Below are 286902 nucleotides of genomic sequence, written 5' to 3' on the forward strand. Positions count from 1 at the left end.
AATAATTTTAATCCCTCATTCTATTATGGTCAGTAGTTTGAGAACCATCTGTAGCTCAGTAAAGCCAAGGAAAGCATGTTCAGGAGTTAGCCCTACCCATACATGTACCAGAAATATGAATACATTTTTGCTCAGGAAAAAGTGACCTGGAAAACAGAGGGTACACACTTTTTTCATAATACAACCCTATTGTGCCTGTTTTGATTAGTTTGCTTTTAAAGCTGGGATTTCCAGCTGTAAATCTCAGAGATGAGAGTTTAAAAGGGAACATTATGATCATCTAGTCTGACCACCTGCTTTAACACAGCCCATAGAATTTCACCCAGCAATTCCCCCCCAAGCGCACAGTGTCTGGTTGAGCAGGTGTAAAATCTTTTGTGTTATTTTCAACAACGTCTCTTGATACTTTTGGGCGGGGGGAAGGGGGTTGTTTTGCCTTAGAAGGAAGTTATTTTGCACTTGCCAAGGGGTAATGGAATATTTAAATAAAAGTAGAGAATCTGCAGCTGCTGCACTGTATTCCCAAGAGCTCTGCGTTGCAAATACTTTATCATGTTTGGTTTTGGGGTCAGTTTATGCAGACAAGTGATTTTTGTATAGCAGGTGAATAATGTTAAGTGTATGCGTTCCATCATTCCGCATGCAGTGTTTCTTATTCAAAGAAGATCCAACCTAATCAACAATATGATGTGCACATGCACTTATAGCAGAGATGGGACAAGTGTATGGTAGCCCTAATTTACAAGTTCATAGGTCTAGAATTCCAAGCTCTGTCTAAGAAGTTTTTTTGCTATTTAGATTTGAGGAAGAGGGTTATGATGGTGTTCTGGCCAACAATTTTTTAAAAAAATTTTATAAAAAAGTTAGAGGCCCCATCTATTGAAATCAATGGAACTACACTTATTAATACCAGCTCTAGATCTGGCCCAACATGTTGAAAAATTCTAGAATGGTTTTAAATGTTTTAACGGTTTCATAAAATCCAGACCCCTTGGATTCTCCGATGCCTAGTTCTTAAAACACTGGTAAGATGGTACCATTCAGCTAAGGCTTTTTGGCTAATTGCTGGAGGTTTGTGTTTAACAACTGGAATTTCCCAACCTCACTCTTGACTAGGGTGTAAACAATACAATGCAAAGGGCAGCTCTTGAAAAGTGGTCAAGTTTTAAAACATTGAAAATCAGATCATCATAAAGGTACAGTCCATTTCACTGACCAAAATCCAGCCTGCATTCTTGGTGTCCAGACTACATGTGTACAGCAGCTGGATTAGGTATGGACTAGCTGGCTCTCATAGCTTATCCACAAATGAACAGACTATCTTGGGTGGAACTGCTTCACGTTTTAGTAGTTCCTACACGTGTTTATAATGCTAACAACCAGAATACACCAAAGGGCACAGTCTGGATCTGTTGGTCAGCTAGTGACCTTAACAAAATTCTCTAGGTGTTTGACAAAAGGACAGAGACAGGGCTCCTGCATTCTATTCCCAGCTCTGCAATTGACTCCTTATGTAGCCCTAGACCTGGCTACATTATAAAAACCGCTCCTGGCGTGTAGATGAAAACCTTATTTGAGTCACTTGCCCCTCTGTACCTCAGTTTCCCTGTCTGTAAATTAGATACAAGACTAAATTCTGTAAAGTGCTTTGCAGGCCTCTGATGAAAGGTGCTATGCAACTGCAAAGCATTACATTAAAAGGCCTGAATAGGTAGGTAGTGAATAATACACCTCTTATAAAAATCAGCTTTTTAAAAAAGTGGAGATTGGTGTAGTTAAATGTGTGGCACCTAAAAGACAGGTGATTCACTCGCCAGATGGGCTGGCTGGGTAAGGATGTTTTTTGTTTATCCACAATATCTGTATTCTGGAAAAATGACTAAACATTTTTCAACCTGGCTGAAAGGTTAAATCCTTGTTTCACATATAATGGCAGGATCCCAGTTTAAAGTTATGTCTTGTAACCTGTTTTTATTTTAAAAAATCCAAAGTTTAAGGCAAGGGCAATGTTTTCCTATGTGTTTTGTACAGGACCTAATGCAGTGGGACTTGATCTTGTTTGAGGTCTGAGTGCTACCATAATTATATTGAGAAACTTCAAAAGTTGTGGCACGCACCAGCAAAACTTGAGGGGAAAAAAATCACTTTGTTTCCCCCTATTCTTCTATAACTACGTACAGCTAAGCCCAAGTCCTAGTTTCATTTTCCATTACCCTGCTTTACAAAAGATTTTTCATATATATCCTCTTATAACGATTTTTAACTTCTGTCCCTGAAGGCTTTGGGGACCTTTACACTACTTATGTGGACAGATTTACAAAAGAACAAGGCCACCTGCCATTGTAATAAGCCATCAATCACTTTGCTTGATGGTAACTGTAAAAATAAAGTTGCTGATGAGCACAATTGGCATTACTGGTCTGCTGCTATGAATGACGTAATAATCCTTAACGGCCAGCTAGATTCCTTGGTACAGGGCAACTGAATTTAGCTGTTGCCCCTGAAAATCCACAGTTACAGTGTATCTTATCAGCTTGATAACATAGCTGTAATGAAGTTGGGGATGGACGACGGGATGGATCACTTGATAATTGCCTGCTCTGTTCATTCCTTCTGGGGCACCTGGCATTGGCCACTGTCGGAAGACAGGATACTGGGCTGCATGGACCTTTGGTCTGATCCAATCTGGCTGTTCTTACATTCTGATGTTAACATCACTTTAGCTGGAAAAAAAAATCAATCCAAAATGTGGTTTCTGCCCTCTAATGTGTGCAGTGAAATTCTCCTGTTTTTCTAATTAGATTCCAATTTCTCCTTTGTATTTGGATACATTGGGGGTAGGAGGTGAGTGGGAGTGTTTTTAAGGCCCTGATTCTGCAAAAACTTGCATGTACTAAACCTGAAACACATGAATAGTCCCACTGACTTCAGTGGGTGCACCCACACGAGTACGCGTAAGCATGTGTATAAGTGGTTGCAGGACTGGGACCTACATGGTATATTTGCAGCCTACTAGCAACCCTTCCTGGTTCACAGAAGGCATCTTAAAGTCGAATGACTGTTCAATTTAAACTTGCTGAACATGACTAAGTGCCGCAATAGGTACGAGAAATGATCCACCACTGGTCACATTTCTGTTTAGATCAAGATAAATTTATAACAGTGCAGTTAACATTTGCCACACCAAATAACTGTCCTGCTAAAGTATGTGTAGTATTTATATACACGCATCCTTTTTTTAAGCACTAAATATTGCACTAATACTGTTTAGTGGCAAACTACTGAACCACAGGATTTTCCTCTAGGTAGACCAAAGAAAGAGTGACCAGATATTTTAGACCCGCTTCCAAAGCTGTAACCTGGGGTTCTCATGAAGCCAAATCTATCAAGACAAGTTATAGAAGCTCTGCATGATTTTTTTGGTATCTTTGTAGTGTCATTTTAAGGGAGTCAAACATGAGCATTAACAGCTGGTGTTCACCTAAGGAGACAGAAAAAGTTAAACCAAGACTTTTGTTAAAAATAATGGCAGGTGGTTTGAAAAGGTAGTAGTGAAACTATGGGAATGGCAGCTCGATGACCAATACTGTTGCTTAAGGCATTTATTCTGGGTAGTTTATTGTAGACGATCTAGTAACTGGAATACAAACGTTCACAATATAAAGCCTTGTACGCTAATGTATTAAGTACATAACACTGGATAAGGGCCCCTTTTTATACATGCTTCAAAATACAAAAAATTGGAGGGTTTAAAAAAAAAAATCTGGTGCTTGCTACACCTAGACATTAGGGAGGGCATCAGTCTTGGTGTGAAGGCCCAGAAACACATTCCTGACCTCAGAGGCAGAACTACTCAACTCTATTTCAAAGGGAACACAAGTGACGTTTTTCTGCCCCAGGGAAAAGTCTCACATTAATATAAAAATAATTTAAGATCCTTTAGCAAATCCATTCTATGTAGTACATTTTTATCATTGCTCTTGCAATGATATTTTTCTTTTCCTCGGGATTTTGGCTCAAATCCCAGAGATACTCACGGACTTCACTTTAAACTTGAATAATCCCATTCATGTCTAGGGTTTTATTCACATGTGCTTAAAGTTGAGCATGTGCATAAGTGTTTACAGGATCAGGGCCTTAAGTATACACAAATATGATTTAGGCGTTAGTCTACTTTCTTTATAACAATGTGTTTAGGCAATTAACAAATGATAAATCCATACAAGTTCTTGGGCTGGTCCATATTATTGCAGTGATTTTTTTTTTTCTTCTAAATAACCAACAGTTGTATGTCTGGTCTTTGCTCTCCGTGTGTGTAGTGGCTGTTTTGAGGAATTGCAGTGGGGTGGGGAGGTTATGGGGAAAGTAGCAGCTTTAAGTGTGTGTGTGTGTGTATATATTAAGCACCTACTGCGTTTGTATTTTTTTTTTTATATTGTTCCGATAAAAAGTTCTCATTTCACATATCAATCCAGTCGGTCATCTGTCACCATGTACAATTTGAATTAAACACTTTATAATAAAACTTCCTACATCTTTGTGAGTGTCTCATCTGTGTGTGTAAAAGGTTTTAAAAGGAAACAAGGGCTGGTCAGATTCTGCTCTTACACCAGTATGAATCCTGAGGAATTCAGGATTTACACTGATGTAACTAAGTGCAGAACCTGGCCCCAAGTATTCTTCCCCATTTACCCTGCTTGTTTAACATGTGTCCAGCCAACCATCTCTCCCCACCCATTCCACCCCCAAAGCTGTGTCTGATGGAATCATGCAGACCAACCCTGAATGAACGTCTTGAGGTTGCATAGAGAGTGCTCTGTACAAGTTAACATTCATTTGTACGTCAGCCCTATGTTGACTTAGTCTGGGTAGGAAAAGGGGAAAGAGCCTTTTCTTAAGCTCACCTGAAAGGAATTTGTTTCTACATGGTGCTTAGGTAGCCTTTACTTCTCCCCCAGGTGCCTTATGTTAGCGGGTGAGCTTTGGAGGTGCACAGAGAAGGTTTCAGCGGGAGGTCGCCATTTTTAGGAATAGTAACAAAGGGAGAACTTTATAGTCTGCAGCCTGTAAAGCTTTGCTGCTTGGTAAAGGTCAAGCCGGTGGACACACTGGAGAGACCCTACTGCTAGCGTGACCTGCTGGACCTGCCGCTTGCACAGCCCAGGGAAGCTGCCTGAGCTAGTGTGAATGTGGTGAGGTAAGATGGTCCTGCTTCAAGATTCTTTACATCCTGTCTCATGTGAATATGCTTAACTGTGCAACAAGGCTCAGACGGAGACCCAAGTGCTCTCTACTGTTGGGGTGAAAACCACGTGGGTAATAAAGATGAGGAGTATCCCACACACAGGCAGGGGGTTGCAGCCTGGGGTCACTGGAGAGGAACCTGGGGTCCTTTCAGCCCCCCGGAGCTGTGGAGCCTGGAAGTAAACTTGTTTTTTCCTCTGCATCAGAGTATCGTGCTACCATTGACCAGCACATTGACCAATGGGACATTATCTTTGACAGGCTTCCCCTAGAAGCTTAGCATTGAAATCTGGTCCCATCCCAGTTTGCTGCTGTAACAGAGCTGGTCTGCAAGGGCTGGGAGGTTGTGCTTTGATTTTGGAGGGTCGCTTGAGAGCTGAGTGTGCCAATACTGCTTTGTTAACATCATAAGGCTGATTGACAGGCTGTCTTTTTAAGCATTAAAAAACAGGGTTGGGGGGAGGATTTGGTAGGGGGACTGATGAGTGGGTGAGCAAAGTACCTTCTGATGAAAATGTGGGAAGGTTCCTTTTTATATATATTTTTACACACACCCACCACTTGTTTGCAGAACAAAACCACTGCCCCTTCGTTCCTTTCCATCTCAGCCCTGTCTCCATGGCAGGGAGTCCAACAATAAGGGGTTGGGGTGAGAAGGGAACAAGCTGATGTGCAGGCTTGTTTGTAGGGCATGAAAGGCGGCAACAGACCTGGCACTGACCTACAGGCTTTCCCAGCACTGCTGCAGGAGCGGGCTAAACTCAGCTGCCCTCTTGAACGCAGTATAGGGTGTGCCCATGGGCCAGTTTACCATGAGTGTCTGGGAGGGCGCCCAAACAGGTCCCCCATATCCTGCATGAAATTAAAGTTAAGCTTTAAATCAGCAGCCACCCTAATCCAAGCACATGGTAAAGTGACAGTCTCCCTGCTCTGTCCTGACCCTCTGGGGTCCTAGAGACTAACTCTTGTGGACATTTGTGCATCAGCAACTGGCCTGATCTCCTTAACTCACTGCTCAGAGACTGCTGAGAAAGACTTCTGGTCACTGCTGACCCAGGCTGGATTCTAAATCAACTGTTTGGGCCAGGACCTGCCTTTTCATTATGTCCGTACAGGGCCAAGCACAATGGGACCCTGATCTCTGTTTGGAATCCTCTACATGCTGCCCTAATGCAAATGACCTGGGATAACTTCAGTGCCAAATGCCCTGTGCCATCCATCTGGCCCCTGGCTCTCTACACACCCAACGATACAATAGGCTGCATTCAGTCAACCTGTAACTTGTGTAGTGAGGTGAGCAGTGAGACCTGGGGAGCTGCTGTGGTTTCTCCAGGGTACTGGCTGCCAATTAAATACTATCCTCCTACTATTCTGAATAAGTGATGGTAAGGAACAGATGTTCCATTTTCACACAATCATGCAAAACTGTTTTTTTAACTGAATATACAACACACACACACCCCACAATTTGCCTTGTTTTTAAATAGCTCCAGTTACTTAGAGGTGAAGAGCTTTGTGACGCTATGAAAGCCGGCATCAAACTTTTTAAAAATGAATTGGTCACACACAATGAAGTAAGGGATGAATAGCAGGTTGGGGAGGTGTTGTGCTGCTGGTCCTCTTGGCTGGGTAACTCGCTTGTTTGTAAGCAAACGTGGGACACTGAATGACAGACCTGAAAATGTATTCATGCAGGAACCTCAAAGTGCTGCAGGGACGCCTTCTCTTACAGAAAGGGCTATTGCCACCACCAGCAGCCTCATGATTCTACGGGGCAGACGCAAATAACTTCCAGTGCTAAGAGTGAGAAAACACCAAATCTGCATGGAGCAATTTGAGACCAAACACAAGCGACATCCCATAAAATGAGGGTAAGTCGAGCAGTGTCTCTGAGCAACCCTTCTTAGTCTTAAAGCCTGACCAGGTGCTGGGGTCTCTGCTCTCGCCACCCCCTCTAGTCACCCAGAGGGAAGCGCTGCCAGCGGAAGGAAACCCCGGCTCTCTTTAGAGAGTGTCGGCATGACCTCGTTGGACTCCCCCGGGGTTCGTCAGGGGCGTCGTTTGAGTCAGCAGCTTTCCACACTTGGGGCACCGAATGCAACTGAGACTTATGCAAATATTAGAACGTGCGTGTGGGAGAAAATCTCTCCCTGGCAACAAACAAACCAGCCTCCTGCGCGTGCTCCACGCTGGAATGCTTCGCCCTCCGCTCGGCTGCGTGCAGGGCAGGGTTCCCCCATCATTGCAACGCTCTGCCAGTCAGTAGCAGCGATTAGCATATACGCATTTTAAAACAACCTTTTCTCCAACTCCCCTTCCCCCCCAAGCGACTTGTCTTTACTTTCAAAGCCCTTGACAGCCCCCCCCCCCCCCAGCCCACCCATCATCAGTCATTTACTGCTGGGAGATCAGCTCTGCCTCCATCGTCCACTGGTTACATTTCCAAACAAGCCGCTTTGTGCTCCCCCTAAATATGGACCGTGGAACCTCACTGCCCCCCTTGAGTTCCTCCCTTAAAACTCTCCTTTTCTGTGATGCCTATGGAAAAAAACCCTTCAATTCGACCTCTGGTGGGCCGAGACCACCGCTTATCATGCAGCCCAATATTATCTCCTCGTGTCTGTCTGTATCCAGGTGTGGTCTCTTGTGGCTCTTGGGGGCAGGGACCCTCTCTGTGTTGTATTTGTACAGTGCCTAGCGCAGAGGGCTCCGGTATGCAGTGATGCAAGTAACAAGGTTTTGCACCAAAACACTAGTTCCTGCTTTGCTAAACACAGGCTATCACCAGGCGCCATTGTCGATAAAAGGCCAAAGAGATGAAATGGCATGGGCCAGCTCCTCAGCTGGTGTAGATCAGAGTGCTGTCATTCACTTCTAGTTACACCCGCCGAGGATCTGGTTCTGGCCCCAGGCTGGTAGCTTGCTGCATGCATTGGAGAACTAGGCTCTGATACATTTACAAGTAGACTGGTGACAGGTGACTGATCTGTTTCCTGATGCTGCAGAACACCGATCAGTTTCCTTGGGAAGGGCAGCTGACTGCTCAGATCTTGGGAGGGTGTTTACCAGAGACCCTCTCTAAAGAGGAGTCTGCCTGAAGGAAAGCCCAAATATCCAGGGTGCTGTGGAGGCAGCATGTTCTCTCTCTAAGCAAGAGCTAGAGGGTGGGAGGCCAGGGGCTAACATGGAGTGGACTCCCAGCAGAGCTCCTGGCTTGCTGTTTGAAATGCATCTTTCATTAAAGTCACTGCATGGAATACTAGTTACAGAACAGGCAGTGGCCAAGCAGTTAGCAGCAGGAGCCACTGACCCACAGAACCACCACAGGCAACAGGGAAAAGTGCTCTTCTTTTATACATGGAAAAAGGGGATTTCAAGTGGGGTGTTACTCTGCAAAACTGGCCTTTTGGGGTCCGAGATAGTTAATCTACCAGACTCCAAGACTAAATGTGGTCAGGCTGCAAGTTAAAGAGATGCCTTTATCCAACTTCCAGCCCTGCAACAACCCCCACCCCCCCAGATCAGAGAGTGGAGCTGGTGGCTTTCCTCATGTGCAGTCACCTGCAAGAGGTTTTACAGGTCAAATTCAACTCACAGTGACTCTGGTGTAGTCACACGCAGGCTTGGAGCCTGGTATGCAGTTCTACTGAGGACACATCAGGAGGAGCTGAATCCTGCTCATGCATCTGCAGTGTGGCTGGGGATGCAGAGCTCAGAGTAAAAGCCATATAACGGTACATGGCCACCACAGCAAGTGCACGCGACTCTGACCTCGCCCAGGGAGCTAACGTGGGGAAGGGAGCCACGTTTGTATAAAACAGCAGATACAAGTGAGACTCACCGGCCAGCCCATCCCCTGGGAGCTGCTCCTGGGACAGCAGGCTCTCCTTCGGCACCCCTTGCTGGCAGCCACGGGGGCCCTGCTCCGCTCCTGCTTGTGGCTCGACCTCTGGCTGGGTCACACATAGTCCCACTCCTTCCACGGTAAGCCCAGGGTCCGACAAGCGGGCCAAGGCTCTGACTCCAGTCCCACGAGTCCTTACACACGGCATCAGGGGACTTCATCACTTCTCACCCCTTGGAGGGGAGGGGGTTCTGCTCCGCCTTCCTCGGTGGGCAGATAGGGGAACCCAGGCCCTGCCTCTCCACTGGGCTCTGGTCCAGGGAGCCTTGAATCAGCAGTCAAGGCCTGACGACGCAGCCCCCTTGCTGTCCCTGTGGAATGTCTTCCTACGTTGCTGTGTCTTGGGCCTCTCTCCAAGCCTCTTCCCCAGACTCCCTGCAGAGCTGCCAGCCAGCTGACTCTGCAGGAGGGGAGTTCTCTCCCCCTGGAAGGGAACTCTCTGACCCAGCAAGCAGCCCTGGGCAGACTCACTCCCTGCCACTGTCCTTCCCAACTGCCTTGGGCTCCCTGTTGCAGGCCTAGCTACCTTCAGGGAGACTGGCTCCAGCCAAGCTTCCCTCCTTGAGTGAGAGCCAAGCACCTGCTCTCCCTCATAACCAGCCACACCTGCCCCAGGTTCAGCCCTTTAATGGCTCCCTCTTGGCTTGGCACACACGCCAGGTGTAGCAGGGCCTCCTCCAGGCTCTCATTAACCCCTTCTGGCCCAGGGTGGGGTTGGTTCATCCCATCACTCTCTCCATTGAACTGGCCTCTTGAAGAAAAACTGCAGCGACCGTTCGTTTTTCTGGGCACACTAGGGCCAGCTGCATGAGCTGAGCAAACTCAGCTTCTCTGTTGGAGGCTAATGGTCACCGTGGTAGCGTAGATTAATCTCTCTCTGAGACAGCTGGTGGAGAATATTTTTATATGACAATAGAACTAGTTTTTACCTTTGAATCAGATCTCCGGTTCCCCAGAGGGGCTCCTTAGCGTCATCACTGGCTTGAATCCATGTAACAGATCCTGGGAGCTGTTTTACACGAGCATTAAGCTCTCAGACTGTTTGATCTTCTCCAGCTACACACAAAGAGTGGGAGTATCAGCATTTCAGCAAGGGGCGGGGGAGGGGTTCTAAGTCAGGGCGCCAGTGAAAGCACAAGATGCAGATGACCAGAACTGATGATCAGATTAAGCTTTGTTCCCGCTGGGCGGCAGGTGAATAGCGCGCAGCACAGGTGCTGGAACTAGGGGTGCTGGAGGAGCTGCTGCACCCCCCGGCTTGAAGTGGTTTCCATGATATCCAGGGTTTACAGTTTGGTTCAATGGCTCTCAGCACCCCCACGATACACATTGTTCCAGCGCCCCTCGCAATCAGGATGCGAAATGGGTTTTGTGCCATTGGGCTAGCTGGAGACACCAGCACACTGGCCTGGACGCAGGGGACCATTTGTGATCTCCACTCCACAGGGGCCTTATTGGCAGACGCTAGTTCTGGTGGGAGCTTTCCCCTTCTGGGGCTTTGCACATAGGTGGACTGTGCTGAACAAAAGAAAAGACGCCCACGAGACTGGAAAGAGAAGTAGCGTCGTGCCCTCCGGCCCCCTGCCCCTGAGTCAGGAATGGACACGAGCGGGAACCCCAAATGCCCTGCAGCGCCCTCTTCTGGGAAGGTGAAATGAGCGGGGCTGGGGTCACACTTTGACAATACTCAGCGTGTGTGTGTGTGTGTGTGTGTGTGTGTGTGTGTGTGTGTGTGTGTGAGAGAGAGAGAGAGAGAGAGAGAGAGAGAGAGACAGCTGCGCTATGTAATGACCACATGCATTTAAATCAGCAAAAAGCTTTTATTGTTTTCTCACATTTCAGCCACCAGCCAAAGGGATTGTAAGGGCTGTTTGTTGAGATGGCAGAACAAGCAAAAGGCAGGTTGCAGCGGCTGTTTCTGCAGGAGGAAGAGGGAAGAGCAGTAGTAGCTTTCACTTTGGAAAGAAGAATGCAAGTGCCCCCCCAACAGCTGTCACTGCACCTTTTGTAGCAAGAGAAAGTCCTGCAGCACCTGAGAGGAAACAGAGGACATTTTACCCCAGGTCATTAGCTCTCTTGGCAGGCCAGTTAACCCCTGCCATTGGTGCGTCAATTTCCAGCAAAGCTCCTGCCCGCACAATCTGACTGGGGGCACAACAAAACAAATAACCCTCCTTAGTTTTTGGCGTGGATGTAATGGATTATGCTCTTAAATCGGCCTGCCGTCACCCAGCACGGGTACGACACACAAAGGCTGCGTGCTTTGTTCACCTGTCTTCACAGAACACATTGGAATCCGCGTTCCTCTAGCTTGGGTCATTTATGTCTAATGCAGAATAGTGAGTGAGTCCAGTGCAAAGCTAGCGTGGAGTTAATCAGGTCTGGCTTCCTTTTGCCATAACCTTTAAGGGCCTTCTGTGGATTTACGTGAGTAACAGCAGCTCCTGTCTAATCTCTTCCCCTTCCCCTCATTCCCTTCTCCTGGACACTGAGAAAACCAAAACACTTTCAAGCATCTGCTTGTCTGTGTTCCTCTGCGCTGTCGTGGCAGCCGAGTGGAATTGCACGTGCACCCGGTTCGGTGTTGGGATGTGGCTAGCGTCCCTGGCCTGGCTTAATTTCTCATGGCTGGCTAGAGTTGTGAGCTCGGGGAAGCATTCCCCCCGGCAATGTGGAATTCCTCCTCTTGCCTGACAGCATTTGCAGCTAGAGGTCCTACATCGGAGGGTTTACACTTTGTAAGAAGATCGTGAACAGGATCCTAGGTGAGTGCAGGATAAGGCCAGCGCTAGTTAGGCAGTGAGCCCAGGTCCCCACTAGTGAGACCACTGATAACAGTATAATTTGGAGGACCATATGCGCCGGGAGGAGCAGAGCTCATTTGCCAAGACAGGAGGGCCAGTTCTTCTTTACGTGCAAGAGAAGTGAGAGCAAATGTGGAAATACTAAGATCATCTTTCACTGCAGAATTGTTTGCCAGTCATAAGATCAGAGACTGATGTGTACGAATGAAGCTCAGCTCCTAATGCCTGCAAGACTTACCCACAGATTGCAGCACTGCCACAGTACTTCCAGCGGCTACCCCTCCTCCATTGGCTACGGCCGCTGCTGACATCATCTTGGCAGCAAGTGTCCCAGCTGCAATGCCGGCTCCAGTAAAGCCGACTGCCCCGAGGGCTGCTGGGACAGCAACGGTGGCAACGCCTGCATGACAAAAAGTGCTGTGATGTTAATCACAAAATGGGATCCCAGAGCCCCGCATCTCTAGCTTCGGTCCCCAGAGCCACCCCCAGACCGACTCCCTCGCTGCTTCAATTGCTCATGCTCTGAACCACCACCCAGGGCTCCATTTTTGCAGTGGCAAAATTCAGTACAGGACTTGTACATTTTCAAGCAAACTTGCTGCAAGCAGAAGTCCAAAGGACTTGTCTCCAGCCACTCCCCCTGCTCTCCTGTGAGCGCCTGCAGCTTTGCGTGAGTAACAGGCAGCAGCCAGCATTCTGCTCCGCACAGGTCATAAGGGCCAACATAGCCTCAGCAGGCGAGACCCCTGTGCTTCGGGAGAGCCGATGAGCCAAGTAAACCCGAAGCAAAAGAAATCTCAGTTACAATCTCAAGTGTTTTGCAATATTGACCCACTCTCCTGATCTTGCAATTTACCTAATCCGACAGTTGCTCCAACAGCAATGGGGATAAATCCTAGGAAAAGAAATGTTTATAGTAGTGAGCTATCAAAGACTTTAGCAGACGATCAGCAGGTAAGAATAGAAAGGGGGAGAGGCCTGTGCCGCTGCTTAGCATGAGTGACCTGGATTTTGTTTGAAAGTTCTCTGCCTCTAAACATGCTGGATTCCACTTTGCCATCGTCTTTGAGCCTTTCTACTTGATAATGAGCCATGTACTCAGTGGTCCTCTCTCTGAAAGGCTCTTCCATTCTCTTGATTTAAGAGCACTGACCAGCCCCAGGGCTCCTGGTAGGGTGACCAGACAGCAAGTATGAAAAATCGGGATGGGGGTGCGGGGTAATAGGTACCTATGTAAGACAAAGGCCCCAAAATCTGGACTGTCCCTATAAAATCGGGACATCTGGTCAGCCTAGCTCCCGGTGGGGCCGGCAAAGCTGGGAAGGTGGCTTCTGGGATCCTCAGTGCCGTGTAGGCGCAGCAGTGAAAAGGGCAATAAAGTTTCAGATGCTCCAAAAGGGATATTTAAAAGGAGAACCAAGGGAGCAGTGAGATCAGTGGAAGGACTCCTGATTTACACTGCTGTACCTCGCCAGAATCTGGCCCCCTCCCGGTCTTCCCAAGCTAATGCTTGTCACAGGAAGCCTTTCTCTGCCTAAGTTCAATGGCAAATAGATCCTCACGCAAGCCGCGCTGTATGAACAGACCACTGGGCTGCATTAGAAGAGCAGGTTTCCTGGGCCTGCCCATGTACATAGGAATTGACAAACTGGATCAGACCCGAGGTCCATCTCCATCCAGAATCGTGTCTCTTACAGGGGCGGGAGCCAGATGCGTGAGAGGACAGTGCAAGAACCCTTGTTCTGGGCTTGCGGGGTTAGTGGCTGCCTGCTCAATACATGGATACAAAACCAAGGAGTCCGGTGGCACCTTAAAGACTAACGGATTTATTTGGGAAGACGTGAGGTTAGTCTTTAAGGTGCCACCAGCCTCCTTGATGTTTTTGTGGCTACAGACTAACACGGCTGCCCCCGATACAATACACGGACACATTAGTGGTGCCTGTGACGGAGGCCGTTCCTGGTCAAAGCTCAGTTAGTGCAAGAGAAGGACCTTACCAACCATGACTGAGACTCTGACCCACACGCCCTGATCACTGGGATAGCAGCTCCGCTTCGTCAGCACTGAGCAAAAAGCCAGAAATACACTTAGATCAGTTCTGAAACTCCACCCACTCCCTGTGCCTTGGGGCCGGTGCCAGAGGCCTGGGGTTATGTCTGCATCAGCACAGGGCCGCTCCCTGCTAGCAAACGCCCAGTACGGCTCTGGGGAGGTGTCCCAAAGCCACTAACACAAGAGAGCATCAGCACAGGCCCCTTCCTTTGCGGAGCCTAAGCTAATAGCTGGAGTAACCCACCTGCACCCCATCTTCCTCCTGCATAGCTGGTCCCCACATGGAGTGTGTGGGACCTTCTCACGGACAACTGAACGCCCAGCTGCAAGGAGTCATGCCCAGTGCATGTGTGGGGAGCACAGATCTGTTGGGGAGCAGCACACACATCAAAAAATTCTGGGGTAACAACCACGTCCCAGCCCCTCTGTCTGCTCTTCCCTTCCCCTGCCTGGACTGTCACCACCTCAGCAAAGAGTCATCTTTGCCCGCCTCCCTCCGTCCCCCCCTTGGCATGTGTGAATTCCTCCCCTTCTATAGCAGCTGCCGTGTAAACTGGGATGAGGCTTCTAAAAACCATATAATGAGCCAGCTGGGGGTAAAAGCCCTGCCGGTCCCTATGTGGGTGAAGCCAGACAATCGCTGCGCTCTCAGCTGGACTCACGCATGAAAATGATAAAAGACAAAACACGCTGTCACCCAGGGGGCGAACGCTTCTGACTAGAGGCTCACTCTGTTGTGATCTCTCAGGCCTTGTCCTCAAAGGAAACCAGCACCCTCAAAAGACAAGCCTGGAAGCTTAAATTTTGTTAGACGCTAAAAAATCCTGGGCTTAATAAGGACACTGGATTTCTGGCTTATGACAACAATCTGTAACCCACCCACCCCTTTGTCCCACGACTGCAGGGGTGTTAAACGGCCACGTCACCGGGACTGGTCCCTTCGACTAGGTGTCAACTCCGTATTCTAAACAATCTGTGCCACCTTGCCGGTAGCTGTGACACTCGGCGTCCCGGTCCCAGACCTGACGAAGAGCCTGGGGAGCTTGAAAGCTCAGCTCTCACACCAACAGTTGGTGCAGTAAAAGCTATTACCTCGCCCGCCTCGTCTCCCCTAAGAGCTGGTAGAAGACAGAGATGCAGAAGCTTTGAAGAAGGATGTGCCCTGCTCTCGGCTGTAGCTACGCAAGCACTAACAGGACCGTGTTCCCGACACTGATTGGCCCAAACAGCAGGCCCACTTACAGCTGTGTGCCAAACAACATCGGAAACGAAACTGATTTCTTAGGTTTCTATTTTCCAGCCCAAGTTGGACTTTCTTCACCCTGAAAGAATCTTTCTCCCAAAGCCTGATTAGTAACATGAATCAGGAACGCTGGCTGGGCCTTTAAAGTAGGATTTCATTTAAAGGCATCAGTCACTTCCCCGGCAATTTGTCTTTCAGGGACTGTGTATAAATGACATAACATAGTTTGGTGATTTTTGCCAAGACCCACTGACCCATCCACCCCTTGTAACACTGAAACAGACAAGCAAAATTAAGCCCCCCCCCTCACAACCCCGCAATGCTTTATGTAATTTATAGACAGCCCCTCACTTCTCCTTGACTCATCACCCACTGCATGCAAATTCCCTAGCCGTGGGCAGTGCCGTTACAATGAAGGGTCTCTTGCCCTCAGAGCAGCAGCAACTTACCTCCAGCGTCTGGTGAGCAGAATGAATTGATTGCTGTGCAATGCAGCTAGATCAGGAGCCCAGTTTCCAGGCGTCTGCTACTACATGGGTGTGTGTGCAGAGAGGACGAAGCATCCCCCACCAATAGCAGGGATGGCAAGAGCCCACGCCCTGCTCCCCTTTAGCCTCCCTGCCGCTGGACACACAGACTCTGGAGCATCTGCATGTTAACATGCTTAGGGCACAAACAGAGAAAACCCCTTGGAGTGCCTCCCCTTGTGATCCAGACCCAGATGGTACAGTCCTTCTATGCCAAGGCAGTAAACCCCATCCTTGCCACATCCTAGCTGGGCAGAGTCCCACCCACCCACCTCCTTGCCCAAGAAACAGTCTGTCGATATAACAACTGACCCCCTGGGGTTCCACCCTCTTCTGTGCTGCTGTAGAGAGGATAGAGGGCACCTCTGTGGGTTAAAATTCTGCTTGGTTGGGGTTTTTTTTTGCTGGTTACATTAGCCTAGACGATTCCGTGGTCAAGGTGAACTAGTGAAATGGCGACATCCCAAGAGGCTGAAAGGGGGGAGGGCTTTTTAGTGACAAGGCCCAAACCTCTGTTTGATTCGAATAGCCACGTAAGTCTAATGCCTGGGCTAGACAGAGAACAGTTTCATCCTCGTTTGAGACTGTCACAGTAACGGGGAGCCTGGAGGCGCGGCTGCAGCAATCCACACCACGAGGGCCCTAGTAGCAGGGGTTGCTTTTGTTAGAGCTTTATTGCGTGTCTTGGAGCTGAGTCATCAAGAAACAGTAAGGACAGTCAGCAGAGGTGGCAGCAGGCTACCGAGTAACCCGCCACTGAGCGAGGAATGGCTAGCCGGAGCCACGTTGCGTGGCCACAAGATTAAACCCCAGGCTTATTGCAAAGCTGGCTCGGAGGAGGATACTGGATGGATCTACCTCTGGCAGGGGCCGAGAGATTCTAGCTCTTTTTTCACTTTGACAACACTTTACTTTGGTTCTGGCAATACACTGGCGTGAAGGTGTGTGTGCACATTCGGTGAGCTATTTTTCATTGACACACAATCAACCATTTTCAACCATAACAACTCGGGGCATTTAAATTTGCAAAAGTTTATTGATTTGTCACATTTCAGCCAACAGCAATAATTCAGCCAGAATCCCAACAGAACTCGAAGTCTGTTGTTGAGAAGGTAGAATAAGCAGCAGATGTGTGGGAACTGTTTCTACAGGCCACTTGCTTTTGCATTCAACTACAAAGCCATTTCTCTAACTTGCTATTTGTTGCATTAGCCTGATTCCAATTGAGAAACTGCAGCAGACGAATCAGTGTATCTTCCAGAGCGTAAAAGAGCAGCTGTAGCTTTCAGAGTAAGGCACCGACTGCCGCCCCAGCACCTACTATCGCAGCGTTGGCAGCTGCAGGGAGGCCTGCGGCACCTGAGAGGAAACAGAGAATCAGCTAGTCAGTATCACGACGTTATACTAGCAGGCCAGGTATCCCCTTCCCATGGCCTGGCACTACAGAAGTCGAGACTCTTTGTGCTTTCTGTATGGATGCAATAGGTTACACTGTTGCTTGGTAGAGTCCCTTTTACCAGGAGCCAAGAGGCCAGTGCTGTACTTTGCTGACCTGCCTTGATGGTGCAACCTTGAACAGGAGTGGGATTTTCAAACAGGGCACTAACTCTATTCCCCTTAAAGTCAATGGGCACATCCCCAGTGAGAACAGAGTGAGGTGGGTGAACCCTGAGTGCTTCTGAAGATCCCATCTATTCCTCTACAACAATGGAAGCGAGCCACGGTACGGACCGAGCACCTAGCCAGAGGGATAGTGAACAGAGAAGCTAGATCAGGGGTCGGCAACCTTGCAGAAGTGCTGTGCCAAGTCTTCACTTATTCACTCTCATTTAAGGTTCCGCGTGCCAGTAATAATTGTAACGTTTTTAGAAGGTCTCCTTCTATAAGTCTATAATATATAACTAAACTGTTGTTGTATGTAAAGTAAATAAGGTTTTTAAAATGTTAAAAAAGCTTCATTTAAAATTAAATTAAAATGCAGAGCCCCCCAGACCGGTGGCCAGGACCCGGGCAGTGTGAGTGCCACTGAAAATCAGCTCGCGTGCCGCCTTCGGCACCCGTGCCATAGGTTGCCTACCCCTGAGCTAGAGCACGTTGCATCTAAGTGCTTAGCAGTTTATTAGCAGGATCTGTGAGGAGCAGGTTTGGCCAGTCAGGGCTTATTCCTCATTACATGCAAGAGAAATCAGAAGCACCACAGAAATGACGGACTCTCTCCATGCAGGGTTGTTCATAAGGCAGGAGAGCACTACCAGAGACACATGCATTTCAGTGAAAGGGGAGCTCCCCGTTACTTACCAATGGACTGCAGCACTGCCACAACACTGCCAGCGGCTACCCCTCCTCCGTTGGCTACGGCCGCTGCTGACATCATCTTGGCAGCAAGTGTCCCAGCTGCAATGCCTGCTCCAGTAAAGCCGACTGCCCCGACTACTACTGGGATCCCAACGAATGCCACCCCTGCATTCATGACACAGCGAGGTTAAGCACAGTCCAGGCTCCTACAGCAATTGCTTCAGCAGCAGAGCCATGGACCTGCATCCGTCCACCCGCCCAGCTCCTCTCTTGGGTGGTCTAATGGATCGCGTGGTTAGCAACCAGGAAGGGCGACAGGGTCAGAGCCGTCTGAGAACCACTCCCGGAACGGAACGTTTCGCTAACCTGCAAAGCATGCCCGAGCAGGGTGCACAAGTGGAGCTCAGAAGCAGCATCTTGCCTTCCTAGCTCTGCTCAGCGGAGTGCATTGATGCTACAGGACCGGGCCGCATTCCTCTGGGGCCGGTCGCCCCGTGGAAGGACAGCGCCAGGGCAATGGCTGGGGATGGAGCTCTCACCGAGGCCACATACAGTCCAAGGAAGGCCTAGGCCCAGTATAGCCCAGTGGGTACAGGCTCCCCGTTTTCACACCAGCAAAGTGAGCTGTGGGCTTGCAGGGTTTCAAAGGGCTTCTCTCCAGCCCCTTTCCCTGCCCCACGGCGACCCTGCAGCCTCATGTGGGCTGGGGAAGAAGTCAAGCGGACAGGGGCAGAGGTCTGGCTCCCCACAGGATGCCTGGCTCTCCTGAGGTTCATTCGCACTAGGAGGGACCCCTGCACTGCAGGGGCAGCTGGTGAGCCAGGAGAGTCCCTGGCCGAATAGAATCAGAGAATCTCAGGGTTGGAAGGGACCTCAGGAGGTACCTAGTCCAGCCCCCTTCAATAAGTCTTTGATAAGTACAGATGTCAAGTGTCAACTAATCGGTGCCATGGGTTAGCCCCTTACCTGCTGCAACGCCTGCTCCAGCCAGCGTAACAAGACTGTCTGGGGAATGAGAATCTGACGTTAGTGACCCCGCAATAACCACGGAACCATGCAAAGCTGGGGAGGTCGTGCCCTTAGTGAGCCCCAGGATTTATTTTTTTCGAGCCTCTGCATCTAAAGCAGCTGCGGTGCCTGTTTCCAATGTGATGTGTTTGCTAAGGAGAGTGACGCTCACTCAGCCTGGAGAATTACCTGGTGGGTTCCCTGTCTCTGTAAAGCAGCATCTCACTGGCCAGGAGGCTGCAGCCAAGGCCAGGGACGCCATGAAGAGCCTCAGCGAGGGTCAGAATAGCAGAGCAAGAGGGAAGGGATTTGGGGATGCTCCAGTCTGTTGCAAAAGGAACATTTAAAAAAGAAAAACCGAAGTAGCTCTGAAGTCTCCACCCCTTCCTGGCCCCACCCAGGAGGCTGTTTGCTCTATGGCGGTGATGAGTCCAAAGCAGATTCGCCTCAGTACTGCCAGCGCCAGGTAGAAGGAACCCAGCCAGAGAGGCTAGTTCTGAATTGTTCTCTTCACGGCCACAGGCAGACCCTTCCTCCCGCACGCCCCGCTGCAGGAAGGCAGTGCTGGGGCTGCACAGGAAGTGTCCAGGGCCTCCCCCTGTTCTGGGTTTCGAGGGGTGGCTGGCTGCCAGCACGGCATGGTGACTTTGTCGGGGGGCAATTCTTGTTCAAGGCGCAGGTAAATAAAAGGCTCTTACCAAGCATGTTTGCTGCGTGTGGCTCTGAGTCTGTCACCTGGGTATCGTTAGCCTTGGACAGAAAGTGGGAAATGCAGTTAGTCCAGATCCGAGCATCCTCCCAAATACAGCCTCTGGGGGCCGGTGCCACGGGTGTGGGGCTACACCACTGGCTGCACAAGCAGCACACGTGTAATTACTGGTGTTTGTACATGCCCCTTCCAGAATATTTTTTAAACCAGTGTTGTTCACTGACCCCACCCAGTCCCAGCAGATTGTCTGAGACCAACTCAAATGTGTCCACTAAGAATTTCCAAGCTCTCTGCACAGAAGTTAGACTTGGGAGGCTCTTCAAGGGGGACTCACGTGAAATGTGGCTCAAAATCAAAGACAACCCTTCCCTTCCACCCCCACCCCCGCAAAAAAAAACCCAAACCAAACCTCACAATCCAAGCGCATTAGAGAAGTTTGCATAATCACTGATGACAGGCAGGTGAAAGAGGATCTCTAGGTTTCAATTTCCCAGCCCAAGCTGGGAGAAACGAAAGTAAAAGCAAACTTGGATTTAAAAAATACAGTAGAACCTCAGAGTTCCGAACCCCCTGGGAATGGGGGTCGTGTGTAACGCGGAAATGTTCCTAGCTCTAAACAAAATGTTATGCTTGGTCTTTCCAAAGTTTACAACTGAACATTGACTTAATTCAGCTTTGAAACTTCACTACGCAGAAGAAAATTGCTGCTTTTAACCATCTTAATTTAAATGAAACAAGCACAGAAACAGCTTCCTTATCTTGTCAAATTTTTTTTGTTTTAAACGTTCCCTTTTTGTTAGTAGTTTACATGTAACAGCACTGCACTGTACTGGCGTTTGTTTGTCTCTGCTGCTGCCCGAATGCCTACTCTGGTTCCGAACGAAGCGTGCGGTTGACTAGTCAGCTCGTAACTCTGAGGTTCTACTGTACGAGGTTCCTTAATTAGACGTGCGGCTAAGCACGGGAAGGAAATCAGATTGAAAAGGATCTTACTAACGGGGAAGTTACTTTGTTGGAAGCCTTCTTTCCACATCTGTTGTGAATATTGTCTGCTCCAGGGAAAGCCTCCCAGAGATAAGGTTGGCAGAATTAATGTTTTTAAAATAAATTAACAGATAATAGTGGGTTTTTAAAAATGTATCTATTTAAATCGTCACAGTTGTGCAAAATTGTGGGTTTTAAGCATTTTTATAGATTTAAATTTTTACCATCGCAGGAAATTATTGGGGATGGGCAGACAACTGGGGTAGGGCTGTGTGTGTGTGGTGGGGGGTGTGTGTGAATAATTATTTAATGGCAGAAGCCTTCTAACCACTACGATGAATTGTCAGCATCACATATCAAAATATCCAAAGTCAATAAATATACTTCATTCAAACTCTAAGTTCTCCAGCAGCATTTGTCTTACTTTGCCTATCCCTAAACTTCAGTTATTGGAAATATTTTTTGTGGGGGTGCGTATGAGGCAATCCACATTTATCAATACAAATCTAACCCTTCCAATCCTAATTAGAAGGTACCTGAAGCCCAGGCAAAGTTAAAAATGTTACTTATGTTATGGGGGAAAAGTACAATTGCTGGAGCTGCCTGTTCAATGTGTTTGTTTTTAGCAAATGCTGCTTCCCACCATTGCAGGGTAAAATTCTCTTATCAATAGAGTAGCAACTTACCGTCAGCCTTGGGGCAGAAGCTTGGTGCCCCCTCCGAGGGAATGTCGCTATATATAGGGAGCGCTGGACCCAGCTATCTACAGTGAACCAGCTTTTGGGTGGGTGTCTAGAGTGCAGGACAAGCAGCCCGCCCCAAAGGCAGGGAAAATGCCAGGGTCCCCTCGCTCCCCGTTAAACACAGGATTAGGGAGGATTCACTTGTGAGCAGTCAAAGTGTGCTCAACTCCCCCCACCCCGTCCCCCCTCCAAATCTTAGCCCCTGCGATTCGGAGCCAGATGGTACAGTCCGTGTGCAAAATGAAAACCATTTTGTTGAAAAGTTTCCAGTCCTGCTCCTGGGTCTGCCTGCCTGACAAAGGTTATCCAGAGGAGGCGCAGAGCAAACATGCCACTCGGGTTCTGCCTCTATTTATTTTTGCTGCTTCCTGGTGGATGACCAAGGGCCCAAAACACTTTTTAAAAGATTATTCTGTGGGCTGTTGGCGTGACTCCTCCCGGCCTCGTGGTGATCCTCAAGAGAAACGGAGCAGAATTAAAACAGAAACTTTCCTGAGTCTCCCTGAACAGTCGCCCGCCCCAGCCCCTTTTCTCTTCCCCTGACAGGAGAAGGGGCCTTTTGTAAAAAGGCAGGTTAGTGGCTTGGCAGCCCTGGCTTGGAAGCTGTCCTCACATAGCAGACCCTCTGCCAACATGCCTGGGCTGGAGGGAGAGGGAAGCGCAGTCCGAGGTCTGTTCAGTCCTTTGTTTCTCTGCTGCAGCTACCCCCAAAGGGTAGGGATAGGAGCCAGTTAAATGAGGTTGCAGGATGCAGGGAACTGTCCATTGGGATCTGAACTGAAGCTAAACCTCACTGGATAATGGGCAGTAAAGCCAACCGAAGGCCTGGCACTAGCATCGAGAGGCTGAGCCTGGCACTTTTTCCACACCCACCAGCGTAACAGCACCAGCCCTGGAGCAATTGCACCTCACTTGCTTCGGCTGGGATTCCTTCTGCATCCTCACCAGCAACTGCTGCCACAGGTGGCGGGCTGCCCCCAGGGACACCTATGCAGCCCATCCATCTTCAACGGGTTTCCTAGAGGCAACTGGTTGGACCGCAGTAAGCAAGTCTGTGGACGATGCACAAGGTGGAGATGGAATCTAGCTCCTTCTCCCATTGCGGCGTGGGGCTGTCGGACTAGTGGGAATAAAGCGAAAATGAAGCAAGCTGCAGTGGCTGAATATTCACACTAGGTCCCCGTGTGCAAGGAGCCACTTCCACATAGTTCAGTCTGCAGCCACAACTAACTGCAACTATAACGTTGCTATTGCCACGTTGGACAGCTGCATGAGCTAGGCAACAGTTTGTGCTTCAGAGGAAGGTTTCTCACATCAGCCACGATGAACACATCTGACAAAGGCGGTTTACATCACAGAACTAACTTCTACCTGCGAATCAGGGCTAGTGCTTCTCTTCTCTCATGCCAATGCTCAGCCAGTCTAACGGGCTGGGAGCAGTTTTCAGGCACTCAGACTGATTTGATCTTGGCAGGCTACTGACAAGAACAGAGTTATCAGCATTTCAGAAGGAGGGTTAAATCGCTGGCTCAGTTGCAGCAAGAGAGTAAAATTGATAGAAACCCAGGAGGGCGACTGAAGGCCTGGCTGAGAGCGAGGTGTAGGGCTAGCTAGAGGGTGTGTTGTCACTTAGCCTGGGCGGATGGGATTGGCAACATCCACACTCGGGAGCAGACAGTGCATCTGAGGTGAGATTTCTCTATTCAGCATATTGTGTCTCAAAAACCCCACAGGGGACAGGCATGTGTGTGCTTAGGGTGACCAGATGTTCTGATTTTATAGGGACAGTCCCAATATTTGGGGCTTTTTCTTACATAGGCTCCTATTACCCCCTCACTCCTGTCCCGATTTTTCACACTTGCTGTCTGGTCACCCTACCTGTGCTTGAGGGAAAAGCTACAGGGAGGATCAGCTGATACAACAACCCGCTACCCAGGTAGGATTGGACACAGAATTCACTCCAAAGCCACTCCAAGGGAGATGCTTATAAGAACCTCTGACGCTCCCTAGGGCTTTGACTCTCCCCACATCAATTTCAAACTAACAAGTTTGTCCATTTAAAACCAGGTTTATTGTTTTCACACACACCCCACCACCATAATCAGAGCAGCTCAACACCTGTTAAAGAGAAGGCAGAACAAGCGACACGTTTGCAGTAGCTTTTTCCAGGCAACAAGGAAGTAATTGCCACACCATATCACATAGCTTGATGCTTTGGTCCTGCTTTGCAGCTTAAGGGTTTTCAGGACTGGTCAGTGTTTACTTCTGATGCCGGCAGGGCTTGCATAGCTTTCAGTTATCCTTAGAGAACCAGGAACCAACAGCTGCACCTACAGATCCCAGTGCAGTGCTCAGCCCAACTTTAGCACCTAGCGAGAGTCCTACAGCACCTGCAAAGAATCAGAGGAACGGCTAGTCAGTATCACTACATTGCACTAGTCCCTTGACTCTCCTAGAGGAGGGAAATCTGCTCTTAGTAGTGTAAATCCAGAGATCAGCAGAGTCCCTCTGGATTTGCACCAGCATGACTGAGAATAGAATTTAGCCCAGAGCCACCAACTAACCCCTGCCACTGGCCTCTGCTGATGAGGGATAGCCTGCCAGTGAAATCTGAGAATTAACCCTTAATGCTTTCGGCAGACATAATGGACTCTGCTATTTTAAGGCCGCTGGGTGCAGTCTTCTTTCTCACCAAGAGCTGCAAGACACTTATGGGTTGATCACCTGTTGATCTGTGCACCTTGGCCTTGGTTCACTTGCATCATCCATTATTGGATGAGTCCCTGATCGGAGGTACAGTGAACCCAGTACTGTATTTATTACGAACCTGCCAGGGTTTTAGGTCTGAAGTTGTACCAGCTCTCACCTCTCCCCCTCATGACTCCTTCCTAGAGGAAATAAATCCTTTGAGCATCTAAACCCAAACATGTGGGTTAGTTCCTGTTCCTGCAACCCCAGTGCAAGTGGGATATGAACAGCATCCTCACCTTAATTTCTGATGGCTTGAGCTGTGGATTCAAGAAAGCCCCTCCCTCCCATCCCACCCCCATGGTAATCAGGACTTTCACCTTTAGATGCAAATGCTGGAAGGCATGGAGCACCGGGGCCTGGGCTGAGCGTTTAGCAGAAGTTATAAAGCTTTATTTGGTAAAATACTGAATACCCAATGTGATCAATGCTACTTATTTCGATGAGGTCAGGCCCAGGCTACCCAGACCATCACCATCAGCAGCATATTGTTGAGTACATGCAGCACTGCCCCTGCAGGTCACACGTTAGCAAGGTCGGTGAGCAACACATTTAGTCTAACAATATAGAGACTTTGCTCTTCCTGCTAAAGGAAAATCAGAGCTTGCGTGGAAGTGGCAGGAGAGCACCAGACCCGGGTCTGAATGAGGCTTCACCTCCCGATGCCCCGTAGGCTTACCCGCTGATTGCAGTGTTGCCACAAGACTCCCAGCGGCTACCCCTCCTCCATTGGCTATGGCAGCTGCTGACATCATCTTGGCAGCTATGGACCCAGCTGCAATGCCTGCTCCAGTAAAGCCTGCTGCCCAGATTGCTACTGGGGCTACAATGACTGCAGCTCCTGCATTAGAGACACTGCCGGGTTAAGCAAAGCATCGCGGTTAGGCCAGGTCTGCGCTACATCCTGACAATGGGTGTAACCACATCACCTGGGGTGTGAAAAATTCACACCCTGAGCAACATACTTCTACTGACCTAACCCCCCAGTGTAGACAGCCAGGGCTGCATTAGACTTGCCAGGGGCCCGGGCAGAAGCTAAGGAGCCGAAGCCCGAGTTCTGCCATGTGGGGCTGAAGCCAAAATCTGATCATGTCACTTAGCTTTGCTGGCCCCCCTGTGGTGTGGGGCCCCAGGCAACTGCCCTGCTTGCTACCCCCTAACGCCAGCTCTGTAGACAGCACTATGTCAAGAGGGGAGCTTCTCCTGCCCACACAGCTCCTGCCTCTCGTGGAGGTGGATGAGCTACAGCGATGGGAGACGCTCTCCTGTCGGTGTAGTAGCACCTTCACTAAAGCGCTACAGCAGCACCGGTGTACATGTAGCCAAGCTCTTAGACCGGCTCCAGCCAGAACGTCCATGAACCAGCTCCCACAGAGCTGCGTGTCCTGACCTAGGCTCCCAGGAAGGGCTACAGGGCGAGTCATCCCAGGCAAGGCAAATCACTGGAACAACCATGCCTGGGACACCCCATGCCTGGAGGGCCGTCCAGTTCTGCAGAATAGGCTCAGCCCCCATGGGCACACACACGAGTTCAAATGCAGATTTCTCCTCACCAGGCCAGTGACCCCACTCTTCCGCTGGAGCCGCTGCCGAGAGTCAAGCAGCCAATGAGGTGTCCCTGCTCCCAACAGGCCAGCATGTTCACTCATCTGGAGTCTCTTTGCCACCACTCAGCAGGGGAGAAGCTGTGCCACAAAACTCTGCATGAACTAAGTGCTTTGAATCAGCCCCTTACCTATTCCGACACCTGCTCCAATTGCTGCATTCATTGCTTTGCGGCTGGATTCTAGGGAAGGAGAAGATTTGCATCACTACAGTGAGATCAGCAAATTTTAAACACATACACAGGGAGGAGGAAGCCAGCTCCTGGTGCAGCCACCTCCACGGTCCAGGCTTGTTTCTAAATCGCTGTCTGAATTTGATGGATTTTGCTCCGCTACAACGATCAGCAAGTACTTCCACACAAAGCAGGCAATTGCCAACAGGACACGTTTACCCAGCAGATCCACTTCCTGAAGGGTTCCTTTGTCCTCTTTGTTTAGGAAGGTCTCCGACCAGCCCAGAGGAGGAGACTGGAGCAGCAGGAGTGGGAAGATTGTACTCTACTGGCATTCCAGAAACAGGGGTCCAGGTAAGAGCAGTAGAGGAAAGAGGCAGAGAGTTTCAGATGCTGCAGAAAATACATTACCAGTAGCACTGGATTCTAACCCCTACTGAGCACACTCTCCATAAACATCACTCGGAGCGGAGGCCTTCTGTCCTTACACACTTAAAGCAGATTTGCCTCAGTATTGTCTGCTCTGAGGGGTGAAGTAACCATCCACTTAGACCAGCTTAGAATGGTTTTTCTTCCAGCTGTCCCAACAAATTCACCCCACCACTGGTTTCTTCTGTGGAAGTGTATCTACGCTACAAAGCTGCCTTGATTGACCCTATCTCAGCGAACGTCTCCTGAGTCAGGCTAACATGCCACGGCGTGACCATGCCACAAGCCAACAAGTGTGTGCTGTGGCGGGCTGTGACTCCCTGTGTCCGCACTAGCACTGAATCCACTTGTGTTACGCTAAGGCTTCTGGGAGTGTGTCCCGGGGTTCACAGCATCACTACAAACTGCACCACTCTCCCTAGGCATTGTGGGAGAACTCTGCTCCCCGCCAGGTGGGGATCGGAGACTGCAAAGATCTAAAACCTGGAAACTCCCACAATCCACCTAGTTCCAGGAAGCCAGCAGGTGTGGTGGCATGGATCCTGCACAGAGCAATGACGCGCTGCTGCTAGTAGCAGTTTGTATAGAGCTACTGACGAGAGGCAAGAGAAGCAGGTACAGCAGAAAGCAGTAGCAGGTGTCCCAGCAGCAGTCTTGCTCACAGAATGGCAAGGTGTGATGTTGACAGGAGAATGTGTCCGCTACATGCAGAGCTTCAGGAGAGAACTAAGAAGATAAAGGGGAATGTTTTAGACTGAGTGGGTTCAAGAATCTGAATCTTTACAGGCTACTTTGTATTAGACCTCCAGAGCCTGGCAATGAGAGGTGACCTGTACTCTCACGTTTGCTTTGTATGACGGAGACAATAGCAATGTATAGATGCTGGAGCAAACGGCTCTGTTCTGTACATCTTGTCAACAAACCAGCATAAGAAAGCTCATTACTTGAATACAGGCAAAAGCCAATTTTTTTTTTCTAAAATGTGAGGTCTTCAAAGAGTGGGATGTTTCAAAACCCTTTCTAGTGAAGGATTAGCAGCCAGATTGTTATCGTCAGTATGCAACAGAACTTGAAAAGTGCCAGGCAGTTCAGTATGACCAGATGAAAGTGAAGGAACAGTTTAAATGTTAGTGGTGGTTACTCACTGGCAGCAGCAATGCGAATGCTCTTGCTGAATTCTGCAAGTCAAGCTCTAGACAGGTACTGGTGTGCTAAATGCAGCTGGCAGACCTTTCAGCCAAAGATTATTTATTTTACAAAAAAAAAAATTAAAAAGCAGCAGAATTGGCAATGCTAAAATGTGCAGATTTGTGTGGCTTTCACAGAATTGTGTGTGTCAAAATTTCAAGAGTCAAAGATGTTTTGACTTTTTAGTTCCACACAATTTTGTTTGTTTAAAAATATAAAGAAAACTCAATCAGAACAAATGTCTCATTCACCTTGAAAACAAAAATTTTGCAACTTTTAAATTCACTGATATTTTAAAACAAAAACAACCAAAAGAAAAACAAACCACACACCACCTGGATTTTGGCTCAAACCCTTCTCCCAAAGCAAAAAAAAAATGCTTTTGCTTTTGAATTGCCAGGATACTGAGAAACCCACACGGCTCTCAACACCAAGTGGCATGGAGCATGTGACAGAAAGTAGGTGTTTTAATCAGATAATACAGGTAGTGAAATTACACATCAGAATCAGTTCTCTTCTCCTCCCCGCACTGGGCTTGAATGCATGGGGTACCACTGCTGTGACATTAGCACATATGCCTTCCTCATAGCAGAGAGGGGATGTCATAGGAGCAGGAATAAGGTGGTGTGCACCAGGGAGGTGTTGCCTCATTCCTGACCTTTGGGCATGCTCCCTTCTGCCGTCTGCTTGGCTAACCTTGGACGCTTACGGTGACATGTGGATACATGATGGATGCCTGGTTTATGAGCTGAGATTAAATAACTAGCTGTGCACTGGTGAACATGCAAAAACCCTGCACTGCTTTGCTTAGTGTGCTATAAAGAGACAATCCAACTGTGTCCTGCTTTTGAGAGGGGCTCATTTCACAACAGGAGCTCGTTTGCCCTCTGCAGTCCGCTAATGGTTTTTCACCCCACCCCACCCCACTTCAAATCCATCTGGGGATGTGCGTGCTGGAGGGGGAGAGGGTGAAAGCTGGAAGTTACTGCCCACCAGGGAAGCTGTATCTGTCATTAGTCATTATTCCCACCTTTTGTTCATAATGTCGCCCCCCTAGCCCCATAACAAGTAATGCAGTGCACATCATCCATAGGCACGGTCAGCAAGGGCACTTACTGGGCTCTGGTTCTGATTCTGGTTCCTCCTCTATGTCCGTCTCAGCCTGTTCCTCTTGGTCCAGCACCTGCTCAGACAGGAACTCTGCCTCCTGGGAAGGCTCTCCAGCTGGAGGTGATCCCGTCTCATGCCAAGGCAGGGCCAAAGCAACAGGTGCCAGTTCCGCACATGGTGATTCACTCGCCTTGGCCTCCATCTCTGGATCAGAAACCAGAACTGGCAGCTGAGGATCGAGGACCTGCATGGCCAACATGACCTGGTTGAAAACTTCAAGGCAGTGTCACCGCTTGCAAATGGGAATCAGTGGAGGCCAGTGGGGAGATTCCAGCGGGATTGTAGGAAGGCATGGGAGGGCTGCTTTGCATCAATGCTTAAGTTGTGGTGATAACCTTTGGCAACACTGGTGCTCTGCTGGGACCACAGGCATCCTGGCTGCCTACAAACTACAGGAACTCCTCACTTAATGTTGTAGTTACATTCCTGAGAAATGCAACTTTAAGCGAAACAATGTTAAGTGAATCCAATTTCCCCATAAGAATTAATGTAAATGGGGGCTGGGGGGTTAGGTTCCAGGGAAATTTTTTTCACCAGAAAAAAAGACATGATATGTATATATATACTCTGTGTAAGTTTTAAACAAACAATTTAATACTGTACACAGCAATGCTGATTGTGAAGCTTGGTTGAGGTGGTGGAGTCAGACGATGGGAGAGGGAGGGATATTTCCTAGGAAATGCCTTGCTGCTAAAGGATGAACCAGCACTCAGCTGAGCCCTCAAGGGTTAACGCATTGTTATTAATGTGGCCTCACACTCTACAAGGCAGCACAAATGGAGGGAGGAGACACAATAGACGCATGGCAGTGGCTGCAAACATTCCCTGTGGAAACTGAACGTGATGATGAACCCAGGCTATCCCAGTGGCGCGCACCACTCCCTCCACTTTCCAAAGTGACGAGTGGTGCATGTGTGTGTGAGATAGAAACACACACACCGTCAGGGCCGCCCAGAGGATTCCGGGGGCCCGGGGTCTTCGGCGGTGGGGGGGCCCTTCCGTTCCGGGACCCGCCGCCAAAGTGCCCCAAAGACCCGCGGCGGGAGCCCCCCGCCGCCGAATTACCGCCGAAGCGCAGCCCGGTCTTCGGCGGTAATTCGGTGGCGGGGGGGGTCCCCGCCATGGGCCTTCGGGGCACTTCGGCGGCGGGTCCCGGAACAGAAGGGGCCCCCCGCCGCCGAAGACCGGGCTGCGCTGCTGCAGCGGCGGCGGCGGGTCCCGCTTCCCAGCCCCACCCCTCTTACCCGAGCGCGTCTCCGGCGGGGCCTGAGCTCCGTCCCGCTCAGAGCCGCGTGGTGAGGGGGCGGGGCTGTGAGCTCCACGCCGAGCAGAGGCAGCTGCCCCGCCCCCTCCCCACGCCGCTCTGAGCGGGGCGGGGCTCAGGCCCCGTTGGAGCTCCCAGCCCCGCCCCCTCACCACGCGGCTCGGATCGGGGCGGGGCTCAAGGGCTCGGCCGGAGACTCGGCGCTTGATGCGCTGAGGCTCCAGGAGAGGGGCGGAGGCGGGAGCCTCCGCTGTTCTCTTGGGGGCCCCTGCGGAGCCCGGGGCAAATTGCCCCCTTTGCCCCCCCCTCTGGGCGGCCCTGCACACCGTGTGTGTGTGTGTGTGAGAGAGAGATGTGCATTGCCTCTTTAAGTACACTGACCCCACTAAGCACACTGCCTTTTAAGTAGATCAGCAAGTTGAGACAGGAGCTGCTGCCACCAAGTTCCCTCCCTCCTGAGCCCTGTCGTGTGTCCCCCCCTGCTCTGTGGAGATGGGGGACAGGGGGGAGAGGGCACCCTGACATCAGCACCCCTCTTTCACCCCCACTCCCTGCACAGCAAGCAGGAGGCTCCCGGGAGCAGCTCCAAGGCAGAGGCCAGGAGCAGCACACAGAAATGGGGGCGGGACACCTAAACTGCTGGGCACTTGATGGCCTGCTGGGCGGCTTGCGCACAGGGAACTTAAGGGAACTGATGAGGGGGCTGCCGACCCACCCTGGTTCCAAGCCCCCACCAGCTAGCTGTAACGGGCTGCTCTTCCTGCAAGCAGTGGACAAAGCAGGCGGCTGCCCAACAACGTTATAAGGGGGCATTGCACAACTTTAAATGAGCATGTTCTCTAATAGATCAGCGAGGTAACAACATTAGCCGGGATGACGTTAAGTGAGGAGTTACTGTACAGACATTCTACCGCTTGCCTGTGAGGGTCACAATTCCTGGTGGATGTTCCCATGAGCAAAAGGGACGTGGCGATAGTTACGACTCATGGCTGAGAGGGGTCCTGGAGCCACAGCCAGGCACTTGGAACTCAGCGCCGGCTTTCTGAGCCCTGAGCAGGAAGACGGACACGCAGTGAGGCCAACTTCTGAGTCCCCCACTGTTACTTGGGGCCCGAGAGGCAGAGGCAGGGTATGGGAGAGACGAGGAAAGCCGAGGCTAAGGACTGGCACTCTCAGGATCCAGCTCCGTCAGTTCCCACTGAGCGAGCACATGCTTTCTGGGGCGCCCACGCACACAGGGCATTGACACGGCTCACCCGCCTACTCAGGCTGCAGGTTGCTAGGACAGCTCACCCGCACCCCACATCTCCACCTGCACAACTCCCTCCCCCAGCTCAGTGTTATCACAGCCCTGCCACTGAGCTGCTAATGCCCGGCACGGCTAGTAGAGTGAAGTGCCATCGGGTTGCAGGAACCACAGCTCAATGGGAGGGGGCTCTGATAACACCCCCAGACCCGCTCCTGTCTGCTCTTTTCTCTCCCTGCTAGACTTAGGGTACGTCTACACTGGGGGGGGGGGAGAATCGATGTAAGATACGCAACTTCAGCTATGTGAATAGCTTGGCTGAAGTCGAAGTATCTTCAGGGCCGACTCTGGCTTTTTTGCCGCCCCAAGCCAAAAAAAAAAGGGGGGGGGGGAGCCGGAGCGGCAAAGCAGGGGAAAAAACAAAAACAAAACCACAGCGGGGCCAGAGCGGCAAAGCAGGGTGGGGGGGACAAAAAACGGCGCGGCTGGAATGGCAAAGAGGGAGGAGGGGAAACTGCAGCACAGCTGGAGCGGCAAAGCAGGGGGAAAAAAACCAAACCAAAACAACAACATAAAACCACGGTGGGGCTGGAGCGGTAAAGGGGGGGCGGGAACAGGGCACTGGAGCGGCAAAGCAGGGAGAACGAAACAAAAAAACCCCCACAGGGCGGCCGGAGCCAGGGGACTCCCTGGGCTGCAGAGCGCGCGCCTGGTCCAATGGCGGGGAGAGGAGGGAGTGAGGGGGGCAGCCAGGGCTTCAGCGGGGCGCTCACCCCGCGGCCCCGACCTCCGCGCCGCTGCCGGGAGGGCTCCACGCTGCTCCAGTCGGCGGGGAGGGAAGGACACGGGCTGCCCTGCCGGGCTGGCTGCAGGGCGCTCCCCTCCTCGGCGGCCGGAGCAGCAAACAAACAAACAAACACGCGTCAGTGCCGCCCTAGGATTGGGCGGAAGCCGCCCCAAGCAGCAGCTTGCTCAGCTGGTGCCTGGAGCCCGCCCTGAGTATCTTAGATCGACTTACCTACCGTCCTCACGGCACGGGATCGACAACCGCGGCTCCCCCTGGCGACTCCGCTACCGCCCTTCGCGTTGGTGGAGTTCCGGAGTCGACAGGAGGGTGAGAAATCGATTGGTACCCGCCCATACGGCCGGTAGTGAAGACGTACCCTTAGGGCGGCATTCGCAAGCGGCTCGCCTCTGTAGTAGCATTGCTACATGCTCATGACATCCCAACTGCGCAACCAGGGCGGCACTTGGCCCCCTCCCGGCCCTGGGTACGTGACTCAGCTGTGCCTGGTCTCCCACACGCCCGCCCAGCGAGACTGGAACAAGGAGCTTTAAGGTGGCTGCAGAAGCTTTTGTTTGTTTGTTTGTTTGGATTGCATAGGTTTGACTTCTGCTGCCCCTGAGGCCAAGGGAGCTGTGGGGATCAGTCCCTTAGTGGAGTGACTCCAGGTAGACATCCCGAGTTTAAATGCTTTGGCTAGATGGCTAGGGAAGTGAAACCTGCTTCTGGCACTTTAAAGGGACAGCATGAAGCCATGCCCTTAAGATGAAATTTGCAAACTGCTTGCAATCCACATGGAGTAAAAATAACCCTCCACAACCCAGTTTCATCAGGGCAAGTGAAACACAGACAACCAGTCAACGCCAAAAGCCAGAGGTGAACGGGTGGGTGTAGGAGACAGACATGCTGTAACAGCACAAGGATCCTTCAGACGCGTCACAACTCAGGTTTGGCCTCAAGGGTGGACACCAGAGTCTGCTACAAAACCCAGGCCCATTGGAGAAGTTTGCACAGACCCTACAGCCTTGATAACAAGCCCGACTGCATTAGCTCCTGCTTCCCAGCCCATCTCAGGGGGGAACACACCTAGGAAATGGCACAGCCAACGCAAGGCAGAACTGGATTCGAAAAGCTGTTTCAGGCTTAACAATTAAAGGCAGCATTAGTAACTTGGGTTAAGGAAATCTGTCTGCTTAAAATAAGGCGTAAGAGGGTCCCTTTCACACAAGACAGTTAGTTCTCCTGCCATTTCTGTTTAAAATAGTCTCCCTTCCAAACAGCCTTGCTCAGAAGATGCCCCGGGCCCAGATGGAATTAGCAAGGCCACTTGAGCATTGCAAATTTCACTTACCCCTAGAGCAGCTGGTCACTAAAGAGAAAACACTCCAGCTATATACAGGAGCCCAGCACCCAGCTACAGGGAGTCGGCTTTTATGTGGGTGTTCATGGACAGAGGGATATGCAACCCATCCCAAAGGCCAAGTAAATCATTAGGGAACCCCTCCCCTTTAACCTCTCCCATGCCTTACACAGAATTAGCAGGACTTATTTATCATTACTGTCCTTAGCACACAAACCCTCCCGCCCCTCTCGAACCTCTCCCCCCGTGACCAGATGGTATAGTCCATATATGTTCTGATCAGGTGTTTAATTCCAAGGTTGGGCACTATAGCGTGATTAAGGCAATAGCTGTTGGCCCGATAAACATAGTGCAAAGGTGGCCTGCAAAGCGAAAAGGAACATGGTGCTTTGTTTTCGTTCTTTATGGTGGATAAAAAAAGCTGAGAGGGTTACAAATTCTGCATGAGGTTTTTTTTAACGTTAGAAATTAAGGTCTTGTTTAGCCTACGTGCAACTGGAAAATGAGTGAAATGGTGACAGTGCAAGAGGGCAACCATTTAGCAACCAGGAGAGGAAAAGATTTCGAGTCAGACTGTTTAAGACTTCGTTTGATGTTAATTCTCTATTTAACTCTATTGTCCAATAAGCACTTCGGAGAAAGGACATCTTTAAAGATTCAGCATCCCCCCCCTTCAGTTAAATGTAGGCTCCAACCCATGGTCCATCTCAACCAGTAGCCTGTCTCCAACAATAACGAGCCCCAGATTCCTCAGAGAAAGGGACAAGAAAGCCTGTAGCAGGCTGCTGTGGGATACGCTACCCCACAGGAAGTTCTCATCCTAACCTCTAATAGTTAGAGACTGGCTTGAGCCCTGAAGCAGGAGGTTTGCTTGTCAAAACTCTCTGTTTTAGCATAATCTATGTTAGCTCTGTAGATTTCTGTTTCAATCCTCCTTTGTGAGGGTCCTGGTCTCAACACCCTCCTGTGGCAGTGAGTTCCACAGTCCAATTAAGTGTTGAACGAAAGACGCGACGCAGTTCCCAGCATATATCCCTGAGAGCCCCAGGGAGTCCTCCAGTGATACCATCACAGCCAATCTTGACACGGCTGATTTTTCTAAGGTTCAAAATAAAAAGCGGGCAGACGGGGTAGGGGAGAACCTTTCAGGCCATCTCTATCCACCGTCAAGAACTGAAAAAGGAACATAAATCAAACTTCGAAACTCCCTTTGCAGGTCACAATTACATTCCTTTAGAGCTTTCCCTGTTTGAGATCCTGGGTAAACCAAGCTCCCAGGTCAAAAGCTGAAGCTCACTTCTAACCCTGATCCTGCACACGCCCCTCAACATAGGTTTAGCTTTTGTAAGGAGTCCCAGAGAAGGGGTCCCTTGGCAAAGGGAGAGATCTTACCCCAAACCACTGTCCTCCAGTGACTCTGGGAGCTCCTGTCTTCCTGCCCCAGGGGAAGGCGAACGAGCTGGATCCTATTAAAATACCCTGGTGCCTCCAAGCCGCCCCATTCTCCCATGTCTCATTCTTCCCAAGCATAGCAGGCACGTAAGACACATGTACATAGCATGCCGCACACGCGTGTTGTCTATCGCCTGGTGAGGATGGCGTATGCGCCACTGCAGCTGGTTGAAGGGGACCAAATCCAGTTCCAAGTTGATCTGGTTCCTTTTTACCAGCCCCAGGGACACACTCTCTCCAGGGCCCAGTCCCACGTCGGGGCTTCCGTCCCCACTAGACGAGTATGAGCCCATGGTCTTCCTCCAGTGGACGGGTGCAGACCCTGTCCTGAGCCAGTACCTGCAGGACGTGAGGACCCCAGCCCAAAGATACATACTTCTTAACATTCCATAACGCCGGCTGACTCCCTATGGGCATATGAAGAAGTATGTAGGGTTGGGAGGGAGGGGCTGCTTCTTCAGGCCATGCACCCGGCAGCCCCCGTTGGTGCTTGGTTTGCTGCTGTCATCCCCTAAGCTGGGTGAGTCGGGCCTCTGGTGTGTGAATGAAAATCATTTGCTGGCCCTTGCTGGGGTGCTGAGGCCTCGAGGGGCAAGGCCCCCGCGTGTACCGGCTCCCTGCAGCATGCACGGGGCTCGCCAGCCAGGATCAGCACCTACCACCATCTCAAGGCTGCTTCCAGTGATCCTCCTGGACTGGACGAGCCCCGGCTCCTGGAGACTCCGAGGCAGCTGCTCCCAGTTCCCCCCTGCTCCAGCTCCTGCCCTGGGAGGCCGGTTCCGGACCCTGAAAAGAGAATGTAACGAAACAGCAGCTTTAGAGACTGTGGGGAGGGGGAGCTCTGTCCCCTTGCCCTGTTTTGTGAGCACCCCGGGGGCAGGAGGGAGCCGGGAGCGCCTGATGGCAGGGCCACCCCCCCACCCTGAAATGGCGAGTGCCCTTGGGGAGTTCAGCTGTGGCTCATGCTGGGGGGGTTGGGGCTGCTTGATCTCCCTCTGGAGCACAAAGCTCTCAGCAAAGCCACATGGGAGACTGAGGGGCAAACCCAGGGCCTGTGCCCCTCACATCTGACTCTTGCGCATCTCTGGCTGCAGGCTGATCATGCTCCAGCCTGTGGTGCTGATTCACTCTGCCAGGCTGCCAGCCTCCAGCCTGCACTAGGGAGGATGGGGAGCTGCAGAGGGTCCAAGTCTATGAATCGGCCCTGGGGCCCCTGCGCCAAACTCCTCCCAAACTACTTGTGGTTAGGGAGCCTCGCGGCACCAATTTTGCCCATCCCTCGTTCCCATTCTCCTTTCTGTCTGCCCACCGGGACCAGCCCCGTCCCCTCTCTGTGCCTCAGTTTCTCTATCTGTAAAATGAGGATCACAGGTTTCTCGCTCTCCCAAGTGGCATTTTGTCAGGCTTCATTCAATGTTTGCAAAGCACTATGGGATCCTCTGCTGGTAGGTGCTGTACAAATGCAAAGTCGTTCTACCACCTAGCTGCTGCCGTGGGTGTGGGTGTGTCAGTATGTGCACACACGTGTGCATGTATGTGTATAAAATGTGCGCCACTGCCCTCCGTTGAATAGACTCAGACGGCTGCAATGTGTTTCATTGCCCCTATAGTGCTAACACAGACGTTTAGGCCTGCGCTTTCAGAGCAAGATTGAGTTCTATCCCCAACCCTGAGAGCGGCTGCAATGCACAGGACAGCGTCAAAGGTCCTGAACTGGTCAGAGATTCGTTGCAGCGTGTATTACCGGCTCCCCACCATCGCCATTAAAAGTAACTTCCCCAAAGTGATCCGGCTGCATTAAAACCCTTCTCCGAACCAGCCTCATTTTTCATGGGACGACGACACGTTTTTACCAACCACGCTAAAAGCTCCACGTCCCACCAGCGTCTCTCTGCTCAGGAACGTTATTCATTTGTCAGCTCTAAATGCTATTGATTCCTTCCCGGCGGTGGAGCGGGGAGAACAAGCGAGGTGGGCTGTAAAGGCAGAGAAAGAGGGAATGTCTCCTGCGTAACCTCTCCGGGCTGCCAGGGCACCGCTGGCCCGAGCGGCACTGACTGTAACTGGAGCTACATCGAGGCGATTACGTTGCCCTCCTGGGGACGAGGGGGGCAGGATGGGCCTGGCTGAAACAATGACGGTGAGACGTGCTTGGAGTCTGATGTTTGCCTGTGGGAGAGGCCGGGGGTGAAGGCTACAGAGACCCTCTCGGTCATGAGTTCAAATGCAGCAGTGGGCTGCAGCTTGGAACATTGTACCACTCCAGGGAGCATGAAAAACGAAGCGCTTAGTGGAGACAGGAGGGTCGTCCTAACTGGGCTCTGGGCAGGTGGCTTTGCTAGCGTTACAAGCGGGCTCCGTCTGCACAGCTGTAGATAGACACGGTGCCAGCAGATGGCGCTCTGGAACATGCAGTCTGGTGCCTGGGTTTTGGGGGCCAATCAGACTTGCCATTGGGCCCGTTAGGCACTGATATAATGAGCGGGGACTCCCAACAGACACCCAGTTACTTTCAGGGTGTTCTCGCGTGCCTGTTTCACTGTCCTTCATGCTAATTCTCTGCCTTTCATGGGAGCGGCTCGAAGCACTTTGCCTGTGTCATTAACTAACTAAGCTTTGCAGCACACCTGCCAGGAAGATGTAGGCCTCACCCAGCACTGCAGTGAGTGCGGCCACTTCTGGGGCAGAACACAGCAGCAGCTCGGCAATACAGGGCACCCCTACTCAGTGGTTTAGAACAGGGAGTAAAGAGATGGACTTTCTAGAAACTGCAGGGGAGCCAGGAGCCGTCTGGCTGACTGCAGTGGCTCTGTGAGATGAGCTGGAGGCGCTGGATGCAATTCCTAGTGGCCCAGCCCATCCGTTGGCTGCCACAGCAGAGAGGCTGTGAATTTACTGAGCCAGAGACTGGACTTCCCGCCTCCTGGCCCAGGGGCAAGTGGCCTGCACTGTCCCTGCCACGACTGCACCTGCAGAGCTGGGGTTGCAGGGCTGGCACTGCTCATCGGCATGAAAAACAAACCTCGTCCATTTCTATCCAGCCCCAGATTCCAGGGCCGGGGGCGGCCGAGGGGCCTTGGCTGCATTTGTCTCAAATGGCAGACGAACAGCTTGGGCAGCCAAAGAGACTCCTGGAGGCTCGACGGCTCAGGGTTGCCGTTGGGCTGGCTGAGGGTCCAAGCAAATTGTCTCTCCCCACAGCAGGAGAAGGAGCTGCTCCCGCAAGCCAGGGAGAGGACGGGGAGCCCTGCCGCTGCCGTTAGCTGGGCTCCCCCCATTCCAGGCCTCGCTCTCTCTTCGTGGCTCCTTACAGAACGCGGGCGCAGGCCAGGGTTAGGGGGCAGCAGATATAGTCAGGGGAGGACACACAGTGCGAGGAAGCTGCGCAGCCAGGGAGCCGGGGGCTAGAGCAGGGGCTAGTGTGACCCCCGGGAAAGCAAAGGGATGAATTCAGTTCTCCTGAAAGCAAGGGACAGAGCCAGCTACAGAGCAGGGGTGTGTGGCAAGCTCTGCCGATGCCCCTCAGTCCCAACCACTAGTCCAGCCCCCGGGCTCCCCTCACCCCCAGTTCTGCCAATGCCCCTCAGCCCTGAGCCACAGCCCCATGTGACCCCAGTCCTGTGCCCCCCCAGGCTCTGCTGATACCCCTCAGTCCTGAGCCTCAGTGCCCCTGCGACCCCAGTCCCGCCCCCCAGCTCTGCTGATACCCCTCAGCCCTGAGCCACAGCCCCCTGTGGCCCCAGTCCTGCCCCCCAGCTCTGCTGATACCCCTCAGCCCTGAGCCACAGCCCCCTGTGACCCCAGTCCTGGCCCCCCAGCTCTGCTGATACCCCTCAGCCCTGAGCCACAGCCCCCTGCGACCCCAGTCCTGCTCCCCCCCAGCTCTGCTGATACCCCTCAGCCCTGAGCCACAGCCCCCTGTGACCCCCGTCCTGCCCCCCCAGCTCTGCTGATACCACTCAGCCCTGAGCCACAGCCCCCTGTGACCCCAGTCCTGCCCCCCAGCTCTGCTGATACCCCTCAGCCCTGAGCCACAGCCTCCTGTGACCCCAGTCCTGCCCCCCCAGCTCTGCTGATACCCCTCAGTCCTGACCTACAGCCCCCTGCGACCCCAGTCCTGTGACCCCCCAGCTCTGCTGATACCCCTCAGTCCTGACCTACAGCCCCCTGCGACCCCAGTCCTGCCCCCCCAGCTCTGCTGATACCCCTTAGCCCTGAGCCACAGCCTCCTGCGACCCCAGTCCTGCCCCCCAGCTCTGCTGATACCCCTCAGTCCTGACCTACAGCCCCCTGCTATTCCAACCCGGAGCCTCTCAGGGCACCGCTTGAATCCTGCAGAACTGTGGAAGAAACCCACCACCAGCCCGGCAAACGCCCTCTGCTCTCATACACGGCTGCCGATAACCTCGCCCCCTGCATGGCCTAATCCCCACATGAGACCTCCTCTCCCTGAGGCAAAGGAGAGCAGGACGAAAACGTCGACTCCGCAGAACTGCTCCCTCGTTTCCCTAATGCACAGAGCAAGCGAAATCCGGCTGGGGAGGGTGAGCGAGGGAGCACGGAAAGGCCTCGCAAGTGCTAAACTTCACAGAAACAGGCTCTGTGTCAACCAGGAGCCGGAGGTGACTTGGGGGCTCCTGTCATGCAGCGGGGGTGGGGAGGGGTTTTCCCTGGTCCCAGTAATAAGCCAGTTTACACCTGTTTGACTGGACCCCAAATTGTCTCTGAGCCAGCTTGGAGCTGACAAGCTCCTCCAGGTTCCCCTTCTGGCTCAGGAATCTTTGTACCGTGTGTCATTTGCGTCCTGGGTTGGGAACCACTGGCCGAAGCAGGGCTGTAGCGAGATCCCCAGCCTGGTGGCAGGGCCACTGGGTTTCTCCTGGATGTTTTCACTCAGGATTCATCCAGTCTCACTGCTGCTTATTCATAAAGGGAAAGGCCAGTCCAGTGCTTAAAACACAGATCTGGGAGCTAGGACTCCTGGGTTCTTTTTTCTGGCTCAGGGAAGGAGGGAGGTTTAATAGCTGGAGCAGGGAACTGGGTTCTCCTGTGTGGAGCAGACAGAGTCCTTAGGATATTTAGCACCATAGAGGTACCTAGTTGTAACCCAGAGGCTGAGAGGACCATCGGACAATGTCACACAACAGCCCAGGGGAAAGGCCAGGTGAGCAAATCCCTCCCCTCCAGGATCCAACCGCAGTGTCACTATCTGCTCAGACATGACAACAATGAACCCTCCCGGCTGACTCTATAGGCGTTATAGACAGATTTACGGACTGGATCCTCAGCGGGAGTGAATCAGCCGAGTTCCATCGGAGCCGGTGGAGCTCCACTGAGTGTCTCTTCCTCTGGGCTGAGTTCTGATGCCCTCAGCAGCCAGACGCTCCTGTCGTGACACTTTGGGGCAGATTTTCACAAGAGCCCCATGCCCGGCATGCGCCCGACGTGCTGGACTCTTTGGGAATCTGGCCCACATGCTAACGCGCTAGGGTAGTGTTCCACTGAACAAAGACCTCAGATCTATCCACTGCTTGCAGTGCAGACGGAAGAAGGAAAACATGAGCATGCCTACACTTGGGTCATGGGGTGGGATGTACCGAGCCAGCTTTAATCCTATTAGCTCAGGGCCCGGAGCAGTGAAGCTGCAGCAGCAGGAGATTCAACCCACACGGAACCCTGGATAATAACTTGTGGGGCGGCCCGCGCAGCTGTGGCTTCACTGCTCCAGGACCTGAGCTCGCTAGATTAACGCTAGCGTGGGCCTGTCACCCTGCACTCCAGTCACACCCCGTGTCTGTAGTCTAGACCCAGCCAAAGATTTACTACATGGGCTATTAGTAGCGTCCTCCTGGCATGTTGCATACCGGAAGGCTTCTGTTAACTGAAATTTGCACCTCCTTATAAGGTTGTTTCAGATGCATGCATCATGCTGAAAAGCAACCCCGCCTCCCCCGCTTTCTGCTCTCAACACGGAACAGAAGACTGGTTTGCCAAACTGCACCAACAACCCAGGTTTATCTCTTGTTGGCCAGGCAGGATGGGCTAGTCATGAAAGCACCAGAGGGGCATTCAAGAAATGTGGCGCCAGTTCCTACCTCCGCCACAGACTCTTGAGTGTGACCTTGGGCAAGTCATTTCACCTCTCTGTGTCAGGGTTCCCTGTCTGTAATGTGGGGAGGATGCTGCTGGGAGAGTGAAAGCTGGGCATGATTGTGAGGTGTTCAGATACTACGGTGGTGAGGGTCAGATCCATTCTCTGGCCTGGGTTATGCAGGAGATCAGACAAGATCTAATGATCTCTGCTGGCCTTAAATCAGAGCCCAGCTAGATAGAAATCTACAGTCTGAGCCGTGCAAATCACCGAGACTCCTGAACCGCTAGAAACTCAAGACTCGTATGTTAAACCAGCTCTTCTTGCTTCCACAGTCTAGGAAGGTTTGAAATACTGTTTGAATTCTCTCTTTGACATCACACCCAGGCGGGGCACATGGGGTGGGGAGATTCATTTGCCTTCTTTCTTTCACTGCTTGCAAGGTTAAAAGTAAAAAAACAAGAACCCCCACTCCGGCTCTGTTTTATTCAGGATGTGGGTGCAGGAAATATTTCATCTTTCTTAAGGCTGCCTTAGTGAGGCGAAAGGCACACGTTTAACAGGGATGGGGACTTATTTCTAGCCTCCCCTAGCTGTGAGATTATACAAACCAGCCCCCCCAATAATTGTGTGTTTATTACCCCAACACAGACCTTGGCTCTGCCAGCCGGGGCGCTCAGGCCAGGAGAACAGAATTCGAAGCCCCAAAACATTTCCTCTTTCCACAATTAACTCCTAGCACAGGTCATTTTTTTCTGCCGCAGTTGGTAACTCTGTGAGCTCCTGCCTCAGTCTGGCCAAGTGCTGTCTGCTGGGAGCACAACAAACGTGCCTGTGAGTCACCTGGCTCCGACCTAGAACTGTGTGAGCTCAGAGACTGGGCTGGTGGTTAAGGCACTGCCTGGGGACTCAGGAGATCAGGGCTCAATTCCCAGCTCTGCCGCTGCCTCTCTCTGTCACACTGGGTCAGTCCCTTAGTCTCTCTGTGCCTCAGTTTCTCCCATCATTAAACAGGGATATTAGTTCTTCCTTTGTCTTGTAAGCACTTCAGGGCAGGGACTGTCTGTGTGTCTGTACAGCACCTAGCACAATGGGGCCCTGATCACAGCTGTAATATAAATAACAGCTGGAGGTGTTTGCAATCCCTGTGGCTTCCCCCTCCCTCCAAAGTCTATTGGCCTTTTCCCAAAAATCTGTGCTGAGCCTTGGCAACTAGGCATGAAATCCACAGCACCCTGTGACCCTCCAGACAGACAAATCGAGAGACTCTTTGTTCCAGAGAAAACCGGCTGCACCTTTTACCCCTAACTTTTGTGTAGCCAATAGACCTCCATGGTTTGTCATAGACTCAAACCCCGGACCTTGGTGTCATGCTGTCGCACCCACTCCTCATTTTAAAAATCGGTCAGTTTCACAACAGCCTTTCTAGATCCATCCCTTGCCTCCACTCGCCGTGTCACCCTGTGCCCCAACCACTGTCCCGTGCCTCAGTTTCCCCAGGGGTAAAATGGGTGGGGTGGTGGTGGAATGACTTACACACTTACCGCTCAGGGATGACTTGAGGCTTCGGTTCCAATGCACTGTGGGATCCTCTTACAGCTGGGGCGAGAGCACCATGGCCCCACTCACTCAGCCTCTCGAGGGTTCTCCCTGTCAAAGCAACATTTGGAGTTCAAGACTGAGGCTGGGAACGGCACCGGAGGCTCATGCTCCCCCCACATCCCGCTCTAGCCAAGGTCCCAATGTGGCGCCCATCACCGTAGTATCTGAGCACCTCCCAACCTTAGCCTCCCACCTCCCCTCCCCCCGTGAGGCTGGGAAGTGCTATTACCCCATAGTACAGGTCAGAGCAGGCCCCTGACTGCTCCTTTGCCACGTGCAGGCTAGAGTCTAACCACTGGGCCCTCCTGCCTCTGCAGACCCAGTGTGGCCTTTTGGGGTTCAGCCGCGAGGACAATCAGGCGCTGGAAGATCCCGGGGACTCACACGCCTCCTCCTCCCTAAGGGCCAGAACCTCAGTGGGTGTAAATCTGCTTTGCTCCACTGCAATCCACCGAGCCGCACTGATTTACACCAGCCAAGGATCAGGCCCAGGGGCCACTTGCTGGATTTGTTTGAGCACTGACGAGCTCATTAAACTCCTGGAGCGGGAGCTGCCACCCGGGGGGGTTTGGAGCCACAGAGCAGGGTCAAGGGGGTGGGGGCCTCATGCAACTTGCTGGAAATCACTGGGGGAGGGACCTGCTCCCTGGCTCCAATTCTGTTCCCACCCTGGTGTAAATCAGGAATAACGCTGCTGGAGCCAATGAGGTTGCACTGGTTGCAGGGGAGATTTGGGCCCATTGGGCTGGGAATGTTTGGACCTAGGGATGGACCCCCTACCCCAGCTCTCCCCCTTGCAAATAAATCCCTGGCTCCAAGGCACGATGGGTGACGTTAGCCCCCGCGCAGAGGCTGAGGAGCCACTTACATCACACAGCGCATTGCCCCGAGCCAGTCCCCCGAGGGCCCTGCCAGCGCTGAGCAAAGGGCACAGAGGACTTTGGAGCAAGGGAAAGTCAGAGCAGACTGCACTTGCCTCTGCAGAGCTCTGTGAGTGTGTGTGTGTGTATGTGTGTGTCTCTCTCTCTGTCTCTCTCTCTGGAAGGGGTTGCTGTAGCTGGGCCCACTGCCCCCCTCCTTTCCCCTTGGCACCCCATCCCACCTGTGCAAAGTGGATGCGGAGGGCTCCTGGCTCCGTGTTCCCTGCTCAGGGCAGCGTTTCGCCCTGCTTTCCTGGCTGGCACGAGGTGCAAAGCTGTGCAGAGTGGGCTCCCCCAAGCCTGGCCCGGAGCTGCCTGCGCTCCCCCTGCAAGAGCCCCCGCTCCCCAGCATGGGCAGGTCAGGCATGGGGGGAGGGGTTGCTGGGGCAGTCCTGCCCCTCTGTTATTCCCCCGGGCCAGGAGATACACGCGTCCCCACCCATTCCCTGCATCAGTGCAGGGGTGAATCTGGCCTGCTCATTGCCAGCCCCAGCAGCACCCTTAGCCCTGGTCTCAGGCACTCTGGGGTCAGGGATGCTGGATGGGCCACAGCTAGCGGAGAGGCTGCAGAGCCATTCTAGGTTGGAGGGGCGGCTCGCCACCCTCAGCGCGGGCCATGCTGCCCGAGGTCACTGAGCGAGAGCCGCCTGCCCCCGCAGCCCGGTTCCTGCTCTCAGCTGTGGTGCACATTAGCTGAGCAGAAGCTGGCTCTTCACAGAGGCTGGGCAGAGAGGAGCCTCTGGCAATACCAGCTGCTGGGCCAGGCCCCTCTTTGGCCATTGTATCTCTCAAGGACGGGAAATGACTCGCCCAAGGTCACATATCAAATTGGTGCTAGAGCTGGGAATAGAACCTAGTAGTCTCGACTCCCAGCCCCTGCTGCTCTAACCACTAGACCCCACTTCCTTCCAGAGCCAAGGATAGAACCCAGGTGTCCTGATTCCCAGCCCCCACCCTTGGAGCAGGAGGAGCTGGGCTCTCCGGCTGCAGCTGAGAGCCCCAGCTGTGGCGGTGGGTGCCTGGGGATTGCTGTCTGAGCCCCAGCCTGGAGGGGCCGAGCAGGGGGGGTTCGGGTCTGGGGAAGGCTGCAAAGCGGGGTCCAGAGTCAAGGCGGAATTGGGGGGAGGGGCGATTGAGTCAATGGCACCCAAACGGGGGAGCTTTCCCCCAAACACCCATTCTCCTGAGCTGCACTGAGCCAGAGCTGGAGAACGGACCCTTGGAGCGCTGGGTCCAACCCAAACACAGCCCCTCTCCTCCCCTGGCCAGGCCCGTGTCTGACGGGGCTGGTTTTCAGGCGAGCCATGGGGAGCAGCAGTGGCTCTGGCTGAGGAAGATGGGCAGAGCACAGCCCCCTGGGCCCAGAGCCAGGGCCGTAGCCCTCTGGGCTCCGGGGACGGGGCAGGCTGGGGCCAGTGGCCAGTTCCCCGGGGCAGGCGGTGTGGCCGCAGACGAGCGGTGACTCAGCACCGGGCAGACAGCGACCGCACGTGCTGCATCTCTCTGCAAGGAGCTGCCGGGTGCCAAATCTGCACTTACTGCGCGGCTGACCCGGCTTCCGGGAGCTTGGGAGAGCAGCAGCTTCTGGCAGACAAGACGCTGCTCGGCCTCCGGAGCCAGGGCCATCCCTACAGTGCACCCCACCCAAGCGGCTCCCTCTGGCTGCAGCCCAGCCTGGGTCCTCTGTGGTCCTTGGGCTGCTGGCTCCCAGGACTGAAATCTGGGCCTGGCCCAAGCCCCAGCAGCAGAGGGGTTGGGCAGCTCCCCCGGCACCAGGCAAGGGGCTGGTGTGCCCTGCACACTCCAGGATCCCCCTCTCCTGCCTACACAGGAGGGGACCGTATTTCCCAAAGGGAAAACAGGACACCGTGGTGGGGCTGGCCCGAGGCCCCCCCCCCACAGGGCTGGCCCGAGCCCCCCTTCTACACGGGACAGGCGTCACTGCTCGGCAAAGCTCTGCCTGCCCCCCGCCTGAGGCTGGGGCTGACATCGCGGCTTGCAGGAGCCCTACCTGCCCCACCCGCCGAGCCTTGCCTCCCCCCCGCACAGGGCTGGCATCACCGCTCCCCCCCGTTCCTCCGCACCCCACTGTTTTGATAAAAAAGGGGCATTTGTCCTGTTTGCTCTTGCCAGCTGATTGAGGGGACAAATGACCACTGTTGCCAGACGTCGGGGTGGCCGGGACAGGGATTAAAAAGGGACTGTCCTGGCCAAAACGGGGACTTTGGTCACCCTACCCCACAGGCAGAGCTCCACACTGTGACGGTGTGTCCCTTGGAGCGGCCCCTGGGCCTGCCTCTGCCCAGACAGCAGCAGCTTAACCCTTCCCGCTGGCCTGCCTCTGCAGTACCCCTCAGGCAGGAGAGCACCTCCTGCCCTGCATCGCCAGCACCCTGCGTGGGACACGGACACACACACACACACACACACACACACACACACACACACTGCAGCAAACCCAGTGCAACCCGTCCCACCCCCTCTCCTCCCTGTGCTGAGCTCTCTGCCACCTGCAGCCATCTCCTTGGAGTTTGGCACTGCTCTGGTGGCAGGCTCAGTGCCAGACCCTCCCCTCCACCCAAGGAGCCCCCTCCACCTCAGTGCAGCCATTGACACCCCGAGAGCAAGCCGGATCAGGCCCTCAGCTCACCCCAGGGATCATCACCCTTCTCCCAGGAGGAGAAGAGCTGCAAAGGCCGAGGAAGAGGAGGGTGTGATACCAGAATGCCTAGAACAGGGCACACGCAAGTGAGCAGCAGGTCTCCCCGGGTGCGAGTGCGAGGGGAACCAGCCCGGGGCGTTTGCGTGCACTAGTGGAATAGTGGACGCGGGTGGTCGTGCATTGTGAGTGGCCGCGTGCGTGCGAGTGACGCTGTGTGCGCAGTGCACGGCAGTGATCTCTGGACTGTGTCTGCTCACAACAGCACCCCCAGCAGGGACGCTCTGAAATGGACCAGCTGGCACAGGAAATGGCCCTGGCAGCCCGGAGCCTGGTCTGGGGAGCTCTGCTCTTCCTTTGCGTTTGTTCACCGCTCCGTCCCCCAGCTGATCACGGTTGTTTTGCTAAAGGGAGGGCTGCCCCCCCGAGGAATCTCTGCCATGCCCCTGCCCCGAGGGGGCTCTGGCTGGAGGGGCAGCAGGTGCCTAGGGGACTGTGACACCACAGTCAGGTGCCTGGGGGACTGTGACACCACAGTCAGGTGCCTGGCTCAAGGAGGAACAAGGGTTAGGGGCTGAGCTGGGAGCCCTGGATTCAAGTCCCAGTTCTGGCACAGGCGTCCCGCGGGCCTGGGGCCTTCGACCCAGCTCTGGAAGGGGCCCAGGAAAGCCACAGGGACGGAGGTGCCTGGGTGTCACTGACAGGCACTGGGGCTGAACCCTGTTCCCCACCTGATTTGTTATGTGGGGAGCAGCCAGAGCTGGGGGAGCCAGGCGCACTTTGGGCAGGGCCAGGCTGAGCTTCCTCCCCGCAGCTGTGGCAATGCCCCTGCCTCCTGCCCCACAGCCTCCCTCCCCACACAGTCTGCAGACAAGGCCTCCATATCCCCCAGCCCCCTCACTCCTGAGCCACAGCCGCATCCCCTCTCATTCCAGTCATGGGCTCCCCCCACAGCTCAGTGCATTTCAGTCCTGACCCGCCCCCCACAGCTCTGCCGGTGCCCCTCACTCCCGACCCACAGCCGCCTGCCGTCCCAGACCCCACACCCCAGCTTTGCTGCTATCCCTTGGAGCCCAGCACCGGCCATGCAGAGGAACCCTGCTCTGACCTTGGCTGTGGGTGCAGGGGTGAGCCCTGGTGACCTTGGAGGGGACAGGAGCCCGGCTCCCGGCAGCCTGAGCCGAGTGGCTTAGGAGAGCTGGGACGAGAAGCTGAGGAGCAGCCCGGGCTCGTCGCTTCCTTTCACGGACGTGGCGTCCTTTGCACGGGGCTGGCCCCAAGGCAGGTCTTGCCCAGACGTAAGCACAGAACTCACCCACCCTGCAAAGCCAGATGTTTGCGTCTGGCAGCCTTCAACTGCCCCAGCCCCAGCCCTCTCTGCAAACCTCCCTCTGGCCAGGGCTCCTTCCAGAGCCCCTCTGGGGTGGCATCGTTCCTCCCGGGCTGGAGCCGCCCTTGACGGGTGCAGACGAGTGTCTGAGCCAGCAGCTGCTCGGCTCTGCACCGCGCCAGGGGAAACTCGCGGGAGGCTGCAGCCCCATGGCCAGATTTCAACCCCCCTCTGATAAACCAGGGGCCTGGGCCCAGGTCCACTGCTCCCAAGTGCCTTTTATTTGACCCTCTAAACATATCTGGCCACTCACTAGAGGGGAAGCTGGCACGTCTGGGTGCCCAGCCTGTGATTCTGGGCCGGGGGAGCCATCGCTGAGTGACCCCAACCCCCATACGTGGGCCAGATCTTCAGCCCCTGTCGGCTGCTGCCCCTCCATGGAGCTCCCCCCACGTCCCCAGCTAGCAGCCGGTCCCTGGGGGTTCCTGCGGCTTCCATTGCACAGGCAGAGCAACAACAAGCCCGAGCAATGGAGGCCCGGGGAGGCTGCCAAGCGTGGCTTTGATGTGGGGATTCACACACACCCGGCAGGGCCAGCACAGCCCCAGCCGGCCTATAAAAGGAAGTGTCTTTTTTCTGTTCTCTCCCCAGCGCGGCCCGGCCGTGCTCGGCAGGCGCTCCTAACACAGCCGCTTCCAAGTTGTACCGGTCACGGCTCCGGCTTGGCCCCGCTCCCCGCCTCCCCCGGCCATTGATCCATTGCAAACCAACTGCATTAGCCACTTCATCAGAGCAAGCGGCTAAAGAGAGACACAACCAGGCAGAGAGCTGGGCGCAGGGGGAGAGGGCAGCTCCTTCCAGGACGCACTCCCCTCCCCCCATGCTCGCTTCAGGGCCCTCTGACCTCACCCCGAAGAAACCAGCTAGGCTAGGAAATGGTGACTGACGTGACCCCTGCTTCAAACCAAGGTGACAATGCGACGGAGGGGCCTGATTGACAGCTAGCCCGGAGGAGCCCCATCCTGCCGCGACGATCCTCCGTGGGCATGCGCAGAATATGGGGATCAGGAGCCCAGAAGTTAGAGCTGGGATCCCTTCGCCCCCCCCCTCACTAATGCAGGGGATGCTCCTCCTTGTCCTGGCCCCCAGAGGATTTGCCCAGCAGCGAGAGAGCCCTGCACCCCATTCTGGGGGGCCCTGCCGTGTTGCTGACTGCAGGCGGGTGAGTTACGGCTCAGGCTCTCTGCCCCACAGCGGGCGTAGGGTCTCTAAAGGGAGAGACCCTGCCAGGCTGCCGGCCCCACAGCAGCATTGCCCAGAGCACCGTTATCACCCGCTCCGTGCAGACACTGTGGGGGCGCCAGGGTGGTGCGGAGCCTGCTTCGTGCTGCCCTGCAGCCCCCCATCCCTGCGGAGACTTTGCCGATGACCCTGCTTCTCTGCTTTGGCCAGGGGTGCCGATCCCAGGGCACCTCCGCTGGGCCCAAGCGGATTGGGGGGGTGGGGTAGCAGGAGGACCGCAGCCACCCCTAACCCTGCAGGACATTTGCTGAGACTACAAGCCCCTTCTCCTCCCACGCACGGCTGACACACAGCCCCACCCGCACACACACTCTGCAAAGCTGCTGCAAGGAGCCAAAGCCCAAGTAAAATGCTGATTACGGTTCTGATTATCAGTGTCTAGCGCAGAGGCTGCAAATAACAAAAGGCTTCTCCGGCGTGGGAGCTGGGAGCCCAGGCACCAGCCTTGTACTAGTGAAGGTTAAACACTCAGCACAGGGAAACCCAGCTCCCCCCGCCCTGCAGTCCCCAGCATCCCGATTTCTGGCCCCCTCCCCAGTGCTGAGCCACTTACTGTCCTGAAGGTGATTCCACTTCTGTCTGGGGCTGGAGCGCCGGCACCCGGGAGCGGTGGTGTCGCCTGCCAGTTCCCGGCACTTGCCTGCTCATCTTGACTTTGCCACAGAACTCCTTCAGCTTGTCTGCATTCTGTTCCCGAGGAGCATGCAGCATCCTCGCAGTTCAGCTTGAGAAGTTCCTTGCGAGGGAGGGGAGGGAGAGAGGAGATGTAAGGGCAGACCCTGCCTGGCTTGCAGACACCTCCAGGTGCATGTAGAGAAAGATGCTCCCCTCTTCTTTATAAAGGAGCCTCGTTCCTTGCTGGGGCTTCCCCCTCCCCTGCCGCTGCAGGCAGAATTCACCTCCCCATCCCAAGACGAGTCCCACCCCTTCCACACACACACACACAACCATGCCCGGCTGCAAGGCAGACGGCGAGGGAGCTGCACAGATCTACGCTAATGAATCCTCCAGCCTCTTTATTTACCAGTAAATATTGTCGCGGGTGCACAAATTGCAAGAGGCCTCTGCCTCTCCCCTTTCGCCGGCTGAAGCAGGCCAGGGAGCAGCCCTAGGAGACTCTGGCCGCAAGCAGCCACAGGGGCCCAGAGACGCTGCCATCAAACCAACCCACGGCACGAAAGGCAAAAAGCAGCCAGGGCTTCAGGTCCAGGCTGTTTCCAGGGAACGGCAGAGGGGAGCCCAGGCGGTTGCTTGTCTTAGGACGTCCAAACCCTTTGGCTGATCAGCGCTGGGGAGACATGAGGGTTCGGTCGGTTTGGATGTGGGGACTTGTCCGGGTCCAGCGGTGTAGCCGGGCTCCCTGTCGGGGCGCGTGCTGGCAAGGCCCGGAAGGGAACCCGCCGTGCGCTGCCGCTTTCCTGACCCTGCTGCAAGGAGCATTCGCCTCTCGCCAGCGGCTCTGGACTTCAGTTTGGCTTTTCCAAGTTGGCGTGCGCGGCAACGTGTCGATGGGTTTGGGTCCCCCGCGGTCCCCTCTGCCTGCGCTCCTCGGGCACTGGGGCCGCCTGCTCGCCTGGGGCTGGGGTGACTTTCGGAGCCCCTGACACCCAGACTCTGGGAGATGTGGGGAGGCCAAATACCCCCCATTTGTGACATGCCAAAGCCCCAGTGATCAGGGCTCCGTCGGCGGAAAAGCAGTGGGGAGACAGGGGAATGGGGAGGGGCTGTGGAAAGGACTCAACCCCCCCATCTCAAAGCTGTCCCAGGCCATGCAGGTTGCTCTTAGTATATTGAACACCCCCCCACACACACACACACAATTCGCGAAAAGCCTCGCGCCTGCAAAGTGATTAGAGAGACTCCAAAGCCAAGCTCCTACCTCCCAGCTCTCCCTCCTCCGGGTCCCTTCGGCAGCAGCATCCTCTGGGCTCTGAGCCTGGCTCCTCCGAGCTGCAGAACGTCCCAGACGCAAGAGGAGGCTTTGCAGCCACCCGGAGGCGCGAGGTGGAGTATCGGGGAGGTCAGCGAGTGGGGGACACACGACACCTTGTTCTAGTGACCAGCTGGAAAAGGAGAAAAACAAGGAGCCCCCCCAGGCCTCCCCCCGGCAGAATGCACTTCCTTGGCAGGGCCCTTCACTCCCGTCCCTCAGCACTAATGCCCCGCTCCCCGGCCGGCCACGCAGTGTTTGCCTGCTATTTTTGGCAGCCTCCTCAGAACTCCTCGCAGGCTATTAATAATGAGAGTGAGAAATTCGTTTGGCCTCTGCTATATAAGGAAAGGTAGCAGGCTAGAGGCAGCTAAATATACTGGAGCGCGCGGAGCCGGGGAAAGCGGGAAAGCTTTGGCAGCGAGTGTGGAAAAGAGATTGTTTTGAACAATGGAAAGACGGACTCAGTGCTAGCTAGCGTGGGGCCTTGGCACATGGGAAGGTGACATTGCTCGGGGGCTGCGCAGGCCTGCGCAGGCCCCTGGGCTGCTCACCATGCTGCGGGCACGCCTGTGGCTTGCGAGGGCTTAATGGGAGATTATCCACCTCGCCTGGCTCCCCTTCAGGAACCCAAACAGGGGCTGGATTCCCCCAATAGGCTGCAGAATTGGGCCCCAGCTCTGGGCCCTGTTGGAGATTCTGGCCTTAACTCCTAGTCCCAGACCGTACCCGGTAATTAACACCCGTTTGGTTTCCATAGTGGAGGCTGCTAGCCCAGTAGCCAGGGCAGGCAGCAAAGGCCGATGTGCAGACCCCAGGCAGACCTCCCGGATGAGGGCATTCAAAGCAAACAGCAATGTTTATCCATGTCCTGCCTGCACCCGGATGTACAAGGATTCAGGCCGGTGCTCACGCGCACACACACTGGGTACTTGTGTACACATGCAGTAGGGGAAGCTGGGGCCCTGGGCTTGAAAACTAGGCCCTAAACCAGCTAGAGCTGTGGGGTGGAGGACTGTCTTGGAATTGCAAGCTCACTTTGAGACCTGGGTGTGATCCTGGTCCTGCTTGCAAAGTACAGGACTCTGTAAGGAAACTTGTGATCAGAGTAGCTGGGCTCTCTGCCTCGGGAGCAGCCTGCTTTGTCTCTCTCTGTTTTTGGGTTCCCGAGTATCATCATTCTGAATTCTAAGAAATCTAGTGGGGCGCTGCAGCCTTCCAGCCAGTGTGTGTAGGCTCTCTCTAATTTCTCTGTGTGGAGTTGTGAACATAACAAAAGTCACCTGAAATACCAGATTAAACTACAGCAAACATGCCAGGAAATTAAAAGGCTTTGAAACCTGCTATAGGGTTAATTCAAGGGTCCACGTTAGCCCAGGAGATGGGGAAGGTTTCACAGCCCTGGGTCACCAGCCCCCTTGTGCTATCTCATGGGTCGGCAGCCCCAGCTCAGGTCTTTAAGGAGCATGGGACTCACACAGAATAGGGGAGCCAGGGCTGTATTGATCACTAGCATTATCTGCACCTGCCCAGGCAGCCAGTGAAACGTCCCCAGCAGCAGGATGCCTCCACCCTGCCCCAATGCCCTGCCTGGCCTCCCCCTCTGCATGGCAAAGCATCTGCATGTGAGTCATGTCCCACACTCACAGCCAACCTCATGTCCCCTTAGGACGTGACCTGTACTGCACATCACGACCTCTCAGGACGTCACAGCAACAGAGAGAAGGGTGGAGAGACCTCAGTTCCTCCTGCCCCTAAAGCACAGGTCCCTGGGCTAAAGGAGATGCTGTTTGCAGTACGGGGCCTATGAGACACAGTGGCACAGTCCGATTCCCTCCAGTAGAAGGCCACGGTGCACAGGCACGTGAGCTCCCCTGAACTCCAGTTCATTACAGTCCAGACTCACTCAGAGGGGCCCCGTGGGACGTATCGGCTAGTGGAAAGCTGCCTCTGCAGCTGCTTGAGTCCAGTGTCTCCGCTATGAAGAGTGGGGACCTGGGGGTTCCCTCTGCCAAGGCTGGTGATGAGCTCCCTCTTCCTAAGCCCAGAGTTGCCCCTGGAGGGCAGCTAACGTGCCGTGGGTGGATGGTGGCAGCCAGAGGTGTGACACATCCAGCATGTCTGGGGCAGGGGACGCTGGCAGAGGAGTCCCAGCTTTGGAGCAGCCATGGGAAGGTTTTGGGAAGCACCAGGCAGAGGGGGGGTCAGAGCCACTGCAAGCCAGGGGGCAGCAGCAGGGGCAGGATGCTGCATTGGTTGCACCATAGGCACGCGCCTGGGAGCGGGGACCGAGCTGTGGGGGGTCTCAGCGCCTGTCAGGCTGAGCGGGGAGGGGAGCAGATAACAGACAACTAGGGCTGGAGCTCTAATGAATTATAGTTAAACACCAAGATGCACCTTCCCCACCCCAGCATTTCTCAGGGCCTCTCCCTTCCTGCTGCTCTGCTCAGCAGGAATTTAAGGGGAGCTTCTCCCAGTGCTGGAATCTGCACCCAGGGGAGCCTTGTGCATGTGAGTCCAGCCCCCCCTCAGTGCAAGGCTGGCTGGTGCAGCAGACAGGGCAGGTCATTGAGAGCCGTGCTGCCAGGAGGACATGCAGGGGAAAGCAGCAGAATCTCCCCAAGCGAGGGGTGAATCTGGCGGGTGCTGCTAGGGGCATCCTGGGGCAGCAAAGTCCAAATCTCTCCACTTCAGAGACTTGCTGCAAACGCAGGCTCCTCCCCAGGGTGGCCAGGAAGGGCCACGAGGGGTTGGAGGGAGGCGGGACCCGGCTGGGCCTGCATTCACGGCTGGTTGATGGTTTGGCATTGAAACTAGGAGGGACTCGTAATTCCAGCCCTGGGCTCCACGCTGAACCCGGGGCTGGAACGGAAGGGGAAGGACCAGCCCGCGAAAGCTGCGTCTCTCTGGGCCTCCCGTCCCGTCTATGCAGTGGAGATAACGGCACTTCCTGTCTCCCACCTTTGCGCCCTTCAGCTGTACGCTCTTTGGAGGATGAACTGCCTCTTACTAGGGGCCTCTCTGTGCAGGGGCCCACCTCTCGGTCCGGGCTCGTGCAGCGCCTGGCGCACTGGGGGCCCGTCTCCGCCGGGGACTCTCGTTGCTACCGTAATGCAAACAGCAGCAATCGGCCCGAGCTCTCCTGGAGAAACTGGGCAGGCTCTGCCCCTGAAAGACGGGTTCTCCTTAAATCAAGGCCCTGAGATTCGACAGCAAGCAGCATAAAGCCTGGCCTTTACCCACGCTGAGTGACCACCTGCCCAGTGCAAATGGGCTCAGGGCAGCCGGATCTGCCGAGCAGCTTCAACACCCCCCTACTCAGCACCTCAGCTGGCCTGGCCCCACCCTCGCAGGCTGCTCCCCCCATACCAGGCCAGCATCCCACTCTGCCCCAGCCTGCAGAGCCCTTCCTGAGCACGGCTGTGTCCCACACATCCTGTGGCCCCTGCAGAACAGACACGGCAGCAACAGGCCCCTGGATCTGACGAGCTCCAGAAGCAGCTGGCAGTGCAGGTGTTACCCTGCTTAATGTAACATGCAGGTGGGAGCCGGTGCAGTACAACCGGGCTGGTGTCATTCACAGGTGTTGGCTACAACAATTATTAGAATAATTTCCCCTTCAAAGCCATCTTCTCTTGTTAACGAGCAGGTCGTTAACCTTAATGGTGTCAGTGCGAATTCATTAGCAAGTGCAGCTAAATCACCACCTAGTGCCCAAGGGAATAGCAAGGCAATCCTGGACTGCGGAAACCAGGGTGAGTCTAAAATGCAGCTGGACACCCCCAAACTGGGCAGGGGGGGGTTGGTACATTGAACCTTGCTAACAAGGTGATCGCTGCAGCTCTTCTAGGTACAAAGATTTTTCAATTTTTGTCTAAACTTTCCCTCAGGGAAAGAAAAGTCTTTGGACCTGCTTCACTGCCAGGCCTTTGGCATTCTCCTGGCCTGGCCTCCCGGGAAAACTGGAAGGGGCTGGTGGCAGACCTTACCCTAAACGCCGGGCTCTCAGCACCATGCACGGCCCTAGAAGCAGAGCAAGGGAGCCCAGCAAACATGCTGCAGAGGAGGACACTGGACCGGCCCCCAAGGGACAGGCTCGGGGGTGGTTTTTGTTTTGGTGACAGAACCATGGTGCAACCCCCCAGGGATAGTGTCAGTTTGGGCCTTGTGTAGCTCCTCCCCTTGCCTGGTACATCAGGAGAGGCAGGCTTGGTGCTGCAGGACCATGGCAGGGTCTCTGGAGGACTTAGCTAACGGCAGCCCCTGCACCCCCACGTGAGCTGCAGCTGCCTCTCAAGAGAAGGGAGAGCAGATGCTGAGTTGAAGGTCCCGAGAGGAGCGGGGTTGGGGCCAGTGCAGACCCCTTGTGCAGCGCTGCTGCCTTGGGGCAAAATATAACCTGCAATTTGCAGCTTACCCCCGTACCGAGGGTTCGCACAGGGTGCAGCTCTATCAATGGGGCCACACTGGTGCAATGAACAGTCCAGCAGAGAAGGCGTCAGAGCCTCAGGGTTCATCATTCTTCCTTTGTGTTGAGGTTGCTCGTAGGGACCCCCGTCAGAGATCCATGCTCCGTTGCGCTAGGCCCTGTACAAACACAGAACAGAGTGTCAGTCCCTGCCCCAAAGCACACCACAGGCTAACGATACTCATACCTAGCTCTTTTCATCAGCAGGAGCCACCTGCTGCCTCACTGGACACTTAGTTTAGGGAGAGGCAGCGTGGCCTAATGCACAGAGGACAGGATTGGGATTCATCCAGCAGGCAACCACTGGACCCCACCTGTGATCTCACCGGGTGCAATGCTGATGAATCTCCACTAGGGGCAGTGCTGGCTACAAAGCTTTAGCCCCAGAGCTAAGGGGTGGCTTGTTCCCCACCTAAGGTAAAAAGCCAGGCCCCCAGGTGGGGGTTGCGTAAGAACATGAACTCATAGCCTTGGGGTCACGGCCGTCCGTACGTAGGTGGGGGATCCTGACTAGATGGGCAGGGAGGATCCTGGAGCAGAAAAAGTTGAGACGTGGCCATTTTAGGAAACTGTAACTTAAAAACGATTAAAAAGCAGTAGGGCCATTGGCACATTGTAACAATCTGGCTCTCAGGTGGCCAGATCCTGCCCAATAGCAGCAGGCACAAGGGGCTAAGAGATGGGGATAGCAAAGGGGGCCTGGGGCAGATGGTGCCATTTGGAGCCATTAGACAATCAGAGAAATTTAAGGTTTATTTTATTTTTTTCTGAGCCAACTGGAAATGGAGCGTAAGCCAGCAGAGGGAGGGAAGAGGCTGCCCCCAGCAGCAGGGGCTATGCCCAGGTAGCACAGTGCACGGCCGGGTCAGCTCCTGGAGTGACTGCCAGCAGCAGCAGGTGCCTATACGCCAGTGCACGGTTTATAAATTGTACAGTAACCGGGCTGGCGAGGGGGAAAGAGGTGAATTCCCTCCACTTGTTGAAACAAACCTGCCCCCTAATGTTACACAGGCTCCTTCTGGCAGCTGCAGTGCTAATGTGCAATCTCTATAGCAACTCCTTTAACTGACAGCAGGGCAGCCCCTGTTAATCTCTTTCAAGGACTGCACTAATTAATAAACGTTCCTCAGCTTCATTACGAGGTACAGACAGCCCATGCGCCGGGGCACTTTGCTGAAGCTCGATCCCTGAAGCTTCAGCAATTTTGCTTTCCAGTGAAATCAATAGTCCACATTTGCATCTCCTCCTGCTTCCTTAGAGCAGCCCTCAGCGGATGCACACGAAGCTCTCTCCCTCCACGCCCAGCCTCGGAAATCTTAGTTGTCAGGGCTTTTTTGCCAGGGACTGCGGCAGCCTTTGCACTTAGGGCTGGTTCTGCAGCTAAAGCACATGGCTGGATGTCAGAGATGGATGGGGGGTGTGTGTGTGTTGGGGGGGTGGTCCTGTGTGCCACCAGCATCAACTCCCACCGTATTGCTCACCAGCACAGAGGCTGCCTTTGAGGTAGCTCGGCAGTGTCCTCCAACAGACAAGGCACACAGCAGAGGGCTGAGCAATCATGGACTCAGACCCGTGGGGCTGGGAGGGACCTCGAGAAGTCAGCAAGTCCAGGCCCCTGCACAGGGGCAGCACCAAGTAAACCCAGACCGGCCCTGATACGTGTTTCTCCAACCTGTTCTTAGAACCCTCCAATGACGGGGATTCCACAACCCCCCTGGAAGCCTGTTCCAGAGCCAAACTACCCCTAGAGTTAGAAAGTTTGTCCTAACATCTAACCTAAACCTCCCTGGCTGCAGCTTAAGCCCAATACTTCTTGTCCTACCTCCCATGGACAGGGAGAACGATTAATCACTGTCCTCTTATAACAGCCTTTAAGATGGAGGGGTGACGTGTTTTCTCAAGACCAATCTTTTTCTAAACACTTTCCCCATAGGTCAGGTTTTATAAGCCTTTTATCATGGTCGTTGCTGTCCTCCGAACTCTTTCCAAAGTGTCCACATCCTTCCTAATGAGTGGCACTAGACTTGGACACGCTACTCCAGCTAGGGTCGCACCAGTGCCGAGTAGAGCAGGACCATTACCTCCTATGTCTTACACACAACACTCCCGTTAATACACCCCAGAATCATATTCACTTTTTTTTTTTTTTTGCAGCTGCATCACACTGACGCCTCATACTCGGTTTGTGATCCATTATAACCCACCAGCTCCCTGCCAGCAGTTCTACCACTTAGACGGTTATTCCCCATTTTGCAGTTGTGCATTTGATTTTTCCTTCCCAAGTGAAGCAGTAGCTTGCATTTGTCTTTATTGAATTTCCTCTTCGGTTCTAGCCTGAAAAGCAAGAAGTCGGGTCAAGAGCAGTTAGTGGGGTTGTCTCGCAAGGTAATCGCCATGAAATGGCTGGAAAGTTAGCACGAGGTGGGAGCTGAAGAGATCATTCTCAGCAGCTCTGTCAAGCTCATGAACAGACAATAGCTACTGGCACTAAAGCAGGGGCACCCACCCAAAGCATCTTTGGTGGGTCTCATAAAACCCATGAAGTTTTATATTGCAGACCCTGGGCCATCCCTGGCTAACAGAGAGAACCGTGTCTAGGCAAGATCGACAAGATCCAGCACAGGATGCTCCAGCCAGTCTCGAGCAGCCTCTGAGTTCTAGGTGAAGCATGTTTCAAGCGTCTACACATTTAGACTATTGCATCCAGCTCCTGACAAGTTGCAAATGCAACACTCAGCTGGGCAAGGCAATGGCAGCACCATTATTATTAGTCAATGGTTCCAAAGTGGTTTGCAGACACTGAGGATAGGGAAAAGGGAACAAAAGGATATTTGACGGACTGTAGGCAGCGTATTTTTCAAGTGGAAGAGCCCCACATTTGGGATGCCTGGTTTAGACACCCCATCAACGTATATCTAGAGAGAAACAGGAGCCAGAAGTAAGATAAGCAGCAGCAAAACAACTTCCCCTTTTATTTGCAAGAAATGTGGTTTTAAAAAAAATCATTTCCCAGTCTTGATCCAAGTAACACTGCAATCAAACAAACATGAAATTAAAGGTCAGACAGGTTGGGCCACCCCAGGGTACAGAACAAGGAAAAATTAACAAACTATTTAAAACTGGGTCTCAACATTGCAAGAGATTCTGGCCTCTGACTCAAACATCTTTACTAAACACAAGTGTGTGTCTGAAGTACATTTACACTGGAGTGAGGAAAACAAAATCAAATTCGGCTGATGGTTCATCTAACAGATGTCTCAGCTTTTAACTTCCACACATGGGTAACTTGTAGCCATAGAGTCTCTAACTGTGAACTCATAATGCATAGCCATGCAGAAAACTTCTTATTGCAAGGTCAAACCAGGATCAGGGTACTTAGGCAACAAATGAGCAATGATATTAATAATACCCTGGGGTAGGAGGAAAGGGAGTTACAGGATTTTAAACTAATGCTTTCGTTGTACACACTCCTACATCAGAGGAGGATCATCTCTAACATGGGCTGTTGTCTTTTTCCAAGCAGACAATCTGCCCACAACCTCTTCCACCCTAATGGAGATTTTCACACCAAGGCAGCTAATGCTTCCACCTTCTGCTTGTCAGGGTTTTTCACTGACCACTTGTCCCTTGATTGACATTCGAGTCTCCTAGATTCCAAATTCATTTATGAAAAGCTTCTCACATTTATCAGTGCGCAGTGAGGGCATGTGTATATACTGTACATACTTCTTCGTAACCTCTGTTCGGGCGAAACAATTTAGAGGCACAAAGGGTTAATATCTGAAGTGCAGAACAGGGGTTTTTTGGGGGCTGGCTGAGGGGGTGTTTCATGCAGAGGGGGAATGTTGCACAATAAAAGAATACTAATGGCAAGCAGGAAATTTAACTTTCGGGACTTGTGATCTGCAGTCATAAACCTGCATTTTGAGATGACAAATGACTAAGGACAGGAAGCTCTCCTACCAAAACTGGTTAGCAAGGAGTCTGTCGATGGCCTATCGCCTTCTGCAAAACGCAAGTCGTCTCCATGCCAGGCAGGAAACAACTATTCTATCGACAGCGGTGCAGTCAGCCGACGAAAGCACTTCAGTGTAAGTGGTCAGTTCCCACAGTGAAATGGGAGGAAGAAAAAAAACCAAAACCCTCAGCTAACAAAGGTGCTGTCGAGTAATAGCTGGACAGGTTTTAATGCTTTCCCCTTCCGTAACAGGAAGGCAGAGCGCCAGCGTAAAGGCACAGCATGCATCTCCTGGGAGAGGTCCTGATCTCTGCAGGAAAAGAATCCCTAAAAGCTTCAATGCTGCAAACAGGCTGAGAATTCCTTGCAGGGAGAACCTCCCCAGGACGCAAGGGGAGTGACAAGCTTAAAGTATGTGCCTAAGGGAGGAGAGGATTAAAGGGACACCTACCATCAGTTTAAAAGGGTTTCATGGATGACACCCTGCCCATAGGTTTCAGTGCTACTCACAACAGTAAATTTCAGACCGAAATGTGATTTTTCACTTGACTGTGTCCCTTCAAATGGAGAAGTCTGGTGTTACCTTCGCCCTGCGTGGTGGGGGAAAGGTAGGAGCGCATGTGGGGTTATGGCAACATGTTGGGGGTCCCATCACCTAGGGGGAGACCAGCCAGGCTGAGCCCACCACAGGAGTCTGGAGAGAGGAACAGACGCGCACACATGCTGTGTGCTAGAAGTGCAGCCTGCACTACAGTGCACTATCACGTGAGGTCAAGAACTACGGCTGGCCTAAGTCAATTCGGCAAAATCCTCATGTCTTATTAGCCAAGTAGAAATAAACACAGAATCCGACACTTGTGCCTAAGGAAGACATCTCATTGCACGGAAACATTAAATTAGCAGCAGCCATGACTACATTCAGTGGGGAACACTCCCTCAAATTAAATAGTGTCTTTAATCTTCATCTGGTTCAACACAAGTCAGTAGTGCAGCAATATAAATACAATTTAGGAGTTTAAAGCCTTTTGTCTTTCAGTATCCAAAAAAGGAAGCCAATGAAACAAGTTACCAGTTTAATTAAACACAAAGAAAGGCCATGAACTAAGTACTCACCCTAGAGGGGCAGAGGCATCTGACACCCCAATGAAAAAGATGGAGGTTTGGCTCAAGAAAGCAGCATGCTGAGACAGACATGGCAATGGGGAGGGAGCATCACACACAATCACTCGACTCCACGTTGTCATTGACTGAAAGGGGCATGCAGTTCAGAACCACGCTGCCCAGCGAGGACACACTCCATATGGGGACGTGCCTCTGGGAGCCACCTGCAGGTATTTGGGCAAAGAGGATCTGAATGGTCCCTGTTTCAGTCAGTTAATAAATTTGAAGTGGGCATGTCAGCCGTCAGTCAAAACAGTTCAATGCTAGGAGCACACACAGGGCTACTCAACGACAGCACAACAAAAGGCTACCGAGGTGCCAGCTGGAGGGGGACGTCCAGCTATCGGGGAGTGAAGGTATCCACCCATGTTTGTCTTTGACGTGTGTACGTGTTTGAAGAAAGGACAGTATGGAGGGCAGTACTGATATTCTACAGTGTTGCTGAGCACACATTGAAGGGTTTCAGAATCGACACAGTGTGCCGTGGAGCTGAACGAACTTCTCGGGGCTTTGGAATTAAGCTATTAGTCACAGATACCAGAAAGGCAGGCACTCTCCTTCCCATTAGCAAACGATCCCCTGGGTCTGGTACAAACCCGGAAGGGCTGGCTGCAGGGATGGGGCGCCCCGTTCAGCTGGCTAGCACAGACTCTGGAGCTGGGCTGTTCACTCCAGCTAAGTTTTCGGCATCTGATTAGGTGCCGTTTCATCTCCATTCCCAGTGATAAGACTAACAATTTAAAACAATTACAACCCCCTCATAGCTGTGAACTGATGCAGCCCATTCTGGGTGAGCGCAGTATTTTAATGTCCCCCACCCCACGCGGTTAGCTGGTGTGAAAGGACAAGGTTAATGTTTTAGAAAATGGTCCTTAATCAGTGGAGGGGGGTGGGGCAGAGAGGGGGGAAAGCTTTTTCTGCAGCTGAAGTAGCATGTGAGCTAGGTTTGTTTTTCTTTTTTAAAAAGTCAGTCAGTGTGTCAGTCAGTGTGTCAGCCAGCCAGCCATCACTGCTGGAGGCTGCCGTGGTCTGATGGGAGCCCGAAGCACGGCTCTCACAAGCCCGACCCTGACCCTCCTTCAGGGAGAAGAATCCTCCAGTGGGGAGTAGACTGAAGGTCCATGGGAATTTTGCCTCCATTGCAGTAGGAGGTGGGTGGGTCTGTGCTTTCACAGCTGTGGTAAGTGGTTCTGTCCTGTGGCATTCCAGATGCCAGGTAGTCTGTATTTCACAGGTCCTTTTCCTCCCTTTGATTTCCCTTGAAGTCAGGATTCAAGTACAACCAGTTCTAGTCGAACGAAAAGAAACCCACAAAAACAAAGGTAGTTTCCATGAAATAAGTTAGCAGCTTTGTCCTAACACGATCCAGCTGGTCTCCAAGGGCCCCCCCGGGACAGGGGAATGGAGTCGCCTCCCTTTTCACTCGGTCCCCTAGCTAAAGGCGACTTAGGGCTTGGCTATAAGATCTCTTCCCTTTGGTTCTTCGGTTTGGGCAGCACCTGTCCATTGCGCAGGGAGCCATTCTGACTCCGGAGGAGTCTCCCTTTCTCTCGGTCTGGCCATGTGAAGATGGCTTCGTCGCTGTCCAGTTCAGATTCGGAATGCATCAGGCTGGTGTTAAGGACCTGAGCTTTCTGTCTGCTGCCTTTGAAAGAAGCCAAAGAGAATCCCACATTAGAAACACTTTCAACGTTCTCAGTAACATACACTAGAGCGAACAGGAGAAGGAATCGCAGGCTCACTCGGTGCTGCTATTAGGCACATATCATCCGTCCAGAACTCAGCTGAGTCTCCGGGAGCTATCCCCCAACTCCCTCCAAGAGCCACCGAGCTTGCAGGACAACAAACCACCCCTGAATGTGTTTCAGGCAGCGTGACACAATCAGGGTCACACATTCATGTTGAGATGCTCCAGGACACAACATGCAGAGAAACTGGTGCGGTTGTCAGGTGTTTGGGGCTGTCACACCTTACTGCCTACATTTAGTTCTATTGGGGTTAGAGACTGTAGTAAAAAGTAGGCAGGGGTGTGACAGAATATCACTGCACACACTCACTATTCACCCTTCTCTAGCATCACTGCTTCTCCTCTGGCCTGCAAGGGAAGGAAGGTAAATTAACGGGTTGAATTAAGATTAAATTCACAAGGGCGGAGGAGAGACATGTTTACTGATACTGTCAACAGAGGAAGTAATTTAGATTTCAGCTTTTACTTTTTGGTGAAATGCAAATTTGCTCTGGAAGTGGGAACGTTCCCATGTGTAACTGGGCAAAGAGACACTCTGCTTAGCAGACACTATCTGAAGCATCAAGGAGGGAATTTAGTTACCAGTGAAAAGTGAGAGTTTGAGGTACATTTGCCACAGAGTGATGGTGGCACAAGCAGCCCTTTGTTTGGTGATCAGGCTCTTCGGTGCTAGTTGCCAGATGGTCAGACTTAACGGGGGGGTGGGGGGGGGGGGTGCGTGTTATGGGAGGGGGAAGCCCCCCCTTTCTTCAATGGCATTCAGACTTGGGCTTTCAGGATGCGTTGCTCCCAAAGGAATTATCTGATCAGCACAGGCATGGCAAAGCCCTCCACCGTGTCATTAGGTACGGTTCACTTTGCTGGAACATCGTTAAGTAGGATAATACTAGGATGAGCAATTATTTTCAGCTAGCACACAAAGATTAAGGACTATTTTCCATGCACCGTTAAAACAACCTCTCCCTTTCATACAAACAGTAGGTGAAGAGTCTCATTAGTAAGAATTATTTTAAGAGCTAAAATCTCTCTCACTCTTTGGAGTGTGTGTGTAAGTTCTACACATGCTTTGCAACCTCTTCCTCCTACCCTCAGTCATATTCTCCACCAGCAATGATTTGGTGCAGGTGTTCTACAGATACAAACACACCATTTCTAGATTACCTGCATCCTGCATAACAAATGCAGCCATCTCTGGGGTGGAGGGTGACAACCAGCAGGATGCACCAGGTGATGGGGGGGAGGGAAATACTGGCCCGGGACACAGGGACAAACCCTGTCCTGGTGGAAAAGCCAATGGATTCCGTGTTTACACAGAGCATGCACAACCTGGGTTTTTAAAAAGCTCTTGTTCCCATGGGGGATATCAGTCTTCCTAGCCGGCATGGCAGGCTTTCAAACCTGTGATCCCAAGGCACCTAGAGGTTTAAAAACACTTTGCTTAGGCCCCTTCCCACCCACCCATCCCAGTTCATACTCACACTACAGTTACGAGACCCTCTCTGCACACAGCCCATTGCCTAGCTGTCCTACGGCAGCGACAAGAGGGAACAATTAACTCTCACATAGACTCTTGGGATATTTTTAAATGGACATTTTAGGCTGGGGGGTGGGGGGAATCACAGAGCCTATCGTCAGAAGAACAGACCAGGCTGTGCAGGAGCACGGTGCCCAGTGCCTTTTGAGAAGTCAAACTACTTCCTGCTGTTCGTTGGCCAGTCCAGCCCAGTATGCTGCTCCATTTCTCAGCTGCAACGCATATACGTCAGGGTCTCAGCTCTGGGATCCAGCTGAGAGGTTTAATGAGGGCAATGGGCTTTTATCCTGCTAGAGATGAGTAAACATGTTCAACAAAGGCCCAAGAAATGAGCCCCAAACTCTTTACAGAAATAGCTTTTGGTTATGGTTTTGCCCATCTCTTCACTGCTTGGATCTGGCTGGGTTCAGAACTGGAAGTGCCGCAATACCAGGCGGTTCATGTGCTTTTTCTAATGTGACAGAAGCTGGAAATACCAGGACAGAGACTATTTCCAGCCTCTCTTCTAGACCAAAGAGGGTTCGATGCTTTAACTAAGTGACCAGTCTTCAGATCTGAAGCAAAAGCCCAGACCTTCTTAGCCTCGTCATCATCATTCAATACCATGCTAGATTCACACTGCAATTTTACAGCTGCAGGAGCGGGATTTCCTGGGTCAGAATTCTGCAAGCGTTAAGATCTTCTCTCGTGTTTTACCTGCTTTGAGGTTTGGTTTTAACTCCAGACTCTCCTGATCTGTGGCATCCAAAATCTTGTATTTGCTTTTCCTTTTGGGTTTTCCTTTTCGCCTGGAGGGGGACGGGGAGGAGGAAAAAAGTTAGGCTGAAATTCATATTTAGACAAACCCAGACAGGAAAAGATCTAAACGTAAGAGCTGTGTAACTTGTTTCCAGTTTTCTCCATAGGAGAGGACACTATAGTAAAAAAGTTACCTTGGGCGCACAATTTTATTGTAATCAAAATCTTGCATCCAAATTGAACCTAGAGTTCTAGGACCTTTATGTTTCACCTGTACCCCTCCGCCCTACTCTCCCCTCATTACACCATTGTTCACACTCCATTCTTTCTAAATTGGCAACAAATGACACACTTTTAGATAGGGGAATAACAGAGCCTATGTAAAGTGACCTGCCTAGACTATCCGTTTGCATGACCTCGGTTTCAGGAGGCAGCTACATGTATTAAAGTATTAGAGATGAGGGTTTAAGGTAGGGGTCTCAAACTCACGGCCCACTGGCCACCTGTGGCCAGCGAACCTCCCCAATGGCTCCAGCAGTTTTGGGGCCAGGTCTCTCCCTGGGCCCCACCTGCTGCCCCTGGGCGCTCCCCCGCAGGTGATTTAAAATGGCCTGGGGCCCCAGCAGCACAGCAGAGCTCCATGCGTCTGCGGGCCCCTCCCTGCGGCCCCGGGGTGGGGCGGGGCTGTGCCTCCGCGTGCTGCTCCCACCCCGAGCGCCCCTGCGGCCAATGGGAAGCTGTGGGGGCAGTAGCACGCAGAGGTCCCCCGTCCCGCCCCGCCTTGGAGCCCCAGGTAAGCGCCACACCTGACCCCCTCCCCCCTCGTTCCTCCCAGAGCCTGCAACCCCACCCCTTCTCCTACCCAAACTCCCTCCCAGAGCCCAACCTCTCACCCCTTCTGCACCCAAACTCCCTCCCAGAGCCTGCACCCCAATCCCCTACCCCAGACCTCCTCCCCCAGTCAAGCTCCCTCCCAGAGCCTTAGGCAGGTGGGGGGAGGGGCAGAGTGACATTATTGGCTGGCTGGGAGGATTTGAGGACTGGCACTGGCCCTAAGGTAAACTGAGTTTGAGACCCCTGGTTGAAGGGCTCAGGTTATTACCTCTTACAACAGCAGACCACAGTCCAGGATAAGATTCCAAAGGCAACCACAATGACAAAGGACGCAATGATCACATACAGCACACTCCATTCTGTGACCAAAAAAACCCAAGAGAGACACAACTTAGCATCTCACACAGTTCCTGGCTGGGACTTTCGGTGACCCTCCTGTAGCAGGTCAATCATAACAAAAAGGAGCCTCATCACTTAATAGCATTCAAGAGACCAGCGTCCTATTGCCAGCTCTAGTGCTCACTTCTCTAGGGAGCCTACGATTTCAGAGCTGATTTTCCAGCCCCTCTCTTTGCTCGTGTCTCTGTTGCCCATGCCACTTGCAAGACACTTCTCACACTATGTAAAAAGTTAGTCCTCCATGGCAGGGACGCATCAGTCTGGTTTAACACTGAATTCTGCTTCTGTAGCATAATCACACAAAAGGTTAGCATTAGACTTCCTTTAATGGAGGCAGAAGCATGGGCAGCGAGTCCACTTTGTTGTGTGAGCCAGGGAAAGGACCGGGGTGCTAGCCGTATGCTGAAAACTGACTCAACTCTTCTCATCAGAGTTTATCATCTGAGGGCTCTGGAGATCAGTTTCCCTACCAAATATTCACTGACCCGGAAAAGGACTCTGCTCCTGCTCCCCTTAAAATCAATGAGAGTTTTGCCGTTAACCACACTGGGCCCCAAATCCAGGTAACTGGATGTTAAGAAAAAAACAGCTGAATTAACGCTGGCAAACAACTGCTCTTCAGTACGGCCAAGGGCTTCATGCATCTGTTAACTAGGCAGCACTCCACTCCTTCCACACCGCCCTCTGCAAGAAAGGAGATCACCCCCCACCCCAGATTGCACATACCACAGTTACTCTCGCCCTCCCCCGTCTGCACTTTGATGAAGTTCTCCATCCAGAACGGGTCACAGATGCAGCGCTTGGTGAAGGAGTCGCAGCGCCCATGCTCGGAGCAATTCAGCTGGCATGCTGTGGACAGGAATCGCTGTGAGTGAGGTTAGACTGAGACTTAAGCAACAGACGGCACATGATTTACAACTGGAATAGCACAAAAGGGAAAAAAAATGGCGAATATAACGAAGTTCCTGAGCTGCCCAACCCCATGGGGATCAAACTTGAATCCACTCACCCGATAAGTATTTTTTCCTTTTCTCACCGGCCTGTGAAACCAACCTGATTTCTCATTTCTGGTTTTCATTTCTTAAGAGAACTGAGCTAAATTTCTCTCTAGATCAGACAGCTAGAGCTGCAACCAGATCAGCTGTGTCTGAGCTGCTCCAGACCCACTGAGAAAGTTAAGGATAATTAACCCTCTCCCTAGGTGGCTTTAGTGGAGATGGATGCCAAGCCTGTCTTCTTTTTCAAGCACGTTAAGCCGAGAGCAAAGCTGCCCTGTGGTGCTGCAGTGCTCTCCCATAAACAGGACAAAAGGGAAGTGGCAGGTTCCCAGCACAGCCTACCTGGAGTAGGAATGGGGATACATTTGTGATGATCACCCTCTTGGCCAACACTGGGGACTGAACCTGGCAGCTCCAGATCTAAGAGCACGAGTGTCTACAAACTTCAGCTGAAGAGCCAGGCTCTCAAGCTGAGAGCTGTAATAGACTTGGTGGAGCAGACACAGGGGTGTGTGGGGGCGGGACACAACCCTCGCTGCCCAGTGGGTTTGCACTTTGATTTACTATTGGCGCTAGGCCTAGAATATTTTCTTGGGGGAGAGGTGATAGAGGGGGTAACAACCCATGTCAGGCCCCCGGGTCCCGCAAGCATCTGCAGAGGGAGAGGAACAGATGTTAGCTCCTTCCACCATTTCTCCTACTTACTGACTGTATTAATTTCTAGTGCTCGGAAGATGAGGAAGTTTGACTGCTGTTTCCGGAGTTCACTTTTGAGCGTCCATGCTACATCGTGCCCTTTGAAGATCTGATGGGGTGGTTGGTTCTGCACAAAGAACACCATCTTTGTGCTGCAAATCAAACACGAGAAAACGTTACCAAGAGAATCTGGCCACAATTACATGTCAGCTGGTCATCACTCCTTTCCAGAAAGAGAGAGTAAACAGACATTTAAGCAGCATCTCAGCATGCCATCATTATCCATTCTGATTCCCACTGGAAAGTGAATGTTGCTTAAGTACCCCTCAGGCAGCCCCCTCCATCGCGCCTACCTCTGCTCTGTGTACGGCTGGATCTTTTGTACAGTAATGTCCGAGTCCAGGACGCCCAGCAGAACGCCTATCTGACGGATTAACATACCCTTCTGCCTTTCCGTCAGCTGGCTGACATTAACATCCAGTATCATCTCCACAAGATTGTTTTTCCTTGGATCTAGGAAGAACACAGAACAAGCGCATGCAGATCCTTACGGGCTTCCAAATGACAGCGTGGGTGAAAAATCTTAATTTTCAGGACCTCCCTAGAATGCTTATTTGGGACACAAAGTGCAGCGTCTAATAGTGAGAGGATCATAGAGATGACGTGATCTTTAGACACAATGGCAGGTAGTAAGGCTCTTTGCAGTGGGACTCTCCACATGGAGAATGGACCAACACCTTTAAAGACTATAGGAAAACATAACTGTTTGCCTCCCACAATTTATGACACTTGTACTTTCCCTAGCTGAGTCAAGAGCTCATGCACTAAAACATCAGGAAATTCAGAAGGATGAGCATAGAAGACCAGTGAATTTTCCATCAGATGTCCAGTACGTTACAGAAAGTAATTGAATACAATGCCTCAGCTCACCAATATATATAGGAAGCTGGCTATAGGAGTTTATTTTTAAAAAAGACAACCCATGTAATTCAAATGCGTATATGGCATCAGTACAGTTTGCATTGCTATATCACTTTTCATCTGAACGCCCCTCAAAGCAGTAGCACATTATCTACTCCCGAAAGTTACACTTATTTTATAGATCAACAGACTAGAGACCGAGTTGAAATAGCTTGTTGAGTCTACTGTTCATCAGGCATAATGTTCCACATCATTTAATCAGCTCCCTCTAACTTTATGTTAAGACTTTTCCTGCTCTTGATGGATTTCAGCGTATTCCAGATACAGACACACAACTTTCCTGCAGCCAATTCTGTCATTTCAGAGCATGCATCTAAGATCCTGCGTAGTGCAACCTGCTTTTGCCATTGCCAGGAAAGGAGCATTCATGGCAGGATACTCCAGTTTAGAAAGAATCTCCATGGTGCAAAGAGCAAGAGGACTCACCAGCTTTGACTTCCACAGTGGTCCTATCTGCATCACTCTCTCCTTTGGCATCTGTCACTTTCAGATGGAAAGTGTATGTTCCCTCCACCAGGTTGGAGAGGAAAAGCACAGGGTGGTGGTCTGAATTATTTAACACCTCCTGGGAATTTGAACAAAACTAATATTAAGAAACAAACAAGGCCGCTGCAGATTTGACTCCTATACAACATACTGCGCTGCATCACGCCACACAGCAATCAGTGTGCAGGAACCAATGTTATACTCTCCCAGGAGCTATTTGCCAAAGAGTCTAGCTAAACCTCACTACATCTTCCATACCTGTACAATGCTGCATATTCCCATTAGAGAGACAGCACTCACCCCAGCCGCAGGACTCCCCTCGTCCCGGGTCCACAGGTAGCTGACAATTCCCTTATCATCCCAGGATTTGGACCCATCCAAGGCTGCTGTGTTTGTAGGCAGGGTGACGACAACATTCCCAGCAATCTTTGCCACTGGTGGCTTGTTCATCTCTAAACAAATAGATGAAAATTGTTACAAGAATTTGTTAGAACTCAAGTATAGCACCAGGAGCTGTGCTGTAATCCAGGCATCCATTATCTTGCAGGGTCTGGCTGGACCCAGGCTTAAATGGGGGTCCACCCAGATACTACGGGAATCAGTGCAGTTTGTTCTTCCTTTAGTCACATTTGAATCTGTACCCCAGTATGGTGCTGGGAGGGGGCACTGTGCTGCTCACATGACACACAGGAGTTCCCAACTATGCTCATATTAATGATCCCATGGCAATTTTTGTAAGAATAAGTGTTAACCACAAGGTCCTGGCCAAATTCTGAACCAGATATTATGTCTTGCGGAAGTGAATTCTGTTAAGTAGTAGCAAGAGAAACTGATATTGATTTACAGGAACAGGAATTACCAGACTGGATCAGACCAATGGTTCATCTAGCACAGTATCCTGGTCTCAGACAGGTGCCAGCACCAGATGCTTACGAGGAAGGTGCTGGAAACCCCCCAGTAGGCAGATGACAATCTGCCCCACAAAGGTCTCATCCCAACCCTGAACAGGTAGAGACTGGCTTAAGACCAAGCATGAGATTTCATTACCCTTCCAAACCTCTCATTATAGCATTAACTATTTTAATGGGATATTCTTGTTATCTGTATACATCCTTCTTTGGCTCTTACTAAGTTTTTGGCCTCAATGACATCCCGTGCCAATGAATTCCAGTCTGATTATGCCTTGTGTGAAAACAACATTTTAACAGGCTTGAATTTGAGTCCTTTTCATTTCAGTTGAAGTCCCCTCATTCTTGTATTAGGAGACAGAGAGAACAAAAAGTTCCTGCTCTCCCTTTCTCTAGGCCATTCGTTATTTTATAGGCTTGTATCATGTCCCTTTACAGTTCTCTCTAAACTAAACACTCCCATGTTTTTCAATCTCTCTTCAAATGCGAGTTTTCCAAGCCCCCTAGTTTTTCTTCTTCTCACTATTTTTATTTATTTGTATTATCATAGTGCCAAATATGGACCAGGACTCCACTGTGCTAGGTGCTGTACAAACAGAACAAAAAAAGTTCTTGCCCTTCTCTGAATCCCCTCCAACTCCAATATCCTTTCTGACATGGGGTAACTAGTGCTGCCTACGGTATGCCAGGTGAGGGCAAACCACTGCTTTGTATAATGACATTAGAACACTTCCTGTATTATTCTCCATCCTATTCCTTAGGCACTTTCTTTGCCTTTTTTTTTTTTTTTTTTTAGCACAGCTGCACCCTGGGCAGTGGTCTGCACTGACTGCTCTCAGTGATTGCACAGGTCTTTCTTCTGGTTACCGTTCACTTTTGAGTACAACTGGACACACCTTCTTTGACAATGACATTAACTGAGCTCTGGCTTTGCAAGCTCCTTTCGTCTTTGACGGTCAGTGTGAATTCGTAGGTTCCATCCTGAAGCCCAGTTACAGTAGCAATGCTGCTGTTGGCATTCTCCAGTTTTACACCATCCGGGCCCCTAGCCGAAACAAAAGAGCATTAGTCTGTGCCCATGGACCTGGGATGGGGTCTCAGACCAACGAACAGGGGAGTTAAACTAATAACAGTAAGTGTCGTCAGCAGGTAATATCCCTGCTCCTCAGAAGGAGACAAGATACCCGAGCATATAAAGAAAATTTATTTCTTCCAAACTCAGGCAATAAGACACTAAAATGGGTAAATCCTACGTACAGTATATTCTGCACAGTCTCTGGGGGTCTAGTGCAAATTAAAAGTTGTGCCAAACACCCCCTAGGCCAAAAGTGCTGTATTAGTATTTACTGAATGCAGATGGACTGCTAGAAAAAACAGCTTCATGGTAACTGCACAATGAGCAAACAATGAAAATATTATAGCAATTACAGCTCTTTTTACAGTAGAAACTTAGCACACAGCCTGCATTGTTGGGCTAATGCAAAACCAAAAGTTACATTTAAAAGTTGTCCATAGGCTTTGCCCTAAATTGCAACGCCTCTTAGGGGAAGCCTGACACAATGATCAAAATTAAGAGGGCTGCAGGAGAAGAAGTGTTATCTCCGCTCACGCCTGTGTTGCAAGAGGACCCCATTTAAAATAAAAAGGAACTTCTGTTATGCCAGATTCTCATTTACACTGTCGGTGTAAAGGGGCTTTTTGAAGTGGGTGAGGTCCCTTTGCACTACCAGAACCGTAGTAGAAATGAGAATCAGTCTTAAAGAGTTGAATGCTAAGGCCAGGATATTTCCAACGCTTAAACAAAACTGAGCGCAGGCCTTGCTGGAGTCCTTTGGGTCGTATGTTACTTAGGTTTAGGGCTCCAGCAAGGCCTATATTGGGGCTCTCCTCCAATTAATAGCCAAATCCTGGTTCCATTGTAGTTACTGGCAAAACTCCCACTGAATTCAATGGGACCAAGATTTTGACCCCAGTATTTTTTTTTTAAACTAAAGTTTAAAGGCACAGATACTCCCAACAGAAGGATCTGGGATGTGATACCGACCGTGTTTTCTCCCACAGGAAGGAGACTATTTTCTGGTCGTCTGAGCTCTTGCTGCCATCTAGAGTGGTGCTGTCCACAGGGAGGGTGAGTTCTTTATCTGGGCCAGCATCTGCTTTGGGGGGCTTATTATTCTCTGGAAAAGGATTGTGAACAACAAAGAAGAGGAGATGGAATTAAACATGCTGCTTGTTCTGTGAGGCAAAGTATGGGGAAACAATCCTAAAAATAGGCAGTTGAATAGAAGCCTCAGACAAGATAGCCAGATAGATAGTATTATCCCCATCTTACACTGGGAGAAAGTGCAGCACAGTCAAATCAGAAGTATGTTGGTAGAGGTGAGAGTTAACAACAGCAATCTTGCCTGCCATGCCTCGCAACAGCACTGCTTAGTAATAAGGGGAACTTACCAGGCTGCACTATCACCGTGACCTCAGCGGTGGACTGCTGGCCTGCAGAATCAGTCACTGTTAGCTGATAGGTGTAATCACCTTCTTGCATTGCAGAAAGCTGTAATATCGGTGTCCTCACACCCTTTGAGAAAACAAGTTAATGCATTATGATGACTCCTTACACTGAAGGGATGAGCGATATGAAGGGCCAGAACCAGTACTAACTATCCTGGGTAGAAACTGGCTGCTTATTATCATTAATCACATATATGGGACCATAGGTATGCATGGCATCAAACAGAGATGTAGTGTCCAAGGATATATAGTGTCCAACTTGTAAGTGAACATAACCTCAACTCCTCGGAGCATGATGGGAGAGTAGTGGAGCGACATACCAAGAGGAAACGGGGAAGACTTGATTAAGGCTAAACTTGGCTGGTCGTTCAATCACCGAACCTGACGTGATCTTAAAATGTATTTAGGTTTAAACCTATATTAATATTTAATCAACACACAGACTTACACAGATTGAGAGACATTTCTGCACACAAACTAGACCTTTAAATGGCTATAGCAAACATCACAGCACAATGGATAAGCATCATGTAGGGTATTAGTGAGAAACCACCACTTACCTGCATCTCCATCACCTTTCCTTTGCTACTGGGGCTGAGTAACCATTCGTAGCTGACGATGCTATGATCATCGGTGCTCTGGTTCCCGTACAAGGTGATCGAGTTTTGGGGAAGCGTGATCACTTGGTTTGGGCCTGCATTTGCCACTGGAGGATAATCCACTTCTTTATTCACAGTCAAGATGGCAGTGGTAGAGTTGCTGGCACCATCTGAATCCACAACTGTTAGGCTACAGACCGAAAAGGAAAAACGGAAAGGTTAGGGCTATGAGCGAAGAGCTCAAATGCAAAGGGATGAAACAGTCTGGATTTAACTGAGGGGCTAGAAATCTAGAATTACCTTGGTATGGGATTGAAGTGTTTGCCCTGGGGGGGGAGGGGGAGGGGGAGTGGGAGTAAACACAGTTTAAGTCAACTGTGCACTTGCAAAATGTGCATCACAAAAACATGTGTAGTTATAAGGGCAGAGCAAGGCATTCCACAACCAAATCCACCCCCTTCCTAATATCTATCAGCTAGTTACAAATGCAAAGAAATCCCCATGAAACAAGATTTTTCCAACTCCCTGTTAAAGTCACACCCATTGTACTGAAAATCCAGAGCTCCTGACAGTTTTAAAAGTTCATTTCAGGTATCTGTCATCACACCCCATCATTAATCCTGCGGTGACAGCATTCCTTCTTAAGCAGAAAAAAGGCACAAAGTGGGACAGTCTTCTACTAAACCTTCAACCCCAGTTTGTACCAGTTAACACACATTACACCACTGTATGTAAAAGGTCTTGTTCTGTTCACGTGTGCGTGAGTTATAGCATATGTCATTTAATTAATCCGATCCATTGCTGTGTTTAGCACTGACACCACAGCAAATTCCAGACCGAAGGAAATAAATATACCCTCCTTTTTCCAAGCAGATGTCAAAATAAAAATCAAATGCTATGTAACTATCCAGAGATTTGTATAAATACTTAATTCTAAAAACAATTTCATTGGTGGTGAACACATTACATATAGAGAGTAGAATATTTAAACACTCAATTTCCTCCTGAATGTAGAATAATCTATTTTTGGTATTTTAAAAGACATTTTAGTAGCTCTGTTATACTAAATTATCCTTTTTCTGCCATTATCTTATATTGATTCTACAAAGTTTAAAAAAAAAAAAGTCAGCCAGTTATTTTTTAATCTTTACTCAAGTGAAACATAGAGGTTTATACTATTAGTAACCGACCAGAAAGTTCCTGGAGCAAGAGACCACAAAATAGGATTTGTTCTGCTATCTTTTGCAGCCCAGACTGATGTAATCAGGTATAAAGTAAAGAGATTCACATGGAACCTGGACTAATGAACTGCTATATGCAAAACTTACCTGAATGTGTAATTCCCTGGTACTAAGTTGGTCAGTTTCAATATGGCAGTGTCAGTCGATACCTTCTCCTCCCGGAGTGGCCCCTTCAATTCTTCCCAATGGAAACTGACAATTTTATAATCATCAGTGCTTTCTAATTCAATTTAAAAAATATGCGTTAGGAATCTGGTTTTATGAAGCCACATTTCAAATAAAGGGCTTTAATTTGTTCTTTACACATAAGTTTGGAGAGAGGAGCTTCTTATCCCAGTCCCTAGCTGCAGATCTCTCTCTATTACGCTGGTTTGGTCAAATTGTGTATGCAGTACACCAGGGGTGGGCAAACTACGGCCCGCAGGCCAGATCCGGCCCCTCAGGGCTTTGGATCCGGCCCGCGGGATTGCCCCCCGTGGCGCCACAGGCCCCAGGCCGCTCTCAGAAGTGGCTGGCACCATTTCCCTGTGGCTCCCGGGCGGTGTGGGGGGGGGACACAGAGGGCTCCGTGCCTTCCCCTTGCCTCCAGGCACCCCCCCTGCAGCTCCCATTGGCTGGGAACTGGGAACTGCGGCCAATGGGAGCTTCGGGGGAGGTACCTGGAGGCGCCCTCCCCCAGGGGCCGCAGCACTTCCTCGAGTAGCGCAGGGCCGGGGCCAGGCAGGCATGCAGGCAGCCTGCTCCGGTGTGCGCCACTGACACCCCAGAGCCGCTTTAGGTAAGCGGCGCCGGGCCAGTGCCCGAACCCCGCCTGCACCCCGCACCCCAACTCCCTGCCCTGAGTCCCCTTGTACACCCTGCACCCCTTCTGCACCCCAACCCCCTGCCCTGAGCTCCCTCCTGCAGTTCGCAACCCTCCTGAACCCCTGCCCTGAGCCCCTCCTGCACCTGCACCCCAACCCCCTTCCCTGAGTCCCCTCACACACCCCGCACCCCTCCTCTGCCCCGATCCCTTACCCTGAGCCCCTTCCTGCACACTGGACTCCCTCCCGCACCCCAACCCCCTGCCCTGGCCCTGCATACAATTTCCCCACCCAGATGTGGCCCTCAGCCCAAAAGTTTGCCCACCCCTGCCGTACACTGTTTTTGCAGACACACACATCCCACCTTTCCCAGGAAAAAGATACTGGTTTTGGGCAGACAATGAGACAAAACTGAACAAGTTTAAAAGGAAAGCTTGGCAGAGCTTCAACAACAACAACAAAAAAATCAATAGATCTTATGCTGGTTAATTGATATGCTTGCAGCTTAACACACAAGGCCACCAATTTTGAACAGACTCATTTGATTCTTTGTACTTTAGTCGAAACCAGCAAATCTAGTTGGGCTGTAACTCTTCTGGGTCTTCCTGTTTCAGGGGACTCATTGGAGCACTTGCCCCCAGGAGGGGGACCTTGTATTTAAGCTGGTGTGAGCAGAATGGAGAGAGAAATCGGCAATAAAGACCAGTAGCTGTGCTGTCCTTGCCACAAGCTAACAGGAATTATAGGGAAAGCCTAAAAAATAAATAGGATGAGTTATCCAAGTCCCCAGGTTATGAACTGGTCCTTTCCACAGAAATGTGGCACAAAGGGTCACATCTATTCCATCTTAATGTGACACAGAGTCTGATCATTGCCAGGGTGGACAGGCAGCCTCAGCTCCCTGGATTACATGTGATTAGGGTACTCACGGCTGCCGTCGATGACAGTAGAGGTGGTTGGCAGTGAAATCTCTTGGGATTGTGGTGACACAATAGCCACAGGAGGCTGATTCACACGAGGCTCTGCAACAACAACAGCGCTGTGACAATGTTTACAGGCAGATCAATGGTACATACATAAGACAAGGAACTCTGCAAAAGTGTTCAGATTGTCCACTAGGGGTAGCTAAAGTAATACATGCAGCACACTCCTTCCACTCTTTGCAACCCCATGACCAATCCACCCAGTTTGCGAATAGAATTGCCTCTACGGTCCAGCCTCAGAAAGACCAAGAGAAGAGAGGTCCAAAGTACAGTTGCGAGGAATGGTCACTCCCCTAGATTGCTGATAACAATCCTGCAATGATTACTGCTCCCAACTCTAATCTTCCTTGGGATTGGACACGGCACTATCCAATTAGTTACACATCAACCTGAGGTGTTGTGCTACAGGTGGAGGGTTTTAAAGTAAAGAAGGGAACAAGCAGACTATGACATCAAGCCAGTGCTCACATAGGGATGATGATACTGTCTTGTCACTGTCACCTCTAGAGCATCAGGCATTCAGACTGTGTTGTGTTTTCAATAGGTTTGCACTCAGTATAGCATAGCTAGGTACACAGAAGGTCATTTTTCATTTCAGAAAGTAATTTTTCACACACACACACACACACACACACACACACACACACACACACACACACACACACTTACTTCTTACTAAGCCAAACCAAGACCAGCAAACAAAATACCATAATACAGCTGCTGAATTAAATCTGTAGGGACACAATCCAGCCACTGAACTTACTTGGGTTAACTGTCACATTCACGTAACCTTCCCCATGTGCTTTTCCCCCATCAACTATCACTTTGAATTCATACAGACCAACGGTGAGCTGGAAAGGAAATGGAAGAAGTTACACAACTCCCAGAAGTCTGGAATTGCATGTGTGTGGGGAGAAGAGACGGCTGAATGCTGAGGCTATATGCTAGATGGCAACTGTGGGGCTGAGGGAGGGGGAGGGACCCTGCATACTGCTATGGCTAAAGCTCTGGTCTTTCTGAGTGCAGTGCTGGAGCAGAATTGATGCTTCGCACAGGAATCTCCCAGTAAAAGAAGTGATACATTTTCACGCACTGTTTAAACCAACCCTCTTGTTAAAAATCCCCCACATCTCTGTGGAAAAGAATGATCCTTTCAATCTGCTGTAAAACACCTTAAAAGCAAAGGCCAGGGAGCTAGTGTCATTAATAACTGTGCAGCACCCCAAATCCTGGCAAGATGGGGGAGTGTGTAAAAGGGAGCTTCAAAAATAATCTAACCACAGACCAGCTTCAGGGGAAAAGCAATCAAGGCGTTCTCTTGAATTTTATTGTTAGCTGCCATTTTAGGGTTTTACATGCTGCTCATAGACAGCACTGAGGCTCGTAAGTCTGTCCATTCTTTATCACAGGTTTTACTGCACTACATTCAGCTCTTATATATAAAACATTTATCTAGAAGTCTTTGGCTGAAACACCGGCAGCCTGCCTGTCGTGCAATTTCCTATTCATTCTGAAATAGCATGCGAGTCCTTGGTGGCAGACAAGATCTCTGCCTTCTCTGCTAGAGAGTCACCCTGCATGACACACAGCAGGATGCTAAGCAGTCAGAGCTTCACCTTAGATAACTTGAGGGTCTGGGAGTGTTTGCCTTCCATCTCTCCACTGTAGTCTTTTGGGTGAGTAATCAGCCCCCAGTCATAGGTGTAGCTGGTTCCTAAAAGAAAGGAGAATTTCAGAGGCCACACAATTAAAGGAGCATTTAAAAAAAAAAGAGACGAGCAGGTGCTCGGATTCCCATCAGCCCCTGCTGCTGCACTATGGGGAAGTGCTGGTCTGCACTTCACCACCACACTCATTCTGGGAGCTAGCGATACCTCACACCTCTAAGGGGTTAAGGAGGTTTAGAACAATCACAACTCCAGAGTACTAGGGAAGGAGAGAGAGGCACCTGTCTGAAAAGTTGACCCTTGGCATCAAACAAGAAACATTTTCCATTTCACATGTCAGACAAAGTCCCTCTCTATTTCCTCTTCCAGGTTCCCTGTTGTCATTGTGAGTAGGGCTAGACATGAGCATGTCACAAGCAAGCTCTGAAGAATTTGCATTTCTTAGGTCCAACACACAACTGAACAGACTCTCCAGCTTTTTGGTTTCTCAGTTTCCCCCTTCTCAGCGTAGCAATCCCTAAAAGCCAAAGCCTTGTCCAGCAAATCAGTAGTCAGTTGCTACAAGCTGGTACAATTCCTAACTGCATGTCATCAACTGGCATTGAAGACCCACTAACTCCTCATGGAAAACTTTGAAGTTACAATCGCTCCCAAACCTGATCTCTCTGGGGACTATACACTTGTGTCTGTATTTCTGCCCCTTGCTATTATAGGAGGCAGCAATGTCTAATGGTTAGGACAAGGGACTCACTGGGAGACCATGGTCAAATTGTATTTTTCTGTGCCTCAGCTAATTCCCCTACAAAATGGAGCTGAAACTTCATCACCTTTAGTTAGAACTTTCAGACTCTCGGCTGAAGCACAATATGTATGCACAAAGCATTATTATTATTAGGACAAAGGCTGTTTGTATTTCAGGTGGGGAAAATAAACAAGAACAGCTGAGTTCAAGGAGCAAGTCTCTTATCTGTTTGCAAACACTGTAATGCAATGTCACAGCAGAGTTCTGTAAAAGTTATGTCCTCAGACTTAGGAATTCAGTATAGTGGAGAACGAGTTCTGAAAAAGCAAGATTCCATTTCCGTGCAAACTTCCATCCCAGTGAACAGCAAAATACTCTCTGGATTAACGGTCTTCCAGAGTTTTCTGTAATATGTCAGCAGTCAGCTAGGGGAAGGCCTACAGTTTTGCAGCCCAGGACAACAAAAATTCAGCCCAGACAAATAAAATATCTTCACTGCCCACGGGGTAAACTGCTGACCTGTATTAAAAATTCCTGATCAGTACATCAGACCTTAAGCTGAAAATGAGACATGGCTTCTTGCCTTCTCTTTCTTTTAAATAACAAACCCCGTCACGTCACTGAATTACTCCTAAGGCTCAGCTCAGCTATTTGTTCCTTCTTGTGCCTAAGTCTGTATGGATACAAGAGAAAATTGTGACAGGCATATCTGTGTGTCAATCAGCAAAAGTTTACAACCATGTTGTCCTTCGAAGGGGAAAAATATTTATCTGAAACCTGGTTTTCCCAGCCTGCACAGCAGTTCTTTAAAACAATGGTCTTCTCTGAGAGGTTGTCACGCATTCATGAGAAAGAAGAATGTCCTCATTTTTGCTGAGAAAAAACAAGTCTCAGCAGAACATACTGTATTCAGCTCCTCATTTCTGACCCAGAGCATACTGCCATGTGAACTGGAGAGAAGGACTACATTTGGATGCGAGAGACTTTCAAGATTTTCCCTATATAACAAGGGACTTATCTCTTGTTTGGCACTTCATCATCCCGCACATTTAGAGCTCCCAATGAAGTCTTACCCGTTGGTGGTTCAGGAAGGACAAATGCATTTAACTGAACTTCATTTTTTGGCAGGGTCACTTGGACATTGTTTCCTGCAGAAACTACCAGCTCCTTCATAACTGTGAGGGAGGGAGAATTACAGCGTTAAAAGGAACAGCGAAAAAATTACATACATAAAAAGAACTTTGGCTTCTGAGCTTGTGGAATAAAAGCCAGCTACAAAATGGCTGTATTTTGCTAACGTCCCATCACTCAGTGCCGTTTTGGGTTTCTGTCTAGTACTGAATGCAAAAACACTAACGGGGCTTCACAATTGTGAAGGAAGCCTAGAATTATTCAGTTACCTCCCTCTCTTTGGGGAGGCTGTGTAACTTCTTCTGTGTTTCTGAAGAGCTGAAATGGAACCCTCTTGCCCTGTACAGAGGCCTCTATTCAACCCGGTCTGGCAGGGATGAGAAAGACTCAGCAGATAGGTTTTCAGGAAAGAATCCAGCTGCTCTTGTATGGAAGGGGGAAGACAAGGGCTGCTATTTACTAAACTGCAATTTCAGATCTTTACAAATATATGAAGAGTTCGACGTATTCTTAGCTGAAAAAATAAAAGCTTCTGGGAGGCTAACAGATTTTCTAAAACAAGCTGCACACCTTCCGCTTTCATGCTGTTCTAATCCTAAATAGAAGGGTGTTCCACTTACTTTGATTTTTCCTCTTATTCCTAATCAGGAAGAAAAGATCAGTAGCATTTCTTATCCATTTCTTTCCAATGCTGACTCATAAGAATGGCCTTACTGAATCAGACCAAAGGTCCATCTATCCCAGTATCCTGTCTTCCGACAGCAGCCAATGCCTGGTGCCCCAGAGGGAATGAACAGAACAGGTGATCATCAAGTGATTCATCCCCTGTCGCCCATTCTCAGCTTCTGGCAAACAGAGGCTAGGGACACCATTCCTGCCCAGCCTGGCTAATAGCCATTGATGGACATATCCTCCATGAACTTGTCTAGTTCTTTTTTGAACCCTGTTATAGCCTTGGTATTCACAACATCCTCTGGCAAGGAGTTCCACAGGTTGACTGTGCATTGTGTGAAAAAATACTTCCTTTTGTTTGTTTTAAACCTGCTGCCTATTAATTTCATGTGGTGATCCTGAGTGTTATGAGGAGTAAATAACACTTCCTTATTTACTTTCTCCACACCAGTATAGACCTCTATCATATCCCCTCTTAGTCATCTCTCTTCCAAGCTGAAAAGTCAGAGTCTTATTGATCACTCCCCATATGGCAGCCATTCCATACCCCTAATAATATTTGTTTCCCTTTTCTAAACCTTTTCCAATCCCAATATATCTTTTTTGAGATGGGGCGATTTATATAGAGGCAATATGATATTTTCTGTCTTTTTAAAAAAGGGATAGATAATGATTCCCAACATTCTGTTTGCGTTTTTGACTGCTGCTGCTGCACACTGAGTGGATGTTTTCAGAGAACTATCCACAATGACTCCAAGATCTCTTCCTTCAGTGGTAACATCTAATTTAGACCCCATCATTTTCTATGTATAGAGAGATGAAAAGAGATGACTAATTTTGTTCTTAAAGGTGACTTGATAAAGGTAGGGGAAAAAACGGGATTGGGGGCCTTTTCTGGTTCTTTACTACGTACAAAGACCTGAAAGGCAATTACCTTTCTCAGTGTATTTTTTGCTTTCCCCACTTTTTTTTTTAAAATCCGGAGGGGTGGGGTGGTGAGAAAAAACATTAAGAAAAAGAAGAAGTCTCTTCTTCCCCAAGATCTTCCTGAGATCTCAGAGAGGTACACTAGGAGCTATTTTAAAAAGTTAGGGAGGCTGAATATTTATTAGTTAAATAGTTAACCAAAGAAAACCAGATTAAAATGTCCTTCCCCTCTCAATTACTCAACCTCTTGCGATGTCATAATTCTACTAGTGCTCCAAGCACGCAGAGAGCGTCCCAAGGGAAAAGGAGATGTGGGTTTCTAACAGAAAAAAAAACAAGTAGATAAAACCTCCAATCCTTTTTTTAAAATAACTTTTCAGGTCTTTTTTATACTTCTAAAGGAGCAGTGAGACGCTAGCCAAATGTTTGCCTATGAAAGTCACTTTTAAGACATTTAATCATATATAAATTCCAACACTAGCAGGTGGAGGAATTTATTAAAAAAAGGCTAGCAAACGGGTTAGTTCAGATAGTCAATTGGCTTTCTGCCAAGTGTCGAAGTACATAGCATTTCCTTTCCACTGAGCCATCTGTTCCATTTTCAGGGGCAAAATATACCCTACATTTACAAGAATTCAGTTTGGGTCTTTCCAAGAACTGAATTTAGTGAATTTAGTTATACTGCAGCTAGTCATACCAGGTGAGCAACACACAGTGCCTTGTGTATATGCACAGATCCTCACAGAAGAAGCTAGTAAGTGAAGTTTGGTTTATCCTAGTGTTGTTTGTGGTTATTTTACACATTCTGTAATGATCACCTTTAGGAACACCTGTGTGAATAGAAACATGACACTCTGCTGCAGAGTGAGACATGGCTAACGGCCAAGTGTACTGCTTCTGCATGACTGAACTATACATTCACATTTGGGGGGGGGGGGGGGGAGAGTCGTACCCCATTATGGGCAGCCACCTTACAAAATAAAATGAGGGATTTTCACTCAGCTTGGTGGAGGACAGTGTACTGTAGATAGTTGCTGAAACAAGGTTTCATGCCACTACATCTTGTGCTAGATCTCTAATCCCATTAGAGTACCGGAGACATTATCACTCCTTTTGAGCTGCACTTGGAGAACAGATTCGCTAGACATATAGAGATTTGCAATTCCAAATACAGGATCCCATCCCACAGCCTCATGGTCTCTGCCAGGGACTGTCATGGGCCTACACCTGAAGCCCTCGGGATGGTTTATGGCAGAGACAGGCAGCCTGTGGCACGCAAGCTGATTTTCAGTGGCACTCACACTGTCCGGGTCCTGGCCACTGGTCCGGGGGGCTCTGAATTTTAATTTAATTTTAAATGACGCTTTTTAAACATTTTAAAAAACCTTATTTACTTTACATACAATAGTTTAGTTATATATTATACACTTATAGAAAGAGACCTTCTAAAAATGTTAAAACGTATGACTGGCACGCAAAACCTTAAAGTAGAGAATACATGAAGACTCGGCACACCACCTCTGAAAGGTTGCTGACCCCTAGTTTATGGTATGGGATCCATCCCAGACCCCATGCCAGGACCCCCAGGGTGGGCCAAAGGCCCCAACCGACATACATGTTGGAAGAGGCCCCCTCAATACGCTCTTAGAGAAACTGTATTTAGGTACTGTCCCACGGTGGTGGCTTTACTGTGCTTTAATGTCTCATCAGTCTCTCAGTGGGCTATTCTGGTTCCGGAAGGTGCTGCGGAGAACACACTCACCTGGCACTGGTGTAGGGGTGCTTGATGCCGTGGCAGGGATAGCCTGGACTGTGGTACCGCTGTCATTGGTGGGAACACCAGTGGGCATAGCGGTAACGGTCTGCATCTTCATCGTGTTTTTCCCCTGCAGAGCACTGATCGTAGGGAGAATCTCCTCTAAGGAAAGAGGCTGGACGGACGTGTTGTTTGACTGCTTGAGTTTCTCAGCTTTGCCAGTGGCAGTCAAACCCAGTGCTATGGGGCTGGCGAACGTAGCCAGCACTGGGAGTTCTGACGTGGATGTTCCTGCACGAGCCTGGAAAGAAGAGAACGTCTCAGTCTGAAACTGGATGCTGATTTACTTTTTAAATTCAAACTGACCCCAAATTCCCCTCAGTTCTGCACTGCATCAAATGTCTACAAGATATTCACACATTCCTCCTAAAATTAGGGAGGAACGAAGCCCCCTCATACCTATTCTCCTATTGATAGGAAGCTTTGCAGCTCCCTCTCCTTTCTTCCAACATGACTACTTTCTGTTTTTGCTTCCCCTGCACTTCCCCCCGCCCCGGCTCTTTCTCCAGAACAGCTAGGTTATTTCCAGCTCAGCTGCATACAGCTCAGTCCCCTTAGATCTAAATACATCAGCTATTGTGGCATATCCGGTGCTATGGCAGGCTCCATAGAAGATGCTTGGGAGCCTGCAACACTTAGATGAGCAGAGCGACAGTAGAGTACGCCAAAGACACTAAAGCAGGGAACCAGATTTCCCGCTGGTAATTTGTCAGTCACATATTCCTATTTCTGAAGCTGTGATGTGGGCAGGTATGAAGGAGGAGGATTCTACCGGCATCTTTTTGATTTAAGAATCCCTCACTGCAGCAGGGAGTTATTGATTTTAGATTGCCCCTAAAAGAGACAACCCGTGCCTTGAATGACCAGCACTCAAACAGCTCTATAAGTGTATGTAACAACACAAACTATTTGGGGAAGGGGATCAGAAAGCTTGTACACATCCCCCCTCTGCATACTATGCAGCATGAGTCAGTTTATTACAAATAATCAAAGCAGACAAAAACAATTTCCTTTCTTTCATCAGAAATTCCTTCTACAGCACCTAGCTCCACTCTGGTTAGTAGCCCGGACATTTCAACTTTAACTGGGTTTATCTGTAGAGTACATCTGCATTGCGTATTTTGTTGAGCAAATGCTGTTTCAATAATATCTGCTGAACACTTAAAATGCAGCACTTCTCCATCTTTGATTTGGAACCGGTTTTGTAACTGAATTACCCCATCACTGACTCTACTGGTACAGTTGGGTCAAAAGGTCAAACCAAAGAAAGGCACTCATGACTTTAATACCATGCTACCGGCATTCAGTCTGGGCAATGGAGGCTGCATTGCCACACGTCCTAGTAGCTAGATTAGACTATAGAGAACATTTTAACACCACTGGTAAAATCGAAGCCCTTGAACATACACACAGAAACAGCCAGCCACTGCTAATACCGGGGAGGAAGCTTGGCCTTGAGGTTCAGGCTTTTCTGCAAAACGCTCTCTCCTTGCAGTGTTGAGTAGGTCACTTGTACCTGCTCTGTCTCAGTGTCCTCTCCCTCAACGCAAGGGTGAAGAACTATATTTGTTCATGTGTTTAAAGTACTTTCAGCTCCACTGACAGGGTAAAGCACTATTATGCGCATAGGAGGATTCTCTCCACTTTTTTATCAGTTAATGGGCTCTCATGCTTTGGTAAAGCTATAGACTCTTTGCACTAAAGCAGCAGGCAAATCTTGGGACACGCTACTCTGTAGCAGTCCTCATTAACAGTCTGAACATCACCAGCACAAAGAGGCTTCCCTAACTGCGTGCGTGCGGTGTGACACATGGCACGCATATTCCAATTCTGGCACCAGACCACCTACTACATTAATCGGAAGGGGTATTTCTGATGGTTCTCCAGGCACTTGTGGATCACTGTGGGCATTTCACAGACATTAACGCAGGCTGGTCTGGAAAGGTGCATGACGCACACATCTTTCGGAACACTGGCCTGTTCAGGAAGCTGCAAGCAGGGACTTTCTTCCCGGACCATAGGGGAAGTCGAAATACCCATTGTGATCCTGGAAGACCCTGCCTACCCCTTAATGCTGTGGCTTATGAAGCCATACACGGAGAACCTTGACAGCAGCAAGGAGCGGTACAACAGGCTGAGCAAGTGCAGAATGATCACAGTGTGCTTTTGGCCGTTTAAAGGCCTGCTAGCGCTGCCTCTACGAGAGGCTGGACCTGGCCGATGACAATATACCTATGCATATGGCCACATGCTCCATAATATTTGTGGAGGGAAGGGTGAAAGCTTCACTCAGGGCTGGACCGCTGAGGCTCAGTGCCTGGAGGCTGAATTTGAACAGCCAGAGACCAGGGCTTTTAAAGGGGCGCAGTGTGGGGCCATAAGGATCAAGGATGCCTTGAGGCGGCAATTTGAAGCTGAAAGCCACTAATATTTTTTGCTATGCTTGGGAGTGCAGTGCTTGTAATGCTAGGAGGTGACTGTGATTGGTGCAAACAATGCACTGTGAAGGTTTAAAGAAAATTGCCTGTTGCTTTGCAGGGCTCTGTTTTCTTTCAATTAATGGCATAAAGATGCTTTCAAACCAAAACAATGATTTTATTCAAAAAACAACAACCGGAGGAGAGAGAGAAACAAAAGCACATCAGCACTGTGGGGGACAGGAGGAAGGGAGGGTCCCAGTAGGAGGTGGGGTCCCGGGAAGATTTGTGTATGTCCACGTATCATATGCAACCTTGTCCTTTGGAGTACAGTGCAGCGGGTGCTGTACTTCAGCAGGGCTAAACTGCAGAGGGTACTGGGAATCCCCAGGGCTGGACTGTGATGGGGCAGGAGTGGAACCAAGTGGGTACAGACTGGAGTCAGGAGGTTGGTAAGAGTGTGTTGGCGGTGTCTGGGGGGTGCATGGGAAAGAGTTTTGTGATAGTAGCTTTAGGGGAGGCTGGGCACAGAGCTGCCCGGTTTGCAGTGCTAGTGGCGCCTGGAATGTGTCCGCTTGGCGCTCCGTAATCTTTAAGAGCCGCTCCGGGGCTTCGTTCTGGCGCGCCACATTCTCCTTTGGGTCCCTCTTCTCGCTGTCCCACCACTCCTTCAATTCTTGTTTTTCATCCGCGGAGCGCATCATGACATCACGCAGAAAGTCTTCTTTAGTTCTTCATGGCCGCTTTCTAATTCTGTGCAGCTGTTCAGCTGGCGACAACAAAGAGGGAGGCTGGGCTCCCAAGGTCATATCTGTGAAGCCAAAATGCAACATTGTACAGCAGCGGTATTGTTTGCAACACACAGACCACTGATTCACTGGATTTAAAACACAGCCACTATTCACATACCTGTCACTAATCGGCTTACCCCAGGCATGCACACATGAGCCACAAGACCCCCAAAACGGTGAGTAACCACAGGGGCAGGGGAAATCAGTGTTCCAGGACTGTACTGTACACTGGGCACATGGCTCTTGCGGAGAGCCAGCACTGTAGGGGGGCCTTATAATCATTACTGTCCCCACATTTTCCACAGGCTGTGTTCATTATGGAAGAGAGCTCGCTGCTGAGAGTGAGCAAGGAATCAAGGGAGGCTCTTCTCCAAGACTGCGGCTTCCGCCCTGGCCCGTATGCGACTCGCCTGTGTGCAGCAATGGTCCCCCTCCCAGTGATGGCACAGTAGGGAGTGAAAGTTACCCTTAACGGGGCAAGAAACAAAGCAGCTCTGCCAGAGAGCCTGCGGCAGTGGATTGCCCAGTATCTCCACGAGAGTTTTGTGGAGATCTGAGGCAGATTCTCATGAAGTGAGGGAGTCAATCAACACCCCGTTCCACTGCTCAGACTAGGTATGTGGAGGTACGCGCATCATGCGGACACAAGCCTTTCTGCAACCCTCCTGCCCCCAACAACTCACTTCAGTGATTCCCAAAAATCAAAGCCACTTACCAGGGCCTCCTCTCCTGTTTGCACTTTGCCAAGCTCCGACACTGGCGAGCATCCTCCGGGGTACAGAAGAGCTCCTGGCTACATGCGTCTCTGATCTCCGAGTCATCCTCTGCCTCTGGGTTCCCCTCCTCTTCCTTGTCCAAGATTTCCTCTCCTGGCTCGGTCCACTCTCAACTGGCACGTGAGCCACCGAAGTATCCACAGTGGCCTTCGCAGTGTAGGTGGGGTTGCCACCAAGTATCACGTCCAGCTCTTTGTAGAACCGGCAGCTCATAGGCGTAGCACTGGAGCGGTGGTTTGCCTCCTGGGCCTTGTGGTAGACGTTCCACAGCTCCTTCACTTTGACCCGGCACCACAGTGTGTCCTGGTCATGGCCCCTTTCTGTCATGCATCATAACATCTGTCTGTAGGTATCATAATTCCTATGACTGGAGCGCAGCTGGGACTGGACAGCCTTGTCTCCGCAAATGCTGATGAGGTCCAGCAGCTCAGCATTGCTCCAAGCGGGAGGTCGCCTGGTGGGTGGACCAGGCATGGTCACCTGGAAAGATGGGCTGAGACCACTGTATGTGTCTCCGAGCAAACAGGAAGGGGACTTTCAAAATTCCCAAGGAATTTACAGCATGGGGCTCCTGGTTGGTCACCTGAGGGCAGGGCAGTAGAGTTCAAACCGATGACCAGGGAGGCGAGAACAGGCATTGTGGGACACCTGCCAGAGGCCAACTGCAGTGCTGTAATCGACAAGGGTGTCTACACTGGCACCACGGCACTGTAGCCCAGGCGCAGAAAGCTGTACGCCTCTCATAGGGGTGGTTTTTTACAGTGTTGCAACTGCACAGTTCCTGCGCACTAAGTGGCTTGGCAGTGCGTACAGAAACTTGCCAGTGTAGACAAGGCCTGAGAGAGGCAAGAAGAGTTTAAGGTCAGCTGTAGTGAAGTCTCCCCAGAAATCAGGTGCATATGGAATGTTAGAATGAGATCACTGTTTAAATCTCAATCTCTTATGAAATGCTAGATGAAGGAAAGGTTTCAGGCAGACCAGAATTACTGCAATATTGCAGGAGAGAGAGAAAACAGAGAAACTCATGAGTCACTCTTAAGTAGCATGAGGTTCTGGAAGATCAAACATTTGCACATGCAAAGTTAAACCACAATGTTGTTCCACACACACCTGGCTCTGGAATTCTCAGTGGTGTCCTTTGGCTCCACTCCACATCCTGCTCTGCAAGCTGGTGGCTGATATCAATCACAGCATTACCTAGCACCATAAAATTTGCATAGCTGGAGTGGAACAGATTCTCTTAATTTTCCAAAGCCAGAATGTTACTACAGGAGAAAGGAGCCCACTGCAATAATCCCACATCCTTGAAATATGACAGGAGATATTCAAGCAACGTAGCTTCCTAATGCATGATTCACTCTGCAACACCACTCCTATTAGGGACTCTTCAATGCCTATGATCAGACCCTTTGCACATATAACAAAGAACACCTAGTATTTCAAACACATCTATTTCTGTTTAGATCAGACATCTGGAAATACTGTACTGACTTCCTATTTTTTTTTGGAATAGAAGCCCAAATGATCGTCATTTATCCACTGCTAATGCAAACCCTTATGGACTTCAGAGTATGAAAGAATGAGTCTTAAAAATAAAAATTATGATTTCAGATCAGTTACAGAGCAAAGCTGATCCGAAGATACATGACAAAATAATATAGATCTATAGAGTAATATGCTGAATTCCTCCAGGATTCAACAATCTTCTTATAGAAAGCTACTTATTTTATTTTGTGGGTCAACCAGATATATTACGGGTAACTGACTCCAACACCCATGCACTCCCCTGCCTTTTGCTGGTTACTTCACACCCACCAGATATCTCTCCTTCTTACCTCTCACTTTTACGGTGCGTATTATATGGGACAGGAAGCAGTCTGCCTGTCATCTTTTTTCCAAGAGCCAAAGGGCTAATGAAATCAAATCAAATCCTACCCCAATTCAGAGTCAAACTACTGCCTCGTCTCCCTGCAAGGAGACTGAAAGCACATTTCTGAAGTGCCTTCTAAGTGTTCTTAATCTAAAGCCTGCATAATAAATGACAACCAGAAGGATGTTCAACTGATGAAAGTTAAGACTGATACTAGCAACAGACAGTCCATTCACGTCTCCATTTCGTTCCATACACTTACCCCTAGAGAGCCGCTACCAGCTGGATCACTCAGTCCACTCACGCTATGGCTCTCAGGAGAGGCAGGGCTTTTGTTTTTCTGTTCTCTTGAGTCCGTTCCATTCTGCAGTGAAGTCTTCTCCCGAGTTGCATGGTCACTGGGAACCTCCCTCAATGAAGGCCTAGGTTCCGGGTTATCCTTCAGACCAATATTACTCAAGCCGCTCTTAGATGCGCTGTCCAAGGTACTGGCTGGCAGATTTTCAGCATTCCCCCTGGTGGGGAGATCTGTTGTATCCCTTTTCAGCAAGCCCCTCTTGTCATTTGCCAAGTTCCGTTTTTGTGTCAACAGCTCCCGGAAGGACCTTCGCAGTCTCTTTTTGGCTTGGATTGGCGTGCACCAATCCAACAACTTGTGAAGCAGAGTCTCCACCTCGCCTTCACGTTGAGAGCTTAAGGAGTGCTCTGTAGTTTTCGATTTCTTTAGAAACACCAAAATGGAATCTGAGGAGTCAGTCCTGCTTGCCTGACACTGATGGGGAATCATGCAGTTCACCTGGATACACATCTTTTCCAACAGCCAAAAGGCATCACAGCTGGGGCTCTGGCAGCAAGCAGCCTGACATGACTGGGCAGAGTGAAATCCCTCCACAAGCTGTAGCTGGTGATCTCCCCATGATCTCAAATGGCCACCAAGCAGGATCTTCTCTGGCTGGCACACGGCTCGATTCCAGTTTGCATCTGGGAAGGAGGCAGAGTGGAAAAGAAAAGACAATTCAAAATGCTGTAAAGTGACTAACAGTTAATCCTTAGCACTGCCAAAGAATATTCAGAGTACAGGAGTGGGGTCAGAGCAAGGAATCAGAAGGCAGGACTCCTGGGTTCTAGAACTTGCTCTGACTGCCTGCATATGACCTTAGGCAAGTCACTTCATCTCTGTGCCTCAGTTTCCCTATCTAAATCAAAACAGCAACTTACCCAATTCATAGGGTTATCAGGGGGTTAAATTCCTTTGCTTGTAACTCTCTGGAAGATATCACAGAAGGGCAAAGTAATACTAGGCAGCACTCCTAGTTTCCGATAGGGGCTGGAGTTGCCTCAGTGCTCACTTTGGGCTGGTAAGTCCATCTCTCTCTACACCGAGGCCCCTTTTGGATCAAAAAACTCCCACAGCACATAGATACAAATGTTATTTGTCACCAAAGGCATCAGAATCAAGCTTTCCACCACCAGCTATGGGCTGCACCAACGTAACAGCAAAACCAGTAGACTGAGCAAATCTGAGTACATCACTTTTGACAGCTGAAGTAAAAAAGCAGCTTCTATTATTTTAAGGATCCCTGGGTTTTTAAACCCCCCCGTCCATTTGATTTTCTAAAAGACCATTTTACTTAAAGTTAGAACTCAGAAGGGGATTTTGTAAATCGTCATGTCAGGCAACATGGTGGCAAACAAAGCTGGGGGGATAACCTGGCCAAGCCACCGCTCCGTGGAGGATGCAGCCATGTTCCAGAGATTCTTGTCAGAATGAGGGAACTTCAACCACAGTAACTAGTGCTGAGTTCTGAGACTCCAGCATAGCATGGGGTAGAAAGAATTGAAATGACCTTTCATTCTCAACCCAGTTGACATCTGCTTTGAGTAAAAATGTGGACAGTTGAGTTATGAGAAGCAGTGTGGTCTAGTGGTTAGACCAAACCTAGGAATCTTGGGTTCCATTCCTGGATCTGCTGTTAACTTGCTGCATAACCTTGGATTCACTGCTCAGTCTTGGTCCCTCAATTTATGCTTCTGCAAAACAGCATTAGAGTTTACTGAGGTCACAGGTGCATTAAGGCTACAATAATGTTTGTAAAGCACCACACAGATGAATACTCTTTTCTGCATCTCGAAATGAAGACGTACACACTCATGTCCCTCACCTTCTGACGTGCGTGACCTGTTGCAAACAGATTCAGTTCTGGCAATAGCATTGTAAAAATTTTAAACACATGGGGGCTCTTCTGTATCCAGATCTGCCTGCATGCTTATCTATGGTAGCTCAGTGTACTAGGGCTCTGAAGCCCAAGTCAATGCAAAGTTGCTTTCCTGCTGCAGAAACTTTGCATAAAGAATGTTTAGGTTGGCTGACTGCAGCACAAGCCTTGGCTAATGAGACTAATAATAACCTTGTACTGAAGACTAAATATTTTAAGTTTAGGTTACCAGCTGTGCAATGCACCTTGGGCCACTGAGTCCCTTCCCTGTTGTCAGTCCCATTGAGTCCACTTGACAAGTACAACAGGTGCAAAATATTCAGTCCATCCACTATACCACTTCGCAGTGCGGTGACATCATCAACCATAAGTAACACAAGGAGACACTTGCTAAATTTTTCTAATCAAAATAAGCTTTACTATATCGCTTCTTTAAAAAAGAAAAGAAAAGAAATAAAAAAATTACAGCTAACATTGCGAGCACATTTATGTGAAATTTCAATTAAATAAAACCACAGGAATCCCAGCTACAAAGTCATGTGAAACAATCACTGCTCCTCATGAGCAAGCACAGGTTCCACTGTCTAAACAAAGTCGCTTGGTAATCCCAGAAGGATGTGGAATGGTTGTGTATCAATTGTTATCAAAGGACGGTCACATTTTCCTGTATGGGAGGGCGGTGACAACAGTTGAGTCAACAGCTTGAAGTCTGCATCTCTTCATGCAGAACAATGATTAAAACTGAAGATTAAAATATCATGGTAGGACTCAAATACAATATACTAGCCTGTCTAGAAGGCACTTTGTTAGACAACAGTCTATTAGATTTAAGCCAGCAGGCTTTGCACTCTACACATACGGAGAAATTTATACATGGACCGCCATATGCCAGCTATTCACTTCTGACTGAGGATCATGCACAGATCCCCATATACCAGCTATTCACTTATGATTGAGAATCATGCACAATTTGCTGCTATGGGGAAAGGACCAAATACTTTCAGAAAGCCACCAGCAGCTGAAAAGGTTTAGAGAGCACATTGTTTGCTGGTAATGTGTATGGATTTCCAGGCTTTGGGATCAGGGTAAAGATTGTCAGGCAACATTCTTTGCTGAACTAGATCTCCAGTGTAGGTTGGCATCATGTACAGAGGGCCAGAAACTTGCCACGGTCTTGGAACACCAACGTGCTTCCCTCACTGAAGAGGAAATAGCTTCCTCTAGTGTACCATTTACATCATATAACATTGATAAAAATGGTAAGGGGACCTAGCTTTTTACGAAAATGCATCTCAGGGACTCAATGTGCTTGTCAATTAGCAACAGCGTAGTTAAGGCACGCAAAGGAAGAGCCGACAGCCAGCTGAACATATCTGAAGAGAATGGAGAGGAATTATGTAGGGTGATTCGAAGGAGCATAACAAACAGTAATGGAATGAAATTGAGAAAGGGGAAAATCAAGTACAGCCAGAACAGTTCCACACAAGGGAAGGACCAGACCTCTTGTTGGGATAGCTCAGTGGTTTGGGCATTGGCCTGCTAAACCCAGAGTTGAAAGTTCAATCCTTGAAGGGGCCACTTAGGGATCTGGGGCAAAATCAGTACTTGATCCTGCTAGTGAAGGCAGGGGGCTGGACTCTATAACCTTTCAGGGTCCCTTCCAGCTCTATGAGATAGAAAATATACCTTTCTTAATACTAAAATGGAGAATCTACTAGAAAATATAGGGATAGGGAACAACCCTACACTGGTCCCTCTCAGGTGTTGTGGCAGAACTTAGAACTGAAGATAACTAAGATTCTGATTTGATACAAAGGAGCTGCAGCAGGTACAACAAAAATCCATTTATCCAAGTCCTCATAGACTTTCACTTGCCTTGAAACAAACATACTGAGCAAAGTTAAAATACAAGTTGCTGCAGACACACCAGTGTTTATCAATTCACATCTAAGCCATGTTGGAATATTTCCAACAGACTGCAGGTGGATACTTTTACTAAGACTTTTATAGGGAGAACAGAAGACTTGTAAGCAGAACTTCAATGTGAGAAACCTGCATTCAGAACATCTGATTTGGAAAAAATCCTAAGCAAAGACTCAGACCCCTCCTTGACGCAAAGTAATAAAATAAAGAACATGAGCAGAGTGAATCGATACTTGGAATTGCTCGGATATGGGTGGTTTGAGTCGGACTGAGTCATTTTTAGCAGTCACCCACCGTGCTTCCCTGAAAAAAAGAGACAAGAGAGCCTAATGGAAGTTGATTAAAACCACTTTGGCTTTAACTATTATAGCCTATAGGATTATTTTGCTAGCTATTATATCCTACTAATCCAGCCAGAAGTATCATGTAATACGTTTCTCTTTCTGAATTAATCCATTTCATACATGATTCTTGTATTTTATCTGTAGTAATTCCTATGAATTTAGGATGTGTTGAGGCATATGATGTGTTTCCTAATAATTATACACAGAATAAGTTTTGCTGAAATGCAAGAAGCCTACCAGCCTGTATCTGGTTAGAGCTGCTAAATAGCTAAAAGTTTAATCAGTTAAGAGTAAGTCAGCATAAAAGCTGGCAATCTTTGGCCCAGACAGAAATGGTCCCTGAACTTCGGGGAACCAAAGAGAGGAACTACACACAACACTGAACAGGTTTATCCTGTGTCTGCAACCAGTTGGTAACCGCAGGGTATACCACACACCTGGAAGTCGCCAGGAAAGCCTAGGTAGGCAGTTTTTAGAGTAAAATAATCCTTATTAATATGTAGAAAGAATGTGTCATAATCCACTAACCTATAGGATAAGTGCACCCATAAACTTCTTAGGGTACGGAAATAAGATTTGGGTACAGTAGGTTGGGCCTGAATTATATAGTGTCAGGATCCTATAAAATACCATGTAAGGATATCTTAGGGGGCTTTTTCTTCTTTGTTCTCCTATATTTTATAGGCTATATTTTTATCTACCTATCATTCTATCTTCTATCACGCTATCAGCTCAGCTTGTGCAGTATAGTAGAACTACTCAACATTCCTAACCATTGGGGAAGCCAGCACCATCATGTTATCAGGCATGCCACGAGTGAGGCTGGTCCTTCACCTCCTATTACTAGGTCCTCAAGTAAGGGTGAGAGTTTGTTAGGTTAAGGTACTTAGAATAGGAATGTTACCAAAGAGGAGTTTGGAATTCTTTTACTGCTTTGCAGTCATAAGTTTCATAGCACTATTCTTTTGTTAATCTCAATAAAGTTTTTATCAATTTGGTATTGTCCTCAGTGTGTTTTTGCCAAGCACCCTGAGAGTCCTCTCCCGATATAGAACTCTGAGTTCTTGGACCCTGTAGTCTGAATTGGACAAGAGCCTATAAATCTTCTGGTCGGATGTGATCAGTGGCGAGCCATAACAACTAACCCATCAAATTCAGGTCAACGCTAGGAAAACAAATGAGCAAAGTGGGGAAATGTCTGAGATCTGGAATTTTCACTTTTTTGGGAGACAAGGCCTCCCCAAACTGATTTCCACCTCTCTATGTCCTCCTGTTTGGACAACATACCATTTAGGCTGCAAGGGATCCGCTTTTAATGGGCTATACATTCCATCTTCCCCCTTCCTAACATACTGCTCCTTCCTGACCTGGAACAGCATCAGCACTGTTGTCCCACTCTGTATCAGGCTATTCATAACACCATGTCTATGCGGAGGACCCTTGGAGTCTGATTCTTCCCCCAATTGGACAGCATGCCTGTCACCACAGCAGCAACATGAAACACTCCTCTTCTCAGCTGGGACAAGGCACCGCCTTCTGCATACTCGCCACCTCTATGGGAAACAGAAGATTTAGACTCAAGCTTTGACCCCACGCCACCACTCAAATTAGCCTTAGGAACCAGTTCCCATTGTCTCTCTGTGACTGGTCCACTCACCACTTGGGGCAACATCCCTCTCCAGCAGTGTGCCCGGTTTGTGATCATAACTTGGCCGTAAAGCTTCCCTGCCACCAACAGGTCTCTGAGGCTGTCCCTCTCCCCCTTCACGCAATTTAAAAACAATAAATATTTATTTTGGTATGGTGAAAAAATTAATACAAAGAACGCATCTGCCTGAGACCTTGTTTTTCACATTTCAGTCTGAAGCATGTTTTTTTTTTTTTAAATGACTAACATAACTAGAGGTCTTTGAATGGAAATGACTTGTATCAGCTATGTTTTAAGAAAGCCGCCTCTTTAAACCTTGAGGACTCTACAATGTTTAAAGTAGCTTCAGAGGGCAATAATTAAAGCAGGTGGGATTTTCTCCTCCAAGTGGACTAGATTAATACCTTTTCTTGAGGCTATGCACCGAGGGGGACAGTCCATCATGCTTTTCATCTCTATTTCACATACAACTCCATTAGTTCATATTAGTTCAAGCCACACTCAAAACTAACATGAGGTTTGCTACTATCACATAGTTCACCCTGCTTGCGTGTTCTAGTCCTTCCCGCAACCCACGTCTGCCTTGTCTGATTAGACTGTAAGCTCCTCAGGGCAAGGACCGCTTAGGACTCTAATTTGTACGCCACTCAGCACTATGGGGCCCCTTTCTTGGTTGTCCCTTAGACACTGCTGTAATAAGCATGATTAAAAATAATTTATTCAAGTCTTTAAAATGGGGTTTGTTAAAGAATCTAAACCACAGAGATTTCAACACAAGATTTTGCCAAAAAACAAAAAAAACTGGATGAATTCTAAAATGAGAGGGTACTAGGTACTATGCAATATGATGGCTTCTAGTAAGAGCACTTTTTAAAAAATAACCTATATGAAGACAACTATGAGTATAAAAAGGACACAAATTTATAGCTAAAATTTAGATTTAAACAATACATTCTGCAAAACCTACTAGTAATATCTGCATTATATTTTTTAACTCAATGAATACAGCTTTCTTGGACATTAACCTCTCTCAAACAGCAACCAGAAACCTAACCACTGAAGCACTGCGAACAACAAAAAGAAAGACTAGAAACCAATTATGAACAAAAGTTTTTTCATTGACCTACTTGCAATGAAAACTGAATGGTGAAGACATGGCACTGGTAATGTGTCAAAAAAAATATCAACTTTCAAATTAAGAAAGTGTTGAATTGTTGTTTAAAAACAAACAAACCCTAAATCTTGCAGAGAAGGAAATACAAGGATGATTTAAGAAATCCTAATAAACTATCATCTGTCATCTCTGGCTTTTACTGGGAGTTACCCACTAGCCAAAACTGGTTGTTAGTCTCCCTTTTATAAAGGGCAGATAAAAGCCATAGGTGTACATTATAATTGCACATTACAACTAAAAAGTTTGAGAATGAATGACTGTAAGACTTCTTGTTTGAAAACTATTTATTTAATGGACCCATTTATAGGACTTTTGGATTAAATGAAGTGGCAGTAAATTGGAATCTACAGGAAATAACTCAGAGGGCAACATTAAGTGTGATTCCAGCAGCTAGAGTCACTATAGTAAAGGTTAAGTCAGCTTACCCATTATAAACCTCTCATTTCAGACTCTTCTGTGTCATAAAAATTTTTTGCCTTAGGCTGAGACCTGACTTGTGATGTTTAAACCACTGGAGCAAAATTTTATCATCAAATTTTGGAGGGGGGAAAAAGTCAGTTTGACCAATTTTTAGTCTGAGCAGAGAAAAAAGCCTCAGTTTTCTAGTTTCAGGGTTTATTTATTGTAGTTACGTGACTTTGATTGTACAGGTGATTATTCCACATTGTAAACTACTGGAGTTCTTTCAAGTTTTTTTTTAAAAGACAAGTTATTTCATACTTAGATCAGGTACACACAGCTCACACAACAAACTACTTTGCCTACGGAGTTTTTTAGCATGAAAAATTTAAGAGTGCATGCATAGATCAATGGATTAAAGGCTCTCTATACTCGGACCTCTGCAGATTCAGGACTCCCTAAAATAGACTAATGGCCTAAGGGATTGTTATAATGCCCCAGAGATAATGGGTCACTGGGAGATTACCTTACAAACCATTTCATTGTGCACAGACTGACACACCCTAAAAAGCAGGCTCCCTGCCTCTCTGGCAAGGTCCTCTTGACTGCTGGAAACTTTATAACTTGTTTCTTTTAATGGATGACAAATTCTGTGTTTTTCCCTAAAATATGAACACAAGAGTGTGAGTCACATATCAATAGTCTAATGATTCTGCATATTATGTGTAGCTACTACACTTTGCAAATGAGAAACGGTCGTACTGCGTTAGACTCAGTGATGCTTGTTATAGTTGCAACAAGCAGAAGGCTACTACTCCATCCTTAACATTGCTTTCAACTTCCCTTAAAGGGGAACGGTTAGAAAATTTTCTTCTTCTCCCCCATGTAAAACGTTCATTCCTCTTCCTTCTCCACTCCACAGAAAACAAGGATTCTACATTTGGCAAAGATTTTTCAGGTAGCATGTGTGTGTTTTGAGGCAAGGGAGAAGGAGAGTTCAAGCTTCAGTGCCTCTGTTTCCCTAGCTAGTAAATGAAAACGATTCTGATCTACCTTTGTAAAATGCTCTGTGATCCTTGCATGAGAGAGGCAAACAAACATGAAGTGTCATGTGTCTCTTTGTTCTAACTATAATTCCTTGACGCCTTCTGCTGACCAGGGTCCTGGTCAAAGCCACAAGTATAGGGATATACTGGACAGCCACCAAAGTTACTCAAGTGTGTGAGAAGGGGATTTTTTTTTTTTTGGGTGCTAAAATTTGCAATGTACCTCTGTCCTCAACTACAGTTTAACTGAGAGGGCTAGTAACCCAGCCTTGCAAAATCACCATGAAAATCTAGCAGCTAGGCACAGAGTCTCCTTGGCAAGCCTTATTCCAATGATAAAGGATATTATATTTTTCTCAACTGTCCCAGTGAATTGGGTGCATGCAATTTTGCGACGATGCAGCAACTCCGCAGTTATAATATCAATCATTAAAAGCATCTGGTCACAGTGACCTCCACACAATCTACACAGGGACTTATAGGCAAACCAAGTGAAGTTAAAATCTGCTCTAAAGATGTTAATGTTTTAGTCAAAGGATGTGTTACTCCAAACAAATAGTCCATTCCCACCAAATGGTAACTTTAATCTAAAAACAACCCAACTGAAAGGTGATTTTGTTCTCCAAAGGTAGGGAGGAACGAAGAGGCTGTTTTATTTCCAGCTTATTTTTAATGTCTACCCAGCAAATGCAAATTCAAAATAAATGGGCAGCACGGCTAGTGAAGGAAAACATCAGACAACAGAATTTGCTCTAAATCTGTTTTGGCAGCAACTCCGGGGTAACCCTCCATTTAGAAGATAGAAAAGGGGAGGTGAAGGTTTCTAACAAAGCAGAGTCCAATTGCTATTTTTAAATAAAACACTGAATAAATGCAACAGAAGGCTAAGTTGACAACAGTACCTTTTAAACCAGCATCATTGTTGTCACACTTTATCATCGTAAAGTCCCTTCTCAAAGAGCAAGCAGACCAGCCGCCTGCCTGGGGGAAACATATGACCTCATTACACTTTGAAGTGCTTGGATTGTGATCACACTGACAGGGCATCATGCGAGTCTAGCAGAGGAAATGACCCTGCTGTAACCTGAAGTGTTCGTCATGTTATAAGGGTGGGAGCACAAAAATAAATATTTTTTAAATGGGGGGGGGGAAGAGGGTGGTGATCAGATGCACATTAAAATCTGAAATTGACAATTCTCAGCTCTTGCAAGTTTATTGCGAGCGCAAAGCTTTCGGTCCTTTGATTTGTACTACAGAGATTAAAGACTAACACCATCATTGTGAATATCAAGAGGAATTTTGCCTGTCTTGAGGTTTTGTTTATTTGACTGTGCAAAATACACTTGCTGTTGGAAGCCAAGAACGCTCTCTAACTAAGCCAAAGAACTATTAAGTGAATTGAAAGCAGGGCAGCAATGGCTTTTTCCCTGCCTCTGGAAGACTATACCCCTCCACCACATCCCCTTTTTACATTACTCACCTGTCCCTATCCTGGGATGATCTTATCCCTAGCTCACTGTGACTTCTGCAGGGGAAAATTTGTGCTTAGGAATTTAAGGCTTTATCCAAAGCCCACTGAAAAAAATCCATGGGTATCTGTCCATAGTCTCCTGTATGTGCCTGATCCAAAGCTGAATGAACAGTAGGTGTTTAAAAAAAACAAACATCATAAAAACGGTTCCTGAGAAAACATCTCCCCTGGCAAATCACCGTAAAAATTTTTTTTTAAAATTACGTTCCTCTAAGAACTCATGTCTGAATCCTAATAAACGTCTCCTAGATACACCAGAGCAATCGCGTCAGCATGGATGACCCCAGAGCACTGCATACAGAACATTTCATTTCGCCTTTTAATTGGCTGGCACATGGAAGGTGCAGAAATACAAAGCAGAGATTAAAACTGCATTTGGTCGAGTTTTAATTTTCAGAGCTCTACTAATATTCACCTGCACCATATTTTACCTGACATCAGCATCAGGTTACCCAACCCCTCTTCCCAACTATTGCACATGGATAATTAAAAACCCAGTTTACTCAGCTCATGGAAAGAGCTTGCATTTATGAAGCAGGGCATTTACAGTACTCTACGCAGCGTAATGGGCATATAGAAATATACTGGGTTTTAACTATATATCTTTGATGGGACTCACAAAACCCACGCACACAGGCAACATGTCATGTTCTAAGATGGGGTTTATAGAATCAAAGAAGTGATCTATTAGATCCTGTCTAGTCCAGCTTTATGTGGCAAATGCAGGATTATGTCCTGCAGAATATTTTCTGGGTATCTCCCCCAAAAGGTCACCTGGTCCTTTAAAATATAAAACGCATTATCCAACAAAGTAAGTTGTACAATTAAAAGGCTCTCTCATTAACCCATTTTCTTTTTTGTGGGAGCTCCTGGAAAGAAACAGAGGTGCTGGTAATTTAAAGCAAGCTTTAAATGAAATTAGACTCATTACCCATAGCACAAAGTTGTCACGACATCTCTGTATGACACACAAATGTACCGGCATCTTTGAGCAAGCTCTGGTATTTCTACTGAAAATGGAATTTTAGTGTTTTTATGGTAACTACAATAAAGACTTAATAGCTGAAGCTTTTCCTGAAGTGCACTTAAAACAGACAACATAGGTCTTGAACGGAGAGGGCTGATGGCCAGCTTTTACGGTTCATTTCAAAAGATCTCAGTGATTTCTTCAGATAGAGTCTCTTGCACATATTATACCTACACAGCCAATTTAAATTGTGGCATAACAAGTTTTGGACCGTTACTGGAGTTTGATATTGACAGAGTTCTATGACCATTTTGTTGTGTAAATGAGTAAAGACTCATTATAGCATCACTCAGCAGGTGATAACATTATTGCCAAATTTGGGAAAGCGGAGGAAAGGATAGGAAATGTTTGCATTACCCAGCTGTTTTCAGGCAAAACTGTTCCTGGTAATGCTCTCCTGCATTTCCTTATGCTGATTGCCATGCAAGACTGGGCACCAGTAGAGGAATACTGGAACATAGGAAGTGCCAGACTGGATCAAACCGGGGGTGCATCTGCCCAGTATCTTATCTCTGACAGTGGCCAGCACTAGCTGCTTCAGAGAAAGAGGCCAGAAACCCTGCAGTTTTTCCTCCATTCCCCCACTAGTTGGAGGTTGATTTATAGCCTCAGCATAAGAAATTACATCCGTCATGGTTACAAGATGAACTGTACCTTAGATCACTTTTAGCCCCTCTCAAGTGTACCTCTTAGGGGTGACAGATTAGGGCTTCCTGCACCTCACTCTGGCAGACCCATGCAGTCCACCCACTCTGGGACTGGGTCTCTAGGCAACAGCCCCAGTTTCCTAACCGCGTTAATGTCACCTGCCCAGCTGCATTTGGTATCGGTCAGCCCTTTCACTCCAGGGACCTGTGACCAGGGAGTTGATTAAAATGATTCAAAAACAGGGCCTTCAAAACAAAGCATTGTACAAAGGTACAAAGCTTGTAGAGCAAAGGATAAAAATAAAAGGCCAATACACCAGGGTCTTCCTTACACCTTGATCTTTCCTCTTTTTAAATTCCCCTCAGCCCAGCGCATCCCATCTCTGGCTGGGAGAAAGACTGTCATGCTCGCAGCAGGGGCTCTCGCTGTCTCTGTGGGTGTGTCCTCATTGCAGTTAACTTAGGTGACTGGCACCCAGGTTACTCTAGCCCAGGTACAAGTGTTCCCCCAGCACAACCCTACACATCCTACTGTGTCCTCACTGTTTCTGCACTTGCTGTGGTGTCTGGAGGCATATCCCAGGGTCCTTGTGCTTAGACTTCCTAGGACTCTTTCCAAGTCAGTTGTGGGAGAATGTGTCTGGCCGTCAGGGGAATTGTGGAAGGGGCCCTGGAGGATACCAACACATGAGTGACTTGGCCTGTGCTCACTGCAAAATGGGCAGGTTCCAGCCTGAATTAAAGTGAAGCTCAGGCTCTAGCCCCCTCCTCCCCAGCTGGGAAGAGTGGAACGTACCTGCAAACCCAGTTTAGAGGTGTCTGTGTGGATGGTGGAGGGAGTCAGGCTCAACTGGGCTCTTACCTGGCTTTTAACTGTGAGTGAAAACATAACGTGTTCCCTGGCCTTGCCTGCCTCCTGCACAAGTAACTAATTTAGTTTTCATTTACAGGGTTTTGGGAGGCTGAAGTCTGAACAGGAAATAAGAACAAAAACCCTTTAACCACAGCTGGAAAGATATTAGAACAAACTATTAAACAATCAATTTGTAAACATCTAAAGGATAATTAGGGTTATAAGGAATAGCCAGCATGGTATTGTCAAGGACAAATACTGTCAAACCAATCTAATTTTCTTCTTTCACAGGGTTACTGGCCTAGCTGATAGGGGGTAAACTGTAGACGTGATGTATCTTGATTTCAGCAAGGCTTTTGACACAGTCCCACATGACATTCTCATAGGCAGAATAGTGAAATATGATCTAGATAAAATTACTATAAGATTGGTGCACAACAGATTGAAATACCATACTCAAAGGGTAGTTATCAATGGTTTACTATCAAACTGGGAGGGCGTATGTAATGGGGTCCCCCAAGGATCAGTCCTAGGTCAGGTACTGTTCAATATTTTTATGAATGACTTGGATAATGGGTGGAGAGTATGCCTATACAATTCACAGATGACACCAAGCTGGGAGTGGCTGCAAGTACTTTGGAGGACAGGCTTAGTATTCAGAATGACCTTGAAAAATTAGAAACTGGTCTGAAATCAACGAAATGAAATTCAATAAAGGTTAAGTGCAAAATACTTCACTTAGGAAGGAAAAAAAATCAAATGCACAATTACAAAACAGGTGGCAGAGCTGCAGAAAAGGTTCTGGAGGTTATAGTGGTTCACAAATTGAACATGAGCCAACAATGTGATGCAGGTGCAAAAAAAGCTAATATAATTCTGGGGTGTATTATCAGTAGCGTTAGATGTAGGACAAGGAAGGTAAATGTCCTGTTCTACTTGGCACGTGATGAGACCTCAGCTGGAGAACTGGGTCCAATATGGGTGCCACGCTTCAGGAAAGACATGGACAAACTGAAGAGAGTCCACAGGAGAGAAACAAAAATGATAAAAGGTTTAGAAAACCTGACCTCTGAGGAAAGGTTAAAGAAACTGGGCATGTTTACTCTAGAGAAAAGAAAACTGATGGGGGAGCTGATCACAGTCTTCAAATAAGTTAAGGGCTGTTATAAAGAGGAGAGCGATCTTGTTCTCCCTGTCCACTGAAGGTAGGACAAATAGCAACGGGCTTAATCTGCAGAAAGGGAGCCTTTGGTTAGATTATAGGGAAAACTTTCTAACTACAAGGATAGTTAAGTACTGGAATAGGCTTCCACAGAAGTTGTAGAACGCCCGCCACTGGAGGTTTTTAAGAATAGGCTGGACAAACAACTGTTAGAGATGATCTCGGTATCTTTGGTTCTGCCTTAATACAGGGGGTGGGACCTGATGCCCTCTGGAGGTCCCTTCCAAACTTACATTGCTTTACTTCTGTAAGTAAATTCAGGTCACTGAACTGATTTACTGTTGTTAGGGATTTTAAGGGGTCCCACTTGCCCCAGACTGTGTCCCGCTTGCCCCATGTTGAATTAGCTGAGCATAATTAACATTAGGCCATTATAGGTCAGCTTGATATTAAGACATAGGATAGCTGGTATGGCATAATCGAAAGGCCAACAGGAGAAAGGGGAACCAACGCCTACAGATAATTGTGAAACATCGCCTAGTATAACAGCATATTAGCAATGGAAAATTAATAAAGGGTCTTGTACAATGTAGCCGCACGTAGGTGGGCGCAGTTGGGAGGGGGCCCATGTAGTTGGGAGGGGGCTTGCTGTGCAACTCTATTGGAAGCAGTTGTATTGGGCAATTTGGTAAACAATAAGGCGTTATTAACAATTAAGATCCAGACCCCCACCCATAGGGTCAGAAGCAAACTGCATCCTAACCCCTGCCTTTCAGGCCCAGGTCTGTTAGCAAAACCCAATTGCTATATAGAACAAAGGTTAACTTCTGCAATTCTTGTCTGTCTATATCAGGGGCACGAGGGGGGGGTGATGAAGAAACCAGAGAAAGGGGAACTGAGGGAAGCTCAGCTAGAATGCTGAGCCTTATCCAATGCAACCGCAAAGGAGGGGTCTTACAGGCAGGCAGACTACCAACGAAAACTGCCCAGAAACAATAAAAGGAAACACCATGTATGAAAAAAAAAAACTGAAGTAGCTTGCAAATGTCACAACTGATACTCCCAAATAAGGGTATTTTAAGTAAATGCTAATTTGCGGTTTTAAACTTTATAAGCTTGGTAAAATTTGTAACAGGCAGAGGGAAGCTTAACCCTCTCCCTGCATGCATGCTTGTAATAATAAAGGTGCCTCAAGGCTGTGTCTGACCCAAAATCAAAGGCGTGGTCAATTTTTCCACAACACTGTCTTTGGATTACCTATGCCAAAAGGGAAAACCCTTCCAGTTGGTACAGATAGCGTCTACACTGAAGTGCTGCAGTGGATCAGCTGTGTTGCTGTAGCGTTTTAATTGCAGACAAGCCCTTAGAGTAGTAAAATAGTGCTGCAGAAAGGGTTAGTAAAATCACCATTTTACTATAAAATGTGTTAGTCAGCCTACCTTTCTAACAGCTTAGAGACATACTTTGCTAGGAAGACCCGTGGTTAACCCCCCTTCATCACAGGTACTTGCGTGGGGGCTGTTTTGCTGCTGTTGTTTTTTTGGCTATTTCACTAGCTAGGATGTCTGGCTGGTAATTAACAGATTTCACACACTCCACCCTTCAAACATTTAAAATTAATCAAGGGGCTAAATCTAGACTGAGGCACAGAAATAGCTCAGAGAGAGAACTGAATAGTCACCTGTAGATGAAGAGAGGGCACAGAGGCAGGCACACATGTAGAACAAGTGAAAACTTCCCAGGCAATGTCTTGATAAAATCCAGAAGCTAATGCTGAACTTGGCTTCCAACCTCTTCTCCATGGCCTTCGTGGGCAGAACCAGGGCTCTGTACACACACAAGAAAGAGAAATCATGCACCAACAATTTATAGGTGGTTCTTCATGAAGCTGACAACGTGAAGGACTAAAGAAGTTGGGGGGAAAAGGAGTGTTCAATCTTATCTATCATGACTCAGAACAACTGCAGAGAAGTAATTGCCAGTATTATGAGATCTGAAATGAAACCAACAGTAGCAGAAATGTTCTTCATTTCTTGTGTTTGTACTGCAGTAAGTCAGGAAATTTGGTTTCCTTCACAATCCCTTTAGACACCATCACTTACATCTTTGAAACATGAAAAGCAAAATCCCCAATAGCGTCACTATAATCCATTTGATTCTGTGCGCGCACTCTGGAAACTTCCCTTTCAAATCTGCAACATGCAGCTGACACCCAGCCAGAGCTGCTTGGATAAGACAAACACCAATAAGCCCAGCACATCTGCTAGGCAGGCAGCACAAAATGTCATCACTTGGCTGTTTGTGCTGGCTGGTACCAGCCAGAAACAGACAACAGTTCAGCAGCATTGATAAAACAGCCAATTAAAAGCTAATTTTGCTTCTAAGGACACAGATGGTGGCACTAATGGTCAAACTAGAAGTTTAATCTTTTTGAATTTCCAGGTCTCACCTGTGCCAAGAATGAGGGTGGCATCAAAACAAAAAACAAAGTTATAACTGGAGTCTGACCAGTTTTCCTTCTGATCCCTGACTAGTCTCATTCTCAGACTGAGAATAAGAGTCCAGATGTATCATTACCTAGCTCTGAAGAGATCTGTCGCTCAAGTCCTTTCATAACATCATATGTATCAAAGTCCAAATCCATGGAAGGAGCTATCAGACGTACTGCTCAGAAATGTGAATGACTTGAAAAGTTAATGATCTAATACCAAATATCTACCTTACAAGGCAGAATGTGGGCATTGTGACGCTCATGGAGTTTATGTCTGTAAGCCACCTCGAGTTCCTCAGATGAGATTCAGTAGTATTATCGTCATTAGAGAGTTGAGTATCAGTATATTCTTAAGGAAATGTCCATAGAATTAGGGAGAGAATTTTGGCCAATAGCAGCAGACAAGAATATGGACAGTAGATAATTCTTGTTGATGCCAACATAGTTCATGACGACAAAAAAATTTCACAAGGTAACTAATGGGAAAAGGGAGTTGGAGGGAGGGAATTTAACCATTAGGAAGCTAAGAAAGTTTGCAACACTTCTGTCCTGCGTGTTACAAGCACACCCAAAACCAAAAATTCCATTTCTGCTGCTGCAGCTTTCTGCATGGATCACGGGACAATGTTTACTTGAAACGTCTTTAGATCGATGAAGAAGTATCATAATCCGGTCTGCAAGCTACGTAGCAGTCTGTTCGTGTACACAGCGATAAGGTGTGTTTGATCAGCATCCGTAACAGCGGTGAAACGAGACAGTCTGAGTAATCAGGACTTTTTTTTTTAAGTTACAACTCAGACAACCTAGTAAACCTACTGAATAAGTGATACATTTTACTTGCATATGTATTTAAAATGTTATGTTTCAGGGGGAGTTTGTAACTGCAACTTATTCTTAACAGATGAAAGAGGAGCATAAAATAAAACAAACCCCTTTACAAAACATTGTAAGGTGAGCTTTGTCTGGACAGTCACACAGACCAGAGTTCAACAATGAAAATACCTACTGTGTCTACTTTCATCTGACAAGGTCTTTGTCCCATTATTATGTCTCTTGATTTCTTTTTTCCTTCCACTATGCAATCGTATAACATTTAGGAACAGTACATCCTAAAGTTGTTGTACAAAATACAGTAACACGCACACACACACACACTAAAATACAACACTTCTCCAAATAAGCCTGAACTTATCTCACTTGCAGTGCTTTCTCCCCCACCCCAAACTGAGAAGGGAAACGAAACAAAACAAACGTTTGCTCTTTCCCCCTCTCGCCTGCATGCAGCTCTAGACAGCACAGCTAACTCTTAGCAATGCGAAAGCCAGGTTGGATTTGTACAGGAGAAAGTCATTTCCTGGAAAAAATGGGGAATCAGATGAGAGTTCTGGGGAGCTGATCAGCTGACACTGACACTATTCGTTTGTGCTGGGAAGAGTTAATCTCAGGCACGGACTAAAAAAAATAAAAAAATTCAGCGTTCAGACTGGCAAGGACTCCCCGCGGCTCGCACCCAGGCGGCCCTGAACCGGCTCGGGCTCCGCTCGGATTACAACAAGCGCCCAAGCCGCTAACCCAGCCACGCAGCCTGTCTCCCACCGCCAAGTTCCAGCTGAAACGGCCCCCAGCCCAGCCCGGCCCGGCCCGGCCAGCCAGGGGGCGGGAGGGGGCGCAGCGGTGCCGGAGCGGAGCGAGCCCAGCAGCCGCTGCCTGCGGAACTCCCGGCCACTGGCTCTGCGCAGCGCCGAGCACGCGGACCGCGGCTCTCCTAACGAGCAGGTACCTACCACGGGCACATGACCGGGGAGCTCCAGGGGCGGCTCCCTCGCTGGGGCCCGGGCCCGGGGCTGCGCGCGGGACGCCGGGAGCCCCCTGCCCAGCGGGGCCAAGCGCCCCAGACGCGGCCCCCGCGACCTCACCCGCAGGGCAGGGGGGGCTCAGGCCTCCAGCGCCGCTCGCCGGGGGGCTGCGCAGCCTCCGCCCCCGCTTCCATGGGGGGCCTGGGCCGGGGCTGGCCCCGCAGTCAGGGGAGATCCCCGAGGAGCTGGGCGGGCGCGGAGGCTCCTTCTCTCGGCTTCACTCAGCAGCAGGCGGGGGGCGGGTACTTGTTCACCTCTGACCCGGAAAGGCAACCTCACCCCCCCCAGGTACCCGGAAGCGGAAGCAGGCGCGGCTACGCCGGAGAGCGGTGGTTTCTGTGTATCTCGCGTGGCCGGGCCGCCTCTGCCCCGTAGGAGCCGCCCGGGTAGGGAAGGGCCTCGCGGGATCATCTTGCCTGCGGAGAGCGGTGGGGGAGTCCTATTGCCGGACTTTGCCCATATTCGGCATGGCGGCGGCTGCTACACCCGCCGCCTAACAATCCAGCACGCGATTGGCTAGAGCGGGAGCGTGAGCTCACTGATTGGCTGGAGGGAGAGGCTGAAGGTGGCGAGGTGAGGGCCCTGATGCAGGCGGCTGATGTGAGGGCAGCATGTTCAGGCTCTCATAGCTGTGAATGAGGGGAACTTTGGGGGAGTGGAGGGAGCCTCTGAGTCAGCCCCCTCTGAGACCAGATCGCGGGGGGGGGGGCTGGCCAGGGTTCCTTGGGGGCGAGGGTTGGCCAGGGCCTGGGGCCTGTGGGGTGAATGGGGGGCATGGACCGGTATGTAAGCGAGTTGACAGGCACATCTGGATGGGGGGGGATGTGTTCGGCGGGGAGGACAGGCAGGATACCCCCAGGGAGGACAGGAGCCCATCTCACCAGGCAGTCAAGCTTAGTCACTGTTTCTACCCATCCCTAAAGTTTTTTGGGGGGTCGTGCCCCAGTCTTTTGACAGGGCGACTGACTCCCAGAAGCCCACTAATAGGGCCCTGGGAAATGCCGCCACATGGCGATGCATAAAGCCCTTGGTCGTGATGCCCAAACTTGCAGGGCGCAGGAGATCCAGAGGCTCCATGAGATCCAGGGGCTGCAGACGTGGTGTTGGTGTGTCATGGCACTGCCTTCCCCTCTGAATCGCTGCTGGATGGAGCAAGAGACTCAGTGCTGCTGGCAGTGCCACCGTTCTGGGAGGACACTAAGCGGAGGCCCTGGCTGCTTGTGCTTATTAAGATCCTTAGAGCTGGTCTAATTTCAACACAGGCAATTGTTTTATGGCTTCTCACAATGTCACCCCCTTGGTTTGGATTCTCCTACTACTATGACACCGTTCTATAGCATTGTTGTGCGCTGTGAAACGCTGGCTGCCTGCCATCCCAGAGGTGGCTGCATTTCTGTGGTGGATGAAGTGATCCTTGTCTATATAATAGTTTATAAAGTGATGCGCATTGTTCCAGAAGGAGAGGCGCTCTGGAAATGTAACTGCTAAAACTAGCACTCTCTCACCCATCCACACACTTTAATATAGTCGGGCTTCCAGTAATATGTAGTTTCAGGACTCCTTCATTTAGTCTAATAGGCAGATTTATGACTCAGGAGGCACATCTGTAATATGCAAATACACATTCATGTTAGTATGTGCTGTATTTACATATTGTGGCACCGTAATACCAAATGGCTATTTAAAAAGCTTTATGCAAAGTGACTAGGGTACAATTACAGATTTCATCCCCCAAATATTGTGGCTGTTTTGATGTGAAATGCCAAAAAGGATCCAATTCTGCAAAATAGCCTTGTGAAAAAACAAACTTGATTGTTGAGCAGTGGAAGCATGCATACAAAATGTCCACACTCTCTTGTTTTCTGTTTGTCTAGTGCTTCTGTAATTTTAAAATAGCCTCAACACTTTAAACCAAATTTGGTTTAAAAGCTTTTTTCATGTGTGGGTTTGAACGCACTGTACCATGTTTGAGCCTGGAACAAATGTTTATAGCTGAGTAATAAACTTCTCTGAAACTGTGGTTTGTAATGGAAATGCTGATGATGGATTCTTGAGCCCAGCCACACAATACGTACTAGCATTAAGGAAGCTTGCTGGTATGTAATTATCCAAACAAAAGAAAGCTGCCAGCAGCCTGCGTGGAATACGCATTTGAGAAAGGCACTACCCTACAATTTAAGCTAGAAATAAATTTGACTCGAAATGAGCAAAAGTTGGCATCCTTTACTTTGAAATGGTTTTTAATAATTTCGTCTCTATTTAAATAAGACTAGACCGTGTAGTCCAAATCAGTCCATTGATCTGGCAGTGATCAATATTTGATACTTCAGATAAATGCACAAAGCAACAACCATAACACTTGGCCAATTTTACCATGATGCAAATTCCTTCCTGATTCCTACATTCATCAGCTTATGTCCTGAAGCCTGATGTTTGATTACCCTTATGGTAGTTTACATGACTACAGATTTTATTATGGGCCATAAAATAACCCAGCTCCTTTTAAAATCCAGCCACTGTATTTGAGATGCTGACCATCTGCGGTGGGGAATTCTACAGGCTGAGCACGTGGGCAGGAACGTTTTCCTTTTCTTTTAGATCTTTTTGTGATTAATTTAATCCTTGTTCTCTGATTATGGGGCATGGTGATGACGGGGCTCTGATTAGTTCTCAGGGATCTTAAACATCTCTGTCACGTTCCCTTCTGACTCTCTTCTTACTTAGAGCGTCTCTCCATCATACCGGATTTCTCCATTGGGACTGGCAGCCCCATCCCATCCCAGTGCTTTCTGGTCTGGTAAACGCTGCCTTTCTGTGTTCATAGGTGGACTTGGCATCATGACTTCCCATTCAGGAGCTGCTCCCGAGGCCAGTGAAAGCACAAGGAATGCAACGCTGGAGCGGTGCCTGAGTGTGCTCAGAGATGCAAAACATGACAGTGAGCAGTTTGCAGCCCTGCTCTTGGTAAGAGTCCATTTCTGGCTGGCACAATAGAGTGCAACCACTTCCGAAATAAACGTAGGAACAGCCACCATCGGTTAGATGTCCCTGCAGGGAGAATTGTTAGTGCAGAGGACTGGGAGTTAGGATTCCTGGGTTCTATTTCCAGTTCTGCCACTGACATGCAATGAGACTTTTGGGCAAGTTCCTCTGAATCTCTATTCCTTGACCTTCCTGTTAGTAAAATGGGGGTAAAACACGTCCCCATGGGGTTGTTGTGAGAGCTAATTGGTGTTAGCAGAGCACTCTGAGATGCTCAGCTGCAAGATGCTGAGTGTTCACAGCTGTACCTTTGTCCAGGTGCCCAGGCTGCTGTGCAGATCTGGGGGCAGCTGGATGGTTGGGGGTCCACTTCACCGTATAAATGAATGGGTTCCTCGGGCCTCTTTTTAACTACTCCGCCCTGGAAAGAGCTCCTAGCAAGACCTCTGCCCCGGCGCTTGTGCTGCTCACAGATCCCTGGTTTGTCTGGCAGGTGACCAAAGCGGTCAGAGCGGGAGACATCGACTCCAGAACCCGTCGCCGGATCTTTGATGCAGTTGGATTCACGTTCCCAAACCGGCTTCTTGCTTCCAGGGAGTCCCCCGCTGGCTGTCCAGAGCACATGTTCCGAGGACTTGGCCTCACCCTGCTGGCATGTTTCTGCACTGATCCGGAGTTAGCCAGCCATTCCCAGATCCTTAACAAAATCCCGACCTTCAACAACATCCTGGCTTCCCCATCCGATCCGGACGCTATGTCCGCGAGCTCCACCATCGATGACGTTTACCAGTGTCTGGGCGCTGTCCTGGGCACTCCCAGCGGCCCCAAAGAGTTGGTGTCCCAGGGAACCGCGTCAGCTCTGTGCCAGGCCTACGTCAATCGCAGTTACGGCTGTGACCGCGCCCTTGAGCTGCTCCTGGGGCTTCTAGCCACAGCAGAGACTAAGTGCTGGCAGAGAGCCACCCCTGACCTCCTGGCTGTGCTGAGCAGGCTCAGTGAGCAGTTCCACCAGGCTGAAGACATGACCAAATTCCAGCTGTGTGATGTTCTGCCTCACTTTGTATCTCCAGCGCTGCTGCTCACCCGGGACCGACAGGGTTCCGAGTGCCTCTGCAACCTTTACAGAGGCCTGGTTAGCATCCTGAGCAGCAAACTGAGCCAGTCCCAGCGAGACCCTGCACTGAAGCTTGCTGCCTGCCTCACACAGGCCTGTGGCTCAGAATGGATCCCCACGGAGAGGGCCGGGAACAAGTTCCTGGCCCTGCTGGTGAACCTGGCTTGTGTGGAGGTCCGTCTGTCCCTGGAGGAGCTGGACCCGGCAGACGTGGATGGGAAGCAGGAGGTGGTAACAGGCTGCTACACCCTTATTGAGCTGGGGATCCTGGAGTGCATGAAAGAAGAGAAACCACGGCTGAGGGAGGCGCAGAAAATGCAGCTAGTGAGGATCATGGAGGAGGCGTTTGGGGCTGTAATACACTACCTGAGACAGGTAAAGCTATGAGTGGAAACAGCCCCCCTCCCTGGCATGATGCCTGCCTTGTGGGGTCAGTCACTGGGAGATCTCGCTGTTGCTGGGTTTGGGGAGATCCCAAATGCACACAGGCCCGTGCCTGTTTCCATGGAAGTCAGGGAGAGATTGCTTTGGCCTCTATGCGTTTCTGTCTTCTTCTGTGTAGTTTAACAGCTGTATCCCCAGACTGACACAGTCCCCTCCCCAGGTGCTCCTTTCTGCTCCCTGTTCCCATCACCCAGACGCTTGGAACAGTTCTCACTGATTCCAAAAACATCTGTACTGGTCTTCTCAAGGTGTTTTCAGATCTGACAGGTCACGAGGTATTCAGAATCATGAACACTGTGATTATCCTCATGTCGGTGACACTGTTTTCCCTGCAAAGGAAAAAGATATTTGTCAGCTGCTCTCTAGAGACCAGCCAGAATCAGAAATCAATGCTTTCTAGCATCAGAAATCCCAGGAGGTTGGAAACCTGTCCCTGGTCCATTGGTTGAGCAGTGCTGACTCAGCTCTGGTCCAGGACCTAGGACCTGTGTAATTTTCATTCCCTGTGTGGCTAAGGGGCAAGGTGGCCCAGTTCACTAGCGTTCGGGGGAGTGTCGAGACTTAACACTGAAAGGACGTACGTCCCACTGGAGTGCGTTTAGCAGTTTCCCTCACTGGAGTGAGCTGCAGAGCCCAGCGTTTCCTGCAGTGTTTTCCTGTCCTTTCCACTCGGCGCTGAGCAGTTAGTAAGGGCCATCCAGGGTTTCCTGCCTTTGGCCTCACTTCATAGGGGAGGCTGAAATGGGGAAAAGCCTCTGCTCCCAGAGCTCTCCTCTGCTGCATCTTCTCATGCCTGTTTTCTTCCCTGGGCAGGTGGGAGAGCAGAAGCTGAAGGATCCTTTCATATTTGCCTCTGTTCGAATCCTCGGCGCCTGGCTGGCTGAAGAGACCTCCTCCCTCAAGCAGGAAATCTGCGACCTCCTGCCTTTCCTCATTCATTACGCAGAGATGCTTTTCCAAGAGCGGGACAAGGCCAGGAGCCCATCCCAGCATGCGGCGGAGCTGGCTGGACTGGGCAGCCCTCAGGGCTCTGTGTGGCCCAGAGACGCTCTGAGGTGAGTATCTCAAGCACAGGATAGACACAGTTACGCTACTGCCTGAGTTACTCCTACATCTTGGCACAGAAACATAGATCACATCAGACTGTGGGGCCATCAAGTCTGTATCCTGCTTCCAGCAGCAGCCCACAGCTGATATCTCAGAGGAAGGAAAAACCCCATAATACATCTACGTACTTGTGCAACTCTGCATGAGGTGGCTAGAGAAATCCCTTCTTGAGCCCCATGGCAACAGCCAATGTCTTGGAGCATGAGAGCTGACACTTCTTGTCTTAGCAGAACTGCAGTAGATCATCATTCATATGTTCTTAGGAGTCCTGCCACAATATTTGATTTCATCCCCTCCTGCAACATAGTGTTCCCCGGGTTGACTGCATTCAGTGGGAACTAGCATTCCTTTTGTTCTAAACTTACCAGCCATTCATATGTGTCCCCTTGTTCACAGCATAGGGGGCTGATCAGATTTTGTATTTTTCACTCTTGTTAACCCCACTCTTTCAGTCATAGGGTTTGTACAGAACATGCCACTGTAGCCTCAAAGCACCTTTTCTTTCTGAACTGAATAATTCTGCCGGTGTGATCCTAGCACTTGGAGCTCAGCTCGCACATGGGGATGGAGACCTTCTGCTGTGTTCTGGCAGAATGCCGTAAACTCGACAGTACTTCCAGCCAGTCTGTGATTACTAGGGGCCAGGACAGGGAGTTGAACCTTGGTCTCCTGGACGGCAGCGCAGTGCACACACCAGGCTTCTAGCCTTGTGTTTCACAGCTTGACTGTAGTTCAGCGGTATACATGGATTCCTCGTTTGCTGTTCAAGAGGCAGTTGGAACTCCCTTTGTAAGATTCCAGGATGGATTGATTGATTATGCCGATAATGATACTAGCCAGAGTGGTAACGGTTAATGCAGCAAAGAGTTCTGGAAGGCTTACAGAACCTCCTGCACCAGAGCTTAGCTATTAGACGTTAGGGTAAGACCTTCCTAGGAGCAGATTTTCCTACATCTGCCTGCTGTGAGGTTTCTTGCATGTTACTCTGAAGCATCCTATTGGAGGCAGGACACTGGACTAGATAGCCTGTGGGTTGATCCAGTCTGATAATTCCTATGTTCCATTCTCCCATGCACTCGTTTTTACCAGATTGAATTGTCAGCCTGTAACCAGCTAACTACATCTCCTTTGCCGTATTTCCCGCCCCGTCCCCTCTCCAGATTTCTGCTACCTGGCTTGTGCCATTTGACGGCGGAGGACCGACCTCGGGAAATCCTTATCTCAGAGGGGGCTCCAGCATTGCTGTGTCAATATTTCCTGCACCAGTGGGAGTTGTTGGCCTCTGACCCCCAGACCTCTGCTCCTCCAGACAGCATAGAAATCAGTTTGCAAACCACCTGTGGAGTTTTCCTTAACTTTGTGGTGACCGCTCCAGACTTGGTCAGGTAACAAACCCGGCACTGCAGGAATCCGCTTGCTTTAAGATCTTTAGTAAGAAGAACGAAGGTGCCAGGAGAGAGGAGTTTGGTGGGTTTCAGGCTAGTTCCCAACATGTCACTAATTGGCTCCCCGCTGGCAGGCTCAGAAGAGAGGCCAGAACTGCATGTGCCATGGCACTGAATTGCCCTCTCAGGTCAGGCTGGAGGCATGGTGGTAGAGCTGGGATTTCCCTTACACTGCCCAGTGCTTTGAGCTGCATTAGAGAAAGCTGAATCCAGCCCTTCTGGGCAAGGAGTTGGGTCCTCAAAATGCAGATCTGGTCCAAAAGGGATTTTTTAGAAGGGTGCCTCATTACTCAGGTTTCTGCGTTCTGCATGTGTGAATCAGGTCAGCCACCAACAGGCGTGGGTTCGTGTTAGCTCTGCAGACCAGACCCAGCCACTGGGAGCAAGCCGGAGTCTGTTCTTCCTTACACATCCTTGACAAGGATCAGGGTGTTTCTGAGGTAGAAAGAGCTCTGTTGGCACTTCGGGTCCCAGGTGCAGGATGGAGAGAAATTGCCTTTTGACCTGTAACAGGAGTGTGATCATAGAATCATAGAATCTCAGGGTTGGAAGGGACCTCAGGAGGTCATCTAGTCCAACCCCCTGCTCAAAGCAGGACCAAACCCAACTAAATCAAATCGATCGTTCGGGACATCATTGAGAGAATGAATTAGAGTTGTCACCGCCATTCGGAGTCCTGATTACAGCCACTTTCTGACACCAGCTTTGCTGTAAAACATGCATCCAGTTTGCCCAGGACTCCAGGGTTTAGGATGGGGACTTTCCCACTGTGACAGGGTTGCTTCCCTGCCTCGGGGTTAAGCCTGGCACCTCTGGGTGCTTCCGGCCCCACTCAGCGCACGTCTCTCTGGGTTGGTTTTCTCTCTAGGCGAGACCGATGCTTTTCCTCCCTGATGGATGCGCTGCTGAAGTCTCTCCCTGCTCTGCTGCCCCAGAGAGATCACCTTGTTCTAGCAGCCAACGTTACCACGCTGGGCTTGATGATGGCCAGGATCCTTGACACTTCTCCAGGTAGGAAGTGATCCTGGTGACGAAGCTGAGCATTTTTGTTGTCAATGGGACGGGACTGGGCTTGGGGGAGATTGCACAGCAGGGGTGACCTGCCCAGTTTGGGGTCAGGAGCCCTGCTACTGGAAAGGTGTGTTGAGTGAACAAACCAAAACCTCGTAGAGCAAAGAACATGCGGTACGCTTGTGGGGTGCTGGAAAGACGTGGATTAAGGAACTCCCCTATCACCTATTCTGCACCTGCTGAAGAAAGCCCTGCAGCAAGCTGACTCCTGGGAGCGTGCCAAGGCCGGCTTGGTGAATTAATTCATTTCCCATTTTTTCAGGTCTCCAGGGGACGCCACCAGCCAAGAACTTCTTCGAAGCTGCTATCTGCTTCCTTTCTCAGGCCCACACTGCCCGGGCAGATCCCGCCAGCCAGTGCTTGGTCGTGGCTGTGTCACCAGCCTATGAGGCGGCCTGGGCGGACCTCAGTGAGCTGTGGTTCCTGGGGATGCAGGCCTTTGCCAGCTGCGTGCCGCTCTTTCCCTGGCTGCCCCAAACGGTCCTCCGGTCACGTTGGCTAGACGACCTCTTGCGGCTATTGAGCCAAGCTGCCCCGGTCTCGGTGGACTTTGAACTCCTTACGGCATTGCAGGGCGTGTTGCTGGAGCTGGCCAGAGCCAGCCAGCAATGCAGAGAGGTGATCGTCTTACAGCAGGGCAAGGAGCTGGCCAACCGTTATGGCATGGCAGCATTAGAACAGTGCCTTTGTGAGTGCTGAAGGGCCCCTCCTCCCACAGCCGCGGGGAATAAAGCCGGGTGTTTTCCTAGCTCCTCACACACCTTCCAACCGTTTACTGCCAAGACGTGGGCAAGAGGCGTTTAAGTAGCCAAACACCTCGTAAAGTTAGAGAGGTGCAGTCAGAGCTCAGCAGGGCCCGGAGGGGCAGGGTTTGCGCTGCCTGGCACCTGCTGTTCAGAATAATTGCTGCTTGGCTGCGTTTTGGCTCTCTGCATTCACAGATTCGGGCGGGGGGAGTTGGGTCCCAACAGGAGAGAGGGCCGGCGTGAGGGTGCCCCTTACAAATGCGTTCTGTTGAGGACTAATGAGGCTCTGGCGTTGCTGGGAAAGTGGCCCGCTGACCAACCCTCCCTGGATTCCCTGTTCTGGGGGCGGTTTCCAAGGAGGTTTGTGTATAAGGCTAATGAAAGCAGAGGCACTTGCTTCTCTCAGGCCTGAGCCAGGAACTGAGCAACTTGCTCTGCAGAGCTCTGCTAGCACATGTCAGTGCAGGCCTACAGCTTCCAGTCCTGGGCCATGGCTCGGCTTTACCTCTCCTGTGACCAGCAGCACCCCCTGCTGGTCAAATCTGGGCTCTCACACAGCTCTCTTAGCATACCTCCATCCTGAACTGCAGCCCTCCCCTGATCTGCCAGTCTGGGTGGGGCTCCCCTACCAATGCACCTCATCCCTCAAATGAAGCCCCCCACCAGCTTTATGAATGGATCTCAATCCTGATCTGCCGCCCCCCTCTGCTATTCTAGTCCCGAGGTCTCAGCTGAGAAACAAGGACAACCCTGTGTCAAATTGTCTGATGGTTCCGTGATGCAATGTGAGCAAAATTTCACTAGGGCCTAGATCCAAGACTGCCAAAAGTCAGTTCCCTTGTGACCTGAGCCTGCCTTGCACTGGGAGCTGGTGAGCTGGAGGTGAAGTGACTGCATGCTCTCAGATCAAGCAGCGTGATTGTACATAGTGCAGCTGAGCTTTTGTTTCAAAAGGGTCAAAGCTGCAGTTAATTTTGGTCTGTCATTGTTGGCAGGTCTCTTTCATTGTTATAGGAATGGAAGTTTATCTCCCCATTAAACCAAGCACTGCACTGGAGAGCACCCCCAGGCCATGTATTGATGGAATCCTGGGATTTAAACTTCCCAGGATGTTGATTTTATATTTTCTCATCTTGACCAAAGGATTTTTATTTGTCTCTCCCTGGGCTCTTGAATGCAGCCAATAAATCCTGTGTTCCCATGTGCGGGGTGGCTTTGCCGTTTCCAAAAGAACCAAGGAAAAGCTTGACCTTCTCTCGTTCTGTTGGCATTTCAAATGTTAAATAAAGTGTTTTAATAAAAGTCCACTTGCAATAGAAGAATTTGTTTGTTGCTTCAGTTTTCAAACCCCTTTGCTAATGAGATTTAATTCTATGAAAGTGTGTGAGCTTCTCTCATCCTTTCTCCTTTGTACTCACTTTGCTGGGTCTCCTAAAGTCACCACGCTTGTGAATACAGCAGCAGATCAGAAAGAGGACTGGAGAGCTCCAAAGATGAGTAAGGCTAGGGGGCCCCAAAGGTCACCTACCCTTAAGCCCCCCAAACATTTCCAAGGCTCTGATGACCTCACCAGGCCGCCTAACCAAGTATGGACCCAATCTTGCAAGGGCCATTATGCTGATGGACTCCTATGCCACACAGAGCTGCTTACCACATTGGGGCCTGTAAAAGGAGCCTATTTTTAACCCTGAGGGTAATTAGTCATTGGAACAACTTATCTAGGGCATATGGTGGATTCTCCATCGTGTGGCATCTTTAAATCCAGAGCTGGATGACTTTCTGAAAGACGCACTCTAGCTCTGTCATAAGTTGTGGGCTGGGTGCAGGAATCACTGGGTGAAATCCTCTGACCTGTTTTCTGTCGTCCGCATGAGATGATTGGAATGGTCCCTTCTGGCCTTAAGATCCTCTTATCCCCAGAAACCCTCGACACAATCTAGCTGTATATCCACAGCGGAGCAGAGCTGCTTCTCTGAACTAATAAATAATCTCTTTATTACTGCATGTTTCATGTTCTGTGGGGGGGTTCCCTGAACAGATAGTACTGTGCGTCTCCCTCAGTTTCACCTATTCTTCTGTCTTCATTGAAATAAGCAGCTGCTCTTTTTATCCAGTAGGGTGCAGAGCACAACTTCATAGCAGACAAGACTGCTAATAACCGCGTGAATAGCCCAGTGCACAGGTGGGGTTTTTACTAGCATGAAGCTCCCTGCGTATCTTTTCTTCGTTCTATTGGCCCCGAGTAGTGAAACGCCTGGTAGTAACTGAGTGATCCAACAATGCTGTTCAAGAGTGATCGAGGTGAAGAGTGGGAGTGGTGTGACTGTTAGTTCAAATGATTTGCTTCCTGGCTGTTTGATAAAATTAGATGATTAAATTTACTCAAGGCTGAATTCAGAGGTAGGTAGGTAGAGAGGTGTAGGGCTGTGTGTGTGTGTGTGTTTTATGTCACTGGCGTGATAATGGCATTTATGGGACAAATGCTTGTACGATATTTCTGCAGCCATGAGATAAGTTCTATTTGTTTTGCCGTCTCATCTGCCCTCTGCTCCATCTCTGCTAGTGCTGCTTCTGACATCCTATTTCAGATAGCTGCACTTCTGATACCACAGAAAAGTTCCCTTCCCCACCAAATATTGAAACTCTCCCCGCCCCCCCGCCCACAAGCACCCCCTGTTCCGTGCTGGACCAGTGACTTTTAAAGGCTGATATGATAGAACCCACCTGCTCTAGCCTTATGGAAAAAGGGGCTTCCTGGGGGGGGGGGGGTGTTATTTGTAACTAGCAAAGCTCAATAGCAGACCTCGCACTCAAAAACATTCAGCCCACCTAAAATAGCTTCCCACATTGAGACGTCTGTTTAAACGTGTCCTCGTGTTTCTGTAGCTCCAGGGCCTGTACACGTTACTGAGGTGATTTGACCTTACGGCAGAAGGAGATGAAAACTAGGAACGACAAAAGTTTTTTTAAAACTCAAAAATCCTCATAACTTTTCTCTCTAATGTGACACAACCCAAATCCCTGCTACTGTGAAGCAGGACAAAGGGTTTATAGACACCCTGTCAGGTGACTTGCATAATTCACAGCTTCATGGCTTGTGACTAACGTTGTCCCAAACTCCTGCCAATAAAACCTTTACTGCACCCTCTGCCACCATGTAGGCTCTCCCTATAAAACCCCAGTGCTACTCACAGGCAGGAGAGTGTGCTACTTGTTTGGCTCCATCTAAATATCTATGATAATGGGATCTTTTCTCTACATGCTAAGGGAGGGGCTTTTGGACCACCAGGTCCTTTATCCTTCTGTTGCTCCCCCAGATACAGATTTCAAAGAACTTTATAGATGTCAGTGAATTTAGCCTCAGGGCTTCCCTCTGAGGTGAGGAATGTATTGTACCCATTTTACAGAAGTGGAAACTAAGGCGCACAGAAACAAGGTAAGGCTATGGAAGAGCCAGGAGTACAGCACAGCTCTCCTGGTGCTCGGTTCTATGCTGTTACTGTTAGACTAGCCCACGCTTCTGCTTAACCTGATATAATCATATCAGTCCAGGGATAAAAGACCTATAGCCTAGATGGACCAGTTAAATCCAATTTTATCCAAAGAAAATTCACTAGCGAAGATGAGTTCTCTGTTCAGGAGCCAGCCAGCCAGCCAGCTACTCTGAGGCATGACCACCAGGGGTCATCCTAAGAGCTTTTAACAAAAAAAGTTCTTCAGCTAGCATTTGCCACTCTCAAAGAGGAGAGAACTGTTCAGGGTGGCTATGCCCTGAAAACCCCTGGTGAGGGGGCACTGTCAGATTCCTGGGACAGAGAGGACGAGGAGAGAGGAGCTTCCTTGGACGAAGGTCTCAGCTGGATTGTTTTTTTCCAAACTCCCAATCTCATGTAAGGCATTTGCTTTCATCATCAGAGCAATGGCGCCTGCTGCCTGGAGTCGCCTGCCGTTCAGAGGCGTATCGTTCTGATCTCCCTAGCTTGGAACCGAATGCAAGTCAAAACAAAGGCAAGCGGCACAAGCCAAGCAAGCGGATGACTCTGCCAGGGTTAAAGACGGTACATCACTGTGTTAGCGTGGGCCCGTCAGCTCCCTTTCTGCTGATTAGGTGGAGCTCCCCGTCCTGCCAAGAAAGCCTGGCCCTCGGCAAACAAGGGGACCAGCAAAAGGAATTGAAATATTTTAAAATGCATTTCAGATCATCAGAACCCGCCAAATGATTTAATAAAGGTGGCCCCTGCTCCAGACTCCACGTGCTATTCCACCTCTGGTCACTAGGCCTGGATCACCCATTAGCAGAGGAGATCATCATAGCCTGCACCCACAGCAGACAGGACCCCTCGGCTCAGCGCTAGAATTCTCCACCTCCCCGCTCCTGAGCAGTGCCAGCCTGATGACCCTAGAGACCGGAAACTTCCCATGCACAGGGCCTGGACAGAGCCCTAGCTGGGTGCTAGTGGGATTCCCTTCTAAGAGGGCGAGGGGAATCCAGCCCCTGTGACCCCTTTGTTCCTTGACCTTTCAGGCCAACCAGAGCAGTAGCTAGCGGCAACGGTGATGTCTGTGATATAGACACTTGTGTCATCTGGAAAAATACTAAGAGCCACAGTCTCCATTCAGATCAGCCCTTCAACTGCTCCATCCAAGGGCAATGACTTTGGGGAACTATCAGTCCCGTTAGATTAGAAGTAGCCCCCTAAACTCCATGTCTGAGTCCCGTAAACTCCTGATTCCTGTACTCCGCAGCTCAGGGAAGACACACTGTTGCTCTGGCAGGATGTAGGAATGAATGTCCATTGCTGGACAGAAGTGGGTGATAGCTCAAGCCATTGGCAGTCCCCCGTTTGCTTAAAAGATACATGTTTCTTCATGTATGCGTAAGAGTGAATATACCCCCCTGGCTTTCCATGAGCCGACAGGCAAAGAGAGCGATCCCCGGTAGCCATTTGGGGGTTAGAGGGAGATGGGGCTAAATACCTGACAGAGACTTATTTCACGGGGCAAACACATTGCATAAGCAACTGGGCTGCATGTGAAATGCCAGGATCTGGCTTTCTATAACACGGGTTTGGATGCAATATGCCTTTCACTCTTTTCCTCCCTGGCCCAGTGTGCTCTGAGGGTGCAAAGGGAGTGTTTTCTAGTGGTTACAGCACAGGGGGCGGAGTCAGGAATCTTTGTATGATAGGAGCACTCTAAAGGCCCCATCACACGGGGTAAGGTCTCAAGTGGGCTGCTGCATATTTTGTTTTGTTTTATGTTTATAGCTTAAGGTGCAGCGCCGGTTCTGCAGTAACATCCGTTAGCCGACAATGCTTACTCATATCAGATCATCTCACCCTAGAAGCACTGGTGATTAAACTAAATATTTCATAAGGTTGCTATTTGGCGGCTGCACTGCCTCAGAAATCATCCAGGGCATTTGTTCAAATGGCTTGCTGCAAAATGTGATGAAGTTGGTTAGTCTGGCTAGGCTCAGTGGTGCCAGGAGTTGCACCGATTCCAGCTCACCTCTAGGGGGAGCTCTCATGTTAAGCAAGTGCCTCTCGTCTGAACCCTTTTCAGTCCTCTCAAGCCCCATATGAACTTTGTCATTATTTAGCTTTGTTTGTTCTCTATATTTCTTTTAAATGGACACTGTGGGAACAGCCCATGACTCACCCAAGTGTTTGATGAGAGCTGGGACAGGATTCCTAATGGCAGAGAATCAATGTGGGGAAAAGCCAAGCGACCATATAGTCTTATTTATGTGCCCCTAACACCCAATTTCAGCCAGTTATTTTCACTGGTGATGACATGTCTAAACTCAGGCTGCAAACGCCCTACAGCAGAGACTGCATAAAGCACCACACACATGCATGGTGTTGTATAAATGGTGATACATGATCAAGGGGTAAACAGACCTGGCTGGGGATAAAGTTCTGTCACCTCCACTATGTGACCAGTTTTTCAGGGATTGCTAATTTGGATGTCAGTATTCACAAGTGAACAAGATTCCAGTTGACTTCAATGGGGCCAGGGTTTCACCCTTGGTAAATGGTGGGCTCAGCAGAGGATGACACATTTTCACTCATGTATCCATGAATCCATGTGTACAGTGAATTTGAAATTGGTAGGATCAAAGTCCCAGCTGGTTCAATGTATCACAAAATGCACATTGCAGTTTTGTTTATTAGTGAAACCTTTGCTTATAGGGAAATTTTCCAATGCAAAAATGACTACAGGTCGGTTTTGCGTGTGTGTGCGCGCATGCACGCACACACGTGGCTCTTTGTTGTGTAACTGAAATGTATACACCCGCAGTTAGATTACAGAGATATTTGAAATGATACTGTCCTATTGCTTTTGGCAGTTTGAACCAGTTATAAAATGAAGCATATTCAGTTGTGATCTCGTTGGCACAAGGCCTGTGTTTCCATGTGTGTTTGTACAGCACTCACCACAATGGGGCCGTCATCCTGACTGGAGTTTCTGGACTCCACAATAGTATAAGTAATAAACAATAATCTCCATCAACATTTTGAAATCTGGCTGTTGCCTGTGGGGCAGCAAATGGTTTCTAAGGTTTGGTTTAAATGATGCACTTCAATGGCTGTTAGAAAATGCTCTAAATAAATCTGCAGTCCTGATGGGCTGATGGGAACTCTTACAAGTCTTGCACGTTGTGTAAGTTCTGTGTAACCAGCTCAGAGAGCCCTGGGATGTGGTGTGACGCCAGTGCAGCAATGGAAGTGCCTGGACAGTGCAGTAGGCTGTATCTCGTACTTAAATCATAAGCTGGTTGGAGCAGGGACTGTCTTTTTCTTCTGTTTGTACAGCACCTAGCGCATGACTGGAAGTTGTAGACACTCATGATAAAGCAAACTCATAGACTGACCCTGATCACGGCAGCAAGGAAGCAAAAAGGCCTCATCCTACCCCTGTTGAAGTCAAAGGCAAAATTCCTCTTGGCTTCAATGGGATCCGGCTTGGGCCCTGGTCGTTAGGTGAGAGCAAGCGAGGGAGAGTTGAATACCCAGCAAAAGGGGGGTTGGTGGAAGGAGAACTTCTCATCTTAGAGAGCTGGGCCCTGCTGTGGCAGACAAGGAATGGGTGGTGGGTTCCTACACTGAGGCAGACAGACACAGTCTCACAAACACACAAGCCCCAAAGCACCAACATACACTCACACTTTCAAAATGTATTGCACCTTCCTCTGAAGCAGCTGGTGCCAGCCACTGTCCGAGACAGGCTCCTGTGCTGGATGGGCCCCGGGTCTCATCCATCCTGGTAATTCCTACCCTCCTACACCTCCATGCAGAGGAGAGCCGAGAGCCGCTCTGCTGAGAATTATTCTCCCAGGTGCCCATAGGGATTTGTCAAACAAGTTCACCAGGAATATTTGGTAACAACGTGGGAGCTTTGTGCTGTTTTGTTTTGTTTTCCAGTGGAACCACAGCTTCCTCTCTGATGCTCCCAGCTTAGATCCCAGCCTCCCCCATTGTGTTGTGATCCTGTGGGCAAGCGAGTTAGCTGTGTTTACCACTAGCATTTTGCACAGTTGCGCCTCTTTCAGATGAATAAAGAATCGACATTATACGGACTAGACGGGCGAGGGGCTTGAAGAATGAACTGGAACATAACTGCAAAATACAGCGTGGCCAATCCAATTTTTCTTAGCAAATGAAACGGATCTGGCAGCAAATAAATACAGCTCCAGAGAACTTTCAGGGTCAGTGTTCTTGAAAAGCATTTTTGGAAGGAGAGCGGGGAGAGGAATTGAAGAGCATCTGCAGAGACCAGGCCTTTACACCTCCGCACATCCCTCCTCCTTCCCTTAAATGCCATCTTTAATAGAAATAAATTAGAATAAATGATCAGCCTTTGCCTCCTAAAGACAGGTGGCGGAGTAATATTAAAAGAAAGGAATAAAAATTCACTTAATGAGCATTGTTAATTAAACCTGGAAATCAAAGAGGACTGAGTTGTGGGAATTCAGAGGGAAAATGAAAATGAAGGGAGCTGTAGCTCGGGGCAGGAAGAGTGGAATTAAATTAAATGTAATGTGGGATTCTGTTTGTTAATGTCTATCACACATCACAGTGTATTACAGTTTAGGCTAAAGTGTTTCTTCTCTGCTCATGCACAAATTACACCCTGCCAGGAATGGAAACTTCTGCACAACGATGGACAGCCTGGTCCTCGCAAAGACTTCCCGGCTGTTTATGATGGATCTGACAGTCACATCAAAGGGGATCAAGGCCCCATTGTGCCAGGTGCTGCACAAACACAGACCAGGAGACAGGCTGAAGCACTGACCATCTAAAAAGACAAAGGGCGGGAGAGGAAACTGAGGCACAGAGCAGGGGGGGTGGCTTGCCCAAGGGCCGTGGCCGAGCTGGGAACAGAACCCAGGTGTCCTGGGCCAGGGCTCTACCCACTGGCCTTCGGTGGCTTGGAGGGAAGGAAAATAAAAAGAATCTTCAGTGTGGGGAAGAGGTCGCTCAGCTCCCAAAGCGTTCGGCAGAGACACCGCCCTGAATACACCGAGCTGGAGGCGGGAGAGCCCCGCACCGCCTCTGCCGCCTCCGCCTCCGCATCTCGGGGCGCAGGCTGGGCTCCGGGAGGCAGAAGGGAAACAGAAGACAGCAGGAGAAGGGGAAGGATTTGGTAAAGAAAGCGGCTGGGTCAGGTGCGCCCCATCCACCCTGCTGCAGGCCCGGCCCCGCGGGAAGGACCTCGCGCCTCTTTCTGGGACTGGGTTGGTTTACACGATGCGCTGGGAGCAGCGTTAATTGAGTTCTCCTCCCGGACACCCCCCGACACACCCCAACGCACACTCACCCCGACACACACACCCCACAACGCGCACACCCCCCAACGCGCACACCCCCCAACGCGCACATCCCCCTCACGCACTCCAACGCACACTCATCCCCCCCGCACTCACACACACCCCAACACGCACTTATCCCACACTCATCCCCCGACACATACTCACCCCCCAACGCACACTCACCCCGACACACACTCACCCCGACACACACTCACCCCGACACACACTCACCCCGACACACACTCACCCCAACGCACATTCACCCCCCCCCACTCACCCCGACACACACCCCCCACACACACATCCCCAACGCACACTCACCCCGACACACTCACCCCGACACACACACTCACCCCAACGCACACTCATCCCCCCCGCACTCACACACACCCCAACGCACACTCATCCCCCCCGCACTCACACACACCCCAACGCACACTCATCCCCCCCGCACTCACACACACCCCAACACACACACACACCCCAACACACACACACACCCCAACACACACACACACCCCAACACACACACACACCCCAACACACACAGTCACCCAAAGAATGAAATGAAAGTTTTGTCAAACTAATTCTGCCCTCGCCTGGGTCCAGACGCGATCGATTCCCGCTGCCCGGCAGGCACGGGCCGGTCCCAGGCGGGGAGGGTCCCGTGTCTCCGCGGAAAGCGGGTTTACCTGACACGCGGGGAGGGTATTTGCCTTTAGTTCGGTTCCTGACACGGCTCCTCTCGCCCCCTCCCGGGGCTCAGCCCTGGCGCGTCTCCGGGAGGTTTCCGATGAACTCGGAGATCCCGGATTCAATGATTCTGATACCGAGCAGCCGCCCTGCAGCGCAGTCTTCAAACACGCCCGGCTGCGCTGCCCCTGCCCCGGGATTGTGGTCGGGCTGGAGTTTAAACCTGCGCCGGGCCAGGGGCCACGGGCTCCCCCGGGGGGGCGGGTTTCCTGCAACCTGCACTAGAGTTTGCACCCCACCCCCGCCCCGAACGCGAGCCCCCGGCTGGGCAGGAGAAGGGCCCGGGGGCCGGAGAATTGGGCTCGGCCGAGGTGATTTGATTGTTTGTTCCATTTCTTTACAAAAGCGCCGCGAGCCCCTTCGGGCCCGAGATGCCCTGGAGAGCCGAGAAGGTGAAGGAGGAACGTTCGTACCTGCAGGTGAGGACACGAGCGCTCTGGGGGCCGGCCGGGGATCGACGGTGTCTGGACACACAGCGCGCTGGCTGCGGGCGGCTCCCCTCTGCTGCCGGCTGGCCGCGCTCCGGCGTTCAGCCCCGGCTGGGCGGGAGCCTCGCAGCTGTGCCGGGGCGGGGGAGTCTCCGCTCGCCTCTTTTTCGTGTGGTTTGCCCGGTGCCGGGAAATGCCGCATGGCTGCGTCCCGGGGCTGGGCAATGAGCGATGGGCCCGGCAGAATGAGGCTCTGGCCTGCGGGACCAGCCACAGCAGGGAGGGAGGCAGCAGAACCCGAAAGAGTCTTGTTTTCTGATGGCCCTTCAAGCCTGTTGTGTAACAACAACAACAACAAATTCCTCATTCTTTTTCTCCCAAGGGGGAACTCGTGTGTGTGTGTGTGTGTGTGTGTGTGTGTGTCACACACACACAGAGAGAGGCGCGCTCAGCATTTCAGGAGCGACGGCGGCGAGGAATTTCTAAGGCGCAAAAGCAAAGCGAGGGATCAAACTTTGTTGAAACCCGCCGCTGCCCCCGGCTCTCTGCCCCTCTCTGGGGGCGCAGCGGTGGAGTGGGGCGCTGGGCGCTGCCTTTGAAGCACTAGCAGAAAAGGGCCGATCATTCAGTCCGTTTCCCGCACGCGGTGGCTGGGAAGGGGAAAAGGAGCCGGCGCATCTGTCTGTACAACACGTTCATTTCACCAGCCATCTAAGGAACCTGATTTTCCCCTTCAGTGTTTAACTATTTTTTTTTTACAAATCCACAATATCTTTAGTGCCAGGGAAATACGCCGATTACTTGATTGTTATTATTTTCCACTCAGCAATAAACAGCTTAATTCGCCACTTTCCGACTCGGTGCCTTCCTTCGGGGCAATGTTTGTGCGTTTCCTGTGGGTTGTTCCGCTCTGCCTAGGCGATGTCCCGCAGGAGGTGGGAGAATTGCAGGTCGGGTTTGCTCCGGGGGCTCGTTCTGGTCCTGGGGCGGGGACGGCAGGGGAGGGGGTTCTGGGCGGTCTGGGGCTGGCGTGCGGGTGCTAAGCAAAGTTGATCCGGTTTCTCCAACCAAGTAAATTGGGAGCAATCTCCGCGGTGCCCAGCGTGGTGTTATTTCAGGGGGCTGTGGGGCAAGCCCGGGTGTCCCCAGATGTGTATTTCTGCGCTTCCGGGAGCTGTTTGTGTCCGTCTGTAGGTACTGATCGCGGCATGGCAGCGTGTGTGCCTGGGATGCACACGGTACTGGCGTGGGGTAGCTAGCGGTGGGGGGTGGTGCAGCCATTCCTTGACAACGGCATGGTGTGTGGTGCAGGTGTTAATATCCGGCTGTGCATTGCTAGAGCGGGTGTGTAACTCTCCTTCGGCGGGTGGATCATTCTAAGGACAGAAGCTACTGGTGTGCCCAGCTCTAGCGAGAGATTTGTGTGTCCGTGGAGTTAACGAGATCTTGGTTGTGTCGCTAGATTGACTTCTGGGTAGTTATAAAAGTCCGTGTGGCGCTCCAGGGATCTATTCGTTCGTGTGTGACTGGTCTGGGTGGGTGTGTGCAGATCCGTTTGTGTGGGTTTGTTTACAGATGCGCTTCTGTGTGTGTGTGTGGTGATATGTGTGTGTGCGCATCTGTTGGGGTGGGTTTTGTACAGATGCGCTTGTGGGTGCCTGCGCTAAGGTGGCACCTATCCGAGATTCAAACTCCAAGTCTCCTGAACTTCATCACTTCGGATTCGCTGACGGATTTCGGAGCGCGGGGGCCGCAGGCTCGGGCAGGGATCGCAGCTTAGCGTTGGATTCCGCATTGGGGGGGGGGGTTCACACAGTGATTTCGTTGTTTTTAATTCACACAGAAACTCACATCTCCCCCCGCCCAACCCCCACCTCCCCCCTGCCCTCGCCGGGTGCTGGCCGAGGCTCTGAACCACAAAACACCTGCGGAGCGGGCTGAGGGCAGGCGGGAGCGGGCCGGCCTCCATCCTCGCCCTGAGCCCCGGGCAGAGACCCCGCTAACCCGGTGAAACCTGCCCGGGGCAGGCGCCCCCGAGCCCCCCAGCCTGCCTGGGCCAGGCCCGCCCGCCCGCCGGCCCGTCCGATCGGGATCCAGAGGGGCTGGGGGATGAGCCTGCAGATAATTGTCTAAAATAATAACCGGGATTTGGTCGCGACTGGCGATCCCCGGCCCGGCTCCTTCCCCGGGGCAGATTTCGGCAGCAGGTTTCTCTCCCCCTGCCGGGGTTCACCGCGGGGAGCGAACGGGGGCGAAGGGATTTGGAGTCTCTGGCTGCTGCTCTGAAGTTTCCTGCTTATTTTGATTCTTGCCATTTCTAGAGTTAATTCGTAAATTTCAAAATAACCCCCGCGGGTCGGTGCTGGGCGCAGAGGGAGCCGCTTTGCGCTGGGTTAAGGGCGCGGGGGGGGGGGAGAATCGATTGATTTCCGAGGCTGCTACTGGGAAATTCGCTTTTCTTACAAGAGAAGAATTGTGTCAAGTATCAGAGGGGTAGCCGTGTTAGTCTGGTTCTGTAGAAGCAGCAAAGAATCCTGTGGCACCTTATAGACTAACAGACGTTTTGCAGCATGAGCTTTCGTGGGTGAATACCCACTTGCATCCGAAGAAGTGGGTATTCACCCACGAAAGCTCATGCTGCAAAACGTCTGTTAGTCTATAAGGTGCCACAGGATTCTTTGCTGCTTCAAGAGAAGAATTAACACCTTGCTCAGGCTAATAAACTGAAACCTTAGAGCAACACAAACGTTTCCTTTAAACCGCGCTCCCTCTCCACCCCCATCTTCCCTCCCCCAGCCCAGCCACTACTCAGCCATTTGAAACCGCCCCCCGCCCATCAGCCCGCGGGACACAGAGCCGACACCGGTGGACTTGAGCGGGGCGAACCCCCCGGAATTTCCAAAGATTTTTGTAGCCTGCAACGGTTGGGATTTACCGGCTCCCACCCCAAAATGCAGGCTTGGGTTGGTTTGTGAAAGGGGAGGACTTTTCTTTTTAAATGAGTCTGTGCTCGACACAAAAAATGCAAGAATGAAACAAAAATGCAAGAAATGGACCCCCTAGAAAGCGGTCACCCGCCCCCCCCCGGTAGAAAGGCACAAAAATCCAGCAAAGCAGAGTAGGAGAAAACACAATTGTTCCAAATCCAGATTAGGGGAATAGTTAATGAGGTCTCTAGAGTTAAAATTCCCTCTGAATTTTCCGTGGGAGCGGAATCAACCGCTCCCCCTTTGATGCCTCATCCGTATTCAGCAGAAAAGAGACCAATCTGGTCTGAAAGAAACCGCTAAGAAAAATCCTAAAAACAAATTTGATTTTTGCCAAACGGTTTCTATCTCTCTAAATATTTGTGTGTGTGTTTTTAATCCAGAGTCCTCTAAATGTAAACGGATTCACATGGATTTTTTTTAAAAGATTCTTTCCCTGAATGTAGTGGCTGTTTAAAAAGAAAAAAAGAAAAAACCCTCCCCAGAAAGAGACACAAACCTCTCCCCGAGCCATTAAATAATAATACTACGAAAAAGGCGAGACTCTGTCTCTTTAACGCGCGCTCCCGGCGCTGCCTGCGCGCCCCCGGCTCTATAACTGGAGTGCATGGAGTTGGTTTGGGCTCAGAGGGAGAAGGAGTGGGAGATGGGAACCATCTGAAATACTTTGAAACTGAACTATTTTGTAATTGAAGGAACAAAGCCATCCGTGTAACCCCCCACCCCCACCCCACTGGATCTGGGATTTTCCTCCATGGAGCGGCTGGGCTGCACCCGATTTTAAAGGATTGTTACCGGGGTTTCTTTTATTCCTCCACATCTCTGCGTTGGCACCTTCCTGTAGGGTCCCACCTCCCCTTCTGCACAGATGTTAGTTCACACTTATTCAGCCATGGTAAGTTGGGGAGGGGGAGACTCATAGGGGGCCACCCTCGCGAGCCACGTTTCTAAGCCCCCCCCCCCCCCCCGAGAAATGTAGCTCAGGCCGCCGTGTCCCTGCCAATGGCCCGGGATTCCAGCCTCTGCTCTCGGCCAGGCGGCAGAGCGCGGGGTGTCCCCGGCTCACGCTTTGTTTCCTCCCGGGGAGGATCCCGGCGGAGGAGGCACGTGCAGGTAGGAAGGTGTTTGCGGGCTGGGGCGCTGAGCTCTCCCTGCCAAGGGGGCGCAGAGCCAGGGGGGCAACGCGGGTTCCTAGCCCCGTGGCGGGGGAGGTGGCCGGGCTGTGTCAGGCGCTGGAGCTGGGGGCTTTGCCCGGGGCTTGGTGACTTTCCCTGCGCCGCGGGGGTGGCGAGGAAAACGGGCCCCCGGCTCCGCCTGACCGGCCTCTTCCTTCTCTCTCTGCCTCCGCAGGACCGTCCCGATGGGCTGAACGGGACCTCGACGGGCGGCCGCCTCTCCCAGCTCTCCTCCCTGAACCAGGCGGCTTATTCCTCGGCCCCCCCGCTCTGCCACACGCCGGCCTCGGACTTCCAGCCCCCCTACTTCCCGCCGCCCTACCCGCAGCCCCCCATGCCCTACTCGCAGAGCCAGGAGGCCGGCTACCCGCACCTCGGGGACCCGTACGGCGCCATCAACCCCATCCACCAGCACCAGCAGCCCGGCTGGCACTCGCAGCGGGCCCGGCAGGAGGAAGCGGGGCTGCTCTCCCAGACCCACCGGGCGCTGAGCCTGGATCCGCGCCGGGAATACCCGGGGGTCCCCCGCCTGCTGCACGGGCTGGCCGACGGGGGCCACGGGCTTGGAGACGGGCCGCTGGGCCTCCACGGACTCGGACATCCCAGCCTCGAGGACATCCAGGTACCTGGCGGGCTCCCCGGGGGGCGGGGGGCTGAGCGGTGACCCAAGGCCCGCCAGGCGGGGGGCGGAGGGGGCACCCCAGGAGGCCGGGCTGGCGGGGAGTGCGGCCGGGCTCGCTCGGTTCCCCCGGTGCCCAGATCCCCGCGGTCTGCCCTGGGGGCGCAAAGCCTGTTTGCGTTGCTGGAGGGGTCCCCCGCGCAGGCCCGTGCTGTGTCCAGTCCTTCGGAAGGGGCTTTCCGGGGCAGCCCCAGGGGGACGAGGGGGGACAAAGCGGTTTAGATGGGAAGGGGGTGATATTAATGGGGGGGGCTAAAGGGGGAGCCCCTTTGTTTGGGAGAAGCTGTTCAGTGGGGGCAGTTAACCATAAAACGGCCCCTCGCTGCTCCAGCCAAAGCTCCGTCCCGAGAGTGAAACCAAAACGGGCTCCGGAAAATGCCCGGCTGCGCTTTCAGCGCCGAACAGCCCGTCGGTTCGCTGGGAACAGGCAGGGGGGAGAGTTGGGACCTTCGCACGCAGGCGGTGGAGATGGTTCGTTTTCCAAAAGGCCGGGTCGCTTCTAACAGCGCAGCTCTCCTTTCTCCTTAACGCCTTCGTTTTCGATGGTGCTTCATTTAAAGCCAAGGCCCAGGGCGGGGAGATTGGACTTGACCTGGTTGGGGTTTTTTTTGGTTTCGGCGGGGCTGGAGGGAGACATTTTCCATTTCAAACCGGGCCGCTAGATAGATTCGTTTTGTTGTTTTACAAATGTGCAATTGTGTTGGTTGGGTCTTTGCGGTAAATTCTGGATTTGCTGCAAATTACAAGACTCTTCTTCCAAATCGCATTTCCCCAATTTGCGCCTCCGTTCAGATCATTTCCTCTCTTGTCCCGCCAAGAACCTAGATTTCCTCTGCGATCCAAATTGCCCCGAATGTGAAACGTTTGATAACTTTCTAGCCACGCGTCGTCTCCTCTCTTGTTTTCATTTTCTATCGGGACATTAGCCGCAGAAGGACTCAGGGGAAAGGGAGCGCGCAGATATTTACAAAACACCATTTCACTGTTTTTAAAAGAAGGAGCAAAATGCGATCCTCGTTCTCAAGGACAGAAATCGAGACTTTCCCTTGAGTTTGATTCAATTATATTCCAGCGATGCTTTTATCGGAGCCACCAAAGACCCAAACTGTTAACAAAGAGCCCAGGACGGGAATTTTTTTGGTGTTTTATTCGCCCTCCCAAGTGTATCGAATTAGTTCAAGTTTTATTTGTATTTTCGTATCATTTTATTTATTTACCGCGTGAAGACAGTGGCTAGCAGAGGGGCAGGAGTTTTGCAGAGAACTTGAATGACTTAAACCCTCGTCGTGTTTTGTTAACGTGCATGTGCTTTTTATTCCGGATTTGTCAACTCTCTAGCAAAGGAAATACGGAGCAAGAAACATTATGCGCAAAAAAATAAAAAAAAATAACCGGAACAATATTTAATCCCCAGCTCAAACAATCTCCCCCCCCCCCCCGCAATTTTAAGGAAAAATCTATTCCATGAACAGAAGTTGGTCCAATTAAAATTTTTTCCTCGCCTTTCTAGTCTCTCTCCATATCCTGGGACCAACGGCGAGAATCACACCGCGAATAACCCATTCCTCCGTCCTCTCAAATCTCGGAATATTTTTGTTTGCCGCTTGGAGGCAATTGCAATCTATCCCCCCCCCCCCCACACACACACACACACCACCACCACTAGGAATTAGCTCAGGAGTTAACTGGAACGACCCCCCCCCCCCAGCGACTGAGGCTAGAAATTCGAACAGGAAAGTCTGCGCGTTGCTAAAAAGAACTCCTCTAGATTTTCGCCTTCTGTACAAATGGAAGCACAGAGTAGGATTAAAGCGATCTGATGAAATAACCTGGGGTGACTGTTCAGAGGAGCTGCACGAATCCATTTGCAAGCCCAATATTTTTAGGATCTAATTTATCTCATTCGCTCTTTATTTAAATACAAGCCTAGAACTCTGCTGTTGGGGGGGGGGTGTTGATGTGGCCCATTTAAAAACGGAGAGACCCCCCCCAGTGCCGCACCCTAATATTTGTGCCTTGCTGTTTTCAGGCTGTGGATGAGGCTGGGCTGAATTTACTGGATCAGTCGGTGATCAAGAAAGGTAAGGAGATCGCCTCTGGAAACAGGGCTGCAAGGAAAGCCCTTAGTAGCCCAGCCGCCTCTGGGGAGTGGGCCCCCACTGGGAAGGGGGGAGCCCGCAATCTCTGGCGCTGCCTAGGTTTTGAAGTTCCGGGTCCCTCTCCTCTTTATGGGGTCCGGTCCCCGCATTTCTTCGCGTTCACTAAGCCCCTAACCACATTTCACACCGGCTCAGAGACGAGCTGCCCATCCGGGCTGCCTGCGCCCATTTCCGGACTCAGGGCCTGATCCAATCTCCGGTTTCTCGCAGAGACCCTCGGGTTTTTTTCCCCACTGTTAAAAGTAATTACTTAGGGGCCTGCCTCCTCCCTGCCTCTGGATATTTACTGCCTCATAAAGCACTAACAATGTCAGCGCTCAGAGGGGCAGGAGAAACACACGGGGGCGGGGAGGGCACTGATTAACTGGAATCCCCCCACCCCGCCAAACCCATCCGGCCCAAGGATGGCCTCTGCTGCGCAGTCCTGGCGCTGGGGCTATTTCGCAGCGATCCGCCGTTGCTCCAGATCCGGGCCGGCTGGGGCTGACATGTCGGGGGCGCCTGGGGACTGCCTGGGTCTCTTGGTTCCTACGCAAGGGTGCGGAGAGGGGGGGGGGGGAGACCAAAAAACGTCTGTACAGCCCTCTCCGGACAGGCCCCAAGCTTGTGGACACGGGGCCTGATCCGAAGCCAATGGAAAGACTTCCATGGATTTCAGTTGGCTTTGGATGGGCGCCTTCAGCAGCCGGGAACGGGAGTGGCACAATAAACCAGTGTGGAGCAGGGATGGGGGGCGGGGGGAGAGGGTGTTTTTAAACTATGCACCAGTCCCAGCTCCTCGAAAGAGCAGCCGCGATCCTGCAAAAAGCGGGAGAGTTCGGGGGTGATTATCTACTATTGATTATTCACTGTCCTGGCCGGCAGCTCCCGATCGATTGCGCTTCGGCCCGATTGATTGGCTAAGTGAAAGCGTGGCGAGTTCCCGAAGCTGAGGGGGAGGGGAGAAGAGTCTCTCTCCGGTCCCCTCCCCAGGAGAGTAAATATAATTAGGAAAATATTTTTAAAAATAGCCCCTGTCTTTGGTTGGGATCCCATCAGCGCTGGCCGCTCAGCAATGGAAAGTCCTTGGGTTCACTGCCGGGCTGGGGCTGGGGGGGTTCTTACACGCTGCGCTCATCGCAGACAAAATTACATTGGCCTTTTTTTTTAAAGTCACCCATAGAATCAAAATGCCCCGTTTGCGCTGGGTCAGTAAAATAACTTTAGCAACGGTCAAAAATAGCGCGTTTGTTTTTTAACACGAGACCTGCTGGGTTGAAATCGCCCGGGGGGGGGGGGAGGAGAGAGGCACGAGAGCTAGCGGGCCCCCGCGGTTGTGTCAGAGTGTCCGGCCAGCCCCACGGGAAAACGGCCCGTGGGTCCTAGCGGCGGATGGAGCCATCGCTGGGCCCGGGGATGGCCCGGGAGCCGGAGCAGTAAAACTCCAGCAAAGCGCCGTAAAACCCAGCTCCGATTTACAAGGGGGGAGAGGGAGAGACGCGTCTCCGGGGGGAGGGGGGGCCTTTGAGCAGCGGCGTTGTGTCTAATCATCCCTCTGCAGCCCCCAACCTCCCTCCTGGGCAGGGGACCGTCCCCTGCCTTACCGGGCCACGGGAAGAATCCAGCTGCCGGCCCGGTGCGCGCTGGGGCTGGGCCCTACCCTAGGCCAAGCAGCGGGTCATTGGCACAGCCAGGGCGGGACCCAGACACCAGAGCAAGTCCCTGTACCCCCCCCCCCCCCCGCTCAGGTTATTGCGCTGTAGCTTGTTAAAGAAGCTCCGAGCCAGGCCGTTTGTGCAGGGCCTGGGGGGTGGGGGGGGGGTGAGTTACCTGCAGGCTGGCTGGCTCCGCTCCTGAACCGGCGGAAGGCCTGGCCCAGGAGAGCCTGCCTCGGAGCAGCAACCTGGGCAGAGGTGCGGGCCCACCCCGCCTGCTCCATCACCCGCCGGGTTTGCGTGGCCGGGAAATGCAGGCTCCGGCCGGGCCCGGCCCAGACTTGCGCGCGTGGGTAAAGTCGTGCAGGACGGGGCGCGTTCCGGGAACGTGTCCCTCGCTTGAGCCCCGCACGCGGCTGCTGCTGGAGAGAGCAGCTCCCACCAGCCCAGGCTGTGATCTCCCAGGTTACGTATCCCGCAGACTAGAATAGCCCCGGAGCCGCGTTTCCAAAGAGGAGAGCTGGTCTGTGCTCCCATTTTGGAAACCGCATTTCCCCAGTGGAGCGTCACAGCTCCGCGGGGTTATGGAGAAACGGGCAAACCTGGGGTTAAGCACTTTTCAAAATAAAGTCCCGCATCTACATCCCTCCCCCTCCCCCCCCTAAACAGCAACAATCTCCCCACTAGTCACTGCCCAGTAATAGGCAGCAACACCCTGGTTCCAGCCGCGACCCTGGGAACTTCAGGGGTTGGCTTCAAAATCGCGGGGCAGGTTCCCAAAAAAGTCAGCGCACATTTTCAAACATTCCCTGCGCGCTGCTGGCGCTGCGCAGCCAGGAGGCCTCACGGAGTTTGCTGTCAAAAGTTACCCCCCGAACGCAGAGCAATTGATTTCCAGAGCACCGCATCTGGGTCACACGCCTCACAACTCCCCTCTCCCCCCATCGAACCAGCTTAAAGCAGGGCCCAGAGCGGGAGGAATTCCCGGGAAGCCATTTGAATACAAACCAAACAAAGACCAGAGACAATTAATTACCGCGCTGTATTTTGGAACGAGCCTTTCTCGACTAACGCAAAAGAAAAGGCATTTGCAGCTGTGACTGCAAACGGCCCTGCTTTGATTTTAGACGGCGGAGTTCTTCGGTCGCCGGTTAAAACTCGAACCCCTTATGCACCACCGAATGCTCTGGCTTCTCTCTCGTTTTTTGGTTGTTGTTGTTGTTGTTAAACTTACTCTTGAAAAAATCGGAACTAGTTATGCCAAGTCCCCGTCTGGAGCAAAACATTTTGATGGGAGAGTTTATGTCGCTTTCGGACTCAACCGGGGTTTAGACTAGAAAGGTGTCTGGGAGAGAATGAGTGTGTTGCACGGAGACCCGTGCGGTGGTGTTTTCTCAAGACTAGGAAATAGTTTCTCTTGTCCATGACACGATCCAGGCCGGTGCGTTACACCGGATCCGGGCGAGGCAGGGAGAGGTTGGTTCCTCGGGCGGTTTGCAGCAGCGCTGCTGCGGGTTAGCCTGGGCCGCTTTACAAACAGTGAGAGAGAGACGCGCAAACGGGTAACAGGCTGAGGGTACCCCAGCGAAACGGGCTGTAGTGAAATGTGACGAATAGTGTTAATATCGGGGGCAGAAAGGATGGGACTGAATGTGGCTATGAAGGATCCGCCTCCCGGCGGCGTTCGGAGTCGCTTTCAATCTCCCCTCTCCGCGAGTCCCCGCTGCCTGGGGGGGGGAACATCCTCTGCGGGTCTCGGGGGGGCTGCAGGACACGGGCAAGTCCCGCTAGTTCCGCCATTTGAACTTGGCCTGGGGGCGCAGCCGCCCCTAGGAAGCAAGCCCGGTCCGTGGCGGGTGGTTTGCGAGGCAGTTCCCGGGGCAGGCCGGGCCGGCAGGTCTCCGGACTCCCCAGCCGCGGCGTGGCGTGTTTCAAACGGCTCCGGTCCTGGTTCAGGTTGTTCTTTCGTTGCTTTATTGCCCGGCGCCCCGTTCAGTAGAAGACAGGGAGGGATCAGCGCGTCACCTGGATTCTCTTCTCCCAGGGGGACTGGGAGGGGAGGGGAGGGCGGGACCCCCCCCCCGGAAAGGGCTCTAATAAAATGCAGCTTCCAGACTATTTTCTCATCTTGTTTTGCAAAACAAAAAACGCCCCGGAGGCCGCGCCGGGCTGTGGTGCGCCTGGCCGGCCGGGGAAGAGCTCGCCAGGCAAGTCCCAGTCCCGAGAACGGTTCCAAGGAAAAGCCAACTCCCCCTGAGGCGGTGACTGGTGCCGCTTAGCTCATCTGCGAACCCGGCCCGACTTCCAGCTCGTCTGGAAAGAGAGAAGCCCCGAACGCGGGGAGGTTTTAAATAGAAACCCCACGGATCTTTGTGGGCCCGGAGATATTTATCCATTGACGCTCTTACGTGAGACCTGATTTTTAAACGATTTAAAGGCGCTTTGTTATTTCCAGAGGCTGGGATTAAAGATCAGGTCAGGGGAAACTGAGTCTTGGAGGGGCGTCGCTGCTGCTCCCCTCGGCGGGGGATTCCCAGGCGCTTACAACCCATTCCCGCTGGTTTCTCTCGGGGGCTCCAGAGTCTGATCTCAGCCATTTCACAGCTTCTCCAACCCCCTTGATTCGGATCCCGACCTCCTTTCCCCGCCGTCGGTTCTCACTGATTCGGATGCTGCTTTCCCATTTATCTGCAACCTTACAAAAGCCAAGGGCCAGATCCTGCCCTGAGTTCAATTTTGTTTCGTTTTTAATTCGACAAAGGGTTCCGGGTCGGTCCCGGCCTCCGAATGAATTATAATCAGAGAAAGCAAAGGCAGAATTTGGTCCCTTGTCCCAGACTCCTGTCGCTCCCTGATTCTGTTGGGGAGAACTCGGAAAAGCGAAGCGAGCTGATGTTGGCCTCCTCGGAGCGCATTTGATCCTAACGGGGGTTGAAGATAATTTGGGAGCCCCACCTGAGCGGATTATTTTTAACCTTCCCGAACTAAATTCGACTCCAAATCAAACAGGCTGAGCATTTAGGGAAGGTTAATAGCAGGTTGTTTCAAATGTTTAACAGTCACTTTTGAAACATACCCCGAGACCCGGGAGATAAAACGCGTCTGAACGCTAAGGAGGTTTGCTTAGAACTCAGTGTATTTACTGATCGTCCTGGGGTCTCGTTCTCTCGCTGAAAACACTTTTTTACGAAACGGGGGGAGTCGCATTCATCTCATTCTGTGCAAAATCTTTCTACTGCCCGCTTCTAAAGATCCCTCTGTTCCCCTGCGCGTGGAAGATAAGCCATGACTACCGCCCCCCAGTTAAAGCAAGAATCAAAATTAGCCTCCTACGTGAACCCCCCACGCTCCCTCCCTGCCCCAAACTCCCGCCGCAGTGTGCTCTTCCTTATCCCGGTGCAACCCAAAGCCGCCCGTTTTCAAGCCAGTGTCACCAGTGTAAATCCCACTGACTGACAGCGGAATGGAACCCGCAGATTAATAACGCCCGCAGTTCTAACCCGACATTTTTTCTTTAGTTTATTCCCTATTTTTGATGTTCAGGAGAACGGGTTGCAATAATGAGTCAAATAAACTTGAGCCATAAATACAGCGCAGCACAAAGTGTGTGTACGCACCTCCCACCCCCCCACAGACGCAGGCAGCTGACAGTCTCTGGTGTCACTGAAAGTGTCTTTCATAATTTACGACCGATTCTCCTCTACCTGCTAAACGCCCCATCTGCTTGAAAACAAAGCCCGTGGTTCAAATAGCTCAACTCTGTAAAATATTTGTCTAATAAAAACTCCATGGGAGTATCCTTGAGAGCGTTAAGACCATGATCGATTTATGCGGCTGCCTGGGCTAATACCTCGTATGAAATATTCAAACCCTGCGCTTGGCTTCCCTTAACGTTTCGAAGAGAGCAAACATGCAGCTAGAAAGAGCTGTTTAACCACTGATAAGTGTGGCCATTAAACACAAGCACAGCGACAAAACCGCAGCCCTCTTGAAAGGTTTAGTGGTGACGGTTCATATGGGCAGTTTCAGGTTTCTGACGTTCAGATGGATGCAAAGGCTTCTGAGATAACTACACCTGATAACACCTGAGTGACACGTGAAGCAGGTTAATAATGAGAGACCTGGCGCGGCGGTCCTCCTGCTCAAACAAAACACCAGTAAAGTCAATCAGCGTTTTGACTGAGTAAAGATTGCAGAATTGGAGCCTGCTTCACTATTGCCCTCCACTTTGTACAATCATTTGCACTAGTGCAAAGTGGGTGTGTAAACCTCTATGAAATCAGAGTGGTAGTAGCTTGCACTAATTTTGCACTGGTGTAAATGCTTATATTATACAAGGCACAGAGCAGTAGAGAAATCAGGCCTCTCTCTTATTTATACTGGTTTTAAGAAGAAAGGGTGTGACTGTGAGGGGTGGGGGTAAACCTTTTGGACCCAACTTCTGATCTTAATTTCACCAGTTGAAACCTAGAGTAACTCACTGAAATTAGCAGAGATCAGAATCCTTTCTTACTGGGTCTAATCTTACAATCTTTATTCAGGCAAAGTTCCAATCGACATCAATGGTGCACTGATGGTAGTCATTACATAGTAAAAAAAAAAAGAAAAGAAAAGAAAAACCGTGGTACGTTACAGTACCCTTTACAGGAAAATTGTTATTCCAAGAATAAAATTTCATTACAGAAGGCATTTCAGTGAAGCATTAACAACCATAATTATTTTAGGTTTAATTAGAACACATAAGAGGCATTTCATTAAATACCATTGCATGAGAAATCGTTACAACAGGCTCCAGTGTGTGTTTGCGCTCTCATTACACATAAGTGTTTGCTGTACATTTGCTTTTTGTGTGTGCCAAAAGCATCAAAGATAACAGTTTTAAAATATGCTTCAATGAGAATACAAGTCTGGAAAGTTCGGGTGTAATTACAGTGTGTGAAGGGAGGGTGTTCCTCTCTTCCCTTGTCCAAATTTATGATTATTTAGAACATCTCTCTCTCCCAAATTGGAATTATCATTATTGTTACAAAGCCAGGCTTGCATCCTGAAGATTTTGCAGTGTCTCAAGGGGAAAAAAAAAAGTCTGAAGAGCAGAGGCAAGTAGATACAAGTCTTCTGCAACCTCAGTGCCCGTAGACAATTTCCATTCGGGTTTCTCTTACAGCAAACGGCTACGTTTAGAATAAAGATGCACAATATGTTTTGGAGAGTAATCAGATTTTTTTGTTTTCCCCAGTATAGTATCTTTAAAGCCTTGCACACAATTTCCAGCTCTCTCCGTATGTGCAAGTGGAATCTGATTGTATTGGAGAAGCTTGTGAAGTTAGTAAATGAGCGTGTGGAGTGTGCAAACGAAACGGATCATCTCTAACCATGCATTCCAAACCAGTCTGGTGGCTCAGAAATAACACAGGCCAAATTGTTGCGTTATGATGAAAGGAGGCAGTTGGGGAAACATTTACATGAGCAATAGCTGCAAACGTGTATCCGAAAAAGATCTACTTTGTGGAAACAAAAACCAAAATAATCCCCAGGGCTCCTCCATGTCCCTAAGGTAATAGGGAGCTTTACTTCTACCCAGGAACCATATTTTTCTACCGCGAAAGAAACTCAACCAGCCTTCTAAACCAGAGGCCCGATCCTGCCTTCCTTAGCAAAACAGAGTTCTGCCAGAGTAAGAGCCCCAGGATTGGGCCCATGGCATGTTTCATGGGCAAGTTTTTAAACCACAGAAAGGTGTCCCTCATTTTTAAGGTCGTGAGGCTGGAATTCCCTCCCGGGCAGACAGCCAGCAAGAGGCCTATGGGCCTTAAATGGTGCCTGTGCATCCTGCTCTGGGGTGGAGGTCACCGTAAGGGCCAGATCTTGAAACCCCTTACTACAGAGTGCAGTGCTTTACCATGACTAGCCAGTGGGGTTTCTGACAGCTCCCTAGCTAATGTTTGCAGGATCAGACCCTATACTTCTCTCTTGGTACTCGGTCCCTTTACACTTGGTGGGTTGGGCTCAGTAACTCCTAGTGGGTCACAGGAGGCCTGTGAGTCATATTTCCATAATGTCCATTTCTCCTTGTTTAATTAACAACTCTGCAATACCTATAAGAGTGGGCATATTTGGACTTAAAAAGAAACCAGGGCCTGATCCTTCTCTGACTAAAGTCAGTGGCCAAGATTTCATTCTCATCAGTGGGAGCCAATCAGGCCCTTAAAGTTGTCCAGAGTTTATATCTATAGCAATGGTTAATGGTATGTTAATCCTCAAATAACTGGCCATTCTGCTCTGCATGTCTGAAGGGAAGGTATGTTTTTGAATTGTAAGCCAGGAGTTGCTAGTCAATAGTAAATAAACAGTGGAGCCTTTAACTGGAAATAGGCAGAATTAATTACCTTGCAACCTTATTTATTTTGATGTGATATTGCATCATTCTTTCTTCACTCACCTCTGCTTACTTCAGGGTCAAATCTGGAAGCCCTGGCTCCCATAGACTTAACTGGGAGTTTTACCTAAGTAAGCACTAAGTGAGAAGCAAATAAGGACCCTTAGGATTTGCTCCAGACTGGGGTTGCTATTTTTATTCACTAGACACCCAGGCATGTATTGTTGCATTTTCTCTGAGGGATCCATCCTTCCCTGCCCTGGCATCACCGAAAGAATGAATTTCAATTTAAAAACAAAAACAAAAACAACCCGCATAGGCAAATTCTAAGCAATTTACAGTCAGGGAGTAAAAGTTATGAGTTGAACCGATTTATAGTGGGGATTTCTGAGTATGTTTCTCTCTACTAGATGTTATGGGTAAATGTAAAATGCACCCAGTGTTGCAATAAATTGCACTTTACTCTTAATGCATCAGGCAAATTTAATCCATAACTTCCTCACAGTGCATCTCCCTGACACAAATCTAATATAAATCTTTGCAGGTGAAAAGGAAAAAAACCCTCCTAAGTGCTGAGATATGGCTAACTCGGTCAAAAAAACTTCCATCATTCACCCCATAAACTCTAAACTGACCTTTTCCCATCTTTACCTGAAAGATTCGCATGTCCCAAGCTATGAAATCATTTTACTGAAGCCAACTACAGAAAACTTGAGCCAAAAAATGGCAGCAAAATATTGAGAGACCTCTATAACTTTCCGAACAAAGATCTCTGATTCCTGTAAACAGTAGCTCTGCCTGTATAGTCTGTCACCTTGGAAGTCCCTAGGGTGCATTATGCCGCGTCTCTTTAGTACAGCGACTGTAATTATAGATCTGGCTGGAGCAGATCCATATTCCCTTTGCACAAATTGATACTAACATTGAGTGACTGAGATTTAATGCAATCTGTTTGGCAATGGAGTAAAACAGTTTCAAAGCTGCAGCAGAGGGTGGTTATTCAATATTGCAGACATCTTGTTGAGATACTTGCAACAGCAGGTATGGTCACAACCGAGGAGATTTCATTTAGTCTGAGGGTTTATTGCCAAAATATTTGGTTGGTTTTTTTTAACGTCAGTAGTTTTGGTAGCTAGTGTCATCATAGACCATTTCTATGTAGCTTTAAGAGATAAAGTAGGTGGTTTGATATGTCTCTGTTGTGTTTTCCCAGACTCACAGAGCTAAACATGGCTCCTTCTGTCTAAATGGCTTTTATTTAAGATTAAGAAAAACAGCAAAAAACAAACAAATATTAAGTATCGGGGCAGGGGAGAAAAAAAGTCTGATAGCCTGCACCTTGTGTAGTCGTTTACCCCGTGCACAGCCGGTGTAAAACTCTGCTGTTTGATCTGCTGGCATTTCCTACCCCCAATTGCACACACTTTGCACAGATTTACTGGATTGCACAGAGTGGAAAGAGGGGGGGAGGGATCAGTCCAGAGTGTGAGACTCACTCCTAACATTCTGCATCCGAAAGGAAACACAAAATGACAGCTGCCAAGCAGCAGACAGGGAGGCTCCTTTACATTTAAAGATGCAGCGTACATAAAGCAAAACAACACTATTTCTTGGAATGACATATCACTGTGCTCCACAGTATGTAGCACAGATAGTCAGGGCTAGAGAATTTAGGGCCAGATTTTGTTCTTATCCAGCTCCTTAAGCATGGCAGCAGGCTGGGGGTTTGCGCCGGCAAGAAGGTTCCACGGTTTGTGGAGATATTATTGCGGAATGAACAATTTATTCAGTGAATGGAGGAGCCTCTTTGTTTTTCACAAATCATCTCTGAGCAATTTACAATGTTCTCAGATTTATCCTGCATTTGTTATTATTCCCTGGGTAATTTCTATGGATAATTTTTGGTCTGTAGATTGTTCAAGAGCACTTTGTTGTTGTGACTATTCAGAAGTCGCTGTGTAGGTTACTTTTGATGGGTCCTATAAGATCATATAGGATTGTTTCTATTCCCTGATTGGATGAGCATAACTCTTAGCCGGATTTCAGTTGCAAATATGCATTCATACTTCACTTTCCACAAATATTCTTATAATTGGCTTAAATTCACTGTTTCCATGATCATTTGTCCCAGTAAACACGTTTGCTAGAATCTTTGTGGGATGGAGGATGAACATAAGCTAACAAAACCCTGTGTTTTAGTCAAGTGAATATCCAGAGAACATTGTGAGGCATTTACTAAATCCTAACATAGGTGCTGGCATAGCCTGACTTCAATGGGCTTTAGCTCAGACACAGAGAGATTACAGGTACATCTACACTGCAAACGAAGGTGTCATTGCAGCATCCCCGCTCTAGCTTTAATCTAGCTAGCACAGGTAACAATACCAATGAGGATACAGCAGCACAGACCCTGGGTATGTACCCACAGTCCCCAGCAGGCTTGTACTGTGGTGGCTAGCCTATGCCAAAGCTACATCCACCATGGGTCCCTACACCAGCTAGATTGAAGTATGTCAAACCCAAGGTCACACAGGGAGCCTGTGATGGGAATTAAAGCTGGGTCTTCTGAGTCGCAGGCTAGTGACCTAACCACTGGACCATCCGTCCTCCCCATTACTAACATGGTAAGTGATTAGAAATTTTTAGTTTCAGAAGAAAATGTATAAAATCTTAAACAGCTAAAGCTGGGTGATTCAGATATAGTGACTATCCCACACCCACACACCCGCCACACAAACCTGTTTATTCATTCTCTTGTTGGAAAGTGCTTTAGAAATGCCTTTCCCATAACCATTTTTCAGATCAAGCCTTAACTGAAAGGGGAATATATTTTTCTCAGCCCCATAATTTAACCAGAACAGTCAAACAATGCCTCTGAGCTCACAGTGAAAATTCAGTTTAGGGCTTGGCTATCCTGATAGATTCCACTAAATGGCATTTTCTGCTCTCTTTCACCTGCTGTTGTCATGTCTTTGAGGCGTGAGACAGCTGCTCACACTCTGACATTAAAAAGCATCTTCAGACAAACAGCTATAACAACACGTTTCCAAAAACAATCAGCTGGAACTCAAAATGGGGGTAGCTTAAAGCGTCCTCACTTTGCTGGCTTTTAGAAGGTGGAGGGAAGTTTTCTTCTCTTTGTGAAATTGAGCATGGTGCCATTGAGTTTTACAGTTTGATCTCAGAAATAAGGAGGTTTATTTGATTGTTGCATTCACGCCCTTTCTGGAATGTTTGAAACTTTCTGATAAAGCCTTTTTGTTCAAAAGAAAACAAAAATCTCTTAGGTATCTTAGTGCCTTTAAGACACGTATTCATTGTGACAGCAGCAGAGGGCATGTCTGCCCAAAAATCTCCTGCATGGTCATGATGGTATGGCAGTGGGTGCTTAGATGCAACAGTCAGGAGGATCTGATGAGTACCTAGAAAGAGAGCGATGGATTAGATGTCTACAAGGCAACCCTATAAATAAATTAGTTTGGCTTCATAATTCTTAAGTATCAGCAAAATAAAACATGCACCAAATGTAAATAGCAATTTGCATCCAATGCATTTACAGACTTAGGGCCCAATCCTGCTTGCTCTAAAGGAAGTGGCAAATCTTCCTTTGATTTCAGCGGCAGCAGGATCAGGCTCTTGCTGTCTTTATTCATGTATTTTGATTTGTTTGATTTGTCAGCTGAGGATATTTTGCAGTCGATAGTGGTAGTGTCCTCGCTCCAATCAGGATCAGGACCCCATTGTGCTTTGCAGACCCATAGTAACAAACAGTTCATACCCCAAAGAGCTTAAAGTCTAAATGCAACAAGTGGTAGAACAAACTAATGGATGGAATGAAGGAGGGAGAATGAGAAATAGGTAGTTACACTGACTAGTCCTGCGCACAATTTTCAGGTTTCAGGATAAAAAATAATCCTACCGCAAAATTAAAAGCCCTGATTCACATGCAGAATTTTCAGTGGGAGCTTCGTGTGTAGGACAGTGGTAGGATGGGGCTTTGGTAGAGTTTTATGTTGTTGGTGGTAGGGGAGTGGTTTTATTTTATGTTAATTTTGGTATATGTAAGAATGCAGTTGTAATTAATACAACATGAAGCCTGATATGGCAGGGGGGAAAAACAGTTAATGAACTAAGTATATTCATAAGAGATTAGTGTAACAGCATATCCTGCAATGAGAAAGGGAAGATGTGGTGTCATTCTGTAAAATACAAGGCCACAAAGACCTGCAGTTGTAAGGCTGTATCCAGTATTTGGGTGAGGTGTTGTTTCCCTCCAGTGTGTAAACACACACACACACACACACATTAAAATAAAGTTTTTTACTCTGACCTGTGCCTGCATAGACATCCCTTCATTAAAATGATATTTTTAATGTCTTATAACTGCAGCAGGATACAACAAGGTGTGTGTTAATGTGAGATAACATACGGCAGGCACGGTGGAAGGCCTTGTTTTTTGTCTCAGCCTTCAGAACGCCTCCCGGGCATGTGTTATCTCTGAGTTTCATGCACCTTGTCATGACTTACTGCTTAATTAGATGTTTTTAAATGAATTCTTTTCCCTTTGTTGGAAGTGGAAAAGCTTTTTTTAAAAGCCAGGTTCAGAGAAGGTTGCTGGGCTGCTCCTTGGGTGTGTTCTTTAAAAGTTACACCGACAGGGCCTTCCCTTTGGGGAGATGTGAATTCAGAATGTGGATTGTTCCTCATGAGTCGATGCCTCGGAAAGAGTGTGCATGACCCACTGGCCACAGCTGCAGAGCTTGGCTTTTTAGTTCAAGCTGTTGGGATTCATGCTTTCAGCTCTGGAAGTCTCCAGTTCAGTCTCTGGTATTAGCCAAGACAACGGCCATCACACATGATCCTAGGATTAGAGTAGATTTGGCATCAGGCCCCCGGGGTTCTGTTTCAGGTTCCGTCACTGTCTACTGCCTTGGTCAAGTCACTGCATCTACTGGAGCTGTAACCCAAGCAGCTACATAACAGATCACATACAAATGCTCTTTAAAGGAGAGGAGATGTGTGTGGGAGACTCTATGGGACAAGAGTGTGAAACAGGGATTGAGAAGAGGTTGGGAAGCTGTTTCAAGGATGACCCAGGAATGGGAAATGGAGAGAGGATAAGGTGGTAGGTAAGATTGGCAGTGGGTCAGGCCCAATTAATAGATTCTAAAGGAACCTCCAACTTCCCCTTCTTTTGCTCTGAGTTGTCCCATTGCACATCGCCAGGGCCGGCTCCAGACCCCAGCGCGCCAAGTGCGCGCTTGGGGCGGCATTTTGCCAGCAGGGCGGCAGGCGGCTCCAGCGGACCTTCCGCAGTCATGACTGCGGAGGGTTCGCTGGTCCCGCGGCTCGGGTGGACCTCCCGCAGGCATGACTGTGGAAGGTCCGCCACCGGAGCCGCCTGCCGCCCTCCCAGCGCACCCTCCACAGGCACGTCTGCAAGAGGTCCCCTGGAGCCGCGGGACCGGCAGCGCGCCCCCTGCGGCATGCCGTCCTGCTTGGGGCGGCCAAATTCCTAGAGCCGCCCCTGCACATGGCTTAGCCAGAGCACTGGCCGACAGAGCCCAGGGTGCCTCTCTCCCGCATATCTCGATAGACCCCCTTTTTTTCTACAGATGTTTGTTGCAGAGCTGGGCGAGTTGAGCTTTTGCGTGGCCTAGCTGGCTGCTGCCGAATTCTATTGCATTGTGCTGCTGTCCCGGCGTTCTGTTTGGGCATTCGTGCTGTCGGATTGGAGTTATGCCTAGAGCTGGTCCCAAAAGACTAATTATGTTTTGCAAATGTTTTTTAAAATTTCATTTTCTTGAAAATTCTTGTGACAATGTTCAGATTTTAACACTTCCCATCAACCCTGAAAACCTGAAAATGTTTGGATTTTGGTTTTCCTCTCCCCCTTCTCCTTTTTATCATTTGTCCCTGAAGGGGTGGGGGTGGGGAGAAGGGACTGGAAATTGGAGCAAAAGGAGGGACAATTGAAAACTCAAAACTTTTCTGATTTAGTTTTTTCCATCCAAAAATTGGAAAAAAAATATTTTAAAAAATCCAAACAATTTTCTTTCTTTTTTTTTTTTTTTTTTTTAACAAAGGCCATTTTTCATCCAAAACAAGTTTGGACTGAAAGTCGGCAGTTCTAGTTACGTCAAGGCAGGGGGTCCCACAGCCCATGGAGCGGGAACTGTGTGTGTGTGAATAAATCTAAACAAACCAAGAAAGCCACCAGGCAAGCTCAGTTCACAGCAGCAACATGAACCTGGCACAAGCTTTTAAAAAAAAAAATTTATTAACACATTTATGCTGTTAATTGACTATTCTTGCTAATGACAAACTCTTCCTTAAGTGTCTGGCATGGAGCTAACAAGCTTAGTGGGCAAAACTTCATTGCTTATGGGGCACGGATCCTCCCTCTGAGCTTGGTAGGGATAAGACAGGGTACAGAATGTCCCTGCCCTAGGATGTGATGTGCTCAGTGGGGGCTACTGTCACCTTATCCTTGCACTAGCCTCCAGCGCAGATGCACATCCCTTTGTCGAGGGAGAATGGTTTGCAGATCTTTGTAGCCAAGAGTCCACACGCTTTTCCTCTGACCACAAGATCCCCTCTATGGTCCCCCAGCGGTAGTTGGGAAGGTGCCCCCATGAAGCTGGGTTTGGTGGCATGCAGGGGCTCCCTGCCTCCACCCCGGCCCTGCCTCTGCTCCTGGTGCAGTTTAGCCACACAAGTCCCATTGTGTCCAAGGAGGAGAGGGCAGGATTTAAGGTTAGTTCATTAGAATTTCCTGAACATGCTGACAGTCTGCACTCAGCCCGTCTGTTGACTCCATTGTGAATTCTGCCTGTGAAGTGCTGGCAGCAGTGAGGATCTGCTTAGACGAGTTTAAATTAAATGCAGTTTTAATAACAAACTCATTGATAAACCGCACCCCCCCCCTCCACAAACGTATCCACATTCCAAGGGGACAAGGGCATGAACAAAAACCTGAAATGTCTTGAGTGGTGGCCTGGGCAACTCCACGAGAACCTCCAGGAACAGCCCAGCAGCAGCCCCCAAAGCAAGCCGAATGTTACGATGCACAAGGAACGGGGTGGAGCTGAGAACACTCTAACACTAGTCTGGGACTCACTTGGACGTTTTCACCTGGAGTCCAGGTCTGGTTGCTGCATCTCCAAAAAAGGATACAGCCAAAATAGAGGAGGTGCAGAGATGGGTAGGGAAAATTATTAGATACATGGAAAGAAAGAAAGAGTCCCTTCTGAAGAGAGACTGAAAAGACTGGGACTGGTCAGAGAGGAGACGTGAGAGAAGTTTACAAAATAATGGATGGTATAGAGAACATAAAACAGGCTGTATTTACCACTTCTCAAGGGGACTAATAGGCAGCAAATTTTAAACCAATTAAAAGCTTTTTTTTTAACATAGCACATAGTCAGCCTGTGGATCTCATTGCCACTAGATAGCTTTGATTCCAAGAGTTTATCAGGATTCAAAAAAGGAACAGATGCTTACATGGCTAATGAGAACAACCAGAGTTACATTATACAGGATAGAAATATGTGGGTTATAAACGCTCTTACACTTCAGGGCAGAAGCCAACTGCTACCTGCCTGGGTGTAGGAGGAAACTTCCCCTATAGGCAGCTTATTTTATTGTGAAGTGCCTTGCACTTGTCTCTGAAATAACCAGTTTTGGTCACTGCTGGAGCCAGGACACTGGACTACCAAGAGCCCTGATCTGATCCAGTCTGGCTATTCCTATTCATGAATAAGACACCCAAAATAAACATAAACAGGAATCTCAAGTAGGAGCGAGGAGGTTATTTTCCATCTGTATTTAGCAATGATGCAACCACTGCTGGAATCCTGTGTCCAGTTCTGGTGCCCACAATTCAAGAAGGATGTTGATAAATTGGAGGAGATTCAGAGAAGAGCCACAGAATGATCACAGGGTTAGAAACCTGCTTTATAGTGAGAGACTCAAGGAGCTCAATCTATTTACCTTAATAAAGAGAAGATTAAGGGGTGATATGAGTACAGTCTATGGAGAACAAATATTTAATAAAGGGCTCTTCAGTCTAGCAGAGAAAGGTGCAACATGATCCAATGGCTGCAAGTTGAAGCTAGACAAATTCGGAGTGGAAATAAGGTGCACATTTTTAACAGAGAGAGCCATTAACCATCGGAACAATTTACCAAGGGTCCTGGTGGATTCTCCATCACTGACAATTTTTAAATCAAGATTGGCTGTTTTTCTAACAGATCTGCTCTGGGAATTAATTTGGGAAGTTCTCTGGCCTGTGTTGTACAGGAGAGCTAACTAGATGATCACAGTGGTCCCTTCTGGCCTTGGAATCTATGAAAATGCTTAAGAACAGCCATTCAAATCCACACACTCTGCAGAACCAACTTCTGAATGACAGTTTTCTGTATGTCTGTCTCACCCTCCATACATGCCCAGAGGCTAAATGCAAGAGAGTTCCCCCCAGTGCTGGCTTGCAAAGCAGGCTGGAAAGTACAAGTGCCCGCGAGTCCAGCCCAGCCTTTGCAGCCTGTTCCCAGCAGAGCTCAGACCCCAGCAGCAGGGAACTGGCAGAGAATGCTGAGTACCGAAATGCAGTTTCACAAACCCCAGCATCCCATTATGCACCGGTGCTGTAGGCAGCAGGCTGGGTGCTCTCAGGTCAGGCATGTCCTCACTGCCAGGAGCACTTGTTTTACCTAGCAAAAGCTCTCGCCACGGTATATTTCTGGTGTAATATCCCCTTGCTATGTGCTCTAAGAAGCTGCCGCCCCAACTGGAACATAATGAGACTGTCAGCATATCTGCACAGTCATAAACCTGGGGAGCTCAGTAACGTCCTCGGACGTTGGCACTCAGCTCAGAAATGATACTTATCTGGAAACACACATGCCTGGGAAACTTCCTCAGCTACAACAGGCCAGATTTGCCTACTGCAAGCGTCACCTTGCCCTGCATGCTTGGCTTTGTTTCACAACGAGTCATTTAACCTCCCCAAACCACCCAGCTCTACTGACATTAGCACACAGAGCCTTGAAGCAAAATGCTGCTCTTTGTGTTACCTCAGCAGACAGGCAGCTACATCTAGCAGAGGGAGCCAGGAAATCCCAGGTTCTATTCCTGGCTCAGCTACTGGCTTGCTTTTGATCTAGGTACTTACCTGGCCCCCTCACTGTAGTATCTGGGTGCCTCACAATATTTAACGTATTCTCCTCATACTGCCTAGGAATTGCTGTTACCCCCATTGTACGGATGGAGAACTGAGGCACAGTGAGGCCACGTTACTTACCCAAGGTCACACAGGATGTCTTTGACAGAGCTGGGAATCAAACCCAGGTCTCCACAGCCCAAATCTCCCTAACCACTAGACCATCCTTCCTCCTTCATCGCTTGCTTGCTAAGTGATAGTTCAAGATCCCCAGTCTCAGATGAAAATGTACAAAACCTTAATTACCTAAAGATCCCAGGTCTCTGAGTCACGGATTGTTCCCTAACTGCTGGCCCATCCCTCCTCTTCCTCTGCGACCTTTGGCGGGTCTCTTAGGCCCAGATCCTCAAAGGTATTTAGACTCCTAGTTCCCACTGAAATCAAAGGAAATCAATGGAAGTTAGGGGCCTAAATGCCTTTGAGGATGTGGGCCTTGATCTCTCAGTACCTCAGGGTTTTTTCTCTCTTTAAAATGGTGATTAATGGTGATTGGAGATGCTCTGTGCTAAATTCTACTCTATTCATATTCTTTTACCACCCAATCCCTGCGGCATCTGGGTACCACTGTTGGCTCAAACGGATCCAACAGAGGCTCTGAGTCACCCAGAGAGAGAGTTCCTGCTGGAAAAAGAATCCACATGCTTGAGTAGATTTGCAAAGGTTCTTTCTTCTCAGTGTCTGGCTTCATGACCTGCCGTGCAGCGCGGACCAAACCAATGCCCTGATGCCAGACACTCTTGATCTTAGGACCAGGTCTACATTTGCCCATAAGGTTCAGTTCAGTGAAACTCCAAAAAGGCAGGATACTCCTCTGCATTGCCAGGACCTGCACAGCTGGCCTGGAGGGCTCTTGAGAACACCTGGGCTCAACTGGACAGACTTTAAAGAGCCTCTCCCAGGCTATTTGGGCTTTGCAGCCCCAAGACAAAGCCAGGATGTGTAGGCAGAGCTGACACTTGCCGGGCCCTGGAGTAGGTGAGAGGTGAAAGGGCCTCCTCAGGCAGAAGCTTTGGGAACCGGTAGAGCAGGTTGAGGGATGGATGGGTGGGTGGGTGGGGAGGGGGATCAGTCACTGGAGGTCTGGGGCAGTCTGAGCCCCAGGTTCACTCTCCATGGTGAGAGGGGTCACACATGCCCACTGGGAAGAGGCTTTGACCAAGCAAGTGCCAGCTGACGTGTCCCTCGGGCTGGCCCAGGGTGGAGAAGCACAATGATTGCTAGAGATGAACCCAAATGAAATCCCTGCAACTGACGGCAAGTCTAGAGTAGGATGTCGGGGTTCCGGAGGGGTCAGGTCTATTGCTGGATGGCGGGTGCACGAGCAGTCAGCCCTGGAGCTGAACTCTGCAGCTTCAGTTCATTGCCAGACGTAGCCAACATCCAGCTTGCTTGGAATTGTGGCTTGGTTTGAATCCTCCCCTGCTCTATCTCAGCTATTTATCTAGCCTCAGTCCCCAGAGTACTTAGGGGCTGGATGATGAAGGATCCGGTCAGCCCTTGTTCCATCTGGATGAACAGGACGGGTCCTGAGCTGCATGAGCTCCGTCTCCAAATGGGAGATGACTAGATGGAGACACGTCCTCCCAGGCAATTCTCATCTCTCTGGTGCTTCATGTTCCACAGTCTCCACTAGCCGTGATCAGACACTCCCCCACCACTCAGATACATTTTCTCTTGGCTTGTTCTGGATGCTTCAGGATTGGATGGAACCAATTTCCTTTCTGAGCAGTGACCAGAGGGATTTTTTCATGTCTGGCTAAAAGCTCACACTGGTTTTATTTAGCACAATATCCTCTAAAAACAAAGCAAAAATTGCTTCTGATGAACTGCGTATCAATGAGAACAATACATGGCAGCCAAAGATCTCGTCTCATCCAGTGAGCTCCATGGGGTTTGCAAAAGATCAGAAAGTCCCAACTTTACAGATGGGAAAACAGAGGCACAGAGAGGACAGGTTAGGGCACTAGCCTGGGACTTGGGAGATGTCCATTTAATTCCCAGTTCTGCCACAGACTTACTCTCTGACCTTGAGTGAGTCACTTAGGGCCAGATCCTCAAGGGTATTTAGGCTCCTAACTCCCACTGAAATCAATGGAATCTAGGGGCCTAAATATCTTTGTGGAGCCGAGCCCTAGTCTCTCTATGCCTCAGTTTCCCATCTGTGCAATGGGAATAACAACACTTCCCTGCCTTAGAGGAGTGTTGCGAGGATAAATTCATTAAAGACTGGGAAGCGCTCAGATACTGTGTTGTTGGGACCACATAAGTAGCAGAGATGGAGAGTAAAGTAGCTGGTTAAGAGAGTTGCTCAAAGTCATTCAGTGAGCCAATGAATAGCTGGCAACAGAACTCAGGCCTCCTGATCTGCAGTCTCCTCCTCTAACCACTAGACACCATTGACTCCCTGCAGGCTCATTACAGATAGACAGTAATCAGATGCATAAAAATCCCTGCTAAATTTTCTGTGCTTGGCAGATACCAAAGGCAGAGATTTTGACAATGCTGCATGCAACATGTGAGAGAAAGCGGAACTTTGTTTTGTTTGATGTGGTATTAGCAGGAGACACTGCCTGCCTTTTCCCGAAAATATTCAGGATTGCTCCAAGCGAACAACTCATCGTCACAAACAGGAAGGGCCATTCAAATCAAGAAGTGATCCGAACAATTATAAAAGTAACAAGAATGTATAGCTACGTTAACAGCTGCAATTAAAATAACTCTTTCATAAGGATAACTCCCCGTTCCATGTGGAACATTGGATTCAATCTGACACTTATTATTAGAGCTGGTTGGGATTTTTTTTCTCTTGTAGAAAATGTTGATGAAAATGGATTTTTTTCTATGAACGTTCCTGTTTTGCTGAAAAGCCATTTTATACTAAAAAACCATGTGGATGGACATTTTTCAGTCAGCTCTAATTGATTAATAATTGCCACCAAAAATACCAGGAGGAATCAATTTCTTGAGATTGGTTGTTCGGCAAAACAATTTATCTTAACACATGTCAGTATTACACACAGATCTGCCAACTCCCCCCTCGTCTGGAACAAGACCCCAGTCCAGCAAGGACCCATGTGGGCAAATCCCCTGTGTCTGTGCAGAGCCCCACTGATGTCAAAGGAGCGCTCTGCATGGGCACAGAGTTCCAGAATCAGGCTCTTATAAGGGATTCATCTTAAAGCAGTTTCTAAAGCATGGTGGGCCTGCGATAAAAGATTTTTGCAGTGTGTCCATTTCTATGAGATGTCTAGAATCCCACCCATGAAAACCGTGGCAGCTTAGCCCTGCAGAGAACGCCCATTGCTCCTTTAAGTAAGGTTTCAATTATACTGAAAAATGCCTGGCATCCCATGTGATTTTGCCAGTGTGCAGGCTTTTGAACTAGATGTCTGATGGAGATCAGTGGTACTGGTGTCTTTCCCCTAGAGGTATCTCCAAGCTACCCACCTACTCCAAAAATGGCAGGTGGACTGGCATATTTACATGACTGTGGTTTGAAGCTCAAATTAAAGCCCTCCCCAAATGTTCTGTGGATTGGCAGCAAGTTCTACATGAAGAGAAGTATTTTTTGTATTACTATTCCAGTCTAATCTTTGCTGAAGGGTCTTTCGCCCTTCTGTAATCTAAATACATTTTAACAAATTGATAGCAACATTAACATGGCTTATATAGGATCCACAGCCATTTCTAAAAGACACTGCATCTTTATTCTCTCCTTTTAGATTATGTAGATCCAAGCCACACAAATTCAGGCGCTTCTATAGGAAATACAGTGAAAACCTCTCAAGCATATTACTGTAAAATGGATTATACTGTTTAAACACATAAAGATCCCATATGCCCGTTGCCAAAAAGTAATGGGAGTTTGTGCTGCTAAATGAATAAACCTGTGATGCTTAATGCTACAGGGCAGAATGGTGGCGGGGTGTGTGTGTCTGTGTGTGAAAGAGTTTGCTACTGTGTTACACATCTGAAACTGGGCTGATCTAGTTTGATATTAAGAAACTTTCTTTGTCATTGGCACTGAACTCCAGTTTCAAATTCCTTTCATTTAAACTTTAGGAAACTCGCAAACCTTCATTTATCTTTTCATTCTTTTCCACTCCCCATTTTATTATCCTTTACACACCCTTCCAAATATCTATGTTTTTCTAAATTAATGTGAAGCGAAAACATTATTTATGAAAAAGGACAGTAGCTATTGAATGATAGTGAGCTGGTAACAAATTAATTAAGGATTTTATTTATTGTTATATTTTATTTTATTTTTGCTAATATAGGGATGAAGAAGGGGTTCAGTTTCATGACTTAAGGAAGACTATATTTAATTAGGAAGGAAAAATGGAAGGAGCTAAATTGTTGTAATAAACCCTACCTTTTCAACAGAGATATAAAGCTGAAAATAAACATTGCAACATTGTTCACTATAGACAGCAGATAGCATTATGGAGAGCATTACTTGGATAGTTATTTCTAGAGCTGAGTGAATGGTGGAAAAAATTATCAGAAATATTAATTGAAATTCGAAAGCACATTTCTAAGGGACTGTGTGTGTGACCTATTTGTATTCACTTTCTGTGATCATTTGAATTTCAATAGCAAAGAGTGAATTTTAACCTTGAATATTTGCTAATTTTGAATTGCACAATTTGCAATTCAGGCTGTTACCTAAGTCATTCAATCAGAGAACTGAAACAATTCCATGTAATTTATGAAACTAACCAAGACTGTGCATACTGTGAATATTCACAATGAATTGTTTGTGAATTAGCTGCAGAAATGCACGAATGATTCTGAATAACAAATACATTGGAGCATTTTGTGATCCTTGTGTAGACAATTCATGAACATTAAAGAAGGCAAAATTAATTCAATACAATTATTAATTGCAAATTACTTGCTCACCTCTGTTTCCCAAACCTGAAGATGAAAAGACTTTGTGCTCATGTGTTTGAATAGTTTTTGTTATCCTATTGATTGTCTGTTTTCTAAGGAGACAATACAGTATTCAGTAAAAGCAGCAAAGAATCCTGTGGCACCTTATAGACTAACAGACGTTTTGCAGCATGAGCTTTCGTGGGTGAATACCCACTTCTTCGGATGCATCCGAAGAAGTGGGTATTCACCCACGAAAGCTCATGCTGCAAAACGTCTGTTAGTCTATAAGGTGCCACAGGATTCTTTGCTGCTTTTACAGAACCAGACTAACACGGCTACCCCTCTGATACTTCACAGTATTCAGGTTTCATCTTTAACTTAACTAGCACCTTTCAGTCCAAAGAATAGTCAACTGCTCTCATAAATGTTTTAAGCTGATCATGAAACCCACCACAGACATTCAGCTACCTCTGGGATTAAACACAGGATATGTTTAATGGTTCACAGCAACAGTAGACAACAGTTTGAGTGGAAAGTAAAGAAGAATCTGTATTCAACTGAAATCACAGGGGAAATATAAGTGGGTTGAATGTAGAATCACATTGAAATATAGGGCTGGCAGGGTCTTTGCAAGGTCATGTAGTCCAGCCCCCTGGGCTGAGGCAAGACTAAGTATACCTACACCAGCCCTGACAGGTGTTGTCTAACCTGTTCTTAAAAACCTCAAGTGAGAGGGATTCCTTCAAACTACTCCAGTCTGACTTTGGTCAAATATATTTAACTGGTCAGCGTTGGGGCATAATCTGCTGTATTGATTTGCATTTGGAAAGAAAATTTTAGTATAAAGATTTTGCCTAAGCACAGGGTCTCTTCGTGTTAACGATCTCGTGGGAACAGTCTGGAGGCTTCTGCCCTGTACTCCATTTTCCCTTTGAGATTCTAAGTTCCATTTACCGATCAGCATCCAGGAATCTTGAAAGCCGAAAGATAAAAACAAGATTCTTTCGATCCTTCCATTTGAAAAGGCCTGCAAGCAGATTGCAGCATTTCCTAGAGAGGCTCTTTGACTTGGGGACTTGGTTCAGGTTGTGCATTCAAGATAAAGAAAATACCTGTATAATCCCCTCTGGGAAGAAAGGATAATTACAGACTGCAGGTTTGAAATATAGCTGATGGCACTGACCTCCTTCTCAGAACCATCAATAAATACCTCCCTGCTGAAACACCAGGAAATTGAACAATCTGAACTCTGAAGTACCGTCTGATTGAAAAGAAGGGCTTTCAAAGGTACAGTAGGAGCCACTGCCTTTCGCTCACACCCACACACAGACACTTCTTGTATATCTGGGTATCTACAGTATGTAATTTACAACTGGAGACATTCAAACTGAGGTTAGATTAGTCTTCCTTGATGGATGATGATAATCCTTTGCCCTTGTTAATGTTTACAAACATTAATTAACTAAAGCCTCTCAACCCTGTCTACATAAATACATCTTACCAGTGAGCAAAATGAGGCAGAGAGAGCTTAAGTGATATACCCAACGTCCCACTTTGTGCCAAGGAATTGAATCCAGGAATCTTGATTCCCTGTCCCCTGTTCTAATCACTAGGCATTGCTGTTTCCGATGCAAGGGGCTGGACTAGCTCACACAAAAGGTTCCTTTGTGCTAGCATCTAGAATTCTGTCACATACAAGTGAAACTTGTCTTAAGCAACCTTTCAAAGGACTGATAAAAATAGATTACTCAGTGCAGGTGTCCTTTTAAAGGTGGAGCAGAACTGGCTGTAAATCTAGAGTGACTCCATAAACTCAGTGGAGCTGACAGCAGTGTGTAACCAATGAGAGGAGAAAGAACCAGGACCAGTGTGCCTAAGGATACTTCTGGGGGCTGTATCCTAAGACTAGAGACTGTTTTATAGGGTTGGTCTCCTATACAGGTTTCACTGAATACCTCTTTAAAACACCCAGCCAAGTGTTAACATTCTGACTTCCTGAAGATCTCTTGCTATAACAGCTGCATTACACAGAGGTTTGGTGTAGCTGGGGTCTAGGGTTCGATAGGCATGTGTCAGAGAGAAGGCGAAAACAGGCTGGTAGGAAGGGTGAAGTTTCTTGATCTACATACTCCCTGTGGACTTGTTTCTTCTTCACCATGCCCAGTGATTGAGTTGGAAATAAAGCTGAGCAAGTAATTTGCAAATAAACAATTTAGTTATCAAATGTTGCCACTTTTTCTGCCCACAAATTGTTTTCAAGAAGGACAAACATTTCTCAATTGAAAACGCATGTGCACATTTTTGTTGTAAAATATTTTCTCCTGTAAGAACAGTTCATTGTGAAAAGCCAATATTTGAACCTCAAAATGTGTCCATTATGCTCCTCATCATGGTATCAGAGTGGCTAGTGGCTAGCTACAGAAATCACATGGTATTTTTCCTGTAATTTGATTGGATGCCGTATGTACACTACCTGACCACCACTGTGCACACTGCTAATTTGTCAATTAAACAGACACTTCAAAATTTGCTTGTGGTGAATATTCCTGCTTAAAAATTGCTGTTTACAAGTCACCTACAGAAGCTTGAAGGCTCAGATGTTTGTGGGAATCAAATGCAAGCATACTGCAAACACAGCAGAATTGAAATTCACTTTTGAATTCAAATGAAGATTTGCAGAAGGCTTCTTTCCTGATTTACATCCAGATCGCTTTTGAAACTTCTTCTAGCAAAATTCAGTGTTTCTTAACCCCTCCTCATCAGGATGGCATGTCAGTGGGAATAAAGCCAGCTACAGGGAACAAGATGAAACATTTAAGCCTCAGAAATACCAAAGCCAAGGCTACAAGACCCCCTTCATCCAGTCCAGTTTCCTTGTAAAGCTCTCTTTGCTACATACTGGTGGGTGCCAGGGGCTAAGAATGCAATTTTCTAATGAAAGAACAGGGAAGAGAGTCACCATTTTCAAATGTACATCAGGAACCAATTGACTAGTCTCTAAGGACAGTATCTGGACAATACAGTTTTGAGATCCCAGCACTGCGAGGAGTTTTTATACAGTCACAAGCTCGAATATCCACTTGTTGCAAAGACAGACAGCACCATGGATGCCTGGAGGTGGAATGTCATTGCCACCAAAGCACCAAACACTCAGGACAAAGGATGGAGGGTATCTCCAGAGGCAACAGCACCACAGGGTTACAAATCTGTCAGTGCTGCAATCCTAACCCATTCCTGACAGATGAAAGCTTATTCTGCTTGATGTACAGTGGGAGCTGGGGATACAGAGATGTCTGCTTTCTAACAGACACTGAGGTTGGCGTGGGATGGGACAAACCAGACAGGGACAAATAGGAAACTCTTCAAGCCCTTTCTCACTTTTTGAGAGGAATCTCTTGGATACATTTCCCCTTCCCTTTCTGGTTTCTCCCTGCACCTGGAAACTGAATCCAAAGCAAAGGCTTCTGTGCGCAGGGGACTCTTAGCTGGGACCAGGAGCAAATGTGCTAGAAACCTCGTGCTTACGCTTCCTAGTCTTGGGAGATCTCCAGCCCAGTTCTACAGAAACAGGCCTTACTCTGTTCTCCCTGGCACTGGTTTTACACCCATCTAGTTCCATTGGCTCAGTGGAGCGACTCCTGATTTACACTGGTGTCAATTGTCAGTGAGAATCAGTCCCAAGACATTCAGATAAATGACCAGGAGTTTGGATGCTTCCCCAAACCAGAACCAAACCCAAACTCCAAGCTTCCTTTCTTCTGCTACATTTTGTAAACACCGATCTGTACATTTTCAAACCTTGGCCCTGCTCTCACGCACCCTGAGTGAGTCAGAGGGGACTGCAGCGAAGGCCATGGAGGTCTCAGGAGAAGTGAGATCAGAATCAGGGCCACTGGTAGCAGCCAATGCATTATTCTTCCAAGGGAGCAAAAGAGAAACCCCCCTCCAGCCAAGCTCCCAGTGCTGCAGGGAATAATCAGTTTGCAGATTGTAAGGTGACAATTAAAGCTCTCAGTTGCAGGGAGTGTGATGTACCATTTATTGTGGGGGGCTGAGGCAGCTGCTTGGGGAAAGACAAGTGCTGGGTGCAGATGCTTTGCAAGGAAGGATTTTGATACCGGAGTAAATGTGTAAAGATTTTTTTCCCAGCAAACTGTAGGCAAAAGTGGATCTGGTGGAGCTCTCATTTCCCTCTGCTCTGGCCGGGGCTGTGTTTGTAATATGAGGTGGGGGGTAGGTAGCAGGCAAAGATGGCCTAGAGCTGGCAAAAGGACTCTGGGCAGTCTCCCTGAGCAGCCTCTGGCACCAGGGCATCCTGATGGGAGGAGGGGATGTGGCCAGGGAGCTCTGCACTCCAGTTAATCTGGGTTGTAGAACGGCCGCAAGTTAGAACACCCCTTGGACCTAACTTAAAGAGGGGGCTGTGCAGCCCCCCTGAACCCAGAATCCAGGAGGTACAGAGATGGCTTAAAGCCACCTTTCCCCTCACCATCCTGGGCTATATCGCCTGAGACGCAGCACAGAATACGGGCACCTGCCTCCCATTAAGTTTTGAGAAAACTGCAGCATCACACTGGAAATGCCAGGCCCCTCCCAGGTTGGTCTTTCAGCTCCCTTCTGTCTATCTACAAAGCATCAATCAGTCTCGTATCTAGGCACTGTATCTACTCCCCCTGGCTACATCTACCATCCCAGCACTTTCACCTACGGGATCTTTCATCCAAGGATCTCAAAGCACTTGACAAGCTTTAATTAAACATCACAACATTCCTCCAAGGTATCTTTATCCCCATTTTGCAGATGGTGAAACCCAGGCACCCAGAGAAGAAATGACACAATGTATGTCCAGAGCAGAGCTGGAATAGCGCCCAGAGTCCTGACTCCCAGTCTTTCAGCTCTTACCACCAGGCCACCCCGCAGCATTTGTGGGTTTATAGCAGCTCCACTGCATGATCCAGCATGATGAGCGTGGGGTGATAAAAGCTAGCCCAACCCTGTTGAAAGCCGTGAGGAAAGGTACACAGAACAGCCACGTGGCTGTCTGTTCTTAGAAACTGGGACACATTTTGAAATCTCTCTCTGCCCTTGTGTGAAAGTCCCTGTCTCAGATTAATTGAGTTCTGTCTCAGTGTGTGAGTTTCACCATCTCAGACAGCTACGCCCAAGGTGTGTGCAGCAGACAAAAGAGATCCAAGTCAACACACACGCACACACACACGGCATTTTTGGTTGGAAATCACAAGTTTCTCTCGTTCAAAGGGAAGATGAAACAGCATGTGCCCTCTAGCACCATGGCTGGATGCTCCCAGGGGATTTTAGGTCACCATTTACACTGCTGTTCGGCACACACAAAACATGTAACGTGTAGCAACCAGTGCCTCCCCTGGGAGGGTAAACCAGACAGTGAGATCCTGAGCTCTGCCTGATGGAAACGCACCTGGCAACACGATATTGCAGACACACAGAGGCAACTTCCCTTCCAACATCCGCCCACTACTTGCACATTTATTACTGACACTGCAGTATTTTTAATGACTAAATTTATTATACGAGAGAGGATAACAGATCAGAGACTATGTGAGAAAATCCCCCCTGATATTTCAGGACGCCATTTCAAAGCAAGTTCAAAGCATTTCAAACCATGGGCAAGTCTGTAGGGGGAGATTCATCTGACTCCCATTTATTTCAGTAGGAGCTAGATGTCTAGCTTTGTGAATCTGGGCCTTGGTTCTCCAGCTATAAAATGGAGATGATAATACTCCTTGTCTGCACCCTTGTCTATTTATGCTGGGGGCAGGGACTGCCTCTCGCTATGTGTCTGTTCAGCACTCAGTACCATGGGCCCCTCCTCTCAATCGGGGCCTTTTGGCACAACCACAACACAAGTAAATGCTATTCATTAATGACACGCTGCCATTTGTAGTTTTTAAGCCCCTGGTTTAATTTGGGATTGCCAAAGGGACAGAGCTAAAGATAGGTAGCCCCAAAACACAATCCATCCATCTGCCTAAAACTGTCTGCAGACTCCATGAGTTCCTCCCCCAAAATGGGAACTTAATGTTCCTTGCTTAAAAATAAACCAGTGCCAGTCACCCAGCACACAAGTCACATCTTTTAAATCCCCCCTTAAACCCCACCTTTGCTTTGCAAAGCCCTGTCTTCTAGCATTGCCTGGGCTGTAGGCTCCCTGCAACTGCAGACCTCTGGGAACACCCCCCCACCCATCTCTAATTCTACCAGGTCTTCCCCTTGTCTGAGCTGATTATTCAGCTATTGCATAGTCTGTAAACTCTCTGGGGCAGGGGCTGTCTTTCAACACTGGAGCTAAATGGGTCTCTCGTCTGGGTAACTGCTTCCATAGAAATAATTAAGTAATAATAATTGTGCATAGTGAAGCAGAAAGCATCAGGAAAGAAACAGCTTTCAAGTTCTCCAGGCAGTTACTAAAAACACACAATAAAAGTATCACTTTAAACATGACTGGGGAGGGGCAGGTGAGTCAAGAGGGCAAGGGCTTAAATCCACAGAAGCTAAGCTAAGCAGACAGTGCCACCTAGCCATATTTTATCATCTTCCCTATTCTCCCCATCCCACTGAGTTCTGGAGCTTTGGCAGCTCTGGCAGGTAAAGGTGATGCTCACTAACTTAAATCAGATCCCTTGCCACTCCCCTAGCTCAGCTCAACACAGAGACACACACAGAAAGAGAAACCCACCACTTTTTGCTGCATCCTTTTGTAGCCGTCCTCCTGGAGTAACTCCCTCCAGCTGAGCCCTATCCAATTACCTCTCCTCCCCAGCCTGGCTGTCTGGCAATCCCTGCAGTGAGGAGAGAAACACCTGTGGTGAGTTCTGTGTCCAGGAGAACATTTTAACTCCTTCCTTGCCACCCAGTGACTGGGTTTATAGTCACCGTTACACAGAGGAGCAGTACCTTGGGCGTGTCCCTGCAATCTTCACGCTGGCAATACAGTTTCTGTATAAGACAAGGACAGATGGCTCAGCTCATCAAAATTCCTAACTAGGGTCCTATATTTCTAGGGTTATCCATCTGCAGTGGGGTCAATTCATCCTTTGATATACACACCTATTTCTCATCCAGCCTAATGGAAGAATAAGCCCACTGATGGGAAGGCAATACCCCCAGTGTTCAAAGGTGGGTCAGACCCCAGACAGGACATCTCAGGTGGCCTAAACCAAGAAGACTTTAGAAGAGAAAGCCCAGTACAATGCAGCCTGCTTAAATTTTTATATCACAGCCTTAACACTGGAGGCAAACACTGGGAATGTTCCGATCTAGACTTGTATACAAACCGTGCATCCCACTGCCGCCTTTGCTTAGCACACGGAGTAACGGAATGTTTCCTGGTGAGAACCATCCAATGCCCTGAAGCCCAGCCATTTTGCCATGAAAACCTTGTCCCCGGTATGTAATTTTAAATCTTGCTATAGTGGTTCCTCCTGCTGCTCTGGGGCCCAGGTCTAAATCTCAGAAATGTTCTTTGCTTGGACCAACTCAGCACTTCCCAGAGGGTCAGTCATCTGGAAGCACCAACATGGCTTGGAAAGCGAGACTCTGCTCTTTCAAACTGCATTGGAAACAATGCAAACCCAGCGCTAGTGCAGGCAGGGTTTCGTTTTGCCTGCTGTGTATTAGGCAAACCTCCGATAGTCTTGTGCTAGTCTTGCCTGCAGGCTGGCTCAGGTGTTCTGATCACCTCTTGAGGGAACAGGAAAGCTGCTGTTCTGCAGACCAGGGGGACACTTTGGTTTGCTCATGGCAAGAGCCAATTTTCGTTCCGAAAAAGCCAAAGAAACCAAACTCCCAGTCTTTGATGATAGTTTTGTCTCTGACCTGCAGCAGGTTTATTGGTAAAAAAGCTGCAGATCAGACCAGGCAAACAGAAAGCAACGCCAAAAAGAAAATAGTTCATGTAGTTATGTTTGACTGTCTGATTGGATTGAGGTAGCCTGGTCTAGTGGATAGGGTAATGACCTTGGAGTCAGGAGATTTGGAGTCTATTCCCAGTGCTACCAATGGCTGCTCTGTGACCTTGGACAAGTTACTTCCCCTCTCTGTGCCTCTGTTTCCCCTTCCACCTTCTTGTCTATTTAGATTGCAAACACTTTAGGACAGGACGTGCCCTCCTTCTGTGTATGTACAGCACATAGCACAATAGGGCCCTGGTCTCAGTTGGGGTTTCTGGGCACTGCTGAGATCCAGATCATTATTCAAATTAATTGTCTGCTATGGGTTCTCCTTGTCACAGCGCCTATAAAATTCAGAAAGTCATTACATGTAATAGAGACTGCCTAACTGGTTCTGGACTGTGGCTCTGGGAGTGGCAGGGACTAGTTTAGTCTTCTCTAGGTGGATTGGTTTTCTGCAGTGTGCATATTCCTAAAAAAAAGTCAGCACATGTTTTAAAACTGTCATAGTGACACACCATGTGTCAGTGCCTCATCATGCCCTGTTCATCTGCCCATCACTCTGCTGCTATGCACCGCAGCGCCTGGCTGCTCAGCACTCTGTCACGGCATGGAATGCCTCCCAAACACGTCTGCATTTTACCTTTTTGCTCTGCAAGGTGAGCTTTCCAATAGCGTCTAGCATTACACCACACGAAGTCCAAATGGATTCGCTCTCTCATCCAGGACCAGGGGAAACTAATTGCTGTGACATGTGGATGAGTGGTGCTGCATGGTTCTACCATGTTGCATGGTTATGTAGTCAGACACACAGATACGTAGGTGCCAAGTGGTGCGTGGAAGCATGAATACACATTGATGCATGAATCCACAGGGATGCCCAAATGCGTGATGAAGTATGAACCTACAAGTAATGCACAGCTCTTCACTGACACATGAATGCATGGAAACACATGGATACACAGTGATGCACAAAACACACGAAACCACAAGACATACACAGCTCTCCAGGGATGCATGGGACTGCATGGATGCATGGATGGATGTTTCAGTGAAGTCCGAAAACGTAGGAATGCATGGATCTGCAGTGAGACATATCTTTGCAGTGATACGTGGACATTTTAAAAACATGCTCTGGCTTTTTATTTTAGGAATGTGCCAAGGGATAAATATTAACCATCCTGGGAATGTGAAAGAAAGCCCTGACGTCGCTGCTGTCTGGAAGCAGCTCTGCTTTCCTAGCCCATACGGTGATGTTCTTGAATCTTTTAGCCTCTGTTCTTCCCTTAGAACCTCTTAATCAGCCACAATCCCAAGTGTCACAACTGTCAGAACTTTACCCTTTGCTAGTCAGTTCCGAAAGGAAACCCCATGCAACCTGTCCTCCAGTCCCCGACACTGTCGGAGTTTCACACTGAGAGGGAATTTAATAGACCTGAGCTTATTTCCATTCATCTTTTAGCCCTAACACATTAGCCATTTTTATGTAACATGTGCTGCTCTTTTATTGCCATGCTAACAAGTTGTTGAGCTGTATTTACAATATGCTGATTGTAAGACCCCCTTAATGGGCTCAGTGTACTTGCCCTCTCCGATTAACTGTCGGGTTTGCCGTTTCATTTTGGGCATGTGTATTTCCTTTATAAAACCTGGATCTCACCCTGTTATTTGTTGCTCTAAGTATTAGGCATGTGTAGCGTTTGAATGTACATTATGGAGTGACCATTACTCAGTAACCACAAAGAATGCCAGGGTTTAAACAAGCTGGAGTGATTGCATTTGCAGTTAGCTATGGAGTCTTTGAAAACCGTGGATTCAGAGTTAAATTGGGTATTAATTTCAAAATATAAAACCCAAAGTCACTTGGCACAAGCCTCTGCCATGGCTCTAACCGAGAAACCTTTATTGTGTCCAAAGAGGTTTCTTGAAAATAGGCCAGTTTCACTCCTGGTGTAAGCCCATGGGCCCTGTGTGGTGTCTGCTGTTCACCACCTTTCTGCTTTTAATTGGGATTTTCCCCATTAAGTACAAGGCAGTTTGTTCTGGGTTGTTTGGTGAACTGATCTTTTCAGTTAACTTTAGACCAGGGTGACCCAAGCGTGGGGCTCCCGCTTGCTGTGGGCCTGATCCAAAGCCAGATGAAGTTAATGGGAGTCTTTCCATGTCCACACACACAACCCTTAGCTCCCCTGGGGTTTGCTGAGTCTCAGACAGCGGAGTGCTAGGAACAGAGTCCAGGACTTTTGTTCCTCCTTAATGGTGCTGTGTGAACATGGGCCCCAATGAAAATCCCAAATCCAAATCCCCTCCAAAAATCAGCAGTGCTGGAAATCTTGAAACAGGATCCAGATCTGAGTTTTGCAAATGGCCCCTTTCTCTTTGACAGGCCAAACCAAAATCTTGGATCCCTAAGCACCCCTAAGGCAGACAGAGGAAGGCGGGATTGGGGATCTGGTCAAAATTATGCACCTGGTCCTTTCCTAGAGGCCAAACAGGAACCCTAGGTCCTAGCACCCCTGAATTTGGAGGGATAAGTTACAGATCTGCATCTTGCCTGGTTTTCAAACCACCCCTCAGGCAGTTTCTCTTTCTCCATTAAGAAACATACAAGACCAAGGAAAACACCTTGGTCATGTCTGTTTACTTCTTACGATGGAAACGCCTGTGCATTGAGCTCCTGGAATTCTGCCAGAGTGGCCCCGAGCATCACCAGGTTTCTGTTTCCTCTCCTTTAGACCCTTTCCAGTGACATTCTTTCTCTGGTGCTGCTTTTCCTTCCAGTGCCCATCCCCTCAAAGGCGAACGGCACCACCATCTCTGCCCTGTCGATGAACAAAGATAGTTTGATTGGAGGGGTGACAAATCCCAATGAGGTCTTCTGCTCCGTGCCTGGCCGGCTCTCCCTTCTCAGCTCCACCTCTAAGTACAAGGTGACCGTCGGGGAGGTGCAGAGAAGGCTCTCCCCACCAGAGTGTCTCAATGCCTCTCTTCTCGGGGGAGTCCTCAGGAGGTAAGCATCACACCATACTTATCTTCCTCTGATTTTGTCTCTCCTCTGCTTCCTTCAGGTCAAAGTGTCTGTGCTATTTCCAGTGATGAACCCTTGTCGGTCATTATTAATTATCTGCATGTAGTAGAGCCCCAGTCAAACACAGATAAAGATAAACCCTGCCCCAAACAGCTTACAGTCTAGGGAATGCCCTTGCGACCGTCCCACTGACTTCAGAAGGCACCTGCGGGTCCTTCCGATTTGGTGTGATGTCCAGGTCTGGTTACAATTTCAACCCCCTAGATCTGAATCTGGGAAAGTTCACATCCTGATCCAAATTGAGCAGCTGCCCCCTAAATCTGTAACAGGCCAAGCCAAGCCCTGTCCCAAACTCCTTGCCAAACTTCAGGGGTGCTCAATATCTGGATCCAAGTATGAATTTTGCAGCTTGTGCCCTAGTTCTGGGATCCATTGTGAATGCTTTGTTCAGCTCTTTCAAGTGGTTATTTTTATACCTTGTCATCGGATAGAGAAGTCCCAGTCCAGGGCTCTTTTTATCTCAGAATAACAAAGGCTGCAAAGGTGTTGGATTAAATTATTCCAGTAACAGGCCACTTGTTTTGCTGCTGCTCTGGGTGATAGTCAATTTTATTACTTTTCGCAGAGATTCTGCCCCAAACCTGCAATGATGTTTTCTGCATGGGAAGCTCACTGGTTGGCTCACTAAGCTATCCCTCCCCCCTGGTTGGCTGTTGCTGTTGTCACTCCAGTAAGACCCACCTTTTGGAGGTGGGACTCCCTAACAACAACATTAAAGCCCAGCAGGTCTCTGTGCTCTCCTGGGCACATGGGTATTTTCGCAATACAGCACATCGCCTTGCAAGTTCCTACAAGTTTGCAGCCCAAAAGCTTCTTTGTTAATGAACCTGCGAGTCTCCTGCACAAACTTAGATGAGCTGCTGTTTGTTGGAACAAAGGCATCACTGAGGATTGCTATTGTTGAGAATTTGAAACAATAAAACTAGTGATTGGATGAAGGTTCTTTTTATTCTCATATCTGTTTCATTCACTGAACAGCAGTTCTTTTCATGGCTATAAAAGAATCCAGGACTACCATGTCGTTTGGAATATAGAAATTGATTTTAACAAACTTTATATTCTGTTATCAGTCGTCCTTACAATTGAGATTTGTGAAGCTCATTGTATATTTTATGCCAAATCAAGAGACTACTCGGTTACGAGAAGCTGGGGAACAGCAGTTTGTGTGCTTCTTTTTCTTTCCTTTCAACTACAACTTTTCCCTCCTTGTTTCCCTCTTGCAGGGCAAAATCAAAAAATGGTGGAAGGTGTTTAAGGGAAAGATTAGAGAAAATAGGCTTAAATCTACCTGCAGGAAGGCGTAAAGCTGCTAACGTCACTTTGCTGACGTCATTGGTGGAAGGTAAGTCGTTCTGTGATTTAACATCAGACTAGGGTGCCCAACCTTTGCCCATTCTAAGTCCTCCATTTGTAATTTGCCAGAGGGCCTAAAACGGAACAGATTATACAGCAGCCATCATTAATCCAGAGTGAGGTATGCATGTAATTCTCCATCTTGACCCAAGCATGTCTTCTGAACTAACAGATTTCTGCTAGGCTAACAAGAGCACAGTTTGGAGAAGGCACTCGCAATCGGAACGAGGTAGGACTCTGTAGCTGCAGACCTGTCAGGCCAAATGTTGCAGTGCTTACACATGGCAACCAATGCTTTTGGGTCCTTTAGAACATCATGGGATCTAGAATTTAGAACCACTGAAATTTGAAACCCAACCGTGTTGCTTAGCTATGTCTGGTTCACATAAGTCACATTTTATTCTTTCTGCTCCCTCATTGCATGAGCTTAACTCTCCTAATCAAATTTGCGGCACAAGTTTGAAATGTGCTATCAATGACTATTCGAGCTTAAAATTCACTTTTGTGAATTACTACAAGTAAAACTTAGTCACGTGAAGATTCACAGAAAGCAAACACAAAAAGAGCAGGGACACAGCCAAAGCAAACTCATTAAGAAATTATCACAAATATTCACCAACCTATTCACAAATATGAACTCACTTCTATTGTAAACTTACTGCACTACTGAAAATGTTGTGTCCTTGGCCCAAACAGACCTGTTTTGTTGGGACTCAGACTTGTGTAGATCTCCACATGTTCCCTTTGAAATAGGTCAAATGCACTTCCAGTCCTAGCTGCCCCCACGTATGGATCCATGATACACTAGTGCTCTGCACACTCCGTAAAAATATGCTTGAGGTTGACCCAGTGGCACTGGCGTGTGAGACAGAAAGGTTCAATTCCCAAAAGAGAAGCTGGGGGGAAACGGCCTTCAAGGGAGTGTGGAGGGAGATAGTCTGTAGTGGCTGACCTGTGAATGTGGTGGTGGATGCTGAGTGAGGCTATGGGACTCATGCTATGTAGGGCCTCATAGTCAACATATAACTTGCCTTTAAGCATGAAGTCCCCTTGCTTAAAGCTGCATGTTTAGTAGTTCTCCTCCCAGCCTTCACACTGTGGAAATGATGATGTCGCTACCGCATCTATGGACCAAAGGAGACAGGAAGGAGACAAATGAAATAGTGGCTTCAACTCCCTTCCAGCTTCGGAATCCATTGTATTTGTGCCCAGCGTGTTGGAGGCAGCTGCCTGCAGTTTTTGAATAGAAAATCGTCTCCATTGTTGCCAGCAAATTAAATGACCCGCTTCATTAGGCGGAGGTTGTTACCAAGGGCAGTCGGTGCGTGCTGAATGACAGGCTGATTTCCATTAAAAGAAAAGAATGAAAGAAAGGAAGAAATATACATTTTGATTTCACGAGGCTGCTGACTTTTTGGTTATTGCTTAATGGCTCATAGTAAATAAAAGAGTGGTGCCATGTGTGCTTGATGGATACGATTTCCTCTTGCAACGCAGTGTTATGGTATTGGAAGATGGTTCACCCAGGGGAAGGTGCTATTGCTTTGCCATTTTTCAGCAGACAGAAACTAGGTTGCCCTGCTGTGCCTCAGGCCCTTTTTGCTTGGACATTTGCTGTCTTATTTTAATCTGTTTGCTCCCCTTTGCCTCTTCAACCTCTGTACTTTTTATTTATTCATTTTTTTATTTATTACTGGGTGTTTTTTAGCGTTAATTATATTTTTATATTGATGCACAGCTGTTCATAAATATAGATGGAGGGAGAACTGGTGTCCGTGGGTAAATGAGACAGGGAAATAAAAAGCATCACCTAAAATAGCAAAAGAAGAACATTAGACACATAAGGCTGTACTAGAGGTATGTCTCCAGTGCTTAGTGGACAGTTTGCTTGCTTCCAGAGCTTTGCTTCAAGTAGAACTCACACGCTGCTTCTCCTGTGCTAAGGTTCAGCCAGTTTTTAAGATTTGTCTCTTTTGAGTCTCATGTGCCAGTCTTATTATCTTCTTATAAAAATGAAGCAAGGTATGCTAGAGCCAGGGGAAAGGGAAGAGCAGAAGCTACTGTGATGTCCTCCATGAATATACTATGCAAATCCCAATGACAATATTTAGTACGATATTGCAATGATAGACACATGGGCAAGTTGGTAGAAATAGAAATTGGTGTTTGGAATTTTTCATGGGATTTTTGGTGGTCTGCACTCTGGCATCTTGGGTGCAGGCTTTACTGGGGTTACACCAGGGATGAATTTGGCCTTAATTCTGCACAAGATACCAGGGTACATTCCAACTTTCAAAACACTCTCAAACACTCCAGAAAAGAGATGTGTGAAAAGAATGTGGCTAATGTAGGCTTCTGGCCCAAAGACTTTACTGGGACTGCTCAGGCACTGAAAGAAACACACGGGGTGAAATGTCAGCTGAATTAGGGCATTTACCTGTGTAAAGTCACTTGACAGCTCTCCTTCATGGCCATCTCTGCCATGTGCCCTCCTGCGCCACACTGGCCTGCTGGTGCCCCAATCTATTTCATTCCAACAGGTAAGGAAGCCCCTGCTCCACCAGGCCCTGAGTCGGCAAAGCACTTTAAGAACATGTTAAGAATGTTACGAGGACTGACCCTCGAGTCAAGCCCCTTTACAATATCTCAAGTTGGGCACCCAAATCACTAGTCACCTTCAAAACACTGAGCTTTAGCCACTAGCACATGCTTCCACCAGCACCAAGGACAGAGCCAAGAAGTCCCAACTTCCAGTCCTTTGTTACACCCCCCTTTTATAGCCACCGTCTCCCTGTTCCACAGAAGTGAATATATTTTCATTCATGTTGCGCACATGCGCCCGCCCACACAAAACTGCCTCAACTCTGATTTCCTAGTATTTCATTATATAGTTATGGCTGAGGGAGTGAGGAGGGAAAGGAAATTGAGAAGCTTCATACGGGAAGCCCAAACTAGGCTTCACCGCACGATTGAGAAAGTAACAGACTTATTAGACAAGGGAAATGCGGTGGATCTAATATATCTTGATTTCAGTAAGGCGTTTGATACGGTACCGCATGAAGAATTACTGGTTAAATTGGAAAAGATGGGGATTGAAATGAAAATCCAGAGGTGGATAAGGAACTGGTTAAAGGGGAGACTGCAGTGGGTCGTATTGAAAGGTGATCTGTCGGGTTGGAGGGGGGTTACCAGTGGAGTTCCTCAAGGTTCGGTTTTGGGTCCGATCTTATTCAATCTATTTATCACTGACCTCGGTACCAAAAGTAGGAGTGGGCTGATAAAGTTTGCGGATGACACGAAGTTGGGAGGTATTGCCAATTCGGAGAAGGATCGGGATATCCTCCAGGGAGATTTGGATGACCTTGTAAACTGGAGTATTAGTAATAGGATGAAATTCCATCGTGAGAAGTGTAAGGTTATGCATTTAGGGATGACTAACAGAAATTTTAGTTATAAGCTGGGGATGCACCAGTTGGAAGTAACGGAAGAGGAGAAGGACCTTGGAGTCCTGGTTGATCGCAGGATGACTATGAGTCGGCAATGTGATGTGGCCGTTAAAAAAGCTAATGCGGTCTTGGGATGCATTAGGCGAGGTATTTCTAGTAGAGATAAGGAGGTGCTAGTCCCGTTATACAAGGCGTTGGTGAGACCTCATTTGGAGTACTGTGTGCAGTTCTGGTCTCCCATGTTTAAGAAGGATGAATTCAAACTGGAACGGGTACAAAGAAGGGCCACTAGAATGATCCGAGGAATGGAAAGCCTGTCGTATGAAAAGAGACTTGAGGAGCTCGGTTTGTTTTCCTTAACCAAAAGAAGGTTGAGAGGAGATATGATTGCTCTCTTTAAATATATCAGAGGGATAAATACCAGGGAGGGAGAGGAATTATTTCAGCTCAGTACTAATGTGGACACAAGAACAAATGGATATAAATTGGCAGTCGGGAAGTTTAGGCTTGAAATTAGACGAAGGTTTCTAACCATCAGGGGAGTGAAATTCTGGAACAGCCTACCGAGGGAAACAGTGGGGGTGAAGGACCTCTCTGGCTTTAAGTTTAAGCTTGATAAGTTTATGGAGGGAATGGTTTGATAGGATAACACTATTTAGTCAATAGGTCAATAACGTGCCGCCACTGGTAATTAGTACCGAGGGTCAATGTTGGGATATTGAAAGTCTTTTTCCCGAGTGTCTGGCTGGAGAGTCTTGCCCGCATGCTCTGGGTTCAGCTGATCACCATATTTGGGGTCGGGAAGGAATTTTCCTCCAGGGTAGATTGGCAGTGGCCCTGGAGGTTTTTCGCCTTCCTCCGCAGCATGGGGCAGGGGTCGCTAGCTGGAGGATTATCTGCTACTTGAAGTCTTTAAACCAGGATTTGGGGACTGCAACAGCTGAGTCAAGGGAGGGAATTATTTCAAGAGTGGGTGGGTCAGCTTTTGTGGCCTGCATTTTGCGGGAGGTCAGGCTAGATGATCATAATGGTCCCTTCTGATCTTAAGTTCTATGATTCTATGATTCTCGGAGCTGGGGTGGCAGCTATGGGAACTAGGTTAATGCTGTTAGGATGGATGGCCGAATACGTATGAACAACGGGGGGTGAGTCAAATTAGCTCTGTCTGCCTAACCGGGGGGTTGGGGATGATCAATTGCCATCAGCTCTGATTATTTCCATGGGGATGCCTGAAGATGGATCAATTTCATCAATGAGAGGCCAGTTCCATGGAATGATGGATACCCAGGCTGAGCACTCTCCCCTTAGGCCTTTCTGTTCAGTGAGGAAGGATACAAACAAGAACCTATCTTCCTTCTATTCCTCCTGTGCTTCCCCCTTCCCCTGTTCTGGAGTAATCACCAGCTTAGGGTGACCCCCTGCCAAAAAAGAAGTCAGTCCCCTTCGATAGTCTGGGTTTGTGGTAAGGCAGCGTGGTTACTCGCTCTCCTACTCTGATTCTGAAATAGGAGAGCGAGTAGGAAAAGATAGGAGGAGAAAACAGATGCGAGAAAGAGAGAGATGATGGGGGAGGTGGGAGGGACAGAGATGTCTCTGTTACTCTTCCTCCTTCAAGAACACAGCACAATGGGCCAAATTCCACCCGGATATACCTTCAGCCACATTGACTTTGGCGTGTTATTTTATGAGCCAGCAAAGGAGGGAGGGAGGGAGGGATTTTGTTCTTAGAGCCAGGCACTGTCAGTCAGGACTCCTGAGGCATGATTCTCCCACAGCAGGGTAAGAGAAACTCCCATTGCTTTCGGTGGGAGTTCGACATAGCGCAGCACCTCCAGAAGGGCCCCCTTGTGGCAGGTGCAACACGACAGGCCTGTCTGCCTCAGTTTCCCTCCTGGAGCATCTCCAGAAAGAGTCCAAAGCATCTTCCCAAGTATAAATATAGCCCTTGTGGGTTCCATTTATTACAGAAGTCCCATGCATGTAAACCTCAACAAAGTGCCACAACCTTAGTCTAGAACTTCCCCAGCATAATCCAAAGCAGTACCCACAGCATACTGCCCTAGCATCCCTCCTCATGCCCCAGCTCTCCAGCCCAGTCCGCGCCTGTCCTTGTACCACGACAGCCAGTGCAGCCCTTCCACATCCAGAGGACAGCTCCTCTCTTCCCAGCTGAGAGCCCACAGCCTCTCCGCTGGGAGATCACCTTTACCAGGGGAGCATCCCTCACTCCCCTCCTGTCTCTGATCCTCCCTGGTCCTTTATAGCCCCTAGTGGTGCCCTGCTCTCGTAATTGGCCAGATGCGAGCACTTGTCCTGGCACAGGAGAGCTGGACCTACTTCACAGGGGTTAGCCACTGTGTGACACAGCTACTCCCAGAATGCTAGAGCCAACCATGGAGAGTCCAGAGTTGTTCTCCCCTTGCCTAGAGATCTGAGAAAAAGGGCCTCCAGCCCCAACAGAAATGAGCCAGGCATCCCAATAAGATATGTGGAGATGTCTGCAGAAAATGCTCCCTTGTTGTTACACAAGTACAGACCCAGCTCATTAATTTGCCCTCCTTCTAGGTGAAGCGGTTCACCTGGCCCGGGATTTTGGTTACGTGTGTGAAACAGAGTTCCCAGCGAAGGCAGCAGCGGAATACCTGTGCCGTCAGCACTCCGATCCCAGCGAACTCCACACCCGGAAAAACATGCTTCTGGCTACCAAGTGAGTATGCATCCCCAGCAGCATGGAGGCCCCCTCGTGCTAGGCACTGCATATACATATCATGGAAAGAGAGTCTCTGCCCCAAAGAGCTCACAGTCTCGCAAGGAGGACACACTCACGGGAATGTGCTGCACACACTCATATCCAACGGATACACAACACAGTGAAATGCCTCATGCACTCACATGGGAAGGACGAACATGAACATTGAAAGGACATGCTCACTGAGTCTGCATGCATTTGGCTTATGTTTGCCTTTCATGACATCTCCCGTGGGGATAATGCATCACTTCACCGAACACTTTCCTCTGATTTTTTGTTGTTGGATTGTTTTAAGCGAACTGTTTTCAAGTGGTGGTCTGCTCTGAACAGTGATTCCTTAAAAATAGCTGCATGTGGTTCCTTGCTTCTTGGGCCTCAGAGACTTTCAGATCATTTCACTTAGTTTACAAGCAAAAGAGGGTTTTATTTAACTGCCAGTCCTGCAAACTCATCCTGGGATCTGAGCTTCGAGCCAGGTTCTTTCCTTCTCGGACATCATCACCAATCATAAAGATTCTGCAGGCTAAATTATGCCCTAAGTAATACCTGTGCAACCCCACTGCCTTCAAATCATGCCCTCAGTGACACCTGTGCAAACATGATTCTTACTGGGGCTTCTTAATGATGCACAGGGAATCAAATCGGAGACCCATCAAACTCATCTTGTCCAGGCTAGCAAACAGCTATCCAATGGAAATGACCTTCAATCCCCACCAGCTCAGGGCTCAGCCAGTCCCCCCAGTGATAACAGATTAAATAAATTACAGAAACAGAGCACAAACAGAAATGTAGGACCATAGATTCCCAGCTCTTTAAAAACACAATGACTTCCTTTCTCTTGTAGGCAAATTTGTAAAGAGTTTGCAGACTTGATGGCCCAGGATCGTTCTCCGCTTGGGAACAGCCGCCCGTCTCTCATCTTAGAGCCAGGTGTCCAAAGCTGCTTGACTCACTTCAGCCTGATAACCCACGGCTTCGGGGGCCCAGCGATCTGCGCAGCACTCACAGCCTTCCAGAACTACCTGGTGGAGTCCCTCAAGGGGCTGGATAAAATGTTCATGAACAGCACAGGGAATGGGCATGCAGCTGGAGACTCTAAAGCATCAGAGAAAGACGTGAAGCATCGGAAATAACATGCCGCCTCCCTACCCCTCCCCTGGGGGGAGCTCTTCCCAGCTCATGATAGGAGGTCTGATCTTATTGGTGTTGGAAAAAAAATATTAAGACCCAGTGCAACATGTTTTCCGAACTACAGTGTTTGAACTTGGGACGCAACTCTTAAAGCAAACAAATAAACAAGAAGATTTAAAGAATTTAAGAAGAAAGAAGAAGAAAAGAACCTTAATGGACATCACTGAGATGGAGAGAATAAGACAGGTTGATGGCTTTTGTTTATTTTAATTGTGGATGCAGGAAGCCAAGTCATGTGCAATTTTATTTTGTTTTGTTTTTTAACCCACAACAAAATACTGAAGTGCTCCAGGAGTCTGTTCAAACTGAAACACCGAAAAATCAATAGAGAGGAAAGGCCTCAGCCACTCAACATGTTTTTGAAACTGAGGCAGAAGTAAGTCAGGTGGGATTTTTTTGTATTGCAGGCAGATCTGGATGTATAACTTGCCTTCAACAGGCAGACAGGGAATCTTCCAATGATGCCACCTACACAATAGTCCTATGCCCAAGACAAGAGGAAAATCACCAGCGTTCCTGCCTTGATTTTCAAGAGGTTTCAAGACTTTGTTTACAGTTTGCAACAAACTGACACTCACTACAGATTTTCTCCAGGGCCTATGGAACCCTGAGCCATGTCAGGAGAACAATCTTACACTCAGACTTCTTTCCACAATGGGAACTGATCAACGAGAACCTTCTGGAATGTTACATGCAAGCCAATGGGGTCAAGCAGGTTAAGTTACACCTGGGACTAAATAAAACTCCACCATCTACAAATAACAGCACACAGGTTTCTAAAATTAATAATAATAATAATTAATAAAGCACAAGGAGCAGAACTTGAACCAGGCCAAATTGAACTGAACTGTTCTAAATCTGTACATATTTATTTATGTGTAATTAAATCTGAAAGTTTTAAAATGTCCAGTGCAAGTTATTTATATCTAATTGAATTGGGATTTTTTTCTTTTTTTTTTTTCTTTTTTTTGAAAGAGGAAAGTCTTTGGATTTTCTGCCATTAGAAATGGGAATGAAGTTTTGGAGTCACAAAACTGTAGCATGGGCAACAGGCTGTGATGATAATGACTAAAGAAGTTCTGCAGGGTTTTGTACTTGCTGTTGTTTCTCTGAAAGCTGCAATCGATGTACAACACACCACAGTGTCATTCTCATTATCTTAATAAACCTCTTTTTATTTGAAGAAAACAGCTTCATGTTCTCTGTGACACTCAGATTCTTCTGTTTCTGGCGCTGCCAGAAGGAAAAGTTCTATAAATCTGGGGGGGGAGGGGGAAGTCCCCCACCCCCTTTTGTTTTGTTTGTGTAGCTGACATTTGACTGAAATAAGCTATGGATTAATAGAAATGAGCTGAGAGTTACTGGAGCTAGGATTTACGCCCTGATCCTGCAAAGAGCAAAGAGCACAGAGCCAGTTGCAGGATTGAAGTCTCTGATTTTACTGAAGACAATAGAGCAGAGATGGGTTCACAAAATGAGGATCTGGATCCAGAACCCCTCAAAGTTCTGGGGTGTTTGAAGCCAGGTTTTGGATTCAGGAGACAAAGACTATTGTGAAATTCAGCCTGGAATTGGGGTTCAGATTTTATGCAGACACTTGCAAAATTCTAGGGTGTTCAGATCTGGAGTTTTGGCTCAGGTGTCTTGGTTCAGGCCTATGTCTGCTTTGTATATATAGTTTTCCCTTAGGAGTATAGCAGAGATTGATGGAAAGCGTAGGGAAACCCTCAAATGATCCCAACATAAACACCCTTGAAAGGGAGATGTTTGGCAATTTAAAATGAAACGTGATTTTTTTTTATATTGAAATCCTCTAGAGATGGGCCAAAACTGGAACCATTTATCCAAAGCCTCATCTCTCCAAAACGTTCGGCATTCACATCAACTGGAAAGTGGAGCAGAAACAGCACTGAGTTTGTAGTTTGCAAAACTAATCCCTAAACAACAACGCTTTGCAAAACCAAGAGAGTCCTGACTTTGCCCCATTCTTAGCATCATCTTGCCTGTGTTAAGAGAGAGAGACTTCAGAACAGGAAATATACAAGAACTGGTTGGGGGTACTGGAGGCACATCTGCTGCATGGTATCAGAACAATATAATATGGATGCTGATATATAATTATAATCTATAAACATGCAAAGGTGAGTATAGGGGGAGTGAGAAGTCATTTCATAGTCATAGTTATACAGGGGGGTTGCTTATGTGAATAGGCCACTCTTTGCATAGACCAACTAATTCTGGTGAGTGGTCTTGAAATGAAACAGAGAGATACATTAGACAGCATGAACATCTGGGTATAATGCACAGTAATTATTCAGTTTGTCAGGGAGAAAAACTACCTCCCCCACCGTTTTCCCCTTTGGGCTGCTGGTAAGTCCTCTGAAAGTTTCATGAGCCAAAGCCTGGCTCGCTAATGTCTCAGGTGGGAACTGCTTCTTTGCAAAGTGGGTGGGAGGTTGTGGGATCTTCCCCAGACTTCCTGGCTGCCTTTGGGTAAATCACATAAGGTCTGGTTTTCAGAAGCATCCAGAACTACATTTTTCAAAGGGACTAGTGATTTTGGGTGCCCAGCTTGACACCTAAAAAGAGCCTGGTTTATAAAAGGCAGGTGTCCAGCACAGTCTTCAAATAGGGCCCTAAGATGGCCTCAAATTGGGCACCCAGAAATGGAGGCACCTAAAATCAGTAACCACTTGTGAAAAGTCAGGCCTGAGTCTCACAACTGCAGCAGAAATCAATGGGGCAGGCGGGCGCTCAACGCCTCTGTAATATTTGTGCTTCAGTGGCACATCAGGAAACTGGGTGTAATACCTCTCAGCCTCTTTGGGGGGCAAGTGGGGGTGAGGATAAACCCATAAATACTTGGTGATGGGGCCATATAAATATCTAGATATACAGAAAATACTGTTTTAACTCATTGATCTCCACAGAACAGAGAAGGATGAGTGACATACCTCTCCCTTAAGCTATTAAACCTTGCTAATAAAATCAAGGTGTTCACCCCAAAACACGTGACAGTTGGGTGCTTACTGTTGGCGTCTCTCTTTTCGCTTCACTCCATCAGCATCTTTCCCAGGCAAGCGCAGCAAATCCGAGCAATCCAAACGACAAGTGTTTGTCAGGAGGATGCTAGTTATTCAGTATCCCATTAGTGCTAGAATTCACCTGCCAGGACTCCTGTCCTGTAGGGCCCCCCTGTTATTTTCTCCCCCTTCCCCTCATGAGACGCCACAAGGGTCCTTTCCACAATCCAGGACCTCCCCTTGTATGAGTTCCCACGCTGACTACATAGATCATCGTGGGAAAATATGTGACATCACTGTTGGCAAAGTGTATGTCATAATAGATTCCGGCTCATGTTTTCTACCCGTTATAGGACACTCTGGAATTTCAATCTAAAATCTTGTTTGAATTAATTTTGTACAAACAACAAATCTAGGGAAACCACAAGACAATCCCTGACATGAAAAGTGAAAGTGACATGTAGACTAAGACTCTGTTCCCTAATACTGAGATATCTCACGGGTTAACTATGGTTAACATTGAACTGCGACTCTGTATTTTATCATTAACATAAAGAACAGGCGGTAGTTGTGTGTTGCTAATCTGCATGGCTTTGAATAGAATGAATAATTCACCTTAATAAGATACCTTAAACGTGGCAGGATGGTAATCTCATTCTGTAGTATAACAGCACAATAAATAGACATTTGCAAGTTGCTGACTTGTGCCTGGTGTGTTCTTTCATTTATGAGAGTCTTTAAAGTTCCAATTTAACAGATAGAGCACAAAGGAGTCAGACAGTCAGTAATCAATGGGAGTCTTTCTGCTGACTTTAATGGGATTTGAATCAGATATGGTGGGGTGGGGGAGGGGAGTGAGTCACCTTCAAATCTATGTGGTGAAATTGCAGGACCAAAATCTCCTTCTAGTGGTAACAAAATAATCAAATATAACCAATAAGCTCAGGGGGAAAGTAATTGGAGGAAGTGGCCTAGACAGCATAATGTCCTAGACACAGTCCCACCCCAATTGTATTTGTTCCTGACTCAGATTTTTGGAGAACCAAACCTGAAGAATTCATCCTTTACTACACGGGATCAGGACTCTTTGGGGAAGTTTAGTTCGATTTAACAGATTTTAAAGCCAGGACGCACCATTATGATCATCTTGTTTGACTTCCTGCATACCACAAACATTATCACTTGGGCCACCAGGGACTCTTGGTGCTGTAAGTGAGAATAATATCTTGAAACCAACCCCTAGACTTTATCCCCCACTACTAGGGGGGAGGTGTTCAATGAAGCTGATAGCTCCTTACTGTAAACTGAGCCTTAGCATATTTATTCTGATGCCTCCAGGAGATTTCTGCTTGATCTTTCCTAGCAAGCAGGAGTCTGAAGACATATCCTGGACTATAGAAATGTACCCTTAAAAATGCCATTCAGTAATGTATTCTCTTGGGGCTGTCCAGATAAAATAGTCTTGGTTTGTATGAGGCTGCTTCCGCTATTAGCTGGTGCTGGAAACGGAAGCTGGGCTCTGAAAAATCCTGTTATCCCGTCCATCTGCATCCTCCAAGGCAAAGAAAATCCTGCAGCCAGAACTCAGCTCGCAACTTGATGATGGACCAGGAGGACCAGGATCCAGCTCACTCAGGTAGTGACGTGAATGGTTTCAGGGCTAGCAGGAGTACTACTGGGCCAGTCTGAGCTAGAGGCACAAGGAGCAGATTCTGTATGTTGAATAAGAAAATGTCCATTATGGCTATATCAGCCCTTCAAAATGCTTAGTAGTGGTGGTGCAGGAGCAGACTAGCCAGGGCATATGCCACACCCTGCTACCCCCTTTAAATAGACGTTTTCTGTGAAGTATTTCACAAACACTTTTTTGAGATGCCGAGGACATTTTTGACTGTACTTTCTTGTTTTCGCAGGGTGGAATGTGCCAGGCTGCTTAACAGAAAGAGCTGCTACTAGAAATCTTGGAGGCCTTATTAATTCTGAAAGCTAAGTGGAACTGTAAACAGAAGTCATGGCTGTATTTCCTGGGCAGATTATATCATCCTCAGATGACTTCTCTCTTTTTATTTATTTGGACATTTTTACATCTGTGCATGCAGAAAATATCTAATATAGATACATAAAACACATTTCCTCTTTGCATTTGAAATACTTTCAGCTAAGCTATCAATATTGTCAATTTCTCTGCACAGCAACTTATTTTTCAGTGATTATTTATTCATATTCCAGTAGTACCTTGAGGTCCCAGCAGAGATTGGGGCCCTATTGTGTTAGGTGCTGTACAAACACACAATAAGAGATAGTCCTTCCCTGAAAACTTGTAGTCTAAATAGACAATACAAAGGAAGGATTATTATCCACATTTTACAGCTGGAAGCTCTATTTCCTGTTAAGATAGAATGTTTCAATTCATTGCTGATCCCTAATCATCAAAGAAATATTTATGTTTTTAAAAAGTCTCATTCTGATAATCGGTACATGGGCAAATGACGAGTCTGATGAGTTGGCTGACAGCAGAGGCTGTTTCAGGAGAATGAGTAATACCCGTGTAACTGAACTTGGAACCTTTGTGTTCCAATAAAATACTTGCAAACAGATATTATTTATCCACAGGAAACATTTTAATTTAGGCTGATTTTCACTTTCACTGTCAGTATAAAACTCAAAAACCTGCTGTTGTGACAAATAATACTGTAGATCAGAGATTCTCAGACTGTGATGCATGGATCACTAGTGAAACAGGCTTCAAGCAGGTGATAAATGGGTCGCTTTAAGAACAGTATCAAAATAAGAATCTCTTGTAACTACACTGACTCAAATTATGAAGGTGATACACCTGCAGCTAAGAGGGACTGAGTGTAAGGCTGCTTGGCCTTTACTATGAGAAACACTGCTAGAGATGATTCAAGTGGAAGGGATAGTCACACATCTCATTTATTTTTCTTGCCTTTTTTTGCATTTTGGACAATGAACACAGACGGAGCACTTTTATTTCCCATTTCTGGTCAGTATCACTGTTCTGGTTCTCCCAGGGCTGCTGCTGTGTTGGAGTTTCCAGCAGCACAAGGGACTGCTTTAATTCAAGCCTACCCCTCCAGCCAGCTTCCCATTTTCCATTTCATTTCCCCCTCCCCCATAAAAAACCCCACCCCCATAATGAACACATACCTCACTGCTTCCTGCTAACTCTTCCATCACAGGTTGCCTTTAGCAGGGCATCGGAATTGCCAGACTGGATCAGACCAGCAGTCCACTAGCTTAGTACCCTCTCTCTCTGACCAGTGCTAGCAGAGTTTCTTAAGCCAGAAGCCCAGCTGAGATTTACAGTACCCTCACTGCCTCCAGTGCAGCCTCTGGACAGCATAGCTAGCCCCATTATGGTTGTAGCTCAAACCCTCTTGTGAGAATAGGGTGGGTATTTTCCAAATCACAGAAGGAGCAGCCAGCTTCCCTTGCAGGGCACATGCAGTGGGGGTGAGTAGGGAAGGGGCATGGAAAGGGGAAAATACCACAGAAATTGCAGTCCATCTGCTAACCCCACTGCAGGAATCCCATGTACATTACTCCTGGTAGATCTTCTAGAATGCATTGGGATGAAGAAAATTCCCCCCCCGTGCGGGAGATGTCCATTCTTATTTAGGAGAAGTCACCCATCACAGCCTCTTTGAATCTGCTGAATTACAGGAGCATTTGGGCTTAGGACAAGCAAGGAAAATAGTGCAGTTCAGTGTTGTCCAATTTTTTCCCCTGTTAACACCATGCACCTTGTTTAATAAGTGAGTACTGCTCTGGGATAGAAGAAAGCCATCTTTTTCACAGCTTTTGAACATAAAGGGCCCTTTGGTTTAGCTCTCTGAAGTTTTTAGAACCAACCTAGAAACCTAAAATGAAAACCAAACGGCTTCATAGTTCCTAAATACATGAGCAGAGGTTAACCTCAAGTCTTTGGCCAGCTCATGTAAACATTTCAGAGCTGAAGCCAAGCTGACCCCTGCCAGCGTTCTCACAGCCAGCTTTCTTGATGTTCCATTGAAGTGTGGGCACCAAATACAAAGGTAAATACTAATACAAAAACGTAAGTATCAGATGCACTCAGACCAAAACTCTAAGTGAGATGGTTTGGATGAGTTTCTTTATGTTTTTCTGCCATGGACAGTGTAAAACGCATCTGATTTACAAAGAAAACAATTGTAACTGGATTTTAAAGGGGCAAAATCAGATTTTTTTTTTTAAAAAGGATGAATTGTAAAGCAAAATTTAAGGAAATAGATTTTGAACTTCATTGATTCTTTATGAGGAACAAAGAAATAGATCAGACTCCTGGTCCAACTCGTGCTGTATCCTAACTTTGACTATGCTCACTACTAGAAGCTTCAGAAAATGGTGCAAGAAACCCTACCATTGACACGTGTGGAATAATTTACCATATGGGAAGTTTCTTCATAACATCCATGAGTTAGACATTCATTTATGCCCCAAAGCAGGAGAGTTTATAGCCCTTCCAAATTTTGGTTTCTAAAAACGCTATGTAAGCTAACTGGGGATAGTCTCACTACACATATAAACGTCAAATCCTTTTTTTGACAAAACTGTCATAATGATTTCTTCTGGAAATGACCTTCATAGACCAATTATCGGTTGGATTTTTACACACACATATTAATATATACACATACACAGTTTAAAAATCCAAAACTCCTTCATGTAAGGCGTGTACTGTTTTTATCTACATACTTTTAAAATATATGCCGTTAAAACATCAAGCCCTCCTTCTTTGCTGGAGGACCATGACAACATCATTGAAGATGAACAGTGACAACACTCCATGCTGAAGTTTTTCGCAGGAACAGCAAAAGGCACATCCCTGCCACCAGGGCAACGCCTCCCATGCCAAATTTCAAGTCCCTACATCAAAGCACGGAGGTGCTAGATCTTCTTAATGAAACAGTTGCAAAACATTTGTTAATATTAGCAAGACACTGTGTTTTTCCTAACCGGGGTCTCAGAAACAGCTGAACCATTTTAGTTGAAAGTTTCCCCCATCTCCCGCTCTCCTCCCCCCCAAATTTAGCCTAAGGCAGATATTCAGTATGGAAAATTTCAGCCCAAACCATTAAAGCCTGGCAAAGTTACAAACAACTGCAAACAGGGTCTTATAATGAAAAGCAGGGGCTAGCACTGCCTAGCATTAAGGTGACCAGCTCCACCTATACTTAAGGCCCTACCAAATTCACAGTCCATTTGGGTCAATTTCACAGTCATAGGGTTTTAAAACTCATAAGTTTCACAATTTCAGCTAGTTAAGTCTGAAATTTCACGGTGTTGTAACTGTAGGGGTCCTGCGGGGTGGGGTCACAAGCTTATTGTAGGGAGGGTTGCGGTACTGCTACCCTTACAGCTGCACTGCTGCTGGCGGGGCGCTGCCTTCAGAGCTGAGCAGCTGGCCAACAGCAGCCGCTCTCTGGCAACCCAGCTCTTGAGGCAGCGCAGAAGGATGGCAACACCGCCTCCCCCTGAAAAAAAATAACCCTGTGACCCACCCCTGCAACTCCCTTTTGGGTCAGGATCCCCAATTTGAGAAATGCTGGTCTCCCCTGTGAAATCTGGATAGTACAGGGGAAAAGCACACAAAAGACTAGGTTTCACGGGAGAGACCAGATTTCACGGTCTGTGACATGTTTTTCATGGCTGGGAATTTGGTAGGGCCCTACCTCTAATCATCACCGACATGGCTCTGAAGTGCTCAGTATTTTTTCACTGTGGCTGAACTAACTGGTGCAGAAACTGCCGCTGAGTACACGAGACACATCGTGATGGAATTCTTGAGTCAGAAATCCTTTTACCATTCATCTTTGCCAGCGTAGTTACATTTGACGCCTGCCAATGCCACCTAGCCTTCTATGAGATTGTTACGGTTGGCTCCTTTTTTATTACCTTGCTGCCAACGTGTATATTAATTCTGAATTTTCCAATTAGGTCACTAATTCTTCAACAGTCCCTGGGGTTTCTTGCCATATGATTCTGCTCACTTACCTCCTGTTCAGCACATAGGCCCTGCAACCCTCCCCCTGAAATCCATTGCGAGGGAGTGATTATTGTGGCAATTAACCCACGTAACAGGGCTACAGCCCAACTCTAGTTCTCCATCCTAGACAGATCCATAGAGTGATGCCAGCGTCCCCTGGGACCTTGTCCCTTTGTTTGCAATATGGAGTATATGCTCAAAAAACAAACTTCTTCTTTCTGTCTTCGTCTCAAACCTTGATGCTGTCATTTCTGAGATGCTTCCAGATACACCGTGTACAATTGTACGAGCAGCCTTATCTGGAATAACAATCACCATGTTCCACACTTCCTGTAGCACCAAAAACTCCACCCGCTTGTTTTACATCAACAAGACAGGCTCCAAGAAAGTACTATTACACATTCACATAGGAGTTCTCCACTTGGTCAAATGAAGCTTTAATTTGGGTATGAAACAGAGCTGAGGTCCAGTTTACAGCACAAACTGTAACCATGGTCCTGCTCCTGCAATAGGACTCCATAAGGTTCTGCTCATGTGGATCCACCAGCATTTGTAACCAAGTTGCAATCAGGTTCCCTGATATGGTTGAATTTGATATGTAGGCAGGGCCTACAGCAAAAGTTCAGTTCCAGAAGCCATCAGGTTCTAGACAGGTTTTCCTTTCCTCATGCCTCTTTTGGCTGCCACAATTGAGGTACAATGTAACCCCCGCCCCATCCCCAACTCTATTATGCACAAAATCTGTAGGTTTGGCATCATCTGAGATATTTTAGGATTAAGGCCATTCTTCACTGCTGTCTGGCCATTACTGCTATACAATACCCTGATGCTGTTCAGAGGTTCTCTTCCAGTAGCTTCATGGCACTGTAACAGGATGGATCCTCGATCTCTTCTTGTTGGAATATAGGAGTTCTGTTCGGCATCGTGACATTGTGCTTAAGATAATTCTAACTGTTTCTGCTTTTAGAAGCTTGGGTTAGGGGCTTTGTTTTGAGTCAGTTGCATCTGTGTAATGAGATGACTGTTTTGGTCCAGTGGTCTAAGTGCAGGCCTGGTAGCCAGGAACTCCTGATCCCAGCGCTGAAAATAATTCCCTTTGTTGAGTTTGGCAAGTCACTTAGGGAAACTGAGGCTGAGAAACTCTCTGTAAAGTGGGGATAATTCTTACCCACCTCACGGGACAACTTAATGTTTGCAAAAATCAAGAGAATTACTCAAGAGAAAAAAATATTATTTGGCAATGGATTATTATAGACAGGGCCTTGGACATCAGACTGAATTCCTGTGAACCACAGATCATCTGTACAAGCTCTGAGTGTAATAGACTAGGTGAGGCAGTGTCTGATATCACCCCCCCTGTGGAATGCAACAGGCATGGCTGCACACGGGTTCTTTCTGCTGGCTGAGCTAGTGAAGCCAAAGTCAAACACGCTGACAGAATGGAAGTGGCATATGTTAAATTTCAAGTGAAACACCTTTAGCAACAGGAGACCAAAGCATCAGTCAAGCCCACCAGCACTTAATGCTGCTGTGATATCATACTGTCCATATCCCTGTTAAAAATCTAATAAGAGATGGCAGATGACAAATGATGAGGCAGGATTTTTTTTTAATTTAACTTGTTATAGAAATAATATCCAGATATCTTATATAAATGAGACCATTACATAGTTACAAAATGCGATTCAACTTGTATGTTAACAATGGACTGCTGATTTTACTTCTGTTTGAAGGTCTCTGCTCTGTTTGTCAATCAGAATAGCAAATAAAGTGCACAGTAAGGGTCCTGATTGTGATCGTCCTTGCACTTGTTTTACAACAGCACAATGCTATTGCCTGCAATGAGTTACTCCTGTTTGACACCAGAGTGACAGCAGAATCAGGACTTGAATTCCATAAAATAAATCAGATCTCACATTTTATATCTATTTAATAAAGTATGCCAGCTACAGAGGAAGTTTCTTTGCTCAATATTTATTACCATTGAGGCTGCTTTCAGAAGGATGCTACAGGCCTGCCAATCAGCAATCTGAAAGGTTTTATCTAGTTTCACTGACCTTTCTGGAAACATCTCTGCAACCTCCCCCAAAACGTCATTTAATTATTATACTTCTTGCAGCAGAACTCCAGTGGTTCACAGGGAATATCCCACCACCCCCCGCAGCAATCGTGCAATAGGAGAGGAGCTGTTTTTCTTCAGACCACCACTGTCACAAAAGTCTGCACTACATCAAGATGCCTGCCCTCCTACAGCCGATTACTTGCTAGAGACCTCAAGACTGGTGCAGCCACCTCTGCAGAACTATGGTAAATGCTTTCCCTCAAGTGACTTTCCCTGCCTCCCCTAGCAAGAGTCTAGAGATGCCACCTCTGCCATTGGACTCCAGCCTGTCACATGGCAGCCTGTTCTGTGCCCACCACCAGCTGGCCCGGGGGAGGGAGAAATGTGACTGAAAAAAACAACACAAAGGAAATTTCCAGAGTACAAAACTGCATTTTTCTATTTAAATTAAAATGTAAAATCAAATATTAACAGGCAAACCTGAATCACTTCTATTTGTAGCTTTTCATTTTCCATTCCAATAGGACAGTGCCTGTGCTTTCTCCAGGAACCCATGCCTTCCCTTCTTTATCAAAGTGTCCAATCCTGCAAAATGCTATGCATCCTAACGCTGGCTGGGTACTCATCAGAATCAAGCCCTAACCTATTCTTATGCACCCATCATTATGGTGTCCATGCGCCAGATTTATAACACAAAACTACATCTGATCAAAGGGATCATTAGGACAGCAGCACAATTTGGCAATGGCCAAATGAGGCCTGTAAACTACAGATTTTTGCAGATCTGTGTTGTTTAGTTGGGCTGCAAAACAGAAGAGGAAGATACAGGACAACAAATGAACCTACAACAGCCTTCAGCCAGATACTAAGAGGAGTTTCTTCATAGTCCAGCCCAATCAGGCCACCTCATAGATGGACCCAAGTTGTAATGTTCAGTATGTCTAGATCATCTCATTATAGTTAAGAATCAGCCCAATCTCCCACCACATTTAGGGGTGCTCAGACTCAGGATGTATTTTAGTTTCACCACTACGCAGAAATAGATTTAGCACAGTGGTTTTTTTTAAACTGATACTAATCTTTAATGATATAATACTTTACTGAAGGAAAAGCACTTACTAATAATTCCAAAACAGATCCTTCTAAAACACTCCTTTCTCCTTACCCTTCTTAAACAGTAAAGGATTTTCTATGCTCCTTCCACAGCTGTCTTGAGTTAGACTACATGAATAAGCTTATTGGATAACTACCTAATGGCACATTAGCACGGAACCCAAACCCTTAAAATGTCACTTTACATTTTCAAGATGACTAACTGTTTTAATTGTTAACACAGTCCACAGAGGGTCATTGGGATGCAGGGGTTCAAACCCAAACTAGTCAGGAGAACAGAGCAGAAAGAGGAATAGGATTTTCTTTATTTCATCACTGACATTTCCATAAAAAAAAAAATCTGCTGAAGTGACTAAAGCCTCAGTTTAGCTTGACTGGTGCTCCTATGTGAATTTCCTGAGCTTAGTTACTGTTGATTGCATTGATTGATAAGGACACATGGAACCTCAGTATACGGTTAAACCCTGGTAGAAAGAGGGAATTTCTGATGACATTTTGAAAGATTAAACTTATTTTTACAACTAGATTGAAATGTGCTCCCTAGCCACATGTGTAATAATATGACTTTGCACTGATGTAGCACTTTTCACTTCCTACATCTCAAAACGTTTTACAAAGGGGAGTTCTATCTCCATGCTGCAGCTAGGGAAACTGATGCTCAGAGAGCTGGAGCATCTTGCCCCAAGTCACAAAGTCTGTGGCAAAACAAGCAGCAGAACACACCTGCCCTAGCTCCAGGTCCTACCTAGCAGCATATTGCACTGCCTTCTGTTAGCACGTTACAGAAACTAGTCTTCATTTTGTTTTCAAGAAACTAAGTGACTGAACAAACCTAGCTGTGTGCATTTGAGAGACGCTATTGCCATTCTTTACCCTTGTTTTCTGCACCTCTGAAGCTAATTGCTGATGGTTCCATTGTGTACCAGACATTTTAGGATCTTTCAGTATACATTCCAGTGTTGGACAGTAATTACCAGGATCACTCTTTTCCTTTGATGAGAACTGGCACCAAAATCACTTTATTACAATACCTCCCAAATTCTCTTTGACTTTGATCAGATTGTTCCAGATTCCCTTATACAGGCCAGCTGATTTGTATACAGTAAACCTCAGAGTTACAAACAACAGAGTTACAAGCTGACCAGTCAACCACATGCCTAATTTGGAACTGGAAGCACACAATCAGGCAGCGGCAGAGACCAAAAAAAAAGCAAATACAGTACCATGTTCTGTTAAATGTAAACTACTAAAAAATAAAGGGAAAGTTTAAAAAGATGTGACAAGGAAACTGTTTCTGTACTTGTTTCATTTGAATTAAGATGGTTAAAAGGAGCATTTTTCTTCTGCATAGAAGTTTCAAAGCTGTATTAAGTCAATGTTCAGTTGTAAACTTTTAAAAAGACCAACCATAATGTTTAGTTCAGAGTTCTGAGCATTTCAGTTACAAACAACCTCCATTCCCGAAGTGTTCGTAACTCCGAGGTTCTATTGTATATGCTCCTGTTGATAGTGGGTCCTTGTCTACTCCTAATGTGCAGCTAAAAACCATGTTATCAATACCTGCAGGCACAGGTGTTTGAACTGTGGACCCACTGTATTTAACAAGCTAGACAGAGTAAACACTTGGATAGGATAGGCCCACAGAAAATTTGCATGAAGTGCCTTGGTGATGCCTTTAGTGGTACTCTCGCCTTGCCGTCAGTAATCAGCTTGATGGCTGTGCACAGAAGACGGGGCAGCTACATTATTTTCAATGATAATGTACAACGAGCTCTGTTATTTACCCTAAACCAACAAGGAGTCCTTGCGGTACCTTAGGGACTAACACATTTATTTGGGCATAAGCTTTAGTGGGCTAGAACCCACTTCATCAGGTGCATAGAGTGGAAAATACAGGAGCAGGTATAAATTCATGAAAGGATGGGAGTTGCCTTACCAAGTGTGAGGTCAGTCTAACGAGACAATTCAATTAACAGCAGGATACCAAGGGAGGAAAAATAACTTTTGAAGTGGTAACGAAGTGGTATTTACCCTAGTTTCACTTAGGTAAGAATCTTATTTATCACTTGTCCTAAGCAGTTGTGTGTTCACTGGGCACTGAGATGCTGCCATACCCCATTCCACATGCACAAATCTATTACCAAAGAAGGACTCCCTGTGATTTTCCAGGCAGGAAAATGGTCCTAAGGCCATGTCTACACTACAAACTTCTGCCAGCATAGCTACATGGGTCAGGGTGTAAGCTCTGACTCACATAGCTGTGCTAGAAGCAGCTCCTAGCATGGATACAGTTTATACTGACAAAACTACACTTTTGCAAGTACATCTTATTCTCATCCCTTTTTAGTGAAATAAACGATACGATCAAAAGCAGCTTTGGCAGTATAATCTGTAGCCACACGAGGAGTGCTCTGCTGGTATAGCATATCTGTATACATATCCCAAGCACTCAGTGTAGACATGGCCTAAGGCATAGATTCAGTTCCCTTGTAAACTGATCTTAAGGCAAACTCTAGGCTCACAAAGAGATGAGCTGGTGCACTGATCTGTTACATGCACGCAGTCCTCAGGAAAAGACCATCTTTAAACAGGAAATCTAAAATGAGAAGAGTGCCTTGTTAACTCTTTAGGCCCTGAGGCTTTGGTAATAAAACATATGGTCAGGATTATTAGCCAAAGCAAAGCAAACAGCTCAATGTAGATGTTGCAATAAGTTAGAAATACTTTAACCTGGGTCACAGCGTTATAATTTCTCTTTATATCAAGGTTTTCGTTTTTAATGGAAACCATTTTATTCTGCAATAGTTTAATTCCGTCAAAGAATATAGGCTCTAGGATATTTTTTATAAATGAAGTTTCACGGGCTTTGGAGCTAAAGTTGACACAGTATTTATATGCAAAAGTTTTGTTTTTTCCCTTTTCAGCACACAACTGGGGTGGGAGATCTTTGCCTTCCATCCACTCTATCCAAAGCATTACTGACCAATTTGCAACTTGAAATTCGCTAAGACCATCAAGAGATTTACAGCTGCAGCATTCATATAAATCTAAAAACAATCCAGCAGATCTTTAAACAGACCTTTGGACACATTCTTTTAATGAAAGGACAAATTTCAATTTGCTTTAGAAATCAAGTCCTACATATGGAAACTGGAAATAAGTGTAGGAAAAATCAGCTGCTTATATATACTTGGTGCAATTCTCCTTGGGACGTGAACACGGGGCTTGTTCAATGAGGGGTATATTATATTAGGACTTGGTTATCACTTGATTCTAGGAGATTAAATATTAGGCCTGGCTTTCAGATAGGTGGCAATGACTTGTTAAATGCTACATCACCGTAGGAAAAATATCCAGCAAACAGTATGACTCTCCCTCTCCTTCAAAGTAAGAGTCCTTATAAAAATGTAAAACTAAGATGCCCCAAGAAGGATGAAGTGCTTCATTCCAGAGTCGAAGGAGCATTTTAAAAATTTCTGCAGATTCTTTGTTCAATTGCTTTGTGGGTAATGGAAGTCCATATTTATTCCTGGAGGTTGCCGCTCTGTTGGCTCTTGATGCAACTCCTTGTATCCCTCAGTCAGTGGGGATTCAAAGCTTGGTCCCTGCCCTCAGGCAAAACATATGTTCCACTCTAACCTGACTCCACCAAGGCTGTTTGGAATGAAATAATTGTTTTATGTTTATTAATCACCTGCATGCAGATGGGTGCCAGTAATAAAAAAAACTCAAGGCAGATCCATTGCCAGGACATAACAGGGCTTTAATGGCACAATCACCACACCCATATTTTGGTGTCTGTTAAAACAGTGAGCCTCCTATCAGGGGATAGTTAAACACTTTTTCTATTTGGTATGCAGCGAAGAAAACCTCATACCAGCTAAGCCAATCTGTAATGATGTCTTCTAAAACAAACAGGAAACATGCAAAAACATTCAAGATTGGTGGTAAAATAAATTAGAGATGCTGCTTACTAAAAGCTAAAAAAGACATTAATGCAACACAGTAAGGGTGAGATTTCAACCACCAAAAAGTCAGGACATTCCAAGTTAAGGTTCCTCCATCACGCTAAATGTGACCTGCCAAGAGAAAATTTTGTTGAGATCTTGTTTCTTTACAATGTACAAAGTATGAAAAAAGTTTTTTAAAGTGCTGAGCTTAACTCAGAATAAGATTGTTTCAGAAAGGTATGAGCCACTGGCTTAAAAATAAAAGCTGCTGCTGCCACAACTATAATAAAAACTGATAAATAAGTGCAGACTAGCAAAGCCTGATGGGACCAGAGGTCAAAATTAGATACAACTAAGGATGGCCTAGAAAGGAAGAATTGTTTCCTGGTTAAGGCACTGGACTGGGACTCAAATTCTGCCACAGACTTCCTGTGTGACCATGGACAAGTCTCAAGTTCTCTATATGCAAGGATAGGGATTGAATACTCTCTCTGTTGTCTATTTAGACTGAACTCTTTGAATCACTGCCGCAACGTGAAATCCTAGCCCCACTGAAGTCAATGGAAGTTTTGCCATTGACTTCAATAGAGTCAGAATTTCACCCAAAGCATATGCGGAGCACCCATGATGAGGCCCCAATCTCAGGTAGGCCCTCTAGATCATACTGGAAATACAAATATGTCCATAAAAGGACACTTCTGTAGGAGATCAAGAATGCTTTGGAAGTTAAGATTGCCAAGTCTAAACCACTCAGAAGGATCAAATATCTCTACTTGGGAACTAGACCATGATGGGTACACAGTGCTGAAAATACTATCCACTGTAAATAATTTTTCACATGCCCACCTTTATTTCTGAACAAAAAAGCACATCTCACATGCACCATCTGAAGATTTTAATAAAGTATTTAATTATCCAAGCACAAAACAAGCATCTGAATAGAACATATGAAATGGTTGAAAACCGCTTCAGCCCCAGATGCAGGTAACTCACATTTCTGAGTGAAGTTTGAGCCTTTAAAAAAGTTCAATTCTAGGCCAAGATTGAACAAATGTCAGCCACTATATGGCAATTATTTGAGGCAGTTACATGACAGATAATAGGGGTTTTTAGAATGGAAGCACCATCTTACCCTAGGCAGGTTAGTGATTGTTTTCATGGAATGAGAAAGGCTCTTTACGTAGCATGGAATAGGTCACAGAAGATCCATGAGAGGCACAAGTAACATTTAAAAGTTTCCTACTGAGCATATTATAGTTAAGCCCAACTCAAAAGAAGTGTTAAAAATGGATGCAGCTTAGCACACGTTCTTTTGGACAGCCTGACTTGTGGTGCTCTCCTAATTCACGATTCATACTAAAATAATTATACTGTTAAATTATACTGTTAAAGGATGGCTAAGATCCAACTGGCAAGCAAAACATTACTCTTCAGAAACTGGATTTCTTCCTCAACCACTGAGCCATAAAGGGTACTAGTTTCTGCGGTTACTCATTTTCTACCCCTACATATACTTTTTCCCAAAAAACCTCTTCCCTCAACTTCAACTTGGCCTAAATAACAAAAACTAAGAGACCAAGAGAAGTATATTAAGATGTTCTCATAGTTGACCCCTTTACTATAAAATAAAATAGGATAAATTATTGTAATTATTCTATAGATCAAGTTAAGCTGTCTAAGACAAATGGAACGTTATACCAGCTGCTTGCTGGACTGCAGCACGTACTGAAATGATGGATACTTAACTGCTGAAAGGGAAACTTAATATTCAAACAAGAATTTAAAAGGGAAAACATTTGGAGCAGCAAAACTGGAACAAGCTGAGAAAGCACAGAGACCCACTGATAAGAATGCAGAACAGCAAGGAAGGAAGTTGCTATCTGCACAGTCATGGATTGACAATCCCAGAATCCCATCTGCAGAGTGATGACAATTTAATTTACTTTGGGAGAAAAGGGTTAATGGAATAAAGTGATAAGATTGATATAGCCAATGTCAATCTTTATTTGATGTCTCCAAGTGCAGTACATTAATTGTGTACATCAACAGAGTAGAAAAAAACAAAAATGAACTGAAAGACCGCTCAGGAAAGATCCCAGGGGTTAGGATGACACTTTCGGAAAGGGTATGTTGTCCACTTCGTGGATGCCGTCTTTGTCAATGAACCGGACGCTGAAAGAAGGCAGGTTCAGGATGAAGCGTTTCTGAAGCTGTTTAACAGACAGAGAGAGGGGAAAGATTTGTTCAAGGTTTAAGTGAAAAACAAGTCTTGTCTTTGAGAGAGACATTGTTGCATGTCCTAAAAGCATTAGTTTCTGTCCTCCAATTTCTGTCCTGCTTCCGCTTTGTTTCTGTAACATTTCCGGACACCAAAACTAAGAAGTGCCTTTCATATTCAGGAACCCTGGAGAGCTAGAACTGACTGTGTTCTCTATGGAAGTCAGTTTGGAAATTAAATAGAAATGGGAGGGTTTGAATAGTCACCTTAAAGAATTACGTGGATTTTACAAGTGGAAAAAAGCCACAAGCAGCAACATTTTAAGCTTACCAACTTGCATAAGCAAATAAATATATTTTAGTCTGCTCTTATGAGTTTTAGTATTTACCTAAAATTCCTTTTGAACAAATCTGAAGCAGGACTTGGGATCTGAATAAGGAGCTTGCACACCCAGTGACGTAATATGTTAGACTCGATAAGAGAATAAACTTGTCATGCCCAAATTTATCTTGTTGTATATCTTAAAGAATTTGTCTTAAACTAGTACCTAACAAGAGAACAACTCTGTTGAAAAATTCACTTGACTGTGTGCCAGGGCTAAGTATTTAACAGGTCCCCACTGTACACACTGCTTGGAATATAAACTTGTCAATCGTGCATGAGACACTGGCAGCATGGGCTCCCTCTCCCACAGTGCCTCTTATTTCAGCGTGAATTACCTCCCTTCTCTAACAAGATTTTTCATTCAAGTTAAAGCGGAGAAGATTACAATCATTTTCTACATTACACTTAGATACAAACAGGCAAATATTTTAGAGGGGCCTGAGCTCCTCTGCTTGTGATGTATTTACATTTGTAAACTTCCCCACCCAATAACCAACACATATGAGTTAAGGTCAAACCCTTTCTTAGGCAAATGCTGAAGTCACCTTTAGGGTAAGACACTTATGAGCTCATAATAAATGGTCAGTTTGATATACGGAGGATAACACCACTTCTTGCCTTGCTTGAGAGCAGGATGCCTTGATTACAGAAAATACAATGTGGTATTGTTTGTTCCTGGTATTAAGATGAACTGCATTGAGTAAAGAGGCCCTGCTGTCATGTTATTTTCTTTTATAGCTTATTTGTATGTTTTGAATTTTTGGGTTAGCATGCATTGATTACTAAGGGTGCACCAATATAGTGAGCACTTGTGACATTCTTGGTTTTAACTTTTTTAGTAGTAGTGATAATTGGAGATCCTGAGGTCACTGACTGAAACAAGACATGGAGGGCAAAATGTCAGCAGATCCTGCCCCATGTAGCACTGTATGGTAATAGACTAGCCTTCTTTTAAGATGATTCTTCACATGCCCCAAGTGTGTTCTTGGTTTACAAATAGTTACTTAGTAGGCCAACTTCTAGAAGAACTGGTCCTGCAGTTCTTGAGGTATATTCAAGGCAGGATCCCTAGATTTATGCACATTTCTAAAGCACATTTACAATGGCATCCAAAGTTAAGCAAATTAGTTGAACTTGGTAGTTTTTGTTGTGTCTCAGAAACCATGAGCTCAACAGCATATGACAGCAGCAAAGCTAGTGTGTACTTATCCAGCTACTGAGTTACCATGCGAGACTATCCTTTCAACTCACTAGCTGTAAGACATGTAATGGTCAGAGAACTATACAACACAACCTCTGTCAGGATAGGGTTGGGCAGCACACACCCAAGTAATTTGTAAAGTACTTTGCTAACTATTAGACACCACAATTGACAGTAAAGCTAATAATCTACTAAAAACCTTACATATCACCAAAATGCTTGTAAGGCCCTTTGCAGCAGACTTCTCCCCAGTAACACCAGTTTAACTCTTTAACCTCCAAGAGCCAATGGCACCGAGTACTGCTCTTCTAAAGATTTATGGTGTGAAAAGGATATTTTTGCTAAAGTTGCTGATCAACCACTTCAGTGCCTGAGGTCAAGTTATTATCAGAGTTAAACTTGGTTATTCAACTTATGAACTAAGGGGTGAAAGCAGTTTAAAAATGTGTAATAGAAAAATAAACTTACCACAAGCACAGGGTAAGTATCAGAAGGATAAAAACATTTTAGGCAGAAATAACATAAAAAGACAAAAGTCAAGGGCTGTCTACATCAATATTATGTTAAGTATGGAAGGACCAGAAGTAAAGAAAAGCAATTAAGCTTAAAGTTTACATTCTGGAGGACATGAACCATGCTAAGACAACGTAAGTACCCACAAATCCTTTTCCTCAGTAGCTGGATACACATCTGGCCAATGTATATTTATTACCCCTTCTGGCAAAGGCAGGAAAAAAATGTGACAGAGGAACAGGAAAAATATCAGCAAATGAAGGCAAACAAACATTCCTTTCTCAAGATCACACAGGCCCAAGTCTTTGGCGACTCACCTCCTCTAGACATTTCTTAAGGAGCTCCATTGCCTCCTCGCGTGTGATACCTGAAGGAGAAAACACCCACAGATTGCTTTAGTTAGAGGCCATCTCTCTCAAGTCAATCTTTTTATTAAATTTAAACAACTTTTCAGCTGAGCACCAAAAAAACCCCTCCTTTCCAGTTCACAGAAAATACATTCCATATGTACTGAGGATGCCCTGCACTGAAGCACTCGCGCTGCAAACAAGCCATTGAGAATCGATTTGTTATACCAATGGGAAGCATGACGGAATTTTGCCTCCCATGGCCAGGGACTGGGCTTCGGTGAAGTCCAGCCGTCTCTCTCTCCTTGAGTTTATTACAGTTTTAAATCAGCTCCATCTGTCCACAGCCGGCTGCAAGTCAGTGAAAGTGGGCGGGGATTGGTTTTAGTGCTACATTCCCTGCTGGGTATGAGCTTTAATAATGGGAAAGGCACGTGTGTGATGCTCCTGCTATTCTCACACATTAAGATAAAAAAATCAGCATTCAGTGGGGATGGCCAACTGTGACAACATATTGTACTTAATTTTTTTTCCTTTTGGAAGGGGTGGGGTAAGAGAAGAAAGGCAGCATCGCTTCCAGGAGACGCAAGTAATGAAAAAATTACAGAGATGCATGTTTAGCATGCAGCCTACTTGGTTCAAGGGCTTTTGTTCCCATCTCACACCTGCTGCTCAGGTGGAATAAACTCCAATTAGAAGAGAACTGCCAGATTATTGCTGCACTGGTTGCAGGAGGCAGATAGAAAAACTGCTAAAGGAAGGTCTCTGCTATGAGTCAGTAAATTAAACTTTGCACACAAAATATTGCTGCCAATGGGTAAGGTGCTTTTGTGGCTAAAGTACAAGGAAGTCAGAAAAAGCTTAACTCTATTCCCAGCCCTGCAGACTTCAATGTGGACAAGTCATTTCAGTTGTGTTTCAAGTTTCCTCATCTGTAAAATGGGGATAATGTCTCCTGGCAATCAGAGAGGCTAAGTTTGAATGTTTTTAAAGCACTGAGAGCTACAGATGTGCAAAGAATTATTCCTACTGTTTAGTGTTTACATCAGAAAAGGTTGCAAAGCACCCAAAACAAAGCATCCCCATACACCAGACCTGCAAAAGGATGAGATAAACATATTAGAAAAGAGTGCACTTTCATTTTTCTGTCTTTTTAATATGCTATGAATTGAGCTGATGCAAGTTATGGACAAATGGGAAACACGGCTGCACTCTGAAGAGGGACACTTCGGGAGATAATTGTATGCACATCATAGCCAGCAAACCATGTAACATACAGCAGCAGCAGAGGTATTTGAACTATGGCTTGTAGAGGCAGATTCTAGTTAAAAACCATCTTCCTGCCTCACTGTTTACTTTTGAACACCATGATTTAACTACCATTTGTTAGTCTCTTAGTATCTGAAGATAGAAATGCTAAGTAGTAAATTATCAGTGCAACACCTGGGGCAAAAAGTCAATAGTCCCCAAAATACTGCAGTCAAGCCATCAAAACATTATTTATTAGATGAAGATGGCCAGGAACTAACAGGTCAGTAATTCAGATAGGAAGTTAAAAAAAAAAATCTAACTTTAAAACAGGAACTGCAAGCACGTGAAAAAAGTCTAGTGTCACTGCAGCCTCCATTTCTGCTGAAAAGCTAATCTATAGATTTTTAGATCTTAACTCCTGAATTAATATCTAATCTCTGTGCCTACTACAGCAACAGAACCAGGCAGAGTGACTCAACATGATTCACAAATCCGAGATCCCACTTTATTAAGCCTCTGATTTACTAGTCAGTAGAAAGAGAATTGTTTCTTTGCCATAGGCTTCATACTTACTTGGCTTGTAATAGCGGTCAAGAATGCTCAGGGTTAGGAATGCACCATATCCATGTGCTGCAAAGGGAGCTTTAGCCAGGGCTGCAAGGTAATCCATATAATAAAGGGCAGGGCCTTCGTGTTCATCATAGCCAGCCAAAAGAAGATTGACATGGTAAGGGGTCTGCAAGCAGAAACGCAGAATTTTGATTAATGCAGCAATACTAACCAGCCTCCTCTCTACTGTCCCCCATAACATGTAGAGACCGGTAATCCAGCCCGTTTCAACGTGCTCCTTTGGACACAAAGTGTTTCTAGCAACTGTGTAAATCGCTTCTGAGGAACACATTTGAATTCAAAACCCCAGAGTGGCTGAAATTTTGTTGTTGGGAAGCAAACTTCTTTGCCCACTGCATTCCTTTCAAAGGTGTAAGACTCTTACTTTTTCCCTTCAATCTATTCCTTGGGACCCTTTCACTGTTAGTGTTTCAATCTTATGGGGACAAATCATAATTAAAATACTTTCACACCACCCGCCTTCATCTCAACAAAATGCTTGGATTTTTGACTATCAGCGTGCAAGCACAATGTGGACTTTTTTGGCCGGTACAAAGTTTGTTAATTTAATATGCTGTTTGTTTAGTTACACTGAGTTAACCACGCAGCATTTTAAGCCAGTATGAAAACAGAATACAGTGTCAACAGTTTTATATATAATGTTACATTGTAACATTAATTGCCAATTAGACTTTTATTCCATTACCAAGTTTAACTTAAAAATCACTAAGCTAACCTGAATAAATTTGCTTCCATCTAAGATTGCAGACTCTGGCCCACTTTCTTGTTATCGTAAGATCAAGATAATCTAAGCCCCCCCCCCCCCCCCATCACAAACATTTAAGAAATAAATATTTTCAGTTTTTTTGTCCTTTAGGTTTCAGAAATGGTTTGACAGATGCAGAGAATTAAGTGTTAGTCTGCTCCAGTTTAATTCTTTCCTCCCTATTCTTGTTTAAGACTTTAAACACAATCCATTAAATAAAGATGTTTTCATGTTTATTCTTTAGCCAAGACAGACCACCCATTTCCACTAATACAACCGTGCCTTTTACTAAGTTATAAATACAGATCTAGTAATTCTGCAAAGCCCCAGGAGTTTGCATAATGTTTTATATGGGTTATCATTTTCTTTAAAAACCCGTGTATTCTTATTGCATTTTCCACAGTGGGGAAATGGTTGTGTAAGCACATAGCTATAGATATTCCAAACACATGTGAACACATTATATATGATTTCATACTGCGCGCACACACACACGATTACCAATTTGCAAAGCACAGGCTCATAGAAGGAGTACATGGAATCACCATTTGCCTGCTCAACACTTTTACACTTTTAGTAGTTCCATACTGATTTTTAATACTTAGCATTAATAAGAAACTGTCATTGCAAACAGTGTGTTCATTAGATTTTCAGAAAATTTGGAACAAACCAGCCAGCCAGCCAGAGTAGGGAAGAATGACACCTACTACTAGCGCCAGAACTGAGAGCAAACTCATTTTGAAAGTCTGGGATATGTGCAGTTGGTAGGAGCTTGTTTCTTATATAATTGAGAATGTAAACTAGAAAGGGATTAAATCCTTAGGAGCAAAACTGATTACTTCCAACACATCCTTCCCAGGGTGCTATCTGTAGTTATCCCATCACACTGATTCCTTCAATGAGAAGTTATTAAAAATCTTTTAACAAAATAATATATTAGTATTACATGGTTGGGATAACATTAAGTTGAGACCACAAAACCGTGACAGTAAAGGACCTCATTGGATGCAAGTATTACAAAAAACCTTGAGTTGAAATAGTTTTTCAAATGAAATTATAGTGCTATAGTTTGAATGCCCTCCTCACAAAAGGAACGGAACAAGGTGCTGATCTTTCCCACTTCATGTACCAACATATCCTCATAAAACAGTTTAGCAATTTAATTCACTGAATGTTTTTGGACATTCTATTTCACTCCATTGCTTTTAATATATACATTTTAAGGGTTCATCAAACTAACCAAGACAAGCTCATCTCAAGCTTAACAGGGCCAGCTGCATCCAAATACTGCAACACACCATATCTTTACAAGGCTTTTTGGTTTCCCCTTTCATTAGGAAAAGTAAGGACAGACAACAAACGACAGCCTCATTTACCTCAAAAATATAAACTTTTAAAAAAAGTGTTACTGAAAGATATTTCATGAAAGATTGTTTTAGTCATTCCAGAATCAAGTTGCTACACAAATGTATTAGTTTAATTAGCCTGTGTATTATCATTTATTTATGCTTAAACATCGCACATGCACACCAAAGTTGTCATTTAAAAGCCATGACACGCAGCACAGAAGACAACTCACAAATTATTGTGCTACTTCGAATTACCAACTTTTGCATGTGTGAGAAGCTTAAGCATAAATAAGTGGTGTCACAGACTAATTAAATCAATACAGCTGGGTAACAACTTGCAGTTTCTGAAATTCTTCTGCAGAAGCTCCATGAAACATCTTTTGTTTGTGCTTTTTTAAAAATTTCAAATGTAAATAAATTATCTTATGCTAGTTTACTACTAGAGGAAGTTGGGGCTCAAACATTAGATAATTATTTTCACATTTTATTTACTATTTCTACATCCTTTCTAACTGATTAACACCCTTTGGGATGCATATAGTTCCTGACCTGTTTCAAAGAAATGCAATATTAAAAGGGTATTTTCATACATTTTGGGGAGTAAAATTCACGTCTTCCATGGAAGAGCTCTCTTTTAAAGCTACATCTTTTCTTGATACCTAAAGTCATCTTCGCTTCCCGCTGCAGTGTCCACGACACTCACCTACTGCTAGAATTTTAAAGTATGCCAAGATTTGTTTCAAATCTAGCAGTTCAGGACTTGAATCCAAGGTCCCAGCAAGGCTACATTTTGGAATGTGGCACTCTAATAGGGAATTGTTTTGGGTTTTGTCACAACACTTTACTGGTTTTAAAACAAATATATATTTTCATATGTGAAAGTTAAAATGGTTTAAGTTGATTAACCTTAAAATATTTTAATTGCAATGGTAGTTGGAGCAAAAGGCAAAACACTAACCCAAGGGCTGTGCCCTTAATGCCAGGTGCTACAATTTTTCCTGTTGTGAAGGCTTAAGGAACCAACTTCTAAAAACGCTGGACCACAAGGAAATACCAAACTCCCCATCTGTTGAATTATGTGCTTCTGACCCATCAACCCCACAATACTAAAATCAAATTTGTCCTACTCTTTTTTCAGTTATGCTGCAAATATCATGCAAAATATGAGCTTTCCAGTATCCAACAAGCTGACACTCCCATTTACCAGAAGCACTAGCCAAACAAATAAAATCAAATAGTATTTACCCCCAAAAGGGAGGAGGATCCAGAGACTCCCGAAGTTCACTAGGAACTTTGCACTTTCTATGGAAAAATTAAGACCACAGATACTATAGCAATGGGCAGCATTACAAAACCCCAAGAAAACCTTCATATGAGCATTAATGTTAAGCTTTTTAAAGTGCATGGTTCTAATCTTTCAGAGCATGGGCAGGCATGGTGGAAGCTTCCCCTACAACAGATCATCGCTGCACCTTAACATGGACCAGCAACAACCTTGCTAGTCTAGTACCGGGGTCCTCTTGCACCCTCAATTCTTCTATGCCTGGTCTTCCAATGCTGAGGTTTTCAGCAGAAAAGCACCAAGTCAGACATTTGTTAAATACTCTCCATATTGAACTTTAGTTTAGTAGCAGGATGATTATCAATTTCAAACTAGGCATGGAATTTTGTTGCTAATTAACATGAGCAAGAGCTTTGAACTTTTTAGATTACAACTGTGATTACAAAGGTTTAACATGAGAGATGTTGGGCTAACACTTTGGGACTGAGTCAAAACAATGCATTTTTTTATCTCTCAAAAAATGCAAGCTTTCCCTTCAGTTAAAGGAAATATTTTCCATCCCCATCTAGCTTTGCACTCTATGCCGTTGGATTTAAAATAACTGCAGTGATTAAGAAGAGCGTGAAATTCTTCAGAATTTACAGCTGAAGAGAACAGTTGTGAGAAATACATTGAAACAACAAGATCAGTGACGGGAGGCTGGGCGGCGACAAGCAGCGGTGTGACATCTGGCGGAAGCCAAAGTCACAGCAAGGGGGAGAGAGAGGTGGGCGTGAGGAAGCATCCTGCCAAGCGTGGACAGCAAGAGAGGAATTGACAGTCTTCCTTTGGACTCAGTCCAGACCCTGCCACCTATAATTAAACATAACATCACAATAAGAAGCTGCACTTTAGAATTTGGGTTTTTTTAATTTAAACAATGTGCTGCAACTTAGTAAATGTACCAATCTTGGCACTAGCATTCCCAGCAGGTAAGTCATCTGGGAGGTTGGAGAAGGCAGTAGGTTGACAAAGGAAACAGCAATATTTTCTGCACCATTAAAAAAATGGTACCAGAGATGTATTTATGTATATTTGTGCTGCAGCAGCCAAACAGGAACAGACAAAAGGTCTTTTCAGACACACACAAAAAATACACCGATTATGGCAAAGTGGGTACTCACCTGCGAGGGTGTATACCCAGTATGAGGAGCGCTGCACATCAGAAGTGATCAATCAGAATTAAACACTTCCCTAACCAGTACAGCATCAACAATTCAACCTGGGAGACATTTACAATAAAGCCCTTTGTCTCCTCCCTGGGAGTATAACGGGGCCTTCAAGTGAGTGAACATTGCCAGAGTAGTGGGAAGAGCCCTTCCCGTAAATAAGAATCAGGTTCTATGATCCCAATGGAAAGTCTGACTTCTACTCTGAGCTTAGGCAGAGTTCCACCAGAAATAAACCATGGACTCCCTCCCATAAGCTAAGGGTATGTCCACACTGGGGTGAGGTGAGGTGGGGGAAGCTATACGGTTCAACTCGAGTTGCTAACCTGACTTGCCATGTCTTCACTGCTATATTAACCTGAGTTAAGAACACACTTTCCTTTTTTTGCAGTGTAGATATATTTGGCTTAATTTTCACATTCCATACAGAAAACTAAGGCCTTGTCTAGACACAGTTTTACACCATTTAGTTAAACTGGTGTAAACCCAGGTGGAGGTTCTTATTTTGGTTTAAAAATGGCTTACTTTAGTTCAGCTGTTTCTAACAGAATTAAACTAAACCAAGAGAAGCCTGGTTTAAAAACAAAATAAGAACATCTACAGAGCATTAACCCAACTGAAACTGATTTTTTTTTTTAAATCACACCTGAAACTAAAACAGCACAAATGCACATGTAGACAAGCCCCAAGTCTAATTGCCAATCAATTAAGTGTCAGAGTGTAAGGTTTAAAGAGTTGGAAAAGTACCAGTTATAGCTACTGCTGTGCATCTTCAGGATTGCAGTGCAACACCACAAAACTTGACTTAAATTAACATTAGCTGTTGTCCATCTGCAAAGAGGTGGACCATTTCCTTGTTGCTACACATGATTTTATACTCCAGCAGCAGCTCCAAGTTTGCGTGCTTTCTTGTTAAAGGTGCAGCCATATTGTAATTAGAGGGGTTTCAAAATTTAATGACTTAAAATGTAACATGGCACAGATGCCTTATTATACCAGCTAGTTAACACAGTATTTGTTTTCTCCATTCATTTCACTTGCTAATCCAAAACGCTGTCTCTACCCAGCAAATAAAGCTCACAGATAAAATCACTGACTGTCCAATGGCAAAATGTAACCCCTGTGTTTGCTAATCAGTAGTGGTTTTAAGGGGAATTCAGGCAATATTCAATATTTTGGAGCAGACTCCACATGCTGAAGCAGAATTACATGCTGCAAGGTAAATGTAGCAAGTTATGAATGCTAAAGACTCAGCGAGTGCTAGAAATATGAATAACTATGATTGCAGAGCATTACATTAATGCTGGATCATCCACAGAGATAGACAATGAATTCAAGCTAGCTGAAGTGGTGAGGGACACAGATGGTGGTTAATAGTGTAGAACATGCCTCACTTTGGGTTGGGCTGTAACACTCAAATACCCTGCAGAATATTGTTTCAATATAACACACAAAGATCAAAATATCTATTTCAGTTGGTGAAATTTACTGAAGTAGACCCAGCGCAAAACACCAAGGCCCCTGTGTTGCCTTCACTGTGTAACATGGACAGCCACAAAACCAGGAAACAGCTACGAAGTGAAAAGATTATATGAGATGTCCCCTCTCTCCTCCGCATCTGGCACTTCTGTAAACACACTGTCAGCAAAAAAGGGGAGGGGCCAGAAAGGAGGACAACCACCCAACCAGCAAGCTCCACCCCCTCCACACACTAAAGGACCCAAAACCGAAGATTCGTTAATGCAGCTCCTCTGTGATCTGCAACCCCCACTGAACAGGTCAGAGCACAAAGGCTGCCAATACCAACTGCCATGGGGGAGTGGGTTGTGAACAACAACAACAACTGAATGGAGCACACAAGAAGACTTTCTATGGCCAGGGCACCTTGGGACTGAGGCATTCCACAAGTGAACGACCTCCTGGAAATTTTCTTGTCTTTCCTCTGCTTGCAATACAACACCTATGGGTCCCTCAAAGTAGGGAGTGGGAGAATACAGCCCAACCACATATCCAGTCCCAGGAGACTATTCTGTGAGTTTTACCCCCCACCTCCATCACTTTCCACATGAAGGAGTGTCAATTACTAATTATAACAGGAAATTGGGAGTTGGATCCCTGTGTTGCATTTCTGACTGACACGACTCCGTGACCTTGGGCAAGTTGCTTCACTGCTCTCTGCCTCAGTTTGCCCATTTTTGTAAAATGGAGATATTATTTATTCACCTTCCTAAAGTGATCTGAAATCCCTGGGAGGATGCAAAGTATTGTCATAAAGTTAGACCAAGACTTCAATAACAAAGCAGCACCAAGTGTTTCTTATACAGCAGACGCACAATGCTCAAGCTCAGATATAGTAAACTCTTCTAGATTTTGTAACCCACTAAAGTGATTTAAAGGCTACTGCATATTAATGACTAAATGCTCAAAAGTCCTGTTCATACTCAACTTTCTTCCTGTTCAGACTTGTACCTTGTAACACTGGTTAGCCAGAATAAACCCAATAATTGAAGTATCTCAGATACATGTGAATGGGGCCCAAGCACCTTTTGGCACAGAGCCAGTTTGCAACCTATTTGGAAAGACAGTGTTGAGAAGTGTTCGGGATTTAACTCACCAATGCCAAATCATAGGTATTAAGACAGTTTCCATTATCAGATTCTCAATAACTAAAACAAATGGTGTTTATTCTGACGATACACTGATTAGAAAAATTATCTACTGGTTTTAGAGCTAAAGTTATAGATTTAAGACAGCTGTGAGGGGTTAGTGTGAAACTCCTTAACGAGTAGATATTCAGAAAAATTAGGGATGGAGTAGACCTACAGGGTCTTTTTCAAAGCCAAAATCTTTCATATAATATCACTATACTTCCAATGGGACTATTTAGCACAGAAACAGGGATTTCTGATCTCAGCAGGCACCTAACTGGGTAGCACATACTCTCTAGGAGTGAGAAAGCAACACCTTCTCACATACAATCCTCCTGAGAGAGGGGATTTACACCTGGAAACTCATAACTGTATCAGCACTGTGATGGGCAAAACAGCAAGTTAAAAAAAATTCTAGTTAATTTAAACCAGCATAGCTCAGAGTACAACCTCCAACAGCAATACTGAAACAGGAGAGAGATTCTATAGCCCGGCTCTTCCTAAAGGCCGGCCCAACATAAAAGATAGGACTTTTGAGGGTACAAGTGAAGGAAAAGGTGGAAGGGATCATGGATGAACTACACCCAAAAGTTGGAGTAAGGTAATACCAAAATACAAATTAGGGGATGTTTTCTAACTTGCCTGCTCCCCTGCCCCTAAAATTAGGGGAATAAACATAGATTAGTAAGGTCATCATCCTTTATAAAACTCTAGTTTCAGGTGTTCAGCCCACTAAGGTAACATTTCCCATTGCCAGACCTACATAATCTGTGCAGATACATGATCCCGAGTTTAAAGTGTCCACTTATGTCAGCACAGAGCAGAAGCCACATGCAACTCAGGTTCAGTCATAAGTGACTTTCCAAAATACAATATTAAGGAATAAACTGGGGTTGGGCAAGGTAAATTGGTTTACACATTCCATTCTTGGCTACCTGATAAAACCTTTTCATATTGGCCTGGCCAAGTATTAGCTATTAGCCAAGGGTCTAGGCTCAACTCAACTTGCAGGGAACTTTCCACACCTTGCTATGCATCAAGATGAAAATATATATTTAAACCTGTAGGTAAACAACCTAGTCCCTTCCTCTTCCCTTCCCCACAAAGTATAATTTAGCTTGGCATATATAGCCATAAAACATAATATAACCAACAGTATTAGATTAATAGACTTCCAGAGTCCTATGTGAATGATTTCTTTGTACAAAGCACTACTGGCTATATTTTTATTGATTCTAATTGGGTCAGAACAGGTACAGAAATATAACAAACATCTTATAAGTGATTGAGCAAAGAATATAACTTTCTGATGCCAATGTTTGTAGCTTTGTGTTGAAAGCTCCGCACTTTCATACAAGCACTAAGTGCTAAGTTTCAAAAGATGATAGTGTTCTCCCTACAGTACAGAGATCCCTGTAGTGTGACAGTGGTGTCAAAGTGCGCCATTTGCTCGGGGGCACTGCCATCTGCAGCAGCACAACATTTTGTCTCCGGTAAATAAACACATCTGCCTCTGCCAGTGTCCTCCCCACTGTGCTGCCCATCTGGAGCAGGTGAGCTGGAAGGCAAGCCCAGGCACAGGGAGGAGGGGGGATGCAGAGAGGATCAGGCCTCAAGGGACATGGCACATAAAGGAAGAAGACAGTGCCGCATCATGTCACATCCTGCTAACCGCATTTGCCAAAAAGCATGTTAAATTATTACCCTCGTTAGTGATATTTTTATCATATGTAACAAATGGCTCTCTGTGCTTAAGTAGGCAGGACGTTCAAAGTCAATTTCACCTATGCCATCTGCTATGAGGGTCCTGTGACCTTGAGACAAGTAATCAGCCTCTTACGCAACTGACAGACAAGGCTGTATATGCACAAGGGAAGGAGGAGAATCACAATACTGCTTCTAATGTCATTCATGGAAACTCAGAACAGCTCCATGGAAACTCAGAACAGCTCCATGCAAACATACTAGCCTTTCAAAATGTGAACATTTGAATGAAAGTTAAAATAAGTATAATTTTTATAGAACTCACATCTACAGTCCAATTTGTATCCATTTAATTTCCAGGAGGTATATTACACACATTTCTAAACAGAATGAGCTGTGGTTTAAACAGAGGACTGGGAGTCAGGACTCCTGTATTTTATTCCCAACTCTGTATGAACTTGCGCTAGTCAAAACCGTGCTGAGCTTCAGGTCTCCCCTTCTTCCACCCCTCTTTTGTCTTGTTCATTTAGACTGAAAGCTCTTCGGGGAAGGCTCTATGTACACACGGGGCCTAACAACAGGGCTTTGATCTGGGTTGGAGCCAATAGGTACTACCCTAATACAAATAATGAACACTGATTGCAAGCTTGAAAAAGGTTCCCTGGGAAATTTCTATAAAATGTCCTAGCAATAAACAAATCTCATCCCCTGTTCCTCCCCATACAAACGTATTTGTTCAACTTAATTCACAGCATCAATTCTCTTGTTTTCCTCTCTTCTTTTGTGTGGAGAATATACATGTGCCAGGCAGAGGACTGTTGAAATCCTTAAACTTGTATATTTAGATATCACTTTGCCCTTCTGTAACAACTTCCAGCGAATAATTTTATAGCACTTTATAAGCAGTGAATTAAGCCTCCTCTCCTTGTGAGGTACCCAAGGATTACATATTTCTACTCAAGACCCATTTTATAACTGGGGAAAAGTGAGGCACAGAAGTGGATATTTGACCTTAAACATGTCACATGGCAAGCCAACAGCAAGTGTAGAACCCAGAAGTCCTGACTTCCTCACTATAACTGCCAAGCATCAAAGGGCACTTCTATAAGGCATCTGAATGATGAATGAGAAGACAGCTTGTATTAGCAATGCTCTGAAATATTACCTTACGTCAGTCAGTCATTACACTCTGCTAACGCGAAAAAACAGCTTCAACTTGGTTTTGATATTTACTGAAAGCTTCATGTCTCTATTTACAAAAGGGGCTTGTTTTGCTAAGTACATCGAATAGCTTTGCTCTATTAAATCATTCTGGGAGAAGATTAAACGGATTCAATGCATTTGCATGAGAAGTGATTGTCTTATCTCGATTTTAAAGGGGCTTAATTCACTTAGCTGTCTGGTATTTATGACAAAATGTTTGTTTACTGGGCCCAAAGCTGGAATCTTAACACTGTAGTTGTATTAGTTGCCAATAAGTGAGGTGATAGGCACTTTAACAAGAAAAAAAAAAGGCAAACCATAGCTTACAATCTCCATAAAACAGACCACTTTGATGAGGAAAAACCCATAGTTAAAGAAAGAAGAGACCTCTCAGTTACAGAGTTCATACATCTGCAAGTGAAAGTTATTCCCCAGTAATTCATAGTGGGTAGTTAGCGGACATTTGGTCGTCACCAAGACCCTGGATTCTGGACCATATCCCAACTCCTATGCCACGCTTTGAAAACAATCAATCAGATCATGATAAAAACAAAATCTGAAGCTTTTCACAGGCTGAAAACTTCCCCTCTTATATTGCTTCTATCCATTTTCCATTTGGAAATACATTGATATAGATAATCAAAATGAATAGTAGCAGGGCTAACAGAGTAGCCATTTGGGGAAAGATATTAAATGATATCTAACGTTTTTAGTGTCCTTAACATGAAAACACAAACAAGCCTATTATAAAAATAGGTAAAAGTCCTTTCACAGATAACACTTTACAGAAAATAGAACAGTTGTCAATGTCATCTCCTTAAAACTGAACACAATGTTATTGTAGCTATTATATAACTAGTAATTCAGGAGAACGTTAATTTGCCAAATGTCTCCAGGGTCTCCAAACCAATAGGGGGTTTTTAAAAAGAGAACATGAAGCAACTAACACAAGCAGACAAAGATGGACAACAGGAGGCACTACTGTTGTACAGTACTTCTTTATTCATACCACTGAAATTATTTAGGGCATAATATAGCACGGTAGTATAATGAAGATACAGGAACCACCAGGGTGGATCTTAACACATATATCTCATAATAGCAATAGTTTTTAAGGTACTTTGTGAGGTTTATATTTTTCAGATAAGGCATTTCAGAAATTTGGGTTTAAGGAAAAAACAGGTTTGACTATACGCAAGTTACATCCAGCAACTGTGAAGTAAAAATCTACTGACGGTAAATGAGAAATTGCTAAAATGATCTGCACCAAGCGCAAGAAGAGAGCACAAGAATTACAAAGTGAAAGTGAACTATATAAAACTGATAAAAAAGGGAAATGTCTTCTCCACCCCTTTTGTAGCAACAAAACCTGATTGCTCTCAAGGGTCTCAGTTCCTCACTACTCACTGTGGGGAGTCTGTGGCTTCACTAACTCAGGCCATACTCAAATCATTTGCTTGTTTCAGAAGGAGAGACACAAACTTGGCCAGTCACATGTTATTTTCATTTTTATTTTGTGTTTTCTGCCCTCGAGCATTCAGTCATGTGTAAGCACATGTTTAAATTGTGAGCCTGAGGGAAAAAAACTAAACAAAAATATTGCTGAGAAAAAAAGCGGTTGCAGTAGAAAGGGATGTAGGGAGGGAAAAGGGCAAACATTGTTAGATTTTTGCGAGAAGGCCATAGTAACTCCAGTCATTGCTAGTATACCTCAGTTATTACTTACCCGACTGCGTAGGTAGTCAGCCAAGTTTCTGCGTGTAAAGTTTGCTGCTGCAGTAGGAGACAACTCATACCCTTATATAAGAAACAAATGCATTTATGAGGAAACTGGAGTGCAAATGCATCACTTACTGATTTACTTTCACTATATGTTTCATAATAAAACAGAAAGGCAACATCATTGAGGGCAATTCCAAGTTCTTATTCTAGCTCTGACAACCTATTTATGATGTTCTCTTTACCTCTGTCTACATTTTCCCTATGTTAACTGGGAATAATTATACTGACCTATATCAATAGGGTGCTAAGGATTCAAATTACTCATATCTGTACAGGGATTCAGAAAACAAAGCCCTAGAAAAGTGCAGAATATTACACATCTGTATTCTGAATATTTTTTCACACAAACTGTATCCCAAAAATGGCCTGGAGTTAAAAAGGAGAGACACGAAGAGGAATAGAGAAGATGTTTTTCACCCAGGATTTGAAAACAGATGGAAAGTTCCTGTATTTCTTCTAAATCACAGCGTATGCCTACACACCAATTAACTATTCACAGCTGACCCAGGTCAGCTGACTTGGACTGTGGGGCTATAAAATTGCTATGTAGACGTTTGGGTTCGAGCTGAAGCCCAAGCTCTCCCCTTTCTAACAGCTACGCTATCCTCCCTGTTTTGTACAGACCAAAGTGTACAAATTCTGGTGTGTAATTATATTGGGGCATATTATTGATAGGGAAGGGAAATTTAAAAAAAAATTGATTTAAGAAATGAATTATTGAAATCGAAACGGAGACATTTTATATATATATATTTCAGCAGGAATTAACTTTTTATGAATATATAAACCTGGGTGGATTCAATGCCAAGTATTCAAGCCCCTACCTACCTATCCTGCCCTCATCATCATATTTACCTGAGAAACCCACAAACTAGACAGACTTTAAGAAAATGAAGTGTAGCCCCCCTCAAACACCAGCCAGAAATAATCTAATAGTTATCTTTAAAGGGACAACAACTTTATTAAGACTCACCCCTTATATTTGAATATTTTTGAATTACTTGTTAGAAGCAACTCCTAAAATTACTAAAACTAAAAAAATTAGTATATTTCACAGTACTTTTTATACAAGTTTTACTGTTTCCCTTGTAGAGAATCTGTTTATTAGTGTTTCCTGTTTGTGCCAGTTCTTCACACAGCAACAGGAAAGATCTTTTTAAAAAAGGTTTGCAATAAACTGTAAACCCACAAAAACTGGCATGGTCACTAAGGGACAGTGTAATACTCATATATATTTTATTAAAACCACCCCCCCCACACACACACAAGATTTCCAGCTGTCCTTTAAACTCTCAGTATCAACGATACTGAGCCTCTAACAACATGCAGACATATTAGCTCTCATTCATATAATTATAAAACATGACCTCTTGTTCTTACTACACTTTAAAACAAACCCAGTAAGGAACTGTTTTGAGTTCTGGTTTTGTACTTACCATTTCTCATTTTATAGAGCTGAACATTTTTCTGGATGTACTCTGCAAACTGCACAGTGTCTCCAGCTTCCCCCACACACAACAGCAAGATCTTCTCACTCATTTTAAACATCTTATCATGGTCTAGGCAACGAGACAAGAACAAACACTGCAGTCATCAGCAAGAATATGCTATTTTGCCAATACCATAGCAGTTTCACAATTTATTTAATAAATACCAATTTAAAGGATTTTAATCACTCAATTATGCTAATCAAAGCATCCCAACTAAATTAGAATATTCAGCTTCTCTTGGTCTCTCAACTTAATCTGGTGCATAGTGTTCCTATATGCTGTTAAAACCTGTCACACTTCAGAGAGGTGACTGCATTTCAGTGGTTAATGTAGCGCCCTACATCTACTTTGAATCAGTGTATGATCCCAGTTGTGCAATGGGATCCATGCTGACAGCCCCTGCACCTACAGGGAGCACTCATGGAGACAATGGAGCTCAACACCAGGGTCCACATGTGCAGATCCAAGAGCAGAACCTGGAACAAAATTTTGAAGTGCTTTGATATACTTCAGGAGGAAGATGCCACAGAAATGCAAGGTGTTACTCATGTACCAATGTTGGTTAAAACTGCACAAATACAGAACAATACATTTAAAAAAATTAAGTATTAGCTCTTTCATTCTATTATTTACTAACCAATAAAATATTCAAGAATTTTGCTTGATAAGCTATTAGGTTTTACTTTATATAAATACATGAAGTGTTAGGGCAAGTGTAATTCTGGTTAGAGTTGAAACATGTGAACACATTAAGCAAAGAGAAATTATGAAAAATGTAGGATCAAAGTATATGTCAAAAGACTTCCTTTTCCTAGGACATCCAGATCCACTAACAGCTGTTTCAGAAGGGAGTAATTTGGATAGACAACGTTTGACAAGCAAAACCACTTATTTTAAAATACAGGGGTAGTCAGTGTCATGACTGAACTCTATTAGAACACTGGTAATAAGAAAAAATAATAAATATTGATTACAAATTGCAAAAATAGCCCATTGAAAAGCAACAAAAACATTAAACTGTAAACCAGAATTCTTCCCTGGAAATCAAAACTTTAAAACTGTAATTTTCTGAGGTATTTTTCAAATCTCAGCTATGACAACAAAACTATAGGAACACAATTTTGTACTACTCCTAATACTGTAATCTTATCTGACCACCAGTCTGCTTTAACTAGATAAGATAGATAAATATTCAAGCAGATGTTAGTGCCTAAGGAAAACTGCTTCTCCATATTCAGGCTTCGTCTACAGAACAACAGTCAGAAATCTCCATATCTGAATCTCACTTTCACTTTCAATTTACTAAATACTGCTGAATAATCTTCCCTGGAAGACATGCTTGAAAGCTTCTGAAATGTCACAATCCTTTAATAGGATTTGGAGAGTATTATGCAGTTGTTAAATACTTTAAAAGTCGCTTCCGAGTGTTCAGGGATTGCTATTCAGATTGATCATTCTCTGTAATTTGTTTACAATTTGAAGGAAAAAAACTACCAAATACCAATATTTTATATGAATATTGTTATTACACAAAGTAAAACTATTTCCCCATGTTTATTTCCCCCTCCCCTACAGTTCCTCACACCTTCTTGTCAACTTCTGGAAATGGGCCATTTTGATTACCACTACAAAAAGTTTTTTTTCCCTCTCCTGCTGGTAATAGCTCATCTTAATTGATCACTCTTGTTAGAGTGTGTATGGAAACACCCATTGTTTCATGTTCTCTGAGTGTGTATGTATTTGTGTGTGTGTATATATCTTCCTACTGTATTTTCCACTGCATGCATCCGATGAAGTGGGTTCTAGCCCACAAAAGCTTATGCTCAAATAAATGTGTTAGTCTCTAAGGTGCCACAACTACTCCTGTTCTTTTTGCGGATACAGCCTAACAAGGCTGCTACCTATATCTTACTGTTTTTCAAATTAGGATTAATAAATCCCACATCACTATGTTTGCCTGAATAGACTAAATAAATTCCAACAGGAATTAAACATGGCTAGTTTACAAAACAAACTTTTAAAAAACGTTGTCTGTATTTGGTAATATTTAGAGTAAAAACTGCAATTTATTACAGCGATTTCTCCCTAACTTGGTGTCCTGTTTATGAAACAAGAACACCGCCTCTGTTCATTTTTGTAGACATGAAGTAAGATGTAATGGTCAGATTCATCTAGCAGCATAGCTAACTTTTGCAATTTTATTGAAATGCTCCCAATATTTGGGGGGAAGGTGTGGTGTTTAGTTTGCTTTATTTTTAAAGTCCCTAGATTCATGTGATTATGTGAGAATATAAATTTTTAAAGAAAGGAAGTTTAACCCTCCTCGTGGAAGAAAAACACTTGAAAGTAGAACTGCATTAACATGAAGGCTCAACTGTGAACATGAAGGCTGAAACCCAAAGTCAAATTAAAAACTTTTTTTTAATCTCATGGTTTTGGGGGCCTTTTTCTCCAGGCTTGTGGCTGACAACACAGATTTAGTACAACTTTTTAAGAGGAAAAAATTATATGTGGAACATGAACAGCGGGCTGCACTTGGTTTACTTTGCTAATGTAGAACTGTCCCACAAACATGTGCGTAGCTTTGTGCATGCGAGTAGTTCCACTGACTACATGTAAGTGCTTGCAGAATCAGGCCTTGAAATCCAGTGTGCAGTGGGGAAATTTTAAAAAGTCCCCACCACCAGCTGTAACACTAGTTCAACTGAACCACAGTTAAAGTTGGTAGAAACCCTAATGTATATAAGACTTATGTCTGGACCCATGTTTTCTACCCCCTTCAATTAGGCTTACTTTTTAATAGGGTTAACTAAAACAATAGTAAAAACAGGTCCACCCATGGAAACCTTGGGTCCCACTGGGTCAAATGAAACTGTGTAATTGCTGGAGGAAATATTTTATAAATTTTTCAAGTGTAGACATAGTCAATTTCCGTTGGATAAAGGCTCAGAAAGAAAGTAAAACCTAGGAACATGTAGTATCTGTACTATTCTCCAACACTTGAGTGGATAAAAAGGTACACATGTTCGGGTAACTGTTATTGTTCAGATGGCTCAGCATTCTAGCAACAGTTTTTAATAACGAAAAAAGTTAGAAGTGAAAAGACCAAAATAATGGGTGCTTTATAGAACCTGAAGATCAGCAAAAGCTCCCTGTAATATCTTTTCATCTTCAGTTGTTACATGTGCACAATCTGAGATACAAAGTTAACTCTTTTGGTCTCACTCAGCTCTCTCACATGAGCAGTTATGGAGATTTTTCTATTTGAAGTAACTTAGAAATGGGCTGACAACTTAGCTCTTGGAAGATATAAGAGCCAACAGCTAACACTTTACAGATGCTCATTTTGCTGAACAGCTCTCAAGTATCTTTTCACTTCTATGCTGCCCCTCATGGAAGGGAGGAGAGCCAAAGAGAAGTCAGAAAAACCACTAGACCATTAGCCATGAAATCTCTCCTTAAAACTCACCTTTGCTGTGATGCCTACGCAATGCTCAACAATGGCTAAACAGTGGGTATACTGTGACTATTGCTTATTATACCAACCATGATAATTTCATCGATACCTTGACCTCCCTGCTGCTTCTTTTTCTCCACCAGTTGCCTACACATCTTGTATTTAAATACTCTATGCTGCTGGGATAGAGTTTTCTTTTATAAACGTGTGCAGTGCCAAGCACAAGGGAACCCTAACCTGGGTCTCTAAGCTCTACTGCAAGAGACTGAGGTGACAAATTCATGAATTCACTGTAGAACCAATACAGAATAAATAAAAATATCTAAAGTCACAGTAGAGAAAACAGGAGATAAATTGCTTTTTGAAAACTTTTCCCCTCTGCCAAGTTTGCTACACTGTGAAAATACCTTTCCAGTGGGCAGTTAGCAGCTACACCATACACTTTTTGGGGCAGGGGCCATGCAGCATAATGGAACCCTGATTCTCATCAGGGCCCCTGGGTGGTTTCACAAGAGGCCACCACACATCTTGATGAACAGCTTGTTTTTTTAAATAAGAAAAGCAAGTTCCTTCGGGTCCTTAAAGGTAACCTGGCTCCCGGTGCAAAGGGGCATGAACAGTAAATGGTGACACAGCAGCAGGTAGTCAAGGGGGCAGGGATCGCCCAGAGGGCTGCAGACACGTACCAGACCCCTGGGCTCTGCAGCAGGGGGGAGGGGAAGAGATCTTTGTCTCCCCCCGCCCAGCAGCTGCCCCCTCATCCCAGCCCCCTCCCTCAGCTACTGCCCCGCGACTCTCGTGCCCCCCCCCCGCGCGAGGGGCAGCCCGGCCCCGCCTCTCACCGTGCTTCATCTGGACGATGCTGGAGGCCGCCACCGTGTCGGAAGCCACCAGGATGTAGTCGGGGCCCTGGATGCCGATCAGGTACTCCATGGCCGGGGCGTTACGGGGCAGGGGCGGGTGCGCGCGCGCTTCTTCCTCAGGCCCGGGCCGGCGGCAGCTTCCCTCCCCTCCGCCGCGCGACGTGACACAGCGAGGCCGCACGGCCGGCGCAGGGGGATGACGCACTCGCCCGCTCTCGCGAGAGTCCCGCTCACATGCCCACCACGTGACCACAGACGCTCCAGCCAGCGACCTCTGACCCCCGCCCCTTACCCCGGGTCTGGGGATTCTGCCCTTCTTCCGCCCCTCCCCCTCCCCCCGCCGCCCTTTTCTTTTTTCCTGCCGTGTCCTCGGTGCTTCCGTGCTGCTGCGCCCGCCCCTCCCCCCCCCGGGAGACAGAGGCCTGGGTCCCCTGCCTGGGGGGGGCTTGGGTCCCCTGCCTGAGGGGGGGGGGCTTGGGTCCCCCAAGTCCCCCCTCCCCCCGTCCTTTCTCACCCCCCTGCAGTGTCTGAGCACCTGGCTCGGGGGCAGGCTGGCTGGCTGGCTGCCCCTTCGCGCCCAGCGGGCTCCAGGCATTCCTGGGCGACAGGCCCGCGGCGAGCACAGAGCCGAATGAGTTTCCTTCGGGCAGGCTCGGGGTGGCAGGACTAGGAGGGCATCGCCATCACCACCTTCACCTACTCATCCACCCTACTGAGCAGGGCTTATGATCACCGTATTTCTACATTCAACACCCTAGTCAGCCACTACACCAAACTCTTGTTGATCTGACAAGAAGAATATAAGAATGTCTAGATTGGGTCAGACCAATGGTCCGTCTCGCTCAGTATCCTGTCTTCCGACAGTGGCCAGTGCTAGGTTTTTCATAAGGAATGTACAGAAGAGGGAATTTATTGGGTGATCCACCCCCTGTTGTCCAATTCCATTTTCTGGAAGTTGGAGGTTTACCTCATTCAGAGCATGTGGTTGTGTACTGGACCATCTTGGCTAATAGCCATTGATGGACCTATGCTCTATGAACTTATCTGGACAATACACTTCCTGCAGTGGTTGTATGCCAGTCTGGAGTACTCTGTGCAGGTCAGGAAAGTATTCCGCAATCACAGCCCAAAGGGAGAAATAGCCACTCCATAATCTTTTCCTACATCAAGCTAATCTGGTGAGTGTGACACCCTTGCACCCCAATATTCACCACTGTCATGTAATTAGGATATGTTTTGTACAAAGTATGCCGTGTGAGGTATCATTCTAAAAGTTTTGATCTGCTAGACATTAATAGCTCGTTCGATTGCATGTGCTATCATCATATGTGAAGTTATGAAGTTTAGCTATGTATGTGTTACTGAAACATGTTGTTAGGCTGAAAACATCCACAAGCAGCCTTTCAGGTACAACAGTAAAAAGGCCAAACAATGTTAAGGTTTATTGAGGAAATGCCCACAAGCACAAGGATTACCCCAGAAACTGGGTACAATAGAAACCTCTCAGAGACAGCACTACACAATGGGAACTGTTTGACCCAGGTCACAGCAAAAGAGCTTTCCAGCAAGTGGGAAGAAGATATAAAAGGGGGACAATGACATTATGATGATACCTCACTCCTCCTACAACAACACACCTGGAAACACCTGAGGAACAAAGATGGAACTGGGGGAAGTGATGGTCCCAGGCTAGAGGGATTTCTAGCCTGTGTATGAAAACCTGGGAAACCCAAGCTTGAAAAGCCAAGGTAGGTTGTGCCTTAAGAATCTGCCAGCCTGTTCATCACTCAGGACGAGCATTTGCTAAGTCATATCCTATCTATCTAGTGTGTTAAGCTCAGTTTGTGGTTTTGTTTATTTACTAAGGTAATCTGCTTTGATCTATTTTCTATCACTTATAATCACTTAAAATCTGTCTTTTGTAGTTAAACTTGGTTTTGATTTGTCTAAAACCAGTGTGTGCAAATCCTAATTGGGGGCAGAAAGCTGTGGCACATCTTCCTCCACATTGAGGGAGGGGGTGAATTTCATGAGCTTATGCTGTACTGTTCCCTGTGCAGTGCAAGATGGTATAATGTTGGGTTTGCCCTTCAAGGGGGGTGTGCACTTGAGTAACTAGGCAGTTCCTTAGCTGAGCCTTCCCATGCAGAGCTGATCTCAGGATCTGTGTGAACCTGCAGCTGGGTGTGTCCCTAACTGTATGTGTGCTGGAAGGGGCTTGAGAGCCTGTCACAGCAGTACAGTGAAAAAGTAGCCCAGGCTGATGGGTCAGGCAGGCTTAGTGGTATCCCAGTTCCAGGCAGCACCCTGGTGTGGGGACCTGGGGGAACCCATAATAGTGAGGACATTAAATAAAGTTAGACACAACTTCCAAGCGAACCTAAACACTGTTATGCATGCAGGTATGCGACTGCCTTCTCATGCCATCATCAAGTGCTAGTCCCTGATGTGGCCAAATCTATGTCACGCTGAGGTGTAGTTATACTCCAAAAGGTACCAAATCACACTGTGAGGTTCCCTATTGACTCCCTTAGTGATTACAGATCAAATGTGCAATGGTTACAAGTCAGAAGATTTTTCCTACTGGGAAAAAAAAAAGACACAAGAAAACTGGGATCTGAGTCGCTCTTCAGTTTGTCTCCTACATCATCCCGAGAAATGAAGACTGCAATTAAAACTTGCAGACAATTTTTGTGATGATGTGTGAGACAGGATAGCCCCCAGCTTGTTTTTTGGTCTCTAGCTGTCAGCTCAGCAGGATTTGAAGGCAAGAGATAGAATTACTTTGTCAAAAATCAAGATAATCCTGGGGAAAAAAATTAGTGATTATGACCCCAATTATAGAAGAGGCTGGGTCAGGGAAGCATTTTCCACAATAATGATGCAAATCTTAACTTTAATAAAATACCTTACATTTACACACCACTTAGAACTGGTTGGTGGGGGGGGAAGTGATTTCCCTCCTCCCTCACACCATTTTTCATGGAAATTACATTTTTTTATCACTTCTGTTATAATAATAGGAGATATACCTATCTCCTAGAACTGGATGAGACCTTGAAAGGTCATTGAGTCTAGTCCCCTGCCTTCACTAGCAGGACCCAGTACTGATTTTTGCTGCAGATCCCTAAGTGGCCCCCTCAAGGATTGAGCTTACAACCCTAGGTTTAGCAGGCCAATGCTCAAACCACTGAGCTATCCCTCCCCCCAATGTAGTGGCTTGAGGCCCCATCGTGCAAGGTACTGTACATATACATAGTGAGAGAGAGTCCCTCTCTCAAAGAGTTTACAATCTAGAAAGACAAGTTAGGCAAAGGGAGTAGAATTATACCTCTTTTACAGATGAGGAACTGAGACAGAGAATAAATGACTGACCCAAAGTGTCTGTGGGTAGAACCAAGCCTAGATCTCTTGCGTCCCAGTCTAAAGCCACAAGACTGTCTTTCCTCGCTAATAACACTTTTCACCCCAAAGGGCTGGGATGGGAGGATGGCAACTAATAGGTGCACAGTTTGCTGTAGGGCAAAGAGATTTGGTCCAAGAACCACTTTGGTGGATGTGTTGATCAACATGTGGGTTGTGTGATATGTTGACGAGTGTGTCTAAATGCCTGAATAGTAAATTTGCCTCAATATCTCCCTGACCTCTTTTCCTGGCTTTGAGTTCAGGCCCCCAGGCACACTGAAATTCTAAGATGTTCAAAGGTTTTCTGAGGGTGGTGTCGAAGAAAATGTTTTTGCATCAGGAGCAGAACTGCGTGAATGAAATAGAAAACCAGTTAATCCCCCTGGTTTCTGGTTTTGCTGTGGACCTGAAACTTGGTCCAGGATAACTGATATATGCCCTGAAGCTGATGCACCTTTCAGGTGAACCTGGCCTTAGTACAGGAGAGCCCCAAGGATTTAATGTTCAAGGTGAAAATTGTGTAAATCTTGTTGCTTTGGCACCAAGCGTTTTGGGGTATAAATGTACAAACCTCAAAGCAAAACTCAGAAGGAGAAGGAAGGTGATTGAATTTGTGCTGTCTAAACATCACTGCTCCCTACGAATATAGAGTTGCCAGCCCTTCTAGCAACATAAAACTGAAGAGGGTTGGTCAGCTCTACTAGAAACAATTAACGAGCGTGACTAGACCTACTTTCTAGTGAAGCTTTTTGATGCTCTAAATAGAAAGGAAAATTATGAACCCTGTTTGTAAGGTAAAAGTTCTTTGGGCATGAATTCTTTCTGAAAGAAATGACTGCTGCCCCCACAGCCTCCAGTCTTTGTAGTCAAAAGGAACTGAACTGTGAAGAGAGCCAGTGAAATCGTTCCAGGAGTGACGGAGTAATTTATCTATTGCCCAACTTTGTGTCTGAAATAGCCAGCAATGCCAGCTGCACGCAGGAGCTGAGCTAAAGGTGTCTGCACATGTCTCTTAGTGACTCTCAGCATACTCAGTAGTGAGAGTGCTGAATGAGCTGTAGCAAGCAACTGAAAATGTTTATTCAGACAGTCAGCCACTGTCCCCATCTGACCCCAGTAACACGTCTCTTCCCTCCCCCCCACCCCGAAACCTTTCAGAGCAGCCCATATTATACAGTCCATATAATAATGGTCTGATCCTGATCTCATTTAAGTCAATGGTAACGTTCCCTTTGGATTGAATGGAGCAGGCCCTAAATTTTGACCCAGCCGGTTGTTCATCAAAACTTTGTTTTCCTGCAGAATTATTCTGTCAGAGTCAGAAACCAGACACCAGAGGAAAGCTCCTGAACTTGAGATGTCAAAAGCATCTGGTCTGCTACATATTGATTGTGGACTTGAACAATTTACTGATGGAGCCAGGGACATTTCCTCCTGTGATGGTTATTTGTCGATTTCACTCCATTGGCTTGAGCTCAAGTTTCCATAAGTAAAGCCACAGCTGATCTTCAGCAAGTGACGATTTCCATTGTACCCCATGTAATATTTCCTGTCTTTCTCCCACCCTTCGTTTATTTAAATTGTAAGCTCCTCGGGCCAAAAACTGTCTCTTATTATGTGGCTGTACAACACCCAGCACGTGGGCAGCTCCAGGTGCTACAGTAATATAAATAATTAATACTAATAACAACAACTACCAATGTTCTAACTGTCTGGCCACTGAAAAGCAGTCACTGACTTGTCATGCAGAATAACCCCCACTGGCACTTAGTTTATTGATTAGATTCCACCATCGGTTGGGACCTCATCTATTATGCTCACTGAGGCTATGGCTACACTACAAGGCTTTAAGTGACACGGCTGTGCCGCTAAAAGGCACGCAGTGTAGCTGCTGTTTGTCGGCAGGAGAGAGCAGACCTGCCAACAAAAAACTCCCCCTCCCCCCCACCCCCACAAAGTGCTATCCACACTGGTGCTTTTCATCTGTAAATCTTTTGTCGTTCAGGTGTGTGTGTGTTTTTTTAACACCCCTGAACGACAAAAGTTTTGCTGACGAAGTGCCAGTGTAGACAAAGCCTAAGAGTGGTTCCATAAAGATTTAGCAGTCCATTCGTGAAAGGGCCCGCTGACGCTTTAAAAACCCCATCACTAGTCACCATACCAGTCACCATAAGGAAAACTGCCCCAGGAAATAAAATACTGGACGTTGTGCTGCATGGCATATACCCGACTGCAGCTAGGCCAACACATTCACATTCAGTGATGAGAACTGGACATTGTCCTTGTGGGTTAAAAAAATTCCGACCATGCCAAAAAGCAACAGCAAATTGTCTTTAGGAAACAGTATAAATGAGAGTAAGCAGCAAATTCACCATTTTGACTGTTTTCCAATTGCCCATAGCTACACTTGTTAAATTGAGTGCTGTGTGCATAAATCAAAACAGGATGTTTTCTTTTACCTAACAATGGCAAAGCTCTGTGCCAGTTTTTAAGTGTTTTCCTGTGTGGATCCAATTTGAAGTTTTAAACACATTTTTCCCTATAGGTATCTATACATATTGCACATATACACACAGCCAGCCGGTTTAACTTAGCAGGTTTGGGTTTTTTTAAGAGAAGGTTAACAAAAAATCAACAACTACCATCCTTGTTGATTTTTATTGTGCCCTTGGGTGCAATTAAATGTTGAGATTGTTATTGAATTTTCTTGACAGATTGAATTTTCCTGTTTAGGAGGCACATACATACACTACATACCTACAGCTGTATCGCTGCCTCAACACACTGCACCATCATTCCTGTCCTGCAGTGGGTTTGCACACCCTTGCCTCATTGACACATTGGTGATATGTCTGCCCTTGCATAATTATATCCCCTGTATGTGAACTATATGGGGGCTTCACAGGGGGGAGGGATAGCTCTGTGGTTTGGGCATTGGCCTGCTAAAGCCAGGGTTGTGAGCCCAATCCTTGAGGGGGCTATTTAAGGATCTGGGGCAAAAATCTGTCTGGGGATTAGTCCTGCTTTGAGCAGGGGGTTGGACTAGATGACCACCTGAGGTCCCTTCCAACCCTGATATTCTATGATCCCTTTCTGGGGCTAAGGCATTTCAGAAACAATTATAGTGGTGTGATAAAGACAATGGTGCATTCATGCCAAGGAATACTCAGGAAATGGAGACATCCAATAATTAAATGGACACTATCAGGGCCACTGCATGTTTTAAGATTTTAATGGTTGGATTTTTTTCCTTATACTTGTTTGCAAATTTTATTTTATTTTCTAGCCAAATATTTTAGGATTTTTATTTTATTTTAGGGGTGTTGTAAATAGCCCAAAATTTATATGCAGCTATCATTTTAGATATCTTAGGTACTTATATGGCTTCCCACTGCTGTAGAATCTGAGCATCTCACATTCTTTTCATGTATTTAGCCTCCCAGCACCCCTGTGAGGTAGGGAATCGCTATTATCTCCATGGTAGGGATGGGGAACTGAGACACAGAGAGATTAAGTGACATATCCTATATCATACAGTGAGTCTGTGGCAGAGGAGGGAATTTAACCTTGTGTCTCCCAGGTCCAGGCTAGCACCAATAAGAAGCACTGCATGCGGCTCTGCTCTTATAAGGAATCCAACAATTAGAAAAACCCTGTGTGGGCGTGACTGACTTAGCAATCATGAATGACTCAACAAACCTATGTGTGTACCTAGCCCTCACAAGTAATTACATGACAAATCAGCTTGGTTTTATGAGCTATCCTGCAATTACAAACCAAGCCCATCCCCCTAGGGCTACCCTACAATAACTTTGACAAGGAACTTTACAATAATAAATCAGTGTAACGTGTGAAATGTGGGTAGAAAGATAGGCTAGGATGAAAAACTGTAGTGTTGTCTTCTACACCAAGGTGGATAGGATATTTGACTATACTGGAAAAGCTATAAACTAGTAAATGTCGGTAAAAAGAACATGCAACACAGATCGACATATGAGGAAGGGTCCAGCAGAGCAATTCTGATTTACAGCAGCTGTGGATCTGGCCCAGAGAGTGCCCTTTTGTCCTCTTCCACTGACATGGGCAAAAACCCGTATTTACTAATTTAAGATGGCATTTGCAGGGGAAAGGGGAGGAATAAAAATCTGTTTACTAGGTGCTGATTGCCTCAGCTGAGAGCCAAACGCGGACAAGTCATTCCACCAACAATTGGAAAAAGATAGTGTCCATGGAGTCATACACTGTTTTTTCCAGCAGCTCTTTTTTTATCCCTTCACAAGTTGTCCACTCAATATTACAGTTGTTATTGTTACGCTTACCCAACAAGCAAACAGTTAACCTGATCAGATTGCAGTCTTTCCCGTAGTATCTGTCCATCAGCTGTCTAGCTATCCTGGAAGAGAGCTGTGAGCAATAGCGCACATCAGGGTGTAATAGTAATACTGAACACTTCTATAGCACTTTTTACATTTGTAGATCACAAAGCATTTAACAAAGGCCACCCCAATGGATCCTTCCCAGATTTTACACAGAATCTAGTGCCCACCAGGACAGGCAGTATCATGTGAATAGTCGTGCAATACAGACATGACCAGTTTTTGTAGATGGGAAACTGAGGCTCGGAGCAGTTGTGAATCACTCTAGGTCACACAGCCCATCTACATTAGAGCCGGGGATAGAATTCAGACCTTTACAATCTTGAGTCTGATCAAAAACTCCCCCAAAAGCATATTAGTTTATCAGAGATAGCATAGGGTTAGAAACAGTGTTATCTGTTGGCTAGAGCAGGGGATTGGGAATTAAGACGTCTGGGTTCGATTTCTGGTTCTGTCACTGATCCACCACGTGATCCATGGCTGTCAATTAATCTAGCCGTGCTTCAGTTTATTCAGAAGTAAATGGGGCTGTCTTACCTAGCTTACAGCAGGGCTGTGTAATCCGTGTGTAGGGGTTAATCCATAATTATGGAATGCTGTAGGAACACTGAGCAAGGGACGTTTTGGAAGAGCAAAGCACAAGGCTCAGAGTTTTTATTTTCTAGATGATTTGATTAGTATTTGTGTTATGATGCTGCCCCGCGCGGTTGTATGTTTCAGCATTGCGTTTGTGGAGATAGTTGTATGATGGTTATAACTCTTGGCACTCACACCTTGTTTTCTAATGACGATCCCAAAGCCCTTCCCAGAAGTGGGAAAGTCTTGTTATCCCCATGTTACAAATGGGTGAAATGAAGGCACAGATTGGGGAAGTGACTTATCAAAGGTGACACAGTAAATTAGGGGCAGAGCTAGGAATAGAACCCAGGTTCACAGGTCCCAGCCTGAGCTGCTGGACCAGGCCACCTTCCCATCATGTAACACATGAATGACGCTTTATGAAGCTGAGATGATTCTTTGTTCTTATTTAACCTGTCAGCCCGAGCTCCACAGATGCAGCTTTCAGCCTCATTCCTCACCTTGCTGTGGGCTTAAATAAAAATAAAATTAAAAATGGAACTTTCTCTAATCAAAGGGGAAAGGACTCCTGCAGCAAGAAACCTCAGGCTGCTCCTCCTCCACCCAGGCGAGGCTAGGATGGTGAGATCCCTTTGTCATGCAAGTAACCTGATTTTGCCCAAGCTTACTTGAGTCTAGCTCACCTGTAGTGAACTGTGCTTGTCGAGGTTTCAACTGGCAAGGTTTCCATTGCTGAGCACTTGTTTCATGTGTTGTTTGTTTTGACAGATGGGTGTTAAACACTACTGAGGTAAAGGGGTTTTGTCAGTTTATATTTAAATCATGAGTTCGGTTCTCCTGGGATGCCGAGTGAACTATTAGCAGGATGAAAGGCAGTTCACTGTAGTGCTCGCTTTCATGCACACAGCAGCTTTGCATTGGTGTCCTATGAATATGGAAATTCTCCCATTCATCTGACCCACGCATCCTGAAGCAGTGGTGATTATTGTTAATATGGAAAGAATGTGTCTTTCCCATATAGAGATGGTAAAGCTCCTTGCTGAGGGCCCGCTCTCACACTGAACTTGAAGGAAAAGCTAAATGGGAGCTGGATGCTCCAATAATTCAGGATGCTGAGCACCCAATGCTATCACTGACTGGCATGCACGGGTTAACTGGCTCCTCCACTTGGAGCTATAGCCGTTTCCTGATCTCCAGTCATTTGAAGAGTGTTTACTCTACACCTGTGATGGCAAGAATGGAGAATCGATTGGAGTTTGCAGGTGAAAATGGATTGTAACCTGCTGTCCAGAGTGTCAATGGAGCTGATTAGCACGTGCGTCTGTCTCCAGTGGATTGATCTCACAGGTGAGAATCATTCAGAGACCAGCTGGGGCCATGGCCCTCCTGTAGGGTGCTCACTCAGTGCAGCCCTGGCTGTGTCATTGTTCAGTCTGTGTCGACAAGGGGACGTTCCCTGCAAAAAGCAGCAGAATTAGTGTAATTTGGATTTAATCTAACCAGCGATCACTGGGACATGGGAAATGTCAGTGCTACTGAACAGGATTAGTTCAAAAGACTCCCCAATAGCATAGCATGATGCATTCCCTTCCTACTGTATTACAGCTCAAAAAGAGAGCAAACATTAGGGAGATTAATAGGATGCCCGTCTCATATTACTGACTGGGGTTAGAATTGAATTTGCTTTTACCTAGCACCTTTCAGGGCCCAGATACCTCAAAGTAGTTCATTAGTTAGTGATGCTGTTATTATTTATATTCCGGGGAACATTTAGAGGCCCTAGTTAAGGATCAGGGCCCCATTGTGCTAGGCACTGTACAAACATATAGTAAAGTGACAGCCCTTGCCTTAGAGAGCTGAGAATCTTGTGCAGTGGCTCTGCTGCAACTGTGGCTGCCCTTGCATGCTTCTTGGTAGCCTTGGACATTGGGCTGTAGCCCACGAAAGCTTATGCTCAAATAAATGTTAGTCTCTAAGGTGCCACAAGTACTCCTGTTCTTTTTTTGGACATCAGAAGCAGTTATGTTAAAAGAGGGAATTTAGATGGAGGCACCAAGGGTGATATCTTAGGCCCATTGAAGTCAATGAAAAAACTCCTATTGACTTCAGTGAGGCCAAAATTTCACCCCTAGATTCTCTGTCATGGGATTTTTAATGGCTGCTATGGATAACCCACTGGTGTTGGACAAGAAAGGACTTTGCTTTAGTATAATCTCCATTGACACAATTTAATGAAATTGCAGAAATATTAAATCACTAAATCATCACATAGTAATATGATCTTATATTTACATGGTGCATAGCATCAGCAAGATGAGTGATAGACTTTATGTGATTAAGGAATCCCTTCACCCACAAGTGCAATGCAGCCACATCTTGGGTGGAGCCTGTCAGCTCTTAAACAGCATTTAGCAACTCTACACAACAGGTAAAGGCAGGAAGGGACAAAGAATCCCATATCTAGTTGAAACAGCCAGGAGGATTTAAATGAGCAAAATCAGTGACCCAGGAGACTGGGGTTAACATCCCTGCTCTTGGAGAAGTTGCCATGGTATGATTGTTCAATAGGAACAAGCACTCAGTGAGACTAAAGGATAAATCAGGAATGTCCAGGTACCTTAGTGAGATAGCTGCTCATAAGTAAGATAACCCCAGGAATGCCTGGACTACTTGGAGATCAGGGACCACTTCATCCCTGGTATGACTCCACTAAGTCAACACCATATTAGCACCTTCACTCAACTGAGGCCCCAGGACTGGAGTAACAAGAGCAGGTGCAGGTCATAACTGGAATGTATCCACACAGCTGTCTGGGGGCTGAAGTCAACTGGGAGGCAGATCAGGACTGCAATGCATTGATAGAGCTGCAGGTGGGCTCAGAACTAGAATGGAGGTAGCAGTGCTGTGGGCCAGGAGCAAGGTATTTTAGGAAAGCTGTGTGGGAAAGCCTGCCTGTGCTGTACTTCTTTCTAGCCAATGATCTCAACCCCACCCTTTCCTGAATGTCAAGTACACACAGAAATGTTTAAAAAAAAAAAAGCCCACATCACAATATGGGTCAAAGGATCCCCTTTCTTTTAACAGGAAGGAGCGTTGCAAGTTGGAACATGGACTGCTTACTTTATAATGATATTCTGAAACATAGAAGTCATTTCTATTCTTGAGAGTAAGAGCCAAGAATAGGCTAGTTTCATTGCACATTGCAGGAGAATTGCCACAGTACAATCCACTGCTATGGATAGATGCTTCTACTGCAGCCACTTTCTAATTCCAGAAAGGCAGCTACTTCCACACATGGATGTTGTAATGGAAGGGGTGCTGGGACACACACTCTGGACCAACATGTACCAAGATGTAGCAGGACAATCTCAACATTCCAGAGGTAAAACATGCGGTGGAAAAGGTCATTTAACATTTGCTTAGTGCTGCTTCAGCCTTGAAAGGAAGGAACCTGCAAATCAGGGTTGGGAAACTGTTGGGGTTCAGAGCTTTGATCTGGTTCCTTATATAGACAGGGGAGAGCTGTAGCATTCAGAGCTGGATTCAGACTTTCCCAAAGTTTTGGGATGTTCCAATCTGGGATTTTGCCACGGAGCCGCTGCATGCTTTTCTACTGCAATCTCAAGAGAGCTTCCCCGGTAGAACTTTTTTCATGCAGGTCCTAGTTTTATGCCATGTAGGGGCCAGGCCAGGAATTGAAATGTGTTAATTAAATCAAAGAAGTTGTGTGAAGCATATTATCTGGGTTGTCGTGTTTCACTCATTTTCACTGTATCCTCCAGTTCGGTGCTCCTGTTTGATCTTTTTGGGGAGCCTGGGAGGTACAGTTCAGAGCACACGTGTACTCCAACAGCTGCATGAGGTGAAATAGTTCAGTGTGTCCAAAAATGATTTCCAATTTCGAGCAGCATGAGCCATAACTGTGGAGGTCTGTGGAGGCTAGTGTAATGATCAGATTTCACAATCAGTTGCTAATCTTGAAATCAAGCCATGGGAGAGAAAAAAAGCTGCTTCACGTTATTTGATACTTTTTTCCCATTGAGAACAGACCAGACAGGAAATCAAGACTCAATGAGCTTTTAACAAAACAAATGGAAACTTCTTTAATGCTCTAGATGTTTCATAGACAGCAGCATCAATTCAAACCTTCCTCCAATTTCTCTAACTCTGTCCTTCTGTTTGAATTCCTGCAGGTCACTGAAATGTCTGTCTTCTCGCAATTTCCAGTGTTTCAAAATTGGGGAAAGCACAATCAAATTGTCATCATGCTTATTTGGTTAATTACTCGCTTAGTTACTTATTCAGCTAATTAAAAAGACTGGCCGCTGCCAATTCTAAGGAAATTCAGAGAGGCAGTTTGGAGACAGGATACAGGTGAAATGGACCATTACTCCAATCCAATGTATAGCAATTCTTTATATTCCTTCATTTCCACTGTGTCACTTCTATACATAGTTCATTAAGGATTCTCGACAACCACAAGAGAAGGATAAATCTTTGGCTAGAGATTCTTATTATTTGTTTGGATTAATGCTAAATGGATCCTAAGTGGCATGGAAGACCAGACCACATATTTTAGGGTTCCTTTTTTTGTTGAGAGAAATGCAGTGCTCCACAGGTCATAAGATGTCTGTAATTATGACCCTGAATAGATAGAAATGTTGTTTCTTGAGACAAATTCTATCTGACAGTTTTTACAGTACGTTCGTTCAGAGCAAAATGCCCTGTCCCCTGTCACCCGAATTGAAATTATTAAGAAAGACAGACATTTCACTGACAACTCTAGCCTCAGGGGCGAAAATATTCCTTCTGTTCCCCTCTGAAGGTCAGAGCTCACATAATGCAAAACACTTACAAAACACATACACACACATGCACAAAATAAAACTTTCTCTTCACTGAAGCTTTATAGCAAACAGGAACCCATTTCATACACATTTAATAGGAAATTCAATAAAAAAAGGATGATCCTTATCATTTTTTACCATAAAGCTCATTTTTTCAATGTAATTTCTATCTATTATGTATGCACGCACATATAAACACACACATATATATTAGAGAGAGAGAGAGATTAAGTAGCTGAGCAGATAATTCAATGTGATTTTTTTTCCTCTGACAAATTTCACCTGGGAGAAGATCACAATTTCTTTGTATTTCTTTGTTATTTGAAAACAAATGATGATTTTTTTTTGCCATTTTTGAAAAATATCTGTGATCGAATTATATTCACTGTTCACTAGCCAAGTTGTGGTGATGATTTTTGATTGGTCAGATAACTCACATGGCATTGTTTCCATGCCAGGATTGGATGAGCACACATGTGCTTTCCATCTGAACGATTACTCGTGTGTCTCTATATTTGAGAGGCTGTTTGTGCCGTGGAGGACGCAAGGCATGGATGGCTCCTTTCTCTATCCACAGGTCTGATTGCATGTGTTAATATGAAGGTACACGGCAGCATATGAGCTGTCATTCGCTAAGACTTGTGTGGGCAGCACTCAGCTCACTTAATTTAGGGCTGCAAATTGGACTTGAGCCAAGGTTGCCAGAGGTGAGAAACTGGAGTTCAGTTCATTAAACTCCTTCCATTGCAACAGTTAAAGCAACATCCCATCTTCCAGCTCAAACCAGCTCTTCACCACGCTGACCACAAGTGTGTCCTCTTGGCCTTGAATCGTTGGTACTAAATAGCTTTGAGCCTGAACCAAACTGGATATGGGCTTTAGGCCTTTCTTTGTGGATGCTTTGTAGATCAGGGCGTAACAGCCTGGCTTTATGTTCAGAATTGTGGAGTCAGTTTTGCTTGGGAGCTTGGGGCTACCCTTTGTGATTTGACCACGCCATGCTATGGTCCTGATGCCCTTTTAGTCAATAATCCTCTGCTTGTCTCCAGAGCTCTTTTAAATGTTAGTGAATTCAGATGACACCCCTGTGAAGTAGGTCAGTATCATTATCCCCAGCAAAAGTGAGGCACAGCAAGGTTTAATGGAAACCCCCAAATCAGCAAGCGAGTCAATGGTAGAGATGGAAATAGAACCCAGGATTCTTGGCTCCCAGTTCGCATCACTGGACTACACTTGCTCTCAGCCACAGAGACAGCCCTGACCCTTAATCTCCTACTCTAGGCACCACACTGCTCCCTCCTAGCACTAAAGACAGAACCCAGGAGTCCGGTCTCCCAGTCTCCTGCTTTAACCACCAGATCATGTTTCCTCTGAAAGCTGCACATAACTTTTGTTGTGGAGAGGAAAATAATTTCTAGTTGTGCCTCAGTTATTCCACTTCAGACATACCCAGGCCCTCTGTCCTCCTAACATCCTGCAATCCCCTCTTAGAGCTGGTGTCTTGACATTTCTTACATTGGTGGATGCTCTTGAAGAGAACAGAGGTGATGTTAAATGGAATTCGTAGTGCCAGGTTCATAGCTTTGGGCCTATGCTGAGGATAAACCTCTCCAGATGTAGGGAGATCCAGCTTCAAGTTGGCTTTTGCATTTGCTTATGTGCTATTGTTATTCTTCACTGAGTGCCATATGGGCACAAGGTGCTCTGGAAGCATGACAAAGGCCCTCCCCTGAAGAACTTACAGTCCCTTAAGTATTCAGTCCTCCAGGCTGCTGAGTGCCTCCTCGAAGGCGCTTCTTGTGCTGAAGTCAATGGGAGTTGAAGATGCAGAGCCCTTCCACAAGATCAGGCCCTAACTCAGGCTGATACAATGCACTGGACGCCAGCTGAAATGCGAGACTATAAGGCGCTATTATGAATGAGAGAAGCAAGGGCAAGTTGTAGAGCGGCTTGAAAGAGGAATTAAAGGTGCTTCTCACATGAGGAATGGGAGGTTTTGCCAGGCACGGGGAGGTGGAATGGAAGAAGGAAAGAAGCTAAGCGGGAGAAAGGCAGAGAGGGAGAAAGGCAGCAGCAGTTATAGGAGAACATCTAGGGGAGCAGAAGAGCTCTGGGATCTGACCTTCAACACCAACGATCCAGCCCTTGTGGCTTGGCTTCCCCTCTCTCAAGGAAACCCCAGCTCCTGGACAGCATCATCTTTTCAAATTCGTAAGAAACTTAAACTTTTCTTTCTTCTTCTTCTTCTCTCTCTTTATTTATTTATTTAAGTTTAATTCTGAACAGCCGGCTGCGTTCAGCCTGACTGGTTTGTTATGGCTTATAATTTGTGTTAGGATTAATTAACTAATTACCGACAAATGTCCGTTGGCAAGATTCTGCTTCTGCTTGTCAACTTGAAGTATTTAATTATTTTAATCATTTACTTTCATCTTCAGAATTTATGCTCTTCCAAGAGCGTTTCTGGGCATCTTTTAATTATTATTCTGGGTTTTTTGTTCTGGGGTGGCGGTGGTGTGTGTGTGTGTGTATGTGTGTGTGTATGGGGGATGGTATAATTTCTCATTAACTATTTCAGCAAGTCAATGTGCATTGCTACCTCCTAGAAACTTGTCCCTGATTCTTAAACCATGGCTCAGAGGGAGACAGGCTGAGATCAGAGTTGTGTGCATGCATAAGAAGGGATGGGTGTATGGTACATAAGCGTTAAGCAGGGGCCAGCTTACCAAACCTGTTTCAAAAGAGCCATCCCTTTCTTGGAAAAATATTTTTACAGGGTTTCTTGGGAACAGACCTTGGTCACACCACTACATTCAGCTTCTTATTCTATGAACCCAGTCCTACATAGATATATGCACATGATAGCCTGTATTCATTCTGAGTGGTCACACTGCCTACAGTTAAGCACATAAGTAAGTCTGTTCCTAATTGTCTTTGGGTTCCAAACCAAGATCCTCCCCTCCACTAGTAATAAAGTAATAAAATAAAATAATGGGGAAATGTCCATTGATACAGCATCTTTCATCCTTAAAGGATTCCCCCCCACGCTTTTTTTTAATAAGGTAGAGGCCAAATTGCATGTTCACTTACACTCTAATGACTTTAATGGGGCTGCAGGGGGCAGGTCAGTGAAGAATTTAGCAGTATAGACATACTGCAAATGCTACTCCTCTGAAATGCAGCCAGCTCTGGGGTGGGAGGGCAGCAGACAGCTAGCTGAATGACAGCGGAGAGAGGGGAAATTTCAGCAAAGGGCAGATCCCTCTGTTCTTATTGAAAGTGCTATGGGATCATGAGTATCATGGGCCCTTCCTAGGAATCCCTGTATTAAAGGATGATCTGCTATTTTAATACATCTAGTGGGAGAGGTACATCCATTGAAATATATATGCAATTTACTCAGTGAATTCTATGTCCTTCAGAATATGCTGAAACCTTAATGTTCCTTCCCATCTTTTGGCTTAAATTCAGAACAAGGCACCTAGTTACATCAAAGTTTTCACTTGCCATTCAGTTTGTACACAAAATACATGCTCATATACAATACACTGATATATACACAATATGTATACTGGTACCACATTTAGACATGCTGGGTGTCTGATCAATATGCATGTATAAGGTACTCACACCATGCACAGGTATACACACAATATGCTGGTATATATACGATGCATTTGCAACATACCGTACCCAAGTCTGCATGCACAGATATGTGTACAATAGCCTGCTATATATACACAAATGCATATGGTCTATGGAAGCATATACACATACATAGGTGCACATAGAGTTTGCAGGTACACCTACTGCCTAACAGCAGTGTTGTCCAGTTACTAGTGCTAAACACTCACAACTGCCATTCTCTTCAGTGGGTATAATGGATACTCAGCACCTTTAAAAATCTATAGCTAGATAGATACGCCCATACGCACATACACAATGCCTAGGTATATATAAACAGAAACGTAAAATCAAATAAGCATATACAATCTCTCTCTTCCTGTCCTTTTCTCTGTCTTTCACATATCAGGCAGGGGGCACATCTAGAGGGTTAAAAAATGAAAAAGGAAAACAGGATGAGCTGAAAAAAGAAACAGAAAGTCACTAACGTTTTCATTATAATGGTTCATCTGATTTTTCCCCCAAAATACTTTATATTGCCATTGCCCCAGATCCTGAGGTCCGTGCCGAATTTTTACTTTGTGAACAGATCGTCAGCTGGTGTACATCAGCATAGGGTGCTGATTTGCACCTGCTGAGGATCTGGCTCACAGACTTCAGGAGGAGTTTTTCCCAAGTAAGGATTGATGAAGGATTTGGCCCCAAGAATTTTTCTTTTAGGAAGCAAATGAATCCCTTGGACCAGCGCGCTGATGAGACTGTGCTATTTAAAAGGTTTCTTCAGGGTACATAATTATATGGAAAATAATTAGGGACAATGCAGCAGTATTATTACTACTTATCATATCACTTGAAAGTTAATCGAGAGTGATCTCTAGAAAGGCACTGGAAGAACTGAAAATGGAACTTCCTTAACTAAGGTTACTCCATAATGCTGCCAGCTTGCCGGACTGATGTTGGTGACACCGGGCCAAGTTCATCATAGGCATAACTCCACTAAAGTCAATGGGTGAATTTGCTACAGTATTTCTAAGGCTCTGATATACTAGATAGTGCTCAGCCCCCTCACACACACCCCCAGTGGAAATTGAAGGTGTTCCAATCCTTGTAGGTGAGAGTCTAAGCATCGTTCCATCCTGGGATCAGAAACATGCTAGTTACAATGGTATTTGAATGTAGTTGGCATTAGATGAGTCCTAGAATAACTTCTCCAAGTAAGGGTTTTACTAGCCATTGTCGTCGGTGGAATGACACGGATTTACACCAGTTAAAGAGCTGCAAATGAGGTAGTTACACATCTAATGCTCTCATTTCTACCCACAACATTGCAGTCACAAAATAAAATGCTGGTTTGAGAACCCTTTAAAATGTGGGACTAATTGTCACCACTCTGACACTCTACTGATGAATGCTTTAGAAATACAGATAAGATAGATAGGTAGTTGACATTTGGCCAATTCATTTTGTTATTTTTTAAATGTGCCCAAATGCCTAAAGAATTAGTCATGAGCTAATTTTATCAAATCAATAAATCAGTGCATCAATCTCAGAGCGGGACTTATGCTACCATATAGCTCCATGCAGCCTGCAACAAATATCCATGATACACATGGTATATTCCTATACAGTACTGTTTCCTTAGATCTGCATTTCAGAAAGAACAACATCCACTATACCAGTAGATTTGCCTATTGACTCACAAACAGATGCTGTCTGGGAAGCTCTCTACAGTCCATCAGTCCTATCGCCCCAGTTTAATCTGATGCTAAATTTGTATTGAAGCTCTTTTTTTCAATCCCAGAATAAGGTGTGGACATGGTGCCTGCTGGAGCTACCTGTTGATGAGGAGTTTTGTTAGACTGGGAAGCCTATCTAAATGCCACTGTTATTACAGGTTCTTGGCAAGAGCCCCTGATTCCTAGGGACAGTGCAGTGAAGAGCTGAAATGCAATCCTGGACATGCTGGGGTATTAGACATCGTACGTATTGTTATCCCTTCAGATGAGCATACGTTTGTGGATCTGTCAATCTTTTCAGATGACATTCCAAACCCTTGACTTGAAACATGACAGATCCTGCAGTGTGCACTTGGAGGGTTAATAGGGGCTCCGTAGCAATTCACCGAAAGCGACATTGCCCTGGTAAACTGTAAAGGAGAGATCTAAATGAGATTAGAAAGATTGTCTTAATTAACTTCAAAATCCCATTAATTAGAAGCCTCACTGCATTAAAAATTGCTTCAATGACCCGGCCGAACCACAGCTATAAATGAAGACTGATACACAAATGGCACTGGGGCACAGGCAGGAGCTGGATTGCATCCAGCTCTGGGGCTTTTTCAGTTTGACTGTTGTATTCCGGACTCTTCCCTGCAAAGTGATGTCTGTAATGCAGGTGAGAGAGGGGAATCTGCACACAGACACTATTGTTTTCTCCTCTTTCCCAGCCCAGAAACCCCCTCAGTACACCCTTCCCCAAACAGACAAAGAAGCTCAGACATACACACATGCAGAGCTCCAACTCCCTGCCCAAACTCAGACCCGGGCAGGCACCCACACACATGTACACATACTCAGAGGCATGGAAACACACACAGAGAAATGCACATTCAGAGACTGACACGCAAATGCAAGTCGGCACACAGAGTCCCTTTCCATCCCCCCCCCCATCACACTCGTGCACAAACACACATAGCGCACACACACAAGAATCACCCCTGCTCACACATCACACCCCTGCCATCCACCCACCAACACACACAGACACGCATGCTCACAATGTGGGTCTCCTCCACACCAAGGACTCTGCACTAACTTTGTTTCTCTTTGCAATGTATCTGGAGACCTGGACATTTCTGTGCTACACCTGTAGTTATTTATACCTATTGGACCAGATTTTCAAAAGTGCCCAGCACGCCGCAGCTCTCAGTGTGATAGTCATTTAGGTGCCTAAATGGGAGATGGGCTTTTATTGAAAATCTGGTCCACTGTTTTATCCCTCACAGAATATTTCCATCCCATTCTTTCCACCTGCCTATGTGCCTGGTCTTGTGTTATAAGAGGAGATGAATAAAAGGGCCCAATTTACCTTCTCTATCCCATTCCCTGTATCATGCCTCCTCTTATTTTGCTTCTCTCTAAAGTAAAGAGTCCTGAGGAACCAAAGACAAGAGAGGACAAATAGGATTTCACCTGATGGGGCAGCAAAATACAGGGTGGCTGTTGCAAACAGCAGCAACGGAGAAGGCTCTTGAGTCCACAATGATGACATGTGAGAGGGAAGGGGAGGTAGAGACAGGGGCGGCTCTAGGTATTTTGCCGCCCCAAGCACGGCAGGCAGGCTGCCTTTGGCAGCTTGCCTGCGGGAGGTCCCCAGTCCTGCGGATTCGGCGGCACGCCTGCGGGAGGTCCGCCAAAGCCGCGGGACCAGCGGACCCTCCACAGGCATGCTGCCGAAGGCAACCTGCCTGCCACCCTCATGGCGACCGGCAGAGCTCCCCCCGTGGCTTGCCGCCCCAGGCATGTGCTTGGCGTGCTGGTGCCTGGAGCTGTCCCTGGGTAGAGAAGTGCTGGATGAACAGTGCGAGGGAGGAGCAGAGTGGAGATCATGACACAGGCCTTGAGGTTGTTGGTGGGTTCAATTTCCACCTCTGCTGCTGTGCAACCTAGGACAAATCACTCAATCAATCTGGGCCTTGATTCCCCATCTGTAAAGTGGGGATAATAATGCTTCCTTTCCCCCATCCTTTGTCTACACTGTAAGCTCTTCGGGACAGGGACTGTCTCTCACTATGTGTCTGAAGAGTGCCTGGCACAATGAGGCCCCAGGCTCTGTCAAGGCCTCTACGTGCAACTGTAATGTAAACAGTAACAATAATGGAAAGATTTAAAAAGAAAACAGGAAATTCTGTGCTGGGAATAGATGGATGTGAGTTTATGTGACACCCTGTCTGGTTCACTCTCTGGTACTGCTAAATGTCATACAGTTCAAAATCAATTTGAACCACGCCTCCTCCGAAAACAGTGCTCCTGGATGTGAATGTGGGCCTGACTCAGACTCCGTGGACTCCTGTCCACATGGTGTGGAAGAGCAGAGCTGAGTTCACAGGGCTGCAGCAGAGTGTAAATACAGCAGAGTGAGCAGAGGTGGAAGGAAGCAGCATGCTTTTGAACAGCAAGAGGAAGAAACCACTGCAAAGCGCAATGTCAAATGCAGCAAAAGGAGCAGAGAGCACCTCATGTGACCTAGTTTTAATGCTGTTGAGGAAGGAATCTTCCAGCCATGCTTCAGCAGGGCTGCGAGTCGCGCCTGTGTGCTATGTACCAGGAAGAAAAGAAAAGAAAAGCACAATAAATAAAATAACTGAGTGGGTCAAAAGGGGAGGATAATTCACAAGCCCAATAATTAGCTAGAACAGAATCAAAAAGCCACAGCCATCTTCTATATATGCCAACCAAAAGACCTCTTCTTCGGTATTTATCTGTTTATAGGCATTCATTCCTATAGGCAAGCATGAATTAATGTAGCCTCCCAGTCCCTCAGTGAGGAAGCTCACCATGATCCCCATTCATCAGATAAGGAAACTGAGGCATTCAGAGAGGAGGAGGTGACCTGGCCAAGGCCACACAATGATTCAGTTGCAGAGCTAGGAATAAAACCTTAATCTCTGGGCTCCCGGTCTTGTGTTTAACTATCCCGCCCTTATAGAGAGAGAGCATGACGGGTTTGCAGAAATCGCTATAGGAATCTATTCTCTCTCCCATATAGAACTTGAAAAATCACTGCAGCTCACTGAGGTGCAAGGCTAACATTGGCTCTGAAGGGTATATATGTGATTCCTTATAGGAAGGAATGCCTTGCCCTACTGCAGGCTGACAGAATGAACTTAGTTTTTGCCCCTGGCATTTTTTTACAGCTCAGCTATTCCATTTAGGACTTCAGAGCCAGTGGAAGGAAGCTCAGATCGCTTCACTGACCAGCCATAACATCTAGCCAGTACATTAACTGCCCTGTTGCCCTGATCTGATGTGGTTTTACAGACAATAGCTACTGGCTATTTAGGCAATGTATAAATTAACATATTCTGCACAAACTAGGAACATATTTAAATTAGGGGAGAGTGCCCTTTATTTGTCAATCATTCAACATCCACATTCAAATGGTCTTTCAAAAAGACAATTCCAGCCTTTTAAATTATAAGCCCAACGATTTGTCTTAGCAAAGGGAAAACATTGTTTGATTGTTCAACTGTTTCTTCTCCCTCTCCTCCCCATTCCTTCCCCCCATTTAATTAAAACAATAGCAATCTGCCCCCCTGGAATTTCATTCCCAGTTTGGCTCAGTAGCTTATGACCTTCGAGTCAGAACACCTTTATTTCTGATCATGCTGAAGTTTGCCTGGCATTCCAGGGCACAGATGCAGAGATAAGGAAGTCAGATCACAAATTAGGAGCCAGAATATGGATACACAGCACAGTCTATGGGACGCTATAGTTTAATGTTATGTAGATGAGCTCTCTAAGGCTGTTTCAGTCCCAAACATTCCCTGTCTTCAGCCATTCTGCTTGTTGCTTGTTGGTGTCTAATGCTGCAAATAAGCTAGAAATGGGCCAAGACTGGAGTTGTGGGTTTGGACAAAATGGAACTCAGTCCTGAAAACAAAACCCAAACATGACCAACAATATTTTGCAGATCTCAGAACAGCCAGGATTTTGCCCTTCTCTGAAGTGCTATTGCAGTTCTGGAAGCAGGTTTAATTTGGTGCAAAATTCAAAATAGCATCTGTGGAGCCCCAGCTCACAGCCAAACTACTGAAACCAAGGGGAAGTTAGCATGAAAAAGGACAGGGTGGTGTGTACTGAAACACATAAACTATCCGTAATGATGAGGCACAGGGGAAGGTTCTGAGCTGTCTATTTCTGCCCTCTACCCAAATGAACATGGTATCCGGCATGATGACCAGAATGAAACCTCTGCTCACCCTTCTCCCAAAATGGAAGTGAGCAGCAGAAAGAATTCCATTCAAATGGGAACCTTGTGCTTGCCTGTACTCATATACCAATCTACCTTCACTTGGACCAGCCAGGCAGGCTACGGATACGGTGCTGTCTCAGTGTTCTAAGAACTATAGCAAGGTTCTAGACCACCCAGCCACTCAAACTGGCAAGGTCATTGCAGAATTCACAACACTGCCTCAGGGTTCTTGAGCATATAACACAGTGTTGCTTTTGAAGGGACAGTACGCATTTTTGAGACCACACCTTGGTTCCAAGGAGCAACATTCACTCTGTGTTCCAGGTGCCCTCAGCATGCTAGAACATATTTCCAGATGCATCAGACTTCAGGAACATAAAGATGCACTGCATTCAAAGGGGCATTGCTATTCTGGGACCGACATGCAGACAGCACATTCTAAGTGTCATCTAGGGTGACCAGACAGCAAATGTGAAAAATCGGAACGGGGGTGGGGGGTAATAGGAGCTTATATAAGAAAAAGACCCAAAAATTGGGACTGTGCCTATAAAATCGGGACATCTGATCACCCTAGTGTCATCAGCATTCTAGAACACACAGATACTCTGTGTTCTAAAGGACTCTGACAGTCTAGAAATCACAGGCTCTCAGTGTTCTGGAACAACGTTATTCCAAATTCTGCATGTCACTTCCTGGGCTTTCTATCATTTCCCTGAGAACTGTAAATCCAGTAGAAGTAAATGTCTACATCTTAACAAATTATCAAAAGGTCTTTCCTTCCACAGCAGCTGTCACAGGGCACCTGCTCTGTCTGGCTAATCTGGCCAATCAACAACAAAATATCTGAGAATGCTCAGTGGGAAAATAACACTTGATACCAGTTTCCCCTGCAATTATTTCTTTTTGTAAAGAAAACACAATTTAGCTGAGAAGATCCAGATCACCCATGTCTCCAAATCTCTACAACTGTCACATCCTAGCTTTTCCAGATCTTTTCCCCGCATCTGTGCAGTAATGCTATTGGGGTGGGGGTGGGGGAGAGGGTGCGGAAAAGGAAAAAAATAGTTCTCTGTTGAAGAAAGAGAAAATAAATGTCTATTTTGCAAAGCTTGCCCTGTCTCTTTTCCCTCTAAACCAAATGCCGACACTTCGCGCTTCCCCAGGAAACAGAGGCCATTGTGTTTATGTAAGATCAAAATCAGCATCGATCAGGATCTTTCAGTCATTACCCTGGAATAAACTGCTCAGGATGCCAGCAGCAGGTTTTGTAAAACAGGGAGACAGTAATGGACGCACGCTTGAATGAGCTTCCAGCCATTTGACAGATAGCCCCAAGGCTGGGATTTTTATTATTATTATTTAGAAAACAAACTTTTGTTTGTTAAGAAAATAGATTTAAAGGAGCTGAAATGGAGTGTCTCTTTAACACCAAGAGGCCTCTCTCACAAACGGCCTTGGAAAGAGAGACCCTCATCCAGGCATCCTTGGAGGTTATAATGTGAAAAGCACATTAGAGCCACATCGTGAATTACCTTCCCCTTTCATAAAACAGTAACCCTTCCAAACGTGCTTCTAACCTAATGGTTTGCTTAGTGTAAAGTGATCTCCGTCCCTGATGGGTTCACGGTACCATAGCCATTTCAGACACATAACACTGATCAGTACAAGAAAGGGGAAACAAGTGCCTTTCTTTTTATTGCATGTGAAAGGCACCAGATTGACACCCCCAGAGACTGAAGTCTGCTGTTTACCCACAGAGCACATACAGTGTGGACAATATCAGTCACTTCCTCCTTGTTCTGTCAATGCGCCTCAGCCCTGACCTAAATGCAGTCAGATTGCATGGTCCGTTCAACCTTTTGCCAAGATTGCTGACAAAGGGGTCAATTAGTGTTGGTTACAGAGGTATTTTTTTGTAATGTGAGCACTGGGGAATGGCCTGAGACCCTGCCAAACTCATTTCACAGGCTGCTGCTTGGTAGCAGCTTTGTGGATCTATCAGCTGTTTCCCCACTCATCCACCACAGATCTCATGTAAAAATATGGTGGCGATTATCCCAGTCCTGAATTTGGAGTGACCTCCGTGGGAGGATTCCTGGGATCTCCCCAGCACACATAGTGGCCGCTCAGGCTGGGGCTTCAGAATTTGGCCCGAAGAGCATCTATGCCTGCAGGTATTTCTCAGTGAATCATGTCCTGATAACACTGGCCAATGCTGGGTGCCAACTCCCAGACTATAGCAATGCAGGCCAGGGAAGTACCAAGACCAGAAGCTAGAACCGCTGGGATCCAACCACTGAGCAGCTTCAGCAGAGTGGGGAGAGGCGAGCTCTTCCTTTAGAAGGACAGCACAGATCCCTTAAAGTTTTGTAGGGCTCCCAGATCCCACAGGGATGGGCACGTTTGAAATGCACAGTAATAATGAATGATCACTCAGGGACAATTACTCATTAATAACCTGTACGAGAGGTTTTAACACTGGAGCCTTTGGGATAGAGCAAATTATTAATAAACAAGTAAAAACAACAACAGAAAAAGCCCAACTGCATTCAAAATGGTGCCTTTCTCCTCCCTGCTTCCTCCCACTCTCTCCCCCTTCCCCCACACCCACCTGCCTTTCATTTCTCTCATGCATGGAAGGTATTAATTACTAAACTTGCTTTAATAGCTCACAGGAAGTTCCCTGCAGCGATTCCAGTGCAGAGTCAGCTCTGTCCTGCACTGCTTCCTAGCCTGTATGGCTGGCACAGCTCTTTGGGGCTTTTGCTCCCTAGTGGGGAGGAGGAAGGAATAGCCAGGTCTGCCCATTGGCTTGCCCTGTTCTGTTGTAGGTTCCAAGCTGCACATGCTGAAGGCTGAATGAGTGTGGTAGGAATTTTTTTGTGTCTCAAAGAACAGCTCCCTCCATGCCCAGCTCAGTGACTTTTCACGAGAGAGATTAGTGTGGTCTGGGTCTCACTCTTACAACCACTTATTTAGGCAACAAAACAGTAACTCTTGTGAAACATACTAGAGCAATTGGACCAAACCCAAAGCTGGATCCTAAACAGGAAGGGTGATCTTCAGACTACGACTCAGACAATCTGAGTTCCAGCCGTGGCTCTGCCACAGACTCCTTGTGTGCTGTTGAGTAAGGCAGTTAGACTCTCTGTGCGTCAGTTCCCCACCTGTAAAGTGGAGGTAATAATCCTTGCTTTCTCCCACCCTTTGTCTGACTTGTCCATTTAGACTGTAAGCTATTTGGGGCAGAGGCTGTCTCTTCCTATGGTTCTGCACAGCACCTGGTACAACGGAACCCTGATCTTTTCTGGGGCTCTAGATGCTACTGGAATACAGATAATAATAAATGGAGCTGAACTCCCTCGTTCTCAAGGGAAGTTGGTATTCAGATCCATACCCAAATTTTGGAGCTCAGGTCCTTTGCACAGATCTGTTGAAGCCAAGAAATTTGCATATTATATCCGAATATATAGATTAGATTCACATGGTCTGCAGTGAGCCACAAGAAGCCAATACCACCCACCTCAGTGCAGTCCCTTTGCTCTAATTGTATGCACCCGACAGTTTTATGTTTTACTATTGGTGCAGCAACTGGTAACAACAGAGGGAATACTTATGGCAACAGGGATGGGAGACACTATGAGTGCAACAGGGATAGAAAGGATATAACTAGTGCAACAGAGACAGGATAAACACTAGTGCAACCGGGGCAGAAGGGAAATTACTAGTGCAATGAGAGCTGGCAAAAAGAGCACTAATGCAACACCTCATGTTGACATGGGGCTTATTAGAGTAACATGATGGTGACAAAGGACATACTGCTTGTGCAACAGCTGAAGGTGACAGCAAGCATCATTGGGTCAAAGGCCAATAGTGACCCACACAGAGCTATCAGTGTAAGGGTGACAGAGGAGGTGCTGTGGACAAGGTGCAGAGGAGCAGAGTGGTGGCTCCAAATGTCCGCCAGAGATAGCATGTTGTGTGCCAAGGAAAAAGGTAGAGAAAACAGAGTAGACCGGCAGCTGTCACCTGACTGTAGTGTGAGCACTGACGTCCTGAGAGGTCCTCTGACAGTCACACCAAGCTGTCTGAAAGTGATGTGGATGCAAATGATCCTCCATTAGAGGGTGGATGATGCATATTGCGCAGGGTCTGCAGACTGGGAGATCTATACAAGAATGTTCCAGGTACTATTCTCATTGCCCTGTGCTGGGTGCATGGGAGGGAAGCAGAGAGAAGGAGGGAGGAGAGGTTGTTTTGAGGATGGAGATTTCCCTGGGAGCTTATTGGACATGGTAGAAAAATGAAAACCTATTTGTGCAAAAAAGAAGTGAATTTTCTAAATTGTCTTCACTTCCAAGTGTTTGTAATGGACCCATTTTTCATACTTTCAAAATAATCTTTTTAAACTCTTTGCAATTTCTTCTATCAAACACATTGAAATCTTTCCTGTATCACAAACCTGGGTTTTGGTAAATAAAATATTTGTTAACATTTTATTTTATTTAAAAAAAACATGAGATTTTTCTTGAAAAATTAATTTTTGACAATGTTGAGAGAATTTTTTACAAAAAAAATCATTTAAGGAAATGGCCCCATGAATAAAAAAAAATGTTCCCCCCAAACTTTCAACCAGCTCAGAGATTATGCCTCTTTCTTATATTCTTAATCCCATCCCATTATCAGATCCTATCCTGTTTGTCCAGTGTCCAATAATTCCTCTCCCTTCTTGATGCTTACTCTTTTAAACCCTGTAATTGACATGTAGATACCACAGTGATGGGCATGCTGCCAATACATGAAAGCAAGCAAGCAAGAAGTTAGCTTGATCCCAGAGATGTATGTCAGGCAAAACACCTACTGCCCTCAATGGGAGTTTTGCCTGAATAAGGACTGCAGGTTTGGGCCTAATATTGAAATGTTTACTCCCCCTGGAGTAACACTCGCTGATATGCCAACTGATTTTCTCAGTGATCTGGTCAACATGCCTGCTCTCATTAAACAGATCCTAATGTCCAAGGCTTTGTGTGAGTTATTGGTGAGTACAGAGGGGCAGCCTCACCCAGGCTGTGCAAGAGAAGTATCCAACTCCCTCCCCAGCCAACACGTAGAGACACACTTTGAGGCCTCTTGTTCTTTGCTTTCTGTTTCTACAGCACCTGGCACAATAGGGTCCTGATCTATGACTAGGGCTCCTAGGCAGTACGGTAATAAATAACTAATAATAATCTAATTACATTGGTGCAGTCATGCCACTATACAGGTGCCTTTTATTTCCATAGTTTATTCCCTTTCCCGTACTGGAATAGCTATACCATTATAAGTACCTTAGTGGCGATATATAACTATCCACCCTAGGGAGTCGTACTGATTTATCTGTTCTGTTCAAGTTAAAGTGGTACAACTTTGGAGTATAGATGAGTCCCAGGGCTCTGTTTTATTCTAGGAGCCTCCTCTGCTACCTAACTTTGTCCGATGTTGATGGCGCTTGCGTGTGGTTAGTTTGTTAACCTTGTTGACATGACAATGCGTTAACCTTTCACCTCCTCAGTACTGAGAATTGCAGCTTGGTCCCGTTGACTAACTTATTATTCCCCGGCACTCATCTGTGCCTAACCTTGTTAAGCTTACCAGCTAGAAAGCCGGTGAGATAATAAATCCAGGTAATTCACCCTCTCATGTGGGTATGGGCTGGCAAATTAAGCTTAAAATGAGGGAAAAGAGGATTGCTACACTGCCATATCATGTTAACACTGTAAATGATTCCTAAGTCAAAATTAATGTAAAGATCAAAGCAGAGATATGAGAGTGAACTGAGATCTGAGAATCAGGACTCCTGGGTTCTTTTACTAGCTCTGGGAGGGGAGTTTGGTCTTATGGTTAGAGAAAGGAGGCTGAGAGTCAGGAGTCCCTATTCCTGGCTTTGGAAGGGGAATGTGGTCTAGTGAACAGAGAAGACTGGGTGACAAGACTTCTGGGTTCCATTCCCCACTAACTCACTGAGTTGATTCCCAGTGGTTTCAATGGGTGTTGAGGGAGTTAAAACACTTGTGGGATCAGGTCCTTAGTGAAAAATATGCAGAGAGGAGGTTTTGGTCCAAAACACGGGTGCACCATTTCAGCCCTGTTTGCACATGCAGCTACCACCACCGAGCTTGCAAGCTGGCAGCTGCTGCAGTTTGCACTGACGCAGGTGGTGAATGTGTACGAAAGCAAGAGTACTCCTTTTCAAACGCATCCCTGACCCTGTCTGTGACTTAATTTTCCCCATCTGTAAAATGAGGGATGATCATAGTGACCTACCAGAGGTTGAATCATGAGGCTGCTTGAGAGCCTTGGATGAAATCTCCTAGATCCATCAGGACAAGATTTGTTAATAATGTCTAATCCAAAGTTTGTCCTAACACTCAGACCCAAAGCAGATTCCAGGCAGATCCAGCGCATGGCAAGCTGGGCTGTCCATTCTGCCCTCCCCATGTTTCTCCCTTCACATTCTCTCCATCCCTCTTGTTCTGTCATCCCCGATGACCCCCTGCTGTCCAATGGCAGCCATATCCTGTCAGTAACTCAGCAAGGCAATCAGGGAGAGACAGGATTACTATAATAGTGCCTAGCTCTTGTACAGTGCTTTCAATCTGTAGAGCTCAAAGCACTTTACCAAGAAGGCAAGGATCATTATACCCATTTTTACAGATGGGGAAACCGAGGCACAGAGGGGTGACATGACTTCCCCAAGAGAAGGCCAGTGGCAGAGCTGGGAATAGAGCCCAAGCTCTCCTGCTTCCAAGTCCAGTGCTCTATCCAGTAGGCCAGACACACTGGTGAAGGGGATGGAAGAGAGTGATGGGGAAAAACCTATAAAATTCCCTGCTTTATACCAGCAATTTTGCAATTTAATAACAAGGGAGTACGAGAATAAACAGGCAGAGCAGCAACGAGAGAAAGGGAAGAACTGGTGCTCCATCCCCAATTTCTTAGTTAATTACATCCTGCCTCCTCATTTGGATACAAGAGTCTCAAAGATTCACTTGATGTCCAAAACCACCCTGAATGATGTGACAGGCTCCATTCCAAGGGGCCTTTATTTCCAGTCCTGGGTGAAGTGTGTTGGGATCCTTCAAGTCTATAAAATGTAATAAGAAATCTGCTCTCCGTGGAAAGCCATTTAATTTGTAGACTCAATTCTATGTTACGAGGCAAGGCCCTTGGTTTGGGTCCTGACTTGCTCCTCTTTTCCTGCTCAGTCTGCTCTGTCCCTGCTCCCAGCGCCGGGAAGCTGAGCACTATCAACTGAAAAGCCAGTTTGCTTCATGCACACCTGAATGGCACCTGCAGAGACGGCATTACAGAACAATGGGGAGAAAGGCAAAAGAACAGAATAGTGAAGCACGGGACCAGAAGGACATTAATCACCTCGCCACGATTAGGGGCTCACTGAACACAGGTTGCCTCAGGGCCTTTCTGCTCCCGTACCTCCGAGTGCCCCAGTTTGCAGCACTGTGAAACAAATGCAGCCCAGACGCATGCATGAACTTTAAGTCTTGGCAACACTGGCTGGTTTATAATTCAGCTCTCAGATTCTAGTTGCTTTTTCTACCTGTGCCTCCTTCTCCCCATTGGTTCCTAAAGGCTGATGTGGCCCCATGGTGTAAATGACCATTTCTTATTTGTTTTTGGTGCTTTGCTATGTGACTGATCAGTAAAATAAGGGACAATTGTACAGAGATGGTTATTCCTTGGGCAAGTCTAGACTGGAACCCTACATGGCTCCAGCACCTCTTTCCGTTATCCTCCAGTGGCTTGAAGCTTTAGCACAGGCCGTGAGATTGGTGTCTTGCTGGGAGCCTGAGGACTTGTAGCGTGGGCCCCCTGTCTGTTTAGCAGAGGGCCAGTTCCTGGGGCCCAATGCATCTCCCACTGAAGTCAATGCAAGTGTTTACCTTTACTTGCATGGGAAGTGGTTTGGGCCCTGGGACAGGAAAGCAATTAGGGGTCACTCAAACACAAACCTCTTGCTGATTTCCATGGGAGCAGAATCAGGTCGATGCCTGGTGGGGCTAGTGCAGTCAGAAAAATAACCTTGTAAGCAAAGAACAAGCTCAAAGGGTGAAATCCTGGCTCCCCCTGAGGCCAGCAAGAAAACTCACATTGACTTCAATGGGCCAGGATTTCACCAGGGGTTTTAGTTTAGTTATGTCAGTGCTGAAATCTCACAAGGACAGGTCTAACAGTTTCAGTGGTGTCACTCCAGCCCTAGTGGCAACCCACCCTTGAGTCTGGAAGCCTAGTCTGGGATTGCATCCCATTACTTCCTCTTCAGCCCTTGTGTAGGAAGCAGTCTGGGCATGCTAGGAACGATGCGTATCTGGACTGCAGTGTTATACGAGGAATAGCCGGGGGTGCAGTTCTGTTTGCTTAATGCTCTGTGTAGGGCTCTGAGGATGGATGGGTTGCTTGAAGGACAATCTAGGGATGTGCCACGCCATCAGAAGGTTGGAGCATGGGGGGTAGGGACTTGCAGATGGCTCATAGGGAATCTCTCTGGCACTTTTCTCACAGTGAAAGCCGAGGACAGCTGGAATAGGGGTTGCTGGAGCTGGAATACTTGAGGCAATCAGCTTGACCATGGCAAAGAGCCAGGAGTCAACACACATTCTAAACCACAAGTTAGAAGAGATGGTCCCCTGGTCGAGGAGTGGACCTGATGAAAGAGAGGGGGCTTGGAAGGAGAGAGAGTAACAGAGGGAGGGTAAGAGAGACAAAGCTGTAGAAAGTGAAAGGAAGAGAGTTGGGAAAGAGGGACAGGATGCTGGAAACCAAGAGAGAGGGAGACCCAGAAGAAAAAACACCATAACATATATCCCTGGGAGCACATCCAACCCTGAAAGGCCATGTGTCGAAAAATGCATCAATGTTTTTCCATGCTGAAAGATGCAAACTCATTTATTTAGTGCCATCCATTTATTGCATGGAAATGGATGTATATGCACATATTATTTTAACTTAATGGTTCTCCCATCTGTACATAAAACAGCCCAGGGAGTCGAGGTTGATTCATCTGTTTGCCACAGAAGATGGATCAGTTAGCAAATTATTTTATTGACCCGCAGCTCTGCTCAAGGTCATTTGTTTCAGCGGACAAGGCAACCTGCCTGGCATGGCAAACAGGGACTGGGAGGGAAACCACCTTGTATTAAAACCTCAGCATGGCTGGGTCTGTAGGATTTAAGCAGGAGCCTTGCCTCATTACAAAGCATCTCCAGTGTTGTGCCGGACCATTCACAAACCCTGTTTGTTCTTCTCGGTATAAATTCAGTGCTCAGACTTTAATGCTTTGGATATCCAAGATCATCTGGGGCTTGCATTCATTATGGCCTTGCTGGGGTTTTTGTTTATAAAAATATGGTTTCCAATTTTTAAAAGCAAAACATAATTTGGATTCGGGAGGGGTCAAATAACGAAAGGGATCTAACCCTTCATCCCAAACTCAAACCAGATTCATAGATCCATAGATCTTGAGGCCAGAAGGGACCATTGTGATCATCTAGTCTTACCTCCTGTGTAACACAGGCCACAGAACCTCGCCCAGTGTAATACCAGTCTGAACTCAGAGAAAAATTCAGTTAACAGCCTTGAAAATTCCACCCTAAAAAGCAATGCTTCCAACTCCCATTGAATTTCAATGGGCCTAACTCCCTTGGGCACCTTTGAAAACCCCTGCTGTAGATGTCAGTTTTGTAGATGGGCTGATGCGCTCATCCTGAATGGAAGTTGTATTCAGGAGCTTTGAATAGCTGCTTGGTTTGGGGCTGGCTGATGTCTTTAATCTGCTGGAAGATGCATATAGATCCCCTATTGATTTTCAGTTTAATATTGCCCTTCATTGTGCAACACAAGGAGTCAATGGTTAGCAAGCCTGGGATAAGGGTGATATTCATTAAAAACAATGTCATGCAACAGATACACCACAGACCCAATCTTAAAACAAAGCAAAATCTCTCTCTGTCATCATCTTAACCATACCTCCTGGATCTATCTATCTATCTATCTATCTATCCATCCATCCATCCCCATACACCCATCTCTCTCTCTCTCTCTCTCTCTCTCTCTCTCTCTCCCCATACACCCCTCTATCTGTCTGTCTATCTATCTAGGCTGATGGCTTAGTGCCCTTTGTGAAATTAACTGCAGGGTCTCAGTTTGCTTCTTAGAGCACGTGTGTCCACATCACTAAACTCCCGGCTCCGCCCTTGACTAGAGGAAGAAATTGGCTGACTCAACAGAAAAACCTGGAACTGAACGGATCCTGTACAAAGCCAGCACTGCACCCATCCATGGATCTGATATGCACTTCACTGCCCAGGGCTGTCGATCTGAATTCACTTCAAATATTATTTACAGACAAAAACTAAACACTTCTCCTTATGGCCAAGGAGTGACTTTGGAGGTTTCTCTATTGCAATGGAGCCATCCTGTGCTTCTCTCTTGAAGTAGCTGCCTCTCATCCTTTTGAGTTTCCATCCATTCCACCCTCAAGAGAGGAATCCAGTCATTTCAGCCGTTCACATTCTGGTACCAATGTTCCAGACGTAGGCTGCATTGGCCAATGTCTTTTGGCCCAGCAGGTCTATCTCAGAGTTTTCTGACCACTTTGCTGCTTCTTCACTGTTCATCATTTGAGTTCCTTGTTGAGCTGGATCCTTGCTACCTGCATTACTTTTAGCCTCCACATTTATTAATTGATTGCTGTAGGGTTACTACAGGCTTCTGCAGAAATTAGGTGTCCACTGAGTATCCTTGCATGAACTCCTGCCATATTTTCATCAACACTCGTTTGGTTCTGCATCTGTTATTCTTGCTGTTGAAGCAGCTTTTAAACAAAGACATATGGGTCCCATTAACACAAAGTTTTGCTCATTTGAAGCGCCTGATCTTAGGAAACCCCAGTTGATTTTCAGTTTACGGTGAAAATTCTTTGACCTAGATCTTCACTACAAGGTGTGAAAACACACACAGAGAGAATTTGTGCATGCAGTTACTATAATAATAAAAACTGTGCAGCTAGCCATTTGCACATGCAGTTTTGTAAGGATAAGGCTGATTGGTTGGAAAGATTATTGGGATCCTCTCAGATGAAAGTCACTATAGAGCAAAACAGATTAATTATAATGAATGTACAGCTCTTACTTATTTTATTCTCCCTTTTTGTCTTAGCTTATGACAGACCCTTCCTCTGTAAAACATTTTCATTTTCCATACAAAGGATGCTGGATGTAGCTAAATTATATGTTGGTACAAGATGGTAAAAGATTAAACTCTTCAATTTGTCTCTCTTGTCTGACCTTATAGATAATGGGCCAGACAAATTGCACAAAGGGGCCAGATTCTGGCCAGAAGTGATAGCAAAAAATTCCCCTGGTGGTTGGGGACTCCCTGATGATGGGAAGCCAGTATAGCTGGCACCTGTGCCAACTGCCCCTGCCTACTCCAGTATAGGGGGAACATGCTGGGGGAGGGAAGGGGCATGCTAGAGATGAGGTGGAGCTCTGTTCCCCTAGGCCAAATCTGCCCTGGCCTATGGCCCTTGGGACCTTATGCCAATGATGTAAGTTAATGTAGCCTTTAGGCTGCTCTTGTTGATGCTGGGGTGAGGCAGCACAGAATAAGGAAGTTGTATGTGGCTCCCTGGCAAACCTCCATCCCACCCACTCCTCACCCCATGTGAGCAGAGCTCAGACATGGTGGAGAGCCAAACCCAATGTTTTCTACTGATGAGAGCACACCTAATCAATGCTTTTTAGAATGGTTCAGCATTAAACATGGGCAGCCTGTTTGATATTTATGCCCATAAAAGTTCAGATGTTCTGGTGGTTGCTGGGGTTTGGTAATTGTGTGTTACAACAGCTCCGACTCCGGGGTAAACAGCAGATTGCTCCTACCTTGATGGCTGCCATTTCCCGGGATTTGGAAGTTGGTACTAGTTTGAAATCTGTATCGCCTAAGGGAGAGCTTGTCTCACCTGCTGTCTGTTTAAATGATGGGGATTAGAATTTTGAGTAACAAAAGGACTACAGAGACTCACCACATTGGCTTGTTTAGAAGAAAATGGTCCCAATTAAAGCTATCTGCTTTCATTCAGTTCATGGTGGTTAAGTCCATAAATGGCTATTAGCCAGGATGGGTAAGGAATGGTGTCTCTAGCCTCTGTTTATCAGAGGATGGAGATGGATGACAGGAGAGAGATCACTGGATCATTGCCTGTTAGGTTCACTCCCTCTGGGGCACCTGGCATTGGCCACTGTGGGTAGACAGGATACTGGGCTAGATGGACCTTTGGTTTGACCCGGTACGGCCGTTCTTATGCCTGGGACTAATAACAAACCCTGGGAATAATCATATTGCATTATTTTTCAGGAGGCCTCTTAATCCCACCTCAAATACTATATTTTAAGTATCTTAAGAAGGTGTCTTAAGGAGGGGCTGGGAAGAGCTGGTTAGAAAATGGCAATTATTTTTCATGGAAAATTTGTACAGATTTTGATTTATTTTCATTTTCATCTGAATTTCCCATAAAATATTTCCAGAATCCCACATTTTGGGATGGGGGATTTTTGCAAAAAATAAATAAATTGGTTTTTTTGGTACAAATGTCCACTTTTTTATTTTAAAAAGTGTGTTTTGGTTTTCAGTTTCTCATTGAAAAAACTAGAAAATTTGGTTTCAGACAATTTTTTTGGTGAAAAATTCATTTTCAACCAAAAAGCCGTTTTTCATCAAAATTATCTTTCCATGAAAAAAATTAAACCAGTTTGAGTTTCAGGGCTTTTTCCCCAAAAATGTCCAAGTGAACCAGGAAGTAAGGCTGAGATTTGCAAAGTCACACAGTTCCCATGGGAACTGAGCATCTAAATGCCTCTGGTATCTTTGAAAATCTCATTCATGTGAATGGAGCTGGAGCATAGGGACACTTAGGGTCAGATAATCAGCCAGTGTAAATTGTTGTAGCTCAGCTGATGTCAATGGAGCTGGGACATTTAACACCAGCTGAGGAGCTGGCCCTTGGAGTTCGGGGCAGAAGACAGGATGACTATCTGGACAATAGTCCTGATTCTTCAAGGGCCTCAGGCTTGTATGGTCACCTGTGTTAAACAGATGTGACATTGCTCCCACCTGTGACACATTGGCGAATTCTTAATCGCAGTGGAGGCATTTTACACCCCCTGTGCACAGATGTAGATGATGATCCAAGGTGTAGGGTGATGGAGAGTCAGGCCCTACCAGTCAGATTCTGGGGTAAATCCAGATGAATGTCTTTGAGGACCAGAATTTGGTCCCCTCTGAATTAGAAATGGAGCAGAACCACAAATCACTTATCATCTGTCAGACCAACTTTATCCTGGGCATAAATTGGTGCCACTCCAAGCCAAATGAGCATGGCACTGGTTTACATCATAACTGAATTTAATTAGATTGTAAACTCATTGGGGCAGGGATAATCTTTGTTTTATATGTGCATATAACACCTAGCATAAGACACTGATTGGGGCCTGTAGGCTCCAGCACAATACCAAATAATAATAGTGGTAATCCCTAGTGTTTGCCTTACTGGGCAAGGGTTGTGAGTTCAGTTCTTGAGGGGGCCACTTAGGGATCTGGGGCAAAAATCAGTATTTGGTCCTGCTAGTGAAGGCAGGGGGCTGGACTCAATGACCTTTCAGGGTCTCTTCCAGTCCTATAAGATAGGTATATCTCCATATATTAGCACATCCCTTTGCGCAATGCTTTTTTAAAATCCCTGTTAAGTTCCTGTACATGCTGACAGTTTTACAATTTACATGACAGCTGGCTTGCTTGGAGGAGATCTCTGTTAATTAAAATAACACAAAGGGAAAGAAGCGAAATCATGTCAGCAGATAATTAATTCGGAGCAGGGCACCAGGCTGCGCGCCTATCCCGCGAACAGAACTCTGCAGGAATTCACAGCTTAACAGGGCACAACTCAGCTACACCTCCCAGAGCAGTTCTGCCCTCGGTGTTTAATATCCCGCCCTCCACAACCTTGCTGTCAGCATGGTGTGGCTGTGCAGTGGCGACTCATTTCCATACCAGAGGAGGCCACACCCCTCAGCACCGGCCACGTCACTGAGACCCAGCAGAGGGATACACGTTGCCTGCAGATATTATTGTTAATATTTGTATTACAGTTGAAGCTAGAGACCTCATTGTGCTAGGTGCTGTACATTCCTATAGTGTGAAGGCATTTGGATCCATTTATTATTATTTATATTACAGTAGCGCCTTGAACTCGAGCAAAGATGGGGGCCTTTTGTGCTGGATGCTGCACAGACACATAGGAAAAGACAATCCCTTCCCCAAAGAGCTTACAATTTAAGTAGACAAGACAGACAAAGGATGGGAGAAAGGAAAGATCATTATCCCCATTTTACAGATGGGAACTAAAGCCTAGAGAGACCTAGAATCACCCAGGAACTCTGTAGCAGAACTGGGAATTGAGCCGAGATCTCCTGAGCCCACATGCCCTTAACAAAGCTGACGGGCCAGTCTAGCTCCTATTAAAGTCAATTGCAAGAATCCCACTTTAGAAGCAGGGCCCAGAAAGAATACAGCTTTGGGGGAGCGAAGCATGTGGTTGTTTGCTCAGGAATGGGCTAAACCAGTCAAAATTGACTCCAGCTTTGGGCTGAAACTTGGACTGTTTCAGATCTGAACTTTCTCGAAGCTCTGCATTCCTCAGCTCCAAGGATCTGGTCCAGGCTCAGCAGCACTACTAATTCCATCATCCCAGCCCTGCCTCGCCCTGCCAAGGCCCCCTGCTGTCATTATTATCTCAAACGGGAACAGGTCGAGTTTGTATCAAAAACACTAAGCCAAACAGAAACCAACTTGAGCTCCCTGGCTTGCAGTTGGAAGGCTCAGTGGCCAGAGTGTAGGAGCCACTGGCTGTACCCTGCAGCCCATCCAGCTTGACTTGCCATTGGCTCCACAGAGAGAAAAGCCAGCCAACCACCTCCATTGTTCTACTTACTGGTCTTGTCAGTGCCACGAGCCCTGGGCCAGCTGCAGTGGAGGCCAATCGCGTTTCTCACAGCAGGCTGGCTTGGTTATCTCCCTGTTCCAGCACTGATCATTCCAGGGAAGGCTATCAGAAGCGGATCCAGGAGAAGATGGAGCAATGCACTCACAGAGATGAGCTATGTCCTTCTTGGCTGAACTGCAAATCTTCTAGGGTCTGCCCTTCCCACTGAGCCATACAGACAGTTCTTGAAGGTGGCAGGTGCTCCCAGGTGGGGGTGGATGTTATATGGCACCGTGATCCCAGAAATGTTGTTCATCTTACAAACTGGGTACTACCATGCAGTATCTAATCTAATCTATCTATCTATCACCACACTCATCATCATGGTGTTATTTGGCTGAGGCGTTGGAGGAGGCAGGGAAACAGAGCTGTGCAGAGACACACGGCTGCAGAAAGGAGAGCTGATGCATTGACTGGGCATCCCTCCAGGGTGCCTGTGCTGAGCAGATTTCGGTAGGTCTGCCTCGGGAGTGCCAGCGGTGGTATTACAAAGAGGGAAATAGCTCCTTCAGGGAAGGACACATAACAGGATTTGACTGGGGCCGAACTAAGCTCCCTTAGCCATGACCCTTAGGCTGCCTGCTGAGCACAGGATCGGGGAGCTGGCTGAGTGCATCCCCAAGCTTTGGGTAGGTGTTACTCTGCCAGCATGTCCTTAACCTCACTCGCTATCTGCTGTTGCAGCTCTTTCACCTAGTCGATGCCCAGGAAGCTGTCTCCTGGTCTAGCAGTAGCTGCTGGGATGGCAGGGGAAGCCAGCTCGGCCATCTCATGGATGACAGGAGAGGTCCCGGATGACTGGAGAAGGGCTAACGTAGTGCCCATCTTTAAAACAGGGGGAAAGGAGACGTTGGGGAACTACAGGCCACTCAGCCTGACTTTGATACCTGGGAAGCTACTAGAGCAATGTCTAAAACATTCAATTGGCGAATACCTGGAGGATGAAGAGGTGATCACTAGCAACCAGCATGAATTTACCAAGAACAAATCATGCCAAACCAGCTTGATTTCCTTCTTTGACAGGGTATCTGCTTTGGTGGATAGGGGGAATGTGGTGCACATAATGCTGGACTTCAGCAAGGCTTTTGACGCAGTCCCACATGACATTCGGATAAGTAAGCTGGAGAAATGTAGAACTGCCATTAAGAACTACCAGTGGTAAAACTACCATTAAGTGGATACATAATTGGTTAAACAACCGCCAACAAAGAGTAACTATTAATGGAATAATGTTGGATTGGAGGGAGGTAGGGTGACCAGACAAGAGTAAGAAAATATTGGGACACATGGGGGGCGGGGGAAAGGGGGTCCACCGGGGGGAGAAAAAAAGGGCGGGGGGAGTGCTGCCAGCGGAGCAAAATATCGGGACGGTCCCGATTTTATCAGGATGTCTGGTCACCCTAGAGGGAGGTATCAAGTGGGGTTCCACAGGGATCTATTCTGGGTCCGGGGCTGTTTAACATCTTTATTAATGACCCAGATGTAGGAATAAAGAGCATACTGATCAAACCTGCAGATGACACAAAGCTAGAGGGAGCTGCCAACACTTTGGAGGATAGAGCTAAAATTCAGAGGGATCTTGATAAATTGGAGACCTGGGCTATAGACAACAAAATGAAAGTCCACAAAGACAAATGTAAGGTGCTACACTTAGGGAAGAAAAACTAAAAGCCAAAATACAGAATGGGGGAAAACTCATTTGGCAGCAGCACTGCTAAGAAGGATCTGGGAGTTGTGGTGGATCAAAGCCTCAGCATGAGTCAGCAATGTGATGCTTTTGCAAAAAAAAGCAAATGCGATTTTAGGTTGCATTAACAGAGGCATAGCTTGCAAGTCACAGGAGGTGACAGTACTGCTCTACTCGGTGCTGGTTAGGCCTCAGCTGGAGAACTGTGTCCAATTTTGGTCATCAATGTATAGAAAGGATGTAGAGAAATTGGAAAGGATCCAGAGGCGAGTGACAAAGATGATCAAAGGGATGGAATGCAAGCCATATGAGCAAAGGCTGAATGTTTAGTTTGAAAAAAAGGAGATTAAGGAGGGATATGATAATGGTCTTCAGATACTTGAAAGGCTGCCATAAAAAAGATGGAGAAAAGTTGTTCTCTTTTCCACAGAGGGCAGGACAAGAGACAATGGGTTCAAACTACAACATAGCAGATTTAGATTAAATCTCAGGAAAAACTTCCTACGTGTAAGAACAGGAGGACAATGGAACAGACTGCCTAGGGAGGCTGTGGAAGCTCCTTCACTGGAGGTTTTCAAAAGGAGACGGGCGCCATTTGTCTTGGACAGACGCAACAAATCCTGCCTCTTGGCAGGGGGTAGATGACCCTGGCAGTCGCGTCTAATGCCAGGATTCTATAATTCTGTGATCTCCAACATGGACGCACTCAGTGTCCCTGCAAGTGCTGGGGCTAAAGGGGCAAAAGTCACCATCACGCCCTCTAGGGAATGTAACAAGCCCTCTGCAGTTTGCTGCTAGGGGATTTGCATCTGGTCCTGGCAGCATTTCGGCAGTGGCATGTCTAACTGGGTGCACTTGGGGTTCTTTCCATGTATTGATCAGGGTGTTGCCAGATAACTGAGTTCTCTGCGATGGGACTGAATTGTATGCACCTCAGTCACTGCAAATATATGCACGTCTCAGACTCAGCATCCTCGGGTTTTACTTGTTTTTGAAACTTTGGGGTTTAATTTGGTGTCTCTTAAACTAAGGGTATGGAAACAAGGAAGGTGCTGGGCAATGTTCCCTGTGAGACTCTGCCAGTGCATCTCAGTCCCAACCCACAGCCCCCCATTGCTATGCCAGTCCTGCCAATGACTAGCTATATCTCCAGCTGGTTGTCTATGGATTTCTAACCCTGACCTGCATTCCCCCAACCTGCATTTCCAGAAACAAGCTGAGACAAAAGCTGATTGAATAGTGGTTTATTTTCCTCCTAAATATTCATCTGATTCTTCTATTAAACAAACGTGCTTCCCCTGTGTTTTAACTCTTACGTTTGCTTTCCGTGTTTGTTCTAGCCAAAGAGTTTGCTGGCAAGAAGGTTTGCTGAAAGAATGAATGTTAAGCAAACGTCGCAGACTTTTCATGGGAAGTGAATTTCAAATTCATATTCATGTGCATTTCCACCAGAAACAGGATTCGAAGAGGCATGCTTATCCAGTCAGGGAACAGAGATGATACCATGTGACCCATATATTCAATCAGAACAGCTCAAATTGTAATTTTGAGTATTAAATATTCATAAGGAGGAAAACTGAGAATATAGCCGGAAATTGCAAACACAGAGAGGCAAAATTGGTTGTATAAATCACCAAATAGTTACAAACTATCCCAGAACTCTACATCAGACAATCAGGGTGGGATTTCAGAAGCTCCTAAGTGATTGAAGAGCAAAAGTCCTGTTGAAAATCAGTGGCCCCCTTTTGCTGGTGGACTGCACTCTCTGTGCGTAGAACTGCATCATTTGCCCTCCTACACACCCATCTATTTCATGTCTGTAATCTGGGGGAGTCAGCTGAAAAAATATCTTCTCCAGACTCTTAAAATCAACTCACACCTCTGCAGGCTGGGAGCTCTGGGAATGATTGCACCCTGATAATAACTGGTTTTTCTCTTAAGCTAAAACCTTCAGTGTCTCTACATTTTTCTCCCAGCAAGAAGCTAGAAGGAGAATGATTAACTAATGGTGACAAGGACCCTGCTAATATGATGTGCATATCAAATACCCCCCCAATATCACACCCCTACACCCATTCATCACAGACACACCCCTCTCACACACATACTGTACATGAACTTCCAACACACACATACACCCCCACACACTCAGATCCATCACAGACACACTCCTCTCACACACACACATCTCCTCTTGCACAAACACCTGCCCCTCATGCACACTCCCCACACACGCCTGTCACACTCACATCCAGCACATACACCCTGTAACATAACCTCCTCTTAGCCATAAACCACACATGCACAAGCACTCACATCCATCACAGATACCCACCCCCCCCAACACACACACTTTCTGCATACATTCACACACATTTCTCAGGGTTCACAGTGCTTGTGGTTGCAGAGTGGGTTTTGCACTAGGGGATTAGTGAGCCCATGCATAAACCAAGCTGTGTCTGTCTCATTCTCCTGTGGTTTCATTTTATGTGGCCGCAAAGCATATTGTGACGTTACAACCCAGACATCAGCCCTCATGGCTCAAGATATTATTGGTGTGATTTCAGCTAAGAGGCCCCAAACGCTCATCCAAGTGCACCGCTCAGCTCCAAACCCAGAACAAGTGGGTCACTTTGAAGTCTGGAGCCAAACCGATTTTTACACGTAAAGGATGTGCAACCACACACACCACAACAGAGGAACCTGCTGCGCTGGCAGGGAAAAAACCTGGCTGCCTTGGCCGGGGAGAAACTCTGGGAATGCAGGAGGCCTCTCAGCTGGTTCTGAATTCAGGAACCCAGGAGACTGGAAGAGGGAGACATCTTGGCATGAATGTCTGAAAGAGAGAAAGGCAAAGAGGGATAGAGGGAGGAAAAGCAAGCAAGCCAGTAAGATGCTTGTCTAGAGCTTGTAGTATACCTGGCTCCAGTCCGTGGTATCACTCAAGATGGGCTGGAGTCACATGATGTGGAGGTTATAAGCAGACTGTGTGGGTCTGGGGTTTGATTCTGACCCATTACAAAATTCAGACCCAGGACTGGAGTTTGAAGGCCTGTGAAGTTCTGAGGGGCTTTGGATGATGATTTCAAGTAGTCAGACCTTCATTCTCATGAGCACTAAATGTAGCCCTTCCCGCCCCCCAGGTGTGCTCCTTACACTAGCAAATCACCATGAGATACACTCTGCCATTGCCAAAGCAGACCGGACCCTGGATGTGCCCCTGGTGCCCAGATACCTAATGGGCCCTGCATGCGGTTTGCAAACAACTGGGCTTGGCAAATGAAACCCATGTTCCCAGCAAACCAGTCTCCTTCTTCTGTTTACATCAATATATGTAAAACTGACCACTCAGCAAGTTGGAGTTAAAGTTATGCTTAGTTAACTATTCTGCTGCTTTCTCTTGCAGCCTTTTAGTGTGCTGATCAGGCGAGCTTAGAGATGGGGGAAAGGAGAAAAAAAAAGGCAGAAAGGAAAGAGAAAGAGAAGCCCAGGGCTCCAAAGCAGCTGAGGTGTCAAAGACAAAGATTTAATGAATGTGCCTGCGGTTCACCTGAACAGATGAGCACAAGCTAGAAGGAAAGAACGAAGAAAATGGAAAAAAGAAAGGATCATTTTTCAGATTGGCAGCTCCCCTTGCAGACATCTTTTAACAAGAAAAAAAAAGGACTCCAGCCTCGCTCTTAAAGGGCCAGCGTTGTTATTCTGTTTTGTGGCAGCGGGTAGGGTACTCTGGTCCGACCAAGTGGGATCCGATCTTGTTCTGGTTAGTAGGCAGTGCATGGGGGGGTGCAGCAAGAAGGGTGTCATGGGTCCAGATTTCTCCTCCCTGTCATTTTGATTGGTTGGCTAATGATTCCCCTCGACCTTTGGGTGTCCTTATCGAAGAAAAGTAGCAGAAACGGACAGTGCACCATTCCAGACCCTCCTTGGCTATGATCAGTCTGCACTTCAGCTCCTTCTTCTCACATCTGCACGGCTAGGGCACTGTTGGCTGGGGAAGGCCAGTGTCCCCACTCATCAGCGTGTGCTGGCAATGGCAACATTCTTCTGTGGTGGCTGCCATTTGGCCAATGCCCCATGGATTGAATGAGGGACCCCCAGAGCTGAACGCAGCCCCCTCTCCAGCTGGGGGCTGAAAGAGACTCAGCCACTGTGTGTCAAGGGGCACGTGCACACTGACAGGGGATTACACTTCTGCGGCTGGTGAAAGAGGAAAGGGGGTCCCTGCCCCCCATTACCAGCCCAGTGAGCTGCTGAGCCAGCAGGCATGGAGAGGTCTCTTAGGTTTTGTCTACACTAGCATTTTTGTCAGCAAAACGTTTGTCGTTGGGGGTGGTTTAATTATGCCGGTGGGAGAGCTCTACCACTGAAAGGTCCGTAGTGTAGACATAGCCTTACTGATTGTAACAGGAGGCTGGGGAGGTAGAATTCCCCTGTTAGCACTGTTGGTTGGAGCCCTGCAGCGAGCTCTAGGTTAATCTCCACTGAGTCACTGGGGTCAGGTGTGGTTCATCTGACTGCACCCTGAACAGAAGGGAGGTGGGAGCAGCAGCCCTCTAGCAGAGGGAACTAGGGCCTGGAATAGGATCTCTGGGCTGCTCAGCCTAGGGGAGATGATATGGGTCGGGGGAAGAAGAAGCCCTAGGATCAGCCATGCTTGTGGCTTAGGGGGGATTTCATGCAGTGCTATTTTGGAATGAGCTTTTAGTTAATAATACTAGCCCCCAGGACAAGCATGTAGGTTTTGTTTGGAGCTGAGCAAGGACTCCACACTGGCTTATTCCCTTAGGAGCATGGCTATGAGAGATCACATGGTAGCATTTCAGAGACGGATGGAGAAGCACTCGCAGAAGCTACAGCAAGATCAGGCAAACCTGTCGACTCATTTATCACAGCACCCACAGATCCCTTTCCAAGGCAAGAGAAATGCAGGAAGTAGCCTGCTGGGAAAGTTAATCTGTATCCTGAGCATTTTAATAAATATTTTCTTGAAAAAGCCAGTGCAGGTCACTGGTTCTTCACATAGCCAGAAAGATTAACTGTATGCACACACAGCCACACGTGCAGTGCAGAACATGCACCCAGTGCACATACACCGTAGCAGGCAGATCCAGTCTCAGTAATACATCTGTGGCAGGGTACATACAGACATCCTGATTGCCAACTAATCTGCAGACATGTGACACAGAAAATAGACTCTTTCAACTCCAGAACACTGGTGCTAAAGAAAAACCCTCCAGTAATTGCTGTAGTTAAGGCTTTCTTCTTTTGTAGGCTACAAAGTCACATGCTATGACCGGGTCTGACACTCCATCTAGCAGTGCATGCACTCTAGCCAGAACCTTACATAACATACATAGCCACATCGTATTCATACAGACACACATGCAGTTCCTACTCATACATACATAAAGAGGTCTGCACACTCACACAGATAACCCCACCTCCATTTGCTCGTGAACTCACATGCTCGCTTGTGTCTTGATATGCAGACACTTTCCTCCGACAGACAGCCTCCCGTCACAGAGACTTCTGCGATGCACATAATTTATTGTTGTTGGGTTTTTTGTTTGTGACTTATCCTCCTGAAGGAAGTTAAAAGTCAGAGCCTGAGAGAGATTTGGGTATGAAGTTCCTTTGCAAGTCACCAAAATAGAGATTTTTCCCAGTGGCTCTTGATGGATCCTTTTGTGTGTCTCTTCAGAACCATTTCTCCTGGATATCTTGTTCTTCTCCAATCTGTTCCATATCCAAGTAATTGGCCATGATTTTTATCTGTCTTTTCTCTTTCAAATGTCTAGAGGAAACTATTTTAATGAAACGATATTTAATACAAAGGGTTCGAAACCTGCAGCCTCACTTCCTCTCTGCTCAAATGTCCAGCCAGGATCATCTAGCTAAACTGGGGAGAGAGAGATCAGTGAGAATAATCCCTTAGAAAACCCACAGCCGCAAGGGTGGCAAATTTACACTTCTCATGGATCCTCCAGGCACTGGGAGGTGTAAAGTACGTCTCAATTCCTCCAGCACTTCCCATCCTAAAAAAGCAAATTTGAATTTATATCTACAGGAGTCAGTTCACTCAACTACCAAAATGCAGCCACGTTTGGTGTGCAAGGTGGTAGCTTTCTGCAGCACTACGTGTCACACTTTGGAGCAGGAACTTATGATGAACCCTCAGACGTGAGCCTGTTCTCACTCAAAACCTGGCCACATTCCAGAAGCTGGAATATGCTGTCTTCATTGGAGATGAAGACCTGAATTCTCAATTACACTAAGGTCCCGTTACACCACTCTGGTAGTGTAAAGGTGTTAGTGCAAGGGTACGTCCATGCTTCAAGCTGGGGGATATAATTCCCAGCTGGAGAGACATACTTGCACTAGCTTTGATCAGGCTAGTGTGCTAAAAATAGAGTAGGTGTAGCAATGTGAGCCAAGGGAGGGGCTAATCACCACAAGTAACTACCCGTCTGGGACCATTGGTGTGTACTTGGGGTGGCAAGCACTCTCACAGCTCGCGCTGCATCAGCTACACTCTATGAGAGCTAGCGTGGTATGTCTCCTCGAGCTGGGAATCACACCCCCAACTCAAAGTGTAGACATAACCTGAAGGAAAATCAGATCCAAATTGAGCAGATGGCTCAACTGATGATCCAGGTAAGGCAAAATCAGTAGTGGAAATTCCTATTCCCCAAAGTAATGCAGATTTATAGAAATTTATGGGGAGAGGACAATGTTTGTTTCACTATAAATGTGTGATCAAAAAGCCCTTTTAAGTAGTGACTGGCAGATGCTAAAAACACTGATCCCCAGTTTTCACACATTAGGCTTTAACTACTGATAAGTTAGTTGCATTGTTAAGAGGCGCATCTTCCATCGGATAAGATGCATGATGTTTTAGGCAAAAATTGCAGCCTGTTGCACTTCTGCTGAACTCTCTAAGCAAGGCAGAAAGAAACAATGCCCAGTTTGTAAAGCAAATGCTGGCAACAGAGATTAGTGACTTTAAAGTCCACCAGTATATACGAGAGAGGAAAGATACATGTCAAAACTGACTACAAACCATTGTAAAGTTTGGGTGAAATCTGCCTGGCCTCATCAAAGTCGATGGGCATTTTGCCACTGACTTCAGTGGGACCAGGATTTCATCCCATGTGTCTTTAGCACCATCTAGAATCCAGAGCATGATGGTGAATCTGCAAAAATATGCTCTGTGTGGAATATCAATCAGATAAGGCACTGCACAACAGCAGGGCAGTTAACAGATCAACACCTGGCAATAGTGGTGAACATGAAAGACATACAGTGAGAATATTGCTATTACCACCTTAAAATGATAAGGATTTCAAAGTGAAACACTAATCCCAATCCTAGATCACCAAGCCAGCACTCTTCCCACCTTCAAGTCCTTCCCTAAAACTTGCTTTGTCTACAATGTCCAATATGAAATGAACCAAACAACTAACATGTCTACACTGCAAAGTTGTCAACAAAACTTTTGTCTTTCACGGGTACTTAAAAAGCCCCCCCCACCCGCGAAAGACAAAAGTTTTGCCAACGCAAGTGGCAGTGTGAACACGGCTTTGTTGGCAGGAGCTCTCTCGCGGGGCTGGAAGTATTTTGTCGGCAAAAGTGCCTACAAAGTACCAACAAAGAGCGTTTACACGCTGACTTTTTGTGACACGGCTGTGCCGACACAGCCTTGTTGATAAAAGCTGTGTGGTGTAGACAAGCCCTAAGTATTAGTATAACCTGACAATGGGCTCCAGTTCTTAAGTGCAGACTTTCAAGAATTCACTAAGATTTCCCAGTTATCCTGTCACAAAACGTCCTCTCCAAATTAGCCACAGAGGAATGGAATGGCCAGGAGAGCTGATCATCAGTGAAAAATATCCTTAAAGGGAGCTGAACATGACAATAGAAGATCTGTAAATAATCCTACTGGATCTTAGAAGCGCACCAGCAGAAGGACTGGCTTCGCAGAGAAGATAAGGAATCTGTTTTCCACAAGGGTGCTGGGTCCAAGTAGCATCAGGCAGAAATCACAAGATAGTTGGCCTGGAATCAGAATTGTATGCTTTCCCCCACCTGTAAAATGGGGATCATGATATTGGCCTGCCTTTGTACAGATAAAAAACATTATATATGAACTAGGTATTTTTACAATTTTAAGTCATGTTAGTGACCATCTCTTGAGACAGCCAGACAGATACACACAGGACTCAAATCAAATCTAGGTGACTTTGAAAAAATCTATTGACCAAATTGTACATTAAGATATTTCAAAGTAAAAAATGCTGCCTTGGGGGAATTAACATAGATAAAAAGAGAAGATATGTCAGGATAAGTATCGAGTTGCTAACATAGGAAAGCTGATATCTAGAGTTAGCCCAAAATGCCAAATGGGTTTTGAGGAAAATTTTAGGGAAAATGTTTTTTCCCCCTCAAATTTCATGGAATTTGTTTTGTTTTGTTTAATTTGTGTTCCAATGAAAGACTGCAAGCCCAATATTTTTGGTTTCTTCCCCCCACCCCTTTTCTCTCCCTTTTTTCCATTGGTAAAATGAAAAAAGGGAGGTGGGATGGGGCAAGAAAACTGAAACATTTAAACAAAAAATATCTTAGTTTGCGGTGGTTTTTGGTTTTTTTTTTTTCAATTTTTCAGTGAAAAAGTGAAAAATTTCCAAACACATTAAAAATATCTATGAACATTTTCATTTCAGGAAAAATGGCAATTTTTGATGAAAAATGGTCTGGGTGGAAAATTTTGGACAATCTCTACTAATTCTTGTGATAGCACTCTGAGGATGCCCTGTGTAAAATAGGCATTATCACGTATATCATGTGGTATCTATAGAGATACAAATCAATATCTACACAAATATCTGATCTAAATCTAGATCAGCCAATCCATCTCTACACAGAGAGAAAACTGGACTTTTTCAGAATCCTGAGCAGACTAAGGCTGAGCTGGGTGCTCATCCAATTAATAAAAACTGCTGTCTTTACCTCCTCTCCTGACGGACTTGACTTCTGAGTGCTTATTAAACATTACAGATGTGGGAGCGAGGCTGAGGTGAGGCAGAAGATAACTAGTATTTCAGGTGCTCAGGGCAGGTAAACACCTGCTTGCAATGAAGACCTCTGCGTTCCTTTTGAGTGATAATCAGCCCAAACAGAATTTACTTGCCCAGAGGCAGCCAAAGCCAATGAATGCCTCTTGATCCCAGAGGAATTGCAGAAGCAGGTCACAAGGTCACTGCAGCTGAGCTGAGGATGAACAAAGTCAAATCAGAACAGACTTGCTAAACTTTAAACACTTGGCTTAGTGTTTTATATTCCAGCCTGGGCCCTGAAGCACATGGATTCTTTGACAGGATGTAATAAAATATGCTTATGGATGCTAGCAGAGTGGGGTTTCATTTTTAATGTATAGAATTGCATTTGTTTGCAGTAAGATCTGGACACCTGCGTCCAATGATTGGATGCCTCACCCTGAAACCCTGCCAACCAAATGATATTTTTTAAGCACACAAAGATTTAGGGCTTGATTCTCCCTGCACCTCGTGCAATTGTTTACGCCAGTGCAAAGTCAGTAAAAAAGGCTTCCTTTCTGATTGTGTAGCAGTTGACTCTTCGTCCCCCTTTGCACTGGGATGAATGGCTGCACAAGGTGCAGGACAATGGTGAATAAGTCCCTGGGAAGTTTATTTTGTATTTATTTTTCATTTTCATGTAGCCTCTGAGCTTCCCAGGGCTGCTGGGTATTGGAAGCAGAAATGCCAAAAAACAAGCAAGCAGAAATCCATTCTTAGGGTCTGTCTATGCTGCATCTTTCTCTAAATTAGACAGCGCTTCAGGCTCTTTCCAGCCCTTTCCTTCATTGAGTTTTACTCCTGGGGGAATTCTGCACCACTGTGCATGCACAGAATTTATGTCCCCTGCAGATTTCTTTGCTTCCCCTCAGACTTTCTGATGGGGAAGCAAAGGAAAGCCACAAGAGAGGTCATGAGACCCTCCCCAGCAGTATGGCTCAGGTGCCCAGGACAGTTGGCAGAGAGGTAAATCACTGTGGGGCAGGGGGCGGGACTGGGGAAGACCCGGCTGGTGGCTCCTACCATGTGCCGGGCTCAGCTGCTAATCCCAGCTGGGCTGGGGAAGATGGGACTTCCTCTTCCCCTGCATGACATACGGGGGTGGGTCAGACCCTCCCCCAGATTTCTCCCCAGCTGCAGGAAGCTCTGCAAACTCCACCCCCCACCCCTCCTGCATCCATTGCTCCTCAGCTGCAGAGGGAGGGATCCGTGTCAGGAGAGGCTGGTGATGGTGGGTTTCTAGGACATCTCAATGGTTGTTAGGGTTGGGTGCAGTCTCCCCACTGAGTCCATGTCCCGGGGGAACTGCACAGTGAAGTCCCACCTCTGGGCAGCCAGTGGCCTGTGCTCTCCACTGTCACGCTGGAGCCTCCACATTTATTTGACAAATAAAATGTGCAGAATTTTAAAATACTGAGCGCAGAATTTTTAAGTTTTTGGCACAGGATGCCCTCAGAAGTAGAACTTCATTCTAACCATCCTGTGCCTAGCTCCATTTCATTTGGGTGCCGCACTGTGAAGAGTTCAACCAAAGCTGTGAATCGGAACATTTTGTGCTGCCATTTTAAATGGCCACGACCTAGAGATAAATGGAATGTTAAAGGCAAGTGAGTTTGGCTACACAGGAGGTGCGTTTGGTAGCACCAGGAGCACCCATTGGCCACAGAGATCCCATGTGTGGTAGCACCAGACATACCCATGTGCCAGATGTACACCGTATTTCTGGCAATATGAAAGGTACGCATTTGCCAGTCACACCCAGAGGGGTTGGCAACCTGGGTGTCCATTTGTTGGTCACGCCCATCCCACATGGCATCAGTTAAATCTCTCCCCTCACTGTAACTCACACTAACTCTGGGAATTAAAGGAACAAGAACAGAAGCCAGAGCCCTCCTGTGAGAACGTTCACTTCTTCTGTTTTGCTTTTAAACCTCCTGCACTTTGTTTCCCTCGACTGTCTGGAGAGCTGCGTTCAGTTGCTACAATTAGGGCTATCTAGGTTTCTGTTTAGCTGCGGGACAACATTTTTGAAGGCAGACTTTGATCTTATTTCCTAAGAGTTTTTTCTTTCCTTTTCATGTGTTTTCTCCCTTTTTTGTCTCATTACTCAGGTGAACGCTGATATTCCTGAAGGCACAGAGGCTGCAAAGCCGGACTCATTGCTCCAGTCCAGTCCGGAATGCTGCAGTTCCAGTTACTCCCTCCTTCGTGCACCCCACATGACAACCCCAGTCACCATAACCTGGAGGCACAGGGATGAGATATAATTTAGTCTCCAAGCAAGTTTGTTTGCGGGCCTCTCCTGGGCAGAGGTTGCTAATTATGCTCAATATGCTGAACTCTGTCATCTTAGGTTCTTATCATGCAAAATACTAGGGTTGTTTTTTCTTTACTGTTTTAATGACATTGTGGAGTAATCCTAGAGATGGAGCTCAGGGGATGGTGATGGATATGCTCTTAGGCCTCCTGCATGTCCTCTGGCTTCTGACCCAACATCCCCCAGGCCTCTGCTTCTGCCTGTGGGGCCTGGAGTTCACAAATGTCATTCATGCCATGTGGGAAACTCTGCATGCATGGTCATGAACTGGCTATGTGTGTGCACAGCACTGCCCTCTCTGGGATGGAATGAGTATTGCTCAACGGTGTGTCATAGAGCCTGTGCTGCTAAAAGGATTTGAGGTTCTACTTCAGCTCACGCGATAGAGGCCTGTGGTTTCATGTCAGAAGACATGTCACTATGAACTACTGACTGGTCACAGTGTACAGCGCACTGGCAATTGAGACTGAAGTTTTACAATAAGGTCTCAGATTTGACTGATGACCTATTCTCTTTGATATAAGGCCTGACCTATGCTATGTTGGGACTTGAACATACTTCCTAGGCTATCAATCAGGAGTTGAACGTTGCACCAAATATTGGAAAAGAGGATTTCCCCTGACATTTGCCATTAGGCCTCTGAACTGACCTAGGACCTCAGTGAGGAGGTATTAGTGAGCTCCTCCTTAACAACCAGTCCTCAGAGAGGCAGCTCCAGGAGTCCTGCTGTAATCGTTAGAGATGACATGGGGCTGCTGAGGAGAGTTCAGGAGCTTTGGAGCCAATGCCTGTGTGAAAGCTGCACTGGAGTTAAAGCTGATCACAAGCAAACAGGTAAGGAATACATTCTGTGCTTGGAGAGAAGTCAGTGCAGGACACACAAGTGAGGGCAGGGTTTGGTCCTGAGTGAGAGGCAGTGGGATCTAAGGGTCTGATCCAAAGTCCATGACCTAGAAGAATTAGAAGCCAAGTATTGGATTCAAACTCTTGGTTCACCATTGACTTGCTGCCTGCGTCTTGAGCAGGTCACTTCACCTTTCCGTGGCTTCGTTCCCACCTCCATGAAGGGTGGCTAGTGATATCTAGCTCCAGCGGGCATGGGGCGAGAGAAGCACTGTTGCAAATTAATTAATGAATAAGCTACATTTGTCTGTGGTGCAGCTTCACCCGTGCTACAGCTGGGATGACCCAATGCCTGTATGACACTTTAAACATAAATCGTACTGCCAAGTTCTGCACTGAGTTGCATGTTCTGCCATCCTTTGGGGCAGCATGCTGAGGGAAGCAGAGGCAAAGCTGGCCCGTAAAATTCTGTCAGAACTATTTACACTGTTTTAGCACAAATACGGACATCCAACTGTGGCTAGATCTCTGCTGGCCAAACCAGGGCCCAAATAAAGCATTTAAAGCCCTGGAAATACTGAGGTCAAGTAGAAGAAACATCGGCTGAGCTGTAAAATAAGGGTGGAATTCTTCCAAATCTGTCAATCTTAGTTTACATAAGAACATAAGAACGGCCATAATGGTTCAGATCAAAGGTCCATCTAGCCCAGTATCCTGTCTTGTGACAGTGGCCAGTGCCAGGTACCCCATATGACTCCTGTTACTGTAGTATCTAAGTGCCTCACAATCACATAACGTACCTAATTAATTCTCAACACCACTCCCCCATCCACAGGTGGCATTATTGGTGCCTTTTCAACACCTCTGTCATGTACAGCAGTATTATCTCTATTTTCCAGATGGGAAACTGAGGCACCGAGCGGCTAAGTGACTTGCCCATGGTCACAAAGGAAGTCTGGGTCTAACAGGGCTGCCCAGAGCACTCAGGCGGCCTGGGGCAAAGTGGAGGAGCTGTGGCACCTGTACTCACCTGGTGGCGGTCCAGTGGCGCTCCGTGTCTTCAGCAGCACTGAAGGGACCCTGCCGCCGAAGACCTGGACCGCCACCAGGCCAGGGCTCGCGGGGCCCCTGCAGGGCCCACGGCTGGGGCAAATTGCCCCACTTGCCCCCCCCCGGCAGCCCTGGGGCCTAAGTTAGTGCCTACCCACTTGAGCATCCTCCATCTCTTCTTCCAAAATGTTTGTGTGCTTCAGCCTTGGTTGTGCCACTGTAATGTCACACCTTTGAGCGGACCTCTGAGAGGTGGGATTTGAACTTGGGAACCTCTGGATGTAAGAGCAAGAACCTCTACTGCCTGAGCCAAAAGCCCATAGCAAACCAATATACCTCTCTGCAGTCCAGCCATTAGAGAGGGAACAGATGCACTGTCTAGGCAGGAGCGCCGGCAGCCTTTTTGGCGCCCTAGACGGCGGAAGGTCCCGCCCCCAAAATGGCACCCCCGACAGAGGCGGCGGAAGATCTCGCCCCCGAAATATCGTTGATGATCGCGGCGGCTGAACATCCGGCCGCCACAGTCGCCACCCCCCCGCAAATGTCAACGCCCTAGGCGACCGCCTATGTTGCCTAATGGGTTGCGCCGGCCCTGAGTCTAGGTGCAGGTTACAGAAGTGCTTTGCTTTATCATCATTATTATTGTTGTTGATCCTATGTTTTGTGGTAGCACTAGGAGTCCAAGTCATGGACCAGGATCCCACTGTGCCAGGTGCTGTACAAACTTAACACAGGGAGAAGTCTCATTGACTTCAACTACTCACATGCCGAGAGTTAGGTGTGTGCAAAATACTTAAACAAAGTAGGGACATCTTGAGACTTTTGCATTTCAGTATTGTCGGGCTTGGGCCCAGGAAATCAAAACCAGGCCTCAAATATACCCTGTCTCTCTAACTAGAGAATTTCCTCCCAGAACAGACCAGGCGCCCATGCAGCCATAATCTCCAGTCAGACCAAGCTCTGATTAAAACTCTGGTATCAAGTGAGTCGTAATCCTTGCTACCTCAGGGCCATTTTTATTTTTTTTATCTATTAAAAACTGTTTTCTCCAAATGAAATTAAAAAAAAAGGAAGAGATAACAAAACTCATTGCTTTTTCATATAAAAAAGGAAGAAAAATTTCACATTTAAAAAAAAAAGTTAATAAATGGCCAAGCCCCAACAGATGGGTGTGTGTGTGCGGAATTTGCATTTTTCAGATTAACATGCACGAGCGAAGATAGAAAACGCACTCGCCCCTAGGGAAATAATTTGAGAAATCTTTGCATATTTTATTTAAAAGCATGCCGCGTTAGGCAGGGTAATAATGCAGAGCGATGGTGATTAGGTTAGGCCTGAAGGGATCACAGCCTGGGACTGTCCCTCCCTCCCTCTCGCTCATCCTCCCTTCAAACTCCCCTCATTCCTTGGTTTACTCCCCCAGACAGGGCGAAGCAATATTGCACTTTAGGGGGCTCAAACCACATTCTGACCAGCTTGCAAGGTCCTGGGTGCTGCATAAGCCCCTTTTCAATCCTTAACATGGAGTTTAGGCAGATGGAAAATAGAGCCTGTGTGAGATCTGGGAGGGCGACATTTGTCCCTGTGCAGAAAGACCAGCACAAGTCCTAGACAGCACTTAAATCCTGCTTCAGCTCATAGATGCTGTGGCCTGGAAGGGCTGAATGTGGATGTAAGCGAGGCTGAATTTGCTGAACAGTAGGGATTCCCCCTTGTGTGTGTTTTGTCAGTGGCATCGTAAGTGACTGAGAAATGTTTCCCTGTATTTTAAACTCCCCTTCACCACTGTGGCCCAGCCCTGCACTGACGCCAACTGTAGACGGGCCATTGACAGGCAGGAGACCAGTGCTGAATGCCCAGTTAGAGGTAGGGTGGGAAGTGGTTTTCCCAGCCTGTGAAAATGTTCCCAAACTGGGCTAAAAAATTGAAAGATCAGAAATTTTCACTAAACAAAAATCTGAAAAATGTCTTGCTTCAGGAGGATCAAAACATTTTGTTTTAATCATTTTGAAACTTTTCATTTTAATTTTGACCATTTTTAAAAATTCTAATTAGTTTAAATTGCAAAAGGAAAAGTCATCTCATACCAGAAAAACAAAACTTTTCATTTAGAAAATGTCAACGTGTCCATTTCAAAGTCCCGTCTCCGTTCCATCCCCCGCCCCCCAAATTTGGAGTCAATAAATTTGTCGGAAGTTACCCTCTGCCGTGGCAAGTGTTAGTGTCAATGAATCAGCATTTTGCAATGAAAAAACATCCTGTCAAAAAGTTTCCTGACCACGTCTGCCCCAAACCCTTTGGAGTTGCAAAGAGCTCGGTCTTTCCTGACTGGCAACAGGAGGGTTCATTAACACATGGGAAAGTCTGGTCATATTCCAAAAGGGGTGACCTAAACTGCATGTGTCAGTGCCACATTAGCATATGCATGACCAGTAGGTACAGCTGGTCATTCTGCATCTCAAAGTGGCCATTGCTGCCAACACACAGGTGGCCCCCTCTCACGAGCCATGTTAAACGAAGAGCAGCTATCATTTACTATTAATGTGCAGTGGGATGGAATACCTGTGCAGCTCTGTAATAATGAGGAGGATTTATTTCTGTTATGCCAATCAACGAGCATCAGGACCCTATTGAGCTAAACACTGGACAGACAACTCCTGCCCCAGAGTTTACAGTCTGGGGTGTCAAAAAGGATGTAATTGGTGGAGGATAAAGAACAAGCACTTTGCAAACATTAACTGACTTACTCACACAACACTCCTGTGACTGACAGCCAGGCAGTGTTACCGTTATAATGCAGGTGGGGGATCCGAGGCCAGAGATGTGTGTATCTGAAGTACTTATCTGGCCACCATCACTGTAATATCTGAGCGCATCATCATATTTGTAGTATTTATCACAGCACTGCTGTAAGTTAAGGCAGGGCCATGATCTCCCTTGTACAGATGGGAACTAAGGCAGAGAGACTATACCAAGGCTACACAGAGAGTCAGTGACAGGGTACTGAACTCATGTTTCCTAAATCCCACGTTAGTGCCCCCACTGGACCATCCTTCCTTTCCCAAGATGTTAAGTCACTTCCTTAGGGCCAGAGAGGGAAACAAATCTAAGAGCTGGAATTGGGGCTCAGGAGTTCCTGGTTCCCAGTCCTATGCTCGGGACATTAGTCCCTGTCTCTCAGTCCCTCCTCCTCTGCAAGAAAACTTCCCATTATATGGACAGAACTGGGATGTTCCTGTGAACTGAAGGCAGCATCACTGGATTGCAAGATGGACAGATCCGGTCAGCCATCCTCATCTCCTTCCTCCTCTTCTTTGGTACAGACATGGCGCTATAAATAGATGTGGGATTGTCCGTGTAGAGTCATGCTCCAGCAGGTCCTTTTGTGCGAGCTGACAGAGAATCAAAGCCTCCAGAAGTAGAGCTCGTGGGAGCTGAAATTCACCAGGATGGCACTGAAGCAGGGCAGAAGGCAAGCAGGCCTGGCAGGCAGCTGTCAGTGCTTCCTTGGTGAGTGCGCACCCTCCTGATTGAGAGATGCTCACCAGAACAGCTCAGGTCAAATAGAGATGCCAAAAATCTTTCAAGAACTGGTGGCTGGTGCATCTGGGATTTCTTCCTTGGAAAGGAGCATTTGTGTCTGAGTCATAATGGTAACAACCATTAAGATGTCCTAGAAACCCTCCATCACCAGCCTCCTCCGGCCCCTCTGTCTTCCAGAACCTGCATGATTAATAGTCGTTATGTGTTTGTTAAGCATGGATGCTGCGTAGATCACACAGAGCAAAGCTCACTCCCAGCCTTACAAGAACACAGCACCGGGGGCAGCAAACCGCTTTCCCGGCTGCAGTTAGCAGGGGTGGTGGTGCTAGAGTCTTGTCTGCACAAGCCGTAGCAATGTAACTTATAATGGTTTCTAAACCGATGCAGTGGAAACACCCATGTGGACGCTCTTATTTTAGCATTAAAGTGGCTTAGTTTAAACTGATGCCTAATTGACTAATAATCAGTTTCACAAAATCAATTTAAAATCACATCTTTAGTTAAACCAGTGCAACTTCCTTGTGTAGACAAGACCCAGCCCTGTATCTTCCTTTCTGGAGTCTCTGGGCTCTATTCTCTGTTGGCATCGTGCAGTCATTTAGACCTGGGCAAAGTGAGCATAAATGCTGCCCAGTCTGGAAGGTGGGGGCTTATGCCCACTTGGCACAGAGGTAGATGACAGTACAAGGCCCAGGGCACTGGTACACCAGGCCCTTTTCTTGTACCAGGATTGAAAACCACAAAGACGCTATTGGTCCAGACCTTGTCAAAATGTGTTTGACTGCATCATATATGTGGATTTTCTATGACAGGAATCCAGTAGCCAATGGGAGGCAGAATCCATTCGCTGCTAAATTGCCTCCCCAGCTGATTTTGTTGCTTTTGTGCAGTGTACACAGATGGGGCAAATATTAACCTTCTTAAGCACATTAAACAGCGGGGAAAGTGCATGAACAACCCCTGTGTTTTGCTAATTGTAGCTGGTTACTCATCTCCCATATGGTGCATGGAGGAAGCATCTTTATGATGATGAAGGGTATTTTCCAGTGACACAGAATAAATCCCTCTAAGGGAGAAATGATAAAGACTCATCCAAAGTAGACAGGAGAAGACAGTTTTACTCCCAGTTTTCCAGGCTAATTCAGCACCAGGGCTTGAATTTCTGGTCTAATCTCTCCTATTCGTCCTTGTTGCTCTGCAGAAAGAGATCATTTATAGGATGGCTGGTCCAGAAGTTGGGGGAGGGGGAGAAATAACTGAGTGCCATAATTCTCAGATCTACTCTCTGAGATGGCTCATGCAGAAATCATACTGCAGTGCCAGTGTTGCTGATTGGCTCCTGTGTGCTGACATCATCCAAGAAAGCAATGCCTTCTCAAGGTGTTGCACCTATTTTATGTAACTCTGGGGTGTTCTCTTTATTCAGATGAATGTCTATTTTTTTTAAATCTTTGTGTGCAATCTGCCACAGTGATATCATGTGGCAGGAAGTTCCACAGGTTATTTATGCTCCATTTTAAATGTGTTGCTGTTCAGTTCCATTGAGTGGCCTCTTGTTCTTAGAGGATGCCAAAGGGAAAGCATCCACATTACAAATCATCTCCCACTGCAGGTGGCACACAGTGAGAGGAAAGGTGGCTTTGTGCTGAAAGCACTGGAATAAGACTCAGACAGTCTGGGTTCCTGGCTCTGTAACAGTCTTCCTGTGTGACCTTGGGCAAGTCATTTATTCTTGGTGTGCCTCAGTTTCCCCATCTGTAAAATGGAGATAATAATATCTTCTTTGTCCTGTCAATTTAGACTGTAAGTTCTTCAGTACAGGGACTGTTTCTTACAATGTGCGTGCAGTGTCTAGGGCAGGAGTGCTGCATGAGAAGCTTGCAGTGCCATGTACATGGTCTGCAGATACGGAGGAAGTTGTATAGCACAGTGGCCAATCTAGCACCTTTTGCCAGCAGTTCACTTCAGCAATGTCAGATGCCTCATCCGGCTGCCACCATACAATCAAACATGCAATACCTTCCCCTGAGAATCCCCTCGAGTGAGAGTTTTGCAGATAGCCCGGTATTTACACAGCAGGGCAAGGGGATTAGGAATTTGGGTACACAAACCCCTGAGGCTCCTTTGAAAATCCCAGCCCCCAAAGTTCAGCCCTGCAAACTCCGAGCTCCAATTTCCGCAGGAAGATGAATCATAAAGTGAGCGTGAGTGTCGTTAAAGCATTTGTATAATCTTGCCCCCTTGTGAAATCAAGTAATAAATCAAAGATCATCCCTTAAAATACTTTGAAACACTGATGACGGATATATTTTTAACAACACATGGCCCTTTGTGGGAGTTTAAGAGAAACTGAATTGCTTCTCATAAACTGTTTCCGTTGTAACTCTAACGACCCTGCTTAGCTCTTATGGGGAGCTTTTAATCCATGATATATCTGAGAGCACTTAACAAAGGTGCTAACATAAAGCCCCATGATCCCCCACAGGGGGACCGACACATAGAGAGATGAAGTGACTTGCCCACAATCACAGAGTAAACTAGCAGCAGTGGTGGGATTAGAACCCAGGCCTCCTGGCTACCAGGGGGTGTATGCTGTCTGTTGGATTGCATAAGGGGAACTGGCCTAAGAGTGTCAAAGCATCCTCCAGAATCCTGCATTCTAGCCCCAGCTCTGCCACTGGCCTGAAGAGTACTTTGGGTGACTCACTTCTGCCGCTGTGTGCCTCAGTTTCCCCATGTATAAATAGGCAGATGATGGCAGCTACCTACCATCCCAATTCCCTCCACCCCCAAGCTGAAGTAGCTGGGTAAAGAAGCTGGAGGTGAGGGGAAAGGAATTATCTCCCAGGCTTCTCCATAGTTACAGCTACACAGCTCCAACCCTGCAGCTACCCCTCCTCTAAAGAGTGCTATGGCTGGCAGATCTTCACAGTATCCCCTACCCCTCTCCAAGCCCTGCCACCTAAACCCAGCTATAATATATGGGGACAGAGAGGGTGTCCCCCCTAGCCAGACTATGTGGCACACAGGGGAAGAGGGTGCCTTAAATCCTGCCCCTACACAGCAGAGTCACCCCAGTTCTACTGCATGAAGGACTCTGAAGAGAAAGGAGGCAGGAGTCTTGTGCAAATCTTTCTGGCTGGGAAATCTGCCCTTCTTCGGTGATGTCCCTGTATGTCCCACTTGAGGGCAGGACAGTAACAACCATGACAGCTCACATTTCAAGAGCAATTTTCAGCCCTGAAAGTGTTTTACACGTCTCCCTAGAGCAGCACTGAAAAGCAGCTGCCTCTAAGGTGGAGGTCAGCAAACAACTAGCACAACAACCTGAGAGGAAGTTCGGGTCAAGAACAAAACTCTTGTTTCTAAAAAAGGGTCCAAGGGTCTTTAATGTCCAAATAGGACATGGGGTTTTAAGGGCTCATCTGAAAGATTCCCACATGGCAAATGTCAATGTACTTGGAAGGATTGTGCTGACTTTTGGTGGTTTTTTAGGTGGCGTTTCTAGGACCAATGGGTGCCTTGAAACATGTCTTGAAAGCAGCAAGGAGAAGTGCAGAGGTACAGGGAGCTAACCAATAAATGGACCAAACTTTGCTGAACCTCCAAGTTTCAGACTGGCTCCTATTTCACCTCAGCTGATCTGCTCCCACCCATTTAATGCCTCATTGTTAACAGCCCCCCAGTCAGACTGGTGCAGATAAGGGGTCTCCCTGGACAATATTAGGAGTCCACTTAGAGAACGGTCAGGTGGTAACATAGCATGCAACTACCATTAACACCAGTGCCTGGGGATTTAAGCTGCTGCAGCTGTGCAGCTTAACGGGCATTTATTGGGTGGGGGGGGGGGGTTGAGCATAAATAGGAGGCATGGCGCCTCTTGGTAAAGCAATGGGACAAATGCTGTTCTCTGCTGCAGGCTCCCTTAGGCATGGGAGCTGCTCAAAGGCAGCTGTAGCTAGGGCCCTGCAGATACTCGTGTGTGTGGAGGGGCTGGTGAACTTAGCTGGGGAGGGAGTAATGTTCTGTGGGCATTCAGCTGAAGGTGGTTCCTAGAGCATCTCCCTCTTCTAAAGGGGAGTCGTGCTGAGCAGCTCTATGAGACAGCTAAGCTCTTGCTGATGCTTTTTTGGGGGGTTGTACTAGCTTGGCGGCTCTGGGGCTGGGAGGGGATAGAAACCATAGGGAAGTCCTAGCTATTCGGCAAGATGAAAGGGGTTCTCATTGCATTATCCTTTTAGGACCTAGAGATACGAACTGAGCTCAGGGCTTCATTGTGCTGGAGCAGCGCACACACATACTACGTCGATAGTAGAGGAGCTGGAGCGAGAAAAGCAGGATTATTGTTGGGGTGTTACCGGTGAGGGACTGAGACACAGTAGCTTCAGTATTGCTAGTTTCATGTTTTACAAAACAAGGAGTCAGGCCTCAAAAATATTATGAGATTGTCTTAAAAACCATGAGATTTTTTTTTAATGGGATTTTTATTTTTATTCTGGTTTCTGAGCCTTTCAGGGTCACATTTTGTAGTTTTTCTGGGCACCCATTAAGGGCTAGAAATGTTTCAAATGAAGGCCGTGGGTCTTGGTAGTCACAACTCCAGAAGCTGGAGAATTTAAGAAAAGCACCCAAGACCCCGGAATGCGTGAGAACATTGTAAGAGTTGGCAATGCTCAGTCTGTGGCCGAAACACAGCGCAAACCAGCTTTTTGGAGTCTAAGCACAGGCTCATCCTGCTCCTTTAAAAACCAGCACCCTATTGTACAGGAATCCCAATGGCCCAGAGTCAGAGGTTTGACAGCAGGACTTGCGAGCCAGCTCAGTGTTCCTACCTCTTGCTCAGCCACCCCTGGTCACTCCAGGCAGCTCTCACTTTCTCACCATCCTGAGTTCCCAAATCATTAATGGACTCACACTTTGACACCTTTTCCCCCGCCCCCATAGTGGAGCTCAGCCTGGGTTTATATGTGCAGTGGCTTCTGTTAGCTTCAGACTGAACTTTCTAAAGAGAAGGGGAGGAGAGGAGGATAAAACCTTCCCCCTGGCAAAATCCAGGAACTCCAAAAGCCCCTGCTACTTCCCCCAGCTTTGAAATCTGAAACAGAAGAGTGGAGAACAAACCTTAAGCCTGGCGCTCTCTCTGTCTGTTTCCATTATTAATAAACTTTGAAGGGCTCCCTTCTGTTCTTAATGAGATTAGTGTTATTTTCATGCATTGCCGCAGGGCAAAGGACTGAAGAAGTGGCTGATCTGTAAACTAAAGGGTGCTAATCTATAGGGGGTGGGTTCCCCCAGCCCTAGAGCCTTACGGCATCAGGGGTTGGACCAAGAGTAATCAATTAAAAGAGGGGATTAGCAGCACCTTGGTCACTCACTATATTGAGGTCACACTAACACACTTCTGAAAACAAACAGCCAGAAGGCTGCCCCGGGCGCCTGTGCTATGGGGGCTGGTGGGGAAGAGAGAGGGGATGGCTGCTGATCAGGAGGCGGATTCCAAATTTGCCATTTAAACTCCTGCAAGAAATATCTTAATCACACGATGCTTGTTTACATCTTGAACCAAAAGAGGAGGTGGAGAAGAAATCTGCTATTAATCCATTAATAGCCATGATTCGGTTAGCAAGTTTGTCTGGGAGCAGATTTAAAACATAACTTTATTGGGTTTGTTTAGTTTATTGCAAACTTTTTAGTTTGGCTACGAGGTTGCATGTGTAGAAGCATACAGCCCCTCTTGGCACCTCAGGGTCTGAAACACTGTGCCCAGATCTGAGCACTTCCCTCACCAAAAAGAAACTGACAAGTTTTGCAGGGAATTGTGAGAAGAGCAATAGACATGAGCAGGAAGCCCATGCAGGTCAAAACCAAACCAGGCTGCCTTGATACAGGGTAGTTGTGAAATACACCCAGGATGTCTATACTCATCTAGAGACCTGAGACCTTTAAACTAAAAACCAAACAACAATCCACTCCCTCCCGCAGCTGCTCTCGCTCTGAAAGGGGCTCTGTGATTCTCATAGTTTGCAGCTCTTGCCTTCAGTAGTGGGCATGGATCTGTTTTCTGATGCTTTCTCCACTCCCAAGATCAGGGTCTGAATTTGGGGGTAGGGGAGTTCGCCTGTTGCTATTCTCCTCTGTGAACAGAGGCTTTGTGCTCCTGGCTATGTTTGCCCAGTCACCCAATAGCTCCTTGTTAGTTCCCAGCTCCCATTCTAACTGTCCCCTCTTTGGGGAGGGAGGGAGCGACTCAGCTGATCAGAGAACTCTGAAGTGGACAGTAATGAAATGCCCTCTGTAGAGAGTGGATGATGCAGTGCACCCCGGCATGGCTGCCTGCGTGGGATGTACCTGTGACTTGGGAGTGAGGCTGAGTTGCAGTAGGTAGGAAGCCCCAAAGAGACAGCAGAACTGCTAGTCAGCAAAGCTCACCTATGATTTAGGGGTCATTGAAGCAGTTGGCTTGACAGCGCTGGGGAGTCAAGTCCTCTGGTGCCCCACAGATCAGATACAGCCCCGTCTGATGGTGGAAGCCTTCCTCCACCCCACCCCACCCCATCACCATGCCTCCCTCCCTCCCCTCTCTAGATGCTAAGGCGAATTCAGGTTCCGTGGCCCATTCACTCATTAGCTTCTCTGCTGAGACAGCCAACAAAGTATTTACGGACTGCCAGGGGTGTGGTTGGTTTTGAGAACTAGGCTGAGACCCATCAAACTCAGATCACGTAGGGCTTGGGCTGGGTTCAAACAGGAAAATGAAGCAGATTTTGTTAAGAAAATAAAGGTCCTGGAAGTTTTTCCTAAGGCAGAGGCGGCAACTTGGACTCCTGCTTTACAACATCTAAACACATTCCCAAAATGTCCTAAGCATCCGCGTCATCTAGCAAGGAACTGGCTGGGCCCCATCGGATAGATCTCACAGTCAGGAAGCTCCCCTATAGTTTCCTACCCCAACTCCTAGCTACACATTCCTCTTTGGCTGCCTTCACCAACCCCTCGCTCTGGTTGCTTCCTTATGCTTTGCAAACACTTGTCACCAGATAATGGTCTCCCACCGGTACATCCAGATCACTGAATAGCTCAGCAGAGCCCCACAGCATTGCGAACCTGCTACTCAAAACCCATGAGTCAGACCTCCCCCCAAGAAGGGTGAGTGATTTAAAATCATGAGAGAATAATCATCATAAGAAATGCTGGGTACTTTTTAACAACTTTCTGGTTTTTAGCCTGGTGGCGTCATATTTGCCAGCTTTTCTTGGCAGCCAGGAGGGCTAGAAATTTTGGAGATGCCCACATAATCACAGGACTCCAGGAGCTGAGGCTTTAAGACAAACATTGCAAGAGTTGACAACACTAGTCGCATTCAAGGGCTGAGGGTATGCCCCTGCCTTAAGCCATTCTACCGCCAGGCAGAGGCACCATCACCACTGCTCCTGTGTGGAACAATCCTGCACAGGGGTGGATGATGTAACTGATCTCTTACTTCTGTGTTCTCTGCACCACTGCAGGGAAAAGCTGCCTTCAGTGCCACCCCTCTCCCAGCCGTATCTGCGCATAGGCTCATGCTGCTTGGTCTGTGCCAGCCAGCGATCAGCCACACCTCACTGCTGCTGATTTCACAGTGGCGACTGCACCTGCTGTGTGACCCATGCGCCTTCCCTCTCCCCCATGGCATCGCACGTAGCTGCTTGAATGTCTTTATTGGCATTGTTGTCCCTGAGGCTGTCCTGGGTGTATGGGGGAGTGGTCAGTAGTACGTACCTGAGCAACTGAACAAAAAGCCCTGTGCTGGCTTGTGGAAAATCAGTCCTACTGACAAGGATGCATTGAACAAACTGAATCTAATGATGAGTGTGGAGAAGGCACGGGGCTGGGACTCAGGAGACCTGGCTTCAATTTCCAGCTCTGCCACTGACTGCCTGAGAGACCCTGGATGGCGGGGGTCTCAGTTCTTGGCCAATAAAATGGGGATAATCATCTCTCCTTTGTCTGTCATGTCTATTTACATCACGAGATCTTTGGGCCAGGGGCCGTAACGGACCGTGCTTACGTGCAGCTCCTAGCACACTGGGGCCCCTATCTCAATGGAGGCCTCTGCAGCAATGCAAGTAACAATACCCCAGACCATGCAGAATCTAGCAGCCTTGCATTTGCTGGTCTTGCACTTTCTGCTGAGGAGGGACACGGTGGGGGACGGTTCGGGATGGCGATTTTTCATCAGAGGCACCCATTCACAGCGCAACGGCTGTCGCCTGCAGACATGGCACAACTGATGCTCATCTGCCCTGACTCGTGGCTGCAAAGCTTTGCACAGAGGCTGTGCCAGGAGTCAGACGGGCTGTGTTGCCCCATGAAAGGTGCCACCGCGGCATAGCTGTCAGCCCACAATGCTAAACTTTGGTTTGGACCCCCGCCTTCCTTCTGCTTCCTTGAACGGCTTTTGGAGGCTTCCTTCCATCACTCTCTTCACGTGCGAACAGGCTGTCAATGTGTTTGCATCCCAAGCCCATTTACTGGCTTGGCGATACTTGTGGGGTGCTAAACGGATTAGCAGCCCTCACCGTCTGCCACGCACTGAGATCTGGTACAGCTTCTTGCTTCGGGAGATAACGCAGAAGCAATAATGCAGAAGAAGCAGAGGCTGTGAAAATGCTTTAACTTAATTTAAGATCAACTTTAAACAAGGGAAAGACACAATGTTGGGTCTTTGCCTATGAGGAAAGAGGTACTCTTCTTTTGAGGGTGCTGATAACAGTGACCCCAGGCCATGAAAGAGGGTGCTCTGGGTAAACCCCAAATTCCAATGGGGGGGTGGGGTCCTGCAATTCACCCTACATCAAGGATTTCAACACTTCACCTGCCCCAAAGTGAACTGTGTTGTACCTGTGGGTGTGGGGGAAAGTCTCCTGATTAAGGCTCTGGTCTGGGACTCAGGAGATCTGCGTTCTAACCCCAGATCTGCCACGGACTCGACCTTGGGCAAGTCACTGAATCTCTCTGTGATCCATTTGTAAAATGGAGCTAATAACACATTCTTGGTCCGTCTACATTGTGAGCTTTACAGGGCAGGGGCTGTCTCTTCCTGTGTGTCTCTCCAGCACCTAGTGCTGAGCCGGGGGGTGGCCCCTGATCTCAGCGAGGGACACCTTAAGTGCTACTCTAGGCCAAGTATCAATGACAAGTTGTGGGAGACACCTCACCTCGGGGGAGGTATGAACTCCCATGTTTGGGTGCTCAGGAAAGCATCAACAGATGTCCTGAGTCGGCAGGAAATGCCACCAGACTGCTTTTCTGGTGGGTTTTCCAGCTTATCCTGTTTCTGATGCAGACACAATATCCCCTTTCCAGCGGACTCTTACGTTGTGGTATTTTGCCATTTCAGCTTCCAATCCTGTCCAGAGCCTGGGAGCTCAGATGCAGCAGCCAACAAGGAAACCAGTGGAGTAAGCTGAACTTTTCCATTCCTCACGAAAGGGTTGGTTTTTATTGCAGTCACCTGTGGGCGCTAGCGGTGGCAGCCTGGGAATCCTTAAAACATGTGAAATTAAAAATCGATTTAGCAGCTGCTGCCTGTAATTAATATTTTACTGATTTTTGTGAAAATAAAAGGATTGATGTAGCAAAAGCAAACAAAGGGCAATGAACCAGAATTGAGCTAATTTCCAGCAGCATCAGGAATCTATACAACACTCCTGAGAAACTGAGGCATCTCTATGGGCATCATCCTCCACCAGTAGGGATTGTGCCACTGCCTTCAATGGAAGCAAAATCAGACCCTAAACATGAACTTAGTTCTCTGCAACCCCTATGTGAGGAAGGTCAATGGGAAGATCAGTTCAATGGAAGTAAGTGGAATGAAGGTATTAAGAGTAGTAGCAATTATTATTATTTACTAAATGTATTATGGTCGTGCTCAAAGGTCCCAGTCAGGATTCTCGGTGTATTTGTGCTCTCTGTGCGTGTATAAATATAATCATGGGGGGGAGGTCTGTATTCCCATTTATTCTATTCCCGGTATATGCTCTGTGTACATCTAGAAATGCACCTGTCTAGACACTGTGAGAGCCTTTGACGTAACTTAGTAAGTACATCCCAAACCATACCCTGAGTGCAGCAGAGCAATTTTATACACCTCACCACCAGGAAGCCAGGTAACTTCCAACTCCAATGCCACTGTGCATCCAAGGATGTGAAATGGACTTCACAGACAGTAATGTACCAGCCCTCTCTAGGCACCCTAGCTGTCTGCGTTTACTTATTTCATTCGCAATATGGGACGGCCTTTCCTTTTGTGGCAGGAGTGATTTTCAGATGCAGTATTTAGGGTTGTTGTTTCCGTTTGCTCTTCCATGCTTTATGCTTAGTCTTTCCCGAACAGCACTTAGATGCCCTCTCCATGAGTGTCCTGAACTGTGTACTAGTGAGGAAGAAGAACAGCAAAAGGGTCAGAAGTCCTGTCGGTGAATCTCCTAGTACAAGTCCTGGAATGGGACCCAAACCCACCTGCCCAATGACCGTACGTAGGGGACTCTCCTGGGGCAATGGCTGGCGCTCAGACTGCGGTTCTAACATCTCCCATGGGTTACTGCAGTATAACAACTATTTCCTGGAATCTGGGATGCAGGCAGCGAAGTGGGGGGCTCTCATTCTGCCTTTAGGAACCCTGCTAAAAACAACCTTGTCGTTAATTTCACATCTATAGCAGGCTTGGAGAACTGCACTTCCTGCCTCCCACCCACACTCAAATCATTTAGTGTCAGATATGTCCCTTGTTTTTAAAAAGGGATAGTTTTAGCCCTTTAATTTTTTTCTTTTAAATGGTTTGTTCAGTAACTCTAAGTGCAGTTTGTAGGAATAAAATTCTCAATGCTGGGCAAAATAAACCCCAAACCCCAGTGGATTCATGGTGGCAAACCACCATCCCTTATCCCCCTTTCACAGAAAGATCTTTCTTCATTCCTAACTTGCCGGAGGGAGAACCCATCTGAATTTCAACTTTGCACCCCTCCCACTAAAGCCTCCCCTTGGCAGTGGGTTTAATCCTCATAGCCGCACGGTTTCACATACTTCATTGTCATGTGTTTGTGGATTAAGGACCAGCCCCTGAACGCTCCTTTGTCCTGCCCATTGTTGGGCATTTTGCTCGCCTCTGCTTTAAACCTTGTAACCATTTTGCTGCCTTTTAAAATCAGTCTGAATAGGGGGTTGGCTCAAAAAGGGGGGGGGCAAGTGGGTGGAAAGGGATCCAAGGCATTGAGGTTAAACAGAAGCATTCAGACTGCAGCTGCCCCATCTCCATATATTCCCAGTGACCCCACAGGCACAGCGGCAGAAATGAACATCGCTGGCAACGTGGCTGCCCCGGGACAATACACCTGCTTGCTTGGAACAACCACTTTCATGCTTATTGGGATTAGAGATTTTAAGTGTCGTTCCAAATTGTGTGGATAAACAGTCTTGTGAAAACTTATCGTGGCAAAAAGGCCCCTGCCGCCACCCTTCGTCCCCGGCCTTTTGTCTGGGCAATTTTTATTGGCGGATTGGATTTGATGAGGTTTAAGGTTTATTCTAAGGACTCCATTGAAGAGCTGATCCTTTGTCTCATGCTGCCAAGCGTGAAGAATATGAAACGTGGGCAAAAATAAATCTGCTTTTCAAATGCATTAGCCACTGGAACACACGGGGACCACCAAACGCCAGCTGAGAGCCGCGGACCCTGCTCTCCCCAGAATGCCGGCCTTGGGCTAACAAGGCTGGAGTGACTTCACTGCCTTCTTCATTTTTGGGTCCAGTTCAAAACCTCCCTTCTTGTTTTTAAAACCCCTCCAAGGCCAACCTCCAGACCCTCTATCTGTTCCCTTCCCTGATACCTTGGCCTCACACCAGCTTCCCCTGTGTCCCTAGCACAATCTGCCCACCATCCAGGCTACATTAAGGCACAGGTACTATAAGCCCATGCCTATGGCCCCAGCTGAAGTCACGTGATGATATCAATCTCCAATTTATTTTAATTTAAAAAAAATATTTTCTTTGATTTGTGGAAACAAAGAAAACCTTGAAAATGTGACACCCCACCACCATGTGTAACCAATGCCTGTCTGCCTGCCTCTGCAGAGAGCCTGAAACAATAGCTCTGAGAGGTGTGAACTGTCCCATTCATCTTAACTTTGAAATCTGCTGCCACCCCAAGGTAGAGGGTGGGACCATGGTGTGGGAGTGAGGCTGTGGCAGGGGAGCAGGACGATAAGGATCATATGTTTAGTCTGCAGAAGAGAAGAGTGAGGAGAGATTTGATAGCAGCCTTCAACTACCTGAAGGAGGGGTTCCAAAGAGGATGGAGCTCGGCTGTTCTCAGCAGTGGCAGATGACAGAACAAGGAGCAATGGTCTCAAGTTGCAGTGCGGGAGGTCTAGGTTGGATATTAGGAAACACTATTTCACTAGGAGGGTGGTGAAGCACTGGAATAGGTTCCCTAGGGAGGTGGTGGAATCTCCATCCTTAGAGGTTTTTAAGGCCCAGCTTGACAAAGCCCTGGCTGGGGTGATTTAGTTGGGGATTGGTCCTGCTTTGAGCAGGGGGTTGGACTAGATACCGCCTGAGGTCCCTTCTAACCCTGATATTCTATGATTCTATGTGCAGTGTATCTAAGACCCCAGGTTGCCTTAATTTGTCCGAGACACTATGATGTAAAATCCGTTTTCACAGCTGCACCCGTCTCTCCCACCTTGCTGATTCTCCCTTTGTTTTCAAGGCACATTGGAAAACCCTTTCTCTCTCTCTCCTCCCTGGCCTCTCTGCCTCCTAATTTTTCTCTCTCCCCTTAACTTTTATTCATTACTTAGCTCTCCCTATATTATCTAACTGCAAGGCATTCGGGGGATGAGGCTTGGATGAAAAAGACGCTAGGAAAAATAAAGCCATGTTGCTTTATCAGAGTCTTTCAAATAGGAAAAGGGGAAATGTTTCCAGACCCTGAGAAATCTGGGGGGCTCTGTGGACATGCTTTGGAACTGAGAGTCAACTTTTTTGTGACATACTGGTGGCTTGGAGAACAAGCCATTGCATGTCTGTCCATAGGTGTGGGCAGTATGTGTGATGTGTCCCACTCTGTGTCTGATCCAGAGGATACAAGTCTTTTACAGCCCCCGGCTATGGGACCTGGCCCTGGAGTTTAAGCTGCAGAGGCTGATGCATTTACCTGTGGAGGTCCCAGTGCAGTCAGTGGGCATGACCAAGATGGTGGCCATCTCACTCCTACTTAGAGCTGTAGGAAAGGCAGCCATTGTGGTTCGCAAGGGTTTGTGCCAGCTTTCATTCTGGTTTGGGTTTAAATGGGTTTCACACACTCCACAGCTCAGTTAGAACCAACCCAACAGTTGCCTGTAAAATTCAGCCCAACTGGCCAAGACTGACACGGTTTCTACCCAAACCCACACCCGGGACCAAGATCTCTGGAAACTCAGCCAGGGACTGTCCCCAAACCCTGCTGCAGAGCTCACTCAAAACCTGCCACACTTGAAACACAGCTCAAGTTGGGCAAAAGGGTTGTTCTCAGGATCTACGGCATCTGCACGGTTTTGTTTGATTGCTGGGTGGGGGGCAGGAGCCCTGTTTGCCTGAGTTTCGAAGGCCGTTGCTCAGCTCCAGTAAAGGAGCATGTTGGAGCAAGTCCCATGTAATAAAGGTAGAACTCATTGGGAGCTTCTCCCAGATTAAAGGCAGCCTCTAGGGCAAACCTTCCTCAGAAATTACCCTGTTGATTAATCGCTCCCAAAGTGACTGGTGATAAATGGAGTGACTATGGGACAGACCTGCCAATGGGTTTTAATTTTTTTTTGAAGGTGGGGGGAAGCGGGGAAAGAAAAAAGTTACAGAGCATCACATGCCCTGTGGGCTCCGGTGGTGCACAGCAAACCAGAGCCCAGAACCCATGGCTGGCCGTGGTTTTGAAATCCTGTCCTACCCGTGTCATACTGCCTTTTGCGAACGGAGCCGGAGGCTGGGAAGGGCAGTTGCTGTGTAGTCTGTATCGTCAAGATGTGTTCTTCACTGAATGCACTGGGGGAGTGTGGAAGCACGGAGAGAACAGATTTCAGGCCCAGGAGGTATTTGGTTTGTGCCTAGAAAGTGCCTGATGTGGATGCAGCCATATTAGCGATTTCCATTAGGGTGCGTAAGTGTTCATCTGTTTAAACGTAATAAGACAGTTATTGCATGGTCGATCCATTCCACTCGATTACGGGCCCTGATTCCTGGAGTCTCGGGGTGGAAATCCTCCTGTTGTGCTGTGCTTAGCCAACCTCAGTACATAAGCCTTTTAATAATCAGGTGATATTTTATTAATACCCCTGGCTAGCCGCTGTGCTGCTGAATGAAAATTAAATGCCTAGTTGGGGCTCATACAGCTCCAGCCTTTCTAAAGGAAACACCCCTTGGAAAGGTTCCTTTATCCCGAAGAAAAGAGAAATGGGATCAAATAGAAGCTCCAGTCCAGGCACTGCCACTCTGGGGAAGGCGTTCAAAGATTGGATCTATGTATTATGTTTCTGGCCTATCTCTAGTAGTAAATGCTCTCAGGAGAGTAACAGCGGCTTCTCCAGTTATCTGACTCCAGAAGCCACAGGATTTAAACAGCTGCAATAAAAGGAAAGAGAAAAGGTTAAACTCCAGGTTCTGATTTAAAGCCCTAGAGCCTCAGAAATGCCGAGGTTTTGATTTGTGCATGAACTGGGCACTTAAGGGCCGTTCAGAGCCGGGGTGCATAATTCAGGAAGGGCCGGCTCAGCTTTTCTTGCTGCTGTAAGCGAAGTGGAAAATACAGTCCCCATAGCCACTAGCACTGTCAGAGCCTCTGAGCATTTTGCAGCCCCTAATATTTTGCTGGCCCAAGTTCCCAATAGTCTAGTCTGGCCTGCTCAGACGAGTTAGCTATGCAGCAGTCCTTCAAACAGCTCTGCCAATGCACTCAGTACTGACCCAAAGCCCTTTGCTCTGCTTTCTCTGTCCTGAGATGCGCACACACGGCTCTGCCAGTGCACCTCAATCCTGCCTCGCAGCACCCCGTGTTATCCTAGTCCTGTGGCCTGCCGAGCTCCCACAGTCACAGGCTGTTGTGTGCACACACTCACCCTGGCCTTTAGAATCCCGAGTGCTGGAGCCCCTAGCCCAGGGCACTTTCCTTTTTGTTTGTTCTTGTTCCTATTAATGCACAAGGGAGTTCGGAGGGAGCTGCATTCTGCCTCGAGCAGGCTGTGTCCTAGTTGCATAGCTGGCAGTAGAGACGCTTCTCCTTCCCTTGCAGTTTGGGACCAAAAGGGCTA

The 286902-nt window shown here is 47.2% G+C and overlaps 7 protein-coding genes and 1 long non-coding RNA gene across 13 annotated transcripts; 2 read left to right on the forward strand and 6 right to left on the reverse strand.

The window, feature by feature from the left end:
• Positions 1 to 10958: 10958 nt before the first annotated feature.
• Positions 10959 to 15928, reverse strand: LOC123355255 (interferon alpha-inducible protein 27-like protein 2). 4 transcript variants are annotated; one of them, XR_006575035.1, is made up of 6 exons: positions 15697 to 15928; positions 14249 to 14369; positions 13950 to 14015; positions 12809 to 12847; positions 12191 to 12352; positions 10959 to 11180 (listed from the first exon to the last, which is right to left on the reverse strand). XR_006575035.1 is itself a non-coding variant. In XM_044997530.1 (5 exons), exons 2-5 carry the CDS (start codon positions 13954 to 13956, stop codon positions 11101 to 11103), a joined length of 288 nt encoding a protein of 95 aa, XP_044853465.1. In that variant the 5' UTR covers positions 13957 to 14015; positions 15697 to 15911; the 3' UTR covers positions 10964 to 11100. The 4 variants fall into 4 exon arrangements, 3 of the variants coding, with proteins under 3 accessions (XP_044853465.1, XP_044853466.1, XP_044853467.1); XM_044997530.1 differs by lacking the exon at positions 14249 to 14369 and having other exon boundaries at positions 10964 to 11180; positions 15697 to 15911; XM_044997531.1 differs by lacking the exons at positions 14249 to 14369; positions 15697 to 15928 and adding an exon at positions 15097 to 15508 and having other exon boundaries at positions 10964 to 11180.
• An 862-nt stretch (positions 15929 to 16790) lies between these two features.
• LOC123355406 (interferon alpha-inducible protein 27-like protein 2A) lies at positions 16791 to 20245 on the reverse strand. The gene is made up of 5 exons (XM_044997844.1): positions 20196 to 20245; positions 19776 to 19827; positions 19036 to 19074; positions 18073 to 18234; positions 16791 to 17133 (listed from the first exon to the last, which is right to left on the reverse strand). Exons 1-5 carry the CDS (start codon positions 20226 to 20228, stop codon positions 17060 to 17062), a joined length of 360 nt encoding a protein of 119 aa, XP_044853779.1. The 5' UTR covers positions 20229 to 20245; the 3' UTR covers positions 16791 to 17059.
• A 2748-nt stretch (positions 20246 to 22993) lies between these two features.
• LOC123355407 (interferon alpha-inducible protein 27-like protein 2B) lies at positions 22994 to 49417 on the reverse strand. The gene is made up of 7 exons (XM_044997845.1): positions 49389 to 49417; positions 42567 to 42672; positions 35591 to 35717; positions 28772 to 29009; positions 25997 to 26047; positions 24941 to 25102; positions 22994 to 23903 (listed from the first exon to the last, which is right to left on the reverse strand). Exons 3-7 carry the CDS (start codon positions 35594 to 35596, stop codon positions 23806 to 23808), a joined length of 555 nt encoding a protein of 184 aa, XP_044853780.1. The 5' UTR covers positions 35597 to 35717; positions 42567 to 42672; positions 49389 to 49417; the 3' UTR covers positions 22994 to 23805.
• An 8811-nt stretch (positions 49418 to 58228) lies between these two features.
• On the reverse strand, positions 58229 to 107157 carry KIAA0319L (KIAA0319 like). The gene is made up of 21 exons (XM_044997521.1): positions 106862 to 107157; positions 104268 to 104413; positions 88879 to 89597; positions 82709 to 83003; positions 79290 to 79391; positions 77424 to 77521; positions 76571 to 76658; positions 75754 to 75846; positions 74109 to 74241; positions 72742 to 72970; positions 72125 to 72248; positions 71718 to 71850; positions 70570 to 70718; positions 69066 to 69217; positions 68706 to 68844; positions 67652 to 67811; positions 67308 to 67450; positions 66331 to 66453; positions 65474 to 65564; positions 64330 to 64421; positions 58229 to 61997 (listed from the first exon to the last, which is right to left on the reverse strand). Exons 2-21 carry the CDS (start codon positions 104386 to 104388, stop codon positions 61810 to 61812), a joined length of 3372 nt encoding a protein of 1123 aa, XP_044853456.1. The 5' UTR covers positions 104389 to 104413; positions 106862 to 107157; the 3' UTR covers positions 58229 to 61809.
• NCDN (neurochondrin) lies at positions 106536 to 117144 on the forward strand. Of its 3 annotated transcripts, XM_044997522.1 has the most exons (8): positions 107202 to 107506; positions 109447 to 109509; positions 109758 to 109897; positions 110409 to 111404; positions 112287 to 112528; positions 113741 to 113965; positions 114894 to 115036; positions 115359 to 117144. In XM_044997522.1, the coding sequence occupies exons 2-8, from the start codon at positions 109461 to 109463 to the stop codon at positions 115793 to 115795; spliced, it is 2232 nt and encodes a 743-aa protein (XP_044853457.1). In that variant the 5' UTR covers positions 107202 to 107506; positions 109447 to 109460; the 3' UTR covers positions 115796 to 117144. The 3 variants fall into 3 exon arrangements, with proteins under 3 accessions (XP_044853459.1, XP_044853457.1, XP_044853458.1); XM_044997524.1 differs by lacking the exons at positions 107202 to 107506; positions 109447 to 109509 and adding an exon at positions 106536 to 106853; XM_044997523.1 differs by lacking the exon at positions 109447 to 109509 and having other exon boundaries at positions 107203 to 107506.
• A 12395-nt stretch (positions 117145 to 129539) lies between these two features.
• On the forward strand, positions 129540 to 175767 carry TFAP2E (transcription factor AP-2 epsilon). Its single transcript, XM_044997481.1, has 7 exons — positions 129540 to 129720; positions 130176 to 130622; positions 132709 to 132760; positions 165656 to 165884; positions 167186 to 167304; positions 173327 to 173468; positions 174355 to 175767. The coding sequence occupies exons 1-7, from the start codon at positions 129694 to 129696 to the stop codon at positions 174641 to 174643; spliced, it is 1305 nt and encodes a 434-aa protein (XP_044853416.1). The 5' UTR covers positions 129540 to 129693; the 3' UTR covers positions 174644 to 175767.
• On the reverse strand, positions 144047 to 177950 carry LOC123355240. The gene is made up of 3 exons (XR_006575025.1): positions 177732 to 177950; positions 161662 to 161764; positions 144047 to 144270 (listed from the first exon to the last, which is right to left on the reverse strand). It is a non-coding gene; the product is annotated as an uncharacterized LOC123355240 (long non-coding RNA).
• Positions 177951 to 192858: 14908 nt separating this feature from the next.
• Positions 192859 to 215351, reverse strand: PSMB2 (proteasome 20S subunit beta 2). The gene is made up of 6 exons (XM_044998058.1): positions 215129 to 215351; positions 210776 to 210898; positions 209284 to 209354; positions 197362 to 197524; positions 195508 to 195557; positions 192859 to 193084 (listed from the first exon to the last, which is right to left on the reverse strand). The coding sequence occupies exons 1-6, from the start codon at positions 215217 to 215219 to the stop codon at positions 192977 to 192979; spliced, it is 606 nt and encodes a 201-aa protein (XP_044853993.1). The 5' UTR covers positions 215220 to 215351; the 3' UTR covers positions 192859 to 192976.
• Between the last annotated feature and the right edge of the window lie 71551 nt (positions 215352 to 286902).

This window comes from Mauremys mutica, chromosome 23 (genome assembly GCF_020497125.1).
Source record: "Mauremys mutica isolate MM-2020 ecotype Southern chromosome 23, ASM2049712v1, whole genome shotgun sequence".
NCBI classification, from domain to species: Eukaryota; Metazoa; Chordata; order Testudines; family Geoemydidae; genus Mauremys; species Mauremys mutica.

Bases quoted from the DNA above. Each gene is read 5' to 3' on its own strand.
- LOC123355255 (XM_044997530.1), bottom strand. The intron at 12,353-12,808 runs GTAAATTGCAAG...TTTGTCATGCAG, and splicing joins TGGAGCAACTGTCGGATTAG to GCGTTGCCACCGTTGCTGTC. The intron at 11,181-12,190 runs GTAAGTCTTGCA...GTTTCCTCTCAG, and splicing joins GGCAGTGCTGCAATCTGTGG to GTGCTGCAGGACTTTCTCTT.
- LOC123355406 (XM_044997844.1), bottom strand. From the start codon at position 20,228: ATGCAAACTTCTCTAATGCGCTTGGATTGTGAG. The intron at 19,828-20,195 runs GTTTGGTTTGGG...TTTCTGTCCAAG, and splicing joins TAATGCGCTTGGATTGTGAG to GCTAACGATACCCAGGTGAC. The intron at 17,134-18,072 runs GTAAGTAACGGG...GTTTCCTCTCAG, and splicing joins GGCAGTGCTGCAGTCCATTG to GTGCCGCAGGCCTCCCTGCA.
- LOC123355407 (XM_044997845.1), bottom strand. The intron at 26,048-28,771 runs GTAAGTGCCCTT...CTCCTTCCCTAG, and splicing joins AGAATCAGAACCAGAGCCCA to AATCCAGCCGCAAAGCAATG. The intron at 25,103-25,996 runs GTAAGGGGCTGA...TCTCTAATGCAG, and splicing joins TGGAGCAGGTGTCGGAATAG to GAGCTGCAGTCATTGTAGCC.
- KIAA0319L (XM_044997521.1), bottom strand. From the start codon at position 104,388: ATGGAGAAGAGGTTGGAAGCCAAGTTCAGCATTAGCTTCTGGATTTTA. The intron at 72,971-74,108 runs GTAAGTTTTGCA...TTCGGTCTGTAG, and splicing joins CCAGGGAATTACACATTCAG to CCTAACAGTTGTGGATTCAG. The intron at 65,565-66,330 runs GTATGTGCAATC...TTTTGGTCACAG, and splicing joins GGAGGGCGAGAGTAACTGTG to AATGGAGTGTGCTGTATGTG.
- NCDN (XM_044997522.1), top strand. From the start codon at position 109,461: ATGCTGACCATCTGCGGTGGGGAATTCTACAGGCTGAGCACGTGGGCA. The intron at 113,966-114,893 runs GTAACAAACCCG...TTTTCTCTCTAG, and splicing joins ACCGCTCCAGACTTGGTCAG to GCGAGACCGATGCTTTTCCT. The intron at 115,037-115,358 runs GTAGGAAGTGAT...CCATTTTTTCAG, and splicing joins GATCCTTGACACTTCTCCAG to GTCTCCAGGGGACGCCACCA.
- TFAP2E (XM_044997481.1), top strand. From the start codon at position 129,694: ATGTTAGTTCACACTTATTCAGCCATG. The intron at 130,623-132,708 runs GTACCTGGCGGG...TGCTGTTTTCAG, and splicing joins CCAGCCTCGAGGACATCCAG to GCTGTGGATGAGGCTGGGCT. The intron at 167,305-173,326 runs GTAAGTCGTTCT...CCCTCCTTCTAG, and splicing joins GCTGACGTCATTGGTGGAAG to GTGAAGCGGTTCACCTGGCC.
- PSMB2 (XM_044998058.1), bottom strand. From the start codon at position 215,219: ATGGAGTACCTGATCGGCATCCAGGGCCCCGACTACATCCTGGTGGCT. The intron at 197,525-209,283 runs GTAAGTAATAAC...TTCTGCTTGCAG, and splicing joins CTGACTACCTACGCAGTCGG to ACCCCTTACCATGTCAATCT. The intron at 193,085-195,507 runs GTGAGTCGCCAA...TCTGTTAAACAG, and splicing joins TTAAGAAATGTCTAGAGGAG to CTTCAGAAACGCTTCATCCT.